At 32.5% G+C, this 288,358-nt stretch overlaps 9 protein-coding genes across 18 annotated transcripts in view; 4 read left to right on the top strand and 5 right to left on the bottom strand.

Annotated features, from left to right (window-relative positions):
* Nucleotides 1–17,355: 17,355 nt before the first annotated feature.
* On the bottom strand, nucleotides 17,356–78,438 carry LOC134711833 (TSC22 domain family protein 2-like). Of its 3 annotated transcripts, XM_063572759.1 has the most exons (5): nucleotides 76,851–78,438; nucleotides 72,983–73,030; nucleotides 53,091–53,123; nucleotides 23,397–23,442; nucleotides 17,356–20,256 (listed from the first exon to the last, which is right to left on the bottom strand). In XM_063572759.1, the coding sequence occupies exons 1-5, from the start codon at nucleotides 78,086–78,088 to the stop codon at nucleotides 20,080–20,082; spliced, it is 1,542 nt and encodes a 513-aa protein (XP_063428829.1). In that variant the 5' UTR covers nucleotides 78,089–78,438; the 3' UTR covers nucleotides 17,356–20,079. The 3 variants fall into 3 exon arrangements, with proteins under 3 accessions (XP_063428829.1, XP_063428830.1, XP_063428831.1); XM_063572760.1 differs by lacking the exon at nucleotides 53,091–53,123 and having other exon boundaries at nucleotides 76,851–78,436; XM_063572761.1 differs by lacking the exons at nucleotides 53,091–53,123; nucleotides 72,983–73,030 and having other exon boundaries at nucleotides 76,851–78,422.
* Nucleotides 61,320–64,478, top strand: LOC134711832 (uncharacterized). Its single transcript, XM_063572758.1, has 2 exons — nucleotides 61,320–61,445; nucleotides 62,675–64,478. The coding sequence occupies exon 2, from the start codon at nucleotides 62,675–62,677 to the stop codon at nucleotides 64,427–64,429; it is 1,755 nt and encodes a 584-aa protein (XP_063428828.1). The 5' UTR covers nucleotides 61,320–61,445; the 3' UTR covers nucleotides 64,430–64,478.
* A 13,572-nt stretch (nucleotides 78,439–92,010) lies between the features above and the next one.
* LOC134711831 (transmembrane protein 254-like) lies at nucleotides 92,011–103,123 on the top strand. The gene is made up of 4 exons (XM_063572757.1): nucleotides 92,011–92,158; nucleotides 95,102–95,202; nucleotides 96,773–96,832; nucleotides 102,959–103,123. Exons 1-4 carry the CDS (start codon nucleotides 92,048–92,050, stop codon nucleotides 103,065–103,067), a joined length of 381 nt encoding a protein of 126 aa, XP_063428827.1. The 5' UTR covers nucleotides 92,011–92,047; the 3' UTR covers nucleotides 103,068–103,123.
* A 1,694-nt stretch (nucleotides 103,124–104,817) lies between these two features.
* On the bottom strand, nucleotides 104,818–209,861 carry LOC134711830 (FERM, ARHGEF and pleckstrin domain-containing protein 2-like). 7 transcript variants are annotated; one of them, XM_063572750.1, is made up of 29 exons: nucleotides 209,772–209,861; nucleotides 197,929–198,080; nucleotides 188,530–188,634; nucleotides 184,027–184,142; nucleotides 179,692–179,789; nucleotides 178,604–178,730; nucleotides 177,974–178,061; nucleotides 177,257–177,412; nucleotides 176,180–176,194; nucleotides 173,580–173,740; nucleotides 172,049–172,123; nucleotides 166,824–167,128; nucleotides 146,102–146,324; nucleotides 144,795–145,035; nucleotides 139,085–139,174; nucleotides 120,371–120,501; nucleotides 118,789–118,876; nucleotides 117,543–117,729; nucleotides 116,584–116,634; nucleotides 115,003–115,061; nucleotides 114,473–114,544; nucleotides 114,036–114,104; nucleotides 112,793–112,882; nucleotides 112,322–112,407; nucleotides 111,210–111,319; nucleotides 110,694–110,842; nucleotides 109,722–109,829; nucleotides 109,041–109,192; nucleotides 104,818–108,614 (listed from the first exon to the last, which is right to left on the bottom strand). In XM_063572750.1, the coding sequence occupies exons 2-29, from the start codon at nucleotides 198,025–198,027 to the stop codon at nucleotides 108,530–108,532; spliced, it is 3,336 nt and encodes a 1,111-aa protein (XP_063428820.1). In that variant the 5' UTR covers nucleotides 198,028–198,080; nucleotides 209,772–209,861; the 3' UTR covers nucleotides 104,818–108,529. The 7 variants fall into 7 exon arrangements, with proteins under 7 accessions (XP_063428820.1, XP_063428825.1, XP_063428823.1 ...); XM_063572755.1 differs by having other exon boundaries at nucleotides 166,839–167,128; XM_063572753.1 differs by lacking the exon at nucleotides 209,772–209,861 and adding an exon at nucleotides 209,642–209,663.
* LOC134709512 (uncharacterized) lies at nucleotides 189,365–191,469 on the top strand. Its single transcript, XM_063569673.1, has 2 exons — nucleotides 189,365–189,459; nucleotides 189,990–191,469. The coding sequence occupies exons 1-2, from the start codon at nucleotides 189,365–189,367 to the stop codon at nucleotides 191,347–191,349; spliced, it is 1,455 nt and encodes a 484-aa protein (XP_063425743.1). The 3' UTR covers nucleotides 191,350–191,469.
* A 10,227-nt stretch (nucleotides 209,862–220,088) lies between the features above and the next one.
* On the bottom strand, nucleotides 220,089–223,919 carry LOC134709541 (lipopolysaccharide-induced tumor necrosis factor-alpha factor homolog). Its single transcript, XM_063569700.1, has 3 exons — nucleotides 223,756–223,919; nucleotides 222,255–222,741; nucleotides 220,089–220,855 (listed from the first exon to the last, which is right to left on the bottom strand). The coding sequence occupies exons 1-3, from the start codon at nucleotides 223,778–223,780 to the stop codon at nucleotides 220,684–220,686; spliced, it is 684 nt and encodes a 227-aa protein (XP_063425770.1). The 5' UTR covers nucleotides 223,781–223,919; the 3' UTR covers nucleotides 220,089–220,683.
* A 5,192-nt stretch (nucleotides 223,920–229,111) lies between these two features.
* On the bottom strand, nucleotides 229,112–230,401 carry LOC134709540 (CAP-Gly domain-containing linker protein 1-like). Its single transcript, XM_063569699.1, has one exon. The coding sequence runs from the start codon at nucleotides 230,128–230,130 to the stop codon at nucleotides 229,339–229,341; it is 792 nt and encodes a 263-aa protein (XP_063425769.1). The 5' UTR covers nucleotides 230,131–230,401; the 3' UTR covers nucleotides 229,112–229,338.
* A 27,855-nt stretch (nucleotides 230,402–258,256) lies between these two features.
* Nucleotides 258,257–280,577, top strand: LOC134709539 (uncharacterized). The gene is made up of 5 exons (XM_063569698.1): nucleotides 258,257–258,556; nucleotides 267,686–267,855; nucleotides 276,727–276,826; nucleotides 279,382–279,505; nucleotides 280,359–280,577. The coding sequence occupies exons 1-5, from the start codon at nucleotides 258,482–258,484 to the stop codon at nucleotides 280,421–280,423; spliced, it is 534 nt and encodes a 177-aa protein (XP_063425768.1). The 5' UTR covers nucleotides 258,257–258,481; the 3' UTR covers nucleotides 280,424–280,577.
* Nucleotides 280,578–284,964: 4,387 nt separating this feature from the next.
* The window catches only part of LOC134711828 (uncharacterized), a 17,104-nt gene continuing 13,710 nt past the window's right edge, over nucleotides 284,965–288,358 (bottom strand). The window contains exons 3-4 of one of the 2 annotated variants that reach the window (XM_063572748.1): nucleotides 287,032–287,118; nucleotides 284,965–285,954 (exon numbers count right to left, since the gene is read on the bottom strand). In XM_063572748.1, coding sequence (XP_063428818.1) covers nucleotides 285,326–285,954; nucleotides 287,032–287,118 — 716 coding nt within the window. In that variant the 3' untranslated portion in view covers nucleotides 284,965–285,325. The remainder of the gene's footprint in view (nucleotides 285,955–287,031; nucleotides 287,119–288,358) is intronic. The other variant, XM_063572747.1, reaches the window with a different exon arrangement.

Here is a 288,358-nt window from a genome sequence, read left to right as displayed (position 1 = left end):
TTGTTTTAAATAATGATTTAAAAATACATACATGTCGTTGATGCAAGTATGGTTTATGTATCGGTACCCAAAATGATTATGTATAAATAGTGAAAATTTCCACATGTTTATCGGTTGGGAGTTGTGGCGTGCTCCTGTGATCCAGCTACCTGGAGACCGGAGTCGGTGAACGGTGTGAGGGCAGGAGTCCTGCTTTCAGGTGTTCTATGTCGAGCGGGCGTCCGCACTAAGATCGGTATCAATATGGGCACACCGAGGGAGCTCAGTGTGACCAGGTTGTCTAAGGAGGGACGTACAGGCCAAGGGCGGAAACGCAGCAGGCAAAAGTCCCCGTGTCGATCAGTAGTGGGATCGCGCCTGTGAATAGGCATCTGTCAGCAGCCTGTCCAATATAATTGGACTCGGCTCTTTTTTGTTCCTTTTTTTTAAATATTTTTTTTTTTTTGGGGGGGAGGGGGGGGGGGGGGGGGGGGGCAGCGGATCACTTAATCCTAATTTACCCAAAACAAACAAAACACTTAGTAGGATAGCCTCATGTGTGCATTCAATAAACACAATATTCCGGATATTTTATAGACAAATTTCAACATGATCAAGTATCCATCCTGAAAAAAACAAAACATAAAAGATCATAAGAAAGAAATAACTACATTTAGCTGTGCCACGCACTTCGACGAAAAATTTTATCAAAATTTGTAAAATTGTATTTTTGTCTTTTTTTTTCTCTCTCTCTCTCTCTTATTTTATCTATGTTGTTTCATTCTTTTTTTCCACAGCACTCTGAATAGCATTCTAATGATAAGGACATTACATTTCTTCAGTTTTAATAATGTTCGTACTCGTAACCATATGGACACACTGCCACGTGTACATGTATATTCTAAATGAATAGCGGTAGTTTCTCACTTTAATTGCATGTTATTGTTTTAAATAATGATTTAAAAATACATACATGTCGTTGATGCAAGTATGGTTTATGTATCGGTACCCAAAATGATTATGTATAAATAGTGAAAATTTCCACATGTTTATCGGTTGGGAGTTGTGGCGTGCTCCTGTGATCCAGCTACCTGGAGACCGGAGTCGGTGAACGGTGTGAGGGCAGGAGTCCTGCTTTCAGGTGTTCTATGTCGAGCGGGCGTCCGCACTAAGATCGGTATCAATATGGGCACACCGAGGGAGCTCAGTGTGACCAGGTTGTCTAAGGAGGGACGTACAGGCCAAGGGCGGAAACGCAGCAGGCAAAAGTCCCCGTGTCGATCAGTAGTGGGATCGCGCCTGTGAATAGGCATCTGTCAGCAGCCTGTCCAATATAATTGGACTCGGCTCTTTTTTGTTCCTTTTTTTTAAATATTTTTTTTTTTTTGGGGGGGAGGGGGGGGGGGGGGGGGGGGGGCAGCGGATCACTTAATCCTAATTTACCCAAAACAAACAAAACACTTAGTAGGATAGCCTCATGTGTGCATTCAATAAACACAATATTCCGGATATTTTATAGACAAATTTCAACATGATCAAGTATCCATCCTGAAAAAAACAAAACATAAAAGATCATAAGAAAGAAATAACTACATTTAGCTGTGCCACGCACTTCGACGAAAAATTTTATCAAAATTTGTAAAATTGTATTTTTGTCTTTTTTTTTCTCTCTCTCTCTCTCTTATTTTATCTATGTTGTTTCATTCTTTTTTTCCACAGCACTCTGAATAGCATTCTAATGATAAGGACATTACATTTCTTCAGTTTTAATAATGTTCGTACTCGTAACCATATGGACACACTGCCACGTGTACATGTATATTCTAAATGAATAGCGGTAGTTTCTCACTTTAATTGCATGTTATTGTTTTAAATAATGATTTAAAAATACATACATGTCGTTGATGCAAGTATGGTTTATGTATCGGTACCCAAAATGATTATGTATAAATAGTGAAAATTTCCACATGTTTATCGGTTGGGAGTTGTGGCGTGCTCCTGTGATCCAGCTACCTGGAGACCGGAGTCGGTGAACGGTGTGAGGGCAGGAGTCCTGCTTTCAGGTGTTCTATGTCGAGCGGGCGTCCGCACTAAGATCGGTATCAATATGGGCACACCGAGGGAGCTCAGTGTGACCAGGTTGTCTAAGGAGGGACGTACAGGCCAAGGGCGGAAACGCAGCAGGCAAAAGTCCCCGTGTCGATCAGTAGTGGGATCGCGCCTGTGAATAGGCATCTGTCAGCAGCCTGTCCAATATAATTGGACTCGGCTCTTTTTTGTTCCTTTTTTTTAAATATTTTTTTTTTTTTGGGGGGGAGGGGGGGGGGGGGGGGGGGCAGCGGATCACTTAATCCTAATTTACCCAAAACAAACAAAACACTTAGTAGGATAGCCTCATGTGTGCATTCAATAAACACAATATTCCGGATATTTTATAGACAAATTTCAACATGATCAAGTATCCATCCTGAAAAAAACAAAACATAAAAGATCATAAGAAAGAAATAACTACATTTAGCTGTGCCACGCACTTCGACGAAAAATTTTATCAAAATTTGTAAAATTGTATTTTTGTCTTTTTTTTTCTCTCTCTCTCTCTCTTATTTTATCTATGTTGTTTCATTCTTTTTTTCCACAGCACTCTGAATAGCATTCTAATGATAAGGACATTACATTTCTTCAGTTTTAATAATGTTCGTACTCGTAACCATATGGACACACTGCCACGTGTACATGTATATTCTAAATGAATAGCGGTAGTTTCTCACTTTAATTGCATGTTATTGTTTTAAATAATGATTTAAAAATACATACATGTCGTTGATGCAAGTATGGTTTATGTATCGGTACCCAAAATGATTATGTATAAATAGTGAAAATTTCCACATGTTTATCGGTTGGGAGTTGTGGCGTGCTCCTGTGATCCAGCTACCTGGAGACCGGAGTCGGTGAACGGTGTGAGGGCAGGAGTCCTGCTTTCAGGTGTTCTATGTCGAGCGGGCGTCCGCACTAAGATCGGTATCAATATGGGCACACCGAGGGAGCTCAGTGTGACCAGGTTGTCTAAGGAGGGACGTACAGGCCAAGGGCGGAAACGCAGCAGGCAAAAGTCCCCGTGTCGATCAGTAGTGGGATCGCGCCTGTGAATAGGCATCTGTCAGCAGCCTGTCCAATATAATTGGACTCGGCTCTTTTTTGTTCCTTTTTTTTAAATATTTTTTTTTTTTTGGGGGGGAGGGGGGGGGGGGGGGGGGGCAGCGGATCACTTAATCCTAATTTACCCAAAACAAACAAAACACTTAGTAGGATAGCCTCATGTGTGCATTCAATAAACACAATATTCCGGATATTTTATAGACAAATTTCAACATGATCAAGTATCCATCCTGAAAAAAACAAAACATAAAAGATCATAAGAAAGAAATAACTACATTTAGCTGTGCCACGCACTTCGACGAAAAATTTTATCAAAATTTGTAAAATTGTATTTTTGTCTTTTTTTTTCTCTCTCTCTCTCTCTTATTTTATCTATGTTGTTTCATTCTTTTTTTCCACAGCACTCTGAATAGCATTCTAATGATAAGGACATTACATTTTCTTCAGTTTTAATAATGTTCGTACTCGTAACCATATGGACACACTGCCACGTGTACATGTATATTCTAAATGAATAGCGGTAGTTTCTCACTTTAATTGCATGTTATTGTTTTAAATAATGATTTAAAAATACATACATGTCGTTGATGCAAGTATGGTTTATGTATCGGTACCCAAAATGATTATGTATAAATAGTGAAAATTTCCACATGTTTATCGGTTGGGAGTTGTGGCGTGCTCCTGTGATCCAGCTACCTGGAGACCGGAGTCGGTGAACGGTGTGAGGGCAGGAGTCCTGCTTTCAGGTGTTCTATGTCGAGCGGGCGTCCGCACTAAGATCGGTATCAATATGGGCACACCGAGGGAGCTCAGTGTGACCAGGTTGTCTAAGGAGGGACGTACAGGCCAAGGGCGGAAACGCAGCAGGCAAAAGTCCCCGTGTCGATCAGTAGTGGGATCGCGCCTGTGAATAGGCATCTGTCAGCAGCCTGTCCAATATAATTGGACTCGGCTCTTTTTTGTTCCTTTTTTTTAAATATTTTTTTTTTTTTGGGGGGGAGGGGGGGGGGGGGGGGGGGCAGCGGATCACTTAATCCTAATTTACCCAAAACAAACAAAACACTTAGTAGGATAGCCTCATGTGTGCATTCAATAAACACAATATTCCGGATATTTTATAGACAAATTTCAACATGATCAAGTATCCATCCTGAAAAAAACAAAACATAAAAGATCATAAGAAAGAAATAACTACATTTAGCTGTGCCACGCACTTCGACGAAAAATTTTATCAAAATTTGTAAAATTGTATTTTTGTCTTTTTTTTTCTCTCTCTCTCTCTCTTATTTTATCTATGTTGTTTCATTCTTTTTTTCCACAGCACTCTGAATAGCATTCTAATGATAAGGACATTACATTTCTTCAGTTTTAATAATGTTCGTACTCGTAACCATATGGACACACTGCCACGTGTACATGTATATTCTAAATGAATAGCGGTAGTTTCTCACTTTAATTGCATGTTATTGTTTTAAATAATGATTTAAAAATACATACATGTCGTTGATGCAAGTATGGTTTATGTATCGGTACCCAAAATGATTATGTATAAATAGTGAAAATTTCCACATGTTTATCGGTTGGGAGTTGTGGCGTGCTCCTGTGATCCAGCTACCTGGAGACCGGAGTCGGTGAACGGTGTGAGGGCAGGAGTCCTGCTTTCAGGTGTTCTATGTCGAGCGGGCGTCCGCACTAAGATCGGTATCAATATGGGCACACCGAGGGAGCTCAGTGTGACCAGGTTGTCTAAGGAGGGACGTACAGGCCAAGGGCGGAAACGCAGCAGGCAAAAGTCCCCGTGTCGATCAGTAGTGGGATCGCGCCTGTGAATAGGCATCTGTCAGCAGCCTGTCCAATATAATTGGACTCGGCTCTTTTTTGTTCCTTTTTTTTAAATATTTTTTTTTTTTTGGGGGGGAGGGGGGGGGGGGGGGGGGGGCAGCGGATCACTTAATCCTAATTTACCCAAAACAAACAAAACACTTAGTAGGATAGCCTCATGTGTGCATTCAATAAACACAATATTCCGGATATTTTATAGACAAATTTCAACATGATCAAGTATCCATCCTGAAAAAAACAAAACATAAAAGATCATAAGAAAGAAATAACTACATTTAGCTGTGCCACGCACTTCGACGAAAAATTTTATCAAAATTTGTAAAATTGTATTTTTGTCTTTTTTTTTCTCTCTCTCTCTCTCTTATTTTATCTATGTTGTTTCATTCTTTTTTTCCACAGCACTCTGAATAGCATTCTAATGATAAGGACATTACATTTCTTCAGTTTTAATAATGTTCGTACTCGTAACCATATGGACACACTGCCACGTGTACATGTATATTCTAAATGAATAGCGGTAGTTTCTCACTTTAATTGCATGTTATTGTTTTAAATAATGATTTAAAAATACATACATGTCGTTGATGCAAGTATGGTTTATGTATCGGTACCCAAAATGATTATGTATAAATAGTGAAAATTTCCACATGTTTATCGGTTGGGAGTTGTGGCGTGCTCCTGTGATCCAGCTACCTGGAGACCGGAGTCGGTGAACGGTGTGAGGGCAGGAGTCCTGCTTTCAGGTGTTCTATGTCGAGCGGGCGTCCGCACTAAGATCGGTATCAATATGGGCACACCGAGGGAGCTCAGTGTGACCAGGTTGTCTAAGGAGGGACGTACAGGCCAAGGGCGGAAACGCAGCAGGCAAAAGTCCCCGTGTCGATCAGTAGTGGGATCGCGCCTGTGAATAGGCATCTGTCAGCAGCCTGTCCAATATAATTGGACTCGGCTCTTTTTTGTTCCTTTTTTTTAAATATTTTTTTTTTTTTGGGGGGGAGGGGGGGGGGGGGGGGGGCAGCGGATCACTTAATCCTAATTTACCCAAAACAAACAAAACACTTAGTAGGATAGCCTCATGTGTGCATTCAATAAACACAATATTCCGGATATTTTATAGACAAATTTCAACATGATCAAGTATCCATCCTGAAAAAAACAAAACATAAAAGATCATAAGAAAGAAATAACTACATTTAGCTGTGCCACGCACTTCGACGAAAAATTTTATCAAAATTTGTAAAATTGTATTTTTGTCTTTTTTTTTCTCTCTCTCTCTCTCTTATTTTATCTATGTTGTTTCATTCTTTTTTTCCACAGCACTCTGAATAGCATTCTAATGATAAGGACATTACATTTCTTCAGTTTTAATAATGTTCGTACTCGTAACCATATGGACACACTGCCACGTGTACATGTATATTCTAAATGAATAGCGGTAGTTTCTCACTTTAATTGCATGTTATTGTTTTAAATAATGATTTAAAAATACATACATGTCGTTGATGCAAGTATGGTTTATGTATCGGTACCCAAAATGATTATGTATAAATAGTGAAAATTTCCACATGTTTATCGGTTGGGAGTTGTGGCGTGCTCCTGTGATCCAGCTACCTGGAGACCGGAGTCGGTGAACGGTGTGAGGGCAGGAGTCCTGCTTTCAGGTGTTCTATGTCGAGCGGGCGTCCGCACTAAGATCGGTATCAATATGGGCACACCGAGGGAGCTCAGTGTGACCAGGTTGTCTAAGGAGGGACGTACAGGCCAAGGGCGGAAACGCAGCAGGCAAAAGTCCCCGTGTCGATCAGTAGTGGGATCGCGCCTGTGAATAGGCATCTGTCAGCAGCCTGTCCAATATAATTGGACTCGGCTCTTTTTTGTTCCTTTTTTTTAAATATTTTTTTTTTTTTGGGGGGGAGGGGGGGGGGGGGGGGGGGGCAGCGGATCACTTAATCCTAATTTACCCAAAACAAACAAAACACTTAGTAGGATAGCCTCATGTGTGCATTCAATAAACACAATATTCCGGATATTTTATAGACAAATTTCAACATGATCAAGTATCCATCCTGAAAAAAACAAAACATAAAAGATCATAAGAAAGAAATAACTACATTTAGCTGTGCCACGCACTTCGACGAAAAATTTTATCAAAATTTGTAAAATTGTATTTTTGTCTTTTTTTTTCTCTCTCTCTCTCTCTTATTTTATCTATGTTGTTTCATTCTTTTTTTCCACAGCACTCTGAATAGCATTCTAATGATAAGGACATTACATTTCTTCAGTTTTAATAATGTTCGTACTCGTAACCATATGGACACACTGCCACGTGTACATGTATATTCTAAATGAATAGCGGTAGTTTCTCACTTTAATTGCATGTTATTGTTTTAAATAATGATTTAAAAATACATACATGTCGTTGATGCAAGTATGGTTTATGTATCGGTACCCAAAATGATTATGTATAAATAGTGAAAATTTCCACATGTTTATCGGTTGGGAGTTGTGGCGTGCTCCTGTGATCCAGCTACCTGGAGACCGGAGTCGGTGAACGGTGTGAGGGCAGGAGTCCTGCTTTCAGGTGTTCTATGTCGAGCGGGCGTCCGCACTAAGATCGGTATCAATATGGGCACACCGAGGGAGCTCAGTGTGACCAGGTTGTCTAAGGAGGGACGTACAGGCCAAGGGCGGAAACGCAGCAGGCAAAAGTCCCCGTGTCGATCAGTAGTGGGATCGCGCCTGTGAATAGGCATCTGTCAGCAGCCTGTCCAATATAATTGGACTCGGCTCTTTTTTGTTCCTTTTTTTTAAATATTTTTTTTTTTTTGGGGGGGAGGGGGGGGGGGGGGGGGGGCAGCGGATCACTTAATCCTAATTTACCCAAAACAAACAAAACACTTAGTAGGATAGCCTCATGTGTGCATTCAATAAACACAATATTCCGGATATTTTATAGACAAATTTCAACATGATCAAGTATCCATCCTGAAAAAAACAAAACATAAAAGATCATAAGAAAGAAATAACTACATTTAGCTGTGCCACGCACTTCGACGAAAAATTTTATCAAAATTTGTAAAATTGTATTTTTGTCTTTTTTTTTCTCTCTCTCTCTCTCTTATTTTATCTATGTTGTTTCATTCTTTTTTTCCACAGCACTCTGAATAGCATTCTAATGATAAGGACATTACATTTCTTCAGTTTTAATAATGTTCGTACTCGTAACCATATGGACACACTGCCACGTGTACATGTATATTCTAAATGAATAGCGGTAGTTTCTCACTTTAATTGCATGTTATTGTTTTAAATAATGATTTAAAAATACATACATGTCGTTGATGCAAGTATGGTTTATGTATCGGTACCCAAAATGATTATGTATAAATAGTGAAAATTTCCACATGTTTATCGGTTGGGAGTTGTGGCGTGCTCCTGTGATCCAGCTACCTGGAGACCGGAGTCGGTGAACGGTGTGAGGGCAGGAGTCCTGCTTTCAGGTGTTCTATGTCGAGCGGGCGTCCGCACTAAGATCGGTATCAATATGGGCACACCGAGGGAGCTCAGTGTGACCAGGTTGTCTAAGGAGGGACGTACAGGCCAAGGGCGGAAACGCAGCAGGCAAAAGTCCCCGTGTCGATCAGTAGTGGGATCGCGCCTGTGAATAGGCATCTGTCAGCAGCCTGTCCAATATAATTGGACTCGGCTCTTTTTTGTTCCTTTTTTTTAAATATTTTTTTTTGGGGGGGGAGGTGGGGGGGGGAGGGGGGAGGGGGGAGGGGGGGGAGAGGGGGGGGGGCAGCGGATCACTTAAAATTTTGAATGCAAACTCATAAACAAATAAATTTTAGCTAAAAAAAAAGTTTCATATCTGCCACTTTGATGATTACTTCAACTGAGTTTAAGTAAACAATGACATCAAATGCACTATATTCTGTCCGAGTAGGCCTACTTTCACATACGTTCTAAATTTGAGGGAGTAATTGGCTGTGACACCAAAAGAGCAACCTAATTTTTGGAATGCAATACTATCGTGCTACTTTTATGTATCGTCGTGAATTACGGATAATATTATTGAATATATCACCAATCTGTAGGGAAAACGGTACTATTTATTCTGCCATAGGCGACACTATTAACATTTTCTAAATATATACAACATTTTAAGATAAACACCTGGATAAAACAGTTATATGTTGTGTTAGTACTTTATTATTCTGTTTTAAAAATTAAAGCCAAATAGTATCATGACCAATTTCCAACGGAGCTTGTTTATGTTAACCGTCATTTTGCACCAAATTTATGAGATTTTGCGAGTCTTTTTGAATAATTCTCTAGAAAATATTTCAATAGCTTTCAAAATTTATATGGTAAATAAACACACTGCAGTTATTCATAGGTAAATAAAAAAATATATTGTACCCGGCACAGCGCTCCTAATTTGACTTCCTTCATCTGCCTTGGGTACACAAAAGGCCAACCTAAATACTACAGTTTTCCCTGTAAATTCAACCAAAACCAACGTGATGTACATGTGATGTTGGAATAAATGCTTTTAAAAGCAATTAATTATATATTTATATATACTAGTCAACAAAAGAAACGATACAAGACTTTTTTTCAAATTAAAGATAAAGTTTTCCGTTCATTGGACCAATATTGAAGGAAGTTATACTTAATCGTTATGGAAATGTAAATCCGTTAAAAAAAATTATTTTTTTTTGCTTTTGAAACTTTTTTTCGCGAATGTTTTTTTTTACAAAATTTACATAAAACGACAATTTTAAAAACAGAAGTTCAAACTAATGATGCCAACCCCTCATTTAAAGGTAAAGACAGTGTTTGCCATCAATTTATTTTTAAAAATCATACAGTTTCTTTGTTTATTTGTGAAGCAAAGTTCGGCCCCACGAGAAATCGTTAAAATGTATACATTATCAACTGATTTACCATAGACAGTATCTGTAGAGCGATATTCAAAAAGCGATAACAATCTTAAAACTAATCCGACAGGTTTCAAATTTACTGTGTGTTGTTTTCATATCTAAAGCATTGATTTGAGACGAAAATTAAAAATTATTTTTTTGCATTTTTTGAGATTTCAAAAAACACTTTTTTCCCCAAAAAATTTGAAAAAAAAATATTTCAACCCATTAGTTATAACATGAACATTACTTGATTAGCATATTGAATATTTTTAAACAAATTTGAAATTTTATTCAGTACTTAGAAAATTATGTGTCGATTTTTTTATTCAACTTTCCGCAAAACTAATTTGCACCCTATGATCGTTTACACGGAATTTAGATACTTTCCGACAAGTTTTGATTTTCATTATCACATGTGCATACATTGTAAATGAAAGCTTTTTAAAATAGTGTATCTCATTTTATTTTATATTTAATACTTTTTGATAAATTTTATTTCAAAGTCGTGTATCGTTTCTTTTGTTGACTAGTATATATATATATACACAATACTTACGTATGTATATACACAATATATATATTATCTATCAGAATGAATTCAAGTTCTGCAACATGAAGCAATGAATAACATTTTGAGGATAGGAAAATATTAAAATAATTTGTTCCTGAATTAATATAGACTTTTAGATGCTAGATTTTCAGAAAAGTTAAACACCTTTTAGATTTGGAAGCTGAGTGAAACATTTACAGGAGAGGTTGGCCATATCTCTTCATTCACAACTCTTATACAATTTAAATCAAATTCAGAACAATTGAAGGTCTTTCCACCTCGATAATATGAATGAAATTTTAAAAACTATGTTAGAAAATGTCACTCTGTGTTGATGTATAAATGTGGTAAATCAAACTGATAACAAAAATAAGATAAATAGGTTTATGCAGAAAACCCCATTACTGTACAATATCCTTGGCAAAAAATCCATTAGATATGTTGTATAACAAAAAAGCATCTTAGACGACAAAAGAAAAAGAAAAAAATAATCAGAAGAAAAACAAAAGGTCTTTCCACGAAAACTGGAAAGACCTAATAAATGGGAAATGTGTCCATAGGGACACATATGACACCCCCCCCCCCCCAATCTTTAAGCATGTAATGTTATAAAGGGACATAACTCACAAAATGTAAGTGACGCTTCCAAAATTTTTCCGTTTGTAATGGGGCATACCCCTTAGCAATGCTTGGTAACGATTGCTTTAATTTATCAGTGGAAAGTAAAATTGAATATTGCATTGTATAAAGCATTGGTTGCTACCATTCTGGACAAAGAAAGATAACTCCAATTATAAAAGAATACTTAAAAATTGACATCATTTGATTTTATATATTATAAAGAACAGATATTAGATTTATGTAACTTGCAAAAGTTATGTGAATAATTTGACAAATGTAACATCAGTTTGTGACTGGAAGCTGCGAACATATATTTATACATTAGTAATTTTATTCAAATATTCATGGATAGAGTGTATAGAATGTTATGATCAATGCATTATATTTAATTTTAGAAAAAGGTAGTGATCAGCCCTGGAAGATTTAGATACCAAGTCAGTATCAAAGGGTTCTGATTGCATTTTATGCAATCTTTACGCAAAAATCACACCACCAAAATTCAAACTTGACCTATGATTTGTGGTAATAATGAGCATTGTGTATAAGTTTGGTTGAGGCAAGTTGCATTTGGAGAACAACCCAAAACTTAAGCATTTTTTCTGTTTATAAAGGGGCATAACTCTTGAATGGTTAAAGCAACGCCTCAAAAATTTCAACTCAATCTATGTTTTGTGGTAATAAGGATTGTGTATAAGTTCCATATCATTTGGTTGAGACAAACTAAAGTTAAAGACTATAAACGATAAGTGCAGCAACTTTTCCATTTACAAATGGGCATAATTTTAAAATGGTAAAATTGACGTCACCATAATTAAAAAATTAAAATCTGACCTGCGGTTTGTGGTAATACGCATTGTGTTTAAGTTTCATAACATTTGGTTGAGGCAAACTTAAGTTAGAGAATGGAAACCAATTTTTGGACTTACAGACGGACAAGGCTAAACTTAATGCCCCCTCTGCTATGACTGCTAAAAAAAAGTAAACTAAAGGCTCTGTGTCGCTCACCTTGGTCTATGTGCATATAAAACAAAGGACACAGATGGATTCATGTCAAAATTGTGTTTTGGTGATGGTGATGTGTTTTTCTCTATCTATAATAAAATTTGCCCATTAGTTAGAGAAAAATATTTTGTAAAAATTTACAAAACTTTACCAAATTAATGAAAAGTGTTAAAAATTGACGATAAAGGACAATAACTCCTTAAGGGGTCAACTGACCATTTTGGTTTATTTGTAGATCTTACTTTGCTGATTTGATGGATTCATGACAAAATTGTGTTTTGGGGATGGTGATATGTTTGTACATCTTACTTTACTGAACATTCTTGCTGCTTACAATTATCACTATCCATAATTAACTTGACCCAGTAGTTTCTGTGGAAATGTTACAGGTAGTAAAAATTTACAAATTTTATGAAAATTGTTTTAAATTGACTATAAAGGACAATAACTCCTTAGGGGGGCAATTGATCATTTTGGTCATGTTGAATTATTTGTAAATCTTACTTTGCTGAACATTATTGCTGTTTACAGTTTATCTCTATCTATAATATTATTCAAGATAATAACCAAAAACAGCAAAATTTCCTTAAAATTACCAATTCAGGGACAGCAACCCAACAACGGGTTTTCCGATTCATCTGTAAATGTGAGGGCAGATAGATCTTGACCTGATCAACAATTAAACCCTTGTCAGATTTGCTCTAAATGCTTTGGTTTTTGAGTTATAAGCCAAAAACTGTGTTTTACCCCTATGTTCTATTTTTAGCCATGGTGGCCATCTTGGTTGGTCTGGCGGGTCACGCCACATTTTTTAAACTCGATACCCCAAAGATGATTTTGGCCACGTTTGGAATAATTTGGCCCAGTATTTTCAAAGGAGAAGATTTTTGTAAAAGATATATAAAATTTAGGAAAAATGGTTAAAAATTTACTTTAAAGGGCAATAACTCCTAAAGGGGTCAACAATTCATTTTGGTCATGTTGACTTATTTGTAAATCTTACTTTGCTGAACATTAATGCTGTTTACAGTTTATCTCTATCTACAATAATATTCAAGATAATAACCAAAAACAGCAAAATTTCCTTAAAATTACCAATTCAGGGACAGCAACCCAACAACGGGGTCTCTGATTCATCTGAAAATTTCAGGGCAGATAGATCTTGACCTGATAAACAACTTTACCCCTTGTCAGATTTGCTCTAAATGCTTTGGGTTTTTGAGTTGTAAGCCAAAAGCTGCATTTCACCTCTATGTTCTATTTTTAGCCATGGCAGCCATCTTGGTTGGTTTGGCGGGTCACGCCACACATTTTTAAAACAAGATACCCCAGAGATGATTGTGGCTAAGTTTGAATTAATTTGGCCCAGTAGTTCCAGAGGAGAAAATTTTTGTAAAAGTCATAAAATTTACGAAAAATTGTTAAAAATTTACTTTAAAGGGCAATTACTCCTAAAGGGGTCAACTGACCATTTTGGTCATGTTGACTTATTTGTAAATCTTACTTTGCTGAACATTATTGCTGTTTACAGTTTATCTCCATCTATAATAATATTCAAGATAATAACCGTAAACAGCAAAATTTCCTTAAAATTACCAATTCAGGGGCAACAACCAAACAACAGGTTCTCTGATTCATCTGAAAATTTCAGGGCAGTTAGATCTTGACCTGATAAACAATTATACCTATTGTTAGATTTGCTCTAAATGCTTTGGTTTTTGAGTTATAAGCCAAAAACTGTGTTTTACCCCTATGTTCTATTTTTAGCCATGGTGGCCATCTTGGTTGGTCTGGCAGGTCACGCCACATTTTTTAAACTTGATACCCCAAAGATGATTTTGGCCAAGTTTGGATTAATTTGGCCAAGTATTTTCAAAGGAGAAGATTTTTGTAAAAGATATATAAAATTTACGAAAATTGGTTAAAAATTTACTTTAAAGGGCAATAACTCCTAAAGGGGTCAACAATTCATTTTGGTCATGTTGACTTATTTGTAAATCTTACTTTGCTGAACATTAATGCTGTTTACAGTTTATCTCTATCTACAATAATATTCAAGATAATAACCAAAAACAGCAAAATTTCCTTAAAATTACCAATTCAGGGACAGCAACCCAACAACGGGTTTTCCGATTCATCTGTAAATGTGAGGGCAGATTTTTGTAAGAGTTAACGGCGACGATGACGGACGATGGACGCCAGGTGAGCTAAAAATGGCAAAATTTCTTTAAAAATTACCAATTGGGGGCAGAAACCCAACCAGTTGTCCAGTTCATCTAAAAATTTCACAGCAGATAGATATTGACTTGATTAACAATTTGACCCCTCGACTAATTTGCTCTAAATGCTTTGGTTTTCAGAGATATAAGCCAAAATCTAAATTTTAGCCCTATGTTCTATTTTTAGCCATGGTGGCCATCTTGCTTGGTTGGCCAGGTCATGGACACATTTTTTAAACTAGATACCCAAATGATGATTGTGGCCAAGTTTAGCCCAGTAGTTTCAGAGGAAAGATTTTGTTAAAGTTAACGACGACAAATGACGATGGACGATGACAGACGCCATACGCAAAGTGATCAGAAAAGCTCTGGGCCAGTTGAGCTAAACACGACAAACTAAGTACGAAGAGCATTAGGGACAAAAAAATCCATAAAGGTTTGCCAAATACACCTAGATAGAAATTTGACCTTTCGAGACAATGTTGTGTTTAAATTATCTCCCTTACACTGCTTTTAAATTGTCCATTGTTAAGGAAACATTGTTTTCCCCCTTTTTAGCCCCTCAATTCCTAGTTAAGAAACTAGAAAAATGCTTATTTGTGGCCCTAATTTCTTAAACTGTTAGGACCATAACCCCAACCTTCCTTTGTGGTTATAAACCTTGTGTTTAAATTATATAGCTTTCTATTTACTCATACTAAAGTTATTGGACGGTAACAGTAACAAAATGTTTTCAGATGATGACGACAACAATGAGAAACCAATATAGATCTGCAAAATTATTTGTAGTTGTTTAAAAAGATGTGGAAAACTGATTTGCTGAACTGACAGATTGCAAACTAAAAGCCCCCTTTGACTTTGAATGTTGGGGACTACTTAAACAAGCAAAAGTAATCATAAGCAAGGTGTTCAGTACCACCTTAACTTTCCAGTTTGTATGTAGACATTGTGAAAAAGCATGTATAACTAGAGGCTCCAAAGAGCCGGTGTCGCTCACCTTGGTCTATGTGAATATTTAACAAAGGAGACTGATGGATTTATAACAAAATTGTGTTTTGGTGATGGGGATGTGTTTGTAGATCTTTCTTTTCTAAACATTCTTGCTGCTTACAATTATCTCTATCTATAATGAACTTGGTCCAATAGCTTCAGTGAAAATGTAAGTGAAAATTTACAAATTTTAGGAAAAAATTTAAAAATTGACTAAAAAGGGCTATAACTCCTTAGAGGGTCAATTGACCATTTTGGTCAAGTTTACTTGTTTGTAGATCTTACTTTGCTGAACATTTTTGCTGTTTACAGTTAATCTCTATCTAATAAAGTATTCAAAATATTAACCCAAAACAGCAAAATTTCCTTAAAATTACCAATTCAGGGACAGCAACCCAACAACGGGTTCTCTTATTCATCTGAAAATTTCAGGGCAGATAGATCTTGACCTGATTAACAATATAACCCCCTGTCAGATTTGCTCTAAATGCTTTGGTTTTTGAGTTATAAGCCAAAAACTGTGTTTTACCCCGTATGTTCTATTTTTAGCCATGGCAGCCATCTTGGTTGATTTGGCGGGTCACGCCACACATTTTTTAAACTAGATACCTCAAAGATGATTGTGGCCAAGTTTGGATTAATTTGGCCTAGCAGTTTCAGAGGAGAAGATTTTTGTAAAAGATAACTAAAATTTACGAAAAATTGTTAAAAATTGACTTTAAAGGGCAATAACTCCTAAAGGGGTCAACTGACCATTTTGGTCTTGTTCACTTATTTGTAAATCTTACTTTGCTGAACATTATTGCTGTTTACAGTTTATCTCTATCTATAATAATATTCAAGATAATAACCAAAAACAGCAAAATTTCCCTAAAATTACTAATTCAGGGGCAGCAACTCAACAAGGGGTTGTCCGATTCATCTGAAAATTTCAGGGCAGATAGATCTTGACCTGATAAACAATTTAACCCGATGTCAGATTTGCTCTAAATGCTTTGGTTTTTGAGTTATAAGCCAAAAACTGCATTTTACCCCTATGTTCTATTTTTAGCCATGGCAGCCATTTCGGTTGGTTTGGCGGGTCACGCCACACATTTTTTAAACTAGATACCCTAATGATGATTGTGGCCAAGTTTGATTTAATTTGGCCCAGTAGTTTCAGAGAAGAAGATTTTTGTAAAAGTTAACGACGACCGACGACGGACGACGACAGACGACGGACGCCAAGTGATGAGAAAAGCTCACTTGGCCCTTCGGGCCAGGTGAGCTAAAAAGGCACTGCTCACAAACATATTGACCCTGCCACAATCTTTGTGTGCCTGTCCCAAAGTCAGACGCCTGTAGTTCAGTTGATTTTGTTTGTTCATGCAGGTAAATATATATACATGGTTTATCAGGTTTGATATACTGTTCCCAGGTTCATATTGGCCATATATTTCTTTTTGTAAATGGTTTTGTTATAAATTAAGCCCTTAGTTTTCTCAATTTAATTTGTTCATATTTTTCATGTCAGTGCCTTGGAAGTTGACTATACAGTAAAGGTTTTTCTCATTGTTGAAGGCCATACAGTTGCCTATAATTGTTTAAATCCACTTCTTTGAATTTTAACGGATAGTTGTCTCATTGGTAATCATTCCACAACTCCCATGCTTTATTGTGAAATACCTACCTTTGAATTTGTCAATCAGTAATTCTTTTATTTATTGGCGACAGAAGAACCTTCTTTCACATGAAAATTATGATTCTCAAAATTTTGACAAACAGACGGAGGAATACAAATCAAAAGTTTTTGCATGTTTACAAATGCCTAATTAATCAGTATATCAGAATAACTAACCACTTAAAACATAACTTGTCAAGTTTGATTATCTTGGTTCATAATTCAAAGTCAGGAACAATACAAATCATTTTATGTAGATTTTCACAAAATCATGTTGAACAGCTTTTTATACCATGAAGATGCAGTTGGGACAAGGGGTCAATGCCTGTAATTCACAACTATATAATATACATTGGCAGGTTTGACTGATCAACTCGTTGAAAGCACTTAAAATAGTCAACACAATAATAATTGTAAATTAAATTTATTTTTAATTTCATGGTAATGTTATTTAGTTTATAAATGTCATATTTTCTCTCCAAGTTATCCTACTTTTGCACATTACATTCATATCACAATGGCAAGTTTTCTCCCTTACCAGAACAATCTCATTTTGGTTTCTTTTAAATCATCTTCCAGCATGTTTCAAGATTTTAAATATACCAGACAATATTGTACTGTTAAACCTATTTTTTTTTGTTAAAAAAATAATTTCCATTAATGTGTCACCAATTGAATCATACAAGAAGCATATATCTTGAACAGATTATTCGGTTAAAAATTTGCAAATCTTTTTTTGAGATTTATGTTTTTTGTTATTTCATACAGGCTTTAATAACATAGCCCATTTCTTCTTTTATATTACATTTTCATAGGTTTTAATGTTAGTTAATACAACCAATCGAATGAATAAAGGAGACATAATTTTGATTGATGGAGAATTAAAAATTGCAGGAACCAACCAATTTTCAGGTACCCCAAATAAATTTCTTTCAACATAATTATAAAAGAAAATTTAAACTAATTTAAAGAACAAATTATTTTTACATTTCAAAATTAGTCAAATATTTACCATTTATAATTCAAAATGTCACCCCTTCTTTGCCCCCCTATAAGAAAGATAGATTGTCTGATATACTTAAACACAGTTTTTGTCTTTTTATACATATTCTCAAAGAGTCATTTATCAAAACAAAACAATAAATGTCTCATTGATAAATATGCCATTAATCAGAGATAAGAAATAGAAAACAATTTCTTGAAATATTCAATAATTAGTCAAATGCATTTAGACTTCTTAATCAAAGTATTTTTTTTGACATTTAGAGTAAGTGTTTGTGTGAACATACTAAATCTGTTAAAACACAGTTTCTCTGATTAAACTTCAACATTTCAAACAAAATATAAAAACATATAACACTTTCCTTCAAAATAAATTATAGCACTTCTTGGAAACTTATTCTAATACATTTTAAAGGCAAATAACAAATAAAAAGTAAAATTCTAAAAACTCTATTATATGACAATTTTCTAAACATATAAAATGACTGTGTCAATCTTTCCAGTAAACTAATTCCAATTTGAATAACTTTTACTATTGCTTCCCATTCTAATTCATTTAAAACAGACCCAACAGTTTTCAAAAAGGCAATTATGCATACCTTTGATGTATTAACTCATATAAAGAATAAGCTTTTTATTTAAAATATCATTGACATTTCAAAAGAAAGTATTTGAAAAAATTTACAATCTTAGGCATTCTTATAACCAAGCCAATTAATATATGATTCATTTAAAAGTAACATGAAAAGAGAAACATGTTAAGCTGATATTAAACTGAAGAAAGATGTAAATTAATTTATTTTCATATATAATATATTCTATTAAAATATAACAATATTTGTTACATCAATATACATATAATACAAATATACAATTATATTCATAAATTTATTGTGCTAATATTTAAATTGCATTATTAAAGTTTAGGTCGAACAAAACGATAATCATGCAATACTGCACAGGGATATATACTGGCCACTTTAATAATTGTTTGAATTATCTCCCCTTCTTCAGGAAATTTTATAGCATTTTAATAAAATGTTATTTTGTTCTATTCAGTAACAAATCCTCACAAAACTCAAGCTATGTAATAACTGGTGTAATCCCATTAAAATGTAGTTTGTTTTCACGTTTGATTTGTATACCACTCAATAATGCTGTGATTACCATGTTATTATGCATGTGCAAAACAATGGTTCAATATGAACAACTTTCATTGAAAAAAATGTGTGCAGTATATGTACAGTTCTACTCAGCTTATGAATTTAAACACTTCAGCACAAAAAACTGTTCAAAGCAATCAGGGACAGCTAGTAACCTATTTTACAGTAATATTCATTACAAATATCTATACATCATACAAAGTGAATCTTTAAGCAAAAAGCAACACTAAAATGATAGGAAAATAGAATGCAACTGAAGCTACAGAATTAAGCAGACAGCCTTTCCTTTCTTCATCAAGTTATAATGTTCTAACTGTAACAGCCATCCAATTTATCAAAACGTTTATAAAATCAAAAATTCAATATGCCCAATAGTAAGATGACATTCTGGTTCAATGATAAAAACATATGGTAAACCTTTATATTTTCAAAGTATTTCATTGCATCCATTATTATGGTCATTATTTTTCACAAATAAAATTAAAACCCAAGCTATTTAAATACTAAATTTCAATTGAGAGTAACTGTCTGTTTTTTAAACTGTTTTCCCCATATATTTTCATCCTTCAAATCATTATTATTTACAATTGTCCTACATAATCCTGAAAATGTAATAAGTAATGCATAATTTTGATAATCAGAGTGACATCCTATATTTTCTCAGCTAAATGATACTCTTTCATATAATTGACATGTTAAAAATCAATATCATTACAAAATAAATAATACTGATATTCTGATTATGTATGAAATTAATAAGTAAAATGTCAAAATTAGCTTTGCAATATCTGGGACAGCATATTCTATTGATCCAGTGGGTAGCCATGACAATTGCTGAGTTTCACCAGGAGTAACTCAGACCACTTGAATCCTATTGATGAACTCTGGTTACCATAGAGATGGCCTTGGTCATCTGTGTCACCACATGATGGTTTTAATTTATCTGTAGACATCCATTATGATGCTGTCACGATGATGATGAAGGACTGGTAAGTTTGGAGAGCGTCTCAGGACTAGCAGAATTTTTTAAGATCTGGTTTTCATACTCTAACTGTTGATTTTTGTCCATCAGTTCTTTTATTTGTTCCTTTAAAACTTCTACTTCTTCTCTCACAGCATACATCAAATGACTTTTTACCAGATCCTAGAAAAATAAAACAGGAACTGTTCATAACATTGTTCATAACTTTTAGGGTAAATCTGTAAAAGTATTCTTAATGCTGAACAACAGTAAATATAACGAAATATATATAATACATGTTTATCTCATAAAAAACACTATTTAAAAAGCATTCATCAGAGTTTTCATTACAAACTATAACCATTTAGATGTCCAGAAAAAAACCATGCTGGGTTCAACTGAACTGTGAAAAAAGGTATTACAATACAAATTGAGTAAGCTAGGGGCTTTTCAAGTTCAAAACCATGTGGCCCTAAAATTACAAAACCTTATACTCTATTTATGCAATTTTGTTATTATCTTTACATAATAAAGGTTTTTTTTCACCATTTAAACCTTCAATTTAAAATGAAGTCAGTCATGGTAGATTAAGGCCATGGAAAATTAATTGTTGGTTTCCCCTAACATGGGAAAATTTTAAAGACCCCGCAGGCAGGCTTTTTTTTTTTTTTTTTTTTGGGTTACCATGCATAATTTTATATCTATATGTTTTGTTTCTATAGTGGAACTATAAACTTGCACATATTCAACACTTTTTAAAAGTTGTCTCTGCAAAATTTTTTTTTTGCAATATTTTTTTTTTTTTTTTGCAATAAAATTTAATGACCCGGCGGCTAAAAAATGACCCGGTCAGGTTAGGGGAAATCATCAACTATTTTTCCATGGCCTAAGGTTTACAAATTGTTTATACATCTTTCTAATTATCAATCATTTGACATTTACATTTTTTGTCCACAGAGCTTGTGTAGAAACAAACACAGCCATATGATGTCAATTCCTATCAAGTAAAGCCAATTTTGGAAGGAGTGTTAGCTAGCTAAATAGTCCCCAGACACATTTACCAACCATCAAATATTGATACAATCGTGAAATATAACAAGATACTTAATGTTGTAAACCCTCATTACTGAGTTATAGTAAAATATTAGCCAACAAGTTTAAACAAACAAACAAAGTAAAAATTCTGCAGAAATTATTCTGAATACTCAGAGGAAAAATTGATTTCATTATAATAACACAATAAAAATTTGTTACCATCTTTAGATGTTGTTTCTGAGGTAAAAGTTACTATGGTTACATATTTAATTACTGAATAAAGTAGAATTCTGGACACCTTAATTTCCCTTTAATGGATGAAGAGATGTAAGAAACCAACATTCATGATATATCAATAACCAAGTTTTGTAAAACAATATTCAAGTACATTAGATGTCATGTCTAGATTAAAATAGGTTCTAACATATAAACACCAAATATAGATTACTAGTTTTTTGTTATCAGTATTAAAATTACAAGTTTTATGTTGTCAACTTATCTTTATTTCAGTAGCTTTTTTTGTCAACTTGTCTTTATTTCAGTAGCTTTTTTTGTCAACTTATATGTTTATTTCAGTAGCTTTTTTGCATTCTGGTTTTATTTGCTGATGCAGTAATCAATCACCATTCTTATAGGGGATAATAAGTGTATCTTCTGTCAAATATATGACAGCTATCAATCTTAAATAACATAACCTATTTTTCATTAATTATAGCTGCATTTACATGTAGTGTTGGTGGCCAATTTGCTGATCAGCAGGGAACATAAATTTTGAACACTAGACAAGTTCTGGGTAAAAGTAGGTTCAGTAAGACCCCGTTTTGGCCCAAAAATATAGCAGTTTTACAAAATTGTGAAAATATAATCTTTCAGCTATTTATTGGAAAGTGGAATGCTTCTGCTACACAAATATGGGCTGTTTTGACTATACAATGCACATAAATCGGGTACGAGCATCATTAAGTCATACTAAATTACTGAAATCTTCACAATTTTAGCATTTTGATTAAATTTAAGATGGTTTCGGTCTTGAATGAAAGTGGCCGCATTTGTGTTCATTCATAATATTGAAATGTAAGTTGTATTTGATGATAATACATAACATATATAATGGTTGAGGATGAACACAGATGCGGCCACTTTCAATTTTGACAAAAACCATCTGAAAAGTGATATTTTTTGGCATTTTTGATAGATTTTTCATATTTAAGCTTCAATCGGAGCGTTTTTAATGACTAAATCAGTGAAAATCTTTCACACAGACTTATAGAATCAATTGATATAGACACTCAAGTGTTTAAAAAGTGTCCAAAATCTTTTGTTAGATGAACCTGAAATTTGAGGCCAAAATTGGCTCTTACAGGACCTACTCCTTTGGTCTAACGTGACTTCAGATAAATTTCTTGGTTAGATGTCTTATAAATGTCCAGCCAGGAGTGCTAAATCTGATTTGCAATACTTTATTGAGGATACTAATTTTTACAAAACTTATATTCAGGAAAGGTGGTGAAAATTTGTACAAATGTTCATTGTACATGTATTAGCCCTTAACAAAAACATATTGATATCCTGTTTGTCATTAATAACTGATTAATCATTAACAAATGTTGCAGAATATCTTAAAAGTGATGATGCAATATTCTTCTTTTCTAAATATAAAAAGCTTCATGGAAACCAAGTAAATAAACATCTGTTATTTTTTTAATCAATTACATTATTTGAATGTATATCCTGTTCATGGTGCTGATTTCACAATTTTCATGTTTGATTCACATGGTTGCAAACTGATGCAACCAACTGCATAATATCTCATATATTATATATAACATCAGTTTATACTAATAAAAGTACATGACAAAAAGGCCTTTTTAGGGCAATGAATTATATAGTTGATGTATTTTTTTCAGTAACATTGCAATGTCAAAGAGTTTATATACACTTTGATGCCTAATAAAGGCCATATATATTTTAAAAAGCCTTTTTTTATTTTTAAATATCACTATTAAACATGTTAAAACTGTAAGATTATTCTAAAGTTTCATAATATTGGATTCAAAAACAAGTTTAGGAATTGAATCCTACCTAGACAGTCTTCACTGCTGAGCCACTAGTCTGATACCCTAGACTAGTAAAATTTTATTACCACTAATAAGTTTTTGCAAATCTTTGGTTTAAATTGTTTGAATATTGGTCAGTAAGTTCAGACTTGTAGTCAGATAAGTTTTTGGTGAAGACTGCTTTTAAAGTAATATTTAGAGTATTCAAAAATATCTGTCTTATTTACTTACCATAGCTTGTTCTATTTTGTTATCAATAGCAACAGTACTTGAACCACTGAAAAAGACAAAAACAAACATTAATAATTTTATAAAAATTGACTGCTGTTATAAATTGTCTTTACAGTAAATAATTTTGTTGCAATAAAGAACACTCAGTAAAACAATTACCAAACTTGGAAATTATTGTCCATCAACTGAAAATGAAATCAATAATCCATTAATCTAACATATATATGCTTTGGAATAAACTAGGCTAGAGTTCATCCAAGCACCATGCAGTCAATAATTCTACATCATAAGAAGTATTCTCCTAAATAAAACACATAACAATAGATCCAATATATCATAACTTATTCTCATGCATAAAACTCTAGGAAATAGGTACATTCTAAAATTTCATTTTTTTATTTCATTATTTTTGCGGCAATTCTATAATGTTTCTAGGAAACAGAGACCATAAAAAAGTATAACAAATAAATTTGAGTTCTTACTCATCAATATCAAACAAACTAATCCAGTCAACCTCTTTCAAAGCTTGTGTTAGTTGGACATCAGGGAAAACAAATATATTCCCATTGCCATACATTCTACTTGGTGGGTTACAAAATTCCATAACTTTCATAGAAAAGCAGTGTTCAACAAAAGTTATATAGTGTTCACTAAAATTGCACTTCAATCTTTCTTCTTTCAAATATTCACTAATAAACTTTTCATTTTCAAGCTTTGAATAATTATATTTCAAATCACCAAACAGCAAGTATTCACTACAAGTGCCTTGTCACCTAACTTCTAACAGATCCACTACAATAATAAAATACAGGACCAAATTCACTTCTATTTAAAGATAAACGATTGTTTATGTACAGGTTATAAAATTGCTTACCAAAACACTTTACACTACAGGTAACCCACCATTAAATCCTTGACCATGTCATGCTCTCAATTCAGGACATTTGAAGGTCAAGCACCTCAACATTCAACCATAGGTCATATGCAATGGCTGCCCATCATTTAGGGAGGAAGTTTTGAGGACAGAACAAGACATTACATGGACATATAAACATTTTTCTGACTCATTCATGGCTATAACTGGATATTACCAGTTTACAACTAATAACAAATAATTAGATTAGACCTCTTTAGGTCAATAACCTATAGACTGCCAACCTAAGTAACATGGCTCAATCTTAAGAGGCATCTGAATCGCACAAATAGTTATACTCTAGTTAATACCAAAGTCAACTTGATTTTTGTAATGGTGATGATGTTATTGATTGAATAAGAACTTTGAATGGATTCTGTGAATTGCAGCACCAAACTGAAAGTTCTACTACAATTATCATTTTATTGAGATACACTGCATCAACTAAGACAGTACATAATACACCCACTATTTACTAGTGAAAACTTTTAAATATCCACCCACTATTTACTAGTTATACTTTTACTAATTCATGGTATACTAAAAGTACACCAGGAAATGTTAATGATGTTTACTCATATTATATCAACCGAGTGCAAAGTCATATTTTATGCAGAACTTGAAACAACTTATCAAATAGTTATTTAATATTGCTAATTTGAGGGGAGGCATGTTGTCTAAAAGACTAAGTTATAACAAAAATACTGAACTACAATGAAAATTCAAAAAGTGAAGTCTATAAAAACTTGTTTTGTGTGTTCGGATTTTATACTAATAAATATCTTGTATCGATCTTATCTAATGTACATCAAATGGATCACCAAAAAATAAAGGAACTAAAATAAAAGCCTAAGTATATTGTAAACTTGTAAAAAGTTGCTTGTGATCTCACATGTTTAAACTGAACTTCAAATAAATGACAAGAAAAATCTTAGCCAAAGGAAATGAACCTGAAGAAACCTCTTGTTTACAATCAAAGTTATCAATTTAAGTCTTGCAAAAATAGATCTAGAGGAAATTTACAACATGCATGCTGTTTAATTTACCTTACAACTTCCTGTGGGCTTGTACAAATACAAATGTTATATCTTTTTATTTAAATGTTCTATAAAAAGAAACATTTGGCTAGAAAAAACAATCTAACACAATCCAAATGTATTAAAAGATTTGTTTTACTAATGTAAATGCCAGGCTATATTTAGTTAGCCTTGTTTATGGTTTGCAGAACATAACACAATTTAGATCTATTTTTTGCAGTGATGATATACAATCTAGATCATGAAAACACAATGTTAATAAAACTTATACAAATTAAGAATTCATTGCACTATTCCAGTAATCATTGATGATGCAATGCATGGCCATGTATAGGACATAAGTATATGTGGTATGATTGCCAATGTGACAATGAACTATCCACTGTGACCATGTAAACAACCTTAGGTCACTGTACTCATGTATGGCCTTCAAAAAACAACCAAAACCCATACTGTTTAATAAACTTTTTTTTTATATAAAAGGCCCAAAACATGACAAACTTTAAACAGAAAATGTGAATGGCCTGATTTTAGGACAACTTTTTCTGCAGTTTATTTTTGTATTCCTTCACAATTATTTAAAGTCCCTGGTTTATTTATCATTTCAATCATAACAGTTCAATATATGTGTTTAAATTTTATTGAAAGTTGTCAATATCATTATTATCTAAAATATTTTTCAAAACAAGATGTCCTTGATGTTAGTCCTTGACCAATGGAGCTTTGACCTATGGGTGTACATCATTAGATTTTAAAGTTATTATCTCTGAACACAACCATTGTCTTTGACAAATGACCTTTGAACCTTAAATAAACTCCAGCTAGAGTGACTTGTTTACACTAAATCATCTATTCTGAACATGATAATCATTTTCTAGTCAGACCTGTCCATGGTGTGCAATTAAATTATAAGATTACATGTTAAATTACTTGTTGAACCTCAGATATCTTGGAGCAGACAGAGCTCAATGGAATTCACAAATTTGAACACAAATTAAAACAATAAGCACACTGTCCTCTCTACATAGAGCATCAAAATTAAAATAATGTTTGTACACCATACAAATTTGGACTTGATAATGCAACTTTAATAATTCACAGTGGCAGATCCAGAACTTTTTATAAGGGGTGGGGTAAGGTGGGGTGGGGGTGCCCTGCTCCAGTCATGCCTCAACTTTCAATGCATGTTATGATTTATCAGTCTAAAAATAAAATTGATAGAAAGTTGTAAAGTTTGCTATTTTTAGATGTAACAAATGACCTTGACATAGATGGGACAACACCTGTTTCTAATCTGGCCTTGGTACTAACAGGTCAATAACATGTTCATGTGAGCTTCTAGTGCTTCCAGTGAACATAACAAACACTCAAGAACAAATCCTAGCATTATAATACCATACACAGGGCAATATTGAATATTCTGCTTAGTAGAGAGAAATATAAAACAAAGAAAACAAATACATTAAATTTCTTCTGATACACATCCTTTAACCTGACAAAATAGACATATAAAATGACAGTACACCTTACTTGAACCATACATTTGATATATTAAATGAGTTCAAATAAGACATTGCATGACTAATTACCCAATATATGCAAAGTTTGTCATTATCTGTCTCAAATGTAAAAACAATAGCAGGTGGTGTCAAATATACATGTCTGACGTCAGTTTGAAACAGGGAACAAGTAAAATTAATGGCATTAAATCACTAAATGAGACCCAAGAACTTTCATTACTATAAATTGACCTCACAGAACTCACATTCTGTCTTTCAATAAATAAAATTATAAGACATACATGTACATGTTCTAATTTTTTCAGTTCTTGTATAGATTCAGAATCAAATTATTGAAAGACAATACATTTGCTTTTGACCTAATTTTCTAAGCTTTGATTAAAACTTAAAAGGGAAAACATGTAGTTAACACTCAGGCAGTGATTTCCATCAGACTTTTTACAGTTACATTAATGTTCACTGAAAGATTGAGGAATGCAAGTCAGTCAAATGATTAAAATAACACTTGAATATGTGCCTTTGGTGACACAAATTGTATGGTAGTATGGATTATCAATAACTGAATTGTATATATCTAATGAAGAAAGAAGCATAAAAAGCGCTATTTGAAAAGCTTGGATGTTTCGCGCTTATAATATCTGATTTAATTAATTTTTTTTAAGAAATGTTGCTTTTTAACTCAATTTTCAACTCTTGGTAGCTTATACACACTTCAAGTACTTGGAAAAATCATATTTAAAATAAGGACTAATGTCTCTACCAAATGTTATACATTTATTTGTGAAAGTTTTTAACATTTAAAAGTTTGTTGTTTATCTTGTTAAATACTAAGAAACACTAAGTATGCAATATAATATAGTGAATCCTTACAAGACCGTTGTATGCTTTAAGTTCAATTCTTCCTAGTTGAATAAGTACACTATGTATTATGTCAAAGTACATTTTTTTGGCACTTGTATTATCATACATCGTTTTTCTCCTATCTGATCTTTGATGATGATGTATATCATTACAGAATTACATGCTCTAGGTTGAAAACAATTATCAGTTACCTGCATTTAAGTTAAGTTAGCATATAATTTGATAACGTTTAAGATTCTTATTGAGATAGACTGCTTTTGAAGGATTTAAGGAAGCAGATACACATTTGTGACTAAAGAAACTTAAAAGTTTCTTATTACATAATTACAACGTGTTTGCCTTGAACTTTGGGTGTGGTTCTTAAAAAAACAGATTAATAAAGTAACCAATGCCACAGAAGTTCAAAATACAGCATTAACAAAGACCTAACAAGTGTTATAAAATATTGAGTGTCTCACCATCAATAAAACTAATAAATACTTCTTTTTTTTTAATTGGTGTATTTTTTCAAAGATATTTAATATAAAAAAAGGTAGGTGTAATAGATTTTCCTTCTAGACTAAACTAAATGCGTGTTACAGTTCTTACTTAATTTATTCTTTAAATTATTCATGCAATAATTAGTTCATGCTGTGTCACTACTACTAAAAATTACACCATCTCCATACAGAGAATACATAGCAATTCAATGTATTGGAAAGTAAATGATGAAAAAAGTAATGACTTTTCTATTCTGAGCTGCAAATATGACATTGTAAACATCTAAAAATATATCTTATTTCTTTATTTGTTCAAAGGTCGAACAATTATTTCTTTGAAAGAGAACTTAATTGAATCTAGTTTGACACAGATTTATGGATTTATGTCACAAAAAACCAGGTAAATGGTAAGGGAAGAAAAGGGATCCAAAACACAGGTTAAAATGATTAGGGGAGATTAGGGATCCAAAATACAGGTAAATGGTAAGGGAAGATTAGGCATCCAAAAACACAGGTAAGTATATAGGGGAGATTAGGGATCCAAACACAGGTAAATGGAAGAGGGTGACTTAAGGCATCCAAAACACAGGTAAATGATAAGGGGAGATTTAGCATCCAAAACACAGTTAAATGATGAGGGAAGATGCGGCATCCAAAACATAGGTAAATTGTTTCGAGATTAGGCATTCAAAACACAGGTAAATGACAAGGGGAGCTAAGGCATCCAAAATACAGGAAAATGATACTTTGGGAGATTAGGCATCCAAAACACATATGATTAATGTGCAAATGTAAATGCAGATTATATGCATTTTGACAATGTAATGATTTTATAATCAACATCCTTATTTCATCATACATACACAAATGATGTATGATGCAACAGTATAAAAATATTTGCAACCAACAAGAATTGACATTATGAATACCAAACGTTGGATACTATAAAATTTTAAAACAATAATGACTAATATTTGATGTCATCTTTAGAGTAGTTGCAGGTTGATTCGAAGGTTAAGCTTTAGCTATACTCGTACATTTTCCAAACTTTATTCATCTTTGAGCACCTTTTGTACACTTTAAGTCTTCAATAAGGATATAAAAACAAACACTTAACTTTTCAAACACAACATATTTTTGATTCAATACAAATAATATACCTAATTCCAAAAATTAAATAAATATTTGGGAAGCAAAAATTTTGTTTACACACCTTGACAAAATATGTCTACACAAATGTACATGCCATACCATGGACTCAAATATTTGGATATGTTATCTAAAATATTTATCGATTCCTTTCAAGTAAATACAAATTTCACAGAATACATTTATAAATAGATATCATGATCTGCCCACACTTTCTCTTGTGGGAAAACAAAACCACAATACTGACTAATTTTTATTGGATGACTTAACAGAAAGCGCCCTTATACACAAAGCGAAACAACCAGGAAAAACTAATATCTTTCTTGAGAAATACCCTTTTTCATTTTTTTCTGAACTACCAAAGTACACATGTCCCTTAAACTACTATAAATCAATATCATAAACTTATAGCAGTGTAATGCTACTAGTAAGCTGTGAGATGTAATGAAATTATCAAGCTTCATAATAAATATGCAAAAAGTACTTTACAAAGTTATGGATCTGACATCTTACCGGCTAGTCCAATGATGCTCTTAAACCATTAAAGGTCATACTTTTTTGGGACTTAAAGGCAAGCCCTAAAACAGATTGTTCGACATTAGATTCAGTCCCACCTAGTTCCCAAAAACGAGTTACGGACGAAAATTTGACCCCTTCTAGTCCGCAAATCAAGTATGTCTAACTAATTCCCTGAAACAGTTTATGGTTTGATGGCGTCAGAGTCACTGAAGAGGACACTGATGAATGCAAACTCATAACAGAAAATATCCAACAAATAATTAACTTACCAGAAGTTTTTCAAAAATTCAAATGCCGTTATAAACTGAGTATTATTATTATCCTCTATTACGGAATGTTCTGTTTGTAAATCTAAATATCGGAACACTTGACTTGGCGAAGGAGGAGTTTCCATTGTAACACAAAATGCCACAGAACTCATTTTATAAACACCAATGTGCAAATTGGCTTAAATAAATCTTTGTCACAATTTAACAACTCAAAAGCTTCAAATATCTTTCTATTATTCTAATTGGTATTAGTAGCTTATGTCCATTCAATACTGAATTTCCTTCAAAAGTAATTTATCAGTTTTCGTAATGTACAATGTTTATGTTCTGTTTATATATATAGTGGATTTTCCTTTACATCACAGGGCGTTACACTCTACTATGTTTTAACTTCTACACAGGTATAAAACAGCTGATTGCCCACTCAACCAATGACATTGACTGACGAGTACAACCACTTAATGAATATTCATTTCAGGAAATCAACAATTGTATAGCACAGTACTATAAAGTACATAAATTTAGAAATGACAGTTACAAGAAACGAATTATTTGTTGATATTGAACAATAATGTGTGAGGGCATATAGTGTATCTGATTAAATGAGAAGTTAAAACAATCATTCTTTTAGTAAAACATCAACAGGCATATTATGGTGTATTCATTAATTTTAATATTTTACAAACATTACATAATCTCCTCCCCCCCTCCCCCCTCCTCCTTTTTCTGCAATTTAAATTTTAGATGCAATGAATAACCATCTCACAGTATGCATTATTTTCATATCAAAGTCTGAAATATTACCAGTGGTAGTTTTCCTGTAAAATTCTGCTCACAGAATTATCTTTACAAAATATGTAGGTGGATCAAAGCATCATGATATTTCTGGAAATATAACAAATCAAAAGTATATCTCTCTAATGGATGTAACCCAGGAATATATGTATAACTGTTGCCTCATTTCAAAATAGCAGATAATTTTCTAAAAATAACTTTGTAATAAAACTATTAAAATTTTGTAACTCTTGAAAGTCAGTAACTTCCTTTCTGAAATAATGATTAGCCTCATTACTCCAAGACAATTATTTCCATCACAGTTGTTTACAAGTTGCTAAGCGTAAAGGGTGAGGCTGTATGGGGAGATAAAGTCAGGTGATGATAACATCTGTCTGTTAGGAAATATCAGTTAAATACAGATATACATGTATGGAGGATAACACTGAAAAGTACATAATTAATATGATAAACAAACAGTGGTATTGAAAATGGTTACAGAATGATGAATAATTTAGTACAATGTATGAGATGTGATGATAGATATAATGGTTTACATCAACTAGACATCACTGTCCAATAACACAAATAAACAGCTGCAGCAGATATGCTCGGTGGTCTAATGGTCACTTGCACGCTAATGTGTTTAAGAAATATTGGGTTTGATTCCCAACCATTTTAATTTGAAGATTTCAAAATTGGTATTTGCTGCTAAGTCTCTCCACTGTAGAATACAACTATGGTTGAATATGGCTACCCCATTCACCATTGATAACCATGGTTGAATGTGCAATACACTATGGTCAACTATGTTGTTTTTTTTTATCTTTATGGCCATGGCTAATACATCTTTAAATTTTGGTTGACCAAGCTAAAATCTTAAGTGGTTGACCATGGTGAATTTGATAAACCATGGTTTGTTACATTTGTGACCATGGATGACCAAGCTCAAATGAGTTTATGACGATGGTCAATTTGACAACCATGGTTTGCTTAATTTGTGACAATGGTCAACCAAGTTCAAACATAAGAGTTTATGACCATGGTCAATTTGACAACCATGGTTTTTTACATTCGTGACCATGGTTGACCAAGTTCAAACTTTAAAAGTGTTCATGACACTCAGTTCAATTTGACAACCATGTTTTTTTTACATTTGTGACCATGGTCGACCAAGTTCAAACATAAAAGTTTATGACCATGGTCAATTTGACAACCATGGTTTTCTACATTGGTGTCAGACCATGGTTGACCAAGCTCAAATCTTATGTGGTTGATAATTGTAAACTAGACAACCATGGTGAATTAATTAAACAATTAACCATAGTCAAATAAAAATACAACCTGAGTATCATCTTAACTATACAACATAAATTAAACCATCACATTAGAGGAATAAAGCACACTGCATTTAGGAGTTGGAGCAAAACCAGGTTGGCTCTTGAAGAACCTGGTCTATAAGCTGGTTTAATATCTGTCTAACAGTGTCTGTCCAGTATAAAGCAGGGTTTATATAAATATTATATTAACATGTTTTTTTCTCCTGATATGCTAGTAGATGCATGAATATTGGCCACTAGACATCAAATATAAAAAGAACAAGGTATGGTATGATTGCCAATGAAACAACTCTCCACAGGAGACCAAATGACCATTTCATAAGCATTGTCATCTTAGACTCATTGGCTTAATTAAAACCCAAGAGATCTAAGTGTACAATTTGGAAATTAGTATGGCATTCATAATCACTGAACTATTATTTATTTGTTTGAGGGCCATCTGAAGGATGCCTCCAGGTGCCAGAATTTCTCGCTACATTGAAGACCAGGTCAGACAGATAGTGTTGGTGACCTTCTGCTGTTGTTTTTTCTATGGTAGGGTTGTTTTCTCTTTGACCCATTCCCCATTTCCATTCTCAATTTTAATTAAATAATTCTGAGGATGCTGATCCTGAGCCCTTTACTTCTATCATCAATATGATGAGTCAAGCATAAACATTTAATTACAGAACAGTAATATAAACTTCCTTTATGTTTATAAGTGTTTAACATTATGCCAAGGACTTTGATTACATTTCAATGCAACAATGACAGCAGAAAAAAAATCCTCTGCATTACGTAATGTTATTCCCTTAGTTTAAAGTGAGTGTTAAATATCAAAAGATTGCATGCATAAACCCTCAAATCTGTTCAAACAATTAAATATCAGGATTCAAAAGTATTTGAAGGACACCAAAATTTGCAAGTCATTAATAAGTTAAACTTCTAACAGATATAAGTCATTTTAAATACATGAACTATTTATCAATTTATTTATTCATCTTATAATAGAAGACTTTTACATCCAATTTGTATGTAAACATTTAATTTCCTTTTAATCTTAATATAAATAGTTATTCATTTGCCATCCTCATTTCATATATACATATATTTTTTTCGCTTTTTTTTGTGTCATTGCTGATAAAATAGGCATATCTTTCCATAAGGATTAAAAGTTTTGTGTTGTTAGGAGAAAAAATACTTTGCATGTTTTGAAAATTTACAATATTTGATTTGTTATGTAATAAAAATAAAAGTTCAGTATTCTAAATTTTTGTATGCAATATAAAATTTTAAAACCTACTAAATACATGCATACATCAGAAAAGTCAGATCGATGTGGGTATTTATGGTCAGACATCCTGAAAATTTAACTATTATGATATCTTTTTACAGAATTTGTTTTGGTATATTTGCTACAACGTAAAACGTGAGAAAAACAGAAGATAATTTAGAAGTTCTAATGAGAACTATGATTCAAAATTTCTGCAAACCACCCTAATTCTGATGTCATAATAAACAATTGTATCAATAAAAGCATGTACTTTTACTTGATACATGTAGTTCCGTTTATACGTTTGTACATTGTAGTGAATGAGCTCACAATCTAAGTATTCTACCAATAGACACCCACTGCCCACATGTACATAGTACCTAGCATTGATTTAATATAACTTGTTTCATACATGTTTAAGTGGCTTCAATTAAGACTCATTTTCTTGACATAAACAAAATAACAGAAAAGTTTTATATTAAGGCGCCATCTATCTGAAGCTACCTTTAAACTGTAAAATATATAGCCTTTATTGACATTTTCAATGAATAAGCATTTTGAACACTTAATTCATATGTTTTTTTAAAGTTTTATACTTCAAAATGTGCAAACAACTTTAAAATATGCAAACAACTATAAAATATGCAAATTCAAAATTTAAAGCAGTTTTCTTTTCAAGATTAAAAAGTTTTTCAATTTATATAATTCAACAATAAAAAATAATCAAGCTGATCTATGACAGATATTTACATGGTAAGTTCTAATGTCATTTTAATACATTCCAAAATACATATATTTATGCATCACTAAACTTCCTTTGCTTACTAATGGCTTTTAAATATAATAAATTCAAAAATAAATTGCCCATCCAATTGCAAAATTGATGTACATGCACTTATTATAAAAAGTTGACACTGAGTGATTTTTGACTGTTGTGCATATTACATCTCAACACCCTTACAATAACCACCTAGTAACATATGAAGATTTGCTGTGCTGGTTTACAAAATCCTTTATAATGTAATGGAAATCAGAAAAATTCTGCATTACACAAAACCCAAAGCAATTGTTTTTATAAGCAATAAGAAAAACTTATAATATTTGTATCTGCAGCAGAGAGTAGGGGATATAGCAGATAATATTTAAGGTCACACCCTTTTTTTTAAAAATAAATTAATGAGACTGCATTTCAACTTTTAACTGAGTTCTCAGAAGACCAAATTTCAAGGAAACAATTTTTTGGGGTACAAATTCTACATTTTCAGATAAATAAATCATCATGACCGGCCCTCCATATAGGAAAAAATTATTATGTTGTTGCAGCTAAATTTTTGGACAACTCATTGAAACTTTTTGATCACAAATGAATGTGAGAGAACTATGAATATTGAAGGCACGACCTTTCTAAACTAACTTAACCAACAGAAGCAACTTTATAAAGAAAGTTTCTCTTCATGTGTAGATACAAATAAATGACCAAAGAATTAGCACAAGCCTATTAAAGTATTACAGAAGTCAGTGACCTTTCTATCAACTTTGAAACAACAGCTTGTTACTTAGTGTTTACAAGATTCTTACACAATTAATTTGTAAGTTAATGAATCAAAGTCAGGTTTAAACTATTTTCATTTGTAAGATTATTTTGAAGAAAGAGCAGCATACTACTGCACTTCATTTGACTTAAAATTGGATAAACTTCACTAATATAAATTAAAGAATAAAATGCAATATAACAGAATATTACTGGCCTGATGGTCGAAAATTAAAAAGTGACAAGTGTTCACTCAAATAGTATTGCATTATACTGGAACATGCAAATGAAAGATGAATTTTATGTCTTTTTAGTTTTTTAAGTGATGTTGGCTTGCTGTCTTAACAACATAACATCACATATATCTTTTTATATCTTATTAAATCCTACCATATAGAACAGTGAATGGAAAGGGAGAATGTGTCAAAGAGACAAACCTAACCAAAGACCAGAAAACAGTCAAAGACAACCAATGGGTAGTTTTTGCAGGAAGAAAAACCCACAACCATCTGACCCTAATAACAATACACACTAGTTTAAGAAAATGGATGTATGCAATATCAATTCGGCTATGATTAAAGGCCTAGACATAAAAAAATGTAAAACAAAAATGTTAAAAAACTCAACCATCTAATTTGTAACAAAGTTAATTTAAAGAAAAAACAAACATGACTGACATGAAGCGAATGACTGAACCACTGAACTAAAAGGCTCCTGACTTTGTTTTGTTTTAATGTTTTTGTTTATCTTCACTAGTAAACATTGTCTTTGTTTGTTATATAGGTTGTCCTTGTAATAAATTATACCATTAATTAAAAACATATATATTAACATAATTTTGGCATAATTTATCAACTTTACTATTTTTTCTCAATATAAAATGGCAAGCATTCATGAGTGCATACTCAGTGATACTATTCAGAACAAAAAACATTTATGACAATTATATAAGTATATCTGGAATGAAGTGGACTGGATGTAGTCAGAAAAAGGGGACTCCACAACTGGAAATGAGTACAATACTGTGACGGGTGCGAATTTTGCATTATTATGAAATTAAGGTCACCTTCAAACCTTACTTTTTCCAAAAAAAAAATAATACTTTAAGCAGGTTATACTCAGGGAGCAAGGTGCTCTTCCCACATGGGGTAAAATTAAATGTTTAAAAGTGAGTGAATATCAGGTCTACAGAAAATTAAATTGCAATGCTACAAAAACTTTTTCTGTTATGTCAACTATACTGGGTCATTGACTGGAACAGATGATAAAATCAGTTAAAAAGAAATTAAATTTTAATATTGTATTTAATTTTTTTTATCCCCCTATAATAAATATTCAAAGCAGATTATAGAGTCACTGTGCTCTCTAACCTTTACGGTTAAACTATACTTCTATATTCAAAACTTAAATTCAGAATTTTATGCTCTGCAAGTAGTAAATTTAAATTCTTTTAAGAAATGTTTGATGTTGACATACGATCAGGGCCTTCTGAAGTCAAGTAACCACAGGGACTGAAGGCTACTGAAGCATGACCACCCTAAAACCATATTTGGTAATTCTAGTTAGCATGAAGTATGCACTTTGTATATTAAACAGTAAACACAAACATTAAATCACTCAGATGTATTAAGAATTTGATGCCCACTGCGTTATTTACATAATTTAAATGTTGACAACTTTTTTGGTAGTACATGTATGATGTCAATGACACACTGGGTATAGAACATCAATTTAAAATAATCTTTTTAGACCATACAAATAGAAATGAAGGCCATTGACTTTTTGAAATAGTTTGTTTATAAAAAGGACATCATGGGACTGTTATTGTTTGAACTAAAGCTGGCTATCTTATAACAAAAACCCTACCATATGTCACTAAGCATGTACATGAACATATGTCAGTGTGTCAATCTAAATATAAACTGTGGATACAGTGATATGTCTTGTCAAGCTATAATTTTACTAGTATGATGCAATGCGATCATGTAGTGAATTTGAAATGGCAACACTATTGTAACAGGCGCGGATCCAGAAGGGGGGTTCCGGGGGTTGGAACCCCCCCTTTTTTTGGACGATCATTGCATTTGAATGGGAGCATGTAATTGGAACCCCCCTTTGTCCTGGGTTAGGAACCCCCCCTTTTTTAAATGGCTGGATACGCCCCTGTGTAAAGAGTTCCCAAATACTTGGTATTCCAATGTGAAGGTTGTAAACATTGTTTCATATGCTTTTTTTTAAGTATCTGCCTTAATTATTTCATACAGGTGATTTTAAATAGATTTCCACTTAAAAAAACACTACCAAATGTTTGACCCCTCCCCTCATCCTGTTTAAAAAAAAACTTCAGTTGACATCACCCAAAAGTTTATCTTTTCATGCAGCAACCTAATGCATCAATTGTTACATGGCATAGTTTTACTGTGTGGAAATATCCATTCATTTCAACTGATGAAGTGTAGATAAATCAGCCTTAACCCCTCTGTCTAAATATATTCCCCCTTTTTTACATTTAAGCTAGAAAAGTAAAGTGTAATTTGGAACACTATCAATTTGATTGTCTTAGAAGAATCTATTACCTACAATTGGCAAAGGCTTGTGTGGGTCATAACTGGGACAGATATCTGTCAGCAGCAGCCTGTCTGATATAATTGAACCTATCTTTCTTGGTCTATTTTTAATTCAAAGTATTAGAGCTGCCTTAGATTACAATATTTTTTTTCTTTTCTTAAAAGATGTTTTCCTTGAATATGAACATATGACAAATATTGATATTATTTATTCCCCCCCCCCCCTTTTTCTCATCTGCAAGATGTTGAAATCATACTTAAACCTAGTTTGATTTGGAAAAGCAGCAAAATATGGGTGTGATGTTTAGATGGAAGGTTTATATGTCAGTATCTCTTTCTGAGGTAGTCTGTATGACAGTAAAAGTTTGGTAAGTATGAAGACAAAGTAAAAGACAAATAGGTTACACTTTCTCTTAATAAGGAAACATTTAAAAATTTGGTAAGTGTGAAGGTTAAAGACAAATAGTTTACACTTGCTCTTTAACTGAGGTCATCTGTAAAAGTTTGGTAAGTGTGAAAGTAAAAGACAGATCATAGTTAACACATTCTCTTTCTGAGGTAATCTGTTAAGTTTTGTAAGTGTGAAGGTAAAACACATAGTTTACACTTGCTCTTTAACTGAGGTAATCTGCAAAAGTTTGGTAAGTGTGAAGGTAAAAGAAGGATAGTTTACACCGTCTCTTTATGAGGTAATCTGCAAAAGTTTGGTAAGTGTGAAGGTAAAAGAGGGATAGTTTTCACCATCTCTTTATGAGGTAATCTGCAAAAGATTGGTAAGTGTGAAGGTAAAAGACAGATAGTTTACACCTTCTCTTTATGAGGTAAAGTTTGGTAGGTGTGAAAGTAAAAGAGGGATAGTTTACACCGTCTCTTTATGAGGTAATCTGCAAAAGTTTGGTAAGTGTGAAGGTAAAAGACAGATTGTTTACACGGTCTCTTTATGAGGTAATCTGCAAAAGTTTGGTAAGTGTGAAGGTAAAAAACAGATAGTTTACACCTTCTCGTTATGAGGTAAAGTTTGGTAGGTGTGAAGGTAAAAGACAGATAGTTTACACCTTCTCTTTATGAGGTAAAGTTTGGTAGGTGTGAAGGTAAAAGACAGATAGTTTACACATTCTCTTTCTGAGGTAATCTGTTAAGTTTTGTAAGTGTGAAGATAAAACACATAGTTTACACTTGCTCTTTAACTGAGGTAATCTGCAAAAGTTTGGTAAGTGTGAAGGTAAAAGACAGATTGTTTACACCGTCTCTTTATGAGGTAATCTGCAAAAGTTTGGTAAGTGTGAAGGTAAAAGACAAATACATGTAGTTTACATCTTCTCTTTCTGAGAAAATCTGTATAGGTCTGGCAAGTGTGAAGCCAAAATAAAGATATTTTACACCTTTTTATCTGGGGTACTCTGTCAAGGTCTGGTATTTATAAAGTGTGAAATTAATATACAGATTATTTACACTTTCTCTTTCTGCTGTACTCTGTTACAAAATGATTCCTGTGAAGGTATCAGAATATATGTAGGAAGATGATGATAGTGATTCCTTTATGTTGAACGTGAGTTTGTTTAATGGTATATATAAATTCTTTTTACAGGGGTTATAAATCCTGCCTAAAAGATACCCGAGTCTTACCAAGTATGTTTCTACATCTTATAGTGTAAAAGGGTTTTGGACACCTTAAAATGAACTACTGGTACACATCTCAACATAACATTATCCCATTAACTATAAATGACAATTTATTTGAGAATACATGTAATAAAGTTGTCATTATTAAATGCTTATGGTCTAATTATAACTTTGCTTGTAAAAATATGACAAAATTATGTCTCCATGTGTCAAAATGATTAGTGACCTGAATATAAACTTGGAGAATATTTTACTAAAGCTAACCTAATGACCTAATCCAGAACATCATTTTGTGGTCTGGCCCATCAAAACAAATAGGTTAGCTTGCTCTAGATGGAAAAAGAACAGTGTGTAAAATTCCCCTGTCATAATCAATATAAAAGAGGGACGAAAGTTACCAGAGGGAGAGTCAAACTCATAGATAGAAAATAAACTGACAACGCCATGGCTAAAAATAAAAAGACAAACGGACAATAATTAATAGTGCAGAAGACACCACATAGAAAACTAAAGACTAAGCAACACAAACCAAAACTTCAAAATTCCAGAAAGATTGGCACTGAATCATTATTGTCAAACAAAATTGAATTTGAGGGCAAGTTTATATGGAATCCAAACAAAACTTTGCTGATGTTATTATCCTTATTAAATTGTTAACAGGGGCAGATCCAGAAAATTTCATAGGTGGGGGCCCACTGACTGCCTAAGAGGGGGCGCCCCGGTCAAGCTTCAGTGATTCCCTATATAATCAACCATTTTTTCCCCAGAAAAGAGCTCACCTCCCCTAAATCCGCCTCTGGTTAACCAGAAAAGGAGCCATAACTTCAATTTTACCAATATTAACAGAGTTGATGTAGGTTAGGTAAAACTCTGACTACTTCATCATCTTATATCAATATGCCCCTTTTACTTTTGACAGATCATAAGTACTAAATGTTATGGATTCATCATTTATGTCAAATTATGTGGCAATTTTATCCAATTTTATGAAATATGTTGACGGTGTACTGTCTGTTGCCTTGAATAAACAGGAAATCTGTTGCCATATTCATGAGTGCAAAAGTTCACCAAGGAAAAATTAGTCCCTTCTGAAGTCAATGAAAACATCCCTATTCAATTTAAAAAACTCAAGTTTGTGATATAAATCTAAAATCATAGGCATAGGTAAATAAGTTGGAAAATTTGATCTTATAAATCATTTTAATTGTCCAATTTCATCACAATAAAATAACTGTTGAATACTAATGTGTTTCTATATATGCAAATGTGTCCTACTTTTAGAACAACCTTGAACTAAATAAACAAAATAATACAACATCTTTCCTATAAAAAATACATCACAAATACACTGTGTCCCTGAACTGAAGTCAAGGGGGTTTCCCGAACAATAAGCAATCAATTAACCAAAGAGAAAAAAGAACCCTAATACAAATAAGGAAATACCCTGACCACCAATATCAGATTTTAAATATTTTGTAATCGTAGGAATGTAGTTGTTATTAGCTTATTTAATTTGTTTTAACAATAGCATTATAGTTGTGTGCCCTTCTTAATCAGTGTTTTAAGTCACTGACCTTCTTTATTTAATTACATGGTCTACAAAGATATATTCTTATTTAAGTATCTCATTTTCTTTTCAATATAAACGTTTATCATACAACAAAGAATGGAAATTTATCAAATAAGATTATGCATTAATAAGAATACCTTCAAAATAATTTAATTTATTTACATTCAAATCATCAGACAAATGGTTACCTGAAATAATCTCCTAACAGTTCTGGTCAATTTTGATAAGTTTAGTTAAATGTAAAAAGCAATACTAAGCTGTGAATTTATGGATCTTATATAAATGCTTTTATCAAAATATTATAATAAATCCAAATTTTAGGGTGCCAACCTCCCACTTTATGTTTTTAGAAAATTTGGTTGATTATATAGGGAACTATTGGAACACCCCCCCCCCCCCTCTTAGGCAGTGAACAGGCCCCCTTATGACAATTTCTGGACCACCACTGCATTCAGTTGCTGTCTATTTGACTTTTACCACATGTCTCCTTAAATCAATGCATGACAGATGCAAACTTTTCAAAATCAATGGACAATGAATACTGGATTAGGTCAAATAATCATCATTGAATTGCTGAACACAGATCAATGTCTGATGCAAGTGCTACTATATACCAAAGATCAATGGCTTAGTAAAGGTTAATCTACAGTAAATCTCACCTTATTCAACACTGTCACATTAATTAATACTACAATGTCTTGTCTAATGTCTTGTACATGTTGTCAAAGGTGAGTAAAATAATATAATTCTATATATTATAAAATGACATTAGCTATTCCAACACTGTACAATACACTATTTCCTGGTACAACTATGATTATTACAAATGAGTGCATATAACCTAGTGTACGTGATAATATTGACAAACAAAAGGAGGATGTACTCTTCAGTCTTTCAACTCAGCATAATACATGTATTGCGACTGTTATTGTATTGCATAGATCACAGTAATATAACGACTACATAATAACTCCTAACAACAGAACAGGCAGTACATCATCAGATGATCTCATAATCTGGCAAACGACTATTTAGTACAAGGTTATCGACACTGCACTAATCTGTTTCAACTGTAAGTACACATAGATCAACCTTCTATGCTACTTAAAAGATAACATGACAAGGAGAAGTGAAATATCCCCAACCATTGTATTTTTGTGGTATACGAGTGTCTGAACTAAGTATTTTACTTATTTTCATCACAGTTTGGAACTTTCGTAATTATCCCTGTAATTCTAAGCCCTAATCTCCTAACTCCTCAAGTCAATCGTCAAATCAAACAGACTGTATAGTACATACAAAATGACTCTGCCAAGTATCAAAACTGTCATACAAACAGTATTCAGGAGAGAATTGTGTCAGATCACAAGGTGTTATATTGTGTTAAAATAATGAAAGAATGTTCAGTTAAATAATCTCAAAAAAATTGCAAATCAAAATGATAGTTAATAATGGTCAACAAAACATATTTACAAATAAACCTAAAAAGAGTTTATGCTTTCTGTTATAAAACAGTCTTTCAGTAAATTCTTGGCAAAATGTTTTTGTATAAATGTAAGTAAAAGAGAAGACAAAGTATAATTACTCCTACAAAAATTGTCAAATCAAGTTGACAGCACAGTGAGCTAAACGTCACATGATAACAAACAATTCTACTCTTGAGTTTTAACTGTTTTCTAGAATGATGACTATGAGGAGTTGTATTCCTAATTTGTCATCGTGCTATAAGAGTTAAATAATGGTCAAATTCCTGTTATTCCCTTGAAAATTGTCAAATCAAAATGATATTGTAAGACAATCTAAGGATAAAATCTCACAAGTAAGAATTTACTGCTATAAAAAGTTTCAGTGCTATAACTTTACACTAATGCAAATGTTAACTACAGACACCACACTACTTGTATTGTTTGCACAAACTAAAAGATTTTAATTTACTTTCCTCTTAAAGAGCATATAAAACAAAGAGAGACAAATCTTACCAGTTTTATACTTTTTGAATGATAGCCACATTTATCTCCCCTAGAAAAGACATAATATTACAGACAAAAAATAATTGAACCGCCAATGATGAATTACATTTCCTACATGCTACAAAAACAAACAAACAAAAAACTTTTCCTGGTTAAAATTTTTATAAAAATAATCAAATTGTACAATTGTATAAAGATGGACAAGAATTAAAATGAATCATTTTTCACTTGTTGCATCACACAGAAAATATAGAACTTCATCTTACAAAGAAGGCATTGGAAAAATGGACTAACTATCTCACAATGCTTGTTTTTCCATGTCTAAATAAAAGAGGGACGAAAGATACCAAAGGGACAGTCAAACTCATAAATCTAAAACAAACTGACAACGCCACGGCTAAAAATTAAAAAGACAAACAGACTAACAAAAGTACACATGACACAACATGGAAAACCAAAAAATAAACAACACGAACCCCACCAAAAACTAGTGGTGATCTCAGGTGCTCCAGAAGGGTAAGCAGATCCGGCTCCACATGTGGCACCCGTTGTGTTGCTTATGTGATATCAACTCCGGTAAATAGTCTAATTCGGTAGGACACATTCATGAAAGGGAAGGGGATTGTAGTTACGATGTAAGGAACATATCCAATATCATTTGTGAAACGGTTATTCCATAACGGTCAACCAACTCGTGATGGCGTCGGTAAAATTTACTAAGGGATGATTTCAACTTCACCATTTGAAATAAGTTTGGAACATTCTTTCTACAAAAATTGAAATATTGCTTTTGTTGATACCACAAAGCAAAATGACTTTTGAATTAGCCCCATCATGTTACTTTTTACACTTATGCTGCTACATCCAAATTACACTTTTTTTTAAAATAAATATGACAATAATATTTTTTAATCTAGAATTTGACATACAATTTCTTGATAGTTCACCACAATGTTAACATAACCAATATTAAAGCATATCTTAATTGCAGACACCAAACGTATTTGCTTAATATCTGTCAAGCTTGGGAAAACTTCCCTTTCAAAGAAACTATAATACTAAGGGAGACAAATCTTACTAGATTCATACTTTTAGAAAAATAGTCACATTTATCTCCCCTTCAAAAGAATGTCATTTTTTTATTTTCAAATAAAATAAACAAAAAAATAATTTAACCTTCACTATATGATAAATAGACAAAATCATAGTTTTCCTTGATAAAAAGTCTAATAATTAACAAATTGGATTTCCTTGATAAACATTGCCAAGAATTAAAATGACCTATGTTTTACTTGTATTAAAGTCATATGAAATGAGTGAGTGGTGAAAAATAATGTTTATCCAATTCTTGAACCAATTAATGTATATATCACAAAAACTTAGTCCTCTGTGCACGATGTTATAATTTTTTACGCAAATACATCGTGTAATTGTCAATTTTGTTTTCTCTCTGTCTGTTATGATTTAACAAATATGGCTGCTCATTAAATGCCGTATTTTGACGCCGAAGTTTAGATTGTCACCTTTATAAGGTAAACAAATAGCAAAAAGCATGGGTATTGAGCACGAGTTTAACATGTACAATCAGATAATTGTTTATTTTAATGATAGATCCATGCGTATTGTGATCACCAGATTTTTACGAGGAGGGTTACGCTCAAGTCACTATGCATACGGAAAATATGTCAGTGAATTGCTTCCTGGAAGCAAGCAATTAAAAATAAGTAAACTTCTTCTAAATGTGGACAAATTAAAGAATTTTCCTCATAAAAAAAGTAAATGTACATAAGTTTTATAATGAAAACTATCCATTTAGTTATAAAAAATATATGCATATTTTTTTTAATTTGAGGTTTCTTATGACTTTAACACTTTGTCACATTGTGATTTACTACAGTTGCCTAACTTAACTTCTTGATTTTGCAAGAACTGGAGAAATATTTCTATCCTAAAGAACATTTGACCAGAGTACATAGTTATTTTATAGTGCATTTCTTTTAGACAATAAATGAAAATTCCAAAAAAATCCCACCTGCGCTTTCTCAATAATATTTTTTACAGTGTGTTGTACTACTTTTGGGAGAAATTATAGAAAAATTACCGGTATAGAAAAACTTCATCAGCTGTAACTCAAATGTGGACATTTTATGTTAATAGGACTTGGAGTCTTTTGACAGCTTCAGACATACTTATTTTTATGGTTTCAGTTACACCTGTCACCTTCACTTTAATAGTGACCCAATTTTTTTTACAGTATAGCCTTATTGCAAATTAAAGCATAAAACATGAAGGAATTAATTGGAAAGGGTATAAAATAAAATGCATCGATAAATACACTGTCCACAGTAGGGACTGTATTTGCCACAACTCAAAATTATCAAGCTCCAGACCAAATATTCAATTATTCTCCTTCATAGAAGCCAAGAAAACCTAATCAAAAGTTTCCAATCCAAGATATTACCGAAGGAGTTGAACAGTTACAAGTTCTCATTAGCCAATAAAAATCATTCTGATGAATAAATGTGACAGGTGAAAACTGAAAAGTACATCCTGTGAGTTACTTGCTATGAAAGTTTCACAAAACTCTGTCAAGTGATTCATTAGCAGAGTGACAGATGAACTTTTTATTTGTTCTCCTTGTTTTTAAATCAAAATCATTTTATCATCACATTGGAGAAGTTAGAGTTATCTTCCTTACATCATGTAAACATTTGTACTTGACAAATACATACAGTCATGGGACAAAAGTGAGTTCCCACTCAAAAAATGTCCTATCATTTCAACCAAAATCGATATTTTTCAAAAAAATATTACCAACTAACTGTATTAGCGATTTTTATAAAATAGATACCAAAAGATGTAAAAATGTCTGAAATTTTATTGTTTATTCAGTCATAATTTTCTTGAGTTTTGTTTTCATTATCTGATAAGTTAAACTCAAATGCAAATTTTTACGAATTTAATTTGGTTAGAATGATAGCAAACTTTTCAAGTTTGTTTTTTTCATTGTGTTTATCTCGTCAGAAAATTAAAATGAGCATGAATAATGTTATAACCAAATAAACAATAAAACTTCAGATATTTCTACATCTTTTGGTATCTATATTTAGAAAATCGCTCATACAGTTACTCCGTAATAATTTTTTGAAAATTATCGATTTTAGTTGAAATGATAGGACTTTTTTGGACTGGGAACTCACTTTTGTCCAATGACTGTACAATAAAGCATGTAACAAGCATATTGACATACTTAACAGCTTGATAATACCTAAGTATTAGAGAAAAAATGAATGCAAATGTCAATAACCATATCAAGTGCTTAATCTGGATGACAACACAATAATTACTTTAGCTATGTGTAGCTATAAAGTTCATTAGTTGTGTTTGTCCCATTGACACAAATAAATGTTGAACATTTTTTAACTTTCCCACTTGCTGTCCACAAATGAAAACATTTTATGGTGTGACCCAGTCCTAAAGTTAACTTCTATGCCATTTTGAAGAATTGTTCTCATTAACAAGATACTTTCTATGGTGCTATATACTTTTTACACCTTTTAATACAAAATTTCCAAAAGAGTATCTTAAAATACATCCCTGCAATATTTTAATATGTTTAATATATTTTGGTAAACCATTATATCAAAGAAACCCTTAATGGTTACCTTGAAGGGTGAAATTTAAAGTCTTTTTTGGGGACTAATGACTACTGATGTGTATTTTATTCATACATATACATAACTTCCCACACTTAATGGTCCTCATTAAGCTTTAAGTTGGTTCAAATCAGTCCTTTTTAGGATTTAAATCCAGTAATCATAGAAAAACAAAACTCAATTTTAGTCTATGTGCTATGAGGCCCTGGGAAAACATTGAATATTGCTTACTAATGTTTTAAATAAAGCTTTAATAACTAATTAGTGTTTTGGGGGAATACACACACACACACACACACACACTTACATACAACTTTTATAACCAAATATTGTTGTTGTCTAGCAAAAATAATGTTAATACTGTTGTTTCCACCTATATCTATTTGTTTACTTATTCTTAGGAACTGTGTCAATTGTGTTGTTTACAGTATAATTATCATTAGTCAATTCAAGTATGCATGATGTAAGATAGATAACTCTAACTTCTTATTGACCTGGTACACAAATTAATTGTAATGCATCAGTGAAATAAAAACTTTCAAAGTCATTTCATACTTTGAAAAAACAGGTTTTTAAAACAACTTCAAGCTTTGACAAATGGGTAATTTTGTATCTAAAATTATTTAAAATAGTAAAAGATTGAGAAAATAGATACACATTAACCAAACAGAAATAGGTTTTAAACTATGTTTGATTTATTTCTGTTTTCTAAATGTCCATCAAATCTCACTATTTGGTCAACTCCTTTCAGGCATAGTTAGAGTCAAATCATGATGCTTAGGAAATTCATTCAATAATTACATGAATATATACTGGATACTGTATCAATAAAACCTGAGAGAAATGGTATGTGTATCAACTATTCTTAGAAAAATGAGGAACTCTTCCTTTTAGAGACACAGAAACAATAGTATAGTTGAGTTTTCAATTGTGGTGACCAAAAGTTAACCTGTTGAAATTCAATTATAATAAATCATATAATTTCAAAATGAATGTTTTTTATAAAATGAATGCAAAATGTCTGCATACCATATAATATACATTTCTACATTTTGACACATGTTTGACCAACTGATAGTGTCATGCATAAACTTGAGAATGGAAATGGGGAATGTATCAAAGAGACAACAACCCGACCATAGAAAAAACAACAGCAGAAGGTCACCAACAGGTCTTCAATATAACGAGAAATTCCCGCACCCGGACGCGTCCTTCAGCTGGCCCCTAAACAAATATATACTAGTTCAGTGATAATGAACGCCATACTAATTTCCAAATTGTACACAAGAAACTAAAATTAAAATAATACAAGACTAACAAAGACCAGAGGCTCCTGACTTGGGACATGCATGTCCACTTTGTCCACGCTTGTGCAATTCTTGTGCATGTTTATGTAAAATATCTGTGTTAATCTATGGGATTATATAAAACAATAATCAGGACACATACATTTTGTAATCATACTAATAAACAAAGTTAGAATAAAACATGTTGGAGATTGTATATTGGAATGTAGTAGTATAAAGTACAAATTGTGCAATAATTATTGTTTCTATTCTGGTTTAATTAGTTGTCTAGTTATTTGTACTTATTCAGACATAACTGAAGTACATTGATATATGGTGTAGAAAACAAACATGTATATAACAATAAACACTTAACCTCAAGGAAATACTAGCTGCAGATTTTATTCATACTATATGTATATGAAGAGGGCCACTTGAAAAAAAAATACATCTAAATAATTTATTCATTGCAGAAATTTCCACCTGTTTTTAATAATGAAACTGTTCATCTTGCTCTGTTATCCATAGTCCATAAAGTTTTTGCTTTTAATGTAGTTTTGACACTCAATCAACAGGCCTATATATAATACATCAATTCCTTAAAGTTTGGAAAAAAAATTGCCACAGAAAACAATCTGAAATTCAACCAATGACATCCAAGAATAGCTTTTCTGTATAATGCCTAGAAGTAAAGTGTTTTGTCACTTTATAGTCAACATTCATATCAAATTTTGAAGAATGTTTCAGAAAACATATAAAATGTTAATAGATAATGGAGAGACATCTTTAGTAATTATGTTCTATATCTTAAAATGCCTACCAAACAAAACAAAAAAATCTGACCAGGAAAGGTTTTATCACTCCTACTGTAAAGCCATAAATATCAAGTCAATGTAAACTTAAAAACATAATTCATTTTGATTGCAATATTGTTTACACTGAGTAAACTGTCATCCAACTGGGTCTGGGTCACACAGTAAATTTCATATTGTCCAGAAACACAAAGAAATATCAAAAGTAGACCTTCTGAAGGATGCTTGAATAAGACAATGACCACCAGACCATACTTTAATCCTAGAATCTGTAAGATGGGGTAGCAACAATAAAAACACCTTTTGAGACAAAACAGAAATGACTTTACTGGAATGGACCTAAATTTCTCTAATAGAACAGTGGATTATATATAACAAGGATAAATTCTGATGTCCTTAAATAAAGACCATCACTTCACCTAATTAATGGCAATAACTAGAAACTACTAGTTCATACTTGATATATCTAGAGATGAAATAATATGTCACTATGGGTTATCTCTTTGTAGATAAACAAGATTATAATACATCTGTCCCTATCTAACATTCAGTCATCATTATTTGAAGTATGTGTATAAACATACTTCTCCACATAGGATCAAGTTTCATTCATACTTATACTAGTGTGGGAGTATATATATGTAATTTATTTTTCAATCCAACATTTGAGATTAAAAGCAAAATGCTGAATAAGCAAGAACACTGACCAGTAAAACTTTCAATAAATCCTTTCAATTAAATATTATTGTATGGTCCTCTTTTTATCTAAGGCACTGGTTAAATAATAGCAACAACATAATGTCCCTTCCATAAAAACTAAGTAATCTTTGAAGGACAAATGAACACTTAATTCATTCATGGACAGGAAAATATCTGTCAAGATTCCTGATTTTGGACAGACATGTAACAACTTCGCTGACAAGGTTCATAATTTGAGACAGACTTGTTACAACTTCGCTGACAAGGCTCATGATTTGGGACAGACATGTAACAACTTCGCTGACAAGGTTCATAATTTGAGACAGACTTGTTACAACTTCGCTGACAAGGCTCATGATTTGGGACAGACATGTAACAACTTCGCTGACAAGGTTCATAATTTGAGACAGACTTGTTACAACTTCGCTGACAAGGCTCATGATTTGGGACAGACATGTAACAACTTCGCTGACAAGGTTCATAATTTGAGACAGACTTGTTACAAATTCGCTGACAAGGCTCATGATTTGGGACAGACATGTTACAACTTCGCTGACAAGGTTCATGATTTGGGACAGACATGTTACAACTTTGCTGACATAAGGTTCCTGGTTTGGGACAGTCATGTTACAACTCTGCTGACATTAGGTTTCAGATGTAGGACAGACATGTTACAACTCTGCTGCCAATGTTCCTGATTTGGGACAGACATATTACAACTCCCTTGACAAATTTCTGATTTCGGACAGACTTGTTACAACTTCGCTGACAAGGCTCATGATTTGGGACAGACATGTAACAACTTCGCTGACAAGGTTCATAATTTGAGACAGACTTGTTACAACTTCGCTGACAAGACTCATGATTTGGGACAGACATGTTAAAACTTCGCTGACAAGGTTTCTTATTTGAGACAGACTTGTTACAACTTCGCTGACAAGGCTCATGATTTGGGACAGACATGTAACAACTTCGCTGACAAGGCTCATGACTTGAGACAGACATATTACAACTTCGCTCAGACAAGGTTCATGATTTTGGACAGACATGTTACAACTTCGCTGACAAGGTTCATGATTTGGGACAGACATGTTACAACTTTGCTGACATAAGGTTCCTGATTTGGGACAGTCATGTTACAACTCTGCTGACATTAGGTTTCTGATGTAGGACAGACATGTTACAACTCTGCTGCCAATGTTCATGATTTAGGACAGACATATTACAACTCCCTTGACAAATTCCTGATTTAGGACAGTCATGTAACAACTCTGCTGACAATGTTCTTGATTTGGGACAGACATATTACAACTCCACTGACTAATTCCTGATTTTGGACAGACATGTTAAAACTCTGCTGACAACTTCCCTGATTTGGGACAGACATGTTACAACTCTGCTGACAAGGTTTCTGATTTGGGACAGACATGTTACAACTCCACTGACAAATTCTTGATTTGGGACAGACATATTACAACTCCTCTGACAAATTCCTGATTTTGGGACAGACATATTACAACTCCACTGACAAATTCCTGATTTTGGACAGACATGTTACAACTCTGCTGACAACTTCCCTGATTTGGGACAGACATGTTACAACTCTGCTGACAAGGTTTCTGATTTGGGACAGTCATTACAACTCTACTGACATTAGGTTCCTGATTTGGGTACAAACTCTGCTGCAAATGTTCCTAATTTTGGACACACATGTTAAAACTCTGCTGACAAGGTTCCTGGTTTAGAACAGTCACGAGTTTTCTGTCTTCATTATATCTGTAACACAGATGACAAAATGCAGGTACACAGGTAAACCAAAACACCATGATAACTTTTAATGGTACTTCTAAAATCATACCCTTCACACTCTTATGTCTACCATCTGTACTTCAAATCACTGAATATTAAAGAAACACCATGAATAGCCCAGAAAACAGGAATATAGTGTCCCAAAAGTCTTTAATATAATGCTTAAGAAGATTTTTCGGGGTTTATATATTGTCTTTGGATTTCTGCCAATGACAGTAAAGTATGTAGTATTGATCAAGATTCTATACCATGCTTACTGCACAAGTGAGTTATAAAGTTTCACAAAGGACTAGTATTCCTGCTAGGAAATAAAATGAAAACAAAAACCAATCTTCCTAGACATCAATGTCAAATAAAACAACCCTGTTGATGCAGATCTGTGTAGTATGTAAATCGATTGTAATAACATTTTTACAATAAATGTAATAGGACTGTAATATTAAGATGTAATAAGACTGTAATTATAAGATGTAATAGAACTGTAATAATTATATGTAAAGGGATTGATATTAAAATGTAAAAAAAGATTGTTCTAATAATTTGTTTAAATATTTTTATACTTTGTAATTGGAAGATTGTAATAATATCATGTAAAAAGATTGAAATATTATGTAATAGGATTGTAATAGTATGTAAAAAGTTGTTCTTATATTTGTTTTAAGATTTTTATGCTATGTAATAAGAAGATTGTAATAATATCATGCAAAAATATTGTAATGATAATATGTAATAGGATTGTAATAAATAATATGTAAAAGAATTGTAATAATAATATGTAAAAAAAAATAATAATGATTTGTAGTAAAATTGTAATAATCAATATTCCACTACCTGTTTCTGACAAACAAAGAAAAGTCATTTGAGCATGAAATATAAATAAGGAAGATATAACTGATTGGTAACCTTTGATTGTGTTGGGGAGAAGATACAGTGAAATAAATAATTTGGATGAAAAAAATAAAATTGTGTTTTTGTCACTCAATTTGTTTGTGTCAGTATACATTTTTTAGGTATTTACTTTTGAATATTCTCTTTATGATGTATTTTTGGTTATTTTTCTATTTCATTTATAATATCTACCTGCAAATGAAACCCTAAGTACCCATTAGGGCCATCATAAACAATAAGGACAAAGAAAGACAGACATTACCATTTCCATTACAAAAGACAGTCAACTGAACACTATAAAGGTAACCAACATTTGAGCAACACAAACTCTGCTGAAAACTAGGGATAACCTGAGGGTCTCCAAACTGGTAAACAGCTACATGAAGGTGGAAATACTTTTTTAAATTTCAAGAATGTTTCAGATGGAAACTCTATCAACTGAGAAAATAGACAGATATATTTAGAATATAGCAAAGCACTATCAACCAATGAAATCCAGGGATTTAATGTTTCTTATAATTGAAGAATTAATGTAATACATGTTCTTATTTAAATAATAATTATCCTAGGCTATTGTTTACTAAGAGTTTAAAACCATAAATTTCTATAAATGAATAATAACTGCCCATAACCACATTTATCTTGTTAACAAGATTTAAAATAACTATAGATGATTAACGCTTACTTAATTATGAAGAAAGGGATTATCATTCTCTTTTAAACACATTAAAGTTTAATACTGTTCAATTAAGATTTAAATTCATCTCTGTCATTGAGACCTTATCAAATGTAATCATAAAGAAACAAAGTGATAAGAAAACATATTATAGCAATATGGAATGATTCTTAATTTCACAATCCCCCCTCCCTATTATTATTTTAGATTCCTCTTAATTGCATAGCAAAAGTGTCAGGAATATTGTGCAATAAAGGGAATATGCATTTGAGAGAGAGACAAGTTTGACATATGGACTCAAAAAAGTGAATATTCACCATTTTTATTGGGAAATAAAAGCATATTGTTATATAAAAACAGACACACTAAAGCATGTAAAGACGCATGATGTAAAGCACAAAAAGTTGTTATAAAATCTTGTAAAAACACCATTTGCCATGATTTGGACATGACAAAATTTCAATTTCTAAATAATATAATGGCAAAATACTTGCATTTTTCCACGAATGGTACACTTTTTATCATTTCTAAAAAGAAATTATGCAATATTTAAAGAATTTATTGTTTATTGGGAGAAACAAGTTTTTACATTTATTTTTTCATAGAAGAGATAGCCATCATAGGAAATATTTGTGTACACAAATAACAGGAATATACTATGAAGAGGTATGGGATACAGTGGGTGTTTAATGACGGTATTTGTAACATGTAACATTTAAAAATGTAGAAATACCATAGTTCGAGCAGTAACAACATGTATGTATGTATTTATAAACAATTTTCTACAGTTAATGACGATGAATTACAATATTACAGATCTATAGATTATAAAACATGCAAATTGTTTTTTTACCGTGGTTTATTCCTGCTGGGTACACTAGCTGGCCATGTATGGTAAACATTATACACTCCGGCACTATCCTGAGAAACTGAGTAAAGAGGGTAATATGGATAATAACCATAGTAATAATTCTGTTCTGTAGGTGATGTTACAGCTGGGGAAGAAGAACCAGCCTCTGGTATTCCACTAACACATGAAACACTACTCCGTCCTGGGTGCATTGTGGAAGAAGATGACTAGATTTATACACTTTCTAATTGAATAAGAACTAAAATCTATCCACTATCAAGTTCTATACCGGGATGAGTGACAATTATCAAATATTGTCCAACTTGTTAAATCGACTACACATGGCAGAGTTAATCTAGGTCGTTGAAATGAAAATGACATGATATTACACCGCATACGAAAACGTCACTAACCTTGGCAGAGAGATAATCTAAAACAAATCATTCAATGTGACATTTTCACAGAGTCAAAGTGTTATTCCAAAAGTGTCAACATATATAATCCTGGAACAGCTGATTAAAATCCCTTAATTATCTCATTTCTATATATTTATGCAGTGTAAATAACAAACAAACATGTTTATTTCTGCTCCAGTTGTTTACAAGTGGTCAGACAGTTTTTCTTCACCTGACTGATAAACATACAGTACACACCTTTAGGATACATATGAACTTCTTGAAATGAAATTCGGTCTAGGTTATTAAATGTCAATGCTCCATTGGAGTTAAAATTACCTGTGTTTAGCATTAACAAGGTTTTAACCTCCAGTTAATGATAAATCTAACCTTTTTTTATATAACATTTATAGTTCATATTCTACACCATGTTTCAGCCAACAGCAACCCACAACTTTAACAAAACCCAAATATGCAAGTACCCATATTTTTCAAGTTCAAAGCTAAATAAGTAGATTTTGATAAAATCCCAATGGCCCCTTTATTTATTGCTCAAATATTAAAATGGACAGAAACAGGTCTCTTTTTTGAAATGTGCAAATCAACAATTACATTGACCAGAAACATAGTGCATATGTCCCCCAAAATTATGTTTGTTATAACAAATTACATATCAATTTGTAAAGCCCTCAGGTCTGTATATATATGTTTCCTTATGCAAGTCCTGAACATAGTTGAAATCCATACAATTTGGTCAACTTTCAATACAGTCTCTTATTTATTAACTATTTCGGGTGCAAATGTTAATGCTTCATAAAAAAAGCTTCATTACTTAACGAACTACATGTATATTACTCTTTTAACAAGGACTACCAAATACCATCAACACAAAATTCACAATCGATCCAAAAATTAACATTTATTAAAAATGTTTTGGTTTATATTCCTTTTTAAGAAATAACTTCATATTCTGTTTATTTTGTCAACATGTGTTGGATGTTTTTTATATCTATTTTTTTGTTTACGATTTCCATCACCACCAGGTAATGGAAAAAGTTTTATGGATTATTGCACACTTATTTATTTCTGCTTATAATACATGTATCAACTGACTGAGTAGCCCAGTTACCATGCATAACATTATTTTATTGCTGGATTTTATTGCAGATGTCTGACAAAAATACATTGAAAGGCTAATAATTGAAGTCAACTTTTAAAAGGGTAAGACTAATAGGTTTAAGGAGGGGGGGGGGGGGGGGGAAATCCTGAAATCCTGTGGTCCCGAATTTAAAGAAATTTAAATCCCCACATCCCGAAATTGGAAAAAAAAACATGAATCTTAAAAGGATCAATCCCAAAATTCAGAGAAAAAAACCTTGGATCCCCAAAGGATCAAGCCCGAAATCCTGAGCTTAAAATCTCCTGATCCTGGAATCCCGATAAAGGTCCTGTAACCCCCCTCTCTGGAACTGTATGAGGCCATAATAAATAATAGGTGTGTTTGCCCAAACGCTACCTACCCAGAAAAAAGCTGCCTACTCAAATTCTTTTATTGTCCTGATTTGAATAATTTTTTTTTTAATCAAATAGGCATGAAGACTAATAAACATCTGATACTTCAATTTCTTTTTTTGAAAAAGAAAAAGAAAATGCCTACCTACCTACCCACTGTCTCAACCTTTGGGTAGGGTTTGGGCAAACCAAAATATTTTTAAGTGTGGCCTGACAATACAGTAGACGTGGATTGACTAACACTCTGACACACAAACAGGTAGACAGAGAGAAAAACAGAATAAAGAACTTAAAGGATTGCTACTATTGGATAAACATAAGATTTGGCAGGGGTAATAATACAATTGTATGTGTAATTAATCATTATGCACTAAAACATATCTATATAATATATAACCTATATTGAAGCCTTGATAAATTTGGTACAATATTTCAAATCAATACTAGTTTACCCTGTGACTAAGAACAAGGTGAGTGCACTAGACTGACTTCTGTTCAACCTAGATTTAGTATTAGTAGATACTATATAGGTTTATCTATTTGGTCATACAAACATCAATTAGAGTATGGTCACCTCTCCTATATGGATTTTTTTACAAACTTGATTAAAAACCGGGTAACAATACTTTAAATGCTTTCTTTCAAATTTAATAACATATATTGCATTTCTTTTAAAGATGGACTAGCCTTTAAACTATTTTTACCTTGTCTCATCAGATTTCTATATATATGTATTGCAAATTCAGATTTTTTTTGTATAAATTTGAAATTTTACTAACGGGATTGCAAACATTTATGAATGAAATCACTACAAATTTATAAATGCAAGTTTTTTTAAATGTGAACCTGATACAGCCTCATTTTTTTGTTATTACATGTAATAACAAGAAATTGTGTCCATAGTACATGGATGCCCTACTTGCACTATTATTTTCTATGCTTAGTGGACTGTGAAATTCAAAGGGTCAAAACTCTAATTTGACATAAAATCATAGGGAACATGTGTACTTAAAAGTTTCAAGTTGATTGAATTTTCCTCAAAAAGTACCGTGACCAATAACTGTAACATGAAGCAGGACAGACGACTAATTGAGTGACGGACAGCGGAAAGAACAGATTCAGAAACTGAAAAAAACATAATGCCCCTTCTTTTGGCATTCAAAACTTACTGACTTACTGTCTAAGTGAATTTTGGATTAGCAGAATAAGGCCTCACATAAACATATCCAACTTTTTTATTTGATGATTCAAAAGCACCAAATTGGTTAAAGTTACGACCTTCCATCATTATGAAATTATGACAACACTTCATAAAAATGCAGAAAATAATTCTAAACATTTGACAAGGGACAGCAGCTGTTTGGAATCTATTGAACGTATCAAAAATGTGTAAATACATTTGTTAATGATTATAATATATGTCTTCTTTTCACTTATTCAATATCTTTCTTCTTCAGTTATTACAAAGAGATAAACATGAGAAGATGTCACTTACACAGATACCCGAGCCCAAATATATGAAGCTTAAGTATAAAAAACACCTGAGCAAAATAACTGATTGAAAACAAGTCATTTTTTTACATTTCACCTCATAATTTTTGTCCCTTGTTAAGAGCAAAATGATTAATCCTACATTTGATACTATGGATTCATTTATTTTCGTGGGTACCAATTTTAGTGGATTAAGGAAAACTTACATATTCATTTTCATGGTTTTGCCAAAGTCTGCGCAACAAGTCTATAGTAAACTGGCTATTAGTTGAACATTTAATTTTGTGGTTCACCTGTACCAACGAAATCCATGAAAATTGGTATCCAAAGAATAATAATGAATCCACAGTATTGTGTAAAATATATATCAAATAATTTTTGGTGAATGATACCTTATAATTATTGTGAACAGTAAATCTTAACTCAACTTGTAAGAATATTTTGTGGCAATAATGATTTTAAGTCCACTCTAAGTGTCTTAAGTTTCTCTCAGTAGAATCTGAAACATTCACAGGTCAAAGTAGGAAAATTAGAAAAGAAACAACCAATGTAGTTCTAAAAAAATGTTCCCCATTCAGCAGGTGTTTTTAAGGGATCCATTAAATGTCTTTATAAATTTAAGTACTGCTAAATCACAGCAGGGGCAGATCCAGCCATTTATAAAAGGGGGGTTCTAACTATATGTCCACATTCAAATGCATTGAGTGTCAGAACAAAAAATGGAGCTTCCAACCCTTAAAACCCTCCACCTGGATCCGCCACTGCATATAAATCATTATTACTTAGAAATGTTTCCCCCTTCATCTTCAATTCCAGTTTTAATAACAGTGTAAACTAAAGAATTTTATTTTTATATGCAAGTTGCAAAAGTAAAACTGTGAGGTACCCCACAAAATAGTATCCAATTCTTTTTTTTTATCATTTGTACAGATGAAATCTGCTTTTGTAAATTCATTTTTTTTTTATAAACATCATAAAAAGTTTAATGAAAAATAAGAAAAGTCATTTACATTAGACCTTATATATAAACCTGAACATGACTGTATGACTTTGTCAAGGACTAGATTGACCTTCAAGTCCTTGTCTTTTTAATTTTGTGACATAAGCATGGGTTAAACAAAATATCCCAAGGCAGAGGCCAGCTGTATAGGTTACCTATGAACATAACAAGGAGCCAAATTATGACACTATATTTTTTCTCACCTTTTTCAGTCATATCGTAATTGTTTTAAAATGCATAATATAACTGTAGGCTCTATTCCTTGACAGAACATATTTGGTGCAAATATATCTATATCATGTACATTTATTGACTTTCACACCAATAAGTTGCATTGATGATGCAAGCTTCTCCCCTAAAGGTTAAATGTATATCAGGAGACAAACTGTATCATTGGTGAAGCAAGAAAGGTCAAACATATCAGAAGACAACTGTATCATTGGTGAAGCAAGAAAGGTTAACTAATTAGGAGACAAACTGTATCAGTGGTGAAGCAAGAAAGGTAAAACTTATCAGAAGACAAACTGTATTATTGATGAGGCAAGAAAATGCTGAGGTCAAACTTATCAGGAGACAAACTGTATCATTGGTGAAGCCAGAAAGGTCAAACTTATCAGGAGACAAACTGTATCTTTGGTGAAGTAAGAAAGGTTAAACTTATCAGGAGACAAACTGTATCATTGGTGAAGTAAGAAAGGTCAAACTTATCAGGAGACAAACTTTATCATTGGTGAAGTAAGAAAGGTAAAACTTATCAGGAGACAAACTGTATCTTTGGTGAAGTAAGAAAGGTTAAACTTATCAGGAGACAAACTGTATCATTGGTGAAGTAAGAAAGGTCAAACTAATCAGGAGACAAACTGTATCATTGGTGAAGTAAGAAAGGTCAAACTTATCAGGAGACAAACTGTATCATTGGTGAAGTAAGAAAGGTCAAACTTATCAGGAGACAAACTGTATCATTGGTGAAGCAAGAAAGGTCAAACTTATCAGGAGACAAACTGTATCATTGGTGAAGCAAGAAAGGTCAAACTTATCAGGAGACAAACTGTATCATTGGTGAAGCAAGAAAGGTCAAACTTATCAGGAGACAAACTGTATCATTGGTGAAGCAAAAAAGGTCAAACTTATCAGGAGACAAACTGTATTATTGGTGAAGTAAAAAAGGTCAAACTAATCAGGAGACAAACTGTGTCATTGGTGAAGTAAGAAAGGTTAAACTTATCAGGAGACAAACTGTTTCATAGGTGAAGCAAGAAAGGTAAAACTTATCAGGAAACAAACTGTATCATTGATGAAGCAAGAAAATTAAAGGTAAAACTTATCAGGAGACAAACTGTGTCATTGGTGAAGCAAGAAAGGTCAAACTTATCAGGAGACAAACTGTTTCATAGGTGAAGCAAGAAAGGTCAAACTTATCAGGAGACAAACTGTGTCATTGGTGGAGCCAGAAAGGTCAAACTTATCAGGAGACAAACTGTATCTTTGGTGAAGTAAGAAAGGTTAAACTTATCAGGAGACAAACTGTATCATTGGTGAAGTAAGAAAGGTCAAACTTATCAGGAGACAAACTTTATCATTGGTGAAGTAAGAAAGGTTAAACTTATCAGGAGACAAACTGTATCTTTGGTGAAGTAAGAAAGGTTAAACTTATCAGGAGACAAACTGTATCATTGGTGAAGTAAGAAAGGTCAAACTAATCAGGAGACAAACTGTATCATTTGTGAAGTAAGAAAGGTCAAACTTATCAGGAGACAAACTGTATCATTGGTGAAGCAAGAATGGTCAAACTTATCAAGAGACAAACTGTATCATTGGTGAAGCAAGAAAGGTCAAACTTATCAGGAGACAAACTGTATCATTGGTGAAGTAAGAAAGGTCAAACTTATCAGGAGACAAACTGTATCATTGGTGAAGCAAGAAAGGTCAAACTTATCAGAAGACAAACTGTATCATTGGTGAAGCAAGAAAGGTCAAACTTATCAGGAGACAAACTGTATCATTGGTGAAGCAAAAAAAGTCAAACTTATCAGGAGACAAACTGTATCATTGGTGAAGTAAGAAAGGTTAAACTTATCAGGAGTCAAACTGTATCATTGGTGAAGGAAGAAAGGTAAAAATCATCAGGAGACAAAGTATCCTTGTTGAGTAAAAAGGTTAAACTTATCTGGAGACAAACTGTATCATTGGTGAAGAAAGAAAGGTTGAAATAAGTGAAGTCATGCCAGTTTCCAGCAATGTTCTGACAAATAGCTGTTGATGTTGATGTATGCCAAGACTTGAAGTGATGGCAAAAGATCTTATGGTCCACTTAGGCACTGATTGGCAAAAAAAAGCCAGTATGATATGATTTTTTTGTGTGTTAAAATGTTTGATTCATACAATATTTACATGAAAATAAATTACACCCCCCTACAAAAACATGGTATTAATCAGATATTATCCCAATTTGAAATGTACAAGTAAAGAAATAACTTTCAGTTTGAATTTGTATGACGTCATATATATATTACCATGACGTTTTGTGGCAAAATCCATCAAGATGTTTAGCGAAAATCTATTTTCTCTTAAATTTATACATTTTCACAGCCATTTATATTGATGTATCTTCTGTAATGCATTTATTAATAGGAAAAACACTATTGCAGTTTAAAGGTTGCCACAACAATTTTAGATTTGATGGTAGCAAATATGTTTTACTGGCTCTGCTACACATCACCAGTAAAAGGCAGTTGCATTCATCAAATCCCTTATTGACGGTGTGAATTCTTCAACTGCAGTACCACTATACATGTAACATAAATAACATAAAAAAAAACAAAAACACATAAAGTCATCTAGATCTAGATGTCAACAGTATACAACAAACAAAAAAATACATACAATATATAAAGCTATAAATACCTATTTCATGTTAGGTCTACTTTAATTTAACCACATGATTTATTCTAGCATGCAGATGGAACAACAATACAGTGGCCATAACGGTTATTCTAACAGAAACCAATGAAGTTTCCCCAAAAATATGCACATTTTTGGTCCCCTATTTTCCCTAGATATTAAGTTCGTATAACAGATAATAAGAAAAGCTGCAAAGCATCTTCCATATTTTGGGTTTAACAATACATGAAGCTAAGATGGCTATCACCTATGATCTATCTGTTAACTTTTAGAAACTTTCTGAAAATCTATCTCGTCATAAGCTTAGTAAACAATAAGAAATATAGAAGCTGGCATACAATGCAATAGATATATATCTATAAGCGATATAATGGATACTGGAATATAAGAATCCAGTTCATGGTGGAATGATTCAGCATCACAGTTTAATTCCTTAAACTTATTGAGCACTGCAGCTACTTGTATTATACAGTTCCTTATCTATATGTATACAAAAAGCCAATTTTAAGGGTTCTGAGGAAGACAACAATAGTCCGGTTCCGCAATAGTTTTTCCGGGTGTTTTTCCGACCTTGTTACGGCCATTAGTTTTCATCCGAATTCAACTTCCGGGGAGTTTCAGGTAAACAATGACAATGATAAATGTCAAATGGAGAACTTCTAGTCTGAGCTTCTAGTGTCCTGATTGATTTCTTAAGATAGTAAGTATGAAAAATATATTTCTTGGTGTACCATTACTCGTTGTTACTCTAGAAAATGTTAAATGAAAAGGTGACTAAACAGATTTTGGTAAAAAAGACGCCAAAAATATGCACAAATCTTACGGTTTGCCGTTCGTTTCTTGTTGTTGTTCTTGGTAACAATGCCAATGAAATAGAATCTAACCGAGTGTGATTTATAGTCACACCTGTTAAAGACATACAAATCAAAGCAAACAAGATATTGGAGTGGAAAAATATATATGATAAGATAAGAAAACATTATTTTGATTCGGCAATAGTACAAATATGTGATGTAGACGTACATGTACTGTTGAATTCGAGGATACAAAATTTGTATACATGTAGAAAGATGTGGTATAAGTGTCAATGAGACAACTATCCATCCAAGCAGAGACATATTATAGTATTGTATTATAATTTATATGTCTCGGATCCAAGTATCTTCAACATGGAGCTATCACTCAGACCTAACAGCAAGCTATAAGTTAAAGGATTAAAGGGCCCCAAATTTATAAGTGTGAAACTGTTCACGAGGGAAAAGCAAAGGTCTTATATGTATAACATTTTAATACTTTTTCCTCTTGGCTGTTGAAACACCCCACCCCACCCACCCCTATGAAAATTTCTTGATCTGCCACTGGCATATGCTCAGTTTTCAACTATTGTTAGCCATGCATTGTGATTAGGAAATGATCATCCCACTAGCAGTAGCTACACTTCTATAAAAACAAACAAGATTTGTTTGCTTCAACCAAAGATGTCAAATATTAAACATAGGCAGATCCAAGCCCCCCACCCTTTTTGTGTGAAAAAATGGTTGACTATAAAGGGAATCACTGAAGCATGAATTGAGCAGGCCCCCCTTACATAAAAGTTCCCATACCTAATAACTCATATTGTTTTTACATGTATATAGAGACTACAGTTATTTTTAAACACAGAAATCTTGAACATACAACATTACACAAAAATTGACTTTCAATAAGGGTGATACTGTACATTGTCATTTATTTCCTGTGCCTGAGGCAGATGTGAAGATATGTTGACCCAAGAATATATTTTAATATTTCATGAGGGCTCTGTCGGAGGGAAATATTATTTTTTAAGGGTGAACACATCTTCATATCTCCCGAGGCCAAGGGAAATAAATGTTTTATTCAAATGATACATGATATGTTCCTGGTTACTATTTGCTTCATCCCTTTCAGATGTCAAATGCAAGTGATACAGATTCAGAAGATGCAGAGTGCTTCCTGTCTGTGCAAGAACTTAAAAATTGGAAGGTAACTGATCTGAGAGAATGGCTTCGAGCAAAAACTTTGAAAATTAGTGGAACCAAGGAGACTCTTGTAAACAGGGTATATAGAGCATTGACATCTGGTCAAGAATCTGGTGAAGATGATGGGATGGATGCAGTCACATGTAATATTCAGGATTTTGAATTACTCAAAGATGATTGGAAAAAAATAGACACATGTGATATTCCACCTCTACAAGTAAAGGATGTAGATAACTACTTTCACTATCAAAAGAATCCTACAACTGGGACTAGAATAAGTTTTGATAAACACATGATTAAAGCGAAAAGATTTTGCAATGAAAATTTCATTTATGATATATTTTATAATAAAATAGATGTCGACAGTGATCATTGTTATTTTAAGGCCAATTGCCTGCCATCAATGAGACTAAAGGTTCAGGTTGGAAATTCGGGCCAAATGTCTACCTTTTACTCATTACATGTGTGTCTTTCAAAAAAGACAGGGTATATTTTATCTGGACATTGCAATTGCAAGGCAGGTGATGCTGGTTTTTGTGCACATGTTGGTGCTCTTTTATATACATTAGAGAAAACAAAAAATTCATGTACCAGTGATGCTTGTCAGTGGGATCGTCCCAGACCTATAGCAAGAAAACCAAGTCCAAAAAGAGTCAAAGATTTAACATTTGCAAAAACCGATAAAGATAAAACTGATAAAGTAAAACCATATCCAGGAGCATATAAACCAAGTTCTTGTGACAATGATGAAAACGAGTTCTTAAGTGAAATATTAGATGGACTTAAGGATATTTATCCCACCTGTGTTTTATATAAAACCTTAAGGACAGAATGCTCAATTGATAAATTTTTAGATACATACAATCCTCAATTTGTGTACCGTGATACAGTTGACTTAAAGTCTGAAACTTGTAAAAATGTTTTCTCAACATTTTTAAATGATATGGTTATCACCATGGATACATCAAAACAGTTAGAATTGTCAACAAGAGGTCAACACATCAATATTAACTGGATGAAAGCCAGATCAAAATTATTAACTGCCTCTGTATTTGGAGATGTTTGCAAAAGGATAACTGACAAACCAGACTGTTTAATTCGCCGTATTCTAAATTATGATGTGTCACAGCAAAATTTGAAAGTTAAGAGTTTGGAATGGGGTCGTTTAAAAGAGAGGGTAGCAGTTAAAGAATATCAAATTAATCACCTGAAAACTTGTCAAAATGTTACAGTGGAAAATAAAGGTCTACTTGTGAATCCTAATTATCCATATCTTGGAGCCAGTATTGATTCTTTTGTATCTTGTCAAGTTTGTGGTTGTGGTATAGTTGAAATTAAGTGTCCTTATGGTTCAGACAAGGATGAAACACCGTGGAGAAAGAGACAGCCTCAGCAATGTGCAGTTGATTCAAAATTTTGCTGTGAATTAGAGAATGGGAAGTTGAAATTAAAAGGAAATCATAAATATATGTTCCAAGTTCAAGGACAAATGGCATTGTATGAAGTATCATGGGTAGACTTTGTTGTATGGACAACAAAGGGAATTTCTGTTGAAAGAATATCATTTGATGAAGCTTTATGGAATGATATGCTTTTCAAACTTAATTCTTTTTATTTGAATTCAATTATACCTGAATTCTTTTCATGCAGAGTGAAACGAGGAAAAGCACTTTTTCCTAAATGAAAAATTATTAAAGAATCATAAACTGATTTAAAGTGTTCTGTATTGACGATTAAAAAATGGTAACGGGAATTTCTCGCTACGTTGGTGACCTTCTGCTGTTGTTGTTTTCTATGGTCGGGTTGTTGTCTCTGACATATTCCCCATTTCAACATTTTAATTGACCATTTATTTACTATCAATTCTGTGTGTTAGTACCAAATATTCCTTTCAGGCTCATATGTCCAAAAAGGATGTGTTATTGTTATAGTTTTTGCAATCACTTGGCATCCATCTGTAGTCTGTTTGTGGTAAACTTCTTTTTTTCTAAATCTCCTCCTTTGAAAGTATGAAAGTACCAAAAAAAAAAAAAATATCAAATGAATATGATTATCAGACTTTAAAATTACAGACCAGACTGGCTTCTGGTAAACACTAGAGGCTCAAATTCATATTAAGACATTTTCTTCCTGGTCAATTCAGGATGTTGTGACTGTTCTAATTTTGTTTTCAAGGAATCATCTATGGTACCTACATGTATGAAAGATATGTTATGAACTTTAATTATTGTATGGATTTTGCTCATTGTTAAAGATTTTAAATGAATGAATTCTCTTTTAGAAGCTCAGTGAATGAGATGCTTGAAAACTAGACAATTCATACATATAAAAGAGGAAAGTGCACACACTTTAAAATATTTTGCATGCCTTACTGATTTATCAGTACCCTATCAACATCTTTGGTCTTGAATGAATGTTTATATGTACAACAAAACATGTACTATTCAACAAGAAAATGTGTCCACCAATACACAGATGCCCTATTTGAACTAAATATCAATTGAAGATGTAGTATGATTTCCAATGACAACTTTCCACAAGAGACCAAAATAACTTGGAAATTAACAATTATAGGTAATCGTACAGCCTTCAACAATGAGCAGAGCCCATACCGCACAGTCAGCTAAAGACCCGAAATGACAATGTAAAACAATTCAATGGAGAAAACAAAGTGCCTTATTTATATTAAAAAAAATGAATAAAAAACAAATATGTAACAAATAAACAAATGATAACCAATGTCAGATTTACAGGCTCTCGATGTGACTTCATCTTCATTATAGAAAACCTTAGCCAAAATTTTTATCCAGTGAATGAACTGTTTTACACAGTCATATTTTAAAGTTAAGTGAACCATATACATGTAATCATATGATAATTGAGATAAGAAATTAATACAATAAAATTTTGTTATCTTTAATATTCATGTACATCATGTACATGTACATGTATACTTGTATGGCATGAAAAATGAAAACAAAATTGCATGTCATGACAACAGCTGTTTGTATAATTTAAGAGCATATCCAATAGTTTCAAGTCATGCAAGTGAAGAAAGGTAATAAGAGTCACTAAATGATTGAAAATAAATATATATATTTTCCTGAAAATTTTGTTACATATTCAAATGTCACAATGAGGTTTTGTGGGACATGTCACTTGTTTATTTTTGACAATATATATGACATTGCAAGTTTGACACACATTTCTTTGGTTTAATTTTGACCTACATTATTTTGAAAAACTATTTTTTTAGCAAAAATTTGTTCTATGATAACAGTATGTGCTGTAAACAATATTAACATAACTTATGTAAAAATAAAGAAATATCACTGTCCGAAATATACTGTTGGATATGCCCTTAATGTTTAAGTTATTGCAAAAGAGGAGGCAATAAGTTTGTCCAAGATATACAAATTATAGCTATTTGTTCAGCCAGATGTGCTTCTGAAAGTGGTAAAATAGAATTTAAAATCTGAAAATTTTTCACTTGCTCCATTTTCATCTCTACAACAATTCTAGCTGAGGCAATGTTAGCTGTTTTGAAAAATTCTGAGGATGACATCTGATGTTTTGTTGATACACGGGGTGGAACATTTAAACCAATGTCTGGGGAGAGTAAGTCTTCAATAGTAAACCCCTTATCTGCCATTATAACATCTCCAGGAGACAATTTAGGTATCAACCCATCATGTTCAACTATATGTCTGTCAGAAACATTTCCTCCCCATAATCTTGACACAAATGTTACCATTCCATTAGGTGTTACTCCTATTAAGATTTTAAATGTATTGTGATGCTTATATTCAGACCATGTCAGCCACTGTGACACAAGAGAAGAAGGTCTTTCAGTAAAAAATTCTGTGCAATCAAGTACAATTCTTGTATTAACATGATCATTAAAATGCTGAGGTAGATTCGCAAGTATTTGTTCTCTTGTAGGCCAAGCAATTAAACCTTTGCTATGGTCATATATAAAGTTAACCCAAGTATTGAATGTTCTTGAAACTGTTGTTTTTGAAATTCTGAATATGTCGGCTAAATGTTCTTGATTCAATCCAAGTCTCAATTTCATACATGTTAAGAGAAATTCATCTATTGGTCGTAAAAACCGTTTTTTCCCTGGCTTGTCATAACTTTCCTGGTGGTACAGTTTATCTCCCATTGATCTTTTTTCTCCTTCCCAATAGTTTAGTTTCTCTGCACCATGTTTAGTTAGTGTCAAGAAGAACAGCCAAAACACTTTAAAAGTTGGGAAGCCAGTATAAAACTTGACTTTGCTGTCATCATCTTTAATATCCTCGAATATCATCCTAGGTAAGTCACACTGTATTCCTATATCCTTCACCTCTTTTGTGTGGCCCACTTGTGTTTCCACATCAACATATTCAGGTGTTGCATTCATACCTGTGTCCATAGTTTGTGTAGCAATCGCCAGTTTTTCAAAGTTATGCATAGCATGTTCATTCTCATTCAAACCTTCTAAAATGCTGGCATCATTAATATGGCTCATTTGTGTATCACATGGAGGAATGTTATTATTGTTGTCAACATTTAATTCATATTTTAAGAGAGGTCTTCTTGTCTTAACTTCCCTTTGAGGCTTTGATGGAAACCTTGTTGGTAGTGATTGGTCTGTGAATGGACCCTCAAAATGTTCACTGCAAATTCGAGAACTATCATTCACTACGAAATTAGCCCTAACATTATTAACTCTGGTTATCCACTGCCTCTTTATGTGAGATTTCTTTTCTGACATTGGAAATCTGTGGAGAATCACCTTTGAGCCATTTTCTGTAACAGTGTCTGATGTATTGTGACACAGTGGGACACAGCAATACTTCTTCCCCATACTGCAAAAAAAAAAAAAGGATGGATATTTATAAATTAGTCATAGATACATTGTATGTACAGGTAGGAAGATGTGGTATGAGTGCCAATGAGACAACTCTCAATCCAAGTCACAATTTATATAAGTAAACCAAGGCCATGATAAATCAAGGTAGTCTTCAACACGGAGCCTACACTCGCACCTAACAGCAAGTTATAAAGGGCTTAAAAAATTACTTGTGTGAAACCAATAGTCTAATCTCTATAATATAATGCTCTGCAGACCACAGCTGAATACGATTGCAGAGGTCAAGCCCTGTTTCTGACACAGAATGAATGTGGTCTAAGAATTTCAAAATTTTGAATTTGATATAAACATGTACCTTCTATGGTCTTTTATCCAAAATTTAAATACTTTGTTAGATTCAGCATATCAAAGAACCGGAAGAATTCAATGTTTGGTGAAATCAAATTAAGTTCAATTTTTGACCCTTTAGACCTCAATGTGGGCCAATTGGATAATGGGGTCAAAATGTCAAAAATCTAAATTCATGTTTAGATTCAGCATAGCAAAGAACCTCATGTATTCAATTTTTGTTGAAATCAAACAAAATTTAATGTGGACCAATCACCCTGATTTAGACCAATTTGAAAACTTTACTCATAATCAAAAATCCAAGTAAATGTCCAGCATATCAAAGAATCACAAGAATTCTTTTTTTGTTAAAATCAAACCAATTAAAATTTTGGACATGTTGGACCTTGATGAAGACCAATTTGACAACAGGACCAAAAAATTAAGAATCTAAATTAAATGCACTGTTTAAACCCGTTAAATTTGACATATATCAAAGAACTTTTTGATGAAATCAAACAAAGTTTAATTTTGGTCCCTTTTACAAATTCTAAAACTGTTGGGACCAAAACTCCCAGAATCAATCCCAACCTTCTTTTTGTGGTCATAAACCTTGTGTTTAAAATGTAAACTTTTAGTTATTTATTGGACAGTAGAGTGCTTCTGCTACATAAATACATGTATGGGCTATTTTTGACTATACAATGAACATACATCGGGTACTGGCACCTTAAAGTCATGCTAAATTACTGAATTCTTCAAAATTCTAGCATTTTAGTTAAATTTTAGACAGTTTTCATGTAAAATGAAAGTGACCATTCATGTTCATCCTTATTATTGAAATGAAAGTTGTATTTTATGATAATACATAACATATATATAAAGGTTGAGGATGAACATTGATGCGTCCACTGTCATTTTTGACAAAAAACATACGAAAAGTGATATTTTTTGGCATATTTGGTTGATGTTTCATATTTGAGCTTGAATCAGATCGTTTTTAATGACTAAATCAGTTCAAATCTTTCTCATAAACTATTTAATTCAAATGAAAAAGACACTTAAGTGTTTAAAAAGTAGTAAAAATCTTTTGTCAGATGAACTTGAAATTTGAGGCCAAAATCAGTCCTTACCGGACCTACTTCTTTCAGAGATTTCTATTGTCTTATACAAAAGTAATGGTGTGTAAACCTGATGTCTTCATACGACGATGATATAATACCAATACATAATCTCAAAAAGATTGTCTGGTGGTGGTATAAAAAAATAAAGAAACACTTATGAACGCTAAAACAAAGGAAAACCACTGAACATCAGATTACTGCGGGACAATGAACCATAATAATTGATAAGGTCAAGATCATATGGAATTGGCAAGGCAAACAAAATGAATGATAAGCCGTACAAAGCTTGTTCATTATATAAACCAAATATAAAGTTCACCTTTTCCTTATAATATATATATTGGTTTTCCAGTTTGAATGGTTTAATTTACACTAGTAATTTTGGGGCCCTTTATAGCTTGTTGTTCGGTGTGAGCCAAGGCCACACTTAAAAATATTTTGGTTTGCCCAAACCCTACCCAAAGGTTGAGACAGTGGGTAGGTAGGTAGGCATTTTCTTTTTTTTTTTCAAAAAAAGAAATTGAAGTATCAGATGTTTATTAATCTTCATGTCTATTTGATTAAAAAAAAACTTCTTCAAATCAGGACAATAAAAGAATTTGAGTAGGCAGCTTTTTTCTGGGTAGGTAGCGTTTGGGCAAACAAACCTATTATTTATTTTGGCCCAAGGCTCTGTGTTGAAGGCTGTACATCTGTACATTGACCTATAATGGTTTACTTATTTATTATATAGACTTGTTCACCCTCTCGCCCGCCATTATTCTATCTACTAGAAATCGCCCCCTTACAAAAAAAAATTCATTAAATCATTGTGTGATATTGACTCATCCGTTCAGGGGTCAAAAAGGGTATACATTATATAGTAATATATAAAATATATTATAATGGTTGTGTGGCGTTCTAAACTTAGTACATTTTAAGAATTGTAAGGGATTTTTCATCTAATCTAAAACAGCTGGGATGTAAAATAGTTATAATATTTATAGCTAACTATGTGGTATGGGCTTTGCTCATTGTTGAAGGCCGTATGGTGACCTATAGTTGTTGATGTTTGTGTCATTTTGGTCTTTTGTGGATAGTTGTCTCATTGGCATTCACACCACATCTTCTTTTTTATATCCCACTCGTACTTTGGTGTGTCAGTGTCAGATCACCTTCTGGCCTCCTGCGATCTGGGTGATCTGACACTTGACACACTGCGTCCTCATGGGATAACTATTAAAGAAATATAACATGTTATATTTCCGCTACCATTTTTTAAAACTCATGTATGTACAATTTGGTTACAGTACTGTGATTTGAAATTAATCTACATTTGTACAGTATTACTTAAAAAATAAAAGTGTTTGGTATTTTAAATGTAAAATGCCTGCTAAATTTTTATTCTCAGGAAACAACAATTAAAAATCATCAAGGGACATTTTTATTTTTTTAAATATGTATCAATGTCTATATATGTTGCTCTCCAAGGGGATTATATTATTGGCAATCATTTTGAGTGAGTATAATTGTGTAAATAGCACTTGCCAAAATATACCCTGTTCTGAACATGCTAAACACAAACATTTTGAAACACATACCCTGTTCTAGCTAGACATGCTCCTGTTTTTGGACAGTAAATATGTTGAAAGAAAAGCCCTATTCTTACCAGCAGGACATAAAAATTACCCTTTTTTGTGGCACACTCATTCTGGTGAACATAATTATATAGCCTAGGAAGTACTCACTAGCCCTTATAATATATTAATTTTTAATACAACATGTACAATAGTATTTAAATTAATATATAAAAAATAAAAACAATAAATGCATCTTGCAAGGATATTTTTTTAATCTTTAGTTGAGGTTGGTGTCATATGAAAAAATAGCCTTGCAAGTACATCATGATAATGGCATGAATTAATTGAATGGCTAAGGCCTTTACATAATTTGCTGTTTTGAATATGTAATACTACACTGGGCAAATGGAAATTAAAAAAAAAGGTTATTTTTGTTAATCCAAAAGTCTCATGTTTCAGAAAGAACTTAAAAAGTCCCAAGAAAATTCTCTCTGCAACGCAAAAATTATATGTTTTGTTCACAGGCACTTGTTTCTATCCATTGGAAGACCCAGTATCAACGTAAGTGCCTGTGGTTTTGTCATGATTTATCATTTATAGATTTTAAAAAGACCGCCAAAAACAGACATTCCGTATAAATTTATCTTTGCGCCGTTCAAACTGTTTGGTATACCAGTTCCAAGTGCATACTAATTGTTAGATACAAGATAATATATTGAACACAAATTACCTGTGGCTATAAAATATAATCGATGACCTTCTTTGTTCAGTTGTAGTTGTTGTTGTTGTATCGAACTCCCCGGAAGTATGTAACGGATTGTAAAGTACAAAACGAGTACGGAATTAACCTATTCCGTGCGATTGCGGAACCGAACTATTAATAAAGAGGAATTTTGGAGAGCAATGGATATAAAAACACAGTATAAGATGCATGCTCATGATCAGGGCTTATGTAACAAGGTCAGAACAAATGTCAAGGAGCTGAATTGAGTGATATATACTTTCTGAGAAATAATGCATACATTGCCATTATTTGTAAGAATATTTATATTCCCTAAAGAGTAAGTGTGAAAACACATAACTCAATAACATGTATATAAAGATAAGAAGATGTGGTATGATTGTCAATGAGACAACTCTCCACAAGAGACAAAATAACAAGAGAAATCAACAACTACATACTTTTTAACAATTTTAAAGTACACAAAATCCCTTTTATGTCCCAAATTCGACATCAAGAATACATTTCAAGTTACTTTAGTCGTCATGTTTGTTAACATCCTCATTCTTTAGTGGATAGTTATGTTGTTGAATTTTTCTCATTGGCAATCTTACCACATCTTACCATGAGCATACATGACTAAGTTTTCACAACATTTGGTAGAACTATCAATTACCATCAACATTTTGATAAAACTGTTGGGTCTACAAATATTAACCCCCATAACACCTATCAGCAGTACTACCCATTGCATATATAAATGGAAAACACTGATATAAATTGGCAATAATGGATAGACCTTTATCTCATATGTGTACATGTACATGATTTATATTGAAAACTACTTGTACATTATCTAAATTATCTAAAATAAGCCATTCAAATATTTTACCTACAAAATCAAATCGACTAAATTAGTACACTGCAGCACTATTAAATAAGGAAAAACTGGTGAATCTAAAGGAAGGTCAAAATGAGTATTAATGCAAAAGGTGACAAAATAAAATGAAAGTGATATATGTCTCTCCAAAGCTTGTAGCTACATTTTTTTTTACAGAAAAACTTCCTTTTGAAGCCTACCTTATAATACACACTTAGTTTGGTTTCACCATGATAACTTTAATTAGTTTATATGGTATGAATTTTCAATTGGTCAAAAATATCAAACCATGCATGCAACAATCTGCACCAGAATATTTTGTTACTACTTGGTCCGAAGACCAATATTCCCACATTTTTCTTTGTTTTAGACCAAGTTTTTGTAAATACTTACAAGTTCAAATAAAATTTCACAAGTGAGTGTCATCAGATTATTGGCTAACAGTGCAGACTGCATGATGCAAGTAAAAATTTGTATGCATTAATAAGGAATATTGGTGAATTATGTTTGGGATCTTTTTCCAATAGATGGCAATATTATTTTTTTAGTATTTCAATATATAACCCTGTCATTTGACCTCAATCACACATACAGGAAAATTAGTACTGTGAGGTTTTTTTTAATAAACTTTTTCAACTTATTTTTCATAAATAAACTTTGTATGGTAAATTTGAACTTAGTTCTACGATTGCCATCTGTGCTGAAAAGGAAGTTTTTGTTGATTATTAACAAGCCTGTGAGAAACTGTTGTTAGTAGTTTCTACATACCGTCCACCTGGTGTCAGAGGACTAATAGCACTGAAGTTTCTTTTAGACCTGAAATTATCTACTTGTATGAAGATAGTATCAAAACACAAAAGTTCTATATATAAGCAATTTAGTTTTAACATGAGACATTGGTGTCATTGCTTATTAATTCAACTTTCTGCTCAATTCATACTTTCCCCAAAATACTTGTACTGAATTGGCTGATATATTTTTGTGAACATGTTCATAATATCTTATTCTTCATTTGCCATAATCCATTACAGTAATGTCAGAAATTATTGTATGCATTTATTATTGCAATTTTGTCATTTAAGACCTAAATGCGATTTTAATTTTTACGCCTTTGAGAAAAAGCCTGTTTAATTCATATAAAATGTTTCAAAATGTGAGTTTAAATTATTGTGTTTACAACTCTGTCACATTTTTCGCAATAATAAAAACCTCACAACAATTTCTGAATTTACAGTATTACATACGGTATACATGGTATATGATACATCAAATGCTCAAGATTCTTCAGAAAAAAAGTACACAGCATAAAAAGCAACAATTTTTCTGAGGTTAGCTTTTTGAAAAAGCGACAGTCAAATGAGTTTAACAAAGCTAAAAACAAACATCTGAAATTTTAATGAATCTAGTTTTCTTAGTATTATCTGTTTTAGCTTCATCAGCAAAATGATCAGTGTGTAATTTCTATTGCCTCTATTCTTAATCATTGTAATACAATATACCTACAAAATGTATATTATTTGGACTATTAAGTCAATAGGCATGATTCTATCACAATGTGATTTTTTGCCCAAATCAGAGACAAGTCTGCATTGGTGGCCAACTTCACATACTGTATCTCAAGCCCCTAACTCCTTGCTAGGAGACATCTATATTACATGTAGCAATTACTGTACAATGATGAAATACCCAAATGTAATTCACTGAGGACAAACATTATTAAAATATGATTCCTATCTAACACTGTCTAAGCAATTTTCTTGTGTTATCACAAATATCAGTAGGAATTTTTAAAGAATCTGGACCTTGAACCAGATAGCTTGAAGAAAGACTATAAAATCAATGCAGATCAGGCTCTCATTTCATCTGTTTATTATAATACATGTAAACATAAGTTGGATTCCAAACCCTTTAACATTAGTAAGATTTTGGGGTTATTACATTATATCAAAATTTCAGAAGCCCAATTTTTATTTTTTTTAACTAATAATATCATGTATGTACATGTGTTGACTAGAAAAAACAATCCTTTAAACATGTTAAAATATTAAAGTTGTTTTTTCAATTCTATTACTACAAATGTATCTGCAAAAATTCTTGATTTATCAATTATTATATTTTGAATCCCTGTTTGAAATGATATGCCAGGGTTTTTCTTATATATAAGTGTCTGTAGGGTATTTTCAGAGTACTACTACTACTGCAAAAAAGTCCCATGGCAGGTTTGTGAGTTTTTACAAGATTTTCAATGAAATTTGGAAAACAAAAAATTTAGAGATGTAAGTTTAATGTGTTTACATATAGTTTATTGGAAATTAAACTTCTTAAATATCTTTTGAAAAGAAGTATTTGCTTTTGTGGGTACTCATTTTATGTTTGATAATCAAGAAAATTCAACTGATGATCGTTAACTTTGATATAAAGGTTACCATGAGAAATTCCAATGTTAAACATTGTTAAATGCCTATAGCTAACATAACTGTGTCAAAGAGACAACAACATAACCAAAGAGCAAAACTTGAAAAAGCAGCCTTAAGCAACCAATGGTCTTAATTACACAGCTAGAAAAATCTAGCACCAAGAGGCAGATTTAATTTATGCACCATGCATTTCTTTTATTTTTTAGGCCTCATAAAAATAAGTGATACAGGTTCCAGTGTACCCCACTTTTTAGTCTTAATAAAAGCCTACCCTAGAGATTTTTTTTCCATTTTTCATTAACTACTGTACATGTACAAATGTAAGCTTTTGTGCTGTTAAAGTCAGAATAGTGCTCACATACATGTAGGCTCAATGTAAAAAATACTGTATACACCATATTTTTTTTTAAATCACAACCTACGTTGTACCTACCTTTACTTTGAAATGTACACATGCAACATGTGCAACTGCTGGGACCATTAATACTATTCTATTTGGCCTTACATGTAGGTAATTTTCAAAAAGACATTTTTTTCTTGACAAGTATAGCATTTCAAATACACATCATATTGTAACTTAAATATCAAAGTAAAATCTACATTGTATCATCAATAAATTGAATGACATTGACTGGATAGGATCTATATATATAAATGATCCCTTGAACTTCCAAAGGTAGTGATAAATCGGGGAAGATTTAGATGCATTGTATGAATTTGTATCAAGTCAGAACTATATTTGAAATTGTCAGCATTGTTCATGCGAAAATATAATCTGATATCAACATCGATTCATTTAAAATTCAATTCCTGTATACGAGGATGGTAAAGGGGGTGCTTGCACGGAAAAAACATGAAATAAGACATAATTTCACGTTGAACATGAAATAAAACTGTCATGAACGTTGTACAAAAAATAAATACTTTGATGTGAACCTTTTGTGACTGAATTAGCTATATATATAGTCTTCTTGTAATATTACATTGTACCCCTCTGCTTTACTTGATATTCCTGATTTAGTTTACACATTTGTGATATAATTGGTTCAAGGCTTTTAAAAATGTATTTCTTGATGACCCCTGCCAAGTGTTTGAATTTTATTTGAAAATACCGAGCACGCAAAATAAGCATTTGAAAATCATGATGCACGTAAAATTAAATTAGCAGAATACGTTGAATGAGGCACCTGTCTTGCACGACTGAACGTCAAATAAAAAAGTTTTTAAAAATGTTGTACGTGAAATAAAAATCACATTGCAAGAAAATAACCCTTTACCACCCTCGTATACATGTATAAACAATATTGTTTGCAATTTTAAATCCTGTTGAAATGCCATCTGCCATTTGATGGCATTTCATAAAACTCCCTCACAATTCAACTTCAAACATTTTTAAATCCATCAATATCATATAATGAATGTCAGATCTGGAAAACAGTTGCTCTTTAAATGATAAATCAAGTTTAATTTATATATATGGTCCTTGCAAAATGTTTTTATAATTTGCAGATCACAATAAAAAAAAATATTATTAGTACACAAGCATGACAAGAGCTAGGTGACCATATCATGTTAGTCTTCTCCTTATTTTCATAAATAGAATAAAATATTAAATAAATTAAAAAGAAAAAAAATTGATCAGTTCGCACAATACAGGTTGGAGAATGTTCTGAAAAAAAAGTTGCAAGTTTTCTATATATATGAGAATTTACAAATTAACTAAATTGGCCATATACAAGTCATGCATGTTGATACATTGTACAGTACTCAGTCCTTGGCTGAAAAGGCTAAGCATTCAGTGTACAACTTAGAATTCAGGATATTTTTTAATCCTTAACAACTTTTCCACAAAAAAAGCCTTACTTAGTAATAATTGCTCCTAAACTAATTTTTGTGCTTTTCAAATTTTCTGGGAGGGGAATGTGCCTCTTATCCCCTTGTAACAAAGTACATGAGGCTTTTCCCCTTGTCCGGCCAACATGTAAATACATGTATATATACATGTATACACATGTAGCTATGTACATAAAATTGTATAAACGAGTCTAAATTGAAAACTATGTTCAAACCTATGATTGCTTTGGATAAAAAACGCAATTTTTATACATGTGCATGTTAAACAAATTTCGTTGTAGAAAGGTCATAAAATTGTATATATAATATAATATTACTTCTGACCCTGATTTTATATATATGAACATGTATACATATTTATATACCTGTCTTCTTCCTGTGGACTTGGAATCATTCCAACAACTTCAGCAACAGACTGTGGAGTCAGAATTGCCCCTTGCTGTATATCAATATTCATGGAATTCTGTGGCATGTTATGAGCACCGCTGGTCTTTGATAAATTAGAATTTAGTTCTGTATTGTCTATATTTTGTATCACATTATCACTACTAACATGTTGTTCTTTATTGTACTGTAATTTGTTATCTACATTTGACCCAGCTACATTCTGCATTGTACTAGGTATCTGACCAGTATACATGAAAGTCGTATCACCTGTTTGCATAGAAGTTTGACCAGGGGTATAAGAACTGTTCACATTTGGGAGAGCTTGAGAATGTCCTGTTCCATTCTGAAAATTAGTTGAACCTGGATGTGTGTATACCTGTTGAGCAAGATTACTCGGTATACTAGACTTAGGAGTTTGTGCTATTTGTAGTTGACTATTAGGTTGAGTCTGACGAATTGTTGAAGAATTATCAATGTGAAAATTTTCCCTACTTTCACCTTGAATCACAGTCACAGATTTGGCAGGATTTTTAGATGGGTCTTCTCCTGAACTTACATTATGTAAAGTACTATTTGGTACCCCAACATTCGAGTCTACAATATTAATTTTAGTGTCACTTTTGTCTGAAGCTGGAACATCTAAAGTATCTTGACATCTCCAACGTCCACGTTTAAATGGTTCTCTCGTTTCTATCTTAACTACTTTAAATCGGGTTGGATGTGGACCTTGCGGCTCTGTCTTTTCCTTTTCCTTCTCTTTCACATTTATTTCTTTTACATTGCTAGTGCTATTCATTTGTTCAGTTTTAATGTTAACTTCTTTATTGGTATTATTAATGGCGGTAATGCCAGAGTTTATAGCATGATCAGAAGTTTCCTCCTCCATGGGCGATGCAGGCTCACCGCCATCAGTATGTTTAGAAATATCTAATATTTCTGAACTGGCATCTTCAGTGTGACTTTCTACAGTTTCATCTAAATCATCCATTGAATCATGTTCAATGTCATGATCAGCATCATTTGACATGTCTGCTGACCCATGGTAACTTTTAGTAACACTTGTTATCTTGAAAGTACTTTTCTTTTTATAATTGCCGTCATTGGTAGATTTACCTTGAAGCTTCATGTCTGTATCTTCTCTAGAGTCAGACCCATGAATAGGAATAGATTGGTTGTCAGTTACTGCCATCTTGTCGGAGTTAGCTGCCATATTCATCACTTCAACAACAGATAACTTTGCTTTTTAACGCCCATGTGAAGCTTGTCTGTGAGAGACAATACGCTAAATATTGATCTCCCATCTTATGTTGGTAAGTTTAATTCATAAATTTGAGGACAAGGCTCTATTTGACTCGTATTCGTTATAAAACAAGTTCAGCTTACATGAAATTTACTGTACAGGACTGACGGCGGACATTACAGCTACGAATGATGGGAAGTGACGTCAGGAAATCAGTCTGACCTACCACTTGACCGACTTTTTTTATAGTGCTAAGGTCACTTTTATTTCAAAACATTGGCTTTTATGAATTAGAAATTTGTCTTTTGTATTTTGTGCTTATTGTTTATATTTTAAACGCCTTAAAACAACTCTGTCACAACACTTTCGTGTGAATGAACCAAAACAGGAGAGAAATACAAGTGTTTGCTTTTTTAAAAAGCTTGTCTGACTTTAATAGAAGTTCAACCTGGGCTCAATCTGGGACATAAACTATTGAAATTATACTATTGTCAGGATCAATTCAAATATGTTTATTGTTAAAACACATATATTTAAAACAAATGGATTGGATAATATATTTATAAATAAACAGAATACATGTACAAAAGTGCGACAGGGAAGTAAATCTCTATCAATTTGAAATTGGACATCAGATCAGATCAAACAATACAATACAATACACAGCATGTAATGTAATGTAATGTAATGTAATGTGATGTAATGTAATGTAATGTTATGTTATGTTATGTAATGTAGTTTAATGTAATCACGGTAATGTAATGTAGTTTAATGTAATGTAATGTAATGTAATGTAGTTTAATGTAATGTAATGTAATGTAATGTAATGTGATGTAATGTAATGTAATGTTATGTTATGTTATGTAATGTAGTTTAATGTAATCACGGTAATGTAATGTAGTTTAATGTAATGTAATGTAATGTAATGTAATGTAATGAAAGGAGATCATAATAGTTATCAAAGGTACCTGGATTATAATTTAGTACGTCAGACACGCGTTTCGTCTACATAAGACGCAGCAGTGACGCTCATATTAAAATATTTATAAAGTCAAACAAGTTCAAAGTTGAAGAGCATTGAGAATCCATAATTCCCAAAAAGTTGTTCCAAATACAGCTAAGGTAGCTGCCTGGATAAGAATATCCTTAGTTTTTCGAAAAAAAATAAAGTTTTGTAAATAGGAAATTTATAAAAATGATCATATTATTGATAATCATGTCAAAAATGAGGTGCTGACTACTGGGCTGGTGATACAAATAACATAGGTTGAAGGAGATTATCACTTTTGGCAAAAGTAAGTGAAATATTTAAAAGAGCAGGAGTATATAATAAAGGTACATATAAATAAAGGCAACAGTAGTATACCACTGTTCGAAATTCATTAATCGATTGAGAAAAAATACCAAATCTGGGTTACAAAATAAAACTGAAGGAAACGCATCAAATATAAGAGGAGAACTATGACACAATAGAAACACAACATTAATATGTAACACACAGAGAAAAAAACAACAATGTATTTCCTGACTTGGTACTTGACATTTTAAGAAAAAGGGTGGGTTGAACCTTGTTGTGTGGCATGCCAAACCTCCCGCTTTCATGGCAATGTTAAATATAACATTAAAATGACAACATTACATGACAGGACTACAATACAAATGAATGGGAGAAAATATTGAAAAGAGAAGAACACGAGTAATAGCTAACAAAATGTACCAGGTTTAAAATTTAATACGCCAGACATTGCATTTCGTCCACACAAGACTTACCAGTGACGCTCAGATGAAAAAAGTTAGAAAGCCGAAACAAGTACAAAGTTGAAGAGCACTAATGACCAACAGTTTCAAAAAGTTGTGACCAATACGGCTAGGGTTTTCTGCCTGGGATAAGAACATTCTTATTAATTAGAATAATTCATACTTTTGCAAACAGTAAATTTTATAAAATGACTATTTAGTAGACAAACATGATAAAACCGAAGAGGTGACTAGATACAGAATAAAAACGGATACATTACATAAAACAACTTAACCAGCACATACAAACACACAGCCGTGTTAGCCAAAGCCATCAACGCACAAAGTGACGTCACAATGAATTTCTAAAAAAATTCCCCTAAAACAAGATAAGATTCAGTGGGAAAGCCACGGATCGATTCTGCGCCTCCTTCCATATGACGTAACGGCCAAAAAATCAAGGGCGACAATCGCGATTTTTCATAGAGGGCGACAGTATCGCGCCATCGCGGGAATTTGTTTACATCGTGTACGTGTGATTTTTCGAGAAATTTATCATTAAAGATAATTAAACTTGTGTCATTTCATCATCAATTAGTTATATAGGTAAGTTTTACAGGTGACCATGCTATTTTTTCTTCTTAGAAGATTTTATTTTACAAGAAACGAAACATCTGAAAATGGCAAGTGACGTTGTGATTTGGAAGATAAAAATATGGCGGGTGTTTTCCCCTTCTGAAAATAACTGACACATTTGCATCCTATTGGCTATTTAAATATAACATGACCAAAAATAGTATCTATGATGATAGGAGTCCCTAAATATTTGCATAAATACCCATCACTCCGTGTCAAATTGTAACTGAGGCTGCGAAAAGGAAGCACATAAATCGACGCCATTTTTCAACAGATTAAGGTTTCTGAGCTCACGAAATCCTAGTATTATTACTTTAAATGGTTAGTAGAAAGATATGAATACTATCCATAACATAATTTATTGATCTGATCGGGTTATGGCTACATGTTTGCCTCTTTTCGATTCTGAAATCCAGTATATTTCCGTAGACCACATGTAAATAAACGCCCCTTTTCCAGCGGTGAGACTTCAATTTGAATAAAACTTCAATTTTCAGTTTGGCATGTCAATGTTAGCATTTAAATTTTGATTAAATTTTTACAGTTGTGTAAAGCATTTGTGCTGATTTATTTGGTTGTCTCGAATAGTAAAAAGGTTAACATTTTTATTTTTGAACCCAAAAAGTATGACAAAAAACAAACAATAAAAATAAAGGAAAAAAATAACTATCCTCAGAATAAAGGGGGGTTCCAACTATATGTCCCCATTCAAATGCATTGATCGTCCCCAAAAAAGGGAGATTCCAATCCCTGGAACCCTATCCCTGGATCTGCCACTATGAACTATGACTATTAAAACATATAAAGAATTACTCAATTAGAGAATTATTACTAAAGGAACAAGAATAGAGAAAATTGACCATGAAATCAATAAGAAAAAAATTAAAATAGAGCAAATGACATGCTAGTCCAAATAATTATTAAGTCTGACAAGACTACTTTTTTTCTGGGACGACTTCCTATGCATCCCAGAAAAAAATCTAAATATTCCTAGCAGCAAGTCAGAGGTCTGGTCAAAATAATTTTGAACTATTGATGTGCTAATTTATATATTGAGAAAAGAGAAATTATGGACAAAAAGTATAAAAAAAATAGAGACAAATGAACTTAAGGATTAAATGATAAAGAAATGCAGAACACCCCATCCAGACCCTTGTCTATGTGAACAACAGTACATTTTTGCTGAATAGTGCATATGGGCATGTAAAATATCTTTTAAAGATTTCAGGTATATGAAATATTCACCAGTAGGAAAGTATAAATTCTGTCCCTCCTTCCATGCTAAAAAAAAAATTATGTGATTTATTATTGAATTTTATTGCCACCTTCAGTATTGGCTTGGTGTTGTGGCCAGGTTTTATTGGTGTTGGATACATTTATTATCAATTACTGGTATGAAGAATTAAAGATATGAATGATTGAATGAAAAGTTATCTTTTAAATAACAGATACCTGTAAGATAATTTAATGTTGCATTTTACGTTATACTTTATTTAAACATTATTTATATCTATTAAAAAGGTTGATATGTGATAATGGTGATGAATTTTAGATACTAAGAAAATGAATTTATAAGTAGAAAATTTCTCCAAACATCTGTTGGTGTGTATATTTATTACCTTTTCTAGAGGACCTTTTATCGGGACGTCTGGATTGGGTATTTTTTAGCTCAGGATTTCGGGATTGATCCTTCAGATTCCAGTATTTCCTTTCAACATTTTTTTTTTAAATTGGGAACTCAGAAGATCATGTTTTTGTCAGTAGACAATTAAAATATATTATAATTTACCGATCATATAGCAACTCTAGAGAAGTTTGAAATTAAATTCATTTGATAATATCATCTGCATAAATTATATATTTTCAGATAACAATAGGAATAAGAAGAGCAGGATTTCTATATTGAGGATTTACATGTATGGGACAGAGGACTATTTGACTTGATTTTACTTTAAAAAACTTTTTAATTTTAACAATAGTTCTCCTTAATTGTTTAAAATACTTTTTACATATTTTTCATTTTAACATTTTTTTTATGACTGTATTTATTCATTATTTAATAAACTTTTATTAATAAACATTTTTATATTTTCAAATATACATACAATGTGAAACACTCCACCATTTTATATTGATAATCTGGGGTAAATGTACATGAGACACTATGCTGTTGCAATACAATATTACTTAATGTCATTGAAAAACCTGAGATTCATTGATGCAAAGCTAGCATATTCATAGGGCCCCCCTTTCATAGGAAAAAAATGGTTGATTAAATAGGGAATCACTGGAGCGGGCCCCTCTTAAGTTAGTCAGCAGCAGCACCCCCCCCTAGAAAAAGTTCTGAATCTGTCACTGGTATCAGACATATACATGTATGTACTGTAGTATTTGAGACATAAGAAAAATAAAAGATATAAAAAGTTAAAATGATGGTCTTTTATTCTTTATAAGGTTTGAATGACTTAAATGGAAAGTTTCTAGAATTGTTCACTTCTCCTAGACTTAGTGAGGTATCTCAAGTGGCCTATCATGACATGACCTTTCACTGTTTAGCTTCCATGTAGATTTCAAAGTGTGGTAACCCCTGCACCTAAATAAATCATTTTCAGTAGATACATATCTCTTTTTTCAGACTTTTTGATGAAAAGTTTAAACTAATATACAAATTAGAAAAAAGAAAACTGATCAACTTGAACCCACAATATATAATTGATCTCAGGTCCTATGGAAGAGTAAGCAGATCCTGCTCCTTGTGTAGTATTATGAATGAGATGTCTATGTGCCCTTTTCCTAGATATGTAAACACATGATTTTGCAAATTATTGCAATTGTGTGCTTTTAGAATGGAGTAAAATGTGTGGAAAGGTATTCTATTGCAGAAAAATCAGCACACAGATATAGGAATGGTATGATTCTTTATAAACTATAGATCCTGTGTCCAAGATTTGTTTTCCTGTAGATTGGTGTAAAATAAAAATGTGGGTCAAGCAGTTATATCAATGCAACAAAACAAGATCACCAAAATCAGAGTGAGACATTCATATACCATTTTTAAAGTAGACCTTGGAAGTGATAGCATTTTGTTAATGCTTTAAATGGTCATATACATGTAGCTCTAACATGTATTAAGAATTTGATGTACTGGGCATTGGGCATTCCTATTGAATGTTAATCTCAAGTTCTCAAGAGTTAAATATGCCCCAGGGCCCAGACACACTCAAACATGAATAGTTAGTCACAGTGTACATCAGGTTGCTTGATAAGCATGGTAAGGACAGAAATTTATAAACATGTGTGAGTGTTAACTTCCCACTTGCCTAGTATTTTTTATATAAACAAGAATAAAATATGAAAATTATTGATGCATCAGTAGTAGGCAGGCACTATTTGTTGATTGGTACACGTACTTTTTAAAATTGACAAGTTGAAACATTTCAGATTTATAATAATTTACAGAATCAAAGAATGACTGTAACCATTACCCTAAAAATTGGATTAAAACAAAGACTACCTGAGTGCTTACACTTTGCACTTCTGCATGCTTATTCAGACAACAACTTTTGACTAACTGATTTTTTTTTGTTGAAAAAAGGGGGGTAGGTCTACTTCCAGACAATGGAAGTTATTTATATGGACAAATTCGTTCATAGATTAAACCAGTTTCAATGTACTACATAAATCTCGCCCATAAATCTGTTATACAACAGCAGCATAATTAAATAACTACAGAAAATGTGATACGAGGAGTTTGAGCAACTTGTAAACATCAACAAATGACGGTGTCAAGCCTTCCACCACTCAACATTTTAAGTAAAATATATTTAAAATCCTGAAAACATCATCACCCTTCGTTGTCTCAATCAATTTTGTGCTTAGAATCTGCAAAATATGACATAATTTGCTTGATTTTGCACCGAAATAACTCCAAAAACATCTGAAAAATGTTGAATTTTGACCTCCGGTTGAAGTATTTATTATGTAAACAAGAATCAGAGTGACGGGGAATCCTGTACATAGTCATGTGCCCATATGTTTCTAGGTCACATTTATTTATATCTCGACCAATGAAAAGCTTTAGGATGCATTTGTGTCAGTTGTTTGTAGTCGTGGGGATTACCCGCGGTTTTTTGGAAATCAACGGAGGTAGTCTTTTGGTTTATCATATTTCAGTAACGGAGCACTTATTTGAATACCGAATTTGGCAGTCGTGTGACAAAATCTATTCTAATGAAAAATTAACCTCAAATACTGATGGATGATACGTTGTTTAAATAGATTTATTGTCTGAAGCACAGGCTACGTTTTTGTTTACACGCTGGTTACAGCGCCACCTCAATTTTTTTAGATTATGTCCCCTTTCCCGCGGGACTACCGGAAGTAGCTCTTCAATGTCACTGGCTTTCCCACTGATTAGGATAGAATTCACGATTAGATTTGTAAGACTGATATAACATTTATTGATAACAATGAAAATTACAATACTAATTAATATCAAATGGTGGTAATAATTAGATAATTAATAATATTATCTATCTATGTCGGTGTTTCTTCTGAATCAAATTGTAAATCAAATATATTGTATAAACTTCGTTGATCCAAACTTAAATATAAATCTGGATGAATAATTATCGTTAGATCTACCGCAACACACGAATACAACAGAAAAAATAAGATTTACAACTACAAACGTTACGACATTTCACAAAATCCGATGAGAATAACAAATATAACATCAGAAGTAAATACGTGAATTTGAGATGGAAAAGTACCCTGATACTTCTTATAGCAATGCGAATTAACACTAAGCAAAACAGTCACAATCGGGTATAATTCACGTTCGGTAACCAAAAGATCAGACGACGTAATGACAAACCACAATCTAACACGTTAGTTTGGACAAAGACACATCGTATGGGTCAACCAATTCATGATGGTGTCTGTAAAATTTACAGAGTGTCATTTTTAATCTGTTTTTCTCATAACTTTGTTGGAGCAGTTTCTACGTTAGGAGCACACTTCTGTATATGAAGTCCGTATAGTAAGAACATGCACGAGAATAAAGTATCAATTGAAATATGTAAACACTATACGAAGGGGCAGAGGGTATGTTACTGACATGATTCAACAAACTTTTCTAAAATTGTTCGTTTATAAATTTTGAAATTATAAAGAAACTAAGGTTTCAACTCACTCAGGCAAAGTTTACTTTAGAAGATTTTGGGTATTTTTGACACATAGCTCTTCAGCGGTTTTGGTACTTATGCATCCTCGGATTTCAAATGGTTGGCTCTGAGAGTTCCTGATGAAGGTAAATACAGAAAAGCGCTACGAACGCATGAAATTATTAAACATGTTGTTTTCCATTTTTTACTGTTGATAAATGGGTAATTGATAAATGGGAAGTTAAAAAGGTCCCATTTATCATAGATTTTCGTGTGAAGTCGTCCATCTGTGGCAATATTGAGAAAAAAGATCAATGTATGAAGCAGTCCTTCTAGTGTCAGTAGTATCCTTAATTTCAAGTTCACTGGGATATATGAAAAGTTAGTATTGGCTGAAATATGGGATAGTCAATGATAGGACATCATCAATATATACATATCGGAAAGTAAGATTAAAGAATTTCGCGAGGTGCTTTTTCTTTTTGTCTTTTAGAAGGTTCTGAATGAATGCTTCATACGAGTACAAAAACAAATCGGCCAGTGGGGGTGCACAATTAGTACCTATTGGAATACCGACTATCTGTTATGAAATATGAATCCTCCAAACTCAACAAATATATTGTCGATCGAACAGTCCAGCATTTTGATAATATCATCTTCAGTACTAGTATATTTTCTGGTAGATTAAGTGTGGTTCTTCACCAAATATGAATTATTGTAACCCAAAACAAGAAAGTTGTATCTACGGTTCCCATTTTTATATACCAGAGAAAGCCTTAAAATTATTTATTTATCACCTAGACAATAACACCAGCTGCTGAAATGGATGAACAGAACTTTGTTGAGATTTTGCGAGTGGCAAGGAAGGAGACAATCGAAAATTGGGGACCTAAAAGGACTACCATTAATTTGATATTATACTCATTTTTTCGAAAAATTAACCCTATGGGTAAAGATAGCTTGGGAAATGAGGGGCACTCAGGTTCACTTACGACTGAGTTTGTAGGGTGGCGAAAGAAAACGTATGCCTTTGCATTAGATAGGTATGAGACGAAGAAAGTCAACGGTATGAAAGAATGCACTATTTAAATCCGGACTTACATTCACAGACTGTTAAACATCATACTACATGTTCTTTTTTTATGTTCGACATTAACAGAATAAGTCACCGAACCATGCATATGACCAAAGGTCGAGGTTACCATATTTGCACACCTGAGTGTCGAAAGGAAGCTCTTTCAGTTGACGATGAAAAACGGAATATTTCACCTAATGGGACCAACTCTATGGCTCACGGGCATTATACAATTATTTGAATTAATGAAATGTAAATAAACTCATCATAGATACCAGGACTAAATTTAGTATATACGCACGAAAGAATCATCAGCTCGAATCCAAAAAAGTTAAAAAGGCCAAATAAAGTACGAAGTTGAAGAGCATTGAGGACCAAAATTCCTAAAAGTTTTGCCAAATACAGCTAAGGTATGTTTTGACTCGCAATGAAAAACCATACCTCCTCGCAAACTATGAAATTGAAAAAAAGACCTTCTAGAGATATTATCAATTATAATTAAATGACGAGGAACATACAACAGCTGTGTATAGGAAAGTTTCTGCAATTTTAAGCAACTGTAACAAAAGGATGCTGACCACTTTCAACAGCATTCAGTATTTAATCACTTCGGTACTGGCATGAATCAGAAAAGCTCTGATTTCTTGCCCGACTTTCGCTATACGTTATTCCTTTTTGATTTATAGCTCTTCATCTTTTTAATAAGCTTTGAATTTTCAAACATTTGTAACCTCGAACATCATTGAAGAAACATTGATTGTCGAAATGCCCATCTGATTCTGAAAAAATGGTACTGTTTATGTTATAGATATAGACCACATACAGGTGCAACAGTTTTACAAACACCCGTTATATTATGAGTGACACCAGAAGAAGCCAGCGTATGGACTCATGATTAAATGGCGTTATATTGACATAACCATATATACAACTACGAGACATACCACGGCTAACCAAAAAAATTGTTCATGTACTCCAGTCTAGACTTGAATACGGCGACTATTAGTTTCTAGAGTACTTGTGTATGCTGAAAAAACTTTTCACAAGACCCCTTTCTACACTACTACAGGATTGGAGTAATCAAGAATTAATAGCTACAAAAACTGTTTTATTATAACCAGAGGATAGATTTTCTCATAAGATGATGGCAACTCTGCAGACGTTTTGTGAGAACAACGACACCTCAATTGGACGTGTTGGTTTAAGAAAACATTCACAAAGCTGTACTATGATGGACTCCCACCCTCAAAATGTTTGACTACTAGTAATTAAAAGGACTGAGATCCATTCTACAACACCGATGGACTATGTACCACAGCGAGGAACAGTGGTATGCGGACACGTTTGTTTATATGTGTTGAAATTGTTGTCGGAAGGTGAACCTTTTGATGAAGTGGAATCTATAAATAAAGAATGACTTGATTTTGGATTTTATGGAAAGAGAAAAATAAATTGGAGTAGTTTTCTTGAAGTCTGGGCATGCATGATAACTTCGCTATATCAATCTGAAACCTCTAAGCCGCAGTATGAATGTTAACGCTGCGAACAAAACGATTGGTTATCAAACAATTGCAAGACATTACGAGTTAAAGAGAATCATTACAATTCGCGAGTGCGACCAGATTCAAATGGATATAAAACAGAAGGGGAAAGGATTTGATTCAGCAATTAAAGAATTTGATAATCAATTGATAGATAAAGTGGGAAAATCTGAATGTGTCTCAACGAACGACGGAAAAATGAAGACAGGCATATTTTAAAATATGTAGAACCATTCCGTTTGAAAACTCACAGAAGGTAAGACGGCAGATGAACCGGTAACAAAAGGTTGGTATGCAAAGAATTATCAAGAACTGATTGTGAACATGAAAGGGAAAATTAATACTCTGAATAAAAAATGGCAAACATGGAACAAATCCAAAACAATCTAAGAATGTTTCTTTATTTGTATCATACTACTGAGAGATCAACACGTAAGAGCGTTAGTGATTCAGTTTCCGAGAATAGTCAAAGGATTGATATAATTAAGTCAGAGCTTGAATACCACGGTGAACCTTTATATTCTCATATTCTTAACAGTCTTGAAAAATCCCTAAGGCAAACATCTTGAAAAAAAAATTTTGGAGTTCGGTCTCATAAAAGGAACCTTGCCGTATTACGGCGTAATCGGAATCATTGAGACGGTAGATTCGGGTTGAGCGTTAAACTAAGGAAACAGTAACTACTTCTTTGGTTCACATAGAGCTGAATTCCTTTACAAATGTACCTGTCCTTCTGGTGATTCGAACCATATAATCTACTTTAAACTAATTATTATCATGTATCAATAATTAAATGGTTGGTTGAGGCGAATGCATACCATTTCTTTTCAGCTTGTCATGGCTAAATCATTACAAAAAAACAACAACCAAAAGAACGTTCTCATGCACCATGCCTTTGAAGCACGTCTTCGGTTTCGAAGAGGATTATGAATGGATCGTAAATAGATTTATAAACGATTAAAAAACGAACTAACGACTCTGACTAGCGTTGTTAAGAGAAGCGACAGTCAACGTTCCAGCAACAATTGTATTATTTGAAGTAAACAATCCTGTGTGTTCGTTATGATGTTCCCATCGATGAATACATGATGTCTTTGATATAATAAAACAGAGCAAAATCAAAATTAACTGTGGTTTCCGCATGAGACAGTGCGATCCTTATCGGATACAAAAAGTGAAAAGGGAGAATCCTAGATGCATCATGGTTTCCTTCCAAAAAGGGAATGTATCGATCAAACTCATTACGCAGCTGTAGTTGCAATTCATCACTAATAATTGCAGAGCATCAATGTCACCCGGAATGCTTGTATTAAGACGTTGACTTCAACACTTCTATCATCTAGTGTAAGGTATATAGAATATGCAAGGAAGCCGCCGACTTTTGCCAGAGGTTCTTCACACATTAATGATCATTAATCATTTCATTGGCAATTGTAACATCCGACTTTTCAGACCCAAAGCCTAATTCACACTGCTGGTTATCTCAGATAGAGTTCTGCTGTTAGAGTCTGATGGAACCAAATTTAAAGCTGTGTTCTTAAAAGTATTAAAATAACTTGTTAAAACATATAATCAACATTGCAGCACCTAAACATATGTTCTATTTCAATTTGTCTACTAACAACCGACAAAAATAATACCTGGATTACTACTCTTTTCCAAATATTTATACAGGAATCAAAACAATTCGTTATTTTAATAATAATCAATAAGGTGGCACACATGGTCAGCTAAGTAATGCGCCGAACGCTGACTCTTATACCACTTGAAACATCATCGATGTGTTACAAAGACATCTGCAACTCAACAAATATCTCAATAAAATCCACATCGGTGCCAATCACAATACATTGAAGGCAACAAGTAATTTAGCAAAAGCTATGAAGTGGATTTCAATGATGACAATAGCAACAATACAGACGAGTGTTTGACTTTAATCAAGGTGTCTCAGTGACACACACGACTGAGCCACAAACGGTTAGACCAGTACGAACATCATAAGTACTAACATTAATAGGGATATCATCAGTGGTAGCTATGTCAACGGATCACAACAACCCACCATCTACAGTTTCAAATGTTTCCTGGTATGAAAAACATTCCAAAACCCAAAAACTTTTACATCTATGTATCTTTTAGGTCGAACAATGGATAATCTTAAATACTACTGACTGGCATAGCAATTGACAAATAATAAAACGGATCACCAGAGTGTAACAAAATAGACCTTACTTATTGATTTAATACCAAGCAGAGAACAGTCAACTTGCAGAAAAGATGGTATATTTCAAACATGATTTGCAAAAATTGGTACACCATACTCAGTTTGTTCTTTGGAATTATTTACTACGTCCTGTAGAGGATAAAAGAATTTGGATTTCAAAATTGAGAACATGTAATTTTAAAATGCATATGGAAACTGGAAGACAGTACAACATCGCTAGAATCGATCGTACATGTACCATATGTAATGAATGTGTTGGTGATGAATATCATTATTTATAGGTTTGTAATACAACTACTATCACTGGCTGAACTTCCGGGAAGATATAGATGCCTAAATAGAAATATTATATAATATACTCATCTATCACTGATAATGTAAAGAATGCTGTCATTCAAGTTATGTCACCATAAGCTATTGTATAATTTAGCTATATTTATCAAGAAACTACCTACTCTCATTAAGTAAGATGCATGAATGATCATGTATCTTGTAAATGATAGGTTTTAGTATCTTTTGGACAGTATCTTTAATTTCTTCTGAGTAGCCTAGGGTTGATGATTTGCCTTTTTTTGAGACGTATGTTATATGCGTGCTCCACGTCAGGTCTTCTGATATCTGCACTCCTAGGTATGGGTTGTTTTGAACTTGCTGGAGTATCTGGCCGTTGAGTGTGTATAATCTCTGGCTTTTGTTTTTGATGCTTAGGATGTAGCATTTTTTAGCGTTAAATCGTATACCCGATTTATTTGCCCAATCTCAGGCTAGGTTTGCTATGTCTTCTTGGAGCAGTTTGTGGTCTTTTCTGTTTTGATGGTTCTATACAGTAGACAGTCATCGGCGAACTGATGATTTGACAGTGTCCGAGAGGTCATTTATGTGACAATGTGATATAAGAAGAGTAACGGTCCAAGTACTGTTCCCTGCGGAACTCCAGAGTCCACTTTTACTTCTTCCGACTGTTCCCCCTCTAAGAGGGAATTCTAAAACTACTTCCATCTTCCTCTGTGTAAGAAAAATATCCAGCCAGTTTTTAAGTGGTCCTCGAATTTCATCTTCTCCCATTTTTGATATTACGGCTTGTTATGTGACACACTTTTGAAAGCTTTGGAAAAATCAAGGATTGCAATATCAGTTTGAAGCTTTCATGCTTTCAAATGCTGTCAAATGCTTTCGTGGATAGAAGGTGACTAGCAGTTGTGTTTTGCATGAATAGCCAGATCTAATTCCATGACATCCATATGGTTTAGTGATGTTAATAAGACTATGTGTTTAAATTACCAGGGTGTTTAAGAATTTGCTTGCATTTGATGATCTATGATGTGTTCTAGAATTTTTTCGGTTAGTTGTTTATTCTGTCATTTATTGTAATTGATTTGTAAATTGTCCTCATGTAAATGACACATACTCAATACATATATTTTATATACTATTATTATTATGTGGATATATGCGTTCATCTATATACCGTGATATCTTCAACTGATTGTTGTACGTAGCTGTGTATCATTTTTCGATCTTTGTAGTTATTAGTGAATAAATGATTGCAATAGTCACATGATAATAAAATGTCAGACGATCCAAAAACAGAAAATGAGTGACAACTACTTCAGATTCCCAAAGCCTGTTTGGGTAGGCACGATTGGATTTGGCCTATACCTTTTATCGGTAATTTAATATTAAAATATTTACATATACTTTAGGAAACAACCATTATGCATTTTCAAAGGTGAAAAAATAAAAATGTGCACACCCATGAAGGTAGTCTAAATAATTATGACGTCTTGGAAGGTTATTCTAAATTTTTGTTTTGACCCAAGTCAAAGAAAAGAAAAAAATATAATAGCATTTCAAGATGTCATAATTATTTGGACTAGCATGAGGGTAGTAATGCTCTTTGTCGTCAGGCTTCAAACTAGTCCAAATAATTATGACTTCTGGCAAGGCTATTTTTTTTTCTTTCTGGGATGCCTTCCTACGACGGCGTCCCAGAAAAAAAATAAAATAGCCTTGCCAGATGTCATAATTATTTGGACTAGCGTCAAACAGTCATTTTCGGCTACCGTTAGCGTCCAATTGATTAAAATTTTACCACAATTGGTCAGAGGTCTCAAATAATTATCGTTACAGTTATTTTTGGATTTGGAAACATTTTATTCCTTTCAACAGAAATACATAACTTTTTTGTTTACAAAAATAAACACAAGCTGTTTTTTGTTAGATGAATTTTATTGTCTGCTTCATATAAGTATCCTATAAATTTTTTCATTTTTTCTTAGAAATAATTCATTTATCACATTATCAGGAATTTAAAAAAAAAAATGTCTTTTTTTACTGTATATTTATCAACCTTAAAAAAAAAAATGAATTGTTGACTTTTTCATGAAAATTGTTTCAAATTATCTTTATAGGTGTCATTTTGAAAAAGAGGGGTCCATGAACTCGTTTTTAAGTTAAATCAGATTGAATGATAAAAATCAGTTGAAAAATGTATCTTTTCTGTCGCAAAAATAACATTTTACATTATCATAGTCATTACCTTCCCTGTAACTGTATCTTATGCACTTTAACATGTTTAACATTCAAGATAGAAAATAACCCACAACAGCATCATGATACATTTTGTAACTAGGATTAATTATCAGGATCATCAAGGATTTGTATAGTAAGACTTACTATACAAATCCTTGGTATAATTAATTTATATAATTACTAAAGAATTTAAAACCTCAATGATTCCTCAATGGAGCCCTAACAAATTATCTCCCTTTTAATACAATTTCTTTAACAAATTTTTTTTTTTACATCACTGTTTGGAAGAATAATCTAAATCTTTAAGGAGGTTCAGCTTAATGTAGTTTAATATGTGATATTTTTTCACTCTTACTGTCAATAAATAACCTCCAACTCTTGATAATGAATGTAAATTTTTAGACTACAACTCAGAAATAGAAAGTTCATTTGAAATATAGATCCATCAATGTTTTGTTGTCAATTTCAAAATACTTGGGTTATACATCAGATATATATTCATGTTTTGACCTTCCGCTGTTGTTTTTTCTATGGTCGGGTTGTTGTCTCTTTGATACATTCCCCATTTCCATTCTCAATTTTATTTTCAGACATTTTGTCTCCCTTTTTTCAGACATTATTTGAATATTTCAGCAACTTCTTTTTTATGAATGTTTGCTCAGGACTATAAATTGCATTTTCATTTTGCTAATCCAATCCAGATCCCTGAATATATCCAACAACTGAATCAGAATTGAAAGCTGTTAATAAACACCACAAAGCTCCCACTATGTATTGGCACAAAGTTAGAGAAGACATCTTGTTAATCTAGTTTTATTTCTGCATCTATTAAATTCTCAACTACTGTGAATTCATTTATTTTCGTGGGTACCAATTTTCGTGGATAGAGGAAAAATTACATGTTCGTTGATATTTAATTTCGTGGTTTTGGCAAAGTCTGCATACAAACCTATAGAAAATATGTTATTTGTTGAACATTTAATGTCGTGGTTAACCTGTACCCACGAAATCCACAAAAATTGGTATCCAACGAATATTAATGAATCCATAGTTTTTTTGACTGTTACTGATTTTACAACTTGTAAGGAACTCTTTGGAAAATACTTTGTTAAAGGTAATATAAAAATAAAAAGATTTGGTATGATTGCCAATGCATCAACTATCCACCAATTTGAAAGTTCAAATAAAGAGAATGTAAGCAATTATATTCAACTGTATGGCCTTCAACAATATGAAAAATTCATACCATATAGTCAGCTATAAAAGGCCCTGAGATGAAAAATATGAAACAATTCAATTGATAAAACTAATAGCTTAATTTATAGCAAAACAACAAAATCTAAGAACAAACTATAACATGTATAAAAATCAGTTGAAAAAGCCTAACTCATCAATATAAATAAGAAGATGTGGTATGATTGCCAATGAGACAACTCTTCACAAGAGACCAAATGTCACAAAAATTAACAACTATAGGTCACCATACAGCCTTCAACAATGAACACAGCCCATACTGCATAGTCAGCTTTAGAAGGCCCCTAATGACAAATGTAAATAATTCAAACGAGAAAACTAACGGTCGTATTTATTATGTTTATGTACAAGTCCATACAAAGCAGAAAATAATCTAACAAAAACACAGACCTGACGTGGCAGAATATTTTAAAATCCTGAACAACAAAATGACACAAAGTTACACTTGTTTCAAATATTTTTTTATAGTTTGATCTTATGTTGTATTGTTACACTATCATGACTATTGCCCGAGGTTAGATGGAGGGTTGACCACTTCAAACCTGTTTAACATTGCTGCATTCTGTATGTGCCTGTCCCAATTCAGGATCCTGTAATTGAGTGGTTGTCTTTCATTTGTTATTCATATTTGTTTTTCATATTTTAGTTTATTGTTTTCTATAGTTTTTTCTTTAATTGTTTGATATTTATCATGTCTGGACATTTTATATCTTATTTGGGTACTGTAGTTTTCTGCATTAATATTATACAAAAATGCTTTCTACCAGACTTATTTTTACACCGTTGTGGATATTGGCAGACAAAATATTTTACTTTTCATTTTAGGCATCTACATTCAGCCCAAAATCAATTCCAAGTTTCCTAGGGCCTGTTGGTAGATTTGGAGCACATCTTGGAGAGGCATATCCAAATGGAATTTTTGGACTGTAAGACACATTCTTTGTAAATCATTTCTCTTTTGGGTGGAGTCTGTAAGATGTATTTATCTAATAAATCACATATTATTTTTAAATGTTCCACTGAATTCAATGCAAAATAAAAAATTCCATATACATAGCACCAAGAATTTTTTTTAAATACATTTTTCAGTTAAAAGAAACATAAAATATAGCATCTTGAATATTGTTTAGTTGAATTAAAAGAGTAACAAATTATTTGACCCACACATAAAATCACATACATGTATATATATGTAGGACTCAGAGGTGCGATTGGAACGCTGAAGTGCAATGGTCAATCTGAAGTTTGGTGGTCCACGCCAAATTTCCATGGTCCACACGCTGATGAGCGATGGTCTATTTGACGCATGATTGCTAGTTAATAATCCACAGATATGCAATTATTATGAAAAGTAGATTTTTTAATAGTAAATATATAAAGTAACATGTTTATTGTTGTGCTTTATTACACTTTCATACTGATAGATCGTCATCTTTAATTTCTTATGTAAACATAATTTTGCATCAACATTTTATCTTTACTTTCATGTTCCCCTTATGATATCAATGTTTTAAATACAGTATTATTATATGGATAGTCTGTCTGCAGACATTATTCACTATATGCTAAAAGGAACCTTTTGTCGATTTTGAGAAAAAAATCTCGACAGATTGACTGATTGATTGTTGTTTGCTTAACGTCCAGCTACAAAGACAAATATTTCATGCATGTTCAGGATGAGAACAAGTTAACAATAAATGAAATAGGTAGGTATTGTAATAATATAGGCCATCTGGGATGATGGTCGGTGAAATTTGGACTGCCACTGGGATTTAATGAAGGTATATTGACAGGGACAGACATTTTGCCTTGCAACAGGCCACCTTCAGACCACTCAAGGGTTGTAGCAAGGGTTCATAAGGTGCAAAGAGCATGGCACTCTCTTTACATGAGGCATCGAATTTAATGTCCCCATTCAGGGTGGATGTGACTGTAAACTTGATACTTTCGGCACAGCTAAACGGAAGCCCCACTTTAGTAACGTTTTATTGCTGATCGGAAGAAGACCAAGTGACCATACTTCTATTCCCCAGTCACCCTTGGGGGACAAAAATCTCGACAGAAGTTCAAGTTGTACCTTATCCACTAATCCCCCCATTTCTCTTAGTATTTAAATTTTATACTCATCTCATCAACTTAAAAACCTGTAAAACAGCTTCTTACATACACATTGACTTCTACATTGAAATAAAAAGCATTGAAAATTTAGTTTGAGTAGATCATCGCATTTCAGGGTAGCTATCAACAAGCTATTGACACAATGCCGGTATCATACTTCAGTTTGATGAAAAACGCACTTCAGAGTCAAACCATCCGACCTCAGCGTATCCATGGCAGTTTGTACCATTGCGATTCAGAGTCCTACATATATATATATATATATATAACTTCAGAATATTTCATCCAGAAATTAATATAATATAATGTTGTTGACTACATCATACTGATGATTTAATGATTATTCCTTCATAATATGTAAATACTTATTCTTTACAGATTTGTTGCAACAGTCTTGATACATGCAGCTGAATCAGTATATACAGTACATCTAGCAAGGTAATAATTGTTCTCGTCACCTGACCTCAAGAAAGCTGTTCTAAGTGTAACCAGATGCTCCGCAGGGCGCAGCTTTATACGACCGCAGAGGTTGAACCCTGAACGGTTGGGGCATGGACACAACATTCAAGCTGGATTCAGCTCTAAATTTGGATTGTGATTAAATATTTGACACAGCATAGGTTTCTGACACAGAATGAATGTGGTCTAATGAACTTAAAAAAAAAATTTGAGCAATTCACTATGCTGTTGAATATTAAATCTGAAATGAAAAAAATTGACCCCCCCCAATTTTTTTTTCACATCCCCCTTTCCCTTATTTCAAAACTGATCTCAATTCAAATTTCTAATGAAGTTTGCAACAATAACTACTCATTTAAATACATCATAATATATTAAAATGTAAAAAAAGTGCTTGTTATCACTGACAATGACTGAATGGTAAAGATTGTTTTAATCTATCAGTTGGTAGTAAAAGTGAATATACATTGTATATTGTATAAAACAATGATTTAAGTTGATTCAACTACTATTCTGGACAAAGAAAGACAACTCCAATTGAAATCCAATTGGAATTTCTTGCTATTGCACAATATTGTGCAATTAGATATTTCTTGCTATTGTGCAATACTGTGCAATTGAAAATATTTGCTATTGCACAATACTGTGGAATTGAAGATTTCTTGCTATTGCACAATATTGTGCAATTGAAGATTTCTTGCTATTGCTGAATTTATTACTGTGCAATTGAAAATTTCTTGCTATTGCACAATACTTAATATAATAATTTTGGATCCTGATTTGGACCAACTTGAAAACTGGGCCCATAATCAAAAATCTAAGTACATGTTTAGATTCAGCATATCAAAGAGGCCTAAGAATTCATTTTTTGTTAAAATCAAACTTAGTTTAATTTTGGACCCTTTGGACTTTAATTTGGACCAATTTTAAAACAGGACCAAAAATTAAGAATCTACATACACAGTTAGATTTGGCATATCAAAGAACCCCAATTATTCAATTTTTGATGAAATCAAACAAAGTTTAATTTTGGACCCTGATTTGGGCCAACTTGAAAACTGGGCCAATAATAAAAAATCTAAGTACATTTCTAGATTCAGCATATCAAAGAACCACAAGGATTCAATTTTTGTTAAAATCAACTTAAGTTTAATTTTGGACCCTTTGGACCTTAATGTAAACCAATTTGAAAACAGGACCAAAAAATAAGAATCTACATACACAGTTAGATTCGGCATATCAAGGAACCCCAATTATTCAATTTTTGATGAAATCAAACAAAGTTTAATTTTGGACCCTTTGGGCCCTTTATTCCTAAACTGTTGGGACCAAAAATCCCAAAATCAATACCAACCTTCCTATTATGGTCATAAACCTTATGTTTAAATTTCATAGATTTCTATTTATAAATACTAAAGTTATGGTGCCAAAACCAAGAAAAATGCTTATTTGGGTCCCTTTTTGGCCCCTAATTCCTAAACTGTTGGGATCTAAACTCCCAAAATCAATACCAACCTTCCTTTTGTGGTCATAAACATTGTGTTTAAATTTCATTGATTTCTATTTACTTAAACTAAAGTTATTGTGCGAAAACAAAGAAAATGCTTATTTGGGCCCTTTTTTGGCCCCTAATTCCTAAACTGTTGGTACCAAAACTCCCAAAATCAATCCCAACCTTTCTTTTGTGGTCATAAACCTTGTGTCAACATTTCATAGATTTCTATTAACTTAAACTAAAGTTATAGTGCGAAAACCAAGAAAATGCTTATTTGGGCCCTTTTTGGCCCCTAATTCCTAAAATGTTGGGACTAAAACTCCCAAAATCAATCCCAACCTTCCTTTTGTGGTCATAAACCTTGTGTTAAAATTTCATAGATTTCTATTCACTTTTACTAAAGTTAGAGTGGGAAAACTAAAAGTATTCGGACGACGACGCCAACGTGATAGCAATATACACCGAAAAAGTTTTTCAAATTTTGCGGTTGTATAAAAACTACATTCCTGGAAATTTTGAAAAAAACCTTGTCATTAAACTGAAAAGAAAATATATCACATGTATTAATCTGTTCATTTGGCATATACATTGAAGAGTATTTACATTTAAATGTAAGATTGGATAATTAAATATAATGTGGGGTAGAGAAATTATTTCTTTTTTGTCTTTCTTTCCATCTATTTTGATTGCTGAATGTATTAACTTTGCACCATAATAAGATTTTTTCCAAGGTTTAAATTGTCTTAGATGTTGTATACTTTGTTTACTATTGAATGGGTATATGGTCATAGTATTTTCAAATAAGATTACAATACTAAACAAGATACTTTTGTTCCTGTATAAATAACTTACTTGTTCTTACCATAATGTATTACTTTTAAAAGATATGTGGAATCATGATATCATACTGACCAACTGATAAGTTTTGATTACTAATTTGAACATTTAACAAATGCAGTCTAAATCAGACAAGGTCAAGGATTACAACCCTTGAAAAAGCTGTGTATTAAATATATGTCTTCAGCATGTGAAGCCTTTGATGAGTATGTATTTTTTAAAAACTGATATTTAAAATCAATAGACCACTTTTGAGTTCATCGGTCACTGGAAAAAACTAGTTAATTAGACGCACCTTTGTGACATCATTTACCAGATAGAGGGGATTGCCTTTATCCCTGCACCATCAATATTCATCAAGTGTCTTAGTAATCGTCATTGTGCAGGATAAACTAGAAATATTTTTTGTTTTGTAAGTTCTTAATCACAATTCCCTAAAGACAGCAGTGTTTATTGTCAATTATTATAATTTAGTTTGCCGAATAAATCGTGCAATATAGTATTATAGTTTTCCAACCATTCGCTCAACATTAGAATTGAAGTGAAGATGCCCACGAATGATGTTCACTAAAACCAGAGTTTTTGACAGAAATGTGTTGAACTCGAAAGTTGTCTATTGTTTTTGTGCTATGTCTGCAAAATTTCTCAACAAATTGAAACCTGAACTTGATTTGTAACTTCTGATGATATAAGGGTATACCAAATATCTAATCCATTGATACAGGTACTACAGAAAAGATTGAGAAAACTCATATTTACTAACAATTTTCAATGTTCAAGGGCCACAACTTTTGCAAAAAAGCTCAGCCTGAAGAAAATCAAACTCAATCTGTCACATCATATAAAAAGGAAAACATGACAACAACTTACAATCCAAACTATTGTGTAACCAAAAGGTGCTGAAAGGAGTAGGTCCAGTAAGAGCCCTTTTTGGTACCAAAATATAGCAGTTTTTATACGACCGCAAATTTTGAAAAAATTTTCGTCGTATATTGCTATCACGTTGGCGTCGTCGTCGTCGTCGTCGCACTCTAACTTTAGTAAAAGTGAATAGAAATCTATGAAATTTTAACACAAGGTTTATGACCATAAAAGGAAGACTGGTATTGATTTTGGGAGTTTTGGTCCCAACATTTTAGGAATTAGGGGCCAAAAAGGGCCCAAATAAGCATTTTCTTGGTTTTCGCACTATAACTTTAGTTTAAGTAAATAGAAATCTATGAAATTTTGACACAAGGTTTATGACCACAAAAGAAAGGTTGGGATTGATTTTGGGAGTTTTGGTTTCAACAGTTTAGGAATTAGGGGCCAAAAAAGGGCCCAAATAAGCATTATTCTTGATTTTCGCACAATAACTTTAGTTAAAGTAAATAGAAATCAATGAAATTTAAACACAATGTTTATGACCACAAAAGGAAGGTTGCTATTGATTTTGGGAGTTTTGGTCCCAACAGTTTAGGAATTAGGGGCCAAAAAGGGACCCAAATAAGCATTTTTCTTGGTTTTCGCACCATAGCGTTAGTATAAGTAAATAGAAATCTATGAAATTTAAACACAAGGTTTATGACTATTAAAGGAAGGTTGGTATTGATTTGGGGAGTTTTGGTCCCAACAGTTAAGGAAAAAGGGGCCCAAAGGGTCCAAAATTAAATTTTGTTTGATTTCATCAAAATTGAATAATTGGGGTTCTTTAATATGCCGAATCTAACTGTGTATGTAGATTCTTAATTTTTGGTCCCGTTTTCAAATTGGTCTACATTAAGGTCCAAAGGGTCCAAAATTAAACTTAGTTTGATTTTAACAAAAATTGAAACCTTTGGGTTCTTTAATATGCTGAATCTAAAAATGTACGGTACTTAGATTTTTGATTATTGGCCTAGTTTTCAAGTTGGCCCAAATCGAGGTCCAAAATTAAACATTATTTGATTTCATCAAAAATTGAATAATTGGGGTTCTTTGATATGCCAAATCTAACTGTGTATGTAGATTCTTAATTTTTGGTCCAGTTTTAAAATTGGTCTAAATTAAAGTGCAAAGGGTCCAAAATTAAATTCAGTTTGATTTTAACAAAAATCAAATTCTTGGGCCTCTTTGATATGCTGAATCTAAACATGTACTTAGATTTTTGATTATGGGCCCAGTTTTCAAGTTGGTCCAAATCAGGATCTAAAATTATTATATTAAGTATTGTGCAATAGCAAGTCTTTTCAATTACACAGTATTGTGCAATGGCAAGAAATATCTAATTTCACAATATTGTGAAATAGCAAATTTTTTTTTAATTAAGAGTTATCTTTCTTTGTCCAGTAAAGTAAGCAAGAAATATCTGCAAGAATTTTTTTTAATTGGAGTTATCTTTCTTTGTCCAGAATCAACTTAAATCTTTGTTATATACAATATACAATGTATATTCACTTTTTACTACCAACTGATAAATTTAAATAATCTTTACCATTCAGTGATAACAAGCAGTTTTTTTTACATCTTAATATTTTATGATGTATTTAAATGAGTAGTAATTGTTGCAAACTCCATTAGAATATTTTAATTGAAATTAGTTTTGGAATAAGGGAAAGGGGGATGTGATTAAAAAATTGGGTTCAATTTTTCTCATTTGAAATTTCATAAATAAAAAGAAAATTTCTTCAAACATTTTTTTGAGAGGATTAATATTCAACAGCATAGTGAATTGCTCTAAGAGAAAACCAAAATTTTAAGTTCATTTGAATACATTCATTCTGTGTCAGAAACCTATGCTGTGTCAACTATTTAATCACAATCCAAATTTAGAGCGGAATCCAGCTTGAATGTTGTGTCCATACTTGCCCCAACTGTTCAGGGTTCAACCTCTGCGGTCGTATAAAGCTACGCCCTGCGGAGCATCTGGTTCAAATTTGATAAAATGTATACTTTTAATTATTTATTGAACAGTAGAGTGCTCCTGTTACATAAATATGGGCTATTTTTGACTATACAATGAACATATATCGGGTACTGGCACCTTAAATTCATGCTAAATTACTGAATTCTTCAAAATTATAGCATTTTAGTTAAATTTTAGACGGTTTTCGTGTAAAATGAAAGTGGCCGCATTCGTGTTCATCGTTAATATTGAAATGGAAATTGTATTTTATGATATTACATAACATATATAAAGGTTGAGGATGAACACGGATAAGGCCACTTTCATTTTTGACAAAAACCATCCGAAAAGTGACATTTTTCGACATATTTGGTTGATTTTTCATATTTTAGCTTGAATCGGATGTTTTTAATGACTAAATCAGTTCAAATCTTTTACATAAACTAATTGATTTAAATGAAATAGACACTTGAGCGTTTAAAAAGTGGTCAAAATCTTTTGTCAGATGAATCTGAAATTTGACAAAATCGGTCCTTACCGGACCTACTCCTTTTATGTTGAATCCTTAAGCAAAATAAATTTCTGGATCAGGGGTTGCCTTCTTGCCATATATGAAATAAACTGATCGTTTATATACATATTAGGTCATTTATGACCTATGTTATTCTCCAAACTGCTTTATAATGAAGTTAGATAATTTTTATGAACTACTAAATTCCTCAATTTTACCTTAATTTTATTAAAAAAACTGGCACTGACATTATTTTGTTATTTTTTACATTTTTAAAGTCTTCTTTAAATGAAAATGCAATGAGAAATTCATTCAACTTAGCTTTTTTTTTTATATCATTTTGTACATAGAAGGGTTTTAAATGCAGTTTGTGATGATAATCATGTTATTTATTTTTAGGGAAAGAAAACTTAGTACAAGTGCAACTATAAAGTGGACCATACAGACTTTTATATTTGGCTTCTCCTCATTCTTGAAACTAAAGGCATACAGACCAAAGACTCGTTAATATACACTTATGATGACACTCAGAGTTGGATTTTATAAATACAATGTGATAGAATTTATATATTAAAAATATTTTTTTATCATTTTTTGCTATTTTTTTAATATGTTTCAAAGCTGTTTCCTGAAAGTTTTTTGTGAAGCATGAATTAGTCTCTGGATTATTATTTTATAGAAATCATTTCCCTTCCTGACAAGTAGCATGGCTTTGCTTGAGTTAACTGTATGAAAGGTATTATTTGTATATCATCATGTTTCAAAATGACTTACAGCTCACTTTCTGTTACTGCAGAATGAACTGAAAGAGACAGTTATAAAAATTGGCATACACTCAGAATCTTTTTTTGCATTGAACTATGAAATACACACGTGGAAAAACAACATCAATATCAAATGAAATACATGTACTGCAATAAAATACACATTTAGAAATGCATTTTTGGAAGGATGTGTATTTTAAGAATACTTCTTTCATAAAATTCCTTTGAGTTAAGGATTAGCAACCACTCACAAACAGTTGATATCAACCAAATTTGTGTTGTTTTTGTCTCACCTGCAGAATGTCAGGCATATGTATTACAATCCAGCAGGGACAGATGAGACAGTGTTAACCATTTGTTTAACTATTCATAGTTCAAAGGAAAGAAGACTGGGATTTTTCATACCTGTTATGCAGATACCTTATATTACAAAGTTTCTGTCTGTCAAATGTCCATTGTCCTTGACCTCATTTTCATGGTTCAGTGACTGCTTGATTACATTTGTTTTGTAATGTAAAAGACATGCTTTTCATGAGTAATTGTATAACTGTATTGGGTGTATAGGTTCCTTGTAAGTCTACCTGTCTGGTAGGTAGGGTTACCCATGGATCAGTGATCAAGGTGAAAGCTCTGTGGTCAAGTATGTATCTCAGATACTATAAGTATAAGCAATAGGTCAACTCTATTTGGTGAATGGAATGATTATAAGTTCTACATGTCCGTCTTGCAGAGTTCATATGACCATGAACTCATTTACATTTCATTTGTCAATGTTAAGTTAATGTGAAACTTATAAAACCTTCAAATTACAGATTTTCGGCATGAGTTTAATGATAAGTAAAACAGGCAAGACATTTCAGCATGTGCACTCTTGTAATCGGTTTGTTCTAATGTTGTGCTGTTACACCACTGTCCAATGCTAGGGGAGGGTTGAGCATTAAAATCCTATTTAACCCACCTCATTCTTTATGTGCATGTCCCAAGTCAGGAGCATGGAGTTCAGTGGCTGTCTTCGGTAATTTATTTTGCTATAAGTTAGCTTTCTCAATTGAATTATTTCATATTTTTTTCATCATGGTCTTTTATAGCAGATTATACTGTATGTGTTTTTCTCATTGTAGAAGGCTGTACTACCATACAGTTGCCTATTGTTGCTAAAATCCACTTCATGGCAATTATACCACATCTCCTTATTTTTATATTCATCTAGATATTAAATCCAATATGCCTGATAATCTAAAATACTAATCCAAGAGTATAAATATTGGACAATACTCAAATCCAAATACAAACATAGAGTTGATGCTAACTCTAAGTAAATGCTGGAAATGTGACAATTTGCCTCAAAATGACTGATTAAAATTGTCCAATACTATGTTTGAAACTTTTGTGATCTTTTGTATAATTTTTAAATGTATATTTAATTGATCTACAGTGTACATTATCGTTCTCCATAACAAGCCTACACCTTCTATCATATACAAAACACATACACAGATCTGATGATGTTTTATTTCTCATGATAAATGTACAATGCTATGACTCCTATATACATTAGTAAGCACCAAATCAAAATAAATCTCCTATTATAGATACAGACATATACTTTTTATATTTATAAGAGATTTTAGTGACCATGAACAAATTGGGAGTTACCACAGAATTTTTTTTTTTACATATAGATAGAAGATATCTGAATAACTGTCTGATGTTTACCATTAAGACAGCCAACACTATCCTACTGAATTTCTTACAATTACTTTACATACAACCAGAAGATATCCTACCAAATTTCTTATGAATGCTTTACATACAACCAAAAGATATCCATGTAAACATTTATGTGTAAATGAGTTGACAAAATATATTCAAGAATTTATAGCAATCTTGAAACTACTTAGGACAAAATCAATTCATATAATAATGTTTATCCAATGACTGAATTCTAACTCAGCTTAGAAACAGATCTGATGAAAGCTAATTGCCACAAATTTTTTTAAACAAATTTTTTGCACAAAGCTTTGTTTTCTACAAAATGTTTTACAGATTTAAAAAATTCTACCTGATAAAAATTCCAGTCATTGTGAAATAAAAAAAAAATATTGTTAAGTATTACTCCTTCAAATAAAAGATCTTGGTACTTGGTAAATAAGAGCATAAACTGAACAAAAGTCATATAAAAAGTGCCCTTCTAATATGTATACCGTATATACACTGAGGTAATACAAATTTCCTTGTTATTAATCTGCCGACTTGAATAATATTGATATGTTAAATTCTATTCTAGACGTACAAAATTCAGGAATAGCATAAAAATCATGTATTATTTTAAAAATATTCACAATAATTAAAAAAAAACTTGTGGTACAAAAAAACTGATATTTTAATGTTTAAATGCAGAACATTACTTATTTATATGTGTACATCAATTGTTTAAGGTAAAATAGTCATTGACCTTATAAACAAGCAAAATACTTTGCATGAATTGTTTTACATCTTGTAAAGATTGATGGATTCTCTGTGAAATTAATCACTAAATGACATTGACCCTTCACCAGGGGCAACAACTCCTGTCAGTGATGTATTATCTGACTGTGTATTGGTAACAGTATTTTTACAACGTTTATAATAATCATCTCTTTTTTTAGTGTTGGTATGAAAGCAATGAAAACTTCAATCACTTAACAACATGCTATTCTTCACAGATCTAACAAATTTACACTTATTTCTTGTGTTAAACTGCAGAATCCTTTTGATGAAACATTTAAGAACGATGTTTGATATTTAAGATATGTTTTTATTTAAAATAAATATGAATGCCCTAAAACTATAAAACAAGCCTTAACTCTTTATCAACAAAAAACATTAAAATCCCTAAAACATAAAAGAGAAAGATAGACAAATAAATATGATGTTGCCATGCAACCATATTTCTAATATACAATTTCTACATAAAAAATAAAAAATTCTCCAATAGGATAAAGCTGTGTTTTACATTATTTCCTTAATAAATATTATACTTGTGTAAATTATAACAATATAAAATCTATGTCTGTATATGAAGATATATTCTTTACACTGTACATAGAATGAATGGATAAGACATTGTGCACTAAACCAGCTGTGTATTAAATGTAGTTTTTTTTGGTACTATTGTCTTTTACAGAAGTACTGTACTAGGAAGGTAATAATTCTAAAAAAAAAATCAAAAAATTCTCTTAGTTTTCGTAATAAATGTAAGAAAAAAATATTTAAAGAAACGAAGCACATGTAATTAAGTCTTCAAGAAAGAAAGTAACAGATGAAATTGTATAAAAATAGGACAAGTCTTGCCAGTACACAGATAAGCATTCACACTACACACAAAAAAATGTTTAAGCATTGGAAATTGAATAGAAAATGATATTTTAAAATACAATCACAACAAGGATTGTAACATAGTAACACATGATTCAGTGTTATCTCATATTTTTGTATGAAAACAATATTGCAATTCATGGATTTATGTTTTATTTGTATTTAATATGTGTATGTCGCATCTGAACACAAGATACATCAACAAAATACAATAAACCCACTTACTGTTACACCAATTATGTTATAACAATGTAGGTTTATATGTAACTTTTCACAATATTTTTAAATGAGGTTTTTGCTAAATAACTATCAAAATTTGCTTCAGTTGAACCATAACTAAATTAAATAAATAACATCTTGGAGTACTAGTATAATATTGTGTTTGTAAAATTCAATTTCAGTTTCACAACAAACAAAACTGAAATAAAGGTGTATCTATAGAACAATGTTTATTAACCATTCAAAACAAATGTTATCAACGATTAACTGTTAAATCTGTCAAATTTAATATTTTTCAAAAAGGTAAACTGAAATTTTAATTGATGTTTTGAAATCTATTAAAATATCACATCTGTGAGAAAGTAGTGAACAATATACTAGAGCTTCAGTTTTCATGAAAGCAAATTATGTTCTTTCATTTTAAAATATTAAATGATTTAACGCAACCACGACACTAAAACAATCTCAAAATTCTTTATAACAGTAAACAGTGCTCAATAAATTTATGAGTTTTACAATATTATGCATGCAAGCAAAATTTCAGCAAAACTTTCTTACTGATGACTAGGAACTTCAATATTTCCTCCCTGAAAAACACTGAGTTACGATTTCATGAATGAAATAATTTTCATAGCAGCAGCAGTCAAATGATCTTCACGAAAAATATGAAATTCGAAAAATGAAGATAGCAAAAAAACTAAGCTGCAAAAACTGCAAAAGCTATAAATGCTTGATGAATAAAATTTTAAAAAATCAATTAAAAATGGATTTATAATACTAGTCAATCTAAGGCACTTCTATGTGAATTACTGGCTTATGTGTTAATGGCTATCTCATACTGTGGTCAGGCCTAAATAAAATGTACTGTTTGTAAATGTAACACTCTAGTTACATAATGTATAAGGTTAGCAATTTCCAGTGCTTCCAACAGTTTCTATGCAATGTAAGGAAAGTTATTTCTGTACAAATTATTTGTTAAACAGATATTTTTTACTAAGATTTTTTAGTTGAACATATAGTAGAAAAGTTAAATTTTCTCTTTCTGTCAGACAAACCCTAAAACAGTTTGGCACAGACTGAAGTTTAGTCATTTCATAATTTCAAGCATATGAAGATTAAAAATATGCTTTATTCACATTTTAAAAGTTGGGAATAGAAAGGCAGATTATAAATGACTATAAAGTATTTTAAAAGTATGGTTTGTAAGAATTTGAAATAGTTCAAATTCTTATTTCAATATTAGGAATTAAACAATATACAGAGTTGTTTTAAAAAAGGAGGTTTCACTACTTAATTTTCAGCTGAAACAACATTAACCATATCTTAAAGAGTATTTGATGTTTCAAACATCAATTTCATCTAACTCTCACTTATACAGAGTGCTGAAAAGATTGAAAGTATTAAAAAAAATGTTACTATTTAAAACTCTTAAGTACCACACTTGATATCAATATTTCCATATGTCTTCAAATAAAAAAATATTAAAAAGTTGTTCAACTATCCAAAATACATCACATCTGCCATCAATATAAGTCTTAAGATCACTAACTGTAGCCTAGTTGTCCATTATGTAAACTTGACCAGTTCTTCAACAACATAATACAACCTTGTCGTACATATTGAGCAATCCCTACGAAGCATGCTGACTGTCAAGTCTACTAAAAAGTCTTATTCTTCTAGCACTGTTAGTGGCACTATTGATCACTTCCATCCATCTGAAGAAAAAACAAATTGTTTCATTATAGCTTACAAATGCAGTCTGGACATTATTTTGGTATTCATGACAAAAACACAGATTTTTTTGGGCATTCAGACCAATGCTAATTTGGAATCTATAAAGAATGAATAATAGATGCTGAAATGATGTAAATCTGATGCCCCATGAAATAACCATGCTCTCCATTACTATTAAAGGTTCCAGTAACAAAGCAAAATTATCACCCCTAATCAACATAATATACCCTTTTTTTTAGCAGCAGCTTAAATGTATGTCTTTCGTATTTAGTTGACCTACTTTCAAGAAACTATTTATCAGATTTTATTTCATTATTGATGTATTTCATACTGGACAATCATTAAACCAGTCAAAACATTCATTGAATTATCTAAAACTCTTCATCCCATTTCTCCTATGTTCTTACCTTTCAAATGTGTATTCACTCTCTGCCCTGAAGAAATAGACATGATTTTTGAATTGTAATTTGAATACATGATCTTTGTGAATGCCATCTTCATCATCGGGTGTATTAACTGCATAACCTAGTAATGGCAGGCTTGCCAAGGGGAAATCATCCTGAAAAAGGTTAAAGATGTTAAAATGATCTACCCATCATTGAAAGAACTATAATACACCAATCTCTAGTTGTTTTTTATGAATAGGTTACAATGGTTTCAATTTTTACTATAACATAATGACATCAGGATTGTGACATAGGAAATTTACACGAATGTTTATGCATTCTAGAAATCATCTATACATTAGTTTGTTCAAATGCTTGTCTGCTTCAAAATTGTCATCTTTTTCAATATCTATAATTATAGAATGAAACAGTACCACATAAATATTTTCAATTTAAAACAGGAAATATCATGTCCATAAAATGCCTTTTTCATTGATTTTCCTTGCTTTTGTTTTTGGATAAGATGCTTTTGAAATTGTATTTATTACTTTTATTTGCATATTTTTCATAATCCTCTTTCATTTGCTTTCTCTTCAAGCTATCTTTCCAGTTATTGAAAATACATTCATTGTGAAAAAAATAGTACCATTTAAAGGATTTCTTCAATTTAAATTGTTGTGACATGCATCCTTCTATACCTACCTGATATGTTTTGTAGAAAAATAAACAGAAGTTAGTGAAGACAACCCACAGTTTCTGCCATCCATTACTGTTCTTAAACTTCCTTAATAAGTAACCACTCATCTGGTTCTACAATATAAAACAGAACAATTACATGTAAAAATTTGTATGTGGGGAAATTCAAGTATAGGAATTTTGTAAAACAGTGATATTGTAGGGCAATAGTAGTAAAGTATCAAAGATATATTCAAAGATTTCTGAGAAAATACAGATTATACCACTGCATCAAGTGTGATACCGTTTTTGTCCATTCCAGACAATTACATTTTCAATTTTCAAATGCAAGGCTTGCCAAGGTTTTTAAATACAAATGTATTGAACTTTGTCTCATCATTGTAATAGTTTATTCCCTGTACATGAGGTTAAGGTCAGACAGACATTTACACCATACAATCATTTTTATCACCAAATATAATTAATCTATTGCTTATAGTTTCTGAGAAATAGACCTAAAGAAGAAAACTATAGTATCTAGAGACCTAAAAATGACCAATTAACCATGCATATGAGTTCATGGTCAGATGAGTTCTGCCAGACAGACATGTACATCATACAATCTTTTCTTACATAAATTGATCTTGACCATGAAAAGGTAACCTTGTTTTCTGATCCACAAAATAAGGATGCGGTTATATGAACTACACCATTGTTGAATTATATAAGATTTTACTTTTTTACTTGATTAAGAGGAATACATTTAAAACTATTGATGTCAACTTTCTAAAATCACTTAGAACTCATTCCATTTTTATAAGCTGCTGTTAAAAATTTCATACAGAACCAACATCTAACATTGAGCCAAAACCAATTACAATATTCTGATGCAGAAAAAGTAATGTAATTGGTCTGGAGGTAAATACTAAAAGGAGGGTTATGAAATCATTAATGCATAAAATTCAAGCTCCAACTTTTTTAATTACCACTAAAACTTACCCTGACTGATTTTTCATGGTCTCTGAGACTAACACTGGTATTTCTGTGCCAACACACATGCATAGTAGTATTGGATCTATGATGTATTTGTTTCTCTGGTACATGACCATTTATTTCTGGAGTCTCACCATCTACATTTTCTGAGGAACCTGCAAAGAAAACATTACAAGCTTTTGGTTACGCTGATCTAGACAGAAAATTGACTTACTTACTCAAATTCAAGTGCATGTAAATATCACATCTTCATAAGTAATAGTAAATAATTCAAAACATTTAGAAATTCATACCTTTAAAAGTGTGGACATGCAAAAATGTCTCAGAAAGATGATTTTAAGTATGATGGACTTTGTTGAAAGTCTATCATTCTAACAGTAAAATACAAATTTCTAGGAATTGGAATATTACAATAACATAATATATCATAGGATTGTTTACAACAGAGTTTGCAGAGGAACAAATGTAGGTTGACATTAATAGTACATATTCTATGTTTATATTCTATGTTTATTTTCTTACTTGTAGATGATTTAAGACTAGCATATTTAAGTTTACTATCGTTTCTATTTCCAGAAGATATTATGGCTTCATTCAAGTCTTCTATCCATTTATCTTTCTCCTCTTGTGAACTGAAAACAGAAAATAAAAATATTTAGTATGAATCTCTCCTCCATATAAGATGCATTTAAATACCTTTAGTGCAGACTCTAGAAATACCTTTAGTGCAGACTCAAGAAATACCTTTATTGCAGACTCTAGAAATACCTTTAGTGCAAACTCTAGGAAAAAAATTGTAAGGGTTCTGCAGGCTCAACAAAAATGAGGAAAAAAATCAATCAAAATATTCCTCTTGATACTATCTTATGATTGTAAGAAGCTTCTGTCCAAGTTTGGTAAAAATCTAGGATAGTTAATGAATCTTATAAAAGCTAAGTCCATTTATAAGTCAAATACGGAAAAAATGGATTTATTTTTTTACAAAATTTATTTCTGGATACTATCTTATGATCATAAACAAGCTTCTGTCCAAGTTTGGTACAAACCCATGATAGTTAAAGAAAGTTATTAAAATTGTAAAAACTTTAACCACAGAGTGAATGTTATGTTGCCCCGCAGAAAAAACTAAGTTCATTTATAAGTAAAATACAGAAAAAATGGAATATCATTTTTTCAAAATTTCCTTCTGGATACTATCTTATGATCATAAACAAGCTTCTGTCCAAGTTTAGTAGAAATCCAGTATAGTTTAAGAAAGTTATTAAAATTTCAAAAACTTTAACCACAGAGTGAATATTTGTGGACGCCGCCGCCGCCGACGACAGAATGTAGGATCACTAAGTCTCGCTTTTTCGACTAAAGTCGAAGGCTCGACAAAAAACATAATAAAACATTTACAAAAGTTGATACCCGCAAATTTAGTGCGATAAAAAGAAATCTACACCATAGAACTTTAAGATAAAATATGTGAAGAAAGCTCTAATAATATGCTTTCATGTAAAAATAAAATGAAGTTACTGGACTCTTTTCTTGCTACATAATAAAATAGGTGTATTCACAACACATTCTATTATAAAAGTTACTTTATCTGAATTATCTCCCCTTACATAAAAAGCTGAAAAAAATCCACTTACCTGGCAGCTACAAGTATACATTTATTTCCACCATAAATGGCAAAACTATTTGCTACAGCCATTTTGGCATGGTCAGATTCTTCAACCTGGAAAATGAATTAAAACTTTACTCATCTTTCTTTGTAACTGTTCAACTTGAAAAACATATATTTACATAGACAGCTATACAATGCTAAATATCTTGTTTGATTTATACTGTCATTATATCATGAAAAGTAATGAAAAAAAATCTTTATTTCATAATCAATTTCATTTTTTTGGCAATGTCCTCTGACATTTTTCAAAAAAAGAAAAGAAAAAGTAACTAATATATTTTTTCTTCAAATTGTCTAAAATAGTTCTTTTTGTCATAAAGAGACATTTCTTGAGTTCTAACAGTAGTCATTAAATGTTTAAAAATTATGTGCACAATGATGGCCATGGCCTTATCATGTGTTACAAATTTTCAATGTTAGATATATCTGTACTTACAATCATTCCTCTAAGAGGAAGTTGTCCATGAACTTTGAACTGTAGTAAGGATGATGCAGTACGACTAGAATATAACAATATATCTGAAAACTGAAATGACAAAATGAATCATTACAAAGACGACAAAAACATACATTCTGTTACCTCAGTTACTCAGCTTTAAAATCAGCCTATCTCGGATACAAGTGTATGAACAATGTACTTATTTTGTTTTATTAAATTGCCATCGTTATTAATATAATACAGCGTTTATCAACCTCTAACGAGTTGATTTTTCTCGAATCGTGTTTTTATTTTGACGGAAGTTACTTCCAGAGGGAGACAACTCGAAAAGATAATTTGGAAAACTTCATTTCGGCTGAAGGGGTGTTGTAGTTACACCTTTATGATGTGGACTACCTTTATTTCAATTTAAATGATGCATGTAATTTAAAATTATGCAACAATAACCTTCAATAGCAGACAGACATAGAAAGGATCCCATGAGTTTCAAATTAATCAATGGAGAGGGGAATCCAGAGCAACCATTCAATCTGATATACCTTGAAGTCAAGAAAACAATATTGAATACGCATGCACATGATTACCTAAACAAAACTAGACCTTGGCAAGAACGTATATTAAATGTTAATTAAATGACCTAGATGGTTCTCCATTTCCTCATGAAAGTACAATATCAAATATCAGTTTCATAACAGTGACAGTAATAGATTTATCAGAATTCAGATAACTCTCACATTTTATCAAAACTGGGGAATTCCTGAGAGATTCCCTCTGACGTGTTTCTAAATTTATTAAAACACTAAATATAAATACTGCTTAATTCTGATTTTCTGTGTTGTTAAAAACATGCATATAAGTCAAGGGAAATATCAAACATGAAGATTATGAGAAGAACATTATAGGAAAGTTGTTTAAGTTCAATCACTTCGTTTGTTTTTACCTTTTAAAGCAGGACAATCATAAGAATCTGAGATTTTCCTTAATGTTTAGAATAAAACGGTTGACATGAGGGCAAGACCCTGAGTCAATGGTATAAGTCTACAGATTACTTGAAAGCAATCATATCCCAAAAACAATTGGGAAAGTTGTGTTTTACACTAACTGATAAGTACTTATTCAAACACTTGTGATATGTTCTAAAATCATTTACAAGCATTTTCAACTTCTACTTGATGATGGAAAAACAGGCTTTTTAATAAAAATACTGCAAACAATCTCACACCATTTGAAAATTTCTTACCAAGAAAAACATTCTTTGTTGATATCCCTTCCTTGAAAATTTCTGTAAACATCCTTCTCGAATAAAATTCTGTAAAGACAAACGAAGAGATACAACTAAGGAAAAATCTGTCTATTTATATTCATATGTATTTTCATGTTATTTTGATGGCCTCTATATATACAAACAAAATGCTGACAAATTAGGATGATGCCATGCTCTTTCTTTGTTTCATTAAAATATGTAATTCAAATACATGTTCAAGATTTAGAGTTCATTCTATGAATATGAGTTTGACAGCTAATACCCCTATAAGTTATGTGACTGAAAAATGTGAAAAACAAGCAATAGGATCAAATGGAAACCTCATGAAAAGCTTAAATGTAACAGTAACCTTATAATTACCACTTAAATCATTGTTATTATAACTATATGGCCCAACAGAGTTTGAAACTTACTCTATCAGGATCAACCAAGGTATCTATTCCTATCATATCTCTCTGCAGTTCTATTAACTTCTGAAGATTCTCCTAAAAAGGAAATTTCACAAATGTCAACTTTTTACCAAAAAAATTATGTGCTTCCTTTACATTGCTTTTTAAATAATTCATTATTTGTTTTATGCCACGAGATCAAGCTTAACCTGAAACTTGTGGTTATTCTATATGCAATTTCAATTCTGGATATGATCCATCAAACTGAAACATTCCCAACTCTGGACCAATGCACTAATGCCTTTTATTGAAATACTTTGGTTTTTTTTCAATTCTGGAACTTTTAATTTTGTATTTAACATAAACCCAAAGAAACTTTATAGATATGTGGCTGCCACTATTGCCATTTCAATATCCCAAACCAAATTCTTTTAGCTAGGTGAATTAGATAAATTATAAATTATCAAAACTTAAAAATCTTTATTTGCCAAGGTCAAGTGCTACAGTGGTCTGTTAAATACATTTTAAATATCTTATTTACTTTAGAGACTTACTTCCAGTTTCATTCTGTCTTTACATTCAGAAACTGCATCAGTGAAATTCTTCAGACAAGCTGTAATTGAAAAACATATATTTTGTCAATATGCATTTATCATTTATATTGAACATTCATTCAAAACTAACATGGCTCTCTTTCTATATTTCTGTTGCAAAAAAGAAAAAATTAATTGTGCAAGCTTGTAAAATATTTCTGTCCTGTTGATATGATGCAACAAACTAAGCAGTGTCCTTTATGGTTACTTTGCTATTAATTCAAAAGTTCTTGCAATGTTTTTATTATTGCAAAAATTACAGAGCTTATGGTTTTGCAAAACTAAAAACTTGCAACCTATCAAAGATTTTTTTCATCTGTGTGAAATTATTCAAGTATTTAATTTACATTATCCCCGGCTTAGTATATATCTAGGATTTTGATTGGTTAACGCACGTCGTTACAAAACCCATAGCCCCTGGGTGTTGCTAACCCATATCCCGGACGTTGCTAACCATTATCCCGGGGAAATTCACGCAAGTTTTCCTTAGTTCCATGATTGCTCCTTGTGAAATATTGAATTCTATAGATTATCCATGATGTTTGTAATTACATATTTAATTCATTAACGATTTTGTCCTATTATGCCGATCATTTACACTCATTTCATTAAATGCATCACTTGACTGCCACATTTTCAAGGAATTGGACTACTGACCTAGCTATGCAAATGACCCACATTGACGTCAAACCATCTATGACGTAACTCTCACAACATTAAGCGCCAAATTTGACTCAATCCAGTTTCTCTGTCTCCGTATTAAAAACGTCTTATATTTTACTACCTGTAGGGTTCTACCAAAGGTAGTACCCTACATCCCGTAAAAAATATGTAAAATTTCCTAATTTCAATAAAACTGTTTTAGATAATGAAAAAACCGTTGTTTTCACGTCACACTTTGTACCCGAATTTCCATAAAACTCGCCCGATTCGGACTAAGACCGGGGATAAATTCGTTATCTACCTTCATATCCGTAGATATGGATATTTTAACACCCTTCAGTACCCTGTACACCCTTCGGCTACGCCTCATGGTGTACTGGGGTACTTCAGGGTGTTCAAATATCCATATCTACGGATAAGAACGTAGATAACTTATATTATCCAGTAGTTCTTCTGAACACATATCAGGAAAAATTTATTTTAGAATTCATTTATGTTTTTGTGTCATTCAATTGGTTGCAGCCTCAGTGACCTTCATCCAACATTTTTCCCCCATATAGTGCATTTTCTATGTTATTTCATAGTTCCAGTACTCTTTCATCATGTCAATCAAGTAATACATCTATAATGGTAACACATATGATTTTTTTAATCTATTAATCTATTTTCCTAATTTTTCTACTTTGGACCTTCTTCATTTTCTTCAGGAAGTCCACCATATCTGCAGGGTCACCGCATTTAAAATGTTGCCTATTTTTAAAAACGCGTTATTAGAAATTTTATGTACTTAGTTATCTTCATCTTTAATAAAATCCTACAAAAATGTGTGCATGAACATTGAAAACAATCCCTGTAAATATATATGTTCTGATAACATACCATCACAGTCAGCATAATCCTGATGATCCATGGAATAGTGCTTTGTTATTCCTGAAACAGAATTAAACAAATAATATAAAAAATTCATACAATAAATAGTTCTCCTGTTCATTTTTTTTTTATAGATTTATGATATAATTTTAAGTGAGTGTTATAATTTGCCAGGTTTAACTATTAAAAAAAAAATAGTGAGCAGTCACATCTTTGTTTGTTTGACTTCAACTTTTATAAACCTACTATGTCAGTAGTCTACACTAAGACTGATTACAATGGATTACTCTTCAAAGAAGAATATGTGATTACTTTTTAGAAGATTTCAGAAAATTCTCAATAAGTTGTTTTAATACTATATAGATTTCAACCTGGTCATGTCAGTTAGGTAGGATTCTTTATTCTTTAATGTTTGTTAACACTAAGCTGTAATTGTGTTTGAAAATGGTGTTGAAGATAGTTTTCATTGATTTGAGGTCTGATGTTATAGCTGGAGGAAGCCTGAGAGCTTGGAAAAAACACTAACCGGGTATGAAAAATGACAGTTCTAGTTAATTGATATTGAAGTTGAACACACTGCTAATTGAGGGATTTGTTCAGCATCCGTGTTGAAAACCTAGTGATACATTATTTGGACTACTTAAATCACTTGGACACAGAGATCCTTTTAGAGATAATATTCATGACTTATATGTATTTGAATTATTAAAACAATCTTGGTACATCTGAAGGCCAGAGCTCTGAATATTATTTATTTCAGTTATTAAAAGAAAATACAAGTCATTACCAATTATTTTTTATAATACTTCAATCATCAATTACATCAAGTTATAGAAAGAAGGAAAATTGTGCAACCTGGATTATATCACTGTTTTATCTATACAAATAGGTTATCTAAAATCATCTTTTGAGTTTATAATGTAATTTCAATTCCAGATTTGTTTTATCAGCCTGAATCTGTTACTTACGTTCTAAAATAAGTCTGTAATGCAATAATCTTTGGCCAGGTTTTAAAAAGAATGTATTCAAGGGCAGATAACACACTTTTTGAGATTCAAATTCTTTGTACATTTGATCAAACTTTTTGTTCCTCTTCATATTTTCCTGCACTTGTGTTAGTAAATCTTCCACATGATCAATGTAATGTTTATACATCTACAAGGAAAAGAAGATAGCTGCCATTATCATTTTACTTGTTCTAATACATTTACTTCTGCAAACAAGTTATAAACAATGGTGGTGATATACAATAATCCTTAACACATCAAAATCAACATATAATTACATAACCAATCTCAATGTGACCAAAACAATGTGAAACAACTGAAAGAGTACCAGAATAGTTCTTCTTTATCATACTTTACATGAGCAACACTGACAATGTGTAGTATTATTAACAATGTAGGATCAATTTTATCAGTTCTCAACATCCCAGATCTATTATTCAAATACATACTGAAACAAGTGAAACTGCGAGCTATTGCTCACTGATGATACTTCTGCCCCAAGTAGATAATATTAATAGTGTAAAAATATGCAAGTGTTCGGTAAACAGGAAGTTGTCGAGTGATGAATCTGAAAACGCATCACACGGTATAGCTGACTTATTAAATCCTGAAACCAAATTTCAGAAATCTTTGTACTGTAGTTCCTGAGAAAAATGTGACGAAAATTTTCAACTTGGCTATCATGTGTAAAATCATACAAGTGTTGGGTAAACAGGAAGTTGTCAAGTGATCAATCTGAAAACATCACACGGTATAGCTGACTTAGATAAACTCTGAAACCAAATTTCAGAAATCCTTGTATTGTAGTTCCTGAGAAAAATGCAACGAAAAATATTCATGGGACAGACGGACTGACTGACGGACAGACAGCAGAGGTAAAATACTGACGGACTGACGGAAGGACAAACAGAGGTAAAACAGTATACCCCCCCTTTTTACAGCTGGGGTATAATTAAGGAATTTTGCATTCATTTACCAGTATTATTGAGTTATTCAATGTATGACAAATGTAAGATTATTTATTGCTAAATTCAGGAAATGTTGCATAAAAAATATGATACCAAAATCTAAAATGCAACTTTTTATTTTTGCGAAACTCAAAGTAAATTGTTTAATATGAAGCTGTGAACTAGGGTTAATAGTTATATGTCTCAATATAAACCCTTGACCTATACAGGTTTGTTTTCAGTATTGTTTTTATACTTACATTTAGTACATTAGTATTAAAGCTGTCACTCATTATGTCTCCTATTCTTTGATAGTCGCCATTCATATGAGCATTTGTCTTTCCTTCCCTATAAAATAACAACATTTTAAAGATTCATTCCTTCTTGTAATTTATGATTTAACAATTAAGCAATTAAGCTGTATTTTATTCAAAATAATTTGAATACATTTTTCTTTTACAAATAGTGACTTGAATGGAGAGTAGTCTCATTGGCACTCATACCACATCTTCTTATATATCTAAGACTTCGTTGTGCACTTATTTTTGTAAAATGTATTATCAGTTCTTGGATGATTGAGGGATTTCCTACATGTTCAAGATGATGACTTGTTTATGTATAAAAATACCCTACATTATCCTGCTGAAAAAACAAGTGGGATTTTTAACAGCTAACTCAGCCCAAAACAGTCAGCTTCTAAACATGTCACCCGATCAAGACACATCATTCTGCCAAGTCTTTATAGACATGTCACCTGATCAAGACACATCATTCTGCCCAGTCTTTATAGACATGTCACCCAATTAAGACACATAATTCTGCCCAGTCTTTATAGACATGTCACCCGATCAAGACACATCATTCTGCCCAGTCTTTATAGACATGTCACCCGATCAAGACACATCATTCTGCCAAGTCTTTATAGACATGTCACCCGATCAAGACACATCATTCTGCCCAGTCTTTATAGACATGTCACCTGATCAAGACACATAATTCTGCCCAGTCTTTATAGACATGTCACCTGATCAAGACACATCATTCTGCCCAGTCTTTATAGACATGTCACCCCATCAAGACACATAATTCTGCCCAGTCTTTATAGACATGTCACCTGATCAAGACACATCATTCTGCCCAGTCTTTATAGACATGCCACCCCATCAAGACACATCATTCTGCCCAGTCTTTATAGACATGTCACCTGATCAAGACACATCATTCTGCCCAGTCTTTATAGACATGTCACCTGATCAAGACACATCATTCTGCCCAGTCTTTATAGACATGTCACCTGATCAAGACATATCATTCTGCCCAGTCTTTATAGACATGTCACCTGATCAAGACACATCATTCTGCCCAGTCTTTATAGACATGTCACCTGATCAAGACACATCATTCTGCCCAGTCTTTATAGACATGTCACCTGATCAAGACACATCATTCTGCCCAGTCTTTATAGACATGTCACCCGATCAAGACACATCATTCTGCCCAGTCTTTATAGACATGTCACCCGATCAAGACACATCATTCTGCCCAGTCTTTATAGACATGTCACCCGATCAAGACACATCATTCTGCCTAGTCTTTATAGACATGTCACCTGATCAAGACACATCATTCTGCCCAGTCTTTACTCTTACTACTAAAAACTTAGAGGAGAAATGACCTTATGATGTGTCACTTTTATTGTTTGGTTGTTGCCTCATTGGTATATACCCAACATATCCTCTAATTCATACCAGGCCAAGTATTTATTCATTGATTAAACCAAATAAGTTATTCTTAATTTTAACCCAAAAAATGCAAAATAACCTATATTAAAACTATACTGACCACATTGACAATCTCTGGTCTAACTCCTTGAGAAAATCACAATGGAATTCATAGATAGGAACCAGTGATGAAAACAGTGTAATTAAGCAATCTGGTATTGTTTCTTCATTGGAGGCAGCATTTCTGAACCACTGTTGAAATACAAATTAGATATATATATACTATGGTTTCATTCATTTTATTGGGAACCAATTATAGTGGATTAAGAAAATCTTACATGTTCGTTGATATATAATTTTGTGGTTTTGACAAGGTATCCATATAAGCCTAAGAAATTCTGTTATTTGTTGGACATTTAATCTTTGTGGTTCATCTGTACCCACATAACTCCTTGAAAATCCAACAAACGCTAATAAACCAATTGTAACAAAGTTTTTAAATCTAAATACTGTAAATTCAGAAATTATTGTGTGCATTTATTATTGCAATTTTGTCAGTTTAGACTTAAATGCAATTTTAATTTTTACGATTTTGAGAAAAATCTTGTTTAATTCATATAAAATATTTCAAAATGCCAGTTTAAGTTATTGCGTTTACAACTCTATAAACGCAATAATAACCAGATGCTCCGCAGGGCGTAGCTTTATACGACCGCAGAGGTTGAACCCTGAACGGTTGGGGCAAGTATGGACACAACATTCAAGCTGGATTCAACTCTAAATTTGGATTGTGATTAAATAGTTGACACAGCATAGGTTTCTGACACAGAATGAATGTGTTCTAATGAACTTAAAATTTTTGTTTTCTCTTAGAGCAATTCACTATGCTGTTGAATATTAATCCTCTCTAAAAAATGTTTGAAGAAATTTTCATTTTATTTATGAAATTTCATTTCAAATGAGAAAATTGAACCCAATTTTTTTAATCACATCCCCCTTTCCCTTATTCCAAATTAATCTCAATTAAATTTCTCATGGAGTTTGCAACAATAACTACTCATTTAAATACATCATAAAATATTAAGATGTAAAAAAACTGCTTGTTATCACTGAATGGTAAAGATTATTTTTAATTTATCAGTTGGTAGTAAAAAGTGAATATACATTGTATATAACAAAGATTTGAGTTGATTCTGGACAAAGAAAGATAACTCCAATTAAAAACAAATATTGCTATTTCACAATATTGTGAAATTAGAATTTGCGGTCGTATAAAAACCTCACAATAATTTCTGAATTTACAGTACTACAGTTCCACCTCCCACCTCTTGCTGTATGTATCTCTTATATTAGTTTGTTTGTTATTCCCATGCATGTTTAGACACTACAGTTCCACCTCCCACCTCTTGCTGTATGTATCTTTTATATTAGTTTGTTTGTTATCCCCATGTATGTTTAGACACTTCAGTTCCACCTCCCACCTCTTGCTGTATGTATCTCTTATATTAGATATAGGAAGATGTGGTGTGAGTGCCAATGAGACAACTCTCCATCCAAATAACAATTTAAAAATTAAATTAGTTTGTTTGTTATCCCCATGAATGTTTAGACACTACAGTTCCACCTCCCACCTCTTGCAGTATGTATCTCTTATATTAGTTTGTTTGTTATCCCCATGTATGTTTAGACACTACAGTTCCACCTCCCACCTCTTGCAGTATGTATCTCTTATATTGGTTTGTTTGTTATCCCCACGTATGTTTAGACACTACAGTTCCACCTCCCACCTCTTGCAGTATGTATCTCTTATATTAGTTTGTTTGTTATCCCCATGTATGTTTAGACACTACAGTTCCACCTCCCACCTCTTGCTGTATGTATCTTTTATATTAGTTTGTTTGTCATCCCCATGTATGTTTAGACACTACAGTTCCACCTCCCACCTCTTGCAGTATGTATCTCTTATATTAGTTTGTTTGTTATCCCCATGTATGTTTAGACACTACAGTTCCACCTCCCACCTCTTGCTGTATGTATCTCTTATATTAGTTTGTTTGTTATCCCCATGTATGTTTAGACACTTCAGTTCCACCTCCCACCTCTTGCTGTATGTATCTCTTATATTAGTTTGTTTGTTATCCCCATGTATGTTTAGACACTACAGTTCCACCTCCCACCTCTTGCTGTATGTATCTCTTATGTTAGTTTGTTTGTTATCCCCATGTATGTTTAGACACTACAGTTCCACCTCCCACCTCTTGCAGTATGTATCTCTTATATTAGTTTGTTTGTTATCCCAATGTATGTTTAGACACTACAGTTCCACCTCCCACCTCTTGCTGTATGTATCTCTTATGTTAGTTTGTTTGTTATCCCCATGTATGTTTAGACACTACAGTTCCACCTCCCACCTCTTGCTGTATGTATCTCTTATGTTAGTTTGTTTGTTATCCCCATGTATGTTTAGACACTACAGTTCCACCTCCCACCTCTTGCAGTATGTATCTCTTATATTAGTTTGTTTGTTATCCCCATGTATGTTTAGACACTACAGTTCCACCTCCCACCTCTTGCTGTATGTTTCTCTTATGTTAGTCTGTTTGTTATCCCCATGTATGTTTAGACACTACAGTTCCACCTCCCACCTCTTGCTGTATGTATCTCTTATGTTAGTTTGTTTGTTATCCCCATGTATGTTTAGACACTACAGTTCCACCTCCCACCTCTTGCTGTATGTATCTCTTATGTTAGTTTGTTTGTTATCCCCATGTATGTTTAGACACTACAGTTCCACCTCCCACCTCTTGCTGTATGTATCTTTTATATTAGTTTGTTTGTTATCCCCATGTATGTTTAGACACTACAGTTCCACCTCCCACCTCTTGCTGTATGTATCTCTTATGTTAGTTTGTTTGTTATCCCCATGTATGTTTAGACACTACAGTTCCACCTCCCACCTCTTGCTGTATGTATCTCTTATGTTAGTTTGTTTGTTATCCCCATGTATGTTTAGACACTACAGTTCCACCTCCCACCTCTTGCTGTATGTATCTCTTATATTAGTTTGTTTGTTATCCCCATGTATGTTTAGACACTACAGTTCCACCTCCCACCTCTTGCTGTATGTATCTCTTATATTAGTTTGTTTGTTATCCCCATGTATGTTTAGACACTACAGTTCCACCTCCCACCTCTTGCTGTATGTATCTCTTATGTTAGTTTGTTTGTTATCCCCATGTATGTTTAGACACTACAGTTCCATCCACCTCCCACCTCTTGCAGTATGTATCTCTTATATTGGTTTGTTTGTTATCCCCATGTATGTTTAGACACTACAGTTCCACCTCCCACCTCTTGCAGTATGTATCTCTTATGTTAGTTTGTTTGTTATCCCCATGTATGTTTAGACACTACAGTTCCACCTCCCACCTCTTGCTGTATGTATCTCTTATGTTAGTTTGTTTGTTATCCCCATGCATGTTTAGACACTACAGTTCCACCTCCCACCTCTTGCTGTATGTATCTCTTATATTAGTTTGTTTGTTATCCCCATGTATGTTTAGACACTACAGTTCCACCTCCCACCTCTTGCTGTATGTATCTCTTATATCAGTTTGTTTGTTATCCCCATGTATGTTTAGACACTACAGGTCCACCTCCCACCTCTTGCTGTATGTATCTCTTATGTTAGTTTGTTTGTTATCCCCATGTATGTTTAGACACTACAGTTCCACCTCCCACCTCTTGCTGTATGTATCTCTTATGTTAGTTTGTTTGTTATCCCCATGTATGTTTAGACACTACAGTTCCACCTCCCACCTCTTGCTGTATGTATCTCTTATGTTAGTTTTTTTGTTATCCCCATGTATGTTTAGACACTACAGTTCCACCTCCCACCTCTTGCTGTATGTATCTCTTATGTTAGTTTGTTTGTTATCCCCATGTATGTTTAGACACTACAGTTCCACCTCCCACCTCTTGCTGTATGTATCTCTTATGTTAGTTTGTTTGTTATCCCCATGTATGTTTAGACACTACAGTTCCACCTCCCACCTCTTGCAGTATGTATCTCTTATATTGGTTTGTTTGTTATCCCCATGTATGTTTAGACACTACAGTTCCACCTCCCACCTCTTGCTGTATGTATCTCTTATGTTAGTTTGTTTGTTATCCCCATGTATGTTTAGACACTACAGTTCCACCTCCCACCTCTTGCTGTATGTATCTCTTATATTAGTTTGTTTGTTATCCCCATGTATGTTTAGACACTACAGTTCCACCTCCCACCTCTTGCTGTATGTATCTCTTATGTTAGTTTGTTTGTTATCCCCATGTATGTTTAGACACTACAGTTCCACCTCCCACCTCTTGCTGTATGTATCTCTTATGTTAGTTTGTTTGTTATCCCCATGTATGTTTAGACACTACAGTTCCACCTCCCACCTCTTGCAGTATGTATCTCTTATATTGGTTTGTTTGTTATCCCCATGTATGTTTAGACACTACAGTTCCACCTCCCACCTCTTGCAGTATGTATCTCTTATATTGGTTTGTTTGTTATCCCCATGTATGTTTAGACACTACAGTTCCACCTCCCACCTCTTGCTGTATGTATCTCTTATGTTAGTTTGTTTGTTATCCCCATGTATGTTTAGACACTACAGTTCCACCTCCCACCTCTTGCTGTATGTATCTCTTATGTTAGTTTGTTTGTTATCCCCATGTATGTTTAGACACTACAGTTCCACCTCCCACCTCTTGCTGTATGTATCTCTTATGTTAGTTTGTTTGTTATCCCCATGTATGTTTAGACACTACAGTTCCACCTCCCACCCCTTGCTGTATGTATCTCTTATATTAGTTTGTTTGTTATCCCCATGTATGTTTAGACACTACAGTTCCACCTCCCACCTCTTGCTGTATGTATCTCTTATGTTAGTCTGTTTGTTATCCCCATGTATGTTTAGACACTACAGTTCCACCTCCCACCTCTTGCTGTATGTATCTCTTATGTTAGTTTGTTTGTTATCCCCATGTATGTTTAGACACTACAGTTCCACCTCCCACCTCTTGCTGTATGTATCTCTTATGTTAGTTTGTTTGTTATCCCCATGTATGTTTAGACACTACAGTTCCACCTCCCACCTCTTGCTGTATGTATCTTTTATATTAGTTTGTTTGTTATCCCCATGTATGTTTAGACACTACAGTTCCACCTCCCACCTCTTGCTGTATGTATCTCTTATGTTAGTTTGTTTGTTATCCCCATGTATGTTTAGACACTACAGTTCCACCTCCCACCTCTTGCTGTATGTATCTCTTATGTTAGTTTGTTTGTTATCCCCATGTATGTTTAGACACTACAGTTCCACCTCCCACCTCTTGCTGTATGTATCTCTTATATTAGTTTGTTTGTTATCCCCATGTATGTTTAGACACTACAGTTCCACCTCCCACCTCTTGCTGTATGTATCTCTTATATTAGTTTGTTTGTTATCCCCATGTATGTTTAGACACTACAGTTCCACCTCCCACCTCTTGCTGTATGTATCTCTTATGTTAGTTTGTTTGTTATCCCCATGTATGTTTAGACACTACAGTTCCATCCACCTCCCACCTCTTGCAGTATGTATCTCTTATATTGGTTTGTTTGTTATCCCCATGTATGTTTAGACACTACAGTTCCACCTCCCACCTCTTGCAGTATGTATCTCTTATGTTAGTTTGTTTGTTATCCCCATGTATGTTTAGACACTACAGTTCCACCTCCCACCTCTTGCTGTATGTATCTCTTATGTTAGTTTGTTTGTTATCCCCATGCATGTTTAGACACTACAGTTCCACCTCCCACCTCTTGCTGTATGTATCTCTTATATTAGTTTGTTTGTTATCCCCATGTATGTTTAGACACTACAGTTCCACCTCCCACCTCTTGCTGTATGTATCTCTTATATCAGTTTGTTTGTTATCCCCATGTATGTTTAGACACTACAGGTCCACCTCCCACCTCTTGCTGTATGTATCTCTTATGTTAGTTTGTTTGTTATCCCCATGTATGTTTAGACACTACAGTTCCACCTCCCACCTCTTGCTGTATGTATCTCTTATGTTAGTTTGTTTGTTATCCCCATGTATGTTTAGACACTACAGTTCCACCTCCCACCTCTTGCTGTATGTATCTCTTATGTTAGTTTTTTTGTTATCCCCATGTATGTTTAGACACTACAGTTCCACCTCCCACCTCTTGCTGTATGTATCTCTTATGTTAGTTTGTTTGTTATCCCCATGTATGTTTAGACACTACAGTTCCACCTCCCACCTCTTGCTGTATGTATCTCTTATGTTAGTTTGTTTGTTATCCCCATGTATGTTTAGACACTACAGTTCCACCTCCCACCTCTTGCAGTATGTATCTCTTATATTGGTTTGTTTGTTATCCCCATGTATGTTTAGACACTACAGTTCCACCTCCCACCTCTTGCTGTATGTATCTCTTATGTTAGTTTGTTTGTTATCCCCATGTATGTTTAGACACTACAGTTCCACCTCCCACCTCTTGCTGTATGTATCTCTTATATTAGTTTGTTTGTTATCCCCATGTATGTTTAGACACTACAGTTCCACCTCCCACCTCTTGCTGTATGTATCTCTTATGTTAGTTTGTTTGTTATCCCCATGTATGTTTAGACACTACAGTTCCACCTCCCACCTCTTGCTGTATGTATCTCTTATGTTAGTTTGTTTGTTATCCCCATGTATGTTTAGACACTACAGTTCCACCTCCCACCTCTTGCAGTATGTATCTCTTATATTGGTTTGTTTGTTATCCCCATGTATGTTTAGACACTACAGTTCCACCTCCCACCTCTTGCAGTATGTATCTCTTATATTGGTTTGTTTGTTATCCCCATGTATGTTTAGACACTACAGTTCCACCTCCCACCTCTTGCTGTATGTATCTCTTATGTTAGTTTGTTTGTTATCCCCATGTATGTTTAGACACTACAGTTCCACCTCCCACCTCTTGCTGTATGTATCTCTTATGTTAGTTTGTTTGTTATCCCCATGTATGTTTAGACACTACAGTTCCACCTCCCACCTCTTGCTGTATGTATCTCTTATGTTAGTTTGTTTGTTATCCCCATGTATGTTTAGACACTACAGTTCCACCTCCCACCCCTTGCTGTATGTATCTCTTATATTAGTTTGTTTGTTATCCCCATGTATGTTTAGACACTACAGTTCCACCTCCCACCTCTTGCTGTATGTATCTCTTATGTTAGTTTGTTTGTTATCCCCATGTATGTTTAGACACTACAGTTCCACCTCCCACCTCTTGCTGTATGTATCTCTTATGTTAGTTTGTTTGTTATCCCCATGTATGTTTAGACACTACAGTTCCACCTCCCACCTCTTGCTGTATGTATCTCTTATGTTAGTTTGTTTGTTATCCCCATGTATGTTTAGACACTACAGTTCCACCTCCCACCTCTTGCAGTATGTATCTCTTATATTGGTTTGTTTGTTATCCCCATGTATGTTTAGACACTACAGTTCCACCTCCCACCTCTTGCAGTATGTATCTCTTATATTGGTTTGTTTGTTATCCCCATGTATGTTTAGACACTACAGTTCCACCTCCCACCTCTTGCTGTATGTATCTCTTATGTTAGTTTGTTTGTTATCCCCATGTATGTTTAGACACTACAGTTCAACCTCCCACCTCTTGCTGTATGTATCTCTTATATTAGTTTGTTTGTTATCCCCATGTATGTTTAGACACTACAGTTCCACCTCCCACCTCTTGCTGTATGTATCTCTTATGTTAGTTTGTTTGTTATCCCCATGTATGTTTAGACACTACAGTTCCACCTCCCACCTCTTGCTGTATGTATCTCTTATGTTAGTTTTTTTGTTATCCCCATGTATGTTTAGACACTACAGTTCCACCTCCCACCTCTTGCTGTATGTATCTCTTATGTTAGTTTGTTTGTTATCCCCATGTATGTTTAGACACTACAGTTCCACCTCCCACCTCTTGCTGTATGTATCTCTTATGTTAGTTTGTTTGTTATCCCCATGTATGTTTAGACACTACAGTTCCACCTCCCACCCCTTGCTGTATGTATCTCTTATATTAGTTTGTTTGTTATCCCCATGTATGTTTAGACACTACAGTTCCACCTCCCACCTCTTGCTGTATGTATCTCTTATGTTAGTTTGTTTGTTATCCCCATGTATGTTTAGACACTACAGTTCCACCTCCCACCTCTTGCTGTATGTATCTCTTATGTTAGTTTGTTTGTTATCCCCATGTATGTTTAGACACTACAGTTCCACCTCCCACCTCTTGCTGTATGTATCTCTTATATTAGTTTTTTTGTTATCCCCATGTATGTTTAGACACTACAGTTCCACCTCCCACCTCTTGCTGTATGTATCTCTTATGTTAGTTTGTTTGTTATCCCAATGTATGTTTAGACACTACAGTTCCACCTACCACCTCTTGCTGTATGTATCTCTTATGTTAGTTTGTTTGTTATCCCCATGTATGTTTAGACACTACAGTTCCACCTCCCACCTCTTGCTGTATGTATCTCTTATATTAGTTTTTTTGTTATCCCCATGTATGTTTAGACACTACAGTTCCACCTCCCACCTCTTGCTGTATGTATCTCTTATATTAGTTTGTTTGTTATCCCCATGTATGTTTAGACACTACAGTTCCACCTACCACCTCTTGCTGTATGTATCTCTTATGTTAGTTTGTTTGTTATCCCCATGTATGTTTAGACACTACAGTTCCACCTCCCACCTCTTGCTGTATGTATCTCTTATGTTAGTTTGTTTGTTATCCCCATGTATGTTTAGACACTACAGTTCCACCTCCCACCTCTTGCTGTATGTATCTCTTATGTTAGTTTGTTTGTTATCCCCATGTATGTTTAGACACTACAGTTCCACCTCCCACCTCTTGCTGTATGTATCTCTTATGTTAGTTTGTTTGTTATCCCCATGTCTGTTTAGACACTACAGTTCCACCTCCCACCTCTTGCAGTATGTATCTCTTATATTGGTTTGTTTGTTATCCCCATGTATGTTTAGACACTACAGTTCCACCTCCCACCTCTTGCAGTATGTATCTCTTATATTGGTTTGTTTGTTATCCCCATGTATGTTTAGACACTACAGTTCCACCTCCCACCTCTTGCTGTATGTATCTCTTATGTTAGTTTGTTTGTTATCCCCATGTATGTTTAGACACTACAGTTCCACCTCCCACCTCTTGCTGTATGTATCTCTTATATTAGTTTGTTTGTTATCCCCATGTATGTTTAGACACTACAGTTCCACCTCCCACCTCTTGCTGTATGTATCTCTTATGTTAGTTTGTTTGTTATCCCCATGTATGTTTAGACACTACAGTTCCACCTCCCACCTCTTGCTGTATGTATCTCTTATGTTAGTTTTTTTGTTATCCCCATGTATGTTTAGACACTACAGTTCCACCTCCCACCTCTTGCTGTATGTATCTCTTATGTTAGTTTGTTTGTTATCCCCATGTATGTTTAGACACTACAGTTCCACCTCCCACCTCTTGCTGTATGTATCTCTTATGTTAGTTTGTTTGTTATCCCCATGTATGTTTAGACACTACAGTTCCACCTCCCACCCCTTGCTGTATGTATCTCTTATATTAGTTTGTTTGTTATCCCCATGTATGTTTAGACACTACAGTTCCACCTCCCACCTCTTGCTGTATGTATCTCTTATGTTAGTTTGTTTGTTATCCCCATGTATGTTTAGACACTACAGTTCCACCTCCCACCTCTTGCTGTATGTATCTCTTATGTTAGTTTGTTTGTTATCCCCATGTATGTTTAGACACTACAGTTCCACCTCCCACCTCTTGCTGTATGTATCTCTTATATTAGTTTTTTTGTTATCCCCATGTATGTTTAGACACTACAGTTCCACCTCCCACCTCTTGCTGTATGTATCTCTTATGTTAGTTTGTTTGTTATCCCCATGTATGTTTAGACACTACAGTTCCACCTACCACCTCTTGCTGTATGTATCTCTTATGTTAGTTTGTTTGTTATCCCCATGTATGTTTAGACACTACAGTTCCACCTCCCACCTCTTGCTGTATGTATCTCTTATATTAGTTTTTTTGTTATCCCCATGTATGTTTAGACACTACAGTTCCACCTCCCACCTCTTGCTGTATGTATCTCTTATGTTAGTTTGTTTGTTATCCCCATGTATGTTTAGACACTACAGTTCCACCTCCCACCTCTTGTAGTATGTATCTCTTATATTAGTTTGTTTGTTATCCCCATGTATGTTTAGACACTACAGTTCCACCTCCCACCTCTTGCTGTATGTATCTCTTATGTTAGTTTGTTTGTTATCCCCATGTATGTTTAGACACTACAGTTCCACCTCCCACCTCTTGCTGTATGTATCTCTTATATTAGTTTGTTTGTTATCCCCATGTATGTTTAGACACTACAGTTCCACCTCCCACCTCTTGCTGTATGTATCTCTTATATTAGTTTGTTTGTTATCCCCATGTATGTTTAGACACTACAGTTCCACCTCCCACCTCTTGCTGTATGTATCTCTTATGTTAGTTTGTTTGTTATCCCCATGTATGTTTAGACACTACAGTTCCACCTCCCACCTCTTGCTGTATGTATCTCTTATGTTAGTTTGTTTGTTATCCCCATGTATGTTTAGACACTACAGTTCCACCTCCCACCTCTTGCTGTATGTATCTCTTATGTTAGTTTGTTTGTTATCCCCATGTATGTTTAGACACTACAGTTCCACCTCCCACCTCTTGCTGTATGTATCTCTTATGTTAGTTTGTTTGTTATCCCCATGTATGTTTAGACACTACAGTTCCACCTCCCACCTCTTGCTGTATGTATCTCTTATATTAGTTTGTTTGTTATCCCCATGTATGTTTAGACACTACAGTTCCACCTCCCACCTCTTGCTGTATGTATCTCTTATATTAGTTTGTTTGTTATCCCCATGTATGTTTAGACACTACAGTTCCACCTCCCACCTCTTGCTGTATGTATCTCTTATGTTAGTTTGTTTGTTATCCCCATGTATGTTTAGACACTACAGTTCCACCTCCCACCTCTTGCTGTATGTATCTCTTATGTTAGTTTGTTTGTTATCCCCATGTATGTTTAGACACTACAGTTCCACCTCCCACCTCTTGCTGTATGTATCTCTTATGTTAGTTTGTTTGTTATCCCCATGTATGTTTAGACACTACAGTTCCACCTCCCAACTTTTGTAGTATGTATCTCTTATATTAGTTTTTTTGTTATCCCCATGTATGTTTAGACACTACAGTTCCACCTCCCACCTCTTGCTGTATGTATCTCTTATGTTAGTTTGTTTGTTATCCCCATGTATGTTTAGACACTACAGTTCCACCTCCCCCCTCTTGCTGTATGTATCTCTTATGTTAGTTTGTTTGTTATCCCCATGTATGTTTAGACACTACAGTTCCACCTCCCATCTCTTGCTGTATGTATCTCTTATGTTAGTTTGTTTGTTATCCCCATGTATGTTTAGACACTACAGTTCCACCTCCCACCTCTTGCTGTATGTATCTCTTATGTTAGTTTGTTTGTTATCCCCATGTATGTTTAGACACTACAGTTCCACCTCCCACCTCTTGCTGTATGTATCTCTTATGTTAGTTTGTTTGTTATCCCCATGTATGTTTAGACACTACAGTTCCACCTCCCACCTCTTGCTGTATGTATCTCTTATGTTAGTTTGTTTGTTATCCCCATGTATGTTTAGACACTTCAGTTCCACCTCCCACCTCTTGCTGTATGTATCTCTTATATTAGATATAGGAAGATGTGGTGTGAGTGCCAATGAGACAACTCTCCATCCAAATAACAATTTAAAAATTAAATTAGTTTGTTTGTTATCCCCATGAATGTTTAGACACTACAGTTCCACCTCCCACCTCTTGCAGTATGTATCTCTTATATTAGTTTGTTTGTTATCCCCATGTATGTTTAGACACTACAGTTCCACCTCCCACCTCTTGCAGTATGTATCTCTTATATTGGTTTGTTTGTTATCCCCATGTATGTTTAGACACTACAGTTCCACCTCCCACCTCTTGCAGTATGTATCTCTTATATTAGTTTGTTTGTTATCCCCATGTATGTTTAGACACTACAGTTCCACCTCCCACCTCTTGCTGTATGTATCTTTTATATTAGTTTGTTTGTCATCCCCATGTATGTTTAGACACTACAGTTCCACCTCCCACCTCTTGCAGTATGTATCTCTTATATTAGTTTGTTTGTTATCCCCATGTATGTTTAGACACTACAGTTCCACCTCCCACCTCTTGCTGTATGTATCTCTTATATTAGTTTGTTTGTTATCCCCATGTATGTTTAGACACTTCAGTTCCACCTCCCACCTCTTGCTGTATGTATCTCTTATATTAGTTTGTTTGTTATCCCCATGTATGTTTAGACACTACAGTTCCACCTCCCACCTCTTGCTGTATGTATCTCTTATGTTAGTTTGTTTGTTATCCCCATGTATGTTTAGACACTACAGTTCCACCTCCCACCTCTTGCAGTATGTATCTCTTATATTAGTTTGTTTGTTATCCCAATGTATGTTTAGACACTACAGTTCCACCTCCCACCTCTTGCTGTATGTATCTCTTATGTTAGTTTGTTTGTTATCCCCATGTATGTTTAGACACTACAGTTCCACCTCCCACCTCTTGCTGTATGTATCTCTTATGTTAGTTTGTTTGTTATCCCCATGTATGTTTAGACACTACAGTTCCACCTCCCACCTCTTGCAGTATGTATCTCTTATATTAGTTTGTTTGTTATCCCCATGTATGTTTAGACACTACAGTTCCACCTCCCACCTCTTGCTGTATGTATCTCTTATGTTAGTCTGTTTGTTATCCCCATGTATGTTTAGACACTACAGTTCCACCTCCCACCTCTTGCTGTATGTATCTCTTATGTTAGTTTGTTTGTTATCCCCATGTATGTTTAGACACTACAGTTCCACCTCCCACCTCTTGCTGTATGTATCTCTTATGTTAGTTTGTTTGTTATCCCCATGTATGTTTAGACACTACAGTTCCACCTCCCACCTCTTGCTGTATGTATCTTTTATATTAGTTTGTTTGTTATCCCCATGTATGTTTAGACACTACAGTTCCACCTCCCACCTCTTGCTGTATGTATCTCTTATGTTAGTTTGTTTGTTATCCCCATGTATGTTTAGACACTACAGTTCCACCTCCCACCTCTTGCTGTATGTATCTCTTATGTTAGTTTGTTTGTTATCCCCATGTATGTTTAGACACTACAGTTCCACCTCCCACCTCTTGCTGTATGTATCTCTTATATTAGTTTGTTTGTTATCCCCATGTATGTTTAGACACTACAGTTCCACCTCCCACCTCTTGCTGTATGTATCTCTTATATTAGTTTGTTTGTTATCCCCATGTATGTTTAGACACTACAGTTCCACCTCCCACCTCTTGCTGTATGTATCTCTTATGTTAGTTTGTTTGTTATCCCCATGTATGTTTAGACACTACAGTTCCATCCACCTCCCACCTCTTGCAGTATGTATCTCTTATATTGGTTTGTTTGTTATCCCCATGTATGTTTAGACACTACAGTTCCACCTCCCACCTCTTGCAGTATGTATCTCTTATGTTAGTTTGTTTGTTATCCCCATGTATGTTTAGACACTACAGTTCCACCTCCCACCTCTTGCTGTATGTATCTCTTATGTTAGTTTGTTTGTTATCCCCATGCATGTTTAGACACTACAGTTCCACCTCCCACCTCTTGCTGTATGTATCTCTTATATTAGTTTGTTTGTTATCCCCATGTATGTTTAGACACTACAGTTCCACCTCCCACCTCTTGCTGTATGTATCTCTTATATCAGTTTGTTTGTTATCCCCATGTATGTTTAGACCCTACAGGTCCACCTCCCACCTCTTGCTGTATGTATCTCTTATGTTAGTTTGTTTGTTATCCCCATGTATGTTTAGACACTACAGTTCCACCTCCCACCTCTTGCTGTATGTATCTCTTATGTTAGTTTGTTTGTTATCCCCATGTATGTTTAGACACTACAGTTCCACCTCCCACCTCTTGCTGTATGTATCTCTTATGTTAGTTTTTTTGTTATCCCCATGTATGTTTAGACACTACAGTTCCACCTCCCACCTCTTGCTGTATGTATCTCTTATGTTAGTTTGTTTGTTATCCCCATGTATGTTTAGACACTACAGTTCCACCTCCCACCTCTTGCTGTATGTATCTCTTATGTTAGTTTGTTTGTTATCCCCATGTATGTTTAGACACTACAGTTCCACCTCCCACCTCTTGCAGTATGTATCTCTTATATTGGTTTGTTTGTTATCCCCATGTATGTTTAGACACTACAGTTCCACCTCCCACCTCTTGCTGTATGTATCTCTTATGTTAGTTTGTTTGTTATCCCCATGTATGTTTAGACACTACAGTTCCACCTCCCACCTCTTGCTGTATGTATCTCTTATATTAGTTTGTTTGTTATCCCCATGTATGTTTAGACACTACAGTTCCACCTCCCACCTCTTGCTGTATGTATCTCTTATGTTAGTTTGTTTGTTATCCCCATGTATGTTTAGACACTACAGTTCCACCTCCCACCTCTTGCTGTATGTATCTCTTATGTTAGTTTGTTTGTTATCCCCATGTATGTTTAGACACTACAGTTCCACCTCCCACCTCTTGCAGTATGTATCTCTTATATTGGTTTGTTTGTTATCCCCATGTATGTTTAGACACTACAGTTCCACCTCCCACCTCTTGCAGTATGTATCTCTTATATTGGTTTGTTTGTTATCCCCATGTATGTTTAGACACTACAGTTCCACCTCCCACCTCTTGCTGTATGTATCTCTTATGTTAGTTTGTTTGTTATCCCCATGTATGTTTAGACACTACAGTTCCACCTCCCACCTCTTGCTGTATGTATCTCTTATGTTAGTTTTTTTGTTATCCCCATGTATGTTTAGACACTACAGTTCCACCTCCCACCTCTTGCTGTATGTATCTCTTATGTTAGTTTGTTTGTTATCCCCATGTATGTTTAGACACTACAGTTCCACCTCCCACCTCTTGCTGTATGTATCTCTTATGTTAGTTTGTTTGTTATCCCCATGTATGTTTAGACACTACAGTTCCACCTCCCACCCCTTGCTGTATGTATCTCTTATATTAGTTTGTTTGTTATCCCCATGTATGTTTAGACACTACAGTTCCACCTCCCACCTCTTGCTGTATGTATCTCTTATGTTAGTTTGTTTGTTATCCCCATGTATGTTTAGACACTACAGTTCCACCTCCCACCTCTTGCTGTATGTATCTCTTATGTTAGTTTGTTTGTTATCCCCATGTATGTTTAGACACTACAGTTCCACCTCCCACCTCTTGCTGTATGTATCTCTTATATTAGTTTTTTTGTTATCCCCATGTATGTTTAGACACTACAGTTCCACCTCCCACCTCTTGCTGTATGTATCTCTTATGTTAGTTTGTTTGTTATCCCCATGTATGTTTAGACACTACAGTTCCACCTACCACCTCTTGCTGTATGTATCTCTTATGTTAGTTTGTTTGTTATCCCCATGTATGTTTAGACACTACAGTTCCACCTCCCACCTCTTGCTGTATGTATCTCTTATATTAGTTTTTTTTGTTATCCCCATGTATGTTTAGACACTACAGTTCCACCTCCCACCTCTTGCTGTATGTATCTCTTATGTTAGTTTGTTTGTTATCCCCATGTATGTTTAGACACTACAGTTCCACCTCCCACCTCTTGTAGTATGTATCTCTTATATTAGTTTGTTTGTTATCCCCATGTATGTTTAGACACTACAGTTCCACCTCCCACCTCTTGCTGTATGTATCTCTTATGTTAGTTTGTTTGTTATCCCCATGTATGTTTAGACACTACAGTTCCACCTCCCACCTCTTGCTGTATGTATCTCTTATATTAGTTTGTTTGTTATCCCCATGTATGTTTAGACACTACAGTTCCACCTCCCACCTCTTGCTGTATGTATCTCTTATATTAGTTTGTTTGTTATCCCCATGTATGTTTAGACACTACAGTTCCACCTCCCACCTCTTGCTGTATGTATCTCTTATGTTAGTTTGTTTGTTATCCCCATGTATGTTTAGACACTACAGTTACACCTCCCACCTCTTGCTGTATGTATCTCTTATGTTAGTTTGTTTGTTATCCCCATGTATGTTTAGACACTACAGTTCCACCTCCCACCTCTTGCTGTATGTATCTCTTATGTTAGTTTGTTTGTTATCCCCATGTATGTTTAGACACTACAGTTCCACCTCCCACCTCTTGCTGTATGTATCTCTTATGTTAGTTTGTTTGTTATCCCCATGTATGTTTAGACACTACAGTTCCACCTCCCACCTCTTGCTGTATGTATCTCTTATGTTAGTTTGTTTGTTATCCCCATGTATGTTTAGACACTACAGTTCCACCTCCCACCTCTTGCTGTATGTATCTCTTATGTTAGTTTGTTTGTTATCCCCATGTATGTTTAGACACTACAGTTCCACCTCCCACCTCTTGCTGTATGTATCTCTTATATTAGTTTGTTTGTTATCCCCATGTATGTTTAGACACTACAGTTCCACCTCCCACCTCTTGCTGTATGTATCTCTTATATTAGTTTGTTTGTTATCCCCATGTATGTTTAGACACTACAGTTCCACCTCCCACCTCTTGCTGTATGTATCTCTTATGTTAGTTTGTTTGTTATCCCCATGTATGTTTAGACACTACAGTTCCACCTCCCACCTCTTGCTGTATGTATCTCTTATGTTAGTTTGTTTGTTATCCCCATGTATGTTTAGACACTACAGTTCCACCTCCCACCTCTTGCTGTATGTATCTCTTATGTTAGTTTGTTTGTTATCCCCATGTATGTTTAGACACTACAGTTCCACCTCCCAACTTTTGTAGTATGTATCTCTTATATTAGTTTTTTTGTTATCCCCATGTATGTTTAGACACTACAGTTCCACCTCCCACCTCTTGCTGTATGTATCTCTTATGTTAGTTTGTTTGTTATCCCCATGTATGTTTAGACACTACAGTTCCACCTCCCCCCTCTTGCTGTATGTATCTCTTATGTTAGTTTGTTTGTTATCCCCATGTATGTTTAGACACTACAGTTCCACCTCCCATCTCTTGCTGTATGTATCTCTTATGTTAGTTTGTTTGTTATCCCCATGTATGTTTAGACACTACAGTTCCACCTCCCACCTCTTGCTGTATGTATCTCTTATGTTAGTTTGTTTGTTATCCCCATGTATGTTTAGACACTACAGTTCCACCTCCCACCTCTTGCTGTATGTATCTCTTATGTTAGTTTGTTTGTTATCCCCATGTATGTTTAGACACTACAGTTCCACCTCCCACCTCTTGCTGTATGTATCTCTTATGTTAGTTTGTTTGTTATCCCCATGTATGTTTAGACACTACAGTTCCACCTCCCACCTCTTGCTGTATGTATCTCTTATGTTAGTTTGTTTGTTATCCCCATGTATGTTTAGACACTACAGTTCCACCTCCCACCTCTTGCTGTATGTATCTCTTATATTAGTTTGTTTGTTATCCCCATGTATGTTTAGACACTACAGTTCCACCTCCCACCTCTTGCTGTATGTATCTCTTATGTTAGTTTGTTTGTTATCCCCATGTATGTTTAGACACTACAGTTCCACCTCCCACCTCTTGCTGTATGTATCTCTTATATTAGTTTGTTTGTTATCCCCATGTATGTTTAGACACTACAGTTCCACCTCCCACCTCTTGCTGTATGTATCTCTTATGTTAGTTTGTTTGTTATCCCCATGTATGTTTAGACACTACAGTTCCACCTCCCACCTCTTGCAGTATGTATCTCTTATATTGGTTTGTTTGTTATCCCCATGTATGTTTAGACACTACAGTTCCACCTCCCACCTCTTGCTGTATGTATCTCTTATGTTAGTTTGTTTGTTATCCCCATGACTTATCATTGACTCTTATATCAATCTAAATCTAAATTTTAAATGTATGCTGCACTGGAAGTCAAAATAATTTAAATGTGAGTTATGAAAATGATCAATATAATTTCTAAAATATTGGGTTATAATTTTTCAGGTTTTTTTCTGTCCATCAGTAAACATTCATAAGTGTACACTTTTTGTGTAATGATAGTAATAATCACTTTCTTCTTGTGTATCCTTATATATATAGAATCACTACACATTGTCTCAAAATATAAATTTTATTTATACAAGGCTTAGAAGCAGGTAAACAGTTGGTTTTCTAGAACATTTTTCTTTCACCAAATCAAAATGGCTGTCTTCTGAACTTGTTGTACATGTATGTGTCAGCTTTCAAGTACAAAATTAATGAAATTTACTATTGAAATTAGAATAATTGTATCATGCAATGTTGAATACTCAGTTTTAAATAAGATAGTCATTATATTTGCCAACCTTTAATACCTTGAAGTTGTCTTATGCTTGGAATAAAGAAATAGGCAAGTATAAGCGTATAATGCTCATATTTATATGAGCATTAAGAATGGCATGAAAGAATTATTTTTAACTAGTCGGAAAAACTTTGAGTAAGTTTGTAAGGATAAGGAATAATTTACAGAGAATCATGTATTATTTGAGCTTAACTTTAGTTCAGTAAGGTCTTTTATACTTACAACTGTGATAACCTCCAAGTCTTTTTTATATGTTCTTTCTGTCATTAACAGTTCTTTGGCAATATAATAAGCTCTATCTACAAGATGCCTCTAAAATAGAGAATGTACATAAGATTTAATGACATCTGCTGATGTTTGACAGGTACATTAAAATGATATGGAAGATACAAAAAGAGTTTCAAGAACTCGACCCACCACTTTTGAACCTGTTTTTACTGGTCCATAACATTATTTTTATTTTCAAATGATTTGATTCTGGCTACTGTAAACCAATTCATTTTGGCAAGCGATTATTTGCAAGAGTGAAAAAAAATAACGTGAATATTAATCGCTGCAAAGATGTAAAATAGGATCTGTCCCTATTTGACTTCATTAAGTAGTTTGAAAATCGTGAAATGAAATTGTTGCCTAGTGGAATATAACTGGCTAAACCCGAATAAAAGTATCCAAGAAAATGAGTTGGTTTATAGTATTCATTATTGAAAAGAAATCTATTTTCCTATAGATGTATAGATATGGAAAGACGAGGATAAAATTAAATGCCCCCACTGACTTTCATCAAGTCAATAAAAGAAGGTTATTACATTTGATATCTATATATGTGTAAACATTTAGTTCACCCTAGTTGCATGCTATTAATCATATTCTGAACATACAGAAAGTATCATTTAAAAATAAACCAGATGCTTCGCAGGGCGTAGCTTTATACGACCGCAGAGGTTGAACCCTGAACGGTTGGGGCAAGTATGGGCACAACATTCAAGCTGGATTCAGCTCTAAATTTGGATTGTGATTAAATAGTTGACACAGCATAGGTTTCTGACACAGAATGAATGTGTTCTAATGAACTTAAAATTTTTGTTTTCTCTTAGAGCAATTCACTATGCTGTTCAATATTAATCCTCTCAAAATAATTTTTGAAGAAATTTTCTTTTTATTTATGAAATTTCAAATGAGAAAAATTAAACCCAATTTTTTAATCACATCCCCCTTTCCCTTATTCCAAAACTAATCTCAATTAAAATATTCTAATGGAGTTTGCAACAATAACTACTCATTTAAATACATCATAAAATAAACTGTATATAAAATGTAAAAAAACTGCTTGTTATCACTGAATGGTAAAGATTATTTAAATTTATCAGTTGGTAGTAAAAAGTGAATATACATTGTATATTGTATATAACAAAGATTTAAGTTGATTCTGGACAAAGAAAGATAACTCCAATTAAAAAAAATTCTTGCAATAAGATATTTCTTGCTTACTATTTTGGACAAAGAAAGATAACTCTAATTAAAAAAAAATTTGCTATTTCACAATATTGTGAAATTAGATATTTCTTGCCATTGCACAATACTGTGCAATGTAAAAAGACTTGCTATTCCACAATACTTAATATAATAATTTTGGATTCTGATTTGGACCAACTTGAAAACTGGGCCCATAATCAAAAATCTAAGTACATGTTTAGATTCAGCATATCAAAGAGGCCCAAGAATTTTTTTTTTTTTTAAATCAAACTTAGTTTAATTTTGGACTCTTTGGACCTTAATGTAGGCCAATTTGAAAACGGGACCAAAAATGAAGAATCTACATACACAGTTAGATTTGGCATATCAAAGAACCCCATTCATTCAATTTTTGATGAAATCAAAAAAGTTTAATTTTGGAACCCGATTTGGGCCAACTTGAAAACTGGGCCAATAATAAACAAGAGGCTCCAAAGAGCCGGTGTCGCTCACCTTGGTCTATGTGAATATTAAACAAAGGACGCATTTGAATTCATGACAAAATTGTGTTTTGGTGATGGTGATGTGTTTGTATATCTTACTTTACTGAACATTATTGCTGCTTACAATCATTCTATCTATATTGAACTTGGCCTAAGAGCTTCAGTGGAAAATGTTAATTAAAATTTACAAATTTTATGAAAATTGTTAAAAATTGACTATAAAGGGCAATAACTCCTTATGGGGTCAATTGACCATTTAGGTCATGTTGACTTATTTTTAGGTGTTACTTTGCTGTACATTGTTTCCCTTTACAGTTTATCTCTATCTATAACAATATTCAAGATAATAACAAAAAACGGCAAAATTTCCTTAAAATGACTAATTCAGGGGCAGCAACCTAACAGCAGTTTGTCAAATCCATCTGAAAATTTCATGGCAAATAGATCTTGACCTTATTAACAAATTTACTCCCTGTTAGATTTGCTCTAAATGCTTTGGTTTTTGAGTTATAAGCAAAAAACTGCATTTTACCCCTATGTTCTATTTTTAGCCATGGCGGCCATCTTTGTTGGTTGGCCGGGTCACGCCACACAATTTTTGAACTAGATACCCCAATTATCATTGCGGCCAAGTTTGTTTAAATTTGGCCTGGTAGTTTCAGAGGAGAAGATTTTTGTAAAAGATTACCAAGATTTACGAAAAATGGTTAAAAATTGACTATAAAGGACAATAACTCCTAAAGTGGTCAACTGACCATTTTGGTTATGTTGACTTATTTGTAGATTTTACTTTGCTGAACATTATTGCTGTTTACAGTTTATCTCTATCTATAATAATATTCAAGATAATAACAAAAAACAGCAAAATTTCCCTAAAATTACCAATTCAGGGGCAGCAACCCAACAACAGGTTGTCCGATTCATCTGAAAATTTCAGGGCAGTTAGATCTTGACCTGATGATCATTTTTACTTCATGTCAGATTTGCTCTAAATGCTTTCGTTTTTGAGTTATAAGCCAAAAACTGCATTTTATCCCTATGTTCTATTTTTAGCCATGGCGGCCATCTTGGTAGGTTGGCGGGGTCACCGGACACAATTTTTAAACTAGATACCCCAATGATGATTATGGCCAAGTTTGGATTAATTTAGCCCAGCAGTTTCAGAGGAGAAGATTTTTGTAAAAGTTAACGACGACGGACGCAGGACGACGGACGACGACGGACGACGACGGACGCCGGACGCCAAGTGATGAGAAAAGCTCACTTGGCCCTCCGGGCCAGGTGAGCTAAAAATCTAAGTTCATTTTTAGATTCAGCATATCAAAGAACCCCAAGGATTCAATTTTTGTTAAAATCAAACTAAGTTTAATTTTGGACCCTTTGGACCTTAATGTAGACCAATTTGAAAACGGGACCAAAAGTTAAGAATCTACATACACAGTTAGATTCGGCATATCAAAGAACCCCAATTATTCAATTTTGATGAAATCAAACAAAGTTTAATTTTGGACCCTTTGGGCCCCTTTTTCCTAAACTGTTGGGACCAAAACTCCCAAAATCAATACCAACTTTCCTTTTATGGTCATTAACCTTGTGTTTAAATTTCATAGATTTCTATTTACTTATACCATGGAAGTATTATATTGACAGGAACTCCAACAAGCGGACTTCAAACATTTATAGTGCGATGCCGCAAAATCGTTAAGTATCTGTTAATTAACTCAACATGTCTTATGGATGCATTGGTTCCGATCAAATTTTTGGAACCTCGTGAATGATCGTTATTACGGAACATACCGAAATAATCGGATGTATACTTAATATTGTCAAGGAAATGACATTTACCGACCATGTGATGAATGACAAGTATGTCAGTTTTTACGGGTATTGCTGCTTAAAAACAAATAAAAAGAAACGAAACGAAATCCCCGCGACTGTTTTCACCAAATGAAAAAAACAAAACAAAAAAAAACTGAAGAGTAAAAATACTCACAAGTAAGTTTAAGTTGCAATCAATTTTAAAATAGTAAGATTTTTATACATGAGAGGGTCGTTGGCTAAACACGCGTAACCGTTATATACATGTTAGGCTTGCAAATCATAAAATTATCATGTAAACTAAACGCAAAAGTTGTTATTAGTAATTATTATCGAGTTTTCCTGCTAACTTTGACAAATGACGTGTTTTATAAAAGAATTTTCAACAAATATTTTATCCAAAAGTTGGCCGGGGGTACGGGGTTAAAGAGCTTTGATCCCCAAAAATGTCAAATATTTGTATTTATTGTTTACTGAAAGTCCAATGGCAAATATTTCATGCAATTAAACAAGAAACATAAACTGCTTAGCATACGGAGTAAGATGTTTCAGAACTGTTAAGCTTTTAAACACATAAATAAATTCGAATTAGGTTTCCACGATAAAAAAAAATAAACTGCTTAGGGCCCATCATGATGATCGTTCTTTAAATGCATCCAGAAATATTTAAAGTCATCCGTAAAAATAAATCTGTCAGACGTTAGATCGAGTAATCTCGGACTAGGTTGAATAATTTTAGGTTGTTCACAACTTTGAAATTATCATGAAAGGTGTAACAATTCATCTGCATGTCTCGTAACCTGATATTGTTATGTAGAGGTCATCACATGCGTGTAATTATTAACCTCTTATAGTCTTTAAAACATATTTGATAAATAAGTCTATAACCTTTTACGATATTTTACGATAGCGAAAACCATAAATATTTGTGTTACACTCGATAAAAATTTACAATCTTTAACTTAAAATTTAAGTTATCTGGCAATTTCTGGCACACTACACGTGCATCCCATTATTTTCTGCAAACACTCTACTTCAGATTCATGTAATTTTCATAATCGGATTTTTCCCGATTTCCAAGTTCCAATGATTAAAAATAAACTAAAAAAACTAAAAATTAGCTTGCCCTCTTTCCGAATGCAGTTAATTTTCTTATGTAATTCTGTTAAATGTGGACCGATTTTTTCGATCTTTTTAGCTTTGTTCTTCATTTATTGAACGGACACAGGTGTTGTTATTCATGTGGCGATTCACAAATAACCACGGGAGTTTCCGTGTTTATTTACATTGGCAGGTAGATGAAGACAAACGATACCTAATCACGTGATAAGACCAGCTTCAGTTAAAAGAACAGGTGAAGGCGGCATCGCAGATACCCCACAAAGAAATTATCACGTACTTGACAAACTGAGTAGGAACCTTTTATTTTCTTTAAAAATCAGTGGGATGGGAATGTGCTAATTTTTCGTTGGAGTTCCTGTCAATATAATACTTCCATGCTTATACTAACGTTATGGTGCGAAAACCAAGAAAAATGCTTATTTGGGTCCCTTTTTGGCCCCTAATTCCTAAACTGTTTGGATCTAAACTCCCAAAATCAATACCAATCTTCCTTTTGTGGTCATAAACATTATATTTAAATTTCATTGATTTCTATTTACTTAAACTAAAGTTATTGTGCGAAAACCCAGAATAATGCTTATTTGGGCCCTTTTCTGGCCCCTAATTCCTAAACAGTTAAAACCAAAACTCCCAAAATCAATCCCAACCTTTCTTTTGTGGTCATCAACCTTGTGTCAAAATTTCATAGATTTCTATTAACTTAAACTAAAGTTATAGTGCGAAAACCAAGAAAATGCTTATTTGGGCCCTTTTTGGCCCCTAATTCCTAAAATGTTGGGACCAAAACTCCCAAAATCAATACCAACCTTCCTTTTATGGTCATAAAGCTTGTGTTAAAATTTCATAGATATCTATTCACTTTAACTAAAGTTAGAGTGCGAAAACTAAAAGTATTCGGACGACGACGACGACCACAACGACGACGCAGACGACGACGCCAACGTGATAGCAATATACGACGAAAATTTTTTCAAAATTTGCGGTCGTATAAAAATAAATTAAAACATAAATTAATTCCAATCTTTCTAAGAAAATACCTTTGCTTTTTTCCTATGATCATCCTCTGAGTCCTCAGTCCTGGATGAAGATAAGACGCTGACATTACTTCTTGGTCCTTCATGCTCTGACAAGATCGATGTACCATGATCAATGTCTCGTTGTGGAGTGGACCTGTAGCAGGGTGGAGTAAAGGGAATGTCATCATCCAGTGGGGGTGGTGGGGGAGGGGGCGGGGATTCATCCCTATCCATCATAGAATTGTCATTTTCACTTACAGTTCTACAATATACAATCACTTATTATACATAACTGGTGAAAATAAGATATATAACCATTAGCTTAATGAGTAACTGAATACTTAAATGGAAGGAATACATCGGTATTTCATTTATGTTCAAATCTTGGACTAAGTTAACCCTTTCAAGTCATGACTCTATAATCATAACTTTGTAGTAAAAATAAAGTTCTGTACAATTCAATATTATAATGAATCAATGGTTCTCAATCATCTGATTGGATGATGACCAGAGTAAATTCTCAGTCTTCCTGTAAGTAAGGGATGTAGACATTGATTATTAAACCATGATAACTTTACTTATAACAAATCAGACTACTTATTAGTACCAAAAGATTAAGATTGCATTCATTTAGCAGTTGGACTAACCCACTTAAAATTGTAAATTGCATTGCATTTGAAGGCAAAACTATGACTTGGAAATATCTTCTTGTAGTTGGTTTAACTACAATTATGGGCAAAGGAGGATAACTCTATCTTTTATTATCATTTTAACTTCAGCTCAGTAGTCAGTAATTCAGTACATTGTACCAATATTGATTTATTATAAACTTTTCCAAGATTGTCCGTTTATTTTTGAATTTGTAAGGAATCTATGATTTCAACCTCCATAGGCAAAGCTAGTCTCAGGAGGAATTGGCTGTATTTTAGGTACCAATTCATCATAAAGCCCTTCAACTATTTCGGTTCTTTCATATCCTTGGCCTTCAAATTTTTTGCCTTCCCTATTTCTGATTAAGTTAAATCCAGAGCATGTATGACATTTTTTTATGTGTTGTTTTCGTAATTTACAAGGACATTATTGAAATTTTTGGAAAAAATAGAGGATGCATGCACCATTCAAAATTTAAATAATTTTATGATTGTACATATAAAGTGTAAAGTGAATATTTGAGTACATATTCTATTGAAGAATTTCCTGAAGCCCGCAAATAGGTTGTATAAAATAATGTGCTCAATGCACTATCTTTTTTTTCTTTCCTCTCTCTTCCAGTTATGACATAGAAAGTCACATAAAGCCTCAAAGCCTGTACACATTATACTACTAACCTATTTACATGGCAATGGAAGTCCTCCTCCATTTCTGGTTCTTCCTGTACAACGGTTGGGATATTTTCTACTTCATCACATCTTGATAGCCTATTCTCATTCTGTCTATCTCTAGCATTCTGATATTCTTTTGTACCAAACACTGGAGCAGACATTTTTCTGTCCTCCTGTCGTAAGCCATGAGGTGGTTTGGATACTACAGATGGGTAAGGAGGTGGCAAGTCTGAAATAAAACCTCCATATATATTCTCTTAATGATTCTTGTGTGATTCTGCCAAAAAATAGTTCAACCGTAACAAATATACTAACTATAAATGGCTATAACATAACATGCTGTATAAGTTATAACTGTATATTAGTTTACCATAAAATACAGTATAACAATAATGGTTATGTCATAACATATAGTATAACTATTATCTATACCAAAACATACAGTATAAATATTATATATACCATATAACATACAGTATAAATATTAGCTTAACTATAACAAACAGTAGAACTAATAGCTATACCATAACATATATTATTGTATAGCAATATGATATTTCCCACAGAACATAACAAAAAGTTAGCGTGCAATAAATTCTAATATTGCACTAGTGCAATAAATCTTCAAAATTCATGACGTCATCAATGTTTAAATATTAGTTTAAACCAATTTTTACTTTCAAATATTATATTGCTATACAATAAAAGGGTTATTGCATGAATATTGGGGGATATTGTCCCTCGTAGAACATATATTGCACTCGCAAGCTCGTGAAATATAAAATTCTACCGGGACAATATTCCCCAGTATTCATGCAATAACCCTATAGTATAACTGTAAATGACTATACCATAGCATACAGTATAACTATTAGCTATACCATAACATACAGTAAAACTAATAGCTATACAATAACGTTCAGTATAACTATTAGCTATACGGAAACATACAGTAACTATTAGCTATACCATAACATACAGTAAAACTAATAGCTATACAATAACATACAGTATAACTAATTAGCTAAACCCTAACATACAGTATAAATATTAGGTATACCAAAGCATACTATACCATCACTTACAGTATAACTATTAGCTATACCATGACATAATATACCATACCATACAGTATTACTATTAGCTATACAATAAAATACAATATAACTATAAGCTATACCATGACATACTATACCATACTATACCATACCATACAGTATTACTATTAGCTATACAATAAAATACAATATAACTATTAGCTATACCATGACATACTATACCATACCATACAGTATTACTAAAAGCTATACCATAAAATACAGTATAACTATTAGCTATACCATGACATAGTATACCATACCATACAGTATTACTATTAGCTATACAATAAAATACAATATAACTATTAGCTATACCATGACATACTATACCATACCATACAGTATTACTATTAGCTATACCATAAAAATTAAATACAGTATTACTATTAGCTATACCATAAAATACAATATAACTATTAGCTATACCATAAAATACAATATAACTATTAGTTAGACCATAACATACAATATAACTATTATCTATACCATTATAAACAGTATAACTTTTAATGGTTATACCATAACATACATTATAACTATTAGCTATAGTCTGCTATACCATAACATACAGTATAATGCTTACTAGTATATACAGTAATTAATAAGTATAACTGTTGTTGTTGAAGGCCCCGTACAGTGACCTATAGTTGTTAATTTCTGTGTCATTTTGGTCTCTTGTTGACGGTTGTCTCATTGGCAATTAGACCACATCTTCTTTTTTTATAAGCTCTTCATATATATTTGCAAATCAAATGACAACAAAAATTACAGAGTGATTCCAAATTTCTAGAATTCTTACTGTGTAACTCTCTCAGTTAAAAAGCTATGCATGTTCTATATCCTGAATATATAACATCTTAAGAAGGACTTAGGTGAATATCAAAAAGGATGTTTCAGGCAGAGGGAAACCATGACAAATTTAAATAATTGAACTGATTCATTTGAAAAATATATAAATGAAATCTATATACCATACAATGACAATGATATCTTAAACAAAAATTGTTTTCGGGGTTGCTGTATAAATGATATGTTACCCTCATACATCCTTCAACTTGATTTTTATTTACTTTTATCCTCCAAAATTTTTTTTAGCACAAAGATTTACTGTAAATTTCCATTACATAAATGGAGTCATTATCCTATAGCATACTATGTATGCATTGTTTTTTTCTAAGAATTCTATATTAGACAACCCTTTCATCTTTCATGAAGAAATATGATTACAACAAAACCATGTCTCATATCTCAATTAATTGATTATAAAAACAACTAGATCCTTCAGAACCAAGAAACATAGAAAAAGTTTGCACTTAAAAAACGAAAGAAAACACCATATGTTTTCCAATACCTTGTTTAAACAAACAATATAGTCATATATCAAGATTAAACGAAAGCCAGATTGTCTATATCTAAGTGAAAGAATAAAAGATGTTCATGGTAAAATTCTTTGATAATCCTTATTTCATAAAACTTACTAAAAAAAAGACAACATCACTACAAAGTCCAAAATTCTATAATAAATTTAAGAAAAATCAGTGCCTTAAACAAAGGGGAGTTCAATTATTTTTTTTTGTACTTTGACAATTATAAATCTTTACTAGTTTCACTTGTAACAAGATAATATTGGCTAATCCAACATTAATTTCGTATAGGCACTAATAATTTAAATCATTAGTTTTTATTATCATGTGACCTTTCAGTGCTAAAACGAAAGACATGTAATTTGTCAGTAATAACATTCAATATATATTACCAGTACAGAATAAGTGTTACTGCTCATGGGAAATCATGTTTTTTTCATACTTATAAGTCTGCATTTTGTGATCGCGTTATAATACAATGTGCTAGGATGATTATATAATCAATACAATGCTGATGTAATGAAAATTTAAAGAAAATTCACAATAGAAGAATTATTTATGTAACATAAATCATTTAAAAACCTGTGACACAACATTTAGGATTCTCGCTTAACAGAATTAGACAGATTCTGTATGAAATTATCTCCCTGAATTATTTCAAAATTAGAGAGGACATGTTATGATTGTAACATAAATTAATTTCTCAAAGGTTTTCTTGGACCAAATTTTGTTCAAACAAATGACAGACCCAGTTGTATAAAATGAAGGTCACATGGCCTTAGAGTCAATAGAGCTAAATTTGTTAAATCAAAATGACATTCATGGTTATATATGTTAGTCATGTATCCACCTAAAAATGCCTTATATCACAAAGTTTATAATAACTGATAAAATTCCATGTAAGAAAAGCTTTCATGCCAAAAAAAATTGAATCATGTTACCACTTGGTCATTGGTCAATGTTATATGATACCGGTAGCCATGGCAATATATGTCAAGGTCAACTATGGGTAACAGAATTATGTTACATTTATCCTCCTGTAGTCATTCTATGATAAAAAGTTACTTATGTCCCTACATTGTAATTAAAATAGTCATTGGAGAGAAATTTATCTTCACAAAAGAGAGATTTCATACAACAAAATATCATTCAAATGGAATTTGAAATAATTTAATATGCAACTTCTAATGATATGCCTATTTATACCCTATATCAATTGATTGAAACAATTAAAAGAAAATTGTGTAAAACTTCTGAGATGGACAATCGTGTAGCCCCCTTGGACCTTGTGCAGCTTCTAATGATATGCCTATTTATACCCTATATCAATTGATTGAAACAATTAAAAGAAAATTGTGTATAACTTCTGAGATGGACAATCGTGTAGCCCCCTTAGACCTTGTGCAGCTTCTAATGATATGCCTATTTATACCATATATCAATTGATTGAAACAATTAAAAAGAAAATATGTGTAAAACTTCCGAGATGGACAATTATGTAGCCCTCTTGGACCTTGTAGATACAAAACAGATCAGAAATGAGAGCTCCACATTAAAATTCCCTGTACCCACAAATTTAAGCCTATATCTACAGCAGATAAACCAATAGATTTTCTTCTTTTTCTGGATTTTATAGTATATGACAAGTTCTCTTAGTCTTCCAAGTAATCCTATAACAAAGTCATTTAGATTTCTAGAAAGATATGTCATTTAGAAGGCCTGTGTCTAGACTAATATTGGCAATTTATTCATCTTTCATCCTTTTGATGCATCCATCTAAATTGGAATTCATAGGAAGCCTTGGCTCAGAATATTGGATATAGTATATAGAATTCTGCCTATTTGTACTGAAATCTTAATATCATACTATGGATCCACAAACAGAAAATATGTGAAGGTTATGCTGATAATCAGGATGCCACCATCAGTAATGGTTGTTAGGACTGAAACATTGGCAGGTTGCACAAAATGTATATATAATTTTGCACTAAAAAGACCCTGACATTTGAGATATTCATTGAAACCTTATTAATGGTATGTTACAGTGCTATAAAACTTGCTATGTATGGTTAAATCTCCCACGAATTTGACCTATTTTAGGATACAGCATGATAAAGCTGGATATACAATTACATTAAATGACTTGATGATGGAATTGATTCACTGAACACCTTTAATGGTGGGTAACCATGATAATGATGCTGCTTTATTAATATCGTGGAAAGTATAATTAAACTACTGAAACAGTGATATGTCTCTCCTTCATGTAATTCTAATAGTATACACCTATTGACTGGGTGTGAGGGTAATAGCAAGTGTGTTGTCCCTGAGATACTAACTATTGCTTGAGGCAAAGCCAGAGCAATATAGTTGGTATGTGAAGAGACAAAAAACTTGCTATTACCAGCACAACCAGTCATTAGGTGTTTTAATATACTGAACAATACAGTCCTGCCATAAAGTGTTTTCATATACCAAATTAAGGAATTTGGCTTGTCATGTTGTGGAATTATTGTCAGATTTTCGGAATCCTCTGGTTTTATCCATTTGAATGCCTTAGAAAAATTGGCCCATTGACCCCCATTTTTCTTTTTATAAATCTTTTACATGTATCATCATAAGCCATCTGTACAAGTCTCATAAAATCGTTGTTATTTTTTCATAGTTTTTGAGCACCTTAACTTGTCAATGGTAAAGCTATAACCAAATGCTCTGCAGGGCACAGCTTTATACGACCACAGATAACGAACCCTGAACAGTTTGGGCAAGTATGGACACAACATTAAAGCTTGATACAGCTCTGAATTTGGATTGTGATTAAATAGTTGACACAACATAGGTTTCTGACACAGAATGGATGTGGTCTAAGAACTTAAACTTAAAAACTTAAAATTTTTAAATTGGACATTTTCCTATTATGGTCCAATATCCAAAATCTAAATACATGGTCAGATTCAGCATTTCATAGAACCCCAAGAATTCAATTTTTGATGAAATCAAATAATGTTCAATTTTAGACCCATTTTGATAACTGGATCCAAATATTAAAAATCTAAACACATGGTAAAATTCAGCATATTGAAGAACTCCATACAATCAACTTTTTAAAAATCAAACAAAGTTTAATTTTTTACCCTTTGGACCTTAATGTAGACCAATTTGAAAACGGAACAATACTGTGCAATTGAATATTTCTTGATATTCCGAAAAATTGAGCAATTGATAATTTCTTGCTATTGCGCAATAATGTGCAATTAGATATTTCTTGCTGTTGTACAATACTGTGCAATTGAAGATTTCTGACTATTGCACAATACTGCACAATTGAAGATTTCTTGCTATTGCGCAATACTGTTTAATTGAAAATTTCTTGCTATTGCACAATACTGTGCAATTGAAGAATTCTTGCTATTGCTGAATACTATGCAATTGAAAATTTCTTGCTATTGCACAATACTTAATATAATAACTTTGAACCCTGATTTGGACCAACTTGAAAACTGGGCCCATAATCAAAAATCTAAGTACATGTTTAAATTCAGCATATCAAAGAACCCCAAGAATTCAATTTTTGTTAAAATCAAGCTAAGTTTAATTTTGGACCCTTTGGACCTTAATGTAGACCAATTTGAAAACAGGAAAAAAAAATTAAGAATCTGAATACATGTTAAATTTGGCACATGAAAGAACCAAAATAATTCATTTTTTTATGAAATCAAACAAAGTTTAATTTTGGACCCTTTTTGACCCTAATTCGTTGGGACCAAAACTCCCTAAATCAATCCAAACCTTCTTTTGTGGTCATAATCCTAAAAAAGTTATTGTGCAAAAACCAAGAAAATGCTTTTTTGGGACCTGGTTTTGGCCCCTAATTCCTAAACTATTTGGACCAAAACACCCAAAATAAATCCCAACCTTCCTTTTATGGTCATAAACCTTGTGTTTAAATTTCATAGATTTCTATTTGCTTTACTAAAGTTAGACTGCGAAAACCAAATGTCTTCGAAAGACCTCGACACCAACATGATACCAATATATGACCAAAAACTTTTCAATTTTTGCCGTCATATAAAAATTCCATTCCAGAGCGTAGTGTTCTTAATTATGTAGAATTAAGCTAATCTGGTTTGATCTTATCACAGTCATAAAATTCAAATTAATTGCACATCAAGACTGGCATGAATCTTTACACTTAGGAGGAAAATCGATGACCACAATAGCTAATTTGACCAATGTCAATAAACATTTCATTGGTTGTGGACACTAGGGAGACAAATACTAGTGAACTGGTGTGTGTTATATTGGATTTCCATAAATCTTTGTCCAATAACACTATCAATCATTTCCATGGCAAAATTCAAATGTGATTATCATTATCTAAACAAATTGGTGCAATAATGAAACAAAAATATGACCTTAAATCTACAGCTCTAAATCATAAATTTTTAACCTATATTGATAATTCTGCAAAAGACAATTCTTTAACTTCCTTATAAAGGCCACTGGTGTTTAGAATTTCCCTCTATTTTGTGTTAATTCAGAGAAGACACTAATCTCATTCAAATTCACTGTATCTTGTTTTAATCACATAGTACTCATAATAAACTGTTGACACAGAGAGATGTCTTGCCTTCATGCAATTTTGATTGTAAATTTTGTACATGTTAGTACATTTTGTACATGTATAATTCAAATTTTGAAGTCATAATTGCAATAGTTTAACATTTTAACTATGTAAAACATTTAGTGTCAATGAACCATGACTGAATATGCAAGGTCAATTTATCTCTGCAGAAATGAAAAAAGCCAATGCTAATACAACTGCATACCAAATACGGTTGACTTATAATAAGTGATTCCCTTTCAACTGACTCACACACAAACTTTAATATGTAAACAATGCAAAGGTTACTAAGTCAATAAACAATGACTGAAGGGCCAGTGCCATATACTCTCTATGGAAATGAGACATTCAAATGCTTATACAATTCCAAACCAAATATCATTGGCTTACCATTAGTGGTTCATCTTAAACTGACCTAATTACAAACTTTTGTACAAAAAACTGATCTTTCTGAGTCAACATAACATGACTGAAATGGTGGGGTAGGAAATGAGCAAATGGGAACACAACTTAATTACACGATCACTTATTTACTATTATCAATTTCGCTTAACTGACCTAATCACAAACTAAACTTAAAGTCAATATACTATGAACAAGGGATGAAGGCAAAATAATCTACGATTGCTTGTTTCATACCAAATATCATTGACTTAACATGAGTGGTTTCCTTTCAACAGACATATTCAGAAAATACTACATTGTTGTTGCTGCTGACACATCCCTAGTAGAAGCAGCCATCTTACTGAATATATTGTTAATGTGCCTCTGAAGCCTCTGGATATAGCACTCTAAGACTTGCCTTCAAAACTTTGTTCAGAGAGATACAAACCTTCTGTGACTTGATATGTACAATGAATTTAGAGACCTACCATATATTGTGTATAACATATAAAATATGTATCATTACAAATAATATCTTTAGGTAATCTAGTTTCTTAAAATATAAATTATTATATCTAACAAATAAGAAAACTGTTGTTTTTAGGGCAGTCATTTCAATAACCCCTTTATATACTACACACAATAAAAAAAATATATTTATAGATAGTACACTTTTGTCAATACAATAGCACGATATTCATAACCTTAACTTAAAACTAATGTTATAAATATGCAAGAAATAATAATCAATATATTGCATGTTAAGATAAGAGCACACTTTGTATTAACATTTAAATGATAATTTTGATATCTTATAACCTTATCTGATACTTTGTATAAACATTTATTTGAAAATTTTGATATCTTAGACTTATAACCTTATCTGATAGTCCTCATAAGATAACAATAGGGTACCAAAACTATGTGTCTATCAAATTAGATTGCAATCAACATGCTTAATTATCTCTTCATTTTTTCAGCCAGTGGGTGGGAAGATCAAATAATTGGTTATATTGATAATATTCATGTGTGAAATAAATGTAATAATTAAAGCCACCTCCCAAATGCTACTTTTAACATTTTAAGTGAGGCTCTTAACTGGTGCAATACTCCAGATGATATTGTGTATTTACTTTATCAAAAGATATCAAATAATTCATTTTCAACATTTTTCTGACAAAATACGGAGATTTTTTCAAAATCGGCTGAGTTCTTATCTTGATGTTTTCAATTACTTTTAAAAGGAAGATAACTTGGAAAAACTACATTGGGTGTACAAGGTATCCCAAACTGTGTCTAACCAAAATCATTAGGTTAGACAGTAATTTTCACTTTTTAAGTAGAAAATATATCAGGGTATAGTAGAAAAGCATGAAATTTATTTTCTTTCAGACGAACCCTAAAACAGTTTAGCACAGACTTGGTACATACACTATTGCTTGGCAACCTAAATAAAGTTCAGTCTCTATAAATAAATAATTTCCGGTAAAGGTAAAAGTACCCTAGTCTACTATTAGACTAACATGGAACAAGTACAGAAAACTTATTATTAACGCAACAAATAGTTTGGGCCAATAGTAAAGATATTCTGTGCCATGACATCAACCTTAATAAAATTTAAGTGAAAATCATTAACTTAAAAATCAAGCAATGAAAAACCAGAAATGTCAATTCATATCAAATGTTTGACAATAAATAGTCGTCTCCTTTGGGAGGTTACATTGAAAATGACTGGTTTTATTAGATTAATTCAGTGAAATAACAATTAAGACCGTTTCCTTACTGCATTTGAAATAATCAATGACACAAGAGAATCTGATTGTAGAAGTTTCTAAAACGTCAATTACAAGAGACAACAACCAGCTTTATCTTCCTTTACTCTATATATGGTTGCAGTCGTTGTCAAAGCATAATTTTTTTCTTAAATTAATCAATATACGTTAATCAACCTTATGGACCCTCTCAAGAAATTGTAAAACAAGATTTATTGATATTAGCATAGGTTATAATCCTTGAGATGTTAAAATCTGTCTTAGCTATTATTGGGCCATGCAAACAAAACACAATAATGAACTTCTACTGTATTATTAACAAGTCATCCAATCAAAATCATTTCAGTCAAAAAATATAAAATCCCATGACTTCTTAACCAATCAAATTACTCCTATTGCATTCTGGGAAATCCTAAAAAATGCTGAAAAATTCATCCCTCCTATTAATAAATTAAAAGTATGTAATATATATTTATTATGTATGTATAGATCTGCGATTGGTTTTTCAGTGTGTCGAACTTGTCTCAGGGAGCCATTTATAAGTTTTTGATTTTTGTCTGATTAGTTGTCAATATTTTTCAACTAACACATTTTTTCTCTAATGTATGGTATTTATTTTCTTAACTGCTTCTGATTCATAAGAAATCATAAGAAAACAAACTGCAGAGAAAGAGATAAAATTTCGAGGTAAACCTAAATAATCATCAGATTGACTGATAGCTCTTAAATAAGCTAAGACAGAAAAAAACCAAAAACACTATATGATAGGAATGCTTCCAAGAAATTTAACCCACTAAATTAAAGGTATTACTACAAATAAGACACAGAAAATAGAGATTTTCAAAATAAAAACCTTCTGTTGAAAGGAGAAAATCAATACTGATGATTCCTGGTTTCCTGAATTCCATTAAAACTGCAGTCATTGTCCTATCAAATGGCGATGCAAATTATAACAATAAAATACTTAACAACCTGCACAAAACTTTTCTTGTAAATAATAAATGTAACTAATTCTCAGTTGACTGGTATTTTTCATTAATCAGTGAGCCTGAAGATAATTGGTAAAGTGGTATTTAAAATTACGGTTTTATCCAATATACCATCAAGACCTTATGTTTTCAGTCTCTGATTAGCACATTGTTAACAGCGTATTTTACCATTAGTACAATTGTGAAGCTACAGGAATTATAAAACTTATCTCTACCAGTCCTTTGATGAAATGACATAAAACAGAACCAACCTATCTAGAGGGTTGCTTAATTGATGAAAATGAAAGTCGGTCAAATGAGAGAAGTTTTTATCACAACTGAAAACTAAATTTATGGATAGTCTTTTTATTTTCTTACATCTGTATTTTTTAGCTGGAGTTTGATTATTTGATTAATTTTTTTTCTTACGCCATCAGTAGAATAAACTTGAATATATCTATCCTAAATCAACATTAAAAGAAACATGAATTTCTAAAATTGCCATCATTGAAATAAATTTCCATTACATTTTATAGGAAAGGAAGTGAAATAAATAATTCCCAAAGTAATATTTGCTAGAACTTCCTCTTTATATTGAAATAATGCATAAAACTGTGATACCAGTGATCTATTTTCTATGGCCCCTTGTGTGATACATGAAAATAAAGTGACACTTATTTCTGCTTGTAAAAAAACAATCCAAATTAATAAACTGTCAATCCGAGATGTTCTGAACTTTTGATTTGCTTTAAACTGACAAAATCCTCCCTTAAAGTGATCCCAGCTGAATACATGGTTTCCATATGCACTTTTAATCTAAAAGATCAGAAAGTTGAAGGGGAAAGAAACTAAAGCAATGCACACTTAATAGTAATAAGATTGAAAAACATTAATCAGAATCCTTACAAATGTTTATTATCCCCAAGACATATAAACAAACTAATTTTCTTTAAATTACAATTCATTATAGCATACAAAATTCATCAAATTCACACATTTGTTATGAATTGTTTCAAACATTCTACATTGATTCAAAATATAAATTAATCTAAAAATATTTCACTCCAAGCTACATAGACTAACTTAATAACTATAGCATAACATCCACCCACACAGAAAAATGACAGTTCTTATTTATAAATATAACACAGTCAAATAATATCATCAATTTCTTCCGATCAGTAACATCGGTGAACATTGCTTAATCTAATGTAAACTTATTGCTTACTTTTCCTAGCCTATCGAATAGATTTGATGGTATGGCAAATAAGGATAGCAATCCAGTACTAATATCCGTGATAAGCAATTAAAGTTTGCTTGTACCAATATGAAGGAGAATCCTAAGGGATCAAAGTCAAACCAAACCATTACGCATCTTCATTTTTTAATTAATTTTCCCAGGAAATGCTGAGTAAAGTGGTAAGTTTTATTATTAATTCTTATGAATACAATGAGATGAGGGCTAAAAGTTAATGAAATAGTTCCACATGATCACATAAACCTAAATAATAGACAACTGTCTACGGTATACAATAGTTCAAACTCTAAACCATCCAGACAAGTTAGAATAATATAAACAGACTAAATAACTCCTGTAATCAATTCCAATAAGGTCTAAAATATTAAAATATAACTGAAGGCAACCACAAACTAGTCTGGCTTGGGACAGGCACAATTACTTGAGGTGGGTTAAATACTGTATTTATATAACTGGCTCTAAACAGAGATTATAATGCTGGTTAAGTTACAGTACACAATATAAGCTTCACTATATTCATTACAATATAAGCTTTAAATTCAGAACTCATTGAGAAATCAATTAATCTTTATTCTGAGACATATAATACAAGAAAATAATGTCAAGGGCCATAGACAGATTTGATATTGCTACCAAATGTATTAGATGTGACAACCAAAAAATTTCACCTAATGCATCATTTCAATAGATTCAAAGTCAATGAATTTGGAAACTAAGAGCAGGTCAATGAATATATATACAAAATACTTATGTATCGCTCTATCATGTGTTATTCAACTCTGATCAGTGCTAAGGGAAGTACAGTGAGGTTCTTGTAAGATGTAGACCTCAAATTTAACTTCAGACCAAGAACAGCTATGATAGTGTTTATCCCTTGCTCTATGTTTTGTGAAATGTGTCCAGGATAAGATAAGTGGCAAGATGTAATGTGTTTTCTGACAATGCAGAATACAAAAGTAATAAAATTGAAAATGTTCATGCTTTTACATTGGTTCAAACTGAATTTACAGAAAAATACATACATTAAAATAAAAACTTTTTTGTCTAAATCAATGGTATTTTTTCTCTTTTAACTCATTTTATACCTTGTGAAAAAAAATCTTAAATACTGTCATAACACACTACAAAACAAATAATATTCAAATGCTGACATATACAGTGGTGTAATTTTGATAATTTAATTTAGAAAAATACATTTAAAGTGAATACATATTAAATACAGCATAAGACGAATTAACTTATTGGTTTTTAAGTTTCAATTCTTCAGACCTGACATGTCTGAAATAACCTAAATATATATGATGGAAGAATAATCTTTCATTAAATTTTAAATCTATTTGTTGATATTTCAGAAATCTGAAATGAATTACTAAAGCATATGTATGGATCACTTACATATAAGACATTGCATACTGCATACTACTACACCAAGTTTGTCTAGAGTTTAATTTACCAGTACAATATGTACTAGCAATTACTTCTTATAAAACAATAGCCATCTTTTGTAACCTGCAATTGTCTATTTACCAAATAAAAGTGTTTAAACTTTAAAATCAAATAAATGGTGATTCATCAGTAACTATTTTCAATCAATTTTTAATTTATTCTTTTACTCCTTGGAGAGAAGTTACCTTAAAACAATTTCATTAGAAATCCTATAATAGAAATGAAGATCAAAGAAACAAACACATCATGCCACACTAACAGAACAAAGGTAGAAACAATGACTCATGGGAAATCTGTATCAACAAAGGAAGACATGCAAATTAACTACAATGTAGTATTTTCTTGGAAAACATAAGATTTACAAACGGTTCTAGAAATTCTGAAAAATTTAGGTCTTTAAATTCAGCGATACTTTAAAGTTTCGTTTAAATTTTTCCTATATATTTTATATAAATTTTAATTTTTTCATTGTTCACAGCAAGGTTTTTATTCATATTAACAGAAAACGGCACAGATCCAAGAATCGTGTTTGGAAAGGGGGAGCTCATGAACCTTATAATTTTTTTTCCCAATCATTTCTATGGAATTTTTTCTTCAATTTAAGAATGGTTACATAAGAAAATTAAATAGATTTCAAGAACAGCTAATTACATTTCTAAACCCTCAGAGGAGCATCCCAATATACAAAGGAGCAATCATATCCTCATGTCACCAACATAGGATAAGCAAAAGTTAAAAAAAGGATCCCTAATGGCCTAATAACAAAATGTAGTAAGACAACACAAATAACCATTGCTAATTTCTAATAGAGTAAAAACCCAAGCATAAAACAAAGTAACCATCTTATGCTGGCACCACTTAAACTTTTTGAAAGACGTAACTCTAAATTGGTAAATGCAATAGCAGTGAAATTTCAAAATAACATGTATTTCAGTGTATATAAATAAATTACTGAATCCTATTTTTCTAGATAAAAGTAAAATAACATTCACATCCTGAACCATTAAATATACCAGTAATTGAACAGATGTACAGATAGACAAAGATACAACTAAATGCTCACAGAAACTTTGTTCTGTAGCATAAAAAGGGTCCTGCTATAGCAAACAAAAATATATAAAGTTTTGGTATGGACATATTTGACCTTGAAGGTCAAAGGTCAATTCCTGAAACCATCTTCATTGGTAAGCAACACATAGTCATGAGGTACTGCAACCATTTACGAAATTAACAAAAGTCAAAGTCAAGAGATAAACAAGTTATGCTCTTATTCAGAACATGAAAAATGTCAACATGTAATAGTTATTTCGACCTTGAGGTCAAAGGTCAAGGTAACACAAAGGTCATGATGGTATTTAACACACCTTCCTATGGTATCACAAATTCTTCCTAAATATCATAAGCCAGTGTCAAAAGATACGAATGTTTTGGCCAGACAATGTTGTATGAGAAGAACCAGATAAAGAAGGAATAGTACTAAAACATTGTCTCTCATCATCAGAGAGGAGTCATGGTTCTTATTTGAGTCCCTTTCCAGAGTGGCTATAATGTAAGGGTACAAATTTATGAAACAGCAAACACAAATTATCTAGAGGTCCACTTCAGGTTTTCAACAATAGGCAAGTCAGTGTCTATGCAAGATGTCAAGGTCATATAATTTTCACCGGGTGAATATGCATACTGCTCAATTCAATAAAGTATCAAAATCCAATATGTTTTATGTAATATAAATTGTCAGCCTCTTATTGATGAAAAACCACTAAGTAAAATTCATGTTAGTCATAGTCTGGGACCAATACATAAATATATAATATCTATTGGTCCCAGTTGTAGTATACACTAATAAAACCTAATATACAAACACTTGTAGGTTGATAGAAGTACTGTAAAGTGTTAATATTAAAACTAGACATCAGAACAAATAAACAAAACATGAACATAAAAGACAAAACACAGAAAATATAAAACATTTATTAAAATAACAACATAACTGAAATATAACAAAATAAAAGTAAACTAAATCAAAATAAAGGTAAACAAAATCAAAATAAAGGCTAAAAAAATAAAAGTAAAGGGAAACAAAATAAAAGTAAAGGGAAACAATATCAAATCAAGAGTAAACAATATATAAAAGTAAACATTACATCAAAATAACTGTTAACAAATAACATTTTTTTAAATCTTATTATTACAATAAGTACAACAGAAATGTTAGGAAATAATATAAAACAAATATTAACAACATAAATATACAGGTTGAGTATTTTTGTCATAAAAATTATGTTAATAATCACAGCAAATTAACACAATTTTTCATACTGATAAAATCAACTGAGCAATCCTAAGGGTAAATGTAAATATACAACATGACACATGACACAAATTTGCATGAATTACTTTCCTTTCATTAACTGACATTTCATATTGAGAAATAATTTGGGATCTATCTGGTCCGGTTAATTATTGAAACAGCTTTCTTAAGCATTTAAAATAACAGGTACCAGGATCATGAACAAGAATTAATGTGTCCATAGTACACGGATGCCCCACTAGCACTATTATTCTAGGTTCAGGACTGTGAAATTAGGGTCAAAACTCTAATTTGGCATTAAAATTAGTAATATCATATCATAAGGAAGATGTATACTAAGTTTCAAGTTGATTAGACTTCAACTTCCTAAAAAAAACCTTGACCAAAAACTTTAACCTGAAATGGGACAGACTGACGAAGGGTTGGATGAAAGGCTGAATAAACAGACATAATAACATAATGCCCATAAATGGGGCATAATAAAAATAAGTAAAGTAGGTAATTCATACATAAGGGAAGTAACTCATAGAATTATAAAAGTTTAACTAGACTTTTTTTACTAGTACAGATTCATTATTATTCATTGGATATCAGTTTTTGTGGGTTTCATGGTAACAGGTGAACCACAAATTAAATTTCATATTTCCTTCAAGCTTTGTAGGCAGAGATTTGCGAAACCACGAAATCAAATATCCACCAAAATGAAAATTGCCCTAATCCGAGAAAATTGATACCCACGAAAATAAATGTATACACAGTAAATATCAGTTTTGAGTTTGGCCTTAAAATGATGCTACTATCTTTAATGACCTGTTTACAGATTCCTGGTATTTCCATATTAAATTATTTTACATCTTTAATATTGTATGTCAACACTCATAAAGGAACTGAAGCTCTTTCAAAAACACTTAAAAATATGATTCTTCTTCTGATAAATTCAAAAAGAAGTAAATCAATGAGAAATTTCTTTTAACATTGACAGACCACTTCTCCATTAGTTAAAAATCAATATCAAGTTAAAGACATTTTATAGTGGGGATGTTACACAATCAATTCTTGTATTCAAAATAAGGAGTGATTTCTTTTCTTTATATTTGACAGGCATCAGATTATATTGACAGGTTCAAGTTATTTCCCAAATGTCTGGAATAATAAAGTCTAGGAAGGAACTGTGTTTATTGTCTTCTTTCTTCTTGCCACAAAACACCATTACGATTGACTTATTGTACTGATTCAAAAATTCAGAATTCAGGCCTAACTACACATGTACGATTTTAAAACTTGTACATGGTATTAATGTACACATATATTTTAGAAAATCCATCCATCTTAATATCATCCACAAACACACTAGAAAAAAGTAAAAACACAAAAATACTGAACTCCGAGGAAAATTCAAAAAGGAAAATCCTAAAAATCTAGAAAAACTATGTTTTTTTCAGATATATCACTTTAAAGGCGAATCAAGACTTGAGGTTCAATCTAGAAAGCCAAGAATATGGACAAATCACTCCTCTACATACAAAAGTCTGGTTGTAATGAGGATAGCTTTGTTTAAGTTTAAAGAATAGTGCACACTTGTAGAGTTATCTCATCAGAAAGCCTAAAGGACAAGTCCATTTTAATAAGAAAATCTGCAGAAACCAAAGCATTCAAAGACCAATGAAAATGGAAAAGGAGTAAGTTCGGTAAGGGCCATATTTGGCCCCAATTATAAAGTTCATTGTTACAAGACAATAAATGTTTTAAGTTGCCGTAAATACATGTTAGAAAGTTAAACATAACTGTTTTTGTCAAAGTTCAATTCTACCACGTTGATTTTTACCTCAAAAAATGGTCAAAAGGACCAGATACATAGAGCACAGGCGTCGACAAGCTTAAGATTCAAATGAGACATGTGAAATGTCTCCACAAACATTATTTTAAAAGATCTTTGTTGTCGACGTATGCGCTCTATATTTCCTGTCCAATAATCTATGGAAATTCACCCATTTTCATTGATTTTTTTGTGAAAAATCAATATGAGTACAACTTGTGACGTCATAATGAAACGCAGAAACGTAAAATTTTCAACAAAATGGTTTATATCCTAGCTAGTCAATGTATTACCTATAATTTATCGTCATATTGGTCGATAAATCCGAATTTGAAATTTACACTAAAAAAGGGGGCCATTTTAGGACCTTATCGAACATACTCCTTTAAGTTTTACATTTCGGGAAGCTATATAAATGTTGGAAATTCTGCAAGTCTACTAAGCAGATTCACAATTGAATCGTGTGAGATTGCTATGTTTCTAGTCAAAAATCCTATCCCTACTACCAAATATGATATGTTATATCTAAGACAGGTTTCTGTTAAGGGCTATGAAAAATAGGTTTGATTTTCTTTCAAAAGTGAAATGAGCAGTGCCTCAAAATTTTATCATCTTTTAATTTTTTTTATTTTACAGACTTATATTGGATATTTAAAGTTAATTGTTAACTAAAAAAAGGGGGGGACTTCAATTGACAATTATTCATCTCCATCAATAGACATGTTTCTGAATGAGATATGCTTTCAATAATTTATCATAAAACTAACATTAACAAAACACAATCAAATCTTAACTCAATTTGCAACTTGAAAAACCACTTATCACATTAACTTTAAAAAATGGTCAAAAATGTTTACAACTCCCAAAAAAGGACACTCACAGATATGCAAAAAAAATCTATTGTTATTGTCCTGCAAAACTGGCAAAGATGGGGTAAAATTGTTATTGGAGTTACATCCCTTTTCTACATACAATGACTATTAACATTAGAGTTACGTCCCTTTATCTACATACAATGACTATTAACAGACAGAATGGGAAGTACTTTCGTTGTATTTACTATCTATTTTTTTTTCATCAGGACTAGAAGGATTACTAATATCTAGCTTAGGTATAACAAGTTTGCTTCTGCTTTTTTTCCTTATTTTTTTCTTCTTTCCCTCTTCTGATGAGCTACTACTACTAATTTCAATTTCTGCTATGTCTAAATTTTCTAAGTCCTCTAGAGGATCTGCACTACATCGTTTATTCCTATTTATAATCTCATGTTCACTGTCAGATGAACTTTCATCAATTTCTATTTTTATTTGACATCCATTTTTAGTTATACTTATATCATAAGTATCCTCATTTGTTTGATCTAGATTATCTAAAGCTTCTAAAGGAGACGACTCCCTTAAGATTATATTTCCATTTGAACATTCCATTTCAGCACCAACACCTGAATCAGCGGTTGTTTCCTTTCCTGAACCAGCTAAGCTTTTAGCAAATTTCAAGAATTCATCATGTCGATCATCATCACTACTCTCAATCTCCGGATCGGTCTCGCCATTGGACGATTCAGTAGTGTCAGATTCTATCATTTCACTATTGTCTTGTGACATATACCCTAAGAAAGGATCAGGCTTTCTTGAATCTTCATCTAAATTAAAATCATCAGACGGGGCAAGTGATAAAAAAGGAGGGTCATGTACACTTTCAAAGCTATATTTATATCCTCTTTCACGAGGGAAACTCACTTTTCTACGAGTACGAATATTTGGCATGTCCTTTGAGCTTTGACGATGATTTAATTTTGGTTTACGAGCAGATGGCTGAAAAACATTCTCCTCCGGTATTTTACACGTCCTACTAAGTGTGTCAGTTGCTGATGACAAAAGAGACACTGTATCATCTCCCTTGTCAGATTCAACGAAACTAATAGGACGTGATCCCGGAGTGCTTGGAGTTGATAAGTCTGCTGGTTTAAAGGTTGTAAACGTGATCCCTCCGCTACTTCTATTACTTTTACTTAAATACTTACCTTCGCTTAATAAATATACTGCTGCGGGAGATGGGAAGTCTAAACTACCATTATCACTTGTAATATGCTGACTATCTACAAAATCAACTGTCCCATCGTTTATACTTTGTTCATTGATTGTTTTAGCCTTTACACTTTTTTGTTCAATATTTTGCTTATCTCCATTTATATTTTCTGACTGAGACGTAAAACTTTCCTGTTCCTCCTTTGTTTTAATCACTTCCTGTTTTTGCAATTTGCTATGTTTGCTACCATCTTTTGTCCCAGATTTTGACCTTTCATTTTTAAAATCATTTCCATTATTGGATTTTTTAGTTGCAATTTGTTCAATTTCTGTATTCTCAGCACTTTTATCAGTGCTTGAACTTTTATCTAAAATACTGTTTTCTTCTTCTTCATTTAAATCCTCATTATGAATCCTAAATTCTTTGCTTTGGTCAGATCTAAGATGAGATTCAATCTGTTCTGTATTGAAATCAGTACCAAGAATTGTTTCAAATTTTTCATGATGATCTTTAATGTGTCTAACAATGTCAGTCTCAAACACAGGACTAGTAGTGTCATCAATACTGGAAAAAGTATCTCTTGGCGGGAGAGTGAAATAGTTCCTTCTTTTAGCACCTGATGGCGACATGTCCAGAGAAGTCTGAGAATTTCCTCCAGGAGTTCTCTTCCCTGATGGGGAACGACTTTTTAAAATACTAAATCCTTTTTCTGATGGTGAACGACTATGGGGAGATCTCTTTGTTCCACAAGAAAATGATCTTTGATGCTGTTGTGGAGAAGGTGATCCATCTTCGGAACCTGCATATACTTTAACCTGTTCAACCTGTATATTGGTTGGACGTTTCTTTTTCAAACTTCGACTCCTTCGCAGAGAATTGAATTGAACACTAGGTTCGACTGGACTTATTATATCATTTTCCTCATCTAACTCTTCAGAAAAATGCCTTCTATGAAGAATATAAGTGTCAATTAAATCTTCGCTAGTAGCAAGAGATGAGAAACTAAAACTATCACAGTCGATACTAGTTTGGGCTGAGAGATCAATATCAGTACTGTGAAAGTCAATAGAGTCTTGAGACATTGGTGATGCTAGATCAGGTTCTACGTGTTTAACTGGCGAGTTTTGATTGGATGACAGACCAACACTCACAGAAATACGAGATCCAGCAGGAACTTCTTCGTTCAGTTCGATGATAAAAGTTTTTTCTTTTGCATCCCCTTCTGCAAGTCTTCTCTTTTCTTCTTGAACAGACGCAATCAAGTTTTCAATTTCTCGCTGAGTTTCAGCTTGTAGATCATGTTCTTGATCAGTAAATGTCTTAGTATTGATGCTGCTTTGATTTTCTACCATTTTACCATTACTTTCATTTGATGATTCTTCTTTGCCAAGTTCTGGTGAAAAAACAACCTTTTTAGAGTCCCTACCGAGTGAAGAGTAGAGTTTTTCTCTATAAGTATCTGGAACATTTTCTATATTATACAATTGAGAATTAAGCTTATCAATTCTATTTTCTACCTGGTTAAATGTATACATATGAGAAGGTAAACCACCACCAGTTAGTGAAAGATCAGATATGTCACTAGGATTTTGATTGGATGACAAGTTTTGATTATGTACAACTATAGCGTTAGTAATGACTAAGTTAGAATGAGCACCTCTTTCTTCCTCACCTCCGCTGACAAGATATGCCTTTGTGTCAATTGTACCATCTGGTGTTGAGCTGTGTTCTGGTTTTGGAGATCCAAGGGAACGGCTACCAGATAGTGAACTTCCAGCACTATGTACATCTACCACTTCAGTTCTGTCGTGGGGTGTGTCTGCCCCTGTACTTAAGATATGTGACCCACTGGATGCTGTACTGTTGTGGGTATCCGTAGAATTGTTCAGAGTCATTTTGGCAGAAATTTTAGGTGTGACACTTGTACTGCGACTAGCTTGAGAGATACGACCACTGGTAGACCTAAAAAATAAAATCATAAAATAAATCAATACAGAAATTCAAAGTGCAATAAGTAAATAATTACATGTGATTAACACTATTTCATTAAGTAATTTATACAGCACTTACATGTATTTTTCTTTACATATATTTGAAATCTACAGAAGTGAACATTCCATTATTTTATCAAAGTGTAGCCATTGAAATGCCATGCGATCTCCTAAAAACCCTGGCTACATGAAATACACATCAAACAATACTAAGTTCAAACGGTAACAATCCACCATATGACATGTCCCAACACCTTCACAACAAACTCTGACAATTGCCATGCTTAATTAAGTTTTTTAGTAGATACAGCTGGAAGACTATCATGACTGTTCCTCAATTTGATCAAGGCTAACAACTAGAATAAGAAATACTTTATAGTTTCAAGGCAGAAGAAATTTTAGAATTGACAAACAATATTCAATAATTGCAAATTGTTGACAACTTTTTATCCCATATAATTGATACAATGTCCTGAAATTTTTTATACCGTATATGTGATACTCAATCTTTTTATCCGGTTTATGAAATACTGAATATTTTTATCTTGTATATGTGTACTGAATATTTTTATCCTGTTTATGAAATACTGAATATTTTTATCCTGTTTATGAAATACTGAATATTTTTATCAAGTATATGTGTTACCAAATATTTTATCCTCGGTATGGGATACTGAAATTTTTATCCTGTGTATTGCATACTGAATATTTTCATCCTGAGTATAAGATAACAATTTTTTTTTAAAATGGTATTAAAATGATTGAATAAAAATTCCCAAGCATTGTTCTGGTCTGGAGGAAATGAAAATGTGAAAAAAATAATACAGATGGATGCAAAGTGATACCAACAACTCATACTGGCCTCATCAGCAAAGTAAACAAGTGAAACTGTGAGCTACTAGTGGATAATATCAAGTGTAAAAATATGCAAGTGGTTGGTAAACAGGAAGTTGCTGAGTGATAAATCTGAAAATGCATCACATGGTAGAGCTGACTTATATTAACCCTGAAATCAAATTTCCGAAATCCTTGTATTAGAGTTCCTGAGGAAATGTGACGAAAATTTTCAACTTGCCTATCACGTGTAAAATCATACAAGTGTTCGGTAAACAGGAAGTTGTTGAGTGATCAATCTGAAAACACATCACACCGTATAGCTGACTTATATAAACCCTGAAACCAAATTTCGGAATTCCAGTTAATGTAGTTCCTCAAAAGATTGTGACAAAATATATTCATGGGAGGGACGGACTGACTGACGGAAGGATGGATGGATGGACACACAGAGGTATAACAGTATACCCCTCCCCTTTTTTAAAGTGTGGGTTTAATAATAATCTACTACTGACCGCATAAAAATATCTCATATAAACCCTACTATACTTAGAATTTTGAAATAATTTTTTTTTCAAGATATTCAAGCAGTGCATACATAACAAAAGCTATAAGGATATCATATCAAATAGCATGATACAATCATATTCAAGCATGAGATCAACACAATACAATGATGCTACAAGGCTCATGAGAGCAACACATTACAATGAAGCTATAAGGCGCATGAGAGCAACACATTACAATGATGCTAAAAAAGCGCACGAGAGCAACACATTACAATGATGCTAAAAGGTGCATGAGAGCAACACATTACAATGATGCTACAAGGCGCATGAGAGCAACACATTACAATGATGCTTAAAGGTGCATGAGATCCACACATTACAATGATGCTAAAAGGCACATGAGATCCACACATTACAATGATGCTAAAAGGCACATGAGAGCAACACATTACAATGATGCTTAAAGGCGCATGAGATCCACACATTACAATGATGCTAAAAGGTGCATGAAATCAACACATTACAATGATGCTAAAAGGTGCATGAGATCCACACATAACAATGATGCTAAAAGGCGCATGAAATCAACACATTACAATGATGCTAAAAGGTGCATGAGATCCACACATTACAATGATGCTAAAAGGCACATGAGATCCACACATTACAATGATGCTAAAAGGGGCATGAGATCCACACATTACAATGATGCTAAAAGGTGCATGAGATCAACACATTACAATGATGCTAAAAGCCACATGAGAGCAACACATTACAATGATGATAAAAGGCTCGTGAGAGAAAATTGAAAAGGACAACTTTTGTAATTGTTCTCCCCACCTTTTATCATGCTCGTCATATGAAAAACACATCAAACATTTTTACAGTTCACACCACAGAGGCACTTGTTGTTTGCCATATGATACCACACTCAGATAGTTATACACTTTAAGCAAGAAACTTTATGCTGGACAATCTTATATTGTGTTCATTTTATTTTGCAACTATTAAATTAAGACTTAATCTCCTTTTAAGAATTAAAGATATTCATGGAATTTAGAAATTTATAACCAAATCTATCTTTAAGGCTGCAAACTTTTTGATAAAGGCCAAGATCCTGTTTTCTTAGCGCTGTGTATGTCACTGCAGTATGCAAACTATTAATATAAAAAAGAAGATGTGGTATGATTGCCAATGAGACAACTATCCACAAAAGACCAAAATGATACAAACATTAACAACTATATTAAACCAGTTTCAGAAAGAAAAAAAACACTTGCACAACAAAGTTAAAATACAGTAAGAAATGTCAACTTTTACAGGGTTCTGCTAATGAGTACCAGTATGTTAAATAACCCTAGCATTTTAGTATATAAGGTAGAACTAATAAAATGTCATGTTAAACAAAAAGCTTCTCTAAATTTTGTGCCTGCAATCAAGTTCTGTTATTATAAAACTTTTGAAAATCTTTGCTAAAAAGTTTACCAAGAAAATAAAAGCAGGCCTAAATCAGAACAAAACTAGAAAACTGACATGTCAGAGACAGTCTAGCTTGCAAATATTTGTCGGTGGCACAGAATTGTTTTTAAAGAGGAATCAATTGTCATACTTTTTGACAAAAAAATAAAATAAAATAAAACAAGTGAAACTGCGAGCTACTGCTCACTGATGATACCCCCGCCGCAAGTGGATAATATTAATAGTGTAAAAATATGCAAGTGTTTTCGGTAAACAGGAAGTTGTCAAGTCATGAATCTGAAAACGCATCACACAGTATAGCTGACTTATATAAATCCTGAAATCAAATTTCAGAAATCCTTGTATTGTAGTTCCAAAGAAAAATGTGACGAAAATTTTCAACTTGGCTATCATGTGTAAAATCATACAAGTGTTCGGTAAACAGGAAGTTGTCAAGTGATCAATTTGAAAACGCATCACACGGTATAGCTGACTTAGATAAACCATGAAACCAAATTTCAAAAATCCTTGTATTGTAGTTCCTGAGAAAAATGCGACGAAAAATATTCATGGGACGGACGGACTGACTGACGGACTGACAGAAGGACAGACAGAGGTAAAACAGTATACCCCCCCCCCCCCCTTTTTCAAAGCAGGGGTATCATTAGTTGGGACCTGAATATGAAAATAAATTAAAATTTGAACACTATTGACTGTTTGTGCATTTTGGCAGCCATTTCAAAAATAAAGCACACTGATGATTTTTTTAAACTGAGAATCAACCTGAATATGAATATCATAATTGTAAATACATTTCTGTTGCATTCTAAGTACTGAAGGATGTTTTTAATTTGTCTTTAAAAAGTATTTACCTGAAATGTTTTATAAATTTACCAAAATTATTTTTTGTCACTTTGAATCAAAAAAAAAAATTTAATGGTCTCATTGGGGTGTAAGCGTGACCCAGGACACCTGAAAGTGGAATAATTAAGAGTGAAAGAAGTTTGGCGAGACTTGAGAAATTAGATGGCTATTATGTCAAAGTGGGATCCTGGATCAGACACCCCAAATGAGACCCCCTTTTTACTACAGAAATAACAGATATCATAGAAATGGGGATCCAAATTATACTATTAATTTCAATTTCCAGCAACGACATTTATCAGATCAAGGAGTATGTGTTTAACTGAAACAAACTTAATCTTCATGCACTTTATATCAAACAAAACAAAGCTATCAACAGAAGCACATGCAATTAACAATCATATCATGCAAACTCAAAACAATTTTAAAATTAAGTTTTTAGAAGACTGATTAATTTTAACTCCATAACATGCTAAAGAGAGTTATTGATAATTGTCTTTTTCACAACAACTAGAAACTTACTTTCTTTTAATCCTAATATTTGCAAAAGGTGGGAAAAAAAGTGCATTCAGTAAAAACCATGCTTAAAAGATATCATAGTCTCTACATATCAATAGAATTTGGGGGAAAATATAAGATCTTTATGAATCAAAGAATTACATATTAATTATCAAATACACAATGAAAAAAACCTTTTGATTTATCACTGGTTAATAGATTTGAGACTAGGTTATTTAGATCTGAACATGGTCAGAAATGAGGCTTGTTTAGACTAGAAATTATTTCAACAACACAATGGTTAATTTAGTTCTTTAAAAATCTGAATTACCTCCCCTTTCTAAGCATTTCTGTAAAACTTTTATCAATCTATAAATTCTGTTTTGGTAACATGTTGCTCTTTATCAAGAAAAAAGAATGACAGGTCCTAAATACAAATGTGTTGCTTCATCAAAATTTGCTAATTGCAGTAAAATTTTGAACTTTACATTTGCAGTCTGACATGTATTGGCCCCACTACCATGCTACCTATTAAGGAACTTTTTGACGTTAAATCTGTATAACTGTATCAAGTTTGAGAAAAATATATAACAAAAAAACTTTACCCAAGAAGTTTAAGGAAAGCATGCATAGAAATATCTACAGAAGACATGCCTATATATATATATAATATCCTAATTGCTATACAATGACAGAAAAGGAGACCAGAAATTATATAAATAACAAACCTTTGAAATGACGGACTCTTGACACAAGTTTCTCTGACATATGTCATCAACTGTTTCTGTGTTCTACCACTGTATCTGAAATACAAAGAATTCACAAATTGAAATGCCTCGCCTGCTAGAACTAAAGTCATTGAGACAAATGAATTACTACATGTATCAAGAAAACTTATGACAAGAGTGCACATGATAAAATGTCTCGCCTTCTTTACTATTCATAGATATTATGTTGATAGTTCTAAATATAAAACTCATTGAACAATGAACCATGAAAATTAGGCCAAGGTCAGATGAACCATGCTAAGCAGGAATGTACAGCTAACAATTCTTCCATACAACAAATACAGTTGACCTATTGCTTATACATGTAGTTTAAGAAAAAAAAAGAAAAAAAAACAAACTTAACACTGAGTAATGAACCATGAAAATGAGGTCAAAGTCAAATAAAACCTACCCGACTGACATGTAGATCATAAAATATTTCCATCCACCAAATATAGTTGACATTTTGAATTAAGTATTAGAAAAAAGACCAAAACTCAAAAACTTAACTGTAACCACTGAACCATGAAAATGAGGTCAAGGTCAGATGACACCTGCCAATTGGACTTGTACACCTTACAGTCCTTCCATACACCTAATATACTAGACATATTGCTTATAGTATCTGAGATATGGACTTGACCACCAAACCTTAACCTTGTTCACTGATCCATGAAATGAGGTCCATTTCAAGTGAATACTGTATGACGGGCATGAGGACCTTGCAAGATATGCACATACCAAATATAGTTGTCCTATTATTTATAATAAGAGAGAATTTAACATTACAAAAAATCTGATTTTTTTTATTCAACTAGTCACTGAACCATAAAAATGGGGTCAAGGACATTGGACATGTGACTGACGGAAACTTCGTAACATGAGGCATCCATATACAAAGTATGAACCATCAAGGTCTTCTACCTTCCAAAATATTAAGCTTTTAAGAAGTTAGCAGCTGCCACCACCACCCGATCACTATCCCTAGGTCGAGCTTTCTGCAACTAAAGTTGCAGGCTCGACAAAAATGATATTTACATATTATTGTATTGAATAATGCACATTTATACCATATTAGGGCTGAAGGCATACAAAGATCAACAAAATAAGTTTACAACAATACATCATAAAAACAATGAAGAACAAAACCTTATATACATATGTATCTATCTTGCAGTTGTTGAGTTTAGCCTCAGTAACCGTTACATTTTACTCACAGTAAATCAGAAACTGACCTAAGGAAAATTTTATAGTAGATCACTAAACATTAAAAATGATGTCAAGTTCAGTGGACTTCTTCCAGACAGCTATTTATACAGAAACTCAAATATCAAATTATTACTGACAGTAACTAAGATTAACAGATTTAAGACCTGCTTGTTTAATATTCATCTAAAATGTGTACTAAGTAAATGCTGAAATGTTTAATTTCCTATTTGCATAATAAATTCAAGGCCATATAAAACATTCTTTTCTTCATTTGTTGTTTTACCTAAAAGAGGATCCTCTACTGACTAGCTTGGTTTTATTTCGTGGTATTTTCTTGATCATGTGACAGCGAAAAAATGCATGGTGCTCTATACACTGCTTCCAGAAGTTCTTGCTTTCATCTCGACTTTCAAAGAAAAATTCTACTGTGTCTTTATAATATCCCTATAATAAAATACATAACAATATTATTGTGTTATTAAAGGTATCTTTTAAATAACAAAGCCAAAAGCTGGGCACTCTGGCATCCTCCACCAATACAAATTATCGGACCACAGATGAATTATCAGGTTGTGATTGGTTAAACGCCGTCACGTGGTGACCCCCTATGAGACCGTATGGTGTTAGTAAGTTTCATATGGGGTTCGTGACGCGTTAATGGCGACGTCATCTATTAATGTTGTTGTGGTTCATTGTTTATTTTTCAACAAAACGCCGCAGGAAAAGTCCAACGTCCGATAAATTCGTTATACAGTTAACTACTGACCCCCTACGGATCCATAGAGGGTGAATAAAATTCATAGGGGACTCGGCCTCCGGCCTCACCCCCTATGGATTTTACTAACCCTCTGTGGATCCGTATGGGGTCAGTAGTGAACCATATAACTTATAATAGCCACCACAGAAAAGACAACAGTTTAGAAATGGTGGTCAGCACAAATCAATCAAAAAAGAGAGAAAGGATCAAACACAGCAGTCAAAAGACAAGTGCATTTGATATGTACACCAAACTCTAATGAGAATTTTGCCAAGAATTCATCACATTTTACAGTAAGATCACCAGAAAAAAATTGAGAAGTATGAACATGAGATAATTTTGAATATGTCACAACATAAAGAGAATCAAATTTCAAATATTTAAATTTGAACTATGCATGATTACTTCACATACCAATCCTGGGATCAGGTGTAAGTACCTTAGTAAGTATCGCAACCATTTTAGATAAGTGCAATGCAAAGAATATATTGAAGCCTTGTGCTACAGTAACAGATTCTTAACTAACTTGTAGAATAATCAATTTTTTTTAACACATTTTGATGGAAATACATGTATTATCTATAAAATATATGCTTTTGACCAGAAATTTAAAATTGAGAAAATATTCTCAACATCAAACACATGAATGACTCTAGCAAAGCTGGAATTATTCAAACTGGCCAGGCACATAAAAAGTAAGAGTGACATCTTTATGCAGCAGTCAAATGGATGAAACACAGAATATAATGTAATTTCTGAAAGAGAGCACATCAAAGTACTTCTGCATAATTTAACTAAGAAAAGTAAGTCACATCATACTAGTATCTCCAAAATAAATAAAAGAGTGCATATGTTGAAAGTCTGTACTGTTTTATTACAAGCATCACATTAACTAAACATTATGAATGATCCATGAAAATGAAATTACAGTCAGATGAATATTTAAGCTATCCATCATGATCCATTTCATTCTGGAACTTTCATTGCAAAGGAGATTTTCTCTGGAAATGAATCCTTGAACATAGAATGTCATAACTTAACTTCAAGAATGCTTAGATTTGTATATTTCTATTACAGTTGCCAACAATTGTTATAACAAAAACATTGTAACAGCTGTACCATGAGCTACGCCAATGTTTGTCATGTCCCATCAGCATAACAATAAATAATACAGTGTAAAATCTGAAGTCAAGCTTTGATCCCAGTTATTTAAGTTTTACAGAGAACAATATTTCTGGAATAAGCAATGTCTTAAAAAGTCAAACTTTAGATCTGGATAACCTCCAATTAGAAAAGCCACAACAAAACAGACACATACTGAAGCTAAAATGCAAAAGCAGAGGACATGTACACTATTTTTAAGTAATTTGACATATTCAAGGGAGATAAATAATATATCAATTTTTCTGGAATTAAAACAGGTGACGCAAAAACATTAGACAAAGCCAACACAATGCTTTAGGTGAGCTCATTCTGAACATGCACTATCAATACTAGTCAATCACTGCACTGGACAACAAAAAACAACAATCATGCATATTTGTTTAGGGGCCAGCTGAAGGACGCCTCCGGGTGCGGGAATTTCTGGCTACATTGAAGACCTGTTGGTGACCTTCTGCTGTTATTATTGTTTATTATATGGTCGGGTTGTTGTCTCTTTGACACATTCCCCATTTCCATTCTCAATTTTATGTTCAATGTTCTTGTGAATTTGTGACAAAAGTTATTTACAAAATAGAAATACCGTATTTGGGAATTTGTTAATTCTTGGATAACTGCATTGTGTAGGATGTGGACCGAATATTTTTGTTTTTAATCAAAAGTAATTTAACTTGTATATTTTTCATGTCATGTTTTCTATAATAATATAATAGCATGACCTAAATCCTTGTTGAATTATATTTATTTAAATAAAATATTACATCTATGTTTATGGGATTACAATATGAATTATATAAATTTCTATATAAAAAAAAATAAAATCAGAATACAACATCTATATAAATTTTCAAATTATGTGATATTTGCTTGGCTGAGTTGCTATCTCTAAACCATGTCCCTTTGTTATACATAATGAGAGAGGGTTTGACAAAAACAAAAGCCAAGCTTATCGTTATTTTTCTCACCTTAGCTTTTCCTGGCTGAAAACAAAAAGCAGATATCTGAAATAAAGTCTACTCTATTTTTTTTCAATCCATGTAACTTCAAGAAAAGATATATTTCCCCCTCTACTTAACGGTGCAATGAGGATTTTGGCTACGGATGAAATTATTTGAACTTCATTAAAATATATCTGAACAAGATTAACCCCTTTTTATAATTATCTTTATCTGGCCATTCTTCCAAAAATATGGAAGAATAAAATGATTACTAACACAGACCTGTGGTTTCATTTGATTGAAGTATTATGAAAACCAAGCAGTGACATGACCAAAACTGTGATTTTTTTTTTATAAATGTGCATATGTGAAAACCATCCACACTGAGTAAATACATTATAAAACATCACATGAAAACTGCATATCAATGTGAAACAAAGCAATCAACAATATATCAAAGGTGTCAACTCTCAATGTGAAACAAAGCAAAATACAGTAAACCAAAGGTGTCAACTCTTGATGTGAAACAAAGCAATAAAACAGTATATCAAAGGTGTCAACTCTCAATGTGAAACAAACTAACAAACAGTACATCATGGTGTCAACTTTACAAGTTTCATAGGGAGCCTTTCTATATATTTTGAACATTTTAAATCTGCTTCTGCAGGCATGTCTCTCACCAGGGCATCAAAATAACTTATTTGGAGAAAACAAATCTTTCAACATCCTTCTTATATGACTCAACTTTGACTTTTTATGGATTATGTGTCCAAAAAAGTTGTGTTACTACAATTAAACATTGTTGTATACATAATATAGAGCTAACTTGTATATAGTTTTATAGGATTAATTCTATTAATTATTGGATCAATTTAAATGTTGTATCATAAAAAAAATTTAACTTTAAAATTCACATAACATTATTGAAACATGGAGGGTTCTAAACCAAATTTACTTTGAAGGAGATGTCCCACTTTGAAAGCTTCTAAAGTTGACACCTATGTATGATAAAACTTTTCAAAAGTGCATTTGTTCAAATCCATCATATTCCAATTAAAGTGACCATAGGATAAATCAGTCATATTTAACTCTCCATTAACTTACATAGGTATCTGGATGTAGCTTAATAAGAAATTTCTTCCTTTTAAAGCTTAGTTTTCTGATCTTTGCCCAGGAAAATGTGTTGATTTTAGTATTATTCTGGAACACTAAAATGCCCATGTGCGCTACAGCAAGGTAAAGAGCAACACCTTCATGGTCCTGAAAAAAATTGACATGTTTGTTTTTAAAAATTATATATATAGCTGTATAGCCTATTTCTTTTTTCTTGGTAAATAAAGAACATAGTCAGTTTTGATAAATCAAGAAATGATAATAAAGGTAAAAGTTACAAGCTACCTAAAACTGACAGTCAAAAGAAAGAAACCTATAACTATAAGAAAACTTTTCATACATGTAATATCATTTTATAAGTGCAAGTAAATTTTTTTTCTAAATAAAATGTATATATGTCTTCCTGATGGTTTCCCTCTTTGTTGAATTATTGTTTTTGACCTCTTGCGTTTCAATTGGCTTTTTTTCCTTTGGGTGAAGCTGTAGTTTTGAACCCCCCCCCCTCATTTTCAATATTCTTGTAACATTTACTCTGACTTTATAGAATATTTATTTCTGTACTTATAGGGAAATAAAACTTTATACATTTGGTGGGTCTGAAGTCATGAATGCTACATCCAAAACATTGAACATAACAGATGTTTAACTACATGAATATAAAGACAGTTAAAGAAGAAAAACTTATTTCCTTCTCATTTTGTGACTAACCTTGGAAGCATTTAGTCTGATACCATATGTTTCTACCTTCCTGGCAACATCTACTAGGCTTGCTTCTGCTTCTGCAGGGGATTCCCCTCTAAAATATGTGAATCATAATCATAGTTATTTTACATGCCTCAGAGTTAATATTAGTAAGGATGATACAAAGTTGATATGAAATAGAAAACAATATGTTACTAGCTAGAGAATAGTGAACATCACAGAGGCCAGCTCAAGAAGAGAGGTGTAATCTGTAATGCAAATTAGAACGATTCTTAGAAGTAATCAGTGTTCAAACATAGCTTATAAACACAAAACACTTCCTGAAGCACCACTAACACATACCTAAGCCCCAAGGGTTTAATAATTCAGAGAGCTTAGATAGTTGGAAAAATCGTATCGAGCTCCATTGCCTAACTCCAGGGGATATGGTACTAAAGTGAAATTTTTTGTAAGAATCAGATTTATTAATGAATCTGCAGTCCACATTCAGATTAACATTTAATATAAAACGTTTGTTTGTTCTCGGTTACATACGTTTTAGAGGAGTTGGTGGTTGATAAGGTTTGTTGTATTTTACTGTAATTTTGTTGATTCTGTTTTCTTTTCTTTATATACTATTTGTGTATTGATACTTACATATGTTGTTTATGATATTCCATAACTTTCTTCAGGAGACCTTCAGACTGCCTTGGAATAAACTGAGGCATACTCATCAAATAGGTATGGTCTATATATTCTTCTATGATATAATCTCCCAACTCAGCTAAAATAAATAAGATATATATTGTAAATAATTATCCTGATCTTGATAAATTTTTTTCTCACAATTACTAAAGGATTTTACATCACATTGCATGTGCTTTACCAATAAAACATTTTATGTAATGCTTTACAATCTGAAAAGAATTAATTAACTAATTTGGGATTTCTTTTATAATTGAGTTACACTTGCGGAAACTATAGTTTGCAAGTCCAGGAAATAAGAAATACCATTCAGCAACACCAAGCTCCAGACCTAATGGTTTGATTGAAAATTTCATCAACAGTGGGTATATTAAAACTTTGAAACAATGGCAAGCAGGAGGTGGATGAGATGCCAAACTGACTGTCCCATTAAAACTTGGAAATTGAGTTGGTCCAATTGCAATATTATATCATCTATTCTACTACAAATTTATTGGCAGTAATTATACAAATATCTTATTTTTATCAAGAGGTAAATGGTTACATCTTTCAGTCTGATTCAATTACCAGTATGAACTAACAATTTAAAACCGTGCTTTAACTTAATTGAGAGTTATAACATTAAGATGATTGTTATAAATAACCCATATTTCCATCTCTAAAATAGCAGGCCCAGATATGTATGGGAATCAACAGCTAGTAGAATAAAAAAGATATAAGAAGATGTGATATGAGTGCCAATGAGACAGCTCTCCATCCAAGTCACAATTTGTAAAAGTAAACCATTACTAAAAGGCTATATACATGTACCAAACTATTTCTTGTAAACAGCTTTGTGTACTGTAAATGCAAATTATTTTTAAATTGACCTTTTCTTTGTGTTTTCACTGAACTTATGCATAGTTATTGTGTCAACTTGACATATATTGTACATTTCATACTTTGTGTAATATATAACATGTCCTTTTTTTCATTTTTTTTTATTAAAACTTTCATCCTTTTCAAGGCTGACTGTACATGTGAAGTTATATTTTATTCACCTTGTACAATATAGGAGGCTAGAAGTGCTGCAGTATTCTCACTACAAACCATTTGACCAATAGATAAATCTTTCTTTACTTGTAATGCAAATAAGTACCTGAAAAATAGAAAAAAAAATGAAGATGCAAAAAAAGCAATGAATAATATTGTACTGGAAAGTTGCTTTCTTAATATATATACTTCACTTGAAATTTTTGTTTTAATAAAGCATCAGACATCACTATTGTTATATTATACAGTCACACTACATTTAGTTGAAGTGCACTTATTAAGTGCAGCTGTTATATGACATATTAAAAACACTGTACTGATTTTTGTTTCATTCTTTTGTGTTCTGTGTAGTATTTTTGTTTTTTGTAATCTTTATTTAACGCTGGTTTAAGCTTCTTGTCTTATGTCAGATTTGTTATTTTTTCCTTTCTGTTGTGTACATTTTGTTATTCAACTGATCAAATTCAAAAGGGTGGAAGAGACAACAAAAAACAAGTTAAACACCTCCAAATCTTCATGTGCTTGCCTTGTCTGAGGCTATTTTTAAGGTATATCTTCCTTTTTTTTTGTCATTTAGATAATTGGAGTGGAAGCAATATTGCTAAATAAATTTTAAAAACTTTGCTAGTACAATGATTAAATAGCTTGTAATTATTGAAGACTAATTGCTGAGCACTATATATGTAAACCTCAATGTGTCTTTTTTTGTGTGTTGTTGGGTTGCTGTTTCATTACGGATTCCCCTCATTCCCCTAATAAATGATCATACCATAACGAGAATATTGACAAGCACTAGTCATTTTCCCACCTTTTCATGTTTTTAAGTAACAACAGGCCGCTCTCTAACCTTTTTATAGTTTTAAGTTTTGCATAATTTGACAAACTTAATTGGATGAGCCCTTCAAATAAGCACAGGATTTAGGTACCTGTAATTGGTAATAAATTCCTTTTTCTAAGCTCTATATAGTTTATGTAGTTGCCCATGTATAACCTCATTGGTATTGTCCACATTTTTTGCCTTTTCTGGACTCATATTCATGTCTAAATCAAGGCATGAAATATATATTTCCAACCATAACTTTATGACTTTGTTTTAAACTTGAATGTGGTAATAAAGTGCCATTCTAAAACCAATTGCTCACATTACCATAAGGTCTTATAAACATCTAGACTTCTGTAAATATGCTTTAATCCCAACGAATTGATAATGAAGCAGTAAATTTGACTATCAATCAATGAAAGACAAATCAGGCTCTCAATGTTTTAGATTCTAATGAACAAATATTCTAAGTTAGCAGAGTTAAAGAAAATAATTATTATTGAAATAATAACTTTTTAAGAACAATAAAGCAGGAAAAACAAGATTTGATTTTTCTAAAATTAATAATAACTTCAAACGAGGAATTTGAAACCCAAAAGAAAACATTCTATATCAAGCAGAACATTAATGGAATCCTCCTATGGAAGCCCCTTTGTAAGGAAAAATAAATGCAAATTGGTTGCCATTGATTAGAATGGTTGGCTACAGAGCTGTGTATTCAATTTGTTTCACATTAACAATTTGTATTTACATACAAGGTCGATTAGAACCTTGTGTGGTAAAATGCCTGCTACAATTTCTCACATGTTTTTCTCCCTTATGTATATTCATATATATATTCCAATAACTCAGGTCATAAAACTTTTGGGATTACTTATGTTTGCAAATGTTGTATTTAATCATATTTTGTAATAAAATAAGAAGATTACACCTAGGGCATAACATAATAAATATCTATTCAGTAAATGCATGTTTACTCTAAGTACTTTTAATCAGTCTCTTTCATATATTTTTCTATTATGTACCAACAAAGTCATTGTTCATGTAACAGTACAACCAACTTACTGTAGCCATTTTTATAATCCAGACCTTATGTTTGTATCAATAAATTTCATGTCTTTATGAAAAAACAATATACAAAAGCAATAATGTCCCATATATAAAACTCTAAAAATCAATGTTTAACATAAAACTAACAAGTGTGTAGACACTGAAATGTCTTGCCTGCTTTATTGATAATGAATGAATTTATGTGTCAAGTCTTTAAAATAAAGGGTTAATACAAGTATCCTATAATCAAAACAGTATCAATGATCCATGTAAATGAGGTCAAGGTCAAATAGGCACTGTCAAAGGACACATCATTCCATACCTTAGTTACCATTTGCTTATTGTATCGTAGAAAAAGGCATAACCACAAAAACTATACACTGTCCAATGAACCATGAAAATAAGGTTAAGATCAGATAAACTGTACCACACAAACCTGTACACCATACAATAATTCCATTCAACATATATAGATTTACGTTTGCTTATTGTATCTTAGAAATTGACGATTGAATCATGAAATGTGGTCAAGGTCAAGGTCAGGCAACATTAAATGGAGATAAGGAAGACAACAATTTAACAAAACAAAGTTATTCAAAATAGACATTTTTCTCTCTATATTTTGTTCATCCTGTTTCTCTTCAGACATTAATTCTGTTGTAGCTTGTCATCAGAAAAGCTGAATAATTTATGTATTTAAAAGAAACCTTTACAAGATTGTCAAGGGTTAATCCATATTCATTGTATTATAAAGGTAATCCAGACAACTTGTGACAAGGACATCATGAAACTGTCATGACCTTTAAATCTGTAGAGGTCATCTTTCTAAACATGTACTATTACAAGCAAGAGGATAACCTGATATTTTAGGGAAAATTATAAGTAGAGGCTGTAATAAATTATTCCACAGCTGCTGTTAAATAAATGAAATAAAACGAACATTATGTACGGTTAGATCACATATTTATTTCACAAATATAGAAGCAAGTTTACTTTGACATCTTTATATATTTTATTAATCAGGTAAGAACATTTTTTGAATTGTTAAACAAAATTAAATGTACATGCAACATTTCCGTTGACTTTTATAAATTCTACAACATGGTAGCTCCTCCCTAATATTAAGCTATTTCTAGTTTCCAAATTTTTCTTAAAATTAAGTAAAGAAATTTCAGCTTATTCCAACTGCATTATGGAAAGTACTTGTATGTCTTTGTCTTTTTATGTTCTAATGAATTAAGTTTGATTCAAAACTTCATGCATGACAAAAGTTCTAAATTAAAAGTGTTAAAAAATGCAGTATTTGTTTTGCAAAATGCTTCTTTTTTTTTTAAATCTGTTTCTCTGTAAAATTGAATGACTTCTTATCTGTTTATGTACGGTGCAGTCCGGTGTATCCGCGCACCTAAGACTTATGAATTTACTTCATTCAACTGATAAAACTAATAATTGGATAATATTGTGTGAAGAAATTCATAACATACTTTTATTTCATAAAATCTTCTGTTTGCATGTTTTCATTCTCTAGATTTTGTATAATGTGTGTCTAAAATTAGGGAAACCCCTGTTCTGAGAGTTTCTCCAATGTCCGGTGAGTTCGCGCATGCCTTCCAAAAATAGCTTATTTTAAATAAAGGGAAGATTTTATACTACGAAATATAGCTGAGTTTGAATCAAATACACTGCCAAGGATGCAGAGAAAAAATTATTTCAATCTGATATAAGTTTGACTTAAATAAAACAAATTTTATCTGATGATGTATTTTTTAAATGGAAATTGGCCAAATATGGCAAATCACGGGATTGCAGTTATTATTTAACTCTTGAACTTATCAATTTTGTTCTTTTTCATCCCTTCGGAAGGCTAAAACAATAACAAGAACGATTTTGTTTGTGTTACTGTGTTGATATGACAAAATCAGCTAATGCGCGATATCACGGACCGCGCGGACACCGGGGACTCCACTGTACCTACTTATGAGGAAGAATTTCAACCAGATGTGAGTTATTAAAAGAAGCTGTGGTACGATTTCCAATGGGACAACTCTCCCCCAGAGACCAAATGATGTACATGTACTGATTTTCTAGACCTAGAACAAACCTCAGATGACTGGATTTTTTTAACAATATGAAACATGTAGGCTTAAATTTGGAAAACTTAAATTGGATCAATGCATCATGAAATGTGGTCTAAGACGAGTGAACTTCATCAGCTTAAGATTTTATTGATTCTATACAACAAATAAAGTTGACAAACTAATTATAGTAGCAGAAAAAAGTCCCATAATCACCAACTAACAATTATTCACTGCATCATTAAAATGTGGTCAAGGACAAGTGAACTCCGCCAGCTGTAAAATTGACCTATTATACTGATTCTATAAAACAAAAGAAATTGACAAACTACTTATAACTAGTAATTTATCAATAAACTATAAACATTTAGATTATTTAAACAGTTATGTTAACAAACCTAGTGAATTCATCAAGTAAGCCAGGATCTGGTGTATAGAACTTTACACAGAAGTCAAGAGGACTATCTGGTGACGGGAGCTGCTTTAATAGACCCTTCTCATGGTCTAACCAACACTGAAAAAGAAAAGCAATTATTTTAAAAGCATAATGTAAGCATGCATAAGTATAAAGTCACAGATTTTATTTGTCTCCCCAGTATGACCTTTTAATTTTTCAAAAGCATGACAGTCAAAAATAGTTGCAGAGGGATTTATTTAAAAGATAAATGTTGCAGCATTTAATTTAAAAAAAAAGTCAAAGCAAAATATGATTTTCAGGTATACAATGTAAACATAACCTTTGTTTAAATATATCTAATTCATCCTTCAAAAATGCCGCCAAAATCAATAAATGATATATAAAACAAAATCTATTTATAGTTAGAAGATAACAGCATATAGGATTGACATAAGTAAGTCAAAACAAGAATGTGTCCATAGTACACGGATGCCCCACTCGCACTATCATTTTACATGTTCACTTGACCGTGAAATTGGGGTCAATACTTTAATTTGGCATTAAAATTAGAAAGATCATATCATAGTTAACATGTGTACTAAGTTTCAAGTTGATTGGATTTCAACTTCATCAAAAACTACCTTGACCAAAAACTTTAACCTGAGCTTCACACTATCTCTTTTTTTGTTCAGTGGACCATGAAATTGGGATCAATACTTTAATTTGACATTAACATTAGAAAGATCATATCATAGGGAACATGTGTACTAAGTTTCAAATTGATTGGACTTCAACTTCACCAAAAACTACCTCGACCAAAAACTTTAACCTGAAGCGGGACGAACAAACGGACGAACGGACGAATGAACGGACGAACAGACGAACAGAGGCACAGACCAGAAAACATAATGCCCCTCTACTATCGTAGGTGGGGCATAAGTGGGGCATAAAAAGTGAGAACCTAATCTAATAACCTATAAATTTATGGAAAAAATCAATCTGACTCAAATATATGACATGCATTTATCTATATCAAGATCATATATCAACAATATTTGCTGTACATATTCTTAAATACTTGTATAGTCATATATAGTAACTAGATTACATGGATCAAACAAGAATGTGTCCAAAGTACATGGATGACCCAATCATTTTCCATGTTCAATGAACAATGAAATTGGTCAAAAAATCGAATTTGGCATTAAAATTAGAAAGATCATACCATAGGATACATGTGTTAAAAGTTTCGAGTTGATTGGACTTCAGCTACCTTGACCAAAAGCTTTAACCTGAAGCGGGACAGATGGACGGACGCACACACAAACTAACAGACGCACAGACCAGAAAACATAATGCCCCTCTACTATTGTAGATTGGACATAAAAACAGAACCTGGAATTTGTTCTTTTCATTTAGTTATATTTTAATCAACAAATTATAAATAGCTTCTTTTTTCATTTTTTTACTACTTATAATTACAATATGCAAAATCAAAATGTTCATAACATTCATTTTTTTTCTTTCTAAAAATTCTTTTGAAATATTCACATTTGGAGCCCTCAATCCACTAGTCAAAGTGCTTGTGAGCACTGAAGGGTAAAGATTGATTGCATTTGGCAATTTTGTAACTTTAAGATAAAACATATAATTGTAATAAGAAATTATTGATTTAAGTAGAAGTTATCTTCCTTTGTTCATAATTCAGTCTATTTTTATAACAAATTCATACATCATGAATTACTCATTCAATTTTAATTCATACACCATGAATTACTTATGCAATTTTCAGTAACGAAAAGTTCTCTTGACAACTATGGCAGTCCAAATGCACTTGAATATCTAAGTATCATTAATAGAACTTGACTGCACTATTTGTATGAACTAGTAGTGATAAATCTTGGAAATTTAGATAGAAATTCAGTACCATAGGGTTTTCCTTGCATTTTATGCAAGCTTTATCCCAAAAATAATGAAATATTCATAAATGAAAATCCTGTCATAAAAAGTTTTGTATGACAATGTACAGAACTCAATTGTCAAAATTAATCTTCTTTTGAAAATTTACAGGAATAACCACAACATGTCCTTAGTATTTTTCAGTCATTATCTATTTTCAAAGGCACCTAATTTCTTAATTTTTTACAACAACACGGCATACAATCTGGAAATCTATATTTCAAAGCACACTTAAGTTTGTTGGCTTTCTTTACTCAAGAAATCAAAAACTGGTACGAATACCCCACAAACAACTAAAAATCCACAATAGCTGGACCTAAATGGAATTAACATAAATTATCTTTCTTACGTATCAATCTTAATATGATCAGAAACTTTGGTATTTTTTTCTGTTTTGCTTAGAAATACAATATATCAATTGTAAAGCCCTAAGTGCTGTCAACGTCAATGATTGGAACTGTTAGCAAGCAATAGCCAGGGTCTTTATATTCATTACAGATTTAATGGACAATAAAGATGTTCTAATGCTAACTTTTATATGGAGCTATTCCCTGTATTCAATTACTGAATGAGAGCTATTCTGCTTTAATAAAAAGCTGTATTGGTATATATAAATGTGAAATCACAGAATGCTGGTGAAACTTTACCTCATACCAATATTCTCTTTGTTTAAATTGGATATTTGAGCAATGATCTATCTATCACTCTTAGTAAAAGAAATATTGTAGATAAATATCTTTTAGAGTATGGCTGTTGCTGTAGATAAATATCTTTTAGAGTATGGCTGTTGCTCATTCCAAAATATTGATTGGATCATCAGGATATAACCTAATTTTGACAGGTTTTGTATTTGTAACATATATACAAGAACTGTAGAGGCAAATTGGTTTACAATATTAGTGACATCTGACAGACTTCCTGCCTAGTATAAATATTGATAAATAAATTAAAAAAATTAAAAAAATTAAGAGCTAAAAAAGTGGTCTTTGTCTTTGATTACAAATGTTTCAAATTCAATGAACTTATGAGATCAGACGGTTAGATATTCATTCTCTGATCATGAAGACACAAATCAATTGCTTTTTACCGTTTTTTGATAAAATTAGATGTAACTATATCTGGCTAATCTAAAATGAGAATACCAATCAAGAATTTTCGTCTGAACTTCAGGACAATCCTGCGAAAAGATTCCTAAAAATTTCATGTATCCCTGATTTTATTGTCTGCATTTAATCATAGTTGTATGTTTCATCAAATTTTAATTTCCTGGGGTTAGCATAATAACAAAGAAATATGAAAGTCAACATAGACAACCTCTTGTAGGTCTGATAGTCTGAGATATCAGAGGCTGAATATAATCAATACCTGACTATAGTATTTAATCAATAAATCAAAAGAGAGAGAATTCTGAAATGCAAGACTCTACGAAAACCTTTTGATTCACTCCTCCTACAGAAATTGGGCTAATAGTGACCAAAGCATAATTTTCCCAATGGAATGTAACTTGTTGGAAATATAATACTGATTACATGTATATTTTGAAAATAAAATATGATAGATCAGTGTTTTATCCTTTTTTCCATTGTTCAATTTCCTGCTTAAATTTTCAGTGGAGTGGCAAGCTTAAGTAAGTTCAGGAATTTTTCTTCCCATTTGGCAAAATATCTTTTCATGCCTATTCTTCATCTATCAGCTCGAAAGTTTTGGCATACAAAGAAAATATCAATTCATTTACTATTTTGCCTTTTGTATTCTGCAACTTATTGCTTTATTTTATGTGTATTACTAATCCAATATGTTTTATTTTATGATAACACTTAACTTTTTCCCAGTAGAATCATCTTCATATGTTACACTACAGCAAATTTGGAGAATAAAATAATCAATATGCTACAATAGGTCATTACTAGGTCAAAGCCAGGTCATTGTAGCTCATGCTTAAAGTTTAAAATTAAAATGTAGGTCAAAGTGATCAAATTTTATATTTTTTAATTAAATATTCCATTGAGTATTTACTTGCCGGCAATATTGTTCTATGAATTGTAGTTTTTATTTATAAAATCTTAAAGAAAGATTAAGTTTTTGTGCAAGACAAAAAAAGATCTAAAACAAAAACTAAATCTTTTTTTCTAAAATTCATTGTTGGTTAAAGGGAATTAGGTTCCCTAGATATAAGGCTGCTGGGATTTCTTAGTATTTTGTCATTTCTTATAATTTAATTCTTTATTCCATTTTAAACTGTAGATATCCATGAAAAAACGTTGATGATGTCACGGTCACATGACTAAATTATGTCTATGGGCTGATAACAAAATAACGTCAGCCAATCAGAAGACGTGTTACATCCAAAATTAAATTATTTCTTCATAATATGAGAAATGATACCTACCCTAACACCATGTGTATCAATATGAGAAATGATACCTACCCTAACACCATGTGTATCAATATGAGAAATGATACCTACCCTAACACCATGTGTATCAATATGAGAAATGATACCTACCCTAACACCATGTGTATCAATATGAGAAATGATACCTACCCTAACACCATGTGTATCGTCATACTGTAGATCGAAATAGTCAGATTCTACCAGCTGTAAATACCGTACCACAGCTTCCCATAATACATTTCCTAATCCCTTGATCTGTAATACAAAAATAACAATATTTTATTTGTGAAGAAATCCATCAATACATCTAGTTTTCAATATGAAAAGAAATTTTGCCACTACTTATATGATCCAACACTGGTTAGAAATCCCTATAGACAAACTAGTGAGAGATGAGTTATGAAAGGTGCTACATTTCATCTTTCTTAGAAGATGCTTTTATATCACTAAGATTATATTGCAAAGCTATATTACACATCATTCAATAAACACAATTCTTAACTTAGAAGTTTACATCTTCATTTCTATTTCCTATTCATGAGGGATCTTCATTGAAAATTTACAGACAGAATTTATCTCTTATTGAAACCAAAACACTAACTCTGGACCAATGGTAAAACAGGTAAGAAGTTCAGGATTAATAAGGTCTTTGCTACAGATTCCAGTTACTTTGAAAATTTTGACTAAACATTAAAGTGTTAAAATATGTTCAGAAAAAAAATCTACCATTTGAAGAGTGAGTTCAGTACAAAGGCAGCTTTAGGGGGGCAGGGGGCCTGGACCCTCTTTTGGGAAAAAATTTGGTTGCTTATATTGGGAATCACTGAAGCATGACTGGAGCGGGCCCCCTCTAAGGTCAGTCAGTGGGCCCCCACTTATAAAAATTTCTGGATCCGCCACTGCAGTAAACATGGGAAGCTATATGTACCATAAGATAATTATAACTTGACCAGTATATCAATTCTTTATCTTTATATTTACAGAGATGATCACACAGATGAAAAAGAAAAAGAAACTAGCTAAAGTGTTGATTCCTGTACTGGTATTTTTAGTGATAGTCAACACCATTTCTATAGTAAGGTACCAGTACAGAACATATAACTTACTTATTAGATAATTGCTTGCATAGTTTTATTGCTGTAGCTTGTCATGATGAAACAATACACCACATATCACAGCTGCATGAACAAACAGACAGACAGACATATTGCAAATATAAAATCCTCTTTGAGTCCTCAGTGGGGGGCTAACAAAAATCACCAAGTAGAAAAGAAAATAGCCAAAACAAACAGCTGTAGACTTAAAAGCATAAGACAGAAAACCAAATATAGAAACCACAAGTACAGCAAAAATTGTGAGGTACTGAAGTTTTCTCTTCTCCCTCAAATGCCGAGTACTTGGTGGAGAAGCAGAAAAATACACAATATCTAGTTGGTTTCAACACAGTAGTTAATTGCCATGTAATAACCTTTTTTTTTTTTTTTATATTAGGACATAATGATTTGACGAGGTCACAAAAACCTACCATAATATAACTGTTGAACTATCAAGTATGGATATATTTTATACTTATTTATTTTTATAAATAATATAAATATCTCTTTTTTCAGTCTTTTCTCTGAAGTTGAATTTTACAAACAAAAGCAGAATTTGAATAATGAAATGGACCAGAAATTCACCAAGCATTCTGTCCAACATACCAGTGTTTATACATCTTATGAAACAACTGTTCCTACAAACACTTCTGCTTACCCATTTAGATTTTACATATATGAACTGCCAAGAAGTTTAAACAAAGACATTCTTGAATATTGTCATAATTATCTCGATAGAAACTGTTTTAATTTTTCCTTGTATGGAATGGGAAAAGAAATAGTATCTAACCAATATACCGATGGATCTATAAGTATATGTGGTACAAATCAATTTAATTTGGAACCAATTATTCACGAAAAACTTAAAAGAAACCCTTTAAGAACAAGAAATCCAGAGAAAGCTGACATGTTTTATGTTCCTGCATATATAGGATTATTATGCATTTGTCAGAATGATAAAGCATCAAAAATGGTACAAACATTGAAAGATTTTCTGACAAATAGTTCCTATTTTTCAACTGGGAAGCCTCATTTTTCAACAGCTTCAAAAATTGAAAAAGAAATGGAAAGCAGTAATTGCCCGTATTTGTTTCAGTCTTTTACAAATAAAATTACATATGTTACCATTGAAAAGCAAAAAATGTCATATGGACTTAATACTGTATGGCCATATTCAATAATGCATAAAAACTCGATTATAGTAGCACCATATCCATCATATGGCCATTTTCAACAATCAAAAGAAATAGATTTGTCCACAGTGCCGATTCATGATAGAGACGTGTTTATTTTACTTCCTGCTGGAGAACATCCATCAAGTCATCAAAGATCGAAAATTATGAAACAATTCGATATTAAAACAAAGTTACCATACAGCAGATTTAAAATGTGCCATGTAAACCGTACAAACACCATGGTCCTGTTTTATACAAAAGAGTGTGATTACAGTATAAGTAAATCATTATTTTCATGGATGCAGCATTCAGTATTTTGCCTACAGCCTCCAGGTGATTCCCCTTCAAGAAAATCCTTCTACGATTCTATCATCAGTGGATGCATTCCGGTCATTTTAACAGTGGATGGACACAATCCGTATGCATTTCAGGAGTTTCTCGATTACTCAACTTTTACTATTTCAATTGATGTGGATAAAATTTTAGAAGAGGGTCATAATATTTACAATCTCTTACAAGATGTGTCAACTATTCAAATTCAGAAAATGCATGAAAAAATTAGAAAGATAGCTAAATATATGCAGTATTCCATTCCTAGTCGTAAAAGAGAAAGAGAAAATGATGCACTGCAGCTTATATTTCATAAGTTGGCAAATAAATTTAATCTTCCTTATGACAAACAATTACAAGGCATAAATTAGCTACAATGAAAGTGTGTGCTCAATATAACTTTTTTTAATCATTTACTGTTAAACGTTATTCATTGGAAAAACACATTATATTTTTTATGAACACAATTATGAATCATTGAAACTGTAGAATAAAATTAAACCAAACTATTGAAAATGATTTTTATGATTTTGTTTTTAATAATAAATATGTATTGGTTAGCATTTATGAAACATTAATAGTCCTACATCCTGTTAATATTATGAACATATACTTTTGCATTGCACAAGATGGGAAAGAAAGTAGAAATAGATAGGTATACGAAGATGTGGTTTAAGTGCCAATAAAACAACTCTCCATCAGCGTCAAAATTTGTAAAAGTCAACTACTATACGTCAAAGTACAGTCTTCAACTCAAAGCCTTGGCACAAACTGAACAGCAAGGTAAAAAGGGCCCCAACAGAACTAGTGTAAAACCATTGAAATTTATTAGTCCCAGCAAAAGTAAGTGCTTTTTCTAGACTATTTCAATAATGACATCTTTTCACTAAATTGCTTGGAAGTAATTGGACAAGTTTCATAAGATTTGGTTGAGGCAAACTAAAGTTAGAGAACGGACAAAAATCAGCAATTTTTCCATTTGTAAAAGGAGCACAACTACTCTAGAACATTACCTAAAAGTAATGCCACCAAAATTCAAACATGATCACGACACTAATGTGTGGTAGTAAGCATTGTCATGATTGTGTATAAGTTTCATAACATTTGGTTGAGGTTATGTACATACAGGAGGACAAAGGTAAAACCTGATACCCCCTCAGATCAGATGCTTCAGAATAATCACTATTCCTGGAAATTGAAAACAAGTACATCAGTAGTTTTAGCCTTTACATTCTACAATCAAGTACTCGTGGTAAATGCTGATCTATAATCAACTGCAGTCTTCAGACCTAAAAGGAATTTTATCTTGTCTTATCATGCAGCCCTTCAGATCTTTTCTAATTAACAAAATACAAAGTATACATGTACACCAGTCCTATGTGTACATCATCTGTTATATAATATGGTAAAAGATAATTTATTGGGCATCTCCTGATATATATAAAAAAATCTGCTTGTTTTTCTTCTCATGTGCAATTAATTACTTTGAACAAATCTTGTTCTGCTCCTGTTTTGCAAATTACTACTTTTCATATTACTCTACTTCAAACAAGACACTGAATTATAGGTAAATATTTGGAGAGTGTTGGCTGACTGGTATTTACTACCAGTAGACATCATGCTCTGGTCACATGACATACATCCAGTACTTTAAAGTACACAATACGTCAAATTAACATTTGTATTGTCTAACTTAAGGTATATGTACTTCTTAGATTGAAAGCATTCTAAACTGATGTTCAGTTTGAAAATGAAATAAATAGATGCAAACAGAACAGTATAATACCAATGGTCTCATATATAATAGTAAGAATTCATTTGAAATGATTTCATAGTTGCCAATGGTAAATATTTGTCCCACCTAACCTTGCTTAAGTTAGTTGTCACAAATGTGTCAACAAGAGTGCACACACTGAAATGTCTGGCCTTCTTTACTAATCATTGATATTATGTTGATAGTACTAAGTATAAAGCTTTATTACAACTGTCACATAAACTAAACATTAACCAAGATAGCTAAACAAAGACCAATTAACCATGAAAATGAGGTCAAGGTCAGATGAACCATGCCAGGCAGACATGTACAACTAACATAATGCTTCCATACAACAAATATAGTTAACCTATTACTTAAAGTTAAAGAAAATTAGACCGAAACACAAAAACTTAACACTGTGCAGTGAACTGTGAAACTGAGGTCATGGTCAAATAAATCTGGCGGGACTCACATATAGATCATAATATATTTCAATACAACAAATATAGTTGACCTTTGGCATAAAATATTAGAATAAAAGACCAAAACTTAAAAAAATAACTTTCACTGAACCATGAAAATGAGGTCAAAGTCAGATGACATCTGCCCGCTAGACATGTACACCTTACAATCATTCCATACAACAAATATAGTAGACCTATTGTATAAATGAGAAAAACAGACCAAAACACAAAAACTTAACTATAACCACTGAACCATGAAAATGAGGTCAAGGTCAGGTGGCACCTGCCAGTTGGACATGTACACCTTACAGTCCTTCCAGACACCAAATATACTAGCCCTATTGTTTATAGTATATGAGATATGGACTTGACCACCAAAACTTAACCTTGTTCACTGATCCATGAAATGAGGTCGAGGTCAAGTGAAAACTGTCTGACGGGCATGAGGACCTTGCAAGGTACGTACATACCAAATATAGTTATCCTATTACTTATAATAAGAGAGAATTCAACATTACAAAAATTCTGAACTTTTTTTTCAAGTGGTCACTGAACCATGAAAATGAGGTCAAGGACATTGAACATGTGACTGATGGAAAGGTTGTAACACAAGGCATCTATATACAAAGTATGAAGCATCCAGGTCTTTCCCCTTCTGAAATATAAACCTTTTATAAAGTGAGCTAACACTGCCGCCGCCGCCGAAGCCGCCAGATCACTATCCCTATGTCGAGCTTTCTGCAACAAAAGTTGCAGGATCGACAAAAATGGTCAGATTTGACAATAAAATTAACAACTTCTGTGATGAATGTTTTGTCAATAGATGATTTGTTTTTCCGGCAACATAGAGTACAGAGATGTTATAGATTGCCCATGAGACAACTATCAGCCAGTGACCCGAGGAAGAGGATGTAAACAATTGTTTGTAAAACTAATAAAGGCATTATCTTTGAATTATTTCCAAAATAAACTGTTCCAAATTGGAAAGACTTTCTTCAAATATCAAATCGGCTGCTTGCTGTAAAAAGAATGCCCTGTTTTCTGCAATTGAAACAAGTGAAACTGCGAGCAACTGCTCACTGATGATACCCCCGCCGCAAGTGGATAATATAAATAGTGTAAAAATATGCAAGAGTTCATTAAACAGGAAGTTGTCGAGTGATGAATCTGAAAACGCATCACATGGTATAGCTGACTTATATAAATCCTGAAACCAAATTTCAGAAATCCTTGTATTGTAGTTCTGGAGAAAAGAGTGACGAAAATTTTCGACTTGGCTATCATGTGTAAAATCATACAAGTGTTCGGTAAACAGGAAGTTGTCAAGTGATCAATCTGAAAACGCATCACACGGTATAGCTGACTTAGATAAACCCTGAAACCAAATTTCAGAAATCCTTGTATTGTAGTTCCTGCGAAAAATGCGACGAAAAAATAAATAGTGTAAAAATATGCAAGTGTTCGGTAAACAGGAAGTTGTCGAGTGATGAATCTGAAAACGCATCACACGGTATAGCTGACTTATATAAATCCTGAAACCAAATTTCAGAAATCCTTGTATTGTAGTTCCTGAGAAAAGTGTGACGAAAATTTTCAACTTGGCTATCAAGTGTAAAATCATACAAGTGTTCGGTAAACAGGAAGTTATCAAGTGATCAATCTGAAAACACATCACCCAGTATAGCTGACTTAGATAAACCCTGAAACCAAATTTCAGAAATCCTTGTATTGTAGTTCCTGAGAAAAATGCGACGAAAAATATTCATGGGACGGACTGACTGACGGACGGACGGATGGACGGACTGACAGACGGACGGACAGACAGAGGTAAAACAGTATACCCCCCCTTTTTTAAAGCGGGGGTATAATAACCTTTGCTACAACTGTTTTGAGGGGTAAGTAGATGGCTATCTGTAAAACCAAATGTCTGTCCTCACATGAATGTGCCCTCTTTTTCTTGTTGTTATCTAGATTTGCCCCTCAATTAATGTCAATTTTATTTATAACAAAGTTAAAAGACAATCACTGACTTTCCCCAAACAGGAAGAGCTATGATCAAAGAAACTCTCTTGATTAGTTAACAGGAGATGATCTGAAGTGAAAAATCAATTGTAAGCAGGGAATTTCCATGGCAGAAGACTATAAGTGCTATTTACTGTTTACTTGGAGATTTTTAATATGAAAGTCAACAGGAAACCGTCAAAGATAAAATTAGGATGAAAATTCAAGTCATCAATGTTTCAAAGTTTTTCTAAAGAGTTACCTTTCCTTGAAAACAAAATAGAACAATTGCTAATACAACAAGTTACCTTATTAGAACGGCAATTGTTCTAGTAGTCATTTTAAATAGAAGGAATAAGTATTTTTTTAAATGAAGGAATGGCATTGAATGAATAATTTTTGTGTTTAAAAAAAAAAGATATCAGTATTATTTTTATGTACCTCTATTTCTGATCACACATCATTCGTTAAGGGAAGGAATTTCCTCAATAAAAAAAAGTAGATATCAGTTTGAGCCAAATCTTAAGAAATACTATACAAGAAGAGGAAAGGTACTGTACAATTTTAATATCAACTAAAATTTCAGAAACAAAAGCAATTGAACGGTTAAAATGGTGCAAAACTTTTATTTTTACCATTTCTACAGATCTATACACATTAAAACTGAATAAAATTAGTGGAATAAACTTTAAATAAGAAGGCAAATGCTAAATCTATTTTTAACTTCTGCATTTTGAAAATTAACCATATTCCCTACCCTTTATCTAACCTATAACTAAGTACTCTTAAAAGCCTTAAGTTAATAACTGAACTTCCATTGAGAGCAATTTCATGATACATGCTCATATAAATTTAAACAATGAACTTATGCATGATGTACCAAATTGGGCAGAGACAGAATCACCTCATTCAGAATACTTATTATTTATTAATCATAAGGTCATACCACTTAATTTTAAATTTACTGAAATACAAATAGGACTCCAGAATTTATTTTATCCTTATTTATCTTGGATTTAGAGGAAACATGAGCACAATTTAAGACAAGAAATGAGTAGTTTGAATTGCTTATCTTCCATCATATGTGTATTATGGTACTATTTGCCTCTTATTTATTATTGTGCTCTGTTGATTCTAATGCTGCTACAGAAACAACATGGCTAAAGTAAACACGAAATGTAACAGATATCCCTCATCTTTAAGTCAAAATTGTCATTTCCAATTATAGAAAAGAAATTTATTCCAAAGTGATGTCAACAGACACAGACAATGGAACCTCCCAGCATGATATAATTGAAAATTGTAAAGGCAGTCTAAATTTACCAATGTATCGCTTTATTTATTATGATATTGATCTTTTACAGTTATTGTATCAAGATTTAAATCAAATGTATCATTATAACAGACAAATATGATAACCTTTTGTGGTATAGATTTGTAGATTAACTATTTCACACATGAACTATTGTGAAATACCTTCTTTTGTTATTTCTGTCCAATACCAAAACAAACCACTGAATCAGATAATTGTAATTGCTTTATTTTTATAACTCTTAAAACTACCTGCTAAACAAATAACCAATAAATGTTGAACCATTTCTACTGCGTAAAAAAAAGTTTAAACATGAAACATTTGTATGTGACGTGCCTCACTATTTTGTATAGTATATATGTATGACTTTATTAAAGTTATAGAGATATGATTGGATTAGCTTTAGTGAATCCTAATCAAATTGGTGAGGTTACATTTGTACTGCATTATAAAGGAACAGATTTATGAAGAATCTATAAAGCCCAGCGGTCAGACATTTCCTCTTTAGGAAAATTGCTTCCTGATTTGTTTCCAAGATTAACAAATGGAAACCTCTTATTGCTTTCTATTGTCTTCTTAGCTAGTTGACAATTCTTGTCTAACCTATTTCAATGTAATATAATGGTCCTCTGGGGCGTAATCAGTCTGCTGTTTCTCAAGGAACAAGAAATTCCTCTTTGTAGTATGGCCTAACAAATTTAGATTGAGAAAAAACATCTGAAAACTTAAATGAGATTACAAACATGCCACTACCACAAATCTTCATGCTTAACTCAACTTTAAGGACCTTGGAGTATACATTCAAATTATCTGTTTAAAAGCTGTGTACCTTTCCATTTATACAATATTATATTATATGATAGGGTTATTGCATGAATATTAGAAAATATTGTCCTGAGTAGAATTTTATATTGCACGAGCTTGCAAGTTCAATATTTGTTCTACGAGGGACAATATTTCCGAAATATTCATGCAATAACCCTTTTATTTTATAGCAATATAATATTTGAAAGTAAAAATTTGTTTACAGTAAGATTTTGTCCTTGATGACTTTATGAATTTTGAAGATTATTGGAATTTATTGCAAGCTAACTTTTGGTTACTTTCTGTGGGAAATATTATATTGCTATGCAATAATATAGTATATTTATATAGTTCCAGTCTCAAAATCTTCTGTAATAAATATATATGGACTCAGTAAGGATACTTACGAAAATTCTTTGTGACTTATCATTGATAACTAATTTTTACTCATTAAAAGTTAAATTTTTTGGAAATTGATATTCCAAGTGAAACTTATACAACTTATTGGCAAAAAAAAATCTTTAAGAACAATTTTTGTGTCTAACAAAAACTTTGTATGACAATATACATGTATAATGTGCTTAGAGATGGTAAAAATTATTTTCAAACTTACAGTTATCTGAAATACATGAACACTTTCATCTAGGAACTTGACTCTTAGATTGACTACTTTGCCCTTTGGAGGGCCTCTTTGTGACAATGGGTCACTCATCCCTCTAATATACTTTCATCTAAGTCATCATACCATGATGATCTGCTTAAAACCTGAAAAGAAATATAGATAGTTATATAAAGATCTGTATGAGAGTTCTCATAACTTCAGAAGGATGCCAAATATATATAGCTACACTCATATAAAATAAAGAGGTTTAAAAATCAACACTTATGCTTTTGATTCCAATCAGGATATCCTGAAGTGATTGTTGCTGCTTTTCTATTCTATAAAAGCAGTGTTTTGTGAAATATTTGTGAAGTCTTTTTTGAATATTTAATTCTATTAGTGTTTTCGATAGAAAATTGGTCATTGCATGATGCAAAGAAGAAGATTGTATATTATTTTTTCTCTTTTTGTAATTAATACATGATTTAAGATGTTTCTGTTTGGGATAATATGAATTAGATTTCTTTAAATCCATGTTCAGAAATGTATCGACTCATGGCATCAAATTAAAGTTTGGTAGCAATTGGCTGTTCAACCAATTTTTCATATGTACATGTATGTTTTTCATTTATTTGTAATTTTTTTTATTAATAATCTTATCAAAGGAACAGATTTTAAGTTGTGGAGTTATCATCAAAAATTCTTTTAACATTTGCTAGTTTTTATGCCCGTTTATGGGCATTATGTTTTCTGGTCTGTGTGTCCATTTGTCTGTCCGTCCATCCTTCCGTCTGTTCGTCCATCTGTGCCACCTCAGATTAAAGTTATTGGTCAAGGTAGTTTTTGATGAAGTTGTAATCTAATCAACTTGAAACTTAGTACACATGTTTCCTATGATATGATCTTTGTAATTTTTAATGCCAAATTAGAGATTTTCCCCCATTTTCACGGTCCACTGAACATACAAAATGATAGTGCCTATGGGGCATCTGTGTACTGGGACACATTCTTGTTTGCAATATGTTTCATATGTGACATTGACCTTAAAATGTCAAACCCAGAAGTATGCAACAGTTGCTTATGACATACATCTAATAATACACTATAAAGTTATAGGTAAAACAACATTGGTGACATTTGATAGACTTCGATTGCCAGGATTTAAATTCTTATTAATGTTTTAGTTAGATTAAAATGGGAGGGGGGAGCATGAATCCAGCATCTCTGTCTTTTCTCAAATAATTGGATTCTAATTACTACAAAGTCTACACATGCATATATACATGTATACACATGTACCATTTAATGACAAATGTACATTTTATTATATTCTATTTATGGAACATATTTATGACCACTAATGAGTACTTCCATGGTTAGTAAATAAGTGTTTGCTCTATATTTGCAATACAATGTTACTAGTATGTTATAAACAGTAAGATATTTCATTGCACCAATGATTTGTGACTTACCACCTAACCAGTACTGTAGTTTACATTAATACACAGAGATAATTGACTGACATCTGGTAATTGAACCTTATCTAATATAGATCAATTATTGACTCTTTTAACTTTAAATTACATAGTTAAAAGACAAGATAAAAGTTTGTTGTAAACATGGAATAACCTGCCAAAATACCTAAATGAACTGTATCTGTTTGTAATTAAATAACTGGACAAATTTTTAAAGTACAAAAATGTACTGAAAACATCAATAAATAAATTGTCCAATGCTATTGCCTAGAAAACAATAGCAATCTTAAAGTTTAGATTAAAGTGGACCAATGGATTGTTTGGAGACATCTCCATCAAATGTGGGTTTTGAAATTTTATGTGGAATACATCAAAGGATGATTACTACCAAGATTAGTTAGTTAATGTTACATTTTATTTAATATCTATACTATTAAACGAGAAGACCTCATTTTTGGTGTCGCTTCTCTTCCTTCCACAATAAATCAGTCATCATGCCTCTGTGTCCTATAGGTAACATGCATAGTCGCATTTGTCATTCATTCTTATGATTATTCAGATTGAGTTATTTTGGGAGAAAAACGACAAAAAAGGAGTCCGGATATGAATCCGTCATCGGACTAACTTTTAGTCATAGATTAGATTTCCAGTTTGAAAGATGCACAAATACAACCAATCGTATGATAGATAACTAAATTATGAAATAAAAAAGCCAATCAGAGCATTCTCCATAGTATGGAGCTTAGATCGCATGAACCACAACTATTATACCTCCTTACAATAATTATTTTTCGCGTTTATCTATATGTAAACTACGATTATTTTACTTTAATATATAGAGACTCTCTGTATTCTGTCTATTGTTTTCTTTGAAATGTTTACTATTTTTAAAAGGGTCATACCAGTTGTATATATATATATATATATATATATATACGAGTCTAAATTGAAAACTACGTTCAAACCTATGACTGCGTTGGATAAAAACCGCAATTTTTATACGTGTGCATGTCAAACAAATTTCGTTGTAGAAGGGCTTTTAGAAGATATATTAAAATAAGTAAAATATTTGACACAAGTACAACCAATCGTATGATGGATAACAAAAATAGAGAGAGAAAAATAAGCCTTTCAGAGCGTTCTCCATATCATGGTGTTTAGATCGCAATAATCACAACTATTATACCTCCTTAGAGAGAACAATTACTTTTCGCGTTTCATATCACGGTGTTTAGATCGCAAGAACCACAACTATTATACCTCCTTAGAGAAGATAATTATTTTTCGCGTTTATCTACATGTAAACTACGATTATACATTTTGTACTACTTCAATATATAGAGACTATCTGTATTCTGTCAGGGACTTTTTATGTTAGTATAGAATGTCGGCCTTGATTCTGTCTTCTGTTTTCTTTGAAATGTTTACTACTTAAGGGGTCATACCACTTGCATATATATTAAAATAAGTAAAACATGCTTAACTTCATCTAAAACTACCTCGACCAAAAACTTTAACCCGAAGCGGGACAGACATGGACGGACGGACGGACGGACGAGCGAACGGACGGACGGACAAACTAGCCTGAAAACATAATGCCCATAAATGGGGCATACACATTTATTGTTGAAAGGGAAAATAGTGATTTGGCAAAAATGAAAGTAAGGTAGAGATTAAAAGTAGGCGAGCATTTTTCGGGGCGTCGGGATCGTGTGTTTTTAAACTCGGGATTTGGGGATTGATCCTTACTGGATCCGGGAATATATTTTTCTATTTCGTGATTTCGGGATATGCATTTCTTTCAATTCTGCATCTCTGATCATCTCTGGATTTCATGGTTTTTAAGCGCGGGATTTCGGGATCAGGACCCCTCCGACAACCCCTGAAATAAGCCTTAGTCATTTAAACATGATACATATCCTACCATTGACATCTTAATGAGGCTCTCAAAAGAAAAAAAAAACACTGACGGATTGTCCTAGAAGCATATTTTATTAGACTAAAAATGGTCTATATATAAGCAGTTAGATTTATTTCATGTTTGAAACGGTGCAAATTGTTAATTTTATTTGACTTTTATCAAAAGTAGCATTGTAGCAAAGGAGGAGAATAATTGTGGTCTGAGGCCAGACACACGAAAATATTTGAATTTAACAGATAGGAAACAAATATCGGACTTTTGAACAAGGGAGAAGGCTGTTGATACCTTTTATGAAATTTGCCATACATACTACTATCCTTTGTCAAAAAAATCATCCTACAACAGTCCACAAGCTGTATAAACCCGCGATTTCGCGGGTGTGTTCTAGTATAGATTTAAGATTAATGAGTTAACTGCAATAAAACATTTTGCTCACATTTATTTGCATAATAAACTCTCTCAAATAAATAAGTATTTCACAGCAATTTTAGTACTTTTGTTTTACTTGTAACTTGACCATGCATTCCATACACACAAACCACAAATATGCAGTGGTCATTTTGAATGGCACTGTTTACAAGTGTAAAAGATTCATTGATTCTCTTAAGCAAGCTTTGTTTTCAACAACGATTGTCTTAAATCAAATATATCTCTTTTCTTTTCTCATAGGAACTGGAAAGTATTTCTTCATTAGAAGATTGCAGCCCATTGCAACAATCCTTTTAATTTTCAACTCATCATGATACTGAATCAATAAAAGGCAATATATAAATACAATGTCTGAGTTTTCTAAATGACAATTAGTGAAGCCAAATCATTCACTTGTTGTCAATGTTACTGTATCAACACTGAGTTTAACATGTCCTTTGGGTGAAGCAGAAATCTATTACCAAACTAAGAGAAGACAAAAGTGGGGATCATGGTTAAGTAAGAAACAGCAACCTCATATTTCCATAATAAATCTCCTACCTTCAACTTCAAGATATTTTCAAATTATATTTGAAAGTATTTAGCATTTGTAGAAAATCAACTAATTATAATTGATTTATTTTTGTGAGCATACTTCCCTTATGACATATGCCTTAACATTAGCATGCTTCCCTTAGGACAATAGACCTTAACATGCGTATGCTTCCCTTAGGACAATAGCAGTGGGGCCCACGCCCATCACCCTTCAGTGATTCCCTATATAACCAACCAAATTTTATTCTCATAAGGGGGGCCTGGGCCCCTCTGAATAGGCCTAACCCTTAATATGACCCTGCTGCCCTTATGACAATATGTCTTAACATGTGTATGTTTCCCTTAGGACAATAGACCTTAACACGAACATGCTTCTCTTAGGACAATAGGCCTGAACATAAGCATGCTTCCCATAGGATATTTTTTTTTAAGGACTTAAAATTCATAGTTCGAGAGAAAGGGAGTGGATCGTAACCCTTGGCTAGCAAAAATGACATAAGTATAAAACATTTGTCTTTCTTCATTTTGTAATTAGCATAGATTTATTCCACAGTGAGAATTATCATAGAGACAGATGGTAAAGTAATTTGTTCAGAATATAAAACAATAATACACATTCAATCCTCATCACTGTATGCTCCTTAAGACTATATGAAAACAAAGATCTGAGAACAGCTGCTTGAGTAAACAAAGGTATCATTAATGTAACATTCCAAATTTCTTCATGGCTTGCATATGGCGCATCTACTCTTCTTATTTATTTCCATAATTTTACTCTTCAGTAAATTTTTAGCTTTGATTATCTGGTCTGAACACTGATAATTGAAACAACACAAATTTGTCTGAATAATTGAAGAATTCTGCACCCAAAGGACAAAGTGGAAGACATTTATCTACAATTTTAACTTGTTTTACTTTGATAATTCTCACATGTAATTATACAAGAATGTTGATCAGTAAAGTATCTTTTCTGTTCTTAGTGCAACATATAAATTTACAAATGCCTTGATGTACATTATGTATGTGTTATCATTTAAAAAAGAAGATGTGGTATGATTGCCAATGAGACAACTCTCAACAAGAGACCAAAATTAACAGAAATTAACAATTATAGATCACTGTATGGCCTTCATGTTCATTACTTTTGCTTATGTTACATTAATATTATGTCAACTCAAAATTCTTAATCTTTCCTTTTCAGAAACATTGAATATCCAGTAACTTTTTTCAATTTATTAAACCTACTAGTTAACTGTAACAATTGATATCAATATATATAATAAACATGCATATGATAATAATATAGGCCTAAAAACTAGAATTCAATTTGAGCAAGACATGCTAGATGTACAATGTATATGTCTTCAATCCAATAACTTTTATCTCGGCTTTCTATCCACTTAGGTGGTTAAATTAATATTTCAGAACAAAAATCATTAACCGACAAGTTAATTATTTACTATAAACAGTTGGAGAGGGAATTAAAATAAAATAAATATATTATCTAACATACTAAAGGGTTTCTTCATATATCAATGTAACAGTAGTAGAAGAACTGTAACTAAATTACATGGTTCTTTTTCTTTTGATGTGGTGAAATCTACAAGTCATTGGCTTAAATGACAAATGGATTTACATATACTAAATAATGTACCATTTATGTGGATGGTTGGTACTGGTAGGGTCAAGACACATCAGGATCTTTAAATTCTTGTATAAATAAACAAAATATAGAGTCCATCGTGTACATGTACAATGTACATGTATGTTGCTAGTACATTGGGTGATTTTTTTTAGAATGAACTACACATTTTTCTACATCCAATACTTGTGAATGGCTGAATCTTAAGTCAACATTAAATCTCATATCAGAACTAACACCTTTCATGTTTCTATCATGTCTATTGTGTTACAGACTTACATGTATAAACATATGTTTTGAAGTTCTGAAGTACATGATAAAAGTATGAAGCAAATTATAAACAAAAGAACAGAGTCACAAATTTTCAGTAGTGGTATATATGAATGATGTATTGCTTGTTTAATGCATGTACGTAGCTGGACAATAACCTATAATTCATAGTATAGTAGAAATGGAAAACTTTTGATGGACACAGTGATGTATCATTTATATAGACAACACAACATGATGTAGATAAATCACAACTTGAAGGTTGATATATACATCATCTAAGTAGGTGCATATGGTGTAATTAAGAGATGGTCTTTAATGTAAAAGTTTTCATTCTAAGGACACTTAATTCATCATTAGATGTTCAAGTGTCATCATATAAAAAGAAACTTCAAAACAGATATCATCTTGAAGATTAAATTCTCACTTTGACACACTTTAATAACTAAATTTTACACACCCATTCTTACAAGAAATAGCAATGTATTAATAATTTTATTAAAAGCCTAGACTCTTTGATAAATTATCAAAATTTTCAGACAAAATATCCAAGTTCATATCCAATAAAAAAATTCTCCCGTTATCAAAAGTCCAAAAATAATTGACAGGCGTGAAAACAAATCTTCTGAACCTTTTTTCAATTTATTTTGTTATTCAGAAACTCACATTTGGTATTTTGTTTTTTTTATCGGAAAATCATTTAAAGTCACCATTAAATTTTTCACAAAGAAAATGCTATCTAAGATGTTGTAAAGATAGAAAAGAAAATGTTACCAACATATTGTTCAAGTTAAGGAGAACACATTATCACAATCTTTTTGAAGTATTTTTCTAGTGACTAAACATTAACAAAACCCAAGAGAAACCCATGTGTCATCTCTGTTCAAATAAAATGACATCATATAAAAGGTGTTTTAACCTATCCTGATGGTCTTTACCTGCATAAGATTTACACTAGATTAAGAGATAATAATAGGAGATTTTAAGTCATAATCTGCATGCATGTTTAAATGCACTTGTTATAGTTGTATTCCCAAAAGAAATAAAATAACTATCAAAATCTACTGTAATGTTTTTTTTCTTCTTTTGTACCATGCATGTAGCCCGAGAGCAGTCATATATATACATGTATATATCTTAGTGCATTTCTTTCAAACAATAAATTCAAATTAATAAAATCGCACCTGTTCTATCTCTAAAAGATTTTTACAGTGTAGTGTACTAAATGTACTAGTGGGACAAATAATATTGAAATTATAGAAGCCAACCAACTCTTAACTCAAAATATATATTTACACACATTCAATTCTTTGTTAAGGGGGTCTACAAACATTCAGAGATTCAGACATGTACATTGTACTAATTTTTTACCTTTTTTAACTAGAGTGGACCAAATCACTATATATAGCTACTGTACCAATAACTAAAATAAAGATTAAGCATTTGCCATGATTTTAAAAACTTAGTTTACCTACATTGTACAGTATGCCATGGTCAGCGTGATATCCAAAGTTTATTTTGGACCTTTCAGACCTTAATATGGACTAATTTGAAAACAGGGCCAAATGCACAATAAGATTCAGCATATCTTAGAGCTGCAATAATTCAGTTTTTGATGAATGTGTCAATCAGACAAAGTTTAATTTTGGACCCTTTGGGCTCTCAATGTAGACCCATTTAAAAATGGGGCTTTACTTACATAGTTAATCTCTCATATATGACAATTAATTATTTGCACACTCTATTTGGTGTGTATCTCATGCCATATCAGTATTTGTTGCTTATATATATATATATATATATAAATAATTTTGCAAGTTTTTTGTCTGTGACTCATGTGAAATACAGAAGATTAATGCTTAACACTTGTCTTCCAATTATCTTTCAAACTGTATATAGGTAATAATCAGCATACTAAATTACTGATCATGTAAATAAATATTATTGTAGCTCCCAAACCTTGTAACTAGCACTTAATTAGTCTTCACCCCCAGTTAAAAGGTCAAAGAAGGTCACATTAAATATTTACAAAATACTTCATTCTCCCAAGGCAGCTGTGAGCCAGTAATTTGAAAACAACAGCAAAGTAATAGATAATAATCTTTAGCCTTAAGATTCTATTATGCATCAGGATAATTACAGCACATATACTACTGAAGATGTTATAATTTCTTTAGCAGATTGATTAGCCTTTAATGAACATCTACAATTGATATAACATGTTTAGTTTACTGGTTTTATCTGACTGGTTGCTTTTTTATTATTTCAGCAAAATATTTTACTTTAAATGTGTGAAACCTCCCTGCTAAATAGTTACTAGCTTGAAAACTGGGTATACTATTTAGATGGACATTCTATAAATGTACATGGTAGTATAATATAATACAAGTCAACAAAACCTTATACAAGCTTAAACCTTTAAAATACCATAAAACATCTATAATAATTTAATTAATAGAAACATCTTTTCAATTATTGAACGAAAAACATTCCATTACAAAGCAAATGCATAAGATTCAGAAAGTTGGACCTAATTTCCTTCTTCAATAATAGGTTTGGTAGAACAAGATATTTTTATAGCTTTTTTGTTGCAACTTGTTATCAGTGAGTTAAGTTCTATGCATTATCTTATTTAGAGCCTGGGGCTGCCTTAATCTTGTGGTACAGGTTATTATTTTACCCTATTCTTTGTGTATTACATGTATATTTTCCTTGGCATTTAAAAGTCATAATCATCTGGGTTTTTTTTTTATAATCAACATATCATATTCACAATTTAGCATCAAGTCTGCTAGAGTTGTTTCCCATTAATCAATAACACACAATATATAATATGAAGGTAATTAAAATACAAGTTTTTTGTAAAACAAAAAAATGCAAGCTATGCCAAAACAGATACTTAATGCTGGATAGTTGATTCATTTAATTTGAGGTCACATAAATGTTATTTCTATACATGCATGCATTGCATATTGTACATGTACACACAGTAACATGTATTTATATATGGACAAACGACTTATTAAACACTCAAAACAAAATAAGTGGGATTTGTGTATCCAATACATTACATTGATCTCGTCTCTTTTTTAACAGTACAAACTAAATCTACTGGCGTCATGCTACATTCACTTTTGCACCAATTCTTCAGATAAATTGTACATGTACAGAGATGCAACTAATCGTCAGCCCTGTCAGACCTGAGGGGCAGAATTTCTGCAGGTCAGGCAAAACTTGTTGCTTTGCAGGACCTGATGGCTGGCAATATTCTAGTCTTCTTGGGTCCCCCAAAACTTAATTCCCTGTCTGTCCTGGTAGAGTATTTTGTTAATAAATTTGTGATCATCTCAAATAAAGGTAAATTTTCTGTTCCCTCGCTTTTTCTAACTTCAAGAACCAGTATTTCTGCCCAGTGATAGTCTTTTCATACATGTACCATGTCCATCACGCCCCAAACCCTTCTGCGTATTTCCTTCATGTTTCTGGTTTTAGAAATTCTTTCTTCAGGAAGGAGGTCTATTAAGCATAGTTGGTAAGTTTAGGAAATATGTCATGGCTGAGAAAATTTGTAAGCGGGTCTCATTTGATTTTTGAGTGAAAATAGAGGTCTGGCAGAAATGTGATGGGTCTGGCAAAACTTGGTACTATGAAGGCCCCAATGTCTGACAGGGAAAAAAAAGTGTTTGCATCTCTGCATGTATCTTTCCTTACTGCCGTGTCTGCTACATGTGTGTTGCTTAAGTTTACCAAAAGGTTAAAATGAAAGTTTATAATCAAAAGAAAGGGAATGGTGTATCAATTCAAGACAGAATATATTTTATAAATGTGCACTGTACCATGTCCACATTCTGTAGCTAAATTAGACTGAAAGCTGCATATTAGTAGAACTTAAATTTCTTAACCCATGGAAATCCTACAACTGTATTTTAAAAATCTTAAAAGCTTATACAATGTATACATTGTACATTTTTTTTATTTATTAAAATTTATTACTGCAAGGGTCTGAAAGTCTTTTTCCAAGAAGTTGTGCAAATCTATGTAAAGTTAATAATATATATAAACACATTAATATTAGAGGTCCTCACTAAGACTAGTCCATGTGATGAAAATCTGTGTTTACTTACTTTCCTCCCATTATTTTCAAAACTGGTGTCAGAGTCCATCTAGATTGTAAAATATTGTGTCGTCTCATTCTGAGCACATCTACATGTATCTTCATTTTATAACAAAAATTTACAAATGACTAAAATTGGATCTCATTTAATTTCCTTGCTTTATTTTTTTATGGGGACTGAAATAATAAATCATAGTGTTTCTCAACAAAGACAAAGTGTCATCTCACTGTTGGACTTGCCAAAAATGGTGTGAGTCTTTGTACTCATCTTCAAAAATCTGTAGTGAAAACCCTGGATAAAGTACATCATTTTATAGAATAAAAAGCCAGCTGGCAGCTGACATTTACATTACTTGTACTTTATATTTCAGTTGAAAAATAATGTTTGTTTTTTGTCTGGAGAATAAATAAAAGCCATAAAAAAGGTTAGTCACATGGGATTTTTCTATCTTGACAAAATCTGAAAAATCATATGCCTTCTCTCCAACCTCCACGACTACACTAAAAATCATTTTAATATGGATAACAGTACAAAATTTGTTTTATATCAAATGTTCTGGCAATATTTTCACTAAATTTGCTCAATGTCATGTACATTTTTTTGTAAATTAAATTGAATAATCCATGAGAAATAGGCAAAAATGATAGAATTCATAGACTTTTCAAAGTTAAATGCAGAACAATTAGCTCAAACATTTTATGTTGCTTTTTTTTTTTTGGATAAGCAATAAAAAAAAATAAGGTTTATAGCTATCAAACTTATATTTGAGATCAGACTGGAGGCAGGAAATTAGACGTTTATCTATTTCTGGCTTTGGCATATTCCTAGAGACACATGTAATCAAGTATGCATAGACTAGTTCTCAAATTCTATTGAACAAATGAAGCACCTTAGACTTAGTTGACCTGACTTGGGGTCATTTGAGGAAAACATGTCATAGGCCATTGTGACATGATGACATTTGCATTGTGATGTAAAAAATTTCCAGGAAAAAAGACAGATAAGAAGATTATGCATATTGCTACCTATTAAATGATATGCTTGTATATGTTTACATCAATTTATTGACTCTTCTGACTTCTTTGGACTTTTGAAGGCATGATATAAATGAACTGATGAAAAAGGCAGTTCATTCAGGTTTTATTTTCAATGATATTACAAATTTTACATCAAATTTGTATCATAAAATTCAGTCAGTGAACGGTAAATGTGTATGAATTATGTCATTTGGTTGCTTTGAACATCAGAGTTTTAACATAAAATGATATTTAACATCAATGAACATTGCAAACCATAACAATGCTGTGCAGAAGTTGACACATTCGAGTTCATGACTGACCTGTTGTTAATTGTACGAATACCGGTGGGTTCACTATTTTTTCTCGGCAAATATTTAAACATATTCGTGTCAATGTAATTTAATTAAGAAATAGAGCAAAATGTAATGAATAAACGTGAAGAATACAAACCTTTCAAAATATCGGAAGTGGAAATGCTAATATTTAGTTGTGAGTAAAATTAATTCAACAGCGGACGGAAGTCAATTACAAACAGTTTCGTATTTACTACAGTACAGCTTTCGTGATACGCACCGTATAATGCGCGCGAGCAGTCTGTAGTCGCGTTGAACAGTTTTCTTCTGTTGTTAATGGCCAATTTACACCCTCTTCCATTTTTTGGTAAAAGTGGTCCACCTTAAAGAATTAACCTGTTATAATTTCATGTATATCTAAAACATATTTTTTTTCAATAAATATTGTACTGAAGGTTTTTCTTTTCCGAATAATTAAATGATTGTTTTCCAGTTTCAATAAACTGGTACAAATATGAATCAAATATGTCTGTAGTTTCTTACAATTATTATAAAATATATTAAAGATTTATAGTCTTTAAGTGAAATCTTCGTTTAAAGGCTTATATGAATTTCTGCACGAAAAAATGCACTTGAAGGGGTACTTGCTGTCAAATTCATGTTCATCGATTTGACTAAAATTCTTATTTTTGATTTATAACATGATACCAGAACGTATTTCAAATGTATGGAAAGTCTAAAATAAACAATTAACAACATAAAAAAAGGATAGCGAACTCGTGCAATTAAATTTTTCTCGGTCTGTTGGATTTCATGCTTTCGGTTCAAAATATCTAAAGCATCGTTGTTACCTGTATAAGAATTATTTTGTGTGAATAGAATCAGGCAATCAAATGGTTTACTCTTATTCCACATTCAATGTTGACATTCTTCTCCATTTAAAACTTGAACATGACTAATTCATGCGTAAAAAAAATCTAGCTAAGGAGTTAAATTGAAGTTCACATGCATACAGATCCAATGAGGTCAAATTATTCACTTGCAAGTGAATATTTCATCAGCGATGTTTTGTTAGCTTATTTTGACAAAATTGAAGCAAACTAGCTCCAAAGGCGAATTAGTATTTCAATTTCTCTTTCAGGCTAGTGTCCCAATAATTTCGGTATTATCACGAAGCGTAACGGAGTGATGTGAGTATTAGCGAACTTTCACATAACACACAACACACATTGCCTACCTTTGGGGTAAACACTAAAACCAGTGAATTTGCTCACTCTTCTTGACCACAAAATGCATCATTACACTCTTTGCTATATAACATGGGACGTGCTCTCATAGACAAACCGTCTCATAGGGTAGGCATTCACCTTTTTTTTCTTTCTTTTTTCACTCAGCTCCAAGACCATACCACCTTTGCCACTTTTTAACAACTTGTCGATCTATTGTTTATGTTGCCGAGTGAGCACTATCTTTTGTTTCTAAGACAGATTAGATTGCGAGAAGCGGATGCTGACTGGACATCAATTCTTTGCGTGCTTTCTGTATATTTTGTTCACTTGACCTTATGTCAATTATAAAGTTTGCAATATCATATAGCTTTACTTTTAGCTAAAGGACGAGACGTTGTTCGATCACTAAAAAAATAAAGATTATCACTGTACGGAACGCATCTATCCCGTCGTTTGCATCATAACTTGACTTACATTCAAAAATTGATAACGGCGGTCGGTATTAATCAAAACTTTACAACAAAAGAGATGATTTCAACTTCTTACTAGTGAACTTTCCATTTCTGTGTAGTAATATTCCTGGAGCGCTGCATGCAGAGTATATAATCGGATATGTCCCTGATGTTGTAACTACACCCCGTCCCTTGTTCACGAATGTGACCTACCGAATTAGACTTAGTTATACCGGGCTTGAGCAACACGACGGTTATCTCATGTAGAGCCAGATCTGCATACCCTTCAGGAGCACATGAGATCAGCTCGAGTTTCTAATGGGTTCGTGTGGTTCTTTATTCAGTTTTTTGTTGTTGTGTTTTTTGTGTACATTTGCTTGTCTGTTTATCTTTTTTCTTTTTAAGCCAGGATGCTAAAAGATTATTTTAGACTTATGAGTTTGAATGTTCTTCTGGTATCATTAAACTCTTTTTTATACCATGTGTGGTGATTCATTTATTTATACCTTACGAAGAAAAAAACATTTCTTTTTTTATGAAACTCGATTTTGTCCAATTTTAAAAAAGGCATAACTGATCAACTTGCTTATTTCCAATCCATATTTTCACGAACCACCTTACTTTGTGCATGTCGTAATGTTACAGCACTTAGTATATAGCCAGTTTGTTTTTTAACAGTTTTTTTTCAGAATAATCCAAATATCGTTAATTTACTTCTACCCGTTGCACATCAGGATTAAGGTTTATCGTTTCCACTATCAAAAAATTTCATGATCAACTATTTAGATTTTATATATTAGTAATTATAAAGATGTTTGTAATTATGTGAATTTTCTCTAATGAATGTTCAACAACATTTTAGAGTAAAATGGTTCGGATACAAAATAATCACTACTGTCAAGCGGTTTACTGCAAACTTTACAACCTGACCAACGTGAGAGATGCTTACATTTGAACTTCTAATCGATTGAACACAATATAACATATTCTGAAGCAATTTTTGACTCACACCAATAACATCTCATGACCTGGCAAGCATTCAATTATTGTATATTTTGTTTTGATCCCATCGTACTACTATCGCCCTTTAAGGTGTTTATTCATCACGAAGACGAAAATGTACTGTTAAATGTTCACCTCTAAGATCGATTGGAGTTCCATCTTGGTCCGTCAAAGTAGTACGATCGGTAAACAGACAAAGTTTTCGAGGTTTTGATTGATTTTCATACCAGGTGAACCGTTTGAAACTGTAGATAGTGGATTGCTGTTATCCGTTGTAATAGCTATCACGTGCATTGGTGATATCACTATTGATGGATATGCTGTTGATGTTCTAATGATGTTCACAATGGTCTCACCCTCTCTGTGTAACTACTTGACGTCAGATCGTGTATGTAGATTTCTTTGTTGTAGTCAAGCAGTGTTGATTCTATGCCGGGTAGACATAGAAAATTTCTCGATAGCTTTCGCTAAAGCCTCGGTCACACCTTACCGGATAGCACGAACGGACGCCTAACGGATGAAAATACAAGTTGTCCGTTGACAAAATTGTTATCCGTTGGGAGTCCGTTGATGTACTGATCGAATAAAACGGACGTATACTGGATGCATAACGGACACACACTGGATATGCAATGTACGAGAAACGAACACGTACCGGACAGAACGGATGTCGAACGTACATCCAACGGACGAGTAACGCATAAAACGGACACCTATACACTTATCCGTTGGACGTTCGTTCAAAGTTTTGAACATGCTCAAAATTTTCCATCGGACAGAACGGACGTCGACGGATAAAAACGTACGATTAACGGACATGCAACGGATGGACGGACGTCTAACGGACGTTGAACGGATTGGAAAAAAGTTATCCGTTAGTCGTCCGTTCGAGCTATCCGGTAAGGTGTGACCGAGGCTTAAGGTTGATGCCTTTATTGTACTGTAAATAGCACTGAGGTTAATTTTGATTGGGGTGTTTTATGAGATGCAAATGTCTTTATAACACGCCGTTGATATTAGATAGAGTAATAGCCAGTGTTTGGTTCAATACTAAATCAACTCATTATAGATACCAGGAATGAAATTTTATATTTACCCCAGACGCGCGTTTCGTCTACAGAAGACTCATCAGTGACGCTCGAATAAAAAAATGTTAAAAGGCCAAATAAAGTACGAAGTTGAAGCGCATTGAGGACCAAACCAAATAAGGCAACAGTACTTAACCGCTGTTCGAAAGTCATAAATCGATTGAAAGAAAACAAATCAGGTTACAAACTAAAACCGAGGGAAACACATCAATTATTAGAGAAAAACAACGAAACAAAAGAAACACTAAAGTGCAAAAAAGACCAAAGACGATGTAACACACACAAAAACGAACTATAAGATAACAACTGCCATTTTCTTGACTTGGAACAGGACATTTATTTTAAGAAAACAAATAGTGGGTTGACATGAATATCAATTATTTGGTCATTTTTATAAACTTACTGGTTACAAAAGTTTAAATGAATCGAAATACTAAGGATGTGCTTATCCCAAGTATAGATTACCTCCGCCGTATTTGGCTCAACTCTTAGGAATTTTGGGTCCTCTATGTTCAATCCTTCATTTTCTTCTTTTGAAAATGCCTGTACCAAGTCAGGAATATGACAGGTGTTTTGATGTGTTTTTTAATTTGATTTTGCCATTTGATAAAGGACTTTACGATTGAATTTTCCTCGGAGTTCGGTATTTTGGTGATTTTTACTTTTTCTTCAACTTTGTAGATAGGTAGTTGTTTTTGGCTTTCACACTTTTTTTATCTGAGCGTCACTGATGAGTCTTATGTAGACGAAACGCGCGTCTGGCGTATACATTTATAAGCCTGGCACCTTTGATGACTAATTGAACCTGGTTTTGTGGCTAGCAAAACTAAGCCAGGTGCCACCATTATCAGTAGAATAACAAAAGGTTTTGTTTTCTGCATGAATATTTGCAAAAGATTAGCAAGACTCCAGGTGTATCAAAGCCATTGCATAACTCTTTAGATCTTATAAATGATTATAGATGGATTGAATCGGGTATCAATTTTGCTGTTGTTAAAAGACACAATGATTGAGAACCCATGTTTAGGATCTGTATTTATAACATTTTTTGTAATAATTGTCAATTTTAAAGACAACATTCATTTATGTTCGTAAGACTCGTATCTTATAATCTTGGTAACTTTGATAACTATATCGACATGCAGAACTCTATCTGAGATAACCTGTGCAAAAGCTTCAGGGTCCGCTAGAGCATTGTGCTTGAACCTAACCCTTCCTTCAATGCTAACTACTGACTCTTCAGATTGGCGATGACGAACAAAGGGTTAATGTTTGAAACGTGTTAGGGATTGAATTTATTACTGCTAATGAGAAGATTCATGTTGAAGAACTTAATTAACACGCTGGCGGCTTCTTTGTACATTCTAGAAAACTTGCACTAATGAAAATGGTGTTGAGTTGAAGTCGACGGCTGGATAACGCTATGCATTTATAGGGTGAAATGGATATTGTGCAGTTGGCAGTGACCAAACATGACTGCGTTATGAGTTTGCTTGCTCGTTCTTTTTCTCTTTAGAAGGCGACCGTCAACTTTAGGCAGATAATCGCCAAGTCAATAGTTAACAACGATAACCAGACTTATATTCTCTACTTTGGGGACATATCTCATGCGGAAACCACAGATGACTTTAGTCTGGCTTTGGATTGATTTGTATAGTTTCATATTTTTTTCGTTGGCAGGGACCACATGAAGGCCGAACCAGAATAGTATAACTAAATACAAGTTTTGCTTTATCGTTGACTTGCCGGTTGAGTCCATAAATGATCTTGCCATGATCCTCCGCGAAACCAAATATGTTGTTTAAACAATTGTGAATGAAAACATTCATTTGGTTGTAGATACTTTGCGATAATGTAGCCATGTCTACCTGTCAATGAAGTGTTTTTAGCTTCGACATCAGTCGTAGAATCTTTATATCTCAATTGGTTGAGACCTCGCAATTTGCCAAAGTTTTCGGGATAAGTAAACAACCCCAAGATAGTACTAGTACTAGGTATACATAGATCATTAAGGTATTCAATCTGCTGACCCATCAGTTTATTTCCGATGCTTTTGAAGAGATACATGATACCACTGTTTGCAAGGGATACTAGATCTGTATCCGTGCTGCCGTTTTTCAGGCGTCGTCCTTTTATCAAAAGACAAATTTAATCCTAATGGACAAACGTATCTTGTGTTTCGATGTTTTTCATTTTTAAGCACCTGATGAACTTTTCAAGAATGCTTCGTACTTATGGACTTGGTATTTTCTTGAATATTGTTTGATAAAGTTCACCTTTTGTGAGTTTTTTTAGCCATTGAATACCAGGTATTCATTTATTACTATTGAAGCAGTCGCGAATGGTTATAATACACTCGCCAGGCCTCACGGTCATAAAACTTTCGAGCATGATTTTTGTACTCAAGACTCGAAAATCAGACAATCAAATTGCTGGATTTCATGTTTGGAGCATGATTTTTGTGCTCAGAGCACTAAGCAAAGTTTTATGCCTTCAAGGTATCCTACTACTCTCTCTATGAACTACATGATCCACATCTTTGGTAGCACTGGGTCACCCTATCTGTACACTGTTGGTCAACCTCCTTAATTATGATGTACGACTGATAGTATTGCCCATTTAAACAGTCAGTTTACATTGATAACAATTATCCATATCGGTAGGTCTTCATACTGCCAGCCGGACATAATAATGGCATGTAGTTGTTGATATTAAGGTTCATGTTTATAATTTTCTTTAAAATCAAATCACTCTTTTTTTATGTCTGCTCAGTAAATTTTCCCCCGGTCTTTTTGATTTGATTTCCCGGATTCTGGTCTCCATCTTTCTTATCGCCATCTTTATTATGGGCTAAATAATTTTTACAAAAAGCAGTGTAACACCACATTATTTTTAGCCCCTTTAATCGATTATCGTCCTCCTTTTTGTTCTCGTGATGTCTAAAGAAAGGTCTGGATATCCATTTCAGCATCCGATGTTATTTTCCTGGTAGTCAATTAATTTTTTCCAGCTTTCGTTTGTTCATGTACCTTAAATTCATAAACTCTTTATCTTTCTTAAACGTTTCACTAACTTGATTCAACAGTTGATTTTTAGGTAACCTGCTTACCCCTTTTAATACATGTTGTTTTGCCTCTGTTATTATTGTTATCTCGTCCTTATCGTTTTTTCTATAGTACCTTTAAAGACCGGCATTTTTAATTACTTAACTTTTGCAACAAATGTATTTATTCTTTTTTGACTTCATTTTTTCTTCTTTTAAATATACATTTTGTTTAGCAGCCAGTTCAATCTTGCCACCATGTGCGATATTTTCTCATTGTGTTGGTGGCCTTGGACTGTTTTCTGTTCTTTCGTCGGGTTGTTGTGTTTTTGACGCATTCCCCCATTCAAATTCTCAATTTTTATATAATAACTACTTGTTTGGTTAGCAGTTGACTGTTTTAACAACTTCTAATAAATATTTTCGTATTTCCCCTTTTAATCAGTACTCATGATGTGATGAATATGTTAAATCATAGCAATAACAAAGTTTACTCTCCCGAATATTTCATTCCATAGATGGCAATCTTTACATTTCGATGTGGAATCAAATTCCCCAACCGTCTTATATGCGACTGCATGCACAAACCTCAACTTTCTCACCATACATTTCTTTCAGCCTTAATGCTTTTTCGATCTTCTTTCCATATTAAATGTCTCTTCTTCCATAAAACTTGAGGGATCGGATATAATAGACATACTTATCAATCATATATGTGCTTTTGTTTTTTATGGTTAGGGTTAAAAAGGGGTAAAGTTAGGGTTTTGGGTTTTATAAAATATATGCAATTTTCATAGACATTTTACCCTTCTCAGCGAATATATTATTTTTTATTGTTTTGCCTAAGTTTGTTATTTTATACATGTCCTAAACCAACGTTTTCTTAAAATGCATTTGACATTAAATTTCACTTCTCTACTACTACAGTTTAAGTTTGTTACCCCGATTTTGTTTTTTGTCCATGGATTTATGAGTTTTGAACAGCGGTATACTACTGTTGCCTTTATTTATTCAAAGAAATAGTTACATTCCAAATATCTTCGGGCATAACTCCTGTTTGTAGACCTTTACAGAGTCTTAAATCTAGACAGTGTCTAACATTGTAATCTCATGAAGGGAATAACCGTAAAGTGCTATTAAAAATTTACATATCTTTATCAACCATTAAAAATAAAAGAGGAAATCAGAAACTTGTACGTTGTAGATAGTTTTAGACGATACATCCTACTTATTGATCTATACATACAGTTAGTAAGTCTGATTCATCTTAGGACTATTCTATAAGGTTTACGATAAAAAAAAAAGTTTTTTCCTGCAGACAAAAAGGCAACTGGACAATAATACTGAGATAAGAAAGTTAACTCTTGTCCATTTACTTCAAACCCAACATCGATTTCGAGGGTAGAGACAATTTAACTTTTCTGCATATTTTTTGTTGATGTGACCATTAGAAAGTAAGAACAAAAATACCGAACTCCTTGGAAAATTCAAAACGGAAGCTCCATAACTAAATGGCAAAATCAAAAGCTCAAACACAACACACAAATGGATAACAACTGTCATATTTCTGATTGGGTACAAGCATTAAAATGTGAATGGTGAAATAAACCTGGTTTTATAGCTGGCTGAACCTGTCACTTGTATGACGTTTGCATTAAATTCAATTACATCGACAACGATGTGTGAACAAAACAAATCGACAAAATAAGTCAAAAAGTCAAAAAAGGGTGTACATTTGTCAACATTGAGTTATTATAAAACATTATTACTATTAAAACAAGAAAATATGTAACAAAGAGACACATAGAGGCATATAGACAAATCAAATGAGCAAACATGAAAGACAGGAATACAAAAATGTACCATAGCACAATAACACAAATATGGGATGTATAAGTACAGAGCCCCGTCATATTTAAAAAAGAAACACAAAAGGCATATAGACAAATCAAATTACCAAAAAAAGAAAGACAAGAATACAAACTTTTTACCATACAACCATAACATAATAGCAGGATGTAGAAGTACAGGGCCACGTCAAAGGGATATGACATAAAACAGACAGACTTAACAATAAAAATAATATTCATAAAGACAAATAAAAGAATACTATAACACGTTATCAGGATGATAAACAAAGTCAGCACCCATAATCAAGACCATCGTATATTTGTTGATAGTGGATATTTATTATAAAGGTCTTGGTACTTTCCGGATTTTTTTTTAATGACGATACGCTCTTTGACATACCCCTGGTTCATCAACTCTTTATTCATACACTGGTGACGAAATCTTAGCAGCAGCTGCAAACTCTTTTAAATCCAATAGGTTTGGAGATATGCATCTACAACATGTTACTTTGCTTAGAAACTGGCCTTGTACTCAGCTACTTTACAAATAATCTTGATGTACATTTATAAAGCTTGGTATAAACGGTACAGCTGTTAAGCTGTATATAAACTGTACATGTGCAAAGCTGTATATCAACTGTACAGCTGTAAAGCTGTATATAAACTGTACATGTGCAAAGCTTTATATCAACTGTACAGCTGTAAAGCTGGATATAAACTGTACATCTGTAAAGCTGTATATATACTCTGTATATCTGTACAAGTGTATATAAACTGTACATCTGTAAAGCTGTATATATACTCTGTATATCTGTACAAGTGTATATAAACTGTACATCTGTAAAGCTGTATATAAACTGTACAGCTATAAAGCTGTATATAAACTGTACATGTGCAAAGCTGTATATCAACTGTACAGCTGTAAAGCTGTATATAAACTGTATATCTGTACAAGTGTATCTAAACTGTGGATAGATATCATAGCACACAAGATGCAGTTGTAGAATCTATATGTTTAGCTTATACACAGATTTGAAAATGTGCAGTTAATGTACATTTTTACAGAGTTGCAGTTTATATATAGCTTTACAAATGTACGGTTTATATACAGTTTTACAGATGCACAGTTTTTGTACATCTCAACAGATGTACAGTTTCAGTGGCGGATCCAGGGGGGTCTGGGGGATGATTCGAATGGGAACATATAGTTGGACCCCCTTTTGTCCTGTGTTGGAACCCCTCCCCATTTTTAAAATGGATGGATCCGCCCCGTAGTTTATATACAGCTTTACAGATGTACAGTCTATGTTCAGCTTCACATATGTACAGTCTATGTACAGCTTTACAGATGTACAGTCTATGTAAAGCTTTACAGATGTACAGTCTTTATACAACTTTACAGCTGTACAGTTCATATACAGATCTACAGATGTACATTTAATATGCATCTTTAAAACTGTACATCAAGATTACTTGAACTAACTTGTACTAAAGTAGCTGTGTATTGTACATTACATAGATTTTCCTGACATTCCTTCTGAATATTGAAGACTACAATCGCAAGACATTCAAAAATAATATTGCCTTTATTTGTTTAGTTTTCAATAAAATATAACATATACGACTACTTTTGATATCAATGCTCTAGTAATGAATAGGAAAACGTTTTTTTAATTTTTGTATGGGAAGCAGAAAACAAATAATACGTATAAATACTGCCGTACTAAATATTCTTTTAAAAATAAATTTACAGAATACTCTTCAACTTCTTACTTTATTTAGCCTTTAACTTTTTTATTCGAGCGGCACCGTTGGGTCTTTGTTATATTTAACATTGCCATAAAGCGGGAGGTTTGGCTTGCCACAAAACCAGGTTCAACCAATCATTTTTATTTTTTTAAATGTCCTGTACCAAGTCACGAAAACGGTCATTGTTATATTATAGTTCGTTTCTATGTGTGTTACAGAAACAAACTACAATTTTGGCGTTGTGTTTCTGTTGTGTCGTAGTTCTCCTTTTATATTTGTTGTGTTTCCCTCAACTTTAGTTTGTAACCCGGATTTGTTTTGTTTTTCTAAATCGATCGCGACTGATGAATTTCGAACAGTGGTATAACACTGTTGCCTTTATTTGTAGACGAAACACACATCTGGCGTATAAAATTTCGATCTTGGTATCTATGATATATTTATTTACATCCACTGGGTCGATGATTCTGCTGACGAAGGTTTCCTCCCCGAGTGCTGCATCACCAGCCCAGTAAAGATAACATTAAAAATACTTGATATGGTTACATTTATAAACAGTTCACAACTTGATTTTTTTCGAAATACTAAAGAGTTTTTATTCAAAGAATCCTATACATGCAATGTAATAATTTTGCTTGATAGGACTAACTTTTCCTTTATCGTCGTCTACGACGTCGACGGCGATAATGTCCTCCTCCAGCATGAACCCTGGTATTACTTCTTTGTTGTCGAAGGAATCTACCCACTTCTTTCTTACAGTTAGGACAAGTGTGAACAACATCTTTGGAACCTTTCCACAAAAATGGTAAGAAGCAGCAAACTATAAAACTGAAAAAAGTAGATTAATTTCGTTTAGATCGACTGTTCATAACAACGCATAAATAAAGTATGCAATGAATTATCAATGCATTGTATTCTAAAACATCATGGCGAGTGTCGCTTATTTTTCTGACTTAAATTAGTCTGCGACGCTTACGCCAAGGCAGTAAATACTGTTTTTTGCGACTGTAAAACTAATACTCCAAAATAGATTTTATCTCTTTTAAAAATATTCATTGTACCTCAAATACTGAAATAGATTATAAAAAGTATTCTTTTCCTATCGTTAATTATCCATTTTTAGATGGTGACGTTCCCTTGTCACCATCTTACGGTGTTTATATATCTCAACTTGTACGATTCGCTCGTGTATGTAACAATGTTTTAGATTTTAACGAGAGAAATTAATGTATAACTGAAAAATTATTACACCAGGTTTTCGATATCACAAACTAGTCAAAACATTTACTAAATTTTATCATCGGTATAATGACATCATTCGTAAATATAGCTCAACATGCAGACTTCTTATACGTTCAGGTATTTCACATCCAATTTTTTATGGAAATATTCTTTATAAAGCACAAAGGTGTCAGTATTCACCTCAGAAACAAACAAAACCTTTGAATAGACTTATTAAGAAGGGATATAGTTACGATACTGTTGTCAGGTCATTAAAGATTGCATATTTTGGCGTTAATATTGATTCACTTATTGGGTCTTTGCATCGGAACTAAACAAATTTATTCAAAAAAGAGTTGTTGGCATGACACGGGTTATGTTCTTCTCATATATGTTATGAAGGTATGATACTGAACCCCTAACGGGAAGGATAGTGCCTGATGTTCATATGATGAAATCATAATCTTTCAGTCAGTTTTATTGAAGTCTGGAGCTGGCATGTCAGTTAACTGCTAGTAGTCCGTTGTTATTTATGTATTATTGTCATTTTGTTTATTTTATTTGGTTACATCTTTTGACATCAGACTCAGACTTCTCTTGAACTGAATTTTAATGTACGTATTGTTATGCGTTTACTTTTCTACATTGGCTAGAAGTATAGGGGAGGGTTGAGATCTCACAAACATGTTTAACCCCGCCGCATTTTTGCGCCTGTCCCAAGTCAGGAGCCTCTGGCCTTTGTTAGTCTTGTATTATTTTAATTTTGGTTTCTTGTGTACAATTTGGAAATTAGTATGGCGTTCATTATCACTGAACTTGTATATATTTGTTTAGGGGGCAAGCTGAGGGACGCCTCCGGGTGCGGGAATTTCTCGCTACATTGAAGACCTGTTGGTGACCATCTGCTGTTGTTTTTTTCTTTGGTCAGGTTGTTGTCTCTTTGACACAGTCCCCATTTCCATTCTCAATTTTATTTTGAATTATATGTGATGCAAAAAAATCTTACCCCATAGAACCAATCATTATACACCACAACCACGTGCACGAGCCTACAACATATTCTATTTCTGTAGTTATATCTGTCTGACAGTGTGGACATTTAGTACTGACGGGATGTTCATTTTGTGCTGGACTGTTGGGATCTATGGGCATAGGCATAATCATTGGTACACCACCTTGAACAATGACTGGCTGTCCATATTGATTCTGAACAATCATCTGTTGGCCGAATGGTACCATACCAGGTTGAGTCATAATTGGTTGTCCGGGTTGGTAAATAGCAGGCTGCCCAGCTTGATTTGCCATTGGTTGTCCAGCTGTATTGACTATTGGTTGTCCGGCTTGATAAACAAGTGGTTGACCAGCTTGATAAGTCATTGGTTGAACGGGTTGATATGATTGGTCTACATATAACGCTTGTTGCACATTCTTCTGATCAGATTGGTTAAGTAGATTCGGCTGGCCTTGAACTGTCTGTTGTTGCCCATCTTGACCTTAATTAATTGTAGTTAACATATTCAAATTATAAAACAAACACATAAACACATATTTGTATATATTCAAATATTGCCAAACACTCATTATGAAACATATTATTTCACACACTCAAACACTCTCCCACGTTTGCCTCGGATTCATCATTACAATACTGGAAGTTCAAGCACTCACTCGCAAATTATATTGTGTAGCTGTTCCGAACCATACGAGTATTTAGACCGTACGCGGATGTGTATGCTCTTACTGTTTGACCATACGCGAAAGGTCGGACCATATCAGTATACTCATACAGTCTAGGACGGACTGCTCCTCCTTTTTTGTTTTTTTATCTGAATTGTCTAAGGGTTTGTCAATGCAAAAAAATAATAATTGGGCACTACCTTTTTTTTTTAGAATTTATTGAAAGTTTATCCCAATCTTAACCATACAGGCATAATACTTTAGTGCAAATTCGCAGTATTTTTCATCAGAATTATTTTCGGGTTTCTAAAAATCACGGACTTTGCAAGGAATAAGAAGGTATCACTTTCGTTTGCAGCGAGGTCAATATTTTTGTTGAGAAAAGCAAAAAGTGTACTACTTTCTTATGTTACTAGTGATTAGCGATACAAATTAAGGTGATATAGTCCGATTGCCAATGGATCATTTTATCCAACAGTATTCAAACTAAGCAGATTTAAACTACTAAAGGTGACTGGTCACCGTACGGACTTCAAATATGCCAGAGCTAAACCAAACAAGAATAGTCAGTTTTGTTTGACCCCGACATAAAAAGTGTACGTCTGCTTCTGCCTGATAATGCCACAACCAACGAGCTGATTATTATGCCATGACTTAGGTGCGTATACAAAACCATTCGCATGATTTATGAAATGAGAATAAAACGATATAAAAAAAATGATACTAATTATATGATTTTGAAAATGTCCCGAGTATTTGATTGCCTCAAACAATGCACAATAAATTGCAATTAATACCTTATGCAATGTACCCTTTATCATCAAACTTACCAGCACTTTGTTGTAAAGTTGACATCACGGTATGTCAGTATTCCAATCTTTTACAGAGTAAAGTTTGCTTTGATATAGTTTAACAAATCAAATATATCATATATATGTATATAGACACATTATGTTCATCAAACTGCTATGGCTACATAGAAACATGCTTTCGGATTGTTTCTATGTGGTTAAATGACTTTTGAATGTCGATAAGTTAATTTTCCCATGGGTCGTGTTTAAAAGGAAATAACGATTTTTTGCTTTCATCCAATTCGTTAAAATTTAATTGATGCTGTCATTTGCTTCAGCTGTTGTGTATTATTTATGTGACTTTCTATTAATCTGATTATCATTGTAAAGCTTGAAATTATCATGTCATGTAGGTATTTTATTTCCTTTCAGTTTTAAATGACACGACATCAGTGTTAAATTTCAGGTAAAGGATGAATGCTAACATATATTAACCTATAGCTGTACAATGTAACCTATGGGAGTGCAACCCGAGTATAAATCCCAATAACCGAAAATTATACCATAGCTATCCATGGTATAATTTTCACAATTATACCATGGTTTTGTTGTATAAGGAATTCAAAAGAAAAAAAATGTCAAGACCTGTCCGCAGCCGCCTGAATTTTTTGATAGAAACAACAAAGTTAGTGTGGGGCCACTAAGCTAAACTGCCCGCTTTGCACCAGCTGAAATAAATGATTGCTTAGGGTGGGAATCGAACCCACATACACCAACTCTGTTGTCCTATATTTTAAATGAACCAAGATTTGCTCCTAGAACAAACAAAAAAGGTTTAAAAATATGTTGATTTTTGTTTATTAAATTGGTGAACTTTCTATAGGCTCAACTGTACAGCTACATTTACATAAATCACATCTAACCGTTTGTTTGGCAAGGCGAGTTAGTTTTTAGGGGTTTGGGGAGGGAGGACAGGAAGCACGCCCCTTTTTAAGAACTTTAAATATGGTAAATAAATAACCTATTTAATAATATTTTTAAATGTTGGCTTGATTTACCCCCCCACCCCCCAACTATTAAAGTATCTGATCCACACCACACTGCTGACATCTAGACTTTTAATGAGGCTATACTCTTTGTTTGACGTTAAAATAGATAGCGTTTGTTTACTCTAAACAGGAATATATAATTTTTTTAAAATAAACTGATCCCAGCTCTAAATAATCGATTATTTTTTAATGATATCGTCGCATGCCAATGAATTTAATCCGAGAACATTTTGAAATCCCATTTAATTAATGTACGCCATGGGCGAGGGTGGATAGGACCTTTATCGGGACTCCGGGAACGGGTGTTTTAAGCTCGTAATTTTGGGATTGACCCTTTCGGGATCCGGGAATTTCTTTTTTTCGAATTTCGGGACCTCGGGATTTCGTGTTTTACAGCCCGGCATTTCGAGATTTCGTGTTTTAAAGCCCAGGATTGCGGGATCAGGACCCCTCCACCCTACCTCATTGACTTCTGGTTTAAAGTTAAAAGTGGAATAATTCATACAAACTCTCAGACAAATTCTTGTCAAAATTAATTTCCTCAAAATCATTAATATAAAAAATTTAAATCATTTCGAACATTTTGAAAACAAATAATAAAAATTTAAAAACCTACCCTTTGCAGTTCAATTGTACGTAAGTTTGGGATTGCAGCAATCTTCCAAAATATCAGAAATCTGTACTAGAAAGTTCTTGTGTCCTCATCCAGAAATCTTAAACAGTTTTTTGTTGTCACCCCTGTGAAGATGCATCCATCGCTGTCGAAAAATCTTTTCAAACTGAATACCCGCTGTTTCTGAAGCCCGTGCTGGTTTTAAAAGTAGGCGGAGCATTAAATGTAAGGTCCGAAAAGGGTTATTTTACAGATTCTAATTAAAATAATTTCGATGTTAACAAACAAAAATATATGAAATACACAATTTTTAACAGCGAAAGATACAATAGGTTAAAACAGATATTTCATATTTTTTGGAAAGTTTTGTGGTGTTTCGTAAATTATACCATAGTTTTTGTTGAAACCCCTCGCGGCAACCTCACTCGACTTCGTCTCGTGAGGTTAATGCCGGGGGTTTCAACAAAAGCTATGGTATAATTTACGAAACACCACAAAACTGTCCAAAAGATATGAAATATCTATAACTTAATACTGCTATTGAGGTGTATACCAATGGCATTTCAAAATGAAATTAATTCACTCAATGATGAAACCAATAAAATAATTTTTATGTTCTAATTCGCCAGACTTAAACGAACATAAATTATTTATACAATAAAACTCAACACATGTATCAGAAATGAGCTCTCCTTGTGAGGGTAGCATACTTTCGAAAGTGACAAAGAAAGAAAAAAGGGGGGTCATATGCCAAGGTTTTTAGAAACTGTTAATTTTTCTGATATGTTTTCCTGAACATACCCATCTTTTGCAGTTTCAGAAGCCCATCTTCCATGTTTCTTGAATAACCTGTCATTTATACCAGCAGATGCTGCAGCCGTCGCACCACCTGCTCTCAAACTGTGTAGACCAAAATTAGATTTTTCTAGACCTAATGATCCAAGAGCGTCTAACAACAACTCTCTCGCCCTTGTATAAGATAGAGGAGCATTTCCCCTTAAAGCATAAGTGTTGGTTTTCTTACGAAAAGATACTGCTCTAAAAATGAATTCATTAGAATCGATTGCTATGTTAGCTTGTAATAAATACGTGTGTAACATAGATACCGGACATGTTATAGAACTAGTCTTCGCAATCAGTACTCTACTACCTTCTTTGTGTTGATCAGTCTTACTTTTTTCGATAAATAAAGACACATAAGTAGAATAAAACTGTATATCTGATCTTTTCAAATTAACAAGTTCGGAAAATCTTAAAAATCCTGCATAACTTGTAAGACACATACAAGCGATTCTTCTATGATTTAAAGTGCTGAATTTGTTACCGTATTTTTGTACAATCTGGTTCAGAATTTCAGGTGTAATAGGCTCCTTCTTTTTTTCAATGTAGTGCCCGATTGACCTATGAACTCCCTCTTTAATAGAGGTACATAAAAAAGAATTACAAGGATCGGCAAAACCGGCTAGTTTATGTGACCAACTAATTGCATAGAAAGCTCCTTCAACAATAGATGCAGATTTATGTTTTTTACATAAATGAATCAGGTATAACGAAACATCGTAGTCTGATGCTGGTAAAGAGTTAATATTAAACGAATTACACCATCTACAGAAATTATTAAAGGCGTACCTGTACTTCTTTCGCGTATTTTCAGCTCTGGATTGTAGACAAAACTCAGGAAGACACTTTGCTAAATTTTGTAAGTGCTGGTGTTGTGTAAGAGTGTCCGATGACCACCTACAACGCTGAAAATATCTGAAAAATGTAAAAATTCAAACAAATAGTAAATAAAAAAGTATATACATGGCAAATGCATTTCATAAATAATCATTTCTGACCTTGCTCTGTACTATAGCCTTGTCAGATTTCTAAAGAAGACCTCGCTATCTTTCTATAGCCTTGTCAACGTGTTTCATGTGTATATCACAGAAAAACAAAAACAGTTATTTACATATTGTCCTTAGCCTAACTGCTAAAACATCAGAATTAAATTTCTTTGAGCCAAAAATGGAATTCTTGTTGTTCCCTTGAAGAAATATGCATTGCTCACTTGAAAATTCAATGACTTCCAATACATAATGACGAAATTCCATGTTTTTTCTAAATAATAAAGTCCAAAACGATGAGGACGGCCATTTTGGTACTATCAGGGTACCTTCTGCTTTACAGAGTATTAAATGGTTTATACTTTTAGAAACTAAATCAATTGGAGGTACTATCCAATTATTTTCGTTTTTCCAATTTTGTGTAAAAGCATCAATAGCTTCACTCCCGGGATTCCAAAATTTTGAATTAAATCGCTTCAATTTTGTATTAGCAAAATTTGCAAATCTATCAACGGTATAAGGACCCCATAGATTATCCATGAATTCGAAAAACTCTGGCGATGTTTGCCAGTCATCTATATCGATCATTTTAGACAAAAAATCAGCTCTACTATTTTCTGATCTAGGTACCCATATTGGTTGTACAATGACTCGTTCATTCGAACAAAATTTAAAAATGTCATATGCGAAACACTGTAAATGCATTTTTGTGCTACCTCTATTGATTATTTTTACACAGTTTTGATTATCTGTGTGCCATTTAACAGTACTATTTTTTAAAACAGATTTAAATGAATACAAAGCTAATTGAATAGCCCTTAGTTCTCGCCAAGTTGAACTCATGGTTTTCTCATATTCGCTCCATGTGGAATGAAAAACCTTTTCATTCACTTCTACAGTAAAAGCACCTGCGGCTACATTACTAGCATCTGAATACACCACTATGTTCGGTAAGGTGTCATTCACAAATTTCTTCTGATTAAGATTTGTCAAACTGTCTGACCAAAATCTCAACTCTGCTAATACACACTCAGTATAAGCAATATCTAAAATACTATCCCATGACTTTCTGTTCTCAATTGCAAAATATAAATGCCTCGTCATCAGGCTCGTGACATTTCCCATAACTGGGGACATAGAAATAATTCTGCCTGTGAACTGTGCTAACTGACGAGCACTTATAATGGGAATTTTTTTTTTCAAAATATCGTCAAGCGATTCTTTTGCATCATTTAATCTACGTTCGGACACTGCTAAACTAAAGTTTACCGAATCCCAAATTAATCCGAGCCATTCCAAGCGTTGAACTGGATCAAAGATAGATTTTTGTTCATTTATCAAAAACCCAGCTAATTCTAATGAGGACTTTATGAATTCAGATATATTTTGACATTCTGAATAACCTTCTGACATACCTAAACCATCATCTAGATAAAGCACAATATCTACACCATTTTCACGCCAGTATTTAACCATAGGTCGTAAACATTTTGTAAAAATGTAAGGCGCTGAACTTAAACCAAAAGCTAAAACTGAAAAACAATAAAACTTTCCGTTCCAAGAGAAACCTAAATATGTTTGTTGCTCTTTGCATATATCAAAATGAAAATATCCAGATCTTAAATCAAATTTTATCAGGTATATATCTTTCTTAAAAAATTGCTGAGCGACTTTCCAATCTTCGAATTTTATTTTATTTTTCAAGACGTATACATTTAATTCAGATAGATCCAATATCAATCTCTTTTTCCCTGACTTTTGAATGGCAACACTCAATGGATTTACTACAAAAGGCTGGAATGGTACTTCGTGTACGCATCCGTTATTCGAAAGTTCGAGAACAGCTTCGTTTACAAAATCAGTATTATCAACTGCCGATTTATTATTGCGGAATTTCATAGGGGGTGGTAAACTCACAAAAGGAATCATATACCCTGATTTTATAGTATCAATAATAAATTTGCTTGCTCCAATGTGCTCCCAAAATGCTACATTTTTTGATAAACTACTTTTGACGCCTTTGGCCAATTTTGAAAAATCAACTTTATCAAAATACTTAACGTGTTCTAAAAGTATATTCATGTGCCCATGTAACAAATATTCATCTACTAAATTAAGATACTTATCTTTTATCTTATGTGGCTGGGTTGTTTCTTGTAAATTGCTTGTTGCTTCTATTGGGACAGTTTGTCCTCCAGTGACCAAACTGGTGGCATTCATAGCACATGTCATAGGAAGTCGCCTCACGGCGACTGTTCCTCCGAAAGGGCTGGTTGTACTGTTGATGAGACATATCTGTAGAATTAGTAGGAGGTCTGGAAACAGTAGCTGAAGGCTTAGTGTAAGGTTTTGTACGGCTCTTCTTCTCCTTAATGGTTTTGAGTGCTCTGCTTTCAGCTTGACGTAGTCTTTTCTCATCATCGGAATCTGATGCTATTTCGTCACTCTCGTACTCACGAACTGTGGTCCAACCAGCGGGAGATTTATCGGCTATTCTGATTAGTTTATTACGTTTGTTTAACTTTAAGATAAGTCCAGAAATTAAATTAATAGAAACGAAATCTTCCTGCGAAAGACGTTTTTGCAGCTTGTGTAGGTCAGAAAGGACTTCAGAATTGAAATTAAACTGGATTTGGTTACCTTCGCTCTTTAGTTTCACCGAAGCTTCCTTCTTCAACTTGGTGGCTAGGGAGTCGTTGCCCGTCACTAACTCGTTCTTCAGTGCTGAAATCTTGGAATCAAAATACGACGTAAACAGTTGAAATGTGCCGTCACTTATCTGTGGCTGTGGTGCTCTTTGTTGGTTTGCTGTCGACGGTACTTGTACTGGCAAACTAGAAGGTGCAAATTCTCTGTTAAGAACGGAAGGAGTTGAGGACTCGTGTAGTAGCAATTCGTCTTCGTCTTCGGAACGGTGGTCTGTCATAGTGTTAATACAGGCAATGCAGTAGTACGGCGTATGCTATCCAGCGTAAGGCAGAACTTCGAATGATGACATTATAAATTCCATTTAATTTATATCAAACAACAAGCACGAGAAACACGGGCCAAAATCATACGATACCTAGAATACCTGTTTTTAAGTCGCAATGCGACAAAATATTGTCCAATGGAATATATTGTAAACATTACAGGTATTCTAAAAAACACGTGTTGATGTAAATAATAAACAAACACACGTGTTTTACCAAAACAAATACATGTGCTCCCGTACTATTAATAAATATATATCCTGTAATTCAGCAAGGCCGTAGCTACCCTTGAGGCAAGTGAGGCAATTGACTCACTAAAATTTCGACACTGATTTTTTTTTTTAAACATATGTATAAATATAATAGTCATTTGTTGTTCTGTCTTAACCTTAATTTCTATAACTAAACATAGTTCGGCTTTCTTTTAATATATTCTTCCTTGGATATAACTCAGCATCTAAACGGGTGATGTTTCTCGATTACATTAACCTAGTAACGACAATCATCATGGATCTCTAGTCAAAAACAGGCTCTTGCAGGAAAAAGGAAAAGCGACACTGAATGTAAAGAAGGAATAATTCTAGTAAACTATTTTTTTGTTTGTGAACAGAGTCTTAGTATTGCATATAACTTCATTAGAACAATCCAAAAACGATAAGTTGACTGACAGATCAAGTACTGGTCTTCGGAAGGGGACAGTCATGTCTGTGTTTTCATTTCACAAACTTTAAAGTCATAAGAAACGAGTGACCGGTGAAAAATAATGTTCTTCCAATTCTTAAACCAATGCATACAAACATCATAAACTTAGTCTTCTGTGCTCGAATTTATCATTTTTTTCGTGTAAATTTCGTATAATCGTCAATTTTTTTTTCAATCGGTCAGTGTTGTTGTGAAAATATGGCAGATAATTAAAGTTCGTGTTTTGAAGCCGAAGTTTAACGATTGTCACCTGTTTGTCAACAATTGACGAAAAATAAACAAAAAAGCATGGAAATTGAGCACGTGTTTAACATGTAAATTCAGATAATAGTTTATTTTAAGGACATCCATGCGTATTGCGGTCACAGGAGATGACGAGATGGGTCACACTGAGGTCACCTTGCATACGGAAAATATACCGGGGGAATTGCTTGCTGGAAGGAAGCAATTCAAATAAAGTAAACTTCTTCTAAATATGAATAAATTATAGAATTTTCTTCAGAAAAAAGTATACTACATAAGTTTTACAATGAAAACTATCCATTGAGTTATAAAAAACATATGCATTATTTTTTTTTTTATTTGAGGTTTCTTATGACTTTAATTAATCTTTCTCTTTACAGATCGATGAAATATAAATAATATGAAACATGCATGGATTGGTATTTATCCATGTTTCTTTAACCTTAAAAATTGAAAGAATATCCCATATTACAATTTGATATTATTGAGGAATGGTAGAACCTTTAACACAGGATTTTGTCTTAACTTATTCGCGACTACTAATTCTATACAAGATACCTTTCAATATACCGTTACAAACACAGAGACGAGCAATTTGATCAGAAAAAAAATCGAATGTTCATATGTTCTTTAAAAAACAATGTTACTTTTTAAAAATCTTATTGGTTAGAGCTAAATATTGTATTCATGAATTGATTCTAAAATAAGCACTAAACTTTTTTGTCGGAGGTCATCGTTATATTTTTGAGTTACGCCGCATTGTACAGACATGTAATTTTTATCAGAACTTCAATAGAATTAAGAATTTGAAAGTTAAAAGCATACCGTTACCTTCAAACTTGTTTGGCTGCAAGGTTATATCTTAATTTACATTAGAAACCAGGGAAAATATACAGACCTTAATAGTTATCAAAGGTACCAGTATTCTAATTTAGTACGCCAGTCGCGCGTTTTGTCTACATAAGACTCATCAGTGGCGCTCGTATCAAAATTTTTATCAAGTCAAAAAAGTTAAAAGTTGAAGAGCTTTTGGGGATCCAAAATTCCAAAAAGTTGTGCCAAATACGGGCATTATGGTAATCTATGTCTGGGATAAGAAAATCCTTAATCTTTCGAAAAACTCAAAGTTTTGTCAACAGGAAATTTATAAAATGACCACATTATTGGTATTCAGGGAAAACGGTACTATTTATTCTGCCATAGGCGACAATACTAACATTTTCTAAATTTACCAGTTTTTATAATAAAAACCTGAATAAAACAGTTATGTGTGGCGTCAGTACTTTATTACTGTTTTCTAAAAATTAAAGCCAAATAGTATCATGACCAGTTTCCAACGGAGATTGTTTATGTTATCCATGCCCATCGTCATTATGCACCAATTTTATGAAATTTTGGAAGCCTTTTCAAATAATTCTCTAGAAAATATTTCAATAGGTCTTAAAATAAATATTGTAAATTTACACACTACAGTTATTCATAGATAAATAAAAAAATATATTGTACCCTTTTATCCAATCACAGTGCTCCTAAGTTGACTTCCTTCACATGTCTTGGGTACACAGGCAAACCTGATGCTGGGAAAATGAAATACTACCGTTTTCCCTTCATGTCAACATCGAAGTGTTGACTACTGGGCTGGTCATACCATCGGGGACGAAACGTCCACCGGCAGTAGCATCGAAATAAATAAATAGTAAATAGTTATCAAAGGTACCAGGATTATAAGTAAGTACACCAGACGCTCGTTTCGTCTGCATAAGACTCATCAGTGACGCTCATATCAAAATATTTGTCAAGCCAAACAAGTACACAGTTTAAGAGCTTTGGGAATCCAAAATTCCAAAAAGTTGTGCCAAATACGGCTATGGTAATCTATGCCTGGGATAAGAAAATCCTTAGTTTTTTTTTCGAAAAAATCAAAGTTTTGTCAACAGGAAATTTATAAAACAATGATCACATTATTGATATTCATGTCAACACTGAAGTGTTGCCTACTGGGCTGGTGATACCCTCGGGGACGACATGTCCACCAGCAGTGGCATCGACCCAGTGGTGTAAATAGTTAGTAGTCGATACTATATCTTAAGAGGGATACTAGAACTGTACCTTATGTTATACTTCCGATGTAGCATTGATGTCGCTAGACAGACTAATATGTCTTTTAGTTGGGTGATAAAATAGACATGCGTTGCCTTGTTCTTATCTAGTGATTGCTGTCAATATGAAAAAAGGGAAGGAAATGAGATAAAAGGTCCCGACATGAAAATTGTGAAGCAATTCAAACGAGAAAACAAAACAATTTACGAAATGTATTAGACATGAACCAACTACAACCATTTAACTAATATCTCCAGACTTGGGACGTACATATATATAATTTTGCGGTGTAAAACATGTTTGTGAGCGCTCAACATCCTAACCTGGGACAGTGGTGTAATAGTACAAAATAAAACCAAAACTATAAGGATAAGTGACCATTTGCTTAACTCGAACCTTCAATACGAGGCACACATACTAAAATAAAAACAAATTCTTTATTAAAATCCCCGATCTAACTAAAGAGTGACTCAGTACTCGCAGTTACCGAAAGCTAGTTCAAATCCAATCACAATCAATAACTAAATTATGTTCTCCAAGGCAAAAGTATCAATCAGTTCACATTCAACAGATTTATCGTAAAGACGTTTCAAATTGACAAAGAAATTTACTGACATCGGATACCACTCCAGTGTTCCTTTTTATTGAAACATGCGATAATTCAACTCCATTATTAAAAGTAAATTCTTTATGGATTCAAAGAGATTTACTGACATCGCATACCAGTAGTCTCTTTTTACTGAAACATGCGATAATTGCACTCCATTTTTATTCTTCATGGACATCTTTTATTATCCACCTTATAAGAGAAATAACGAGACATCCTATTTCTTTAGAAACACTTAAAAATCGAAGCCTAATTTGACAGAAACTGCGTCAATAATGAGTCTGTTGTATCTAGTGTATCAGTCGGCTATCATTTAAGAATTGAATGCTTCTTTTTGTAACTTTATTGGGGTGTAAAAGCGTTGACCGAAGAAAATTTTGTATGAAGCGCGGAAGCGCTTCATTCTAAAAATGTGCGCACGGTCAACGCTTTTACAACCCTATGAAGTTACAAAAAGAAACATTCAATACTTATAATTACATTTTTTAGCTATGATCATGAAAAGTCTAATTTTATAATTGTTTTATTCAATTTACCAGTGCACTTTATTGTAGGACCACGTGTTACCATGAATGAAAAGTTTTATTGAGTAATGCAATTGCTTAAAGAATAACACGTGATATGCAGTTAGCCAATCAGAATAAAAAAAATATAATGAAACAAACATCTAATGTAATTATTCATTCGAAGAGAATATTTTAAAAATAAAGCAATATCTATGAAAACACCTCAACCTACATAATTCAAATATTATAAAAAGACATCAGTTAAGGCTATTTTCGTTCAAATGACCGTATGGAAATGGGGGTTGCAACTCGAGGTTATGTCAGCCCACTGTACAATGCTAGGCAACTGATCAACGTTTTTTTAATTATGAATGCAAACATCTAAAGAGAAATTAATAAATTTCTGTTAAGATCATTAGAATTGAACTTTTAATTTATCTACTAAAACTAAATTAATTGCCCACATCACTTCTGCACAAAACATTGGATATCATCTCATATGGAATAGTAAAACGTTTGTGTTGTCTTATGTTCCACAATTCAAAGACAAAGTTTAGTTTTGAATCTTATTGATTGTATTCAATTTCTATTTAAAGGTGATATAAAAACAACAGAAAGACACACCAAGGACAAAAAATGTATAAATTGTAATAGTATCATTTTTATTGTGACATTTAAAATACCATGGCGGTTTACAATTATTGAATTTTTGAAATCTAATATTATTAGATATGTTGATATGACGATATTGGCAGAAAAAAAGGAAGTTAAACTTCAAACTTTTATTGAAACAAAACTGGTGGTTAACAGAACATACATTAACATAAACAACGGTAGGGATTATTTTTTTGTCTCGAGTTATTCGGTTAACTTTTTTTGCGTGCAGACCGTCTTATTTTCCTGTGGAATGACATACGACCAATTCGATCTTCTCTTATTTAAATTCGAATATCACGTATATCCGGAATATACCAACATTTCTTTTTAGAGGAAACAGTAAACTATTTCATTTCAATAATTTTTAAACGCAACAAAATGTTTAACGTGCCTGTAGTATAGATAGACACTATAAATTTCAAATGTGAATATTAAAGAATGTTAATATTTATATATTGTGTCTGAAAAGTCTCTCATAAATTCTTTTAAGATTGGTGCAAAAATTGGAAATGTTTGGACTGTTTTATGTGTTCTGCTGTGAATCTTTCGTTATATTTATATTGGATGAGACTATAGAAAATATTAAATATTGAATAAATGTATAGGCTAACGTGTATCTGCATTTATCTTTGATAATGACGCGTAAGCCAATGCATGGTAGTTTTACTAACTAGTCAAAAGAGCGGGAAAGGATACATCCTTTTTCTGGATAAAAAAGCAGCAGACTTTAAGTTCATCAAGTCTTTGCACAATTTTGTAACGTTTTATAATGATAAACCAAATGGATGTAAAACGGTGTTTCCTAAGATGACGTGAAAGTATTGAATCGATTGCTATTTGTCCTCTGATACTGTCAATGAAGTCATTCGTTTGGTATTCCGAAGGCTAATTGGTGTTTTTATGACTTTATCTATAGTATGCCTCCAATAACTTTATAAGTAACGGTAACTGAAACTTAAAAGTGCAAAAAAAAAGTTTTAACTGAATAGCAAAATTGGAGAGCAAATTCATTTTTTTGAAATTTAGACCTTTCTCCATACGACATTTGCTTCAGTTTGTAAATCAATTCTTTACAACAAAACCTCGCTTCCGTGTGTAATTAATGCTTTACCAAAACACGCTCCAGTTTATAATCAATTCTTGACGACAAATTATGCGTCAGTTTGTACTAAATACTAGTACTTCACGCCAAAATATTGCATCAGTGTGTACTCAACGCATTAGACCAAAAACTACGCATTAGTTTGTAAACAATGATTAACACACACCCGGATTAGGTTTGTTCTCAATGCTTTACTGACAACAAACCTCGCTTCAGTATGTACGTAGTCATTGATTTACGTTTTAGGACAAACATATTTTTTATTTTCTTAAAAAAACTATTTTGTTTTTTTTGAAAATTGTCAAACCACTGTCACGTGTTTCTATAGAAATAATCATCAGGTTAACTTGCAACCTAAGGTGTGTTGAAACCACAACAGGCATACAGGAAACTCAAAATCCTTAACATGTGTTAGAGTTTTGCTTATTAAAACGACAACGACGTATTACTTATTTATTCAAATTATATTAATAAAAACAATGAATTTTGATTTACAGATGCAACAACATAGTACTTTTTTTTCCGGAACAGGAAATTTTATTTGAAAAATGCAAATCCAAAGTTTATTTGAGTAAAAAATCAAATTTTGCCAAGCATCTTTTTTTTTTAATTTGTTGTCTAAATAGGAAATCAGGGTCTGACATACTTCCCATTATAGACCGATATATTATGCCGATTTTGTCCATGAAAATATATTAGATTAAATAGTCTATGTGGTACACCTGCTCTTCGTTCGTCTCTTTAGTGTTTCGCCTACACATTTCAAGTTATGGACGCACTTTTCTGTTGATTATAATATCGTATTTGAATGAATGTTACTGCATAGGAAATAGAAGTATAGCTTGGCGCTCTTTACTTTGTCATTTTGTTTCTTTCGTAACTAACTTTTATTTTTATTTTCTATTGAAAATGTTATGTTCATACCTACAGGTTGGATTAATTGACATTTTTGAATAATGAAACATATTTGAATTTCATCAAAGACATTTTTATTCAGAACGAACTGTGCAACACATGGATTAAACCTAATCCAAATAACTGTAGAAAGTACCTTATACACTTCATTACGCAAATATCTCTTTTTATCTAAATGCTTTGAAAACTGCTCCAAGCTTTAATAATGACACAAGTTTTTATGTTTCTTGCACAGTTAAAACTCCTGGGTCACGAATTGAAGAATACATAATAAGTAATTTTTAATGGGACACTAGCTATGAAATATATATAAAAATTTAAAATATGATTTGTTGTGTTTAATTACTAATGAAAGTGAAACAGTGAAATTATAATTAGCTTTTAGCAGCCAATATGGTTCAATTTTGTCAAACTAAGCTATAAGACATTGATGATGAATTATTCACTTGCGAATAATTCGACCTCATTGGATTTGTATTCGTGTTAAATTCAATTTAACCCTTTAGCAAGAGATTGATAACGCATGGATTGTGCGTGTTGAGTTCTTTAAAGGAAAACATGTCAACATTGAGAGTGAAACAAAGGTAAATCATTTGATTGACTGATTCAATCAACAAAACATCATTCTTATACGGGTAAAAACGACGATTTTAATCTATAATATGGAATTAAACAGACCTACAAAAATCCAATTGCACGAGTCCACTTTCTATTTATATCTATGTTTACATCACTTATGTGAACATCTGGGATTTTCGGAGGTCAACTCGATAGTTACTTAGATGGAGTCTAGACTAAAATACTAACGAAACGAAGTTACATATCATCAAGCCCATATCTCCTCATTATATATTTATACAAGTAACACATCAGCTGATTTTTAATTTATCTAAATGTAAGTACTGGTGATCTTCTGTTGTTCAGAAGCAGCATTACATTCCATCTTTAATCTTAGTAAAGTTTCATACACACACAAAATCGTATAAGAATTAGTGTTACACGTTTGTAAGCTTTTCATTTCCTGTAGCCGTAAAGTACGCAGGGGATAAAGTTTTAAAATAGCATTACACGATACAGATGGACTTGGCATCAAATGGATTTATACGTGACCTATTGTTGTTATTTTCTGTGTCATGTGGTCCCTTGTGGAGAGTTGTCTCATTGGCAATCATACAACATCATCTATTTATATAGCAAGTTTCTGTATGTATAAGATTCACACTGAATACATTGTCAATATAGTAGAATTCTATATAAATGTCATAAAAATGAGAGGTTTAGCTAGCTATAAAACCAGGTTTAATCCACCATATTGGTCATTTGAGAATTGAATGTCTCAAATGACTGTGCTGAGGTGATCTCTGAGGAAGCTTGTTCCAGTCTTTCGTGGTGTTCACAAAGAAAGACAATTTCATGCAGTCTTTGGTTGCTCTTTGTACCATGTATCCATATCATAACTTGTAAATGAAAGTAGCTGAATATCATTACTTGTTTCCTTTTGGAACTTCTATGAAAATTTGTTCACATACATTTTCAGTTACTTTGAATATACAAATAATAAAACAAATTACCAAACGTGTTGAACTTCAAAGGAACTACGAAACTATAACTACAAGCAATTAATATAAAATATGATTGTCATTGGGGAAAGTACAATTCTACAACTCGAGGAAAAGGGAGTAAGCAACATCCTCACACCATACTACATAGAGGATGGGGCGACAAAGACATATGTGTGAACTCGTAACCCTCAATCTAAACGGAAACAGTGGTTAAACAGTTCAACAATAAAACAAACTGAAATACGAGTCATCAGGTCGGTGCTTAGCACATACACAGAAAAATAATTGGCAGACAAAACATTTAACGATTTTAGAATACTAACTATTACCGAAAACTAGTTCAATGCCATTTTTTTAAATAATAAACAAATCATGTTTTTCAAAACTTAAATATCAATCAGAGTGGACCTCCAACCAACTGGTTTATTAAAAACAGACGCCGAACAGACCAAGTGTCATTAAAAATGTATCTATCGACAGAATGTTGGACCATATGTTAAATTAAGAATGGAAATGGGAATGTGTCAAAGAGATAACAACCGGACCATAGAGCAGACAACAGCAGAAGGTCACCAACAGGTCTCCAATGCAGCGAGAAATATCCGCACCCGGAGGCGTCCTTCAGCTGGCCCCTAAACAAATATATATACTAGTTCAGTGATAATGAACGCCATACTAAACTAAAAAAAAATACAAGACTAACAATGGCCGGAGGCTCCTGACTTGGGACAGGCGCAAATTTGCGGCGGGGTTAAACATGTTTATGAGATCTCAACCCTCCCCCTATACCTCTAGCCAATGCAGAAAAGTGAACGCATAACAATACGCACAAAATTCAGTTCAAGAGAAGTCCGAGTCTGATGTCAGAAGTTGTAACCAAAGAAAATAAACAAAATGACAATAACACATAAATAACATCAGACTACTAGCAGTTTAAATAACTGACATGCCAGCTCCAGACTTTAATTAAACTAATTGAAAGATTATGTCTTCATCATATGAATATCAGGCCCAATCCTTTCCGTGAGGGGTTTAGTATCATACCGTCATTGTGAACAGAGTCTTAGTATTGCATATAACTTCATTAGAACAATCCAAAAACGATAAGTTGACTGACAGATCAAGTACTGGTCTTCGGAAGGGGACAGTCATGTCTGTGTTTTCATTTCACAAACTTTAAAGTCATAAGAAACGAGTGACCGGTGAAAAATAATGTTCTTCCGATTCTTAAACCAATGCATACAAACATCATAAACTTAGTCTTCTGTGCTCGAATTTATCATTTTTTTCGTGTAAATTTCGTATAATCGTCAATTTTTTTTTCAATCGGTCAGTGTTGTTGTGAAAATATGGCAGATAATTAAAGTTCGTGTTTTGAAGCCGAAGTTTAACGATTGTCACCTGTTTGTCAACAATTGACGAAAAATAAACAAAAAAGCATGGAAATTGAGCACGTGTTTAACATGTAAATTCAGATAATAGTTTATTTTAAGGACATCCATGCGTATTGCGGTCACAGGAGATGACGAGATGGGTCACACTGAGGTCACCTTGCATACGGAAAATATACCGGGGGAATTGCTTGCTGGAAGGAAGCAATTCAAATAAAGTAAACTTCTTCTAAATATGAATAAATTATAGAATTTTCTTCAGAAAAAAGTATACTACATAAGTTTTACAATGAAAACTATCCATTGAGTTATAAAAAACATATGCATTATTATTTTTTTTATTTGAGGTTTCTTATGACTTTAATTAATCTTTCTCTTTACAGATCGATGAAATATAAATAATATGAAACATGCATGGATTGGTATTTATCCATGTTTCTTTAACCTTAAAAATTGAAAGAATATCCCATATTACAATTTGATATTATTGAGGAATGGTAGAACCTTTAACACAGGATTTTGTCTTAACTTATTCGCGACTACTAATTCTATACAAGATACCTTTCAATATACCGTTACAAACACAGAGACGAGCAATTTGATCAGAAAAAAAATCGAATGTTCATATGTTCTTTAAAAAACAATGTTACTTTTTAAAAATCTTATTGGTTAGAGCTAAATATTGTATTCATGAATTGATTCTAAAATAAGCACTAAACTTTTTTGTCGGAGGTCATCGTTATATTTTTGAGTTACGCCGCATTGTACAGACATGTAATTTTTATCAGAACTTCAATAGAATTAAGAATTTGAAAGTTAAAAGCATACCGTTACCTTCAAACTTGTTTGGCTGCAAGGTTATATCTTAATTTACATTAGAAACCAGGGAAAATATACAGACCTTAATAGTTATCAAAGGTACCAGTATTCTAATTTAGTACGCCAGTCGCGCGTTTTGTCTACATAAGACTCATCAGTGGCGCTCGTATCAAAATTTTTATCAAGTCAAAAAAGTTAAAAGTTGAAGAGCTTTTGGGGATCCAAAATTCCAAAAAGTTGTGCCAAATACGGGCATTATGGTAATCTATGTCTGGGATAAGAAAATCCTTAATCTTTCGAAAAACTCAAAGTTTTGTCAACAGGAAATTTATAAAATGACCACATTATTGGTATTCAGGGAAAACGGTACTATTTATTCTGCCATAGGCGACAATACTAACATTTTCTAAATTTACCAGTTTTTATAATAAAAACCTGAATAAAACAGTTATGTGTGGCGTCAGTACTTTATTACTGTTTTCTAAAAATTAAAGCCAAATAGTATCATGACCAGTTTCCAACGGAGATTGTTTATGTTATCCATGCCCATCGTCATTTTGCACCAATTTTATGAAATTTTGGAAGCCTTTTCAAATAATTCTCTAGAAAATATTTCAATAGGTCTTAAAATAAATATTGTAAATTTACACACTACAGTTATTCATAGATAAATAAAAAAATATATTGTACCCTTTTATCCAATCACAGTGCTCCTAAGTTGACTTCCTTCACCTGTCTTGGGTACACAGGCAAACCTGATGCTGGGAAAATGAAATACTACCGTTTTCCCTTCATGTCAACATCGAAGTGTTGACTACTGGGCTGGTCATACCATCGGGTACGAAACGTCCACCGGCAGTAGCATCGAAATAAATAAATAGTAAATAGTTATCAAAGGTACCAGGATTATAAGTAAGTACACCAGACGCTCGTTTCGTCTGCATAAGACTCATCAGTGACGCTCATATCAAAATATTTGTCAAGCCAAACAAGTACACAGTTTAAGAGCTTTGGGAATCCAAAATTCCAAAAAGTTGTGCCAAATACGGCTATGGTAATCTATGCCTGGGATAAGAAAATCCTTAGTTTTTTTTCTCGAAAAAATCAAAGTTTTGTCAACAGGAAATTTATAAAACAATGATCACATTATTGATATTCATGTCAACACTGAAGTGTTGCCTACTGGGCTGGTGATACCCTCGGGGACGACATGTCCACCAGCAGTGGCATCGACCCAGTGGTGTAAATAGTTAGTAGTCGATACTATATCTTAAGAGGGATACTAGAACTGTACCTTATGTTATACTTCCGATGTAGCATTGATGTCGCTAGACAGACTAATATGTCTTTTAGTTGGGTGATAAAATAGACATGCGTTGCCTTGTTCTTATCTAGTGATTGCTGTCAATATGAAAAAAGGGAAGGAAATGAGATAAAAGGTCCCGACATGAAAATTGTGAAGCAATTCAAACGAGAAAACAAAACAATTTACGAAATGTATTAGACATGAACCAACTACAACCATTTAACTAATATCTCCAGACTTGGGACGTACATATATATAATTTTGCGGTGTAAAACATGTTTGTGAGCGCTCAACATCCTAACCTGGGACAGTGGTGTAATAGTACAAAATAAAACCAAAACTATAAGGATAAGTGACCATTTGCTTAACTCGAACCTTCAATACGAGGCACACATACTAAAATAAAAACAAATTCTTTATTAAAATCCCCGATCTAACTAAAGAGTGACTCAGTACTCGCAGTTACCGAAAGCTAGTTCAAATTCAATCACAATCAATAACTAAATTATGTTCTCCAAGGCAAAAGTATCAATCAGTTCACATTCAACAGATTTATCGTAAAGACGTTTCAAATTGACAAAGAAATTTACTGACATCGGATACCACTCCAGTGTTCCTTTTTATTGAAACATGCGATAATTCAACTCCATTATTAAAAGTAAATTCTTTATGGATTCAAAGAGATTTACTGACATCGCATACCAGTAGTCTCTTTTTACTGAAACATGCGATAATTGCACTCCATTTTTATTCTTTATGGACATCTTTTATTATCCACCTTATAAGAGAAATAACGAGACATCCTATTTCTTTAGAAACACTTAAAAATCGAAGCCTAATTTGACAGAAACTGCGTCAATAATGAGTCTGTTGTATCTAGTGTATCAGTCGGCTATCATTTAAGAATTGAATGCTTCTTTTTGTAACTTTATTGGGGTGTAAAAGCGTTGACCGAAGAAAATTTTCTATGAAGCGCGGAAGCGCTTCATTCTAAAAATGTGCGCACGGTCAACGCTTTTACAACCCTATGAAGTTACAAAAAGAAACATTCAATACTTATAATTACATTTTTTAGCTATGATCATGAAAAGTCTAATTTTATAATTGTTTTATTCAATTTACCAGTGCACTTTATTGTAGGACCACGTGTTACCATGAATGAAAAGTTTTATTGAGTAATGCAATTGCTTAAAGAATAACACGTGATATGCAGTTAGCCAATCAGAATAAAAAAAATATAATGAAACAAACATCTAATGTAATTATTCATTCGAAGAGAATATTTTAAAAATAAAGCAATATCTATGAAAACACCTCAACCTACATAATTCAAATATTATAAAAAGACATCAGTTAAGGCTATTTTCGTTCAAATGACCGTATGGAAATGGGGGTTGCAACTCGAGGTTATGTCAGCCCACTGTACAATGCTAGGCAACTGATCAACGTTTTTTTAATTATGAATGCAAACATCTAAAGAGAAATTAATAAATTTCTGTTAAGATCATTAGAATTGAACTTTTAATTTATCTACTAAAACTAAATTAATTGCCCACATCACTTCTGCACAAAACATTGGATATCATCTCATATGGAATAGTAAAACGTTTGTGTTGTCTTATGTTCCACAATTCAAAGACAAAGTTTAGTTTTGAATCTTATTGATTGTATTCAATTTCTATTTAAAGGTGATATAAAAACAACAGAAAGACACACCAAGGACAAAAAATGTATAAATTGTAATAGTATCATTTTTATTGTGACATTTAAAATACCATGGCGGTTTACAATTGTTGAATTTTTGAAATCTAATATTATTAGATATGTTGATATGACGATATTGGCAGAAAAAAAGGAAGTTAAACTTCAAACTTTTATTGAAACAAAACTGGTGGTTAACAGAACATACATTAACATAAACAACGGTAGGGATTATTTTTTTGTCTCGAGTTATTCGGTTAACTTTTTTTGCGTGCAGACCGTCTTATTTTCCTGTGGAATGACATACGACCAATTCGATCTTCTCTTATTTTAATTCGAATATCACGTATATCCGGAATATACCAACATTTCTTTTTAGAGGAAACAGTAAACTATTTCATTTCAATAATTTTTAAACGCAACAAAATGTTTAACGTGCCTGTAGTATAGATAGACACTATAAATTTCAAATGTGAATATTAAAGAATGTTAATATTTATATATTGTGTCTGAAAAGTCTCTCATAAATTCTTTTAAGATTGGTGCAAAAATTGGAAATGTTTGGACTGTTTTATGTGTTCTGCTGTGAATCTTTCGTTATATTTATATTGGATGAGACTATAGAAAATATTAAATATTGAATAAATGTATAGGCTAACGTGTATCTGCATTTATCTTTGATAATGACGCGTAAGCCAATGCATGGTAGTTTTACTAACTAGTCAAAAGAGCGGGAAAGGATACATCCTTTTTCTGGATAAAAAAGCAGCAGACTTTAAGTTCATCAAGTCTTTGCACAATTTTGTAACGTTTTATAATGATAAACCAAATGGATGTAAAACGGTGTTTCCTAAGATGACGTGAAAGTATTGAATCGATTGCTATTTGTCCTCTGATACTGTCAATGAAGTCATTCGTTTGGTATTCCGAAGGCTAATTGGTGTTTTTATGACTTTATCTATAGTATGCCTCCAATAACTTTATAAGTAACGGTAACTGAAACTTAAAAGTGCAAAAAAAAAGTTTTAACTGAATAGCAAAATTGGAGAGCAAATTCATTTTTTTGAAATTTAGACCTTTCTCCATACGACATTTGCTTCAGTTTGTAAATCAATTCTTTACAACAAAACCTCGCTTCCGTGTGTAATTAATGCTTTACAAAAACACGCTCCAGTTTATAATCAATTCTTGACGACAAATTATGCGTCAGTTTGTACTAAATACTAGTACTTCACGCCAAAATATTGCATCAGTGTGTACTCAACGCATTAGACCAAAAACTACGCATTAGTTTGTAAACAATGATTTACACACAAACCAGAATTCGGTTTGTTCTCAATGCTTTACTGACAACAAACCTCGCTTCAGTATGTACGTAGTCATTGATTTACGTTTTAGGACAAACATATTTTTTATTTTCTTAAAAAAACTATTTTGTTTTTTTTGAAAATTGTCAAACCACTGTCACGTGTTTCTATAGAAATAATCATCAGGTTAACTTGCAACCTAAGGTGTGTTGAAACCACAACAGGCATACAGGAAACTCAAAATCCTTAACATGTGTTAGAGTTTTGCTTATTAAAACGACAACGACGTATTACTTATTTATTCAAATTATATTAATAAAAACAATGAATTTTGATTTACAGATGCAACAACATAGTACTTTTTTTTCCGGAACAGGAAATTTTATTTGAAAAATGCAAATCCAAAGTTTATTTGAGTAAAAAATCAAATTTTGCCAAGCATCTTTTTTTTTTAATTTGTTGTCTAAATAGGAAATCAGGGTCTGACATACTTCCCATTATAGACCGATATATTATGCCGATTTTGTCCATGAAAATATATTAGATTAAATAGTCTATGTGGTACACCTGCTCTTCGTTCGTCTCTTTAGTGTTTCGCCTACACATTTCAAGTTATGGACGCACTTTTCTGTTGATTATAATATCGTATTTGAATGAATGTTACTGCATAGGAAATAGAAGTATAGCTTGGCGCTCTTTACTTTGTCATTTTGTTTCTTTCGTAACTAACTTTTATTTTTATTTTCTATTGAAAATGTTATGTTCATACCTACAGGTTGGATTAATTGACATTTTTGAATAATGAAACATATTTGAATTTCATCAAAGACATTTTTATTCAGAACGAACTGTGCAACACATGGATTAAACCTAATCCAAATAACTGTAGAAAGTACCTTATACACTTCATTACGCAAATATCTCTTTTTATCTAAATGCTTTGAAAACTGCTCCAAGCTTTAATAATGACACAAGTTTTTATGTTTCTTGCACAGTTAAAACTCCTGGGTCACGAATTGAAGAATACATAATAAGTAATTTTTAATGGGACACTAGCTATGAAATATATATAAAAATTTAAAATATGATTTGTTGTGTTTAATCACTAATGAAAGTGAAACAGTGAAATTATAATTAGCTTTTAGCAGCCAATATGGTTCAATTTTGTCAAACTAAGCTATAAGACATTGATGATGAATTATTCACTTGCGAATAATTCGACCTCATTGGATTTGTATTCGTGTTAAATTCAATTTAACCCTTTAGCAAGAGATTGATAACGCATGGATTGTGCGTGTTGAGTTCTTTAAAGGAAAACATGTCAACATTGAGAGTGAAACAAAGGTAAATCATTTGATTGACTGATTCAATCAACAAAACATCATTCTTATACGGGTAAAAACGACGATTTTAATCTATAATATGGAATTAAACAGACCTACAAAAATCCAATTGCACGAGTCCACTTTCTATTTATATCTATGTTTACATCACTTATGTGAACATCTGGGATTTTCGGAGGTCAACTCGATAGTTACTTAGATGGAGTCTAGACTAAAATACTGACGAAACGAAGTTACATATCATCAAGCCCATATCTCCTCATTATATATTTATACAAGTAACACATCAGCTGATTTTTAATTTATCTAAATGTAAGTACTGGTGATCTTCTGTTGTTCAGAAGCAGCATTACATTTCATCTTTAATCTTAGTAAAGTTTCATACACACACAAAATCGTATAAGAATTAGTGTTACACGTTTGTAAGCTTTTCATTTCCTGTAGCCGTAAAGTACGCAGGGGATAAAGTTTTAAAATAGCATTACACGATACAGATGGACTTGGCATCAAATGGATTTATACGTGACCTATTGTTGTTATTTTCTGTGTCATGTGGTCCCTTGTGGAGAGTTGTCTCATTGGCAATCATACAACATCATCTATTTATATAGCAAGTTTCTGTATGTATAAGATTCACACTAAATTCATTGTCAATATAGTAGAATTCTATATAAATGTCATAAAAATGAGAGGTTTAGCTAGCTATAAAACCAGGTTTAATCCACCATATTGGTCATTTGAGAATTGAATGTCTCAAATGACTGTGCTGAGGTGATCTCTGAGGAAGCTTGTTCCAGTCTTTCGTGGTGTTCACAAAGAAAGACAATTTCATGCAGTCTTTGGTTGCTCTTTGTACCATGTATCCATATCATAACTTGTAAATGAAAGTAGCTGAATATCATTACTTGTTTCCTTTTGGAACTTCTATGAAAATTTGTTCACATACATTTTCAGTTACTTTGAATATACAAATAATAAAACAAATTACCAAACGTGTTGAACTTCAAAGGAACTACGAAACTATAACTACAAGCAATTAATATAAAATATGATTGTCATTGGGGAAAGTACAATTCTACAACTCGAGGAAAAGGGAGTAAGCAACATCCTCACACCATACTACATAGAGGATGGGGCGACAAAGACATATGTGTGAACTCGTAACCCTCAATCTAAACGGAAACAGTGGTTAAACAGTTCAACAATAAAACAAACTGAAATACGAGTCATCAGGTCGGTGCTTAGCACATACACAGAAAAATAATTGGCAGACAAAACATTTAACGATTTTAGAATACTAACTATTACCGAAAACTAGTTCAATGCCATTTTTTAAATAATAAACAAATCATGTTTTTCAAAACTTAAATATCAATCAGAGTGGACCTCCAACCAACTGGTTTATTAAAAATAGACGCCGAACAGACCAAGTGTCATTCAAAATGTATCTATCGACAGAATGTTGGACCATATGTTAAATTAAGAATGGAAATGGGAATGTGTCAAAGAGATAACAACCGGACCATAGAGCAGACAACAGCAGAAGGTCACCAACAGGTCTCTAATGCAGCGAGAAATATCCGCACCCGGAGGCGTCCTTCAGCTGGCCCCTAAACAAATATATATACTAGTTCAGTGATAATGAACGCCATACTAAACTAAAAAAAAATACAAGACTAACAATGGCCGGAGGCTCCTGACTTGGGACAGGCGCAAATTTGCGGCGGGGTTAAACATGTTTATGAGATCTCAACCCTCCCCCTATACCTCTAGCCAATGCAGAAAAGTGAACGCATAACAATACGCACAAAATTCAGTTCAAGAGAAGTCCGAGTCTGATGTCAGAAGTTGTAACCAAAGAAAATAAACAAAATGACAATAACACATAAATAACATCAGACTACTAGCAGTTTAAATAACTGACATGCCAGCTCCAGACTTTAATTAAACTAATTGAAAGATTATGTCTTCATCATATGAATATCAGGCCCAATCCTTTCCGTGAGGGGTTTAGTATCATACCGTCATAAAATACATGAGAAGAACATAACCCGTGTCATGCCAACAACTGGTTTTTAAATAAATGTGTTTAGTTCCGATCCAAAGTTTAAAAGAAGTCCGAGTTCGATATAAGAAAAGTTAAAATGTAAAAGAGAAACTAAGCAAAATGACAGTGTATAGCGTGTTGTTTGAGAGCTTTTGAAATCTTTTAAGAGCTAAATTGGATATCATACTTGACATAAATCAATGCATTGAAAAAGAAAATACCTAAATATGAATAAAAGTGTCCTATTAACATTTCTTCACTTATAACCAAGTCTTAGGTAAGAGGGTGCAAAACAATCATTAATTTTCATCTTATTAATCAAAACTCTATGATTTCTTTGCAAACCTTTATTTCTATTCGACAGAATTTGGAGAATAACAGCAATAAAAACGTAACGATTATGAAAAAGAAATTGAATTCTCATTATGCCTTATTGATCATCTAAAACTCGTGTTCTTGTTCGAAATTGAAATGTTTAGTTCTGTGAAATAACTTAAACTGCAATTAACTCCGTGTCTCTATGTCACATAACAACACATTTAGTCGTTAATAAACTGTCAGTTGTTATGAATAACAATAATAAAATAGTGAAATACCTGTAGAATATTATCAAGACCAATCTTGCAAGACTGAACTATATAAAAGACTTGTAGTCAGCTGAAATATATTTATGAGATGCCAAAAAAAAAGCCAAAAATAAACAAGTCTTTAATCCAATATCAAAGATAGTATAAACGAATACAATATTATGCTTTCGAGATTTAATGACAAAAACATATACAGAGTCTATAAAAGGTCAACAATCAACACCCAAATAGTGAGAGGAACTTCATGTATGTAAAATTTCTGAAAAGTTACAGTGGAGCAGGATCTGCTTACCCTTCCGGAGCACATGCGATCACCCATAGTTTTGGGTGGGGTTCGTGTTGCTTAGTCTTTAGTTATTTATGTTGTGTCGTGTGTATTATTAATTGTATTTTTTTTTTTTTTAGCCAGGGCGTTGTCAGTTGTTAGTGTTATTATAATGGAACACGATACTGCAGACTTTTTATACAATTTATTTCACATCTAGTCAGTGTTGTTCAAAACCAATCTAAAACCGCATAAAGAAGAATAAACCCAACTATCTGGGCAGATATATATCGCCATTTTTTAGGCGGCTGAAGTCATCTAAATATTTGTAAACACGAAGCTTTAATGGTGAAAAGTTGTACTGTTTATGTCTGAGTCAATGCAACAAACATATCATAGGAATACATTATAGATTGTGTATAGATGAAATTGTTTGAATTATCTTGGTGAATGTTTCACTCAGTGGCGGAACCAGCCATTTTAAAAAGGGGGGAGTCCCATCCCCAAAATAGGGGGTTCCAACCCCCTTTGGATCCGCCAATGTTTCACTGATGAGTCTTAGGTAGCAATTCACAGTTAGAAGTTTAGTTTCGCATTATGGCCCCTGAATTTTTTAAATATGAAAGTTTTTGCACAATAAAATTGATTTTTAGATAATTGAAGAATAATATAGCCTTCTTAGTGTGTTTATATGAATATTTAGATTGTTTTTAACATGTTTTATAGGCCATTTATATGATTGACAGTCCGTATTTTCCTATCCGTGCCGTCCATAGGTCCATAAATTATGGTAGTGTTTATCAACAAAGATTTTGCGCTCGATCTTTTCAATTAAATTTTGTGGAAAAACGAGCAGGAAGGCATATGATTTTTTTTAACCACTTGATAGATATAAACCTATGGATTCAGGAAAGGTATTACTGTAACTGATTGAAATTTTCCTTTAGACCAAATTTTGAGACTTTTATGACATGTTCACCCCCTTTTTTGCTATATTTTGTATCTAAGAAATGCAGATTGTTGCCATGATTACACCCAAAAGGGATTATATTTCACCCTCAGACCATTAGAAATCAAATCTATGAAAGATTATCTTTCTAAAAGTATATACATGCACAACACACATATAAAGCCTTTTTTGTTAGACAGGACGGGGAAGATGGTGTTTAAAAATTATGAGCGTCAATTTTAAGTTTTTTTCCTAACTGTGTATTGCTACCTTATGTAGACAAAACGCGCGTCGGGCGTATACTAAATTATAATCCTGGTACCTTTGATAACTATTTGTTATATTTTATTATACACTATTTCATTTTCTTCAAAAACGTCCTCCTCAGTGATGGTCGATTTTGTTTTATATGTAATATACCTTTTCAGAAATTCTACGATGTCAATGACGCAATATGCATGTTATTTTGGCATGAATAGCTTAATGACATCACAAGATCAAAATATTCAAATAATGGAACTACATCTAATAATTAAATGACAAAAATACTTAGAAGGTCTTATGTTCGCAAGTATTCATTATTAAAACTGTGTGCAAACAACCTACCATAGAAACTAGCTGTTCATAGAAAGGTCAAATTCTCCTAAAGGTACTATAATCAGTTTTATCGGTTCTGACATGACTGATTCTGCTTTGAAGGTAGAAATAAGCGATGAAATCGTCACTTTGGAGACTTAAAAAGCTAGACAATTGATTGGTGTTGTTATCTTTAAACCATTTAATATACTATAAAGTATAGCTTGAATTTCCAACGTATTCATCCTACAAATATAAAAAAACAAAGGAGATGTGGTATGATTGCCAATAAAACAACTATATCTACCAAAGTTCAAATGAAGTAGATGTAAGCAATTATAGGCAACCGTACGGCTTTCAACAATAGGAAAACCTCATATGAAGTCGTTTATACACCTTCTTGAATGTAGTCCAGTCGATTTGTGAAAAAATTGCTAAGATTGTGGTAAAAGCATTAAATTTTGCAGAGTGTTAGTTCAGGTCATAACTAACATTAATAGCTATGGACCCAATTCAGAAAATCAAAATGGCGGCTCTGGGCGGCCATTTTGAAATCATGTCCAAAAAATTAAGAAAAATTATTTTAAAAAATATGAAAAATATATTACTTTATCAATTTTGATAAACTTTCATATATCTTTAAAAAAAATATCAACTGAGGACTATTGAAGTATTGTTCTGTCTGTAAATGTTATCTTTTAAATTTGAATTCTTGGGTAATATATTAGTACTGCAGTACATTATCGCTATTTGGGAGTTTTGGGAATATGCGATACTTTTCCCGGGAATCTGCGAAGAATTGATATACTTCCAAACATACAAGTTACTAAAATGTTAAACATATTAATATCTTGTGAAATGTATAAGTAACAGGTGTGCATATTGTCTCTAACCAGGCCGAAAGTCTGTTTGCCATTCTCTTCCCCTTTTATTAACATTTTCAGAAATAACATCTCAACAATGGATACACGTCAGTAAATCCCTCTTTAGTACCACACAAAGATGGAAACCCAATTAATTAGAAGATATTTATAATGCCAAACGTCTTATGAAAACTTTATCACCTGCATATTAGTAATAATCTGATATTAATTAGAGGTTTGGGGATTTGATAAATCTTCTTTTAGTGGAAGAAAAGCAGTCCATTTAAACTTACGGTATCGCTTTATTTGAAATATTTTCATTACAACCCAAGTAATTACTAAGACAAATTATCAATCTTTATCACGTAAATACAATTTAAGAATGTATTGTGACTTGTTTAATTGAAATTTTCAAATAAAATGTGATAGTTTTTCTAAGATGTTCTGTGAAAAATTGTAATTAGATATTGAATCAAGATTTTACCAATAAAGACAAATCATGAAATTAAACATAAAACAATGATGTATCGACAATAACATGTGATTTGAGCATATTTTTTGTACATAATACTCAATAAAATTTCTTCATTGAAGTGGATAGCGTCTAAGTAATTTCTTTATTTTTAATGTTGCAGTGAAATGTGGCAGTCTTTGGAATAAATATCAGTCTGTCTTGAAACATATCAAATTCACATTTTTCTCAAGAAATCTAACATATTTTTTGAGATTCATGTCTTAAACCAAAATTTACAATATAAAAAATAAAATAAGTTTAACAAAGTTCAAATGATAATTTCATTTTAGGTTCGATTCAATTTTGAAGATGGATTTTTTAGCTTCAATATTTCATTCACATCATCTTGTAAAACATCTATTAATCAATTTCCATTACGACACGACAAACATATTAAAAAAATAAGAAAAAAAAGACAGCACTTGAACGAAAAAATAGATAAGTAAACATACAAAGTAATAAGTTATTAAAAGGAAATGAAATATTAAGGCGGATATCTGTTAAAGAATGAGTCGAAAAAGACGCACCATGCAGAAACTGTGAACTAATAAGTCGAATAAGACGGACAAACCCATGCAGAAACTGTGAACTAATTAGTCGAATAAGACGGACAACCCCATGCAGAAACTGTGAACTAATAAGTCGAATAAGACGGACAACACCATGCAAACACTGTGAAATAATAAGTCGAATAAGACGGACAACACCATGCAGAAACTGTGAACTAATAAGTCGAATAAGACGGACAACACCATGCAGAAACTGTGAACTAATAAGTCGAATAAGACGGACAAACCCATGCAGAAACTGTGAACTAATTAGTCGAATAAGACGGACAACCCCATGCAAAAACTGTGAACTAATAAGTCGAATAAGACGGACAACACCATGCAGAAACTGTGAACTAATAAGTCGAATAAGACGGACAACACCATGCAGAAACTGTGAACTAATAATTCGAATAAGACGGACAACCTCATGCAAAAACTGTGAACTAATAAGTCGAATAAGACGGACAACCCCATGCAGAAACTGTGAACTAATTAGTCGAATAAGACGGACAACCCCATGCAAAAACTGTGAACTAATAAGTCGAATAAGACGGACAACACCATGCAGAAACTGTGAACTAATAAGTCGAATAAGACGGACAACACCATGCAGAAACTGTGAACTAATAAGTCGAATAAGACGGACAAACCCATGCAGAAACTGTGAACTAATAAGTCGAATAAGACGGACAACCCCATGCAAAAACTGTGAACTAATAAGTCGAATAAGACGGACAACACCATGCAGAAACTGTGAACTAATAAGTCGAATAAGACGGACAACACCATGCAGAAACTGTGAACTAATTAGTCGAATAAGACGGACAACCCCATGCAAAAACTGTGAACTAATAAGTCGAATAAGACGGACAACCCCATGCAGAAACTGTGAACTAATTAGTCGAATAAGACGGACAACCCCATGCAAAAACTGTGAACTAATAAGTCGAATAAGACGGACAACACCATGCAGAAACTGTGAACTAATAAGTCGAATAAGACGGACAACACCATGCAGAAACTGTGAACTAATAAGTCGAATAAGACGGACAAACCCATGCAAAAACTGTGAACTTATAAGTAAAAAAGACGGACAACATGCAGTAACTGTGAAACTTAATGATATTTCGGAAAAGACGGGCAACTATGGTGGCCGATTAAGAACATTTCGCGTTTTCGCACTTCAAATTCCATAGCGAGGAAACGCGAAATATTTTCTTTCTGATTTTTGCATTTTTAACTGCGCCTTTTTCGCGATTTCGCGATATCGGACTCGGCATTTTTACTGTGTGTTTGTTTATATTACATTGGCTTGCGGGATAGGTGGAGAGTTGAGATCTCATAAAACCCCGCGACATTTTGCACATGTGCCGAGTGAGGAACCTCTGGCCTGTGCTAGTTATATGTGTTAATACATTTTGGTTTATTTATATATTTTAGAGTTAAAGGTTGCGTCCATTTCTCTGAACTAGTATACATTATTGTATTGGAGCATGATGAGGCCTGCTTCTATGTGCTAGCTTTGCTTAGCTGCGTTGAAAATCCTTTTATGACCTTTGGCTCTTGTGGTCTGGTTGTTGTCTCTTATAGACATTTCCAGTTTCCATTCTCAATTCTGTGTCTTTTAATGATTTGTGTGAGAGTCAAAGTTGCCATCGAAGGACTATTTAAAAAACTAAATGATCTAAATGAGACGTACTTCAATTGAGGACCAACGTTTCCAAGCCAAGTCTCCGTGTTGAAGACCGTACTTTGACCTATAATGGTTTTACAAATTGTGATTTGGATGTAGAGTTGTCTCATTGGTACTCATACCACATCTTCCTATATCTAATATAGTTATTTTTGCTAGATTGTTGTAAATACTTATCTTATAATAATATAAAAATAACCATGTAACCGAAGCATGAAAATATCAATTGACGTGTTGTCATCTTGACTAGATAGTACACTACCGTTCAACCACAGGCCCTAGCAAACTTCTATTCAACCATTAAATTTTGGAACAAAAGTATAGTTAAAGCTTCAATTGGTTTGTAATTTTATATATTAGCATGTCTCTAGTGGCCATACTTAATTCCATTTTTAAATGAACCATAATTAACTGTCCTCGACTGTTTTAATCGTCCAATTAGGCCTTGGACATAGTATTTACCACACAAAATTGTAATGTTCAATAAAATTTATCAGACAGCAAAAAGGACACACAATTTACTATAATAACTATGTTTGGGTAAAACAAATATTAAATCGTTTTTAACTGTTTTTTAATGTTACAAATGACCTTTTCAGGAAATTGTTACTGGTAGGAAGTTAAATCATTATACTTATACTTCTTAAGGATTAACATGCAATCCAGAAAAAAAGGTATAGACATGCAAGCAATAAATTTTCTGTCAGACAGAATGACATTTTTGTCAAGAGTTTAAATTCAATTTCATGTCTGCGAAATAAACTTAATAGTGCTATCTAAATGTCTCCTGAAAGGTATTTGCAGGTCAATATTACTATTACTTTCAAATTTTACATCAGCGTTTTATTGTATAGTTATAAAGTATATCTGAAGGAGTTGTGTTATGTAACTCTGCCGACTCGTTCACAAACTGCTGTAATAAGTCTTGTTTGGTTTCACAACATTTATTTCCACAATTAATCAAAAACGTTTAGTCAGAAACTAGACAGGAAAGATCTATATTGGCATTCAAAAATTACAAATCTTTCCTTTTAATCTGTATCGAAATAAGGTATCCATTTATGAAAAATTAAAATGATTTAAAAAAAAAAAATTTCAAGCCAAATCCATTACGACTATGGTATATTCAGCACTGTCCAGACACCTAGCATGCATTCAATTTAGACCTATGCTGTCTTTTTTCCCACGAAAAAAAAGTTATCATTTAACAGCAATGCTTAAGACTTGTTATCAGAAAAGCAACTACATATACTAGTACTTGATGACTGTCAGTGAACTATTTCATACGTGCTTAACTAACTTAGTCTACAATGATAATTTTTATAACAAAATCTTAGATTACATAATATTTATTTATGCATACATTTCAGATGATGGTAGGATCAATACAACAGATTGACATTGACTTACCAGTACATTGAAGAACACATTGATATGGTTTATAATGGCAAATACAAGAAAGAGGTTTGTGATGGAAGAACATGAGGTAAAGATGTTTAATAGAGGAACAAACGAAAGAGATTTCTAATGGAAGAACACACGCAAGAGGTTTCTGGTTGACGAACACAAGGAGGGGGTTTCAGATGGAAGAACACACGAGAGAGGTTTTAGATGTAAGAACACAGGGAAGGTGTTTTATGTGGAAGAACATCATGAATAGTTTCAGATTGAAAAACACGCGATAGTTGTTTCCTGTGAAAGACCACACGGTTTCAGATTGAAGAATATACGGACGAGGTTTTTGATGGAGGAAATGTCATGAATTTATCTTAATCGATAGAGTCATAATATCGAAATTTAAACTTGTGATGAATACGAATCATAAGGTATAAAGGCTATTGAAGTCTGGAGCTGGCATGGTAGTTAACTGCTAGTAGTCTGTCGTTATTTATGTATTATTGTCATTTTGTTTATTTTCTTTGGTTACATCTTCTGACATCAGACTCGGACTTCTCTTGAACTGAATTTTAATGTGCATATTGTTATGCGTATACTTTTCTACATTTGTTAGAGGTATAGGGGAAGGGTTGAGAGCTCACAAACATGTTTAACCCCGCCGCTTTTTTGCGCCTGTCCCAAGTCAGGAGCCTCTGGCCTTTGTTTGTCTTGTATTATTTTAATTTTAGTTTCTTGTGTACAATTTGGAAATTAGTATGGCGTTCATTATCACTGAACTAGTATCTATTTGTTTAGGGGCCAGCTGAAGGACGCCTCCGGGTGCGGGATATTCTCGCTACATTGAAGACCTGTTGGTGACCTTCTGCTGTTGTTTTTTTATTTTGGTCGGGTTGTTGTCTCTTTGACACATTCCCCATTTCCATTCTCAACTTAACATCTCGTTTTATCAAGCAATCAAACTTAGAACAAGAACTTTGATACCTTACTTTTTCTTTCTGTCAGTTAAACATGCGTCAGACTTTTAAAAAAGGCAATTTCTATTTGGAAAGTGTTAGTACAATTAAAACCCTTTCTAATTCCTCTTTAGAATCATTAAATAATAAAAATGTATGTCAATTAATAATTTTTGTTTGCACATGTGTAAATTGACTATTGCAGAATAATGAATTTTATCAAATTGACAGTAATGTGTTGCATTTGGAAATTGACATTTTGACCTACATACGACAACCGTTCATGGTGGCTGTTTAAAACTCCTCCCCTCAGTGCCAGTCGTTTGCTTCTTTACAAACAAAAAAGGGAGGTTCATGGAAGAGCCAACATAATTGCTCTGCATGCACTTATACACATCGGACATAAAATAAAATACCTTAATTGTTCTAATCAGAATCAAAATATTTGATGCAAGCTATACTTTATTGTAGTTTTTAGGCATTATATTTGTGTTATTGTAGCCCTCACTATCGCTCGGTCAAAAATAATAACGAATGTTATGCCTACCCATGTTAAAACTACAATAAAGTATAGCTTGCATCAATTATTTCTTAATTCCCCTAGTATTAGTTTGGCCTTTTGTGTACCCAATGCAGATAAAGGATGTCAACTTAGGAGCGCTGTTATTGGATGGAATAATGTATTTTTTTTTATCTATGAATAACTGTACAGTAATGTTTATATTTACAATATAAATTTTGAAACCTATTGAAATATTTTCAAGAGAATTATTTGAAAAGTTCTAACACCACATTTAACTGTTTTATTCAGGTTTTTATTATAAAAAGTGGTAAATTTAGAGAATGTTAGTATTGTCGCCTATGGCAGAATAAATAGTACCGTTTACCTACTAGTCAATGGACGTTTAGTAACTATTGTATGCCATACAGTTCATTATAGTCATTAATAAAAACGAATAATGAATAATAATTTGCCTCGTTCTAAAGCTATTTAAGGATTGTCAATCAAACTTCCATCTCTGATATATTCTCTGAAATTTAACAACTGCAGACAGAAAAATTGCAGTTGTGCCCCAACAATCATGAAAGGTTGACAGGAAATTCAAGCAGAAAATGGCGACAAAATTGATATATCTTTCCAGCATTTAATACCCGTCCCTCGCAATATACGTCAAATATTCCATTGTTATTTACGGAATGACAATTCAGTTCCCATACATCAAAAAGACATTTCAATATTATTTTCTGTTTAACACTAAAATTTATTGACATCCAAATTTATTATCAATTTTAGTTAATGAAAGTACAATTTGACTTCTGTTATTACTTTACAGTTGAAATGAAAATCGTAAAATATAGAAATTATTAACTTGAAAAACACGTGATCCAATCGTATTGCCAATTACATTAAATTCTTCGATTCTGCTCGACTTCCCACCTAACTCAAAAATACATTAATTACAACTGATTACAACTTACAGAAGATGCCTACATCTAAAACCCATCTGCTTTTTTGAATATAAATATGACAGAATATTGAATAATTAATTAGAAGACGTATAACAGGATCCGACATTTAGACCCCGACTCACAGCACAGACGAGTGCCTTACTGACCGGAAACGTTTGCTTTAAGAACAGTAACAATTATGGAGAACACAAGCTGGATTCTATTTGCTCTTATATTTACATGTGTAGCATGCAGCACAATAACAAGATTTAAGGTAAGTCATTACTTACTGAATATTTTTCCCGCTTAAATTTTAGAAAAATAGACATTTCATTTTTTTTAATTGATTTGAATAAGTTGATATTTTTTTTATTTTTTTTACATTTTAGTGTCATTATTTCAAAACCAGTATTATAATGTTCTTAAAAAACATTAATTTTACTATAGAAAAAAATCATGTTTTTCTTTCTTTTTTTTTTTTTTTATTCCTAGTTAAAACTCTAAATATAAAAAGCGGCATATATAACTTACAAATTTATAGATATTTATATATCTATCTATATTTAGTAGAGATTTGTTTCTAGAATAATAATTGAGCAAGAGACATGGTGTGTGTGCTACGCTTAGATTACATGGTGAATTGTGGCACTACTAGTACTAATCAGCTTATGCAATATTTTGAATGAGAATTTAGGAGAGAGAAAATCAGATGCTTTTCATTCAAGTTTTTTTAACAAGTACGTCATAAATCGAGTGATTGCGATTCGATTCGACTTTTTTTTCTATAACATTTCGGCTCACTATTAATTGTCACAAAATTGCTGGTCCATTTTTTCTTTCTTTCTTTGGTCACTAGTTGTTAATTGTCTCACTGGTAATCATACCACATCTCCTCAGTTTTAAACTCCCATTAAATGTTTAGAAATAGAAAAGCTCCAACTAGTACTCAGAAGTATTGGCTACACAGGTGTTTTAGAAATATTGCAAAACATTCAAATCAAACCTATTTTAAAGACCGTCTTGCTATGCAATTACCTATGAGTATTTGTTTTGTGCTATCAATTGAATTTTTGAAATACTAAGGCTTTTCTACCTGTGGCATATATAGATTACCTTAGCTGTATTTGGCAAAACATTTAGGAATTTTGGACCTCAATGCTCTTCAACTTCGTACTTTATTTGGCCTTTTTAACTTTTTTGGATTCGAACGTCACTGATGAGTCTTTTGTAGACGAAACGCGCGTCTGGCGTGTATACAAAATTTAGTCCTGGTATCTATGATGAGTTAATTTGGTTATCCAGGGACCACGAATTATAATGTACTACGAATTACATTTTTTTCATTTGGAATGTATGCAGACTTTTGTAAAACCACGCACCACAGTATTCTAAAAAAAAAGGCTTTTATATTTTTCTAGAACCATACAATAATGTTCATATCTTTGTCATATGGTTTCAAAAATCTACAACACAATTTGGAACAATTAGTCAATATACAGTGTATGCATTGGTTTTTGATGTTTTCATTTAATTGCGTGGTTTCTGAAAGTTTACAATGTGGCCATCATGACAGTCACAAAACCCAATTTAAAGCGTTGCTATTAGTTCCAGTTAATTTGAATCCAGTTTCACACACGTTGATTCAAACTTTCAAACCTCCTTGTTTGAACAATAAGTACTGATAACTGCATACTGTTCAGTTGCGACAGAATCACATAGGCCTTGCAGATTGGAATAAAAAGAAAAAAACATAAAAGACAAATATAACTTCATAAGATTCTTGTTTATCCATATGCCTGTCATATAAACCCTACCTATCTATGAAAATGAAATGAACCCTATACGAGGTATGTGTTGGAAGCGCTTTCCTGGAATAACTCCCAACAGGAACGATCAAAACTCAAAATTTAAAAGTCAAGGATTGTTAGAACCGAAACATTTGATGAGGTATATATGACAAAGGGACAACGTAATACACATTTAAAGTGATTAAATAACGACGGTCTTTACGATGAGTCGTATGTTTAAATAGAAGTCTATATCAAATAGGAGAGGTGTTTTTATTACAAGTGAGACATCAATCCACCAGAGCCCAATTTTGACATGAATGTAAGCAACTGGAGGTCACAGTACACGGCCTTCAACAATTAAACAATCCATGCCTATAAAGTTCCAACAGAACAAAATATATCATATTTACAGCTAAGTCGAAACATATGTTATTTGCTAAAATTTACGAAATCTTTCAAAGTTATATTCCGTAAATTAAGATAATTGTTATATGACTAGTTCAATGAGAGGAGAGGCTAAACATACATTGGTAATTCAACTATGGGGAAAATAAAAAAATTCGCAATTACCCATAAGTTTATAAGATGATGAATTTACCCAGTCACTTTGGTAGCAATTCAACAGTTGTTTAATATCCCTGTCAGAAAATCTTATTCATCGAAATTCTATTCAGTACTTTTTAAGGTCAGGGAAAATCAGTATTTTTTTTCGAATAATTACGTAACATATACAGTTTTTTTTTAATAACAGATCAATGTACCAGCATCACAGTATTCCTTTACCACGTGACTTAAAGTATGCATTTGAGAATAATCAAAATCTAAATGCACAAGCACTTGTCTACAAAAAAAAAATACAATATAGGAAAACATTTTCTGATAAAAGTATATTAAGGTTCTATATTGGAGAAAAAAATCTGAGACAAGTGCCTGCGTTTAAAGTCTAAATCAGACTTAAATTCTTTTTTAACTATAGCGTTTATAATACAATGATTACAATTTTACACAACTTTATGACATATTCTTGGTGTAAGATCGTAAATGATTGTTGAACTTTGCAACTTTTACATAAATAATACATTTTTTTTTAAACAGCGTCTTCTTTAAACAGATTTGTAAACATCTAAAATAAAAGCTAACGTGAGATACATACTGCTTTGATTAATTAATTTTTTAGCCAAGTAGATTGTGTAAAACATGTTTATATATGCTCTTCAGATGTATTGGAAACTTCCTTTTGGTACATATGCCAGAATACATACGATGACAATTCAGGTGCCCCGAGACGCGAAGCTGGGGAAGGGTAATAGGTTTGCCGAGGTGGATAATAAACTTGCTGTTGTCCAAAAAGCCAGTATACAAATGTGTATATATTGAAACTATACTTTGATGTTATTGTTGCTATGAATTATCAGAAATTATATAATTCTAATAATTGGATAGTTATGTTCATTTGGGCTCTTTTAATTATAATTGCTATCTATCCTTTGAATTCAGTTCTTGTAAAAAGTTACCAATTTAACAAAATTGAGATGTTTCAATAATGCATTAGTTTGTACTAGCATTATTTTTTTATACATGAAAACATAGTGTTTTTGTGCTTAGTCAAGATCTGATACAAACTTTTTCAACTAATGTTTACTGTTTGGTCTTTTCGTTGTACTTTTGTGAGAGGTTTTAGCACTCACGAACATGATATACTCTGTGTGTCTGTATCAAATCAAGACCAAAAAGTCATATTACACCTAATAATTTTAAAATTAAGCTGTAAGAAAAACATAAATACTCAATTTCATAATTATCATTTATTTTATTATTTTCATTACCGATTTTTAATATGAGAGATAACAAGAAAAAATATGGTTCTTAAAAGTTCAAAAATATCTAATTTAAAACTGTCGCCCTTATAGTGTATTACACGGAGCTTTAAGAAACCTCTTGCTACGACTGTATTACTGTACTCAAGTGTTAATATTTTGCACTTCTAATATCAATTAACATTTCATCTGAACTTTAAGAAACCGTGTTTAATTTACTTCAAAATTTTCGATTGCTTGGTTCGATAAGTCATGAAGACAATGACATTATATTTGATACAAAGCTCAGCTCTTTACGATGCAATATCGGAACTCTGTAATACCAACAATTTTGTTTAAACAAGTTTTATTGCAATATAAAAATGAGGAGATGCAGTATGACTGCAAATGAGACAACTACCACCAAAGACCATATGACGTGGATGTCAGCAACTATAAATAGCCATTCGACCTTTAGCAATAAGCAACACCATACCATATAGTCAGCTATATAAAAGGCATGACAAAATTCAAAAGAAAAAAATCAACTGTTTGATTTATTAACATTATACATTTTCATACCACGACCTCCATCCACGCAGTTAAACTATTAAAACAAGTATATGTTGATTAGATGTTCAAGTTTGATGAATGTTTTTGACGCTAGATGCTCCAAACAAACAATAATCTGTATCAGAATTCATTCGTTTTCATTAAATGAACGGAGAATTCTACTTCGTTTTAATATTACACCAATATTAACAAAACCTTAAGCTTAAACTTTCAATAAAGATCTTCACCGATTTGTAAATATATAAATTGACTGTTTCGTTATGTAATTGTCACTCAAAGGCGTAATTGCATCAAACAATCTCTCTCCTTTGATAGCTAAATAACAATTTCTATCAAACTCGTCATTATCAACGAGAAACTGTGGTACCAAACCTTACAAACTAAAAATATATGTGTGGTGAAGTTTAACTAGTTTCACAAGCTTTGATAAGCACTAAAGAATGTTTGAGTTCAAATTATAACCCTCTTTTAAGGGGATAGACCTTAGTTCAGGAAGATAACTCTTTAAATCAGTTATGCGTTTTTAAAAGTCAAGTATCATCAATGTATTTTAAGCATTTACCTGAAACAGATTGGAAATAGCTTAGAATATGTTCATGAAAATAGTTAACACAAACGTACTGATGATTTTAAGAGTTACTTCCCTTAACCTAGGTCTACCTCCTTAAGTTCACCTATAGATAAAGGCATTTTTAAACGACTATATATTATTTTACCATTTAATAAAGTGTGATATATGTATGACTTGCTGGAGCGCGGTTGTTTGTCGTTTTTTCAGAAGCAAGTATTGTCCACTCGGATGTCGATATTCTAATGTAATCCCCCTTTACTTACCGATGTAAGTTAACATACAATGAATCAAACTAGTAAAAGATAATAGTAAATCAATCCTCATATTTTATACTATAAATAAAGGCAACAGTAGTATACCGCTGTTCAAAACTCATAAATCCAAGGACAAAAAACTAAATCGAGGTAACAAACTAAAACTGAGGGAAACGCATTAAATATAAGAGGAGAACAACGACACAACCATTACACAACGACACAACGGTATAACCATTATACATGTTTGGGTTATTTACTATTATAACTTGACATCACAATTTGAATTTTAAGGATAACGATATCCGTTTTGAAATCCCTTTATTTAAGACTCATACCATTACCGCATTTGAATATTGAATTCGTTGAGCATGCACACAAGGAGCAAACAGTAAAATCACAAAAAAACTGAACTCAGAGGAAAATCAATACGGAAAGTCCATAATCACATGGCAAAATCAAATAACAAAACGCATCAAAAACGAATAGACAAGAACTGTCATATTCCTGACTTGGTACAGGCATTTTCAAATGTAGAAAATATATAGGTTTCGGTCAAAATTAGGTTCTTGGCAGTAAACACTACCAATGATTTCCCCAATTCATAACTTTCATAATTTATAACAGTATGTTATTCCAAAGAGTAATTCTGAACTAAAGGTTATTTGAAATAAGTTAATATTATTAACTTTATGTTATCTAAAATTAGCCATTGTACACATCATGTTATTTAAAATGAGTCATTTATACATTTTATGTTATTTAACTGTTTAAATGAGTCAATATAAACTATAAATTATAAAAAAAAGAGTTAATTTTAGTCTTTTAGTTATCCAATACGAGTCAATATGAGTTTCGAGTTATTCAAAATAAGTCATTATCAAATTCATGTTATTCAAAACATTTGTGATTATAAACTGTATGTTATTAACAGTGAGTCACCATAAACTTAATGTTATTCAAAATGAGTCTTAATTAACTGTATATTATTCCGAATGAGTCATTGTGAACTTCATGTTTTTTGTAATGAGCAACCATAAACTTCATGTTATCTAAAATTTATCCCAAAAGTCAGTATAAACTTTATATTATTTAAAATGAGTCATTGTAAACCTAAAGATATCAAAAATGATTTCGTTATAATTTCAGGGATTTAAAATTAGTCATTGTAAATTTCATGTTATAAAAAATAAGTCATTACGGATTTATGTTATCTAAAATGTGTCATTGTAAACTTCGTGTAACATGTGTAATATAGATTAGTTCACATTATAAAAAAGAGTCTTTATAAACATCAAGGTAATCAAAATTAGTCATTATAAACTTCATGTTATTTGAAATGAGTAACTATAAACTTCGTGTTATTCAAAAATTAGTTATAATAAACTTTGATGTTATACCAAATTCTGCATTATCTTAAAATCAGGAAACTTGCATGTTTTTCTAAAATGAGTCATAAAATAATTTCATATTATTTCAATTGAGTCATTGTAAATTGAATGTTATTTGAAACGAGTCATTATGAATTTAATGTTATCTAAAATGAGTATTTATAAACTTCAAGTTATTTAAAATGATTATAAACCTCATGTTATTTAAGGTGAGTCGTTAAAGATTTATGTTATCTAAAATGAGTCATTATAAACTTTATGTTATTTAAAATGAGTCATTTTATATTTTCATTTTATTCAAAATGAGTTATAGTAAACTTCATGTTATTCAAAAAGTGTTATTATAAATTTTATGTCATTTGAAATGGGTTATAACAAACTAAAAAGTATCTAAAATAATTCATTATGCATCTAATGTTACTTCAAAATCATTATACAATTCGTGTAATTTAAAATGAGTCATGTTATTTAACTGTTTAATGAACTCATCATAGATAACAGGATTGACATTTTGCATTTGCGTCAGACGCGTTTTTTGACTACAAAAGACTCATCAGCGACGTCTGAATAAAAAAATAGTTAAAATGACCTGTTATGATTAACAATGAGATATTATCAATCTCATATTATTCAAAATGAGCTATGCGTTACTTCATTTAATTCAAAATTACTCATAAAAACCTGCATGCTATTTGATGTTATTTACCATGGAGACATTATAAAGCTCATATTATTTAAGATGAGTCATTATAAACTTTATGCTATTCAAAATGAGTCCCTATAAACTTTATGTTATTCAAATTTAGTCTTTATAAACTTTATGTTATTCAAAGTGAGTCTTTATAAACTTTCTGTTATTTAAGATTATTATAAGATTAGTCATTATAAACTTCCTATTATTTAAAATGAGTCATTATGTATGAGTTTTGAGCAGCGGTATACCACTGTTACCTTCAATTATGTCAAAACGAGTCCTTATAAACTTTATGATACTCAAAATAAGTCCTTTTAAACTTTATGTTATTCAAAATATGTAATTAAAAACTCTAAGTCATTTATAATGAGTCATTTTAAACTATAAGTTATTTAAAAGGAGTCATTTATAATAGATCAATGCTATATGTTATTTTAAGATTACATACATAAACTATTCTTTTATTAATACACATACAGTAATATGTGTCGAAATGCGCTTCTGGTGCAAGACAATTGGTACCGTTAATTTTATTATTTAGACTAGTGTTGTGTAAAAAACAGCTCTTCAGTATTGTTACCTTGGAAAATACGGAAATCAGTTGATTCTATCTTTAATGTTTATTTATCTGTTTAAAGATATGTATTTAGTTTTTTAAATACCCAGTTTAATATTAAATGGTAAATTGACAAAATGTGTAACTTCTCAGAAAACCCAATATAATGATAGAAACTATTAATTACTTGTATCAGCCACTAATACGTATAAACTTCTTAAATGTTAAAGTATGAATGGCGACGCGGGAATGCATTTATGACTGGTAAAACATGCATCAACACGAACGTTAAATATTAAATTCATCGCAAATATTCCCAAAAGTCGGAATTAATGTTATCTAACTGAGACTAACCTGATCAAAAATTGTTCCAAGAAAAGCGAATACAGGATTACAATGAATTAATTCAAACCGTGAGAGACACGGAAGTCGCAAAATTTGCAAAAATAAAAGAATGAAATTGAATTACTGTTAAGATAAGAGAGTAATTAGGCTGTCTAAGATTCACATTCGGAGACGTGAGAATACTATTTTCAATAAGAACAATCTCACTTTTAAAAAGAACTACGCTAGAAATGTAGAAATGAATTACACAAGACGCAATATATCTGACTAAATCAAGTAGACGGATCTGTTGAATACTTGTTGAATCTTACCAAAAGATATAAGAAGAGTGACCATGTTACAAAGATAACCAAATTTCCGATAATTCATAAACCATATGATTTACAATTCATAACATGTGTACTTGCTAACCTAGGAGGGTTGTAATGATAAAAACTCACTTGTAATTTACATGTAAACAATCGGCGGGAATGAAATGCAGATAGGCGCAAATGCAAAACGCCGTCGCTTATGCTTATTTTGTGTACTGTCCGAAATGAATGTTAGGTATTCGTTGTTATTCTGTGGTTAACATGTCGAAATTTGCATTATATTAATGATTTATATATTTCTCTGTCCTGAGAGTTCTTGCATTTATTTGTACTCAATGTAATGTAATGTTGTCATTCTAGCGGTATATTAAACATTGCCATAAAGCGAGAGGTTTGGCTAGCAAGCAAACCAGGTTTAACCCACATTTTTTTCTTTAAATGGCCTGTACCAAGTCAGGAATATTGCAGCTGTTATCTAATTGATCGTTTCAATGACTTGTTTGTCGTTTGCTTTTTGTTGCATTTCAGTGTTTCTGTTGTGTCGTTGTTTCCTCTTATAGTTGATGTGTTTCCTCTGTTTGAGTTTGTAACCCGGATTTTTTTCTCTCAATCCATTTATGAGTTTTGAATAATTTGTGGTATCCTGTTGGTGCCCTTATTTGGAACATAACATTCTATCATATCTGAAATGTCTAAAGCAGTCTTAAATGTTTCTCGTATTTTTAATATGGATTAGACCGTTGGTTCTACTGTTTGAATTGATTTACACTAGTCATTCTGTGTACCTTTATAGCTTGCGGTTCGGTGAAAGTCAGGCTCCGTGTTAAGGTCGTACTTTGACCTTTAGTTATTTACTTGTTTATACATTTGGGTGGAGAGTTGTCTTATTGGCCTCTTCTTTTTTTATATTATGTTATGAAGCATTCTCTGTAAAAAAAATCCCCTAATTTGTTCGACCAAATGAAATACCTGGTTGTCATCCAGAAATGTTAATATGCCTAACGATGTCAATGAGTGATCATGCCTGTTCCTTGAACTCTATTGTTTATGCACGCTTATTTTTATTTTTAAAAGTGTTGTTATTAGCAGTTAATATGATCTAAATCGTATCCTTTTTTTCAGGATCCTCTTCCAATGTGTGATGAAAATATCGTGTGTTCAAAGATAAATGCACTATCGTACTTGACAGAAGAAAGGCACTTTTTCAGTTATGTCACATGTCAATGTCCAAGCGGTCAAAAGTGTCCAAAGGCTCCGGGAAAACAAACGATTCTAGTTGAGGAAGGCTTATGGTAAGTTAACAATTGTGAATTAAGGTTACCTTTACAAGTAGTTTTTTTTGCAGCAAATTTTCATACAGTGTTGTTGTAACTCTCTGTGACGATATGACAAGTGTGACGAAGTCATTGATTCGATCCCAAGAAGTTAAAATGTCTTTTTTATGTCTCATAATTCGAAATAAAGAAGAAAAGCACTAATGTCTTGAATAGTATTCACCAAATTCAAGAAAGCTAAATAAAAAAAACCAAAAAAATACTGAAAAAAAAGAAAAATCATAAAAGTGATAATTCAACCATAGTGCACGATGCTATTCATCAGCACACGATTGATATAAGATTAAATAAGGAATAACGGAAAATAAAGATACTAACTTCATGTTTAGACATTAAAAAATAATATAAATTCAATTTGTATTTCACAAGTCAATCATAAGTCATCTTTTATAAAATTAAAGCATCACGAATCTTTCCGACGTCATTTCACCCATTATCAAAGTATTTAGCCGATCTGTTGAATGTTTTATAAACAAAAGAAATGTACATTTAACAAATTTAATCTGTCAACTGCTACATATTGCATTATCATTTATAGATTATGTCCTCCCAAGGTCGCTCAAGTTCAAACTCAGTACCGTTCAACTGAAAGAAAAGTATTCCGTTTTATTCCCAGAAGTATAATTCCTAAAAAGTAAATCGGTTTGATTTTGCCAAGTGAAAGAAATTATGACGTGGAAGACTTTCGTAGTCGATGGTAATATCTGCTTCATTTAACAAACTAAAATAATTTAGAAAGAGTCTTCTGGCTTTTAGGTCCATTAATTTCAAGAAACGCTGATGGTATGTATTTTTTTCTAAACAGAAGACTACTCTTTCACTAAAATAAATAGGATCACCCCTTTGACTTTTAATGAAAAAATAAGGTACATTTGAACTAATTGAATACCACTGATATTCAATTTTTTTCTAATTAATTAAAAATGCACTTAAAACTGAAGTGGGGAATTCCATATTTGTTAGCTAGTTGCAGCCTTAGTTTCTAAGCACAAAGACAAAATTCATCACTTGAAATTTAAATTTTATCATTTTTTTTAACATTTAACACATGCATACATCAAATATACTGCGACATACAGGAATACAAAAAGTTATCAAAGGTACCAGGATTATAATTTAGTACGCCAGACGCGCGTTTCATCTACATTAGACTCATCAGTGAGGCTCATATCAAAATATTTATACAGCCAAACAAGTACAAAGTTGAAGAGCATTGAGGATTCAAAATTCCAAAAAGTTGTGAAGGGAAGGCTAAGGAAATCTATGCCTGGGATAAGAAAATCCTTAGTTTTTTGTAAAAATTCGAAGTTTTGTATACAGGAAATTTATAAAAATTACCACATTATTGATATTCATGTCAACACCGAAATGTTGACTACTGGGCTGGTGATACCCTTGGGGACGAAACGTCCACCAGCAGTGGCATATCGACCCAGTGGTGTAAAAAGTTATCAAAGGTGCCAGGATTATAATTTAGGACGCCAGACGCGCGTTTCGTTTACATAAGACTCATCAGTGACTCTCATATCCAAATATTTATAAAGCCAAACAAGTACATTGATCATTGAGGATTCAAAATTCCAAAAAGTTGTGCCAAATACGACTAAGGAAATCTTTGCCTGAGATAAGAAAATCATTAGTTTGACTACTGGGCTGGTGATACCCTCGAGGATGAAACGTCCACCAGCAGTGGCATCGACCCAGTGGTGTAATACAAACCATATTTACTCATATATGTTGCGTAGTTTTTCAAAATAGGTATAAAATGTACGTGATGATGAGTCCTGAAATACATTGTACAAACACATATATTGTATCGTCACTTGCTACCTGTACGGATTTCTTACATTCGAAAACAAAAACAACGAAATTACAATAAAGTATGTTTATGTAAAAGAAACACATGCATACATTTGTTAGGAGTTTATAAATCGCTTACTATAGACGTGTAACTCTTGTTAATATAAGCAACAGCAATCTATTATTTTCAAATAATTCCCCTCTTTGATTACACGTATATTTCTATTAGTCGGTACCAAGCAAAAATAAAAGTGCTATGACTAAATGTTTTACATCGTTAGCACAATGCTAATCTTCATATATTGGACCCATCTTCTAAAAAAAAAGTAAAAACACAAAAATACTGAACTCCGAGGAAAATTCAAAACGGAAAGTCCAAACGAATCAAACTGTCATATTCCTGGCTTGGTACAGGCATTTTCTAATGTAGAACATGGTGGATTGAACCTGGTTTTATAGCTAGCTAAACCTCCCACTAAATGAAAGTAAGACGTATATCTTGTCAATTGTTCCACTGTTTGTACTTTTGCTCCTTTTATGAGAAAGTTGTGTGCATTTTTGAATGTCAAAAAGTTGTGAAATATTTTTATGAGTTAATTGCATTACAATCCAAAATTCAAAAGTCTTTAACTTTGTTTATAATTTACAGCATTTAACAGTTGTCATAAAGTGAAATCATTTCTGTGAATTAAATATTAAAAGAGATTTGAATTGAAACAGGAAGGCAACAGAAATAATTTCCAAAATGTATTTAAAAAATCATTTAACTCTTTTATATTGGAAAACGTATATGACGAATCATTTCTTTTTGAACATCTTTTATCATGTTTACCAAGGACCTGTTTTAAACCTGATATTATAAAGTTCAGTGAATGTTAAATTTTACATTAGTTTATGTAAGCTTTTTCTATCTGTATTGTAAAAATATACAAAAGACAGACAAAAGATACCAATAGGACATTCAATCTCATAAGTGGAAAATAAATTGACATCGCTTGAACAGAAATGGTAAAGACCTTAAGATAAAAACAGTATACTACACAGTACATGGAAAACTAACAATTGAAGATCATAAACCCCACAAAAAATAAGACTCTTAGGTGCTTCCCAAGGATGTGGAAATTCCTTTCCAAATGTGGCATCCATCGTATTGCTGATGTACAAACCCGGTGACGAATCTAATTCGGTAGCTCACATATGGGAAAATGACAAGATTGTTGATACGACGATTACAACATATCCGTCGTCATCTGTAAAACTTATATTCCATTACGGTTAACCAACTCGTGATGGCATTTAAGAATGGATGTTTTCAGCTTCGACACTTGGAAGTCTTGGTTTAATAGCATCATATGTTCAAAGGAACAAGTTGACAAAAAGAGGATTTAGATATCAGATGTTATATGGTTACCATTGAGACACCTCTCCAAAAGAATATATAAAAAACAACTATAGGTTATCGCACGGCAATTTGTTTCCCATGGGAATGTCGATTGTTCGTTGTGAAAAAGACTCCTTAACGTAAATAAAAGCAACAGTAGTATACCACTATTTGAAACTTATCAATTGATTGAGAGAAAAAAAACAAATCCGGGTTACAAAATAAAACTTAGGAAAACACATCAAATATAAGTGGAGAACAACAACACAAAAATAACACTACAGTTATGTTGACAATCAAGAAATCAAGCATTTTAATAATGTCAGGATTAAGATAATGTTCAGTTTCAATCAGAGTTAAAAAAAAAATCAAAGCATGATTCAACCCTCCCTAAGACAAGATACTTGTATCTACGTTTAAAATTATTTTTATAAAACAAAGCAGACCAACTCGTTCAATTTGTCTAAAGTTTAAAATGGTTAATACCTGTGTAAAGTATAGAAAAAAACAATGTTTTAATACTATGGCAAAATGAAAGATTCTTAAATTCATGTAATCTAACATATCTTTGGAATTTATTCTATTAAAAGTATCCACAACTGTTTAACGCCACCTTTAAAAGATGTCGTTTCAAAATCAATTTGAAGACCGGTTTGGATAGCTAATACAATTGACGTTAATAATTCAGAAAGATGTTCTTTGTAAGTGTCGTAATGATGTATGTTGAATTTCTAAGTGACTTGTCAATACCTAATATATTTACCAACATATCAATCGGCGTGAATCAGATGTTGATACAATACGGAATAATTGGTATACATAAATAAACATTCGACCTGTGAAACCACTGCAGACAAAAAACGGCGATTAAGATGCATAATATGTTTCGAAATACTCAGCAATCCTTTGACAACATAATGTATTCCATTTCTTAACGAATTGTTACTTTATTCGTATGACACAGGCTTTCTATACGACTTTTCATGAAGAAAGAACATATGCTAGCATGTTCTTTTAACTCGCGTTCCGCTATACATATGATGTCCTCTTTTTAAAAAGTTCAATGTTATCATACTGTGCTGAAGGCATATATCCCATCGAACTTGAAATAATGGATAACAAAGATACACTTAAGTCTGCTCCATATCTTGAATTATAATCTAGAAATTGAAATGTGTATGTAGCTACACTACAAATATGAAATTTAATTAAAATAAATAATTCCTTCCGTGAAAACGCAGTAGACTCAAGAGCATATTTTACGACTAAGTAAAAATTGGACATTCAATTACATGTGTTTTCTTGCACAAAGAGTGTATCTTCCTGTTGTTATAATGTACCAAAGATTGCGCTTACTCATTGTTGCTTACAAGAAAACTATTGAACCAAGGGTTCCTAGTGGTAAATTTGAAGACGTTAGTTTTACGTTACCATCATAACTTGTTTGACTGTTATGGAATATCTGTGTAACCATGAATTATAGGGACATCAAAAGTTTAATGTAGGGAAAAAAACCTTAATTCCTATATTTTATCACTGACCCCTACCCCCTCTTAACTGAATTTGGTGGAAAATTGGTTGAACTATAAAGGTATATATAAAATCGATGTCAATTAAACAAAATTGCAGCAGTTTTGATCCCCCACCCCAAACTATATGAATTAAGTTTTTTTCCTTCAGTGATTTTGTTCATGTCGTTCCTAAGTGTTCAAGTTCTCTTTTGTTTTATAATAAATTGTGATATCACCGAATAGGCTTTTCATCAGATTTGCTTGCCAAGACTAACATGACGGGTGTCATTATTGAAAAAGTCTGCTTAAACTTAATACGGAGCGTCCGAAATAATCAAAATTTTTTTTTTTTTTTTTGAAAGACAAGTAGTGTTATATTGGCTGTTATTGGTCCTTAGTTTTTCGTGTTTTGCAATGCTACTGTCCCTTTTTTCGTTATTATTTCGTTTTTTGTTTGTTTGTATTCTGCACTTTTGTTTAATCACCTTTGCAGTTCAAAAGCGTTGATTGAGCAGTTCTTTTTAGTTATTGCATGGAAACAATTGGAGTGCATCGCCCGCCTTCTCATTCGACCGCCGTGAAACCCCAAAACAATAACTTTAGTAAAAAATATGATTAGATATAGAAAATATACATGAATTATCATTGATATGGTTATATTTAGAAATAAACAGTTTACAAAATTTTGAGAATTTTTAAAATACTAAGACTTTTCTACCTCAGACATAGATTACCTAAGCAGTATTTGGCAAACCTTTTTTTTGGAATTTTGGTCCTCAATGCTCTTCAACTTCGTACTTTATTTGGCCTTTTCAACTTATTTGGATTCAAACGTCACTGATGAGTCTTTTGTAGAGGAAACGCGCGTCTAGCGTAAAGATAAATGTTAGTCCTGATATCTATGATAAGTTTATATACATTACTAAATTATCTACGTAGATACAAATTATATGTGCATTTTTATTTATAATAAAATTCGATTCAGTTTTTCTCTTATAGTTGATGTGTTTCCTCGGTTTTAGTTTTTGACCCGGACTTGTTTTCTCTCAATCTATTTATGACTTTTGAACACCAGTGCACTACTGGTGCCTTTATTCACTAGGAAAATTGTCTGTTGGGAACATTTCAATAACATTTTAAGTTAAGTGTTGTTACGTACTGAATAACAGTTATCAATTTCATGAAATTTTATACAACTTCAATTAGGGTAAAATAATGGATTTACATTTGTAAATTGTGAGATTGTGATATCATTTATCATTAATTTGACGAATGTATTTTTTTTTAAGTATTTTATCAGCTTTTATTACCGACGTTTTTTTCGCTTAGAAAAGTTTACTTTTCATTATTGTATAAAAATGCGTTAATGTACGAGTTGATAAATCACACGAATCAGTCTAATTGTTTCTTAAAGGTTATCTCTTATTTCTTTTGTAAATTGGTGACATATTTTTGGACAAACACGTTAATTTGAGATGTGTTTGTTATGTGTTTTGTATAATTTGAAAAAAAATAATTATGTCTAATTGACATTGTTTGTGTAAATATTTAACATTCATATTTCTAAAAACCTTTTCTGACTATCAAAAAGTTAAATCACAAAATACTGATCTTTGAGGAAATTCTAATCGGAAAGTTCATAATCACATGTCAAAATCAAATAACAAAACACATCAAAAACGAATGTAAAAGAACTGTCATATTCCTGACTTGGTATATGCATTTTCAAACGTAGAAAATGGTGGATCAAATATAATAAAAACTAACCAATAATTAAATATCAGATCTAAAGGGAGAAGGATTTCAATACACTGGTATGACGGTAATTGTGTATTCTTATGATGCAGTTTAGCATAAGTATTTAACCTGTACTTGATACTATGTTGCAAACTGTATTGTCTTTACCACCACGCATTTCCTCTGATTTTTCTATTTTGTTAGGCTTAATATCTTCTAGATGAAATATCAGTCCTATTCAAAATTCAAAACGACAAACCTTTAAAAAATAGCAAAATCAAAAGCTGAAACACTTCTTACGATTGAAAAAATCAACTGTCATTTCCCTTGTAGAAAATGGTATATTAAACCTGGTTATATATCTAGCTAACTCTTTCACTTGTATGACAGTCGCATTAACTACTGTTGGTTCAACGTACACAAGTGCATTAGTACTGACATGAACGGTGACCTATAGTTGTCAATGTCTGTGTCATTTTGGTCTTTTTTGGATAGCTGTCTCATTGGCAATCATACCATATCTTCTTTTTTATATGATTAGAATAATATAATAAGACTGCGAAAGAGAAGAAATGATAATTATCTTTTAGTAACGAAAATCAGAATGTTATATAAACCTATAACAAAAATTATTTAGAATTTAATTATCATTCTGTAAGCAATAATTGTGTCTTACATATTTCCTTTAAATCATCAAACTTATTTCATTTGATACAAATCTGAACTGCCGAAAAGTGTCATTATAATGACTTCAAGTTTAAATTCGGATTTGGAGTACATCCGCAGTAAATGTTTGGATAATATCTTTGGATATTAAGATATTTGTTTTTGGGTAAAATTGAGGCTAATATCAAAATTTTGAAAAATGGCAATGTTCAATACTTTTAAACTATGAACGTGTTTGCTTTATAAATATTTTGATATGAACGTCACTGATGAGTCTTATGTAGACGAAACGCGCGTCTGGCGTACTAATTTATAATCCTGGTACCTTTGATAACTATCAATTATGTTTGTGACAATGCGGCTACATTTAAAGTGACATTTATGTACCAGGTTTTCTGATCATGAATATTATTAATCGCTTAACCTGTTGGCGCGGTCGATGTCCTTTTTCTGTAGTCTTTCATGTTTTTTTTTAATTTTACCTTGCTTCTTATATTAGGAATAACTATAAATGGTAAACTGGTTAACTACTGTTGCCTTTAATTCATTAGTTTACTAAGAACCGGTCTTTTGAGTTGTTTTGAAACTGCATTGTATGGAAGAGATGTGAATCATATAAAGATACTAAGAACTCTTAAAATATATTAAATCTTAGTCTAGAGCCATAATGTGTTATCAAGGTCGATGTATTTGATCTTAATATTAAAACCTGCTGCAAGAACATTTGGTCTTGAAGAAACAAGTTACGAAAATGAAATTTCTTCTTCAGTATTCAAAATAGTGGCGACTTTGAATCTATTTAAAGATCGCCAATAACAAAACAATTAATGATTGCAAAAGTTAACAAAAGTGGCATCATTTACAGAACTAAAGGCAGACGTGATCTCAACCTGAAAATCGACATCGAATATTCGGTTGAGACAATAACAACAAAAAAGTGACATATATAGTTTCACATTTCAGAAACCTTTTTAAATATAGGAAGTTGATATACGGCCAATATTCTAAACATATCATGATGCAGTCTTTAAACAAAGATTTCCATTTATTCTTCTAAGAATTGTTATCTGAAACTTTTGAAAAAAAGCTTTTAGAATGGATTGAAAGGTATTATTTTATTTAAGTATGTTCTATCCACTAGTTTTACAATTGGATTGAATACCTTACTGGTTTCCTTTTACATGAATGGTTGTTGTTCCTATTTCTAAATGCACTAAACAAATCAACCAACCAATATATTTCAGTTAATTGATTCCATGCAAATAAAATATCCTACTCAACAGGAATATTCAAGGATATCTAAATCATTTCCACAAAAGAAGTCAACGATTGCGTTAATGCTATTGTACCAACAGTATGAATGATCCATATTGATGGCTGAGATTAAGAATGTGGCCTCAAAGAACATTTATAATAGTGTTTTTATGAATGTAAATTTTTGCACTTGTCGATATTGGGTCATTATAAAAATTTAAAATGGATAGAGAAGATATTCTTCTACACAAGTCCGCATAACTTCATGTTCGACATCATTAGATTTCATTAAGTTACTTCTTACAGAAATCTTCGTTACAAGTTTTTTTGGTTATCTGTTTCTCCTTTTAGTGTAAGACGTTGCGCTTTTCTTTTAACGAATCGTGAACAATATGTTCTAAATAGACAATGCTTATTTCATTGGAGGATTATTGTTTTATATACTATTATAATTAATAAAAATATGATGATAATTTGAAGGTATGGGCTGTGTAATCCCATTTCTGAAATGAGACCCTGTATACCAGGAGAAACAGCAGAAAAACTACATGTTGATATGGATAGAAAAACAAACATACAGGTTTGTATAAAAAGATATTGCAGACTTGCAACATATATTGATGGCATATGAAAAATTGTAACATATATAGATAGCATATCAAAATTGCACAAAAAAGTGACATATAATATTGTGGTATTAGAAAAAAGAAGCTATGTTCAATTAGTCAACGTTATAGGGATTAATTTATGGATATATCATAAAACATGTGCCTTTTCTTGTTGGTGCAATGAAAAAAAAATGAAAATCACAAAAATACTGAATTCCGAGAAAAATTCGAAACGTAAAGTCCATTATCAAATGTCTTTATCAAATATCTCCAGGAAATCCAAAAGTAATGATGAAATGAGTTAAGATTTGAGAAGTCTATAACCTACTTTTTTTCAAATTGTTTTCCCAGAATTCCTCAAATCCTTCACTATCGGAGAGTTAAAATTTAACTTTTCAAAACTCTGTGAAATATGATTGATCCGTATCTGGTTGCTTAAAAACGACAACATAGTGTACGTTTTTTGAAGAAAAAATCCAGAAGGGTTCCGCGGAACCCGTTGTCTCGTCTTCTTTATGAATATAATAAATGTTTTAAGAACTTTAACTGCAGACTATGTAATATTAAAATATAAGTACGTACAGAAAAAAGATACTAGCTTTTGATCATAAACAATCTTCTGTTCAACTTTGGTAGAAATCCATGGTAGTTTAAGACAGTTATTAAAAAATTTAAAACGTCAAGCACAGAGTGAAAATACTGTTTACTGGCAGAAAAAAGTCCATTTGAAACTAAAATAAGGAAAACAGGAATATTTTTTTATTTTACAAAAAATACTTCTGGATACTATCTTATGATCATATACAAGCTTCTATCTAAGTTTGGTAGAAATCGGGGATAGTTTAAGAAAGTTATAAAGATTTCAAAAACCTTAACCACAGAGTGAATAGTTGTGGACGCCGACGCCACCGACAAAGACAACGACGGAGTGTTGGATCGCTTTGTCTCGCTTTATCGACAAAAGTTGAAAGCTCGACAAAAATGGTAAAAGACAACACAGCTTTTTTGCAGAATTTTCAAAGATGCAAACAAAATATAACATACAGCAACGATGAGATATTGCACAGAGTGAAATCCTCTTGAAATAAAGATTATTTATTTATTTATTTATTTATTTATTTATTTATTTATTTATTATTTATTTATTTATTTATTTATTTATTTATTTATTTATTTATTTATTTATTTATTTATTTATTTATTTATTTATTTATTAAGTACTGAAACAAAGACACACTTCTTTCTTTTTAACGCTTCTTTTGAAATGCCAGTTGGAATGATTTCAGTGACATGTGTATGTCACTTCACAAACATCTAGCACCCGGTTTTATAAAAAAAATTGTTATGGAATATACTATCATTTACCAAATAAGAAATGACCTTTCTAAAAAGACGGAGGAATTGTTATAACTAATTTCATTTATATAAAATATTTGCCCTCAAAATATTTTAAGCAGCAAAACCTTCGATCCATATGTGTCATATATAATTGGTTAGTAATGAAAGTAAAGGAAATTCATTCGGGAGAAGCCACAGATGTTAAATTAATATTTGATGAAAATTGGCTCCTGTGTATAGCTATATTTCAACAAGTTCTTAGAATTGTATTTGTGTATATGAGATCTTTAGGGGGTTTATTGAAACCCACAATCAACAAAATATCTAGCTTCTACTCCGAATAATAAATGAATACGATCTATGATACAACTGCCAAAAAAAACCTACGATTTCTTTGAACAACGAACACGATTTGTCCCCACGAATTTGTTACCACTTATCTTATTGTCAAATGCAGAATTCATACATTTACCTTTTAACCGAATGTGATATTGTTATCCAATATCCAATCCTATTTAATTGAAAACGTCATATTTTTGTCGAAGGATCCAATTTCATTTCGTGGAAAACATGATTTCATTATCCCATATTTCTCAGAAAACATGACATCATTATCCCAAATTTCGCGGAAAACATTATTTCATTTTCCCATATTTCGCGGAAAACGTGATGTCATTATCCTATATTTCACAGTAAAAATTACATTGTTGTCTCCTGATTCTGTCGCATTTTTTTTGTATGTGTTAGTTATGCAATTTGACTGTATGAAATGATTGCAGTAAACATAAATAAACTCATCATAGATACCAGGACTAAATTTAGTATATAACCAGACGCGCGTTTCGTCTACAAAAGACTCATCAGTGACGCTCGAATCCAAAAATGTTACAAAGGCTAAATACACTACGAAGTTGAAAAGCATTGAGAACCAAAATTCCTAAACATTACATATCCAAATCTTAAACTCCTTTTTAGAAAAAATAAGCTGAGCTGCATTTATATATATTTCAAGAATTGATTAATTTGCCAATTTCTCAATTACAAACATGTCAGAAGTCCTTTTTAATTGCCTGGTAGGTTTTATTTTTTTTTAAAAAGCAACAATATTGTAGCGTTGTTTAGTTAAAAAAGAAATACAGTAACACTTATAATACATGGCATATAGTAAACGATCAAACTATATTTACAGATCAATTGTATTTGTCCAGCCCATGAGTTGGAAGTATTAGACCGAGGGGAATCGGCAACAGAATGGGTTCGTGCAAGCAAGCAGAGTGGTCTTACTATCCATGAATTGGTGTGCGGTGCTGGTGGTACGTACAAGCAACTACTATTTCCTTTACTCCCTTCCCTTCTGGCAAGGATAATGAAATATTTAATGTTATACACAGCTACCTTAGCATAGGTCCTATTTCTGTCCTAAAAATATGCAGTACTGGAAATTAACTTTTAATATTTAGTACTATTTCTTTACTTTAAAACTATTGTAATATTCAGGTACTTGTATTTTACAGAACTTGATTTGTACTAAATATTTTTGTACAGAAAAAATACAATATTCTATATTTGAAAATCATAACTTCAAGGGATTTTAAATAGAAAAACTTCCAAAATGCTGAAAATGTAAAGGTAGTAACCAAACATCTGTAGTACCTAAATTTCAAGTACAAATAAAGTACTGTAAAATACAGGTAACTAAATATTACAATAATTTTAGAGTAACAAAATAGTACTGAATATTAAAAGTAGATTTCCAGTACTACAAATGTTTAGTACAGAAATAGTAATTATGCAAAAGTAAGTAGCTGTGTACTAGAGTATATAGCACAAATTACCCTTTCGAATCACATGAGATCACTCCCAGTTGTTGGTGGGGTTCGTGTTGTTAATTCTTTGGTTCTCTATGTTATGTTTTATGTTCTATTGATTGTCTGTTTGTATTGGGTTATTTTATTTTGCCTTGGCGTTGTCAGTTAATTTTCGACTAGTAGAGTTTGAATGTCATGCTGGTATCTTTCACCTCTTTTGGGGCTGAGGAACATGATCTTAAATTTGTGATTGATATAATACATCAAATGCTCAGTTAGGAAATAAATATTCCATCGAAGGAACATTAAGGTAATATAAATTTGCTTTAATACTATATTTTTGTCATTTATTTTTCAGGTGCCAATGATATGGAGAAGAGGAAAGGACGAGGTTTTAGGAAGTTCTATTTCTACAAAAAGTAAAAGAAATATACTTTGCAGCATATCAACTCATAAAATGCATACCAAAAACCTCACTGAATCCGTAAATTTTCTCTTTAAATTTCATTGAAAATAAACCATTAGTTATAAATAAAATTTCATACTTGACCGATAGTTTGATGATCAACATACAGAAACATTTGTTTTATTTGAATTAATGTATCTTAATATCACATTTGTTTATTAAAATAAATATTGTGGTTTTTCCCGCTGTATTTTATATGGTCTATACAACTTTGGAAAAGTCTTATGTCATATTCCCTTTGATCCTAGAAGAAAAATAATAATTATAATCAAACATAAGTACCTGCAGTTGTTGGTGGTGTCAATTTTTGAGATAACTTTTTGTTTCAATCAAATAATACTGGTACAAAATATGATTGGCACCTTCCTAAAAAAAGAGAATTCTTTCTTTGTTGGCAATTCAACATAATAAAAAAAGTTTAACTTATAATTCTTCAAACTCGTTTAATGTTTATACTGGTAAATAGGTAATACTAGTTTAAGTTCAGATAAGTCAAATGTGTTTTGTTTATTTGCACAAGGATAGGAACTGGACTTAATTTGTCTTCTTATACAGCTTTGGGGTTTTAAATATCCACGAATGATTCACAACGCCACTAACGTATGACGTGTCGCATTGATTCTGAAAAAAATGTAGTGATTGCTTCTTAATTAGAGGTACATAACTATGAAACAAGATTTGTCGGAATATGACAAGCCTAATAACATAACTTTCTTCGTAAAGACACTAACTACATTTTGGGTGTCCAGTAGAGTTAAGGAGTACCAAATTCTTCATTTTGAAATGAAATTGCAACGATACACAAATGTATTTAAGATATAGCAATTGATCGATGTTCAAGCATCGTAAATTGATTTAGAAGATACAACTACGGTTCCAAACAAAGCTGAAAGAATCGCATAAACTTCCAATGGAGCATAAGCGTCTCCTGCTATCGCTTACATCATCCGCCAAGCGAATACTCATTCAGCAAAATTTCACAATCAGGAATAGAACACACTCAGTTAATCAACATAGTACTATTCCGGTATGTTAATATCTTAGAACACAAAAAAGATGTTGCTAGTATCTTTTAACAAATACGTGTTATTGGTCAATCATGTCTACCGTAATTGACACACTACATTCTATGCATGCTGATTGTACAGACTATAAATTGTTCAGAATGTTTTCCTTAATCAGTGTCGTTAGAGTGTATGATGGTTTTATAAGTGAATTATCAATATTTGATTCACTCTTAAGAAAAACTGTATATCAGGTGCATTTAACATACATTCACACAAATCAAATTGTTTGTGTTTATCTGTCTTTAAATATTTACATGGAGATAGCACATCAATAGTTTGGTACTTGAAAAAAGGTGAAGCATGAAAATTCGTGGACCTATAGCTTTTTCCTTTCTTCTGTTTCTATCAACAAGTTAACAATCATAATCCATAAGAAACAAGTAAAACCCAAAATACCGAAATCCGAGGAAAATTCAAAACGAAAAGTCCTTATTTAAATGGCAAATTCAAAAACTGAATACTCAGTAAGTGTTTTCTTTGACGTTTTTTTCCCTTCTTTTTTCTGGCACAACACTCGACTGAATTCGACAGTATATCAATGTTTCCAGTTTAAAGTTATTTCGCCCAGTATTGTATAAAGTAAATTTTTGTTGACAATACGGATGCATCGACAGCGTAAATAGTTATCAAAGGTACCAGGATTATAATTTAGACAGCGTAAGCGTCTCCTGCTCTTCCTTAAATCACCGGTCAATCGAATACACGTTCTGTCGAAAGGTCAAAATCGGGAATGAAAGAGAGACGGTTATATAATAGATCAGAATACTATTCTGATATATACATTTTAAAGACAACAAAAAGATGTTTGTTATAACTTAACATAAATGTAGTGAAGATTTCAATCGTTCTTCTGAAGGAGAATTTTTCGTGTATGGAGAAAAAAGTAAAACCACACATATAACGAACTCAGAGGAAAATTCAAAACGGAAAGTTATTTATCAAATGGCAAAAAAAAGTTATAACACATGAATACTCTTGTTTATGAAGTCCGTTCATGGTAAAAGAGGCGGAAAATGCCAAAAGGGATAGTCATAAGTAATAAACGAATAAAGAGAATATTCTATCTGAATTCTGCTTAGTGTGGTTACAAAAACTGGACAGTCGGTATGGGTGCACAGTTAGTACCAACCTAAATACCGGGTGTCTGTTGAAATATAAATCCAACAAACACAACAAATATAGTGTAATAAAACTAACTATAAATGATGTGTCTTATGTAGACGAAACGCGCGTATATACAAAATTTAGTCCTGTTATCTATGATGAGTTTGTTTATTGTCAAGGATGTTCTCCTTAGTAAGTTAGAGATAATGGTTTCATAAGTGAATTGTCAATACTTGATTCCCTTTGAAGACCTTTACATTAGATGCAATTCCTCACACACAAATAAAAATTATACTGTTTGGGTTTATCTGTATTCTGGGACAACATTATACTATTCATGGAGGTAGACCATCAATATATTTGCGTTTGTAGATGTAGTATGAATGTTCATGGACTTGCAGCGCTTTTTATTACTTCAATTTGAATCAACCCTCACACCCGAAATCCATACGAAGAGGGTACACAAGTCTAATGTTCCCATTGTTTTATTCTTTCTGGCATAGCAGTCTTCAAAATGCATTGGTATTTGTAGAGTTATGTTTCAAGTTTAGAGGTTTTACGGCCTGAGGCCTTGTTGACAAAAAAAAATTCGCAGATTATAATAAGGCTTGTTGGATTGATATGGAACTTCTTAGAGTTCAATCCGAAAATTGTACCACAAAGTCGTCAATATTGAATTTATGCAACTCCTGTTTGTAGATAAAGATTTTGTCGGAATATTTGTTGTATGGTAAAGGCGATAGAAGTTAACCGATGATAAAATTTCTCAAATCAATTCAGAATATAAAGATAAAGGCAATAAAGAAATATTGAGGACCTCGCATGAACTCCATAATAAGCGATATCGGGTGCGTTACTAATTGCAATCAAAGGGTGTCGCATTAATCAGTGGTCTTCCTTAGTCTGTGGAGGGGTCTTTCAGGTTTTTTTTGGGGTATTTTGTTATTGAAAAAAAAGTTAAAATTACAAGATGGTTTTATTTTTCAAAAGTGAAACTTAATCAAGTTTTGGTCGGTCCATTATTTAAGCTATACTTAAATAAACAATATTCCAAAATTAAATTGAAAAAAGGAACGTTATTTCATCTGATAGAAAAGGATTTTGTGCTCAGTTCATATTATTTTTTTTAAAGAATCTAATAGTCAACTACGTTATGAGAAAACTCAAAGTACAATCCATAAATTGTTTATAAATGACGGCGTTTATTTCAATGGCTATTTTTCGACATGAAAAATGTCAATTGGTAGATGCTACATTTGTTCTTTGCAAAAGCAATAAAATTGATAAAATTCAACACATTGCAAAATTAATCATTGATAATTTCTAGCAACCATACTGTTTTACGATTAAATATTTTTCCATGGAAGTTAAAATTAAACATTAGAAAAAAACTATGCTGCCCTTCCATTTTTTGAAACAAACTGATTAATTATTACCTCAATTGAAATGTTGATTCCATCTAGACCATTGCATTTAATAGAAAAGTTTTTAGTTATGTCTAACTATATAATAGCCGAAAGGAATCTGTGACGTGCCCATCCATTTACAGAAGTGGGAAATACAGATTTTTTTTATTTTCTATGGTTACATCTTCTGACATAAGACTCGGACTTATCTTGAATTGAATTTTAAATGTACGTATTGTTATGCGTTTACTTTATACATTGGCTAGAGGTACAGGGGAGGGTTGAGATCTTATAAACATGTTTAACCCCGCCGAATTTTTACGCCTGTCCCAAGTCAGGAGCCTCTGGTCTTTGTTTGTCTTGTATTATTTTAATTCTAGTTTCTTGTGTACAATTTGGAAATTAGAATGGCGTTCATTATCACTGAACTGGTATATATATATGTTTAGGGGCCAGCTGAAGGACGCCTCCGGGTGCGGAATTTCTCGTTACATTGAAGACATGTTGGTGACCTTCTGCTGTTGTTTTTTCTATGGTCGGGTTGTTGTCTCTTTGATACATTCCCCATTTCCATTCTCAATTTTATATGAGGTTTAAAGTGATAAAAAAAGAGAAACCCAAAGGCCTGATTCATGGTCTAAAAAAAACAAAATAAAAATATAGAAGAGGCAAATTAACGACAACCTCTGAGTTGTAAAATTCTGGATTGGTACACGCACATAATGTGGCTAAATTTAACAATTTCGTCAGTGCTCTACCATTTCCCTTCCAAAAAGTTTACTTGAGGATTTAACTGCTTCACTACGTAATGTAATGCAAAATATCTACACCTATGCTATAATTGAATTTAAGTATAACAAAATATTCCGTCATTTCACAAACAACTAGACAATGGATTGTATATCATTTATTGACGAGTCCAATGGAACAGATTTAATTGGAAAAGATGCAAATTGAGCAGCACCATATTCATTCTGTTAAATGTATTCCTGTCCGTGTTTTTATTTTACAGCGGATTAACAGTGTCTATTGAACTCAGTTAAAGGTTTATGCAAATTACAACCTAAATACATCTATTTTCGTTATTTATTCAGGTTTTTGCGCTCGACGAATAAGTTGTCATTCTGATGACAGAAAAAAATGTATTGAACAAAAACAAAACAAAAGAACAAAATCAAATAAGTCATTAGTTACTAAACGGTATTCATTGATAGGATGGTTTACATCAACATTTAAAAATGCTTAATCCTTCAATACAGATTTGTTGCGAGAATAGACATATCTATAGAATTTTCCCAAACAAAGTTCCTATACAAATAAATACAACACACAGAAAAACCTCTTCTTTAAAACAGAGTTCTCGTAAGAGTTTATTATTCTGTTTAGCGTGGATAAACAACACCAGCAATGGTAATACAACATGAAGCATATCCGGAACCATTAAAGCTATGTTTCTGACATTTTGAAAATCTGTTCCTTTTCCTCGTATTACATGTGCAATGAATTGGTCCATTCCAGCAATGCAAATATGCATCGTATTTATACTGACAATTGCCAAAATCTTCCAGGAAACAATCGGATTATTGTTATCACATAAGTTTAGAACCAAACACGTTGCAACAATTTCCGTGATTGTAAATAACATATGATGACTATAGTAGTCATAAAAATCCTCATTGTAATAGCTGAAATATGACCACCAGGAATAATAATGGGGATATACATTCGCAAGAAACAATACAAACATAGATTTTCGCAAAGACTTGTTAGATATGATTCCAACTAAGTACTTTAAACTCTCATATGCCATGAGAATAAATAACACAGTAAATATCCATATTCGATAAGTTTGCCATGTAACATTAAAATATACGTGTTTATAACCGGAGTTTCCTGGACTCTCGTAAATACCTACAAAAAAATAGTTCTGTAATTTTACATTGATTAAGAATAAACAATAAAAAGCATGTACATGTATAAGGAAGTTGTTGTCGGTTGAGTATTTTTAGTGAAAAGTAAAATTACAAAAATATTCAACTCCGAAAAAAATTCAAAACAGAAGGTCTCTAATCAAATGGCTAAATAAAAAAAGCTCAAACATATCAAACAAATGGATAACCTCAGTATTAGTTTGTAACCCGTATTTTTTTCTCTCTCAATCGATTTATGACTTTCGAACAGCGGTATACTGCTGTTGTCTTTATTTAACAACTGTCGGTACAGGAACTTTCTTATGTTGAGTGCTACATGTATTGGGTCATAAATTCGAAACTTATTTTGCAAGCATCACGATCTGCATTAAACTTAGTACAATGTTTTATAAAATGATAATATGCTGACGTCAAGTTTCATTTGTTATATTGCTTTTATAAGATATTCATTTTGAGAAATGGACAATTAAGTCTCAATAACTCGGATAAGTGAAATTGTACTGGGAATTTGCCTCTAAATTGGTTAATCAGGAACATATCTGATGACGCATCACTCAAAAATGAACCTATGAAGGTCTTAGAAACTTTTGTCGGTATATCAAATAATTTCATACCCAATTTCGGTTTAATGTGAGAATGATCCAATTATTACTTTATGTTATACATTATTTAATTTTAGAAGTCTCTGCTATCCGAAGAGAGAAATCAGAACGATCAGTGCAAGTCTCTTATGTGTTTTGTAATTTCAATGTTATTGTTTAATTAGGTCTTATCTTAGACACTGGAATAAATGATAATTATTGTTTGATAACGTTTTCAGATACGAATTAACGCCCAATAAATGGTCGTGATGACTGAATATACAGCCCTCGCACGGTCGGCTTAAATGAACTTCATGCATGAACTTAATTGAAGCTGCTTTCTGTGCTTTGATCGGGTAGTTGTCTCTATGACACACTCCCCATTTCCATTCTCAATTTTATCTATTTTCCCAGAATCATATACATGTAAAATATACAAAATATGTGATTAGAACAAGACTTAATAACTTCCTTACCTCTAAAAACTGTATCAAAACAAGAATTTTTACAAGATCTTCTATCTATCTTAGGCTTTCCTGGGAAAATAAGCCGATGTAATACGCCTGCAACAAAGAAAGAAAAACACTCTCTTTACGAAATGTCTCGTCATTAAAAAAAGGAGTAGCGGTATTCATTTGATGTAAAAACGCAGAAAAATGTAAAAATACCAAATTACCAAAATAACAAATGTGAATACCAGAAGCGATAGGTCACATAAAAAATAAAAGCTTTCAAAACTAGTAAACGAAATTCAGTTTAAACGATCATTTGATTGGTACGAAGCAAAAAAAAACTAGTAAAAGACAAAAGCCAGAGAACCAACATAAGAGAACTCGCAGTTACTTAAGGATAGTTAATAGACAATTACAACTAATAAGTAAATCCTTTTCCCCCAAATAGTTTCAACATTTCCTAAGCTAACATTCTTAATGTGATCACATGATTCAAAGTAAAGAAAATGTAATGATAGAAATCAAACAATGTTGATTTATACTTCTTCTCTTTGCAAAAAAAAAATAATGTCAAAATTCCAAACAAGGAAATTGAACAGTGTCATTTTATTACAGACATCTCCTTTTGCATTTTATTATTTCTGTAGTTAGTCTGCGAGACATGTTTAAAGAATTTAGAGTCTGTCATTTAATCTTGACACAAGAAAATAAATTGTTGTCAGATATAGAGGCTTAACAAGATATTTTCGTCAGTTCTGCGTATTTTATGTAAAAGTGAAAACCTCATTATTTTTATAACACCAAATTTATACTCGAATCATGTTCAGAAATAATCAATCATCAAAGAACTTGATCATTCTTTAAAATTCAGAATATGTTATTGATATGCGTATTGCTTTTTAAATATTCATAAAATTATTTAACACACAATTTCTTCAAATTTTATGTTTCATGAGAATACATTTTATAACGTAGCGGGGTGTTTTGTATCAAACCCTCCCCATACCTGGGATAGTGATGCAACAGAAAAATCAGAAAACAATAACAAATCAGTTGTAAATGTTTTGACTATTTTATTGGAACGAAGAAGAAAAACTAATAAAAAGACAAATGGCACAGAGAACCAACATAAGAGATCTCGCAGTTACTGAAGGAGACTGAAATGACAATAACAACCAATAAGTAAATCCTTTCCCCTAAACTTTAGTTTTAGTTTTCTACATCTGTATTCTGGACAGACAGAGAAAAAAAATCTAATATCAAAGCATAAGGAGAGACATAAGACCTTAAAACAGTTAACATGATACTCGGTCAACATTTGTTCTAATAGTATATGTAATAATTCAACTTT

Source organism: Mytilus trossulus, chromosome 3, assembly GCF_036588685.1.
Source record: "Mytilus trossulus isolate FHL-02 chromosome 3, PNRI_Mtr1.1.1.hap1, whole genome shotgun sequence".
NCBI classification, from domain to species: domain Eukaryota; kingdom Metazoa; phylum Mollusca; class Bivalvia; order Mytilida; family Mytilidae; genus Mytilus; species Mytilus trossulus.
This window is presented reverse-complemented; position numbering and strand designations above follow the sequence as displayed.

Coding starts and splice junctions, on each gene's coding strand:
- LOC134711832 (XM_063572758.1), top strand. CDS start 62,675: ATGTCAAATGCAAGTGATACAGATTCAGAAGATGCAGAGTGCTTCCTG.
- LOC134711833 (XM_063572759.1), bottom strand. CDS start 78,088: ATGAATATGGCAGCTAACTCCGACAAGATGGCAGTAACTGACAACCAA. Junction 23,443..53,090: donor TGTACCATTCGTGGAAAAAT/GCAAGTATTTTG, acceptor TGTCTTTTTCAG/TGGTTCAAGTACTGTTGCTA. Junction 20,257..23,396: donor ACAAAATAGAACAAGCTATG/GTAAGTAAATAA, acceptor TTATTTTTCTAG/GATCTGGTAAAAAGTCATTT.
- LOC134711831 (XM_063572757.1), top strand. CDS start 92,048: ATGATAATAAAATGTCAGACGATCCAAAAACAGAAAATGAGTGACAAC. Junction 92,159..95,101: donor TTGGCCTATACCTTTTATCG/GTAATTTAATAT, acceptor TTTTCATTTTAG/GCATCTACATTCAGCCCAAA. Junction 96,833..102,958: donor TATACAGTACATCTAGCAAG/GTAATAATTGTT, acceptor ATTTATTTTTAG/GGAAAGAAAACTTAGTACAA.
- LOC134711830 (XM_063572749.1), bottom strand. CDS start 166,701: ATGTATACATTTAACCAGGTAGAAAATAGAATTGATAAGCTTAATTCT. Junction 146,325..165,161: donor AGTATATTTATTAAGCGAAG/GTAAGTATTTAA, acceptor GTTTTATTTCAG/ACTTGCCACCTCCTTACCCA. Junction 109,193..109,721: donor TTTTCTACAAAACATATCAG/GTAGGTATAGAA, acceptor AACCTTTTTCAG/GATGATTTCCCCTTGGCAAG.
- LOC134709512 (XM_063569673.1), top strand. CDS start 189,365: ATGATCACACAGATGAAAAAGAAAAAGAAACTAGCTAAAGTGTTGATT. Junction 189,460..189,989: donor AACACCATTTCTATAGTAAG/GTACCAGTACAG, acceptor CTCTTTTTTCAG/TCTTTTCTCTGAAGTTGAAT.
- LOC134709541 (XM_063569700.1), bottom strand. CDS start 223,780: ATGTCAACTTTACAACAAAGTGCTG. Junction 222,742..223,755: donor AACTTTACAACAAAGTGCTG/GTAAGTTTGATG, acceptor CAATTAATTAAG/GTCAAGATGGGCAACAACAG. Junction 220,856..222,254: donor ATAATGATTGGTTCTATGGG/GTAAGATTTTTT, acceptor TACTTTTTTCAG/TTTTATAGTTTGCTGCTTCT.
- LOC134709540 (XM_063569699.1), bottom strand. CDS start 230,130: ATGACAGACCACCGTTCCGAAGACGAAGACGAATTGCTACTACACGAG.
- LOC134709539 (XM_063569698.1), top strand. CDS start 258,482: ATGGAGAACACAAGCTGGATTCTATTTGCTCTTATATTTACATGTGTA. Junction 258,557..267,685: donor GCACAATAACAAGATTTAAG/GTAAGTCATTAC, acceptor CCTTTTTTTCAG/GATCCTCTTCCAATGTGTGA. Junction 279,506..280,358: donor ATTGGTGTGCGGTGCTGGTG/GTACGTACAAGC, acceptor TTTATTTTTCAG/GTGCCAATGATATGGAGAAG.